The sequence below is a fragment of the Sciurus vulgaris genome (assembly GCF_902686455.1).
Source record: "Sciurus vulgaris genome assembly, chromosome: 14".
Lineage (NCBI taxonomy): Eukaryota > Metazoa > Chordata > Mammalia > Rodentia > Sciuridae > Sciurus > Sciurus vulgaris.
In genome coordinates this window covers 9,771,485-10,039,814 of record NC_136475.1, presented here as the reverse complement: position 1 = coordinate 10,039,814, position 268,330 = coordinate 9,771,485, and the positions used below count along the sequence as shown (strand labels likewise).

Below are 268,330 nucleotides of genomic sequence, written 5' to 3'. Positions count from 1 at the left end.
TTTCACCCCAATTAGAATGGCAATTATCAAGAATACAAGCAACAATAGGTGTTGAAGAGGATGTAGGGAAAAAGGTACACTCATACATTGCTGGTGGGGCTGCAAATTAGTGCAGCCACTCTGGAAAGCAGTGTGGAGATTCCTTAGAAAGCTTGGAATGGACCCACCATTTGACCCAGCTATCCCACTCCTCGGCCTATACCCAAAGGACTTAAAATCAGCATACTACAGAGATACAGCCACATCAATGTTCATAGCTGCTCAATTCACAATAGCCAGACCATGGAACCAACCTAGATGCCCTTCAATTGATGAATGGATAAAGAAACTGTGATATATATATATATATATATATATATATATATATATACATACAATGGAATATTACTCAGCCATAAAGAATGATAATATTATGGCATTTGCAGGCAAATGGATGAAATTGGAGAATATCATGCTAAGTGAGATAAGCCAATCTCAAAAAGCCAAAAGATGAATGATCTCATTGATAAGTGGATGATGACACATAATGGGGGTGGGTGGGAAAGGGACAAGAATGGAGGAAGGAGGGACTGTATAGAGGGAAAAGAGAGGTGGGAGGGGTGGGGGGGAAGGAAAAAATAACGGAATGAATCAAACATCATTACTGTATGTAAATGTATGAATATGCAAATGGTATGCTGTTACTCCACGTACAAACAGAAACAACATGTATCCCATTTGTTTAAAATAAAAGTAAATTTAAAAAATTAAATTAAATTAAAAAAAATAATAACACCCTTTGTTCCTCTCCTGTCTTCATCTCTCATCTGTGCAATCCACGCAGTGCCAGGCACTCAGGAGATGTTCAACTAGTGTGGAATGAATGAATAAGTGAATGAATGAACCTTCCAGAGTGACTCCAGTATCTTTGCAAAGACAGTTCTAATCATTGTCACTCATCTCAGGAACTTTTGGGGTCTGCTTATTGTCTCCATCACACAGCCCCCATTTCTTAGCTTGACCTCCAGTGCTTTTCCTAACCTCGATCATATCAGCTCAAGCTGATGCTCTAGCTAAACCGTCACTTGCCCTTTCCTTATGTGTCATGAATTTTCTTCTGTCATGTATGGGTGAAGACGGTGCTCATCAAAGCTCAACCTGTGCTTCCCGTATTTCCCAAACTGTGTTGCAGGGCAGGTGAGGGCTGAGGAACAGGCTCTGGCCAGTGGACTTCTCATGATGCAGGACCCCACAAACTCATAACCTTATGAGGGATGGGCTCAGTCACTGAGATGCTCCAGTCTATGTTAGCTTAGCAGGATCTATCCTCTCTGCCTAGATAGCTTTCCCTTTTCTTTGCACTTTGATTTCAAGTTTCAACTCCATGTGACTTCCCCTGGGACCCCCCCTTGGATCTCTCTTTACTCTCAGGGCTATTATCACCTCCACTTCAGTCCAGAGGATGGGCAAGCTCATGGGTGGTGTAAGGGTTTGTCTCCCATCCTACACCACAAGGTCTCAGAGGCAGGGACTGTGCCTGCTTAATTTATTTTGTTCTGTTCCTCCCACTGGACTCAGCTTTGTGCTTTGTACCCAGGAGTAGTCAGTATGAAACCAAAGTGAATTAAGTCATAGGGAAAATCATTTTCCCCCAGGTCCCAGTGTATGTAATGGTGGGAGGATGGAGAAAAAGTTTGATCCATCTCAACCTTGAGGCTGTGGGATATGGCTATGCAGGGCTTCAGGTGAGCAGGATGCGAGGGAGAGGAGGAGAAAGAGGGGGAGAGAAGGGAGACAGAGAAGGGCTCTGGAACTGGTCATTGCCCACCTTCCCCGACTCCTGCAAGAAACCAGCTGCCATTGAGCTATCCTCAACGACTAGAGAAGAGCCTGCAGCTTCCAACTGTTTACCTCTTGGGTACCATGGCGACTGCTGACTGGTCGCCATGGCAACCCCAGGCTTAGCCAGAAGCAGCAACCCCTGATAGATAGTGAATGAAGTTAGAAAAGACATAAAAACAGGCACATCAAAGACAAGGGCACGGGCAGCCCTGGCTGAAGTCCAAGGGAACGTGCTTGAGATCCCAAGCTGACTAGTGAGTCACCAGAGAGCTGCTCTTCACTAGCTCCTGAAAATTCTGCATGGTTGAGGACCCTCTCTGAGGCTGAGTAGAGGCCGAGGAGATAAACACGTGCCTGGGCATTTTGTACAAAGTTGAGCAGAGTGCAGTCCTCTCCCACGCCTCAGGAGCACTCATGGGCTCAGTGAAATCCCAGCTGAGTTCCCAGACCTGGCAGATCTTCTCCAAGTGGGGCTTTCGCTTAGAAGGCCGAGTTTGGTGACAATTCACCTCTGTTCTCCTGAGCCAGCTTTCTACCACCTCCTTGCCCACTAAGTTCTCACCTAGGGGCATGAGCACCAAAGTGCTGCAAGTGGTGACCCCTCACCCAAAGATACTAATGCTCATTTTTTAATGAATGAATGAATGAATGTGTGTGTGGGAGGGTGTGTTAGTCCATAGAGAACGTTAGGGGGAGATCTGGGCTGACCACATTGGGATGGAGTCTAAACCCAGGTGCCTGGCTCTTCCCCAAGGGTTCGAGGAACCAGGGACCCTGCCCTCTCATTTCAATGAGACTTGGTGGGGAGTGCCTGCCATCAGGCTGTCTGGATTCAGGGAAGAGACTGGCCTTGCAGAGTGGGGAGAGTCCTGAGCAAGCAGGTCAAAGTTGCCTGCAGGTTGAGATGCACCCGGTTCACAGCCCACCTCATCCCTCTGCTCTGGTCCCCTTTCTTTCAGGCCACACTGTGTTTAGCTCGAGACACCTGCCTTGGAGTGAGGAGTCATGAAGTCCCAACAGCAGCATAAAGTATGGAGATTGCAAGGGAGAAAAGTGCAACAGTCCTACCCAGACCTCCAGCCCCACTCTGGGGTGATCAGAGCACAGGGTCAGTGAGCCCAGCCACCTGGGAGTATCAGGGATGGGCCGAGGGCTGAGCTGTCCAGAAAAGATTGAAGACAGAGAGCCAAGAGCCTTTATCTGATTAGTGGATTGCAAAGGATCAGAGGGCCTGCTACTCTTCCCCGTGCCTTGGCACTAAGCCTGAGGCCCTTAGGGGCCAACACTGTTATGTTTTATCTTAAATAAATAAATAAAGTTCTCTCTCCTCAAACAAAATTTAATTCCTTGCCTCCTCCTCAGTCTGCCTGTCTCTTTGGCTCCCCAGCCTGAGTAGGGTCGAGAGGAAGCAGCCCCTCGGCTCCCCCGCTCTCTGCTTCACAGGAGTCCCCTCCAAATCGCTGACACAGCTGCCCCAGCACAGCAGGCTCAGGGACATTCCTCACAGGACACCCGCCTGGAGCAAGGGGACGCATGGGACCGCGGAGACCCTTCCTCACTAGCCGCGGTGGAGGCGCCCCTTCTGGGTGCAGTGTCGCGGGAGAAGGTGTCGCGGGGTGGGAGGACCCCTTCCCGACCCCAGGGAGCCAGACCTGCTCCTTCTGCCTCCTTCCCCGACGGCTCCGCGGGCTCGGTCCAGCGCGGCTGCCGCATGTGAGTAAACGGGGGTGCGATGGGCTTGGGGAGCACGGCTTCTTGCCCTTTGAACCGGTCTGGAGGGGCGTGGGGCGCGGAGCATGGGAGCAGAGGCAGGAGCGGTCCCTCGCTTCTGTCCGTTCCCCCTGGCCGATCTGCGGTCGGTTTCAGCACCGGGGGCGGTGGACAGCGACACCCGCCCTTGCACGCCCCCACCCCACTCCGCGCGCGCAGTTCTTTAATCCAGCTCCTGCCAGAGCCCGCGTTCCCAGCACTCCTCCCAGCGCCCCGACTACACCCAGATCAAGATCCCCCAATTCCTTACCCCGCCAAAATTTGAGCTTCTCTGCAGCGCTCCTGGGTCTGGCTCCCTCCTGACTCTGGCAGGAGCTCCGGCCTCTGTCCCTCCTCCACGCTCTGGTCCCAGGACCCTGCTCTGGGGACAGCGGAAGGAAGGAGCCTTTGCCTCCCCCTCTCTGGGAAAGTCAGGTGAGTCTCTGGAGCCTCAAAGGCGGTCTCCGGAGAAGCAGAGGCCACTCATTCATATCTCCATCCCCTCCAAGGGACAAGGGGGCGAGCCGGAAGCTAGAAAGCAGCAAAATCCGTCTGTCAACTTTGGAGTCTCTCCTGGCTGCGCACGGCCACCTTAGATTCCTTCCTCGGATTTTTACCAGTACCGTAATCCACACGGGATGAGGACACAGCAGACAGCCGAGAGTTTGAAGTTTAAAGGTGGAGATGTATATATATTCTTAAACTTGTTTGCAATTTTAGGGAGGATTGGAGAAACTTGTCTCTCTTTGGGATAAAGTGTATTTTCCTTACAGAGTTTTTATTTCCTTCTATCACATCAGACAACCTTAGACTCCCTGAACTAACCAATCCAGCAAATATTCATCTTCTTTTATGCAAGTCAAAGGAATTTGAGCTGTTTTTGGAGAAAATAACTTTATTCAACAAAGCCTCCACTTTTCCCCAAAATCACTTTCCTACAAAAGGGGTATGTCTAAGGACATAATTAAGAACGAAGACCTAATTCCCACTGCCCCCTCCCCCAAGCAGATTCCCTCAACAGTCACCACAACAGAACTTGCCCCAGGACCTGTAGCCTATGGCTTTTCCTAAAAACACCCATTAAATTGCTTATTCATGGAGCAGATTATCTTGAGAAGGCTTTAGTCTTCAAGTTCATGCAACACTTGAAGGAAAAGATGAAATACACAGTTTTCACTGGAGAAATAATTAGAATGACAGGTAAGAGTGTACACACACACACACACACACACACACACGCATACACACAGGTGGGAAGCAAAATCTAGAAAAAGTTTTCCCCGAAGAAATGGCAGGCTTGTTCAGATTCAGGGATTTCTGGTAGTGGGAGAACAAATAAATGAATCCATAAAACGAAGCTGACACCACAGAATTTGGAGCAGTGGTGGATTCTTGTTTTATCATTTGGGCTTCTGAAAATAACTTGAAATTACTTCAAGACAAGAAAGGATAATTTATGGGATGCTGCCTCACCAGGACCTTTGGTGTTCTTATGCCAAAGACTCTCCAGCATATCTTAGTTATTATGTGCAATTATTTACAGTCTTCATTGTCAGGAAATGCTTTATTTCCTCTAATCCCAGTAATTTATGCTACAAATTAAAGCTGTTTTCTGTTGGTTTGTCCTCAGGGAAGACTGGAAACAGATGGGTATCTTCTGTTGTCCAGAAACATTTCAGCGTTCCAAAAGAATCTTGCATCCTGATTTTGGAGAAAGTAGTAGCTAGGATGAGGTAATTTTAAGGTCTCATCCTGAACAGTGGAAAATCCCCTTGGACTTGGTTTCTGAAACACACACCATTTCTAACATTTGAGGAGAATAAGAATAAGAATAAGACCCTGCAGAATTAACCATGAAGCAGAGACGTGCACTGCGTCTGGTAAAGTGAGACAGAACATTTGGTGCAGGACTGGGTACGTAATTGGCCCTTAGGAGATGAGGTGTGTGGCAATAGTTATTATGAAGAACTCAGGTACCTGAAAGGTAGGAGCAGATGAACTGAGACTGGAAATGAGTCGGAAGACTCTATCTGTGCATTTCACTTCAAAAGAGATCCAGCAGCAAGATCCTAGGACACCAGGGTGGAAGGTCCAGATCTGGTCCACCATCCACTCAGAGGAATGGTCTAGTGTGGAAGGCACAGAAATCTTTTTTTTTTTTTTTTTTTTTTGTACCAGAAATGGCTCTCAGGGGCACTTTACCACTAAGCTACAACTCCATCTCTTTAATTTTTTTTTACATTTTTTGTGCATTATAATTATACGTAATAGATGGATTCATTATGCCACATTCGTACATGCAATAATTTGATCAACCTCATTCTCTAGCACTTTCCCTTTCCTTCTCCTCCTGTTCTTGCTACTCTACTGATCACCCTTCTATTATTCTTATTCTTTTAGTCAGTGAATTACAATATACACATGTAAGCAGGATTCATTACAGTGTATTTAACGAACACATGGATATAGCATGATTTGGGAGATTTTTCCCCCATACTTTCTCATGTCCTCCCTTCCTCCCTTCCTTCCTTCCTCTTCATTTCCTTCCTCTACTCTATTGGTCTCCTTTCATTTTCATGAGAGTCCCTTTATTTTATTCCTTTTTTCTCTGTCTCTCTGTCTTCCACATTTGAGAGAAGACATTCAACCCTTGACTTTCTAGGTCTGACTGATTTCGCTTAACATGATGTTCTCCAGTTCCATCCACGTATCAGCAAATGACATAATTTCATTTTTTTTTTTTTTTTTTAATGACTGAGTAAAGTTCTATTGTGTAGTGGGTGTGGTGGTGCATGCCTGTCATCCCACTGGCTCAGAAGGCTGAGGCAGGAGGATGGCAAGTTCAAGGCCAGCTTCAGCAACTTAGCAAGGCCTTAAGTTACTTAGTGAGACTCTGTCTCAAAATAAAAAACAAAAAGGGCTGGGGATGTGGATCAGTGGTTAAGCACCCCTGAGTTCAATTCCCAGTACCAAAACAAAACAAGACCAAAAACGCCCTCTCCCCCGCAAAAACACCCCACTCCATTATGCATATAAGCCATAGTTGCTTTTATCCATTCATCTGTTGACAGGCACCTAGGTTGGTTCCATCACTTGACTATTGTGAATTGTACTGCTGTAACTATTGGTATGTATACGTCACTATAGTATCTAGTCCTGTATTTCTATTTTGAGACAAGATCTCACTAAATTGCCAGGCTTCGAACTGGTGATCCCTCTGCCTCAGGCTCCTGAGTAGCTGGTGGCAGCAATCTTTTTGTTACGATGTAGGACACAATCAGTACCGGGCAATTCCAGATGTGTTAGTGAGATGTCCTAACAGACCCATGTCACCGAGAGACCAAGGACAATGATCCTCAGAGGCCCAAAGTCACGTGTTAGCTCAGACCACTTAGGAAGGGGCTGCGGTGAAGGTACGTGTCCTCTTTCTGGCAGGAGACAAGAGAGACCAGGTGAATCTGAAGCTGCTCCAGCCTGAGTCAGGATACACTAAGGAGATGGGGAAATTTCTGTGGGGAAAAGAGTGGTACCCAGCCATCGGAAGCTGAGGGAGGCTGGGGCCAGAGACCCTGGTGAGATGAGTTCTGCCCACCCCAGATCTAGGTGCGAGAGAAATGAAGGGATGGATGCTAACCATGCCCAGGGGGACTGACTGATCACGAGCATGCGTAGTGTGGCTTAGGGGACTCCCACTGATGTTCAGCTTGTGTTATGAAATTAGAATAAGTGTGATGCTCTGTATAGTCTCCTGAGATTTGCTCTTAGTAATCCACATTAGGTGAGTGACATTCACTGATGTTGCATGTAGCTATTTTTCATTCCCTTTCACTGTGGAAATAAATGATTCGTTATTTATTCTTTATGCATAGTCTATCTGTTGCTTCAAAAAATGGAGGAGGGGGATCTAATTTTTGAAATTCAGATTATGTAAAAATCTTCCAATTTTAGACTTACAGGAACCTGATATTTATACATTACGGTGCCCATCAGTGGGTAGCAGGACAGCGGTTTCTGCTGGGGGCCATATGGTACCCAGTGTGTTGAAGAACAGACAATCTGATAAGGAGATAAACCGGACTAACAGCTGATAAACAGAAATGCAACAGATAAGCCCAGTTATCAGGGAGGTGTGCTCTGGCAGATGGTCTAGGTCCTTGGCAAACCATAAGGCAACTTGTAGGAATGGTTTTTTGGGGGAAATAAAATGTTCACAATGAGGCAGTCGAAGTTCACATGAGAAGCAAGGAAGCATTGGCATCTGTAGGAATTCTCCCAGTCGGCGCACAGGGAGAAGGTCCAGGCTGGGCAGAAGCAGTGGCTTCCCATCCTGAAGGTCCACTTTGTCCGTTTCCTTCTCAGGCAGCAGCGATGGTGGCGTCTTCTCCCCACACTTACCCGGCAGGGGGAAAGTAGGAGGAAAACAAAATTAATGAATGAGATTTGAAGGGTTAAAAATTCCACCCAAATATCATTAAGAGCCTGCAGGGCCACGATGTCTAACCTACCCTGTCCCCTGGGGACCCTCCTCTCCACTTTCAAGTCATCCTTACCAGCAGTGACCGGGTAGAGGATGGCTGGAAGGCCCTAATGTCAGCCCTCCCACTGCATCCAAGTCTCCAGCGTCTGACCATCAATACCTGAAATCCCACCATCGGAACTTCATCTATTTTCCAAATTTGATCTCTTTTAAATTGAAAATAACTCTAGGAGATAGAATGTGGATAAAGTATCCAAAAGCCCTGTATAAAGAGAGTGACAAGGGCCTTTGATGATCCTGCAGACCAGCAAGGTAGGAAAGTATAGCGTCCATGGTAGGGAGTGGGTAGGATCAGGGGGACAAGACCCAAATGCAGTCACTGAACACTCAGGTAAGCTTGGCCCCCATCACAACCCAACCCAGGAAAATCTGAACTTTCCTCTAAGTCTAAAGCCTTTGTTTCCACCCACAGAAGGACCATCACCTTTGTTAACTGTTTAGCTGGCAGACATACAGTGCATGCAAGGCAGTCTGAGTGGTTGGCGGGTGAAATGTGGTTAGGAGTGCTCCTGAATAGGTGTGCCATGCTCTGAGGCTCAGGACTGCCCAGCCCAACACTGTCAGCACGTCCCTGGGTAAACACATGGTGCCTCCTGCATATTTTAATATGGATAGAATGGTTAGTGAAGGGCACGCAGGAAATATGGCGACCAAAGGCGGTAAATCAGGATCCAAAAAAATCTTAAGTGAATTTGATGATGGTCAAGCAAAGAAGTAACTGGGACAAAGGAAAGTTTCTATGCCAGTTTCCAAAACACATCAGCCCACAAGCAGAGGAAGAGGAGAAATGGCTTCTCAGACCTCACTCAGTGTGTGAAGTTGCAGGAAGACCCATCTCTCCAAGAACCAGCAAGAGCTAATGAGACTTAAGGCTGACTTAATAGAGGCATAGCTTGCAGAAAGGAGGTGAGCCTTGCTCAGCTATTCTTTTGTCAATATTACCTGGGTTGTTTTCGTTTCAGTTACTGCATTTCAAAAGACCTTGCATGAGCAACATTAAGTTAAAAATCAATCTAATAAATCGATTGTACATTAACAACTGTCACTGTCTAAATTTTCCTTCATGGATATGTGTCATCCTCTTTCTCAGTGATAATAACAGTGATGCAATTAAATTTGTTCCTCTGCTTTTAGTCAGTTCTCATATCTTGAGAGACAGCCTATCATGCTGCATGAATTTCCAATGATTTTTGATCATGACCAAATCCTTGATCACTGACTGTGATAATGGCCAAATGGATTACACACTTAACAGAAAGGTTTACGCAATGACTGCATTTTAAATGTACATTTCAATTATTTCTCATTTCACTCCTTTAATGATTACCATAGACACAAACATAGTATCTTCTACTTTGTGTGTGTGTGTAGAAATTTCCTTAGATTATAGTCTCAGAAACAGGATCATCCCAAGGATATGAACATCTGAATTCAAGAGAAGTTCTAGCAATTTCTATGAATAGCAATCATTTGCCAGTTCCACTATATTTATGTGTTTTATCAGCATCTATTTTATTTTTAAAATTTAATGCATAAACTGCACCCCATTACAATTTTAATTTGCATCTCAATAAGAGGTAGGAAAGTTGAACATTTTCTTATATTTATTCCTCACATTGCCTCTTTGTGAATCATCTGTTCATGTCCTTTGCCCACTTACATAAAGCTTCTGTTTCCTTTCAGTTTTCATGAACTTTTTGTGCAATACTGGCAGACACCTTTTTTTATGGTTTATTTTATTAAAATATTTCCCCTAGTCTTTTGGCCTTTTTGAGTCTTGAATACTTATTCTAGTGATTGCAAACATTTCCCTTTGAGATTCATTCAATTCACTGAAGGCCTTGTAACGCATAATTCCACTAAACATATGTCTACTCTTTTTTTGTGATGCTTTTATTCTGAATACAACTTAATATTCTTTAATACAATTGGGCTTATTTTGACATAAAGTCTAGACAATTTTACATGAAAGCTCTTTAATTTTGAGCAAAGTTAAATTTAATGTGAAATTTAGGTTCCTGGTCTATTAAAAAAAATGAATCTACTTCTCACTTTTATTCCAAAGTCTTATTATGGAATTATGGGCGAATCAAAAATTTAATCACTTAGGACTATTCCTCAATCATTCTGGGTCAGCTATCAATTCATTTTTTTCTTACTATTCAAATGCAGTGATGGACAGAATTTATTTATTTATTTTTATTTATTCTTTTTAGTTATCCCTGACAGCAGAATCCATTTTGATATAATCATACAACCATGGAATATATCTTATTCTAGTTAGAGTTCTGTTCTTGTGGATATACATGGTGGTAGGATTCACTGGGAAGTTTTCAGATATGTACATGGGAAAACTATGTCAGATTCATTCCACTGTCTTTCCTTTGCTTATCACCCCTCCCCTCCCTCATTCCCCGTTGTCTAATCTACGGAACTTCTATTCTTCCCCTCACTCCCTGCCCCCTTATTGTGGGTTAGCTTCCACATATCAGAGAAAACATTTGACCTTTGGTTTTTTTGGGACTGGCTTGCTTCACTTAGCATGATAGTCTCCAGATCCATTTATTTGCTGGCAAATGTCATTAAGTCATTCTTCTTTAGGGCTGAGAAATAGTCCATTGTGTCTATATACCACATTTTCTTTATCCATTCATCTGTTGAAGGGTACCTAGGTTGGTTCCATAGCTTAGCTATTGTGAATTGAGCTGCTATAAACATTGATGTGCCTGTCACTGAAGTATGCTGATTTTGTCCTTTGGGTATAAACTGAGGAGTGGGATAGCCGGGTCAAACAGTGGTTCCATTCCAAGTTTTTCTGAGGCATCTCCTCATGGTTTTCTAGAGTGTTCAGACCAATCTGCAGTCCCACCAGCACTGGATGAGCGTCAGAGTTTGAGTGTTTCTTGCCGAGGGTGCTGCAGTGGCATGGAGACAGGGGGCTCTCCTGCCGTTTAATTACCTTCGTAGCAGCCCCAGCTTGGTGTGGCCATCACCTTCCTGCAGCTCGTAGAACACAGCGCCCCTGCACGCTGTGGCCTCCTCCTGTTCCAGTGCTCCAACCCCTCTGCTCCATGTCCCCTCCCCTGGCTTTGTCTCCTGTGACCTCCTGGAGCCGTGACTCTCTCAAGGCAGACACCGCATCTCTAGGTCTGCTGTTCACACTGGGGCTTCCACTTCCGCACACAGTGCGGCCGGCCCTGGTCGGAGCCCGCTTGACTCTTCCTGGTCTCTGGGCGAGTTAATTCCTGCTGGCTCAGGGGCTGCAGGGCAGCTGTGGCCGGAGAAAACCAGAGCCCTCTGGCCATCCCCTGCGCTGCAGCGGTGCCTCCTCCAACAAGGCCCAGCGCTGGCCTCGGGCGGCCTCCGTCCAAGTCGAGTGTCCTTCCCTGGAGACGCTCCTTCACCCTGGGTGCCGTCAAGACTTCTCTTCTACCTCACAGTTACCCTTTCCAACCAGAGTTTAATCATCTTCAGAGAAGCCTTTTCACAGGACTCTAGATCACTGTGTAGTGTCTGTCTCTTGATTAGAGACACACACCGTGAACCACAGCATTCTTCATGTGGTTATCTAGGAAACAGGTCAGAGTCTTCTGTCCCCAGGGGCCACGTCGCAAGAAGTTCAGGGCTTCAGGCTGTGTGGTTTCTGCCACAAAGTTCCACATCCCCTCATGTTAGAAAGAAAGAAAGAAAGAAAGAAAGAAAGAAAGAGAAAAAGAAAGAAGGAAGGAAGGAAGGAAGGAAGGAAGGAAGGAAGGAAGGAGGGAGGGAAGGAGGGAAGGAGGGAAGGAAGGAAGGAAAGAAGGAAGAAAGGAAGGAAGGAGGGAATAAAATTGCAAATTAAAAACAGAAGAAAACTTCCTCAACCCAATAAAAGTCACTCTAGAAAAACTTGCTGTTGGCCTCTCACCCAGTTGAAGACGGAGATGAGGAAGAAGTCAAGAGTGTTCACTTTCCACACCTGTGTTCAACCTTGAACTGAAAGTCCTAGCAAGCACAACACTGAGGAAAAGGAAAGGAAGACCAGGCAGAAGGATGGCAAAACTATAACAACTGTCATTACCTGCAGGCAGCATGGCTGTGTATGTAGAAAGCCCCATGAAATCTGCAAAAATCAAGAACTTAATAACTGAACTAAACAAGATTTCAGTCAACAGAGAGAATTGAATTGTACTACATTCTAACAACAAACAATAGAAAATGAGATTTTAAAAATATCATTTACATAGCACCCAAAACATCAGTTTCTTAGGAACAAGACTAGAACCCTGTGTAAGACTTAAAAAATGTTGCTAAGAGAAAATGTACAAGATCTAAATAAATGTAAGATAGACCATGTTATGGTATAATGTTTATCTCAATAACTTAAAGATATTTTTCCCCAAATTGATCTGTTGGTTCCGCACCGGTTCAATTCAAATCTCAACAGCCTTTTTTTTTTTTTTTTGAAGAAATTGAATTCTAAAATTTTACAGAAATTCAAAGGAGCTAGATTAGACACAACAATCTTAAAAAGGAAAAAACACAGTTCTTTTCTGATCTCAAGATTTCTGAAGAAGCCACCATAATCAAAACCGTCTCGTTTTGTCATAAGGAACAGGTTAGAGGAACAAAATAGAAATTCTAGAAAAACAAGCCGTCTATGGTCGATTGACTTTTGGTAAAGCTGCCACAGTAATTCACTGGGGAAAGGGAAATCACCCTTAAGAAGGTGCTGGAACAACTGGTTTCTCAGACTTATTTCATTCCATGTAGGAAAATTAATTTGAGATGGATAAAAGATATCTAAACTTAAAGACTAGAACCTGACTGTTTCTAGGGAAAAAAAAAACTCAGTCTACTTCCATGAATTCAGGGCAGGTAAAATTTTCTTAGAACACAGTAATCATCAATCATTAAAAAACAAGAACTAAGTTCCAATAAACTGTACTTAATTAGGATTAAAGAGTTTCTCTTCATCAAACAATACCATGAAGAAAAGGAAAAGGAGGATCTACAAAATAAATACTATGTACATTTTGAAGTTTTGCCAACAAAAATAAATCACGGATGGACAGATAGACAGATTGAGGAACTGTTCCAGATTGGAGGACACTAAAGGGAAATGAAAACTAAATGCTCTGGGTCATCTTGGTGTGGGTCCTGGGACCTAGACAGGCTTTTCTTTTGCTACAAAGGGACTTCTGGGCGAATCAGTGAGTTTTGAACGTGGTCCGCAGGTCAGATAGTCGTATTGCATCAGCGTCAATCCTGGTTTTAATCATTGTGCTGTGGCCAAGCGTGGGAATTGGCAAGACCAGGGGCCCATTTTCAGAAGACAGTGTTCGGCCGTAAGCGTAAAGTCACTCGGGTGTAGGAAAGGCAGCTGGAGGGGACAGCAGCATGGGAAGGTAAAAGCAGGGAGCACCCAAATGGGACAGATCCACAGCCCCTTGACAGACAGTGGGGAGGAAGGGCCGGCCACCAACAGGGGTGGGCGGCAGGACGCACTCAACCCAGGAAGGCCATCCCGCCACAGGAGAAGAACGGGGGTGGGGACACCTAACGGTACATTCCTTTAGCCAACCCAACAGGAGACAGTAACGCCCAGCTCAGCAAGGCGTGCACCCCATGGAACTCAGTCAGTGACGGGCCGGGGAGGAACCGGCCCTGCAAGACTGTGAGTAAAAAGCCTCATTTTTGCTACACCTTGTGTCTCTTCGTCTATTCTTTGGGTTTGGGTTGGTGAGTTTGTTTCTCACACCAGGAGAATGTCCTAGTTTTTAGGATATACTCACTAAAATATTAGAGATAAAGGAATATCATCTCTGTCAGTCTCAAAACAGTTGGGGAAATCACACACACACACACACACACACACACACACACACACACACACACACCATGTGGATGTAGGTGTGCATGAGAGACAGAAATAGAATGAGAGACAGAAATAGAGAGGCTGATGAAGCCAACCTGGAAAATATTAGCATCTATGGCCTCGGAGTAAAGGGAATATAGAAATTCTTTGGACTGTTTTTGCAACCTTTCTGAAAGTCTTCAGCTGTTTCAAAGTCAATGTTGAAGAAGGACAGAATACAGATAGCTCCAGACAGACAAACCACTCTCCACACATGTGTCAGACAAAGGACTCATCCGCAAAGCATGTAAGAAATTTATATAAATCAATAATAACAAGACAACTCAATTAACAAATGGGAATAATATTTGAACAGACATTTCAACAAAGAAGACAAATGGATGGAAAATTTACACATGAAAAGAACTCGGTGCTGTTAGTAGTCGACATACTAATTAGAAATTTGAAATGCAAATGAAAAGTACAATGAGCTGCTCACACGCATCCATTAGCATGACTAATGTTAGAAAGACTGACAGCCCGAAGACCAGAGGTGACGTGGAACTATGCCCACACCAGCGGTAGAAATACAGAGTGCACAGAGGGTTTGGAACACTATGTGGCAATTTCTTATTGAGTTAAATGTATACTTACCTTGTGAACTAGCATTTCCCATCCCTGGAATTTTTCCCAAGAATAACTAAAACCTATGCCATCAAGATGGTACACAAATGTTCATAGGAGCTTTATTCTTAATTTTTTAGGTTTTTTTTTCAGGGGTGGTTACTGGGGATTGAATTCAGGGGCACTCAACTCCTGAGCCACATCCCCAGCCCTATTTTGTATTTTATTTAGAAACGGTCTCACTGGGTTGCTTAGTGCTTCACTTTTGCCGAGGCTGGCTTTGAACTTGCGATCCTCCTGCCTCAGCCTCCCGAGCTGCTGGAATTACAGGCGTGCACCACTGCGTCTGGCCATAGTAGCTTTATTTAGAATCACCCCAATGTCCATGAACAGATGGGTGGATAAGTAGATGCTGATGGATTCAAACATGGGATACTTCTCAGCAGGGAGAAGACAGATTCACAAACATGTTGAGGTCAACAAGCCAGGAACGGAAGTGTGCCTGATTCCTGCGTGCGGAGTCCCAGAAGAGGCGGACGTAATCTAGGCTGGGAAGAAGTCAGCAAGCTGGCTGCCTGGGGGTCTGGACGGGGGTTGGCTGTAGGCAGGAAGGAGCTTTCTGCTAGAGTGGTGGCGTCACAGCTGTCTGTGGCTGTCAGAGCTCCTTGAGCTGAGTACATAAGAGGTGTGTGGTTTATTGGGTGTTGATGCAACACTGCTTTGCAAAATTACATTAGATTTAAGTGACTGGGACTGGGAGTGGGAGTGGGGTGTCTTTGGTGCTGAGGGGGGTGACGGGAATTTGTCCCTAAATATTTCCCCTTCCATGACTCAATCCCAGGGAGAGTCATTATGTTACAAGAGTCCTGGCCACCTGCTCTAACTTACATCGCGTTATGAAAGACCTTGCTATGGCAATTGCTAACATTCAAGTGCTTAGATCTAAATTCTTAGAGCCCTCTTTGACTTTTTTTCTTTTTGTAACTCATATCTGCTCCAGTAGCCAAATTATCTACCTTTCAAACAAATCCCAATTCTACTCAGTTTTTGCCCCATCCATTGTGACCTGTTTTGTCCAAGTCATCCTCATGGCTGGACTGGATTATTGCAATTGTCCCCTAAATGGTCCCCCGCTTGCCCCTTGGCCCTTCACTAGCTTCCATATTAATCTTCAAACAGCCAGGCACATCTCTGCCCCAGGGCCTTTGCACCTGCTTTCCCTTCTGTCTGGCACAGCTCCCATGTGGCTCCCTCCCTCTTGTCCTTTGCATCTTTGCTCATGCATCGCTTTCTCAAGAAAGCATTTCCTAAATACCCTCTTCCACACCCACTCCCAGAATCTACAGCTCCCCATCTTGCTTTATCTTTGTCTACAGCACTGATTTCCAGTTGACTCTGCACATATTTTATTTCCTATCATTCCCACTAGGCTGTAAACAGCACAGGACAGATAACTTGCCTCTTTTAATCACGTTCATAATCCCAGTGCCTAAAGTCAAACATAATATGGAGCACCCCTGAAACCTGCCAAACCCCAGCTTTGCAGACTGAACTCCAGGAGGGCAGGAGGACGGAGGAGGAGTTTCGGTCACAAGGGTTGATCTAAGTCAAGAGGCCTGGAGGACCCCAGCCACTGTGGGCTTCAGCGAAGGCTGGTCTGCATGGAGACAGCCATTCCTCCCCCGCTCCGCCGCCCACGTGAGCTCTTCTCTTCCTTCTCGTCCTGCGGATATTCACTGTCCCGCCTCTTTCAATGCTGGACATTAAAATTCGCTGGGGAACAGGGACTGGGCCTAACTTCAGTTTGTCCTGGGGGTTTTGGAAGCCGGTGCTGAGGGGGATCCCTGCTGCCTTGAGGCGCCCAGCGATGGCACTAGAAGTCGCAGGCACCTGGGATTGCAAGCCCTCGGTTGGGGCCCGGCTGAGGAAGCGAAGGTTTCCAGGGAACATGGTCAAACCTTCTGGAATGGCTCATGGGTTTATTATTATTCACAAGATCTAGGTGACATTTAAATTATGCAAATGTGCCCTGCGGCTCTGAGAGTGGACACAGCACATGCATTTGCACCGTTCACACAGAACGGTGAATAATGTATTTTAGAGGAGGGGGGCATTTTGCATTTCCATTTCGCTCTTTGTGAAGTGTGGGTTTTGCATTTTTCTTCTCTATTTGAATTCTGATTTGTCACCAAGTGGATATACAAAGGAATTTATCTTGTTCTCTGTGGCTTCTCTCCCTCCCTCCCTTTCCATCCCTTCCATCTTTTCCTCTCTCTGCCTTTATCCTTCCTTCCTCCCTTCCTTCCTCCCTTCCTTCCTCCCTCTCCGTGCCCCTGGCCACCGTGGTTTCCTCTAACCCTAAGGGATGAGGGCATCTCCACTATTTTCTCCTGTCCCAAGTGAGCCTGATGCTGGACACTGGGATCTTTTGACCCAATGGCGATGGAAACTTGACTGTGCAGACAAGGCGCAGCTTTCTGGGGGCCTCCATTTAGAAAGGAAACCGCTCGGATCAGGAGACCCCAGGCCGGTTCCTTGAGTAAAAGAAGGAGCTGGCTTGACTGTTACCTGCAGGCGCATTAACTGGCTTCGGGGTTCGCCACTCCAGCTTTCGCGCTGTGCAACAGATAATGTACTGCAGCGATTCTGGAGGACAACACAAGCACCTTGGCCTCAACCCCGCGAAGCTGACTGTTGAGGTGGCACACACCAACAGTCAGACCACGAACCGACATTCAGAAGTGCCTTGCGACTCATCCCTCTGTTGGTCCCTGTTTCAGTTCCCACTGTGTGTTCACAGGACCATGATTACTATTAATGCTTATTTCCCTTCTCAAAGAAGAATGGGGAGAAGTTTCATGGGAGACAGATCTAGAAGGTTCTTTAGGGGCCTCTGGCTACTATAGGTCTCCTACAGTACATGCCACCCCATTCCTCAAATCTGCCCATTGGACAGATATGAAAACCAGGGCTCAGAGTGGGAACTGACCAGCTCAAGGTTAAATGGCAAGTTGGGTTTGTAGTCACAGGTGATTGCCTTTTGTCATCAAAAATTCATCATCTTTCTAGATCTCCTGAACTGCATGTCCCCTGAGTCTCCCGACATGGTAACTGGGGGGCTCAGACCCAGGAAACAAGGTTTGGGCTCGGCAGGTAGAAGAAGAAGCAAGATGCAGTTAGGACAGTAGACTTGTCTTATTCAGTGGTGGCTCCAGCCTCCAGCCTCCAGGATCCGCCAGGGAATCACTGGATTCTAACCCCGAGAAGAGGACCCGGGACTCGTCCACGGTCACATATGGGCACGTTAAAGTCTCAATCCTCCACTCTAGGGTGTCCCTCCGTCATGGGAGAAGAGGGGTCTCTGGAGGCAAGGGGGACTCTGACTCAGGACAACCAGGGTTCTTGGCATATGGGATGGAAAAGAATTTCAGCACGAGTCAGACAAAGGTGTAGACAGAGGTTTATTTAGGGAATAGATGAGCTTTCAAGGGGGAATGCAGGCCACCTTGAGAAGGGGACACCCCCCTAGGGCGTAGGGGTCTAAGCTTTGTAGAAGATGTTCCCAGGGCCAGACGGGAGGTGGAACCCGGGAGGAGCCATGCAGCTGGGGGCTCATTTTCTCTTGCTTGTGTTCCTCCCACATCTTACAAGGGTACAGGCCAAAGGCTTGTCACTCAAGATTTACAGCTGTGCTTTCTGCATCTCAATAGCTCGTGCCATTTAAGTCTCAGTACATCTCTCTCTTTATTCTAAGTGCCTAATGCACCTCTAACTGCATCCTCGCCAGGGAACTGGTTCCAGGACCCCTGTGGATATCCACCCATGTGGATGCTCAAACCCCTTACAGAACACCGTGTGGTATTTGCATGTAACCCGTGCACATCTTCAGTACGCGTTAAATCATTGCTAGATACACAATACCTGATGTGGTGTGCTATGTAAATAGTCATTCTACTGCATTCTTTCGGGAATAAAGACAAGAAAAAAAAAATGTCTGTACATGGTCAGTACAGATGCCACTTTTTTGTTTTTCCTGGGAAATTTTTTGGTTGGTTGCATGTACAGATGTGCAACCCGCAGACACCATGATTGCTGCCTAGAGCAATTCCTACTTAGTTCTGCAGGAAAGACTCACATGTAAGAATACCATCGTGGATTCCTGGTAGGAGGTGAATCACTTACATTCAAACACACCCTAGAAGCAGAGAGACCTGCACAGAGGCCTCTGATAATGTAGCTAGTTTGAACCTCCAAAAATTCCCAGAGGGAGAAGCCCCACAACACTTCCCAGCACACCACGCGTAAATGCACAGGATGGCAGAGTGACTTTTAAAATAGAAGTGAATTTGTACCACCATGTGAAGATACTTAACACTCTTGAACTCGACATTAAAAAAGCAATAAGATGATAAATTTTGGCTGGGCTCAGTGGCGCACTCCTATAATCCCAGCAGCTGGGGAGGCTGAGGCAGGAGGCTCGCAAGTTCAAAGCCAGCCTCGGCAAAAGTGAGGCACTAAGCAACTCAATGAGACCTTGTCTCTAAATAAAATACAAAATAGGGCTGGGGATGGGGCTCAGTGGTTGAGTGCCCCTGAATTCAATCCCTGGTACCCCCCCAAAAGATGGTAAATTTTATTATGTGTTTTCACCATAATTAAGGAAAAAAAAAAAAAAAAAAAAAAGCCACTTGGGCAGCACGAAGCATCCACCCCAGTCTTTTGCACCCGAGGGGAAGCCTTGCAGTGTCAACGTCTGGCCGGGTTCAGAGGCTCGCCTAACGCAAACCACTGATTCCACTCACCTTGCCTGCTCTTTTAAGCCCTGACAGGAGTGAGCACAAGCTTTAGAGGCCTTCCCAGAGGGGTTTGGCAAGATTCAGCATGCACACAGATAATTCACGTAGAAAGCAGACTGCAGGCAGATGACTGCCCCGGGACCAGAGAGACCCAGGCCCTGGGAATTGAGTGTCAGTGGAACATCGTGTGTTTTTTCTGAATCTCAGTTGCATAAAAATAGCAAATGAAGCATGTCTCTGATGGGCACAAGGTGTAGGAAAAATATATTAACACAGAGAGATGCAGAAAAGAAGGAGAAAGAGGGCTTTGGTCAGCTAGCCCCCCAGGACACTCCTGGCACTGAAAGTCTCCAGATCCATTTCCTCCAAACAAGTCCTAGTGCCTGGAAAAGCACAGGGAAGGGCCACTCAGTGAGGCGTGAGCCCTCGCCAGAGGCTGGGGCTGGAAGGGGATGCAAGCAGTCCCTGTACCTTGAGTGGCCCCCGGGAGCCCATCCTTGGAACCTGGTGAGCCTAATGTCCCAGAAACCGCTGTGAGAGCGACAGTCCCAGAATGTAGCAGGGCATGCTATGTCTGCCCTGGCTTACAGGTCTGGAGCTCACAGACGGCAACCTCAGACGCAGTGAGCTGTCTCCTCCAGGGTCTCCCGAAGGCTGCCAGGTCCTATGCTTCCTCCCTCACCTCCACGTTCTCCAGGTCAGTCAAACTGGAGCATGGAGGGCAGGCCAGGGACAGGGGCAAGAGCTGCTGTTCACAGGAAGAACTTCCTTCTCCTCAGGGAGATTCCGCTTGGCCCTTCAGCCCTTCCACTGATTGACCCAGGCCCACCTAGACCATCTAGGGACTCTCCTGTCCTTGTGCTGACTGATTATGCACTGTAATCACAACGCCTAGTCTAGTGTTTGAATAACTTGGCACTGTAGCATAGCCAAGTTGACACATAGTTGCTACCATGATTTCCCGGATGGCCAATGCCGTGGATCAGTTCTTCGTGGACTCATGGTGAATCATATATCTTCTTTTTAAATCTTGCTTATTAAAAACACTGGGTTGCTGGGGGTGGTGGCATACCTCTGTAATTCCAGCTACTTAGGAGGCTGAGGCAGGAGGATTGGCAAGTTCAAGGCCAGTCTCAGCAGCCTAGTGAGACCCTGTCTCAAAAAAAAGTTGGGGTTGTTTTATTACTGAGTTGCAAACGTTCTTTTGGTGTACCTTATACCAGTGCTTTATCAGATGTTTTTCAGATATTTTCTCCCAGTCATGCTTTGCTTATTCATTTGCTTGTTAGTATCCTTTGTTGAATGGACTTTTGATATTTTGATGAAGACAAAGTTATCAATTTCTTCATTTACATTTATTGATTTTTATAGCATGAAAAGAAACATTGGTTTACCCTGATGGTCCCAAAGATTTCATTCTGTATTCTAGATGTTTTGTAGTTTTAGGCCCATGATCCATTTCAACTTGGATTTTTTTTAATGGTGTGATTATTTATTATTAATGTGATTTTTCCAATTTGGATATCCAGTTTTCCCATTGCTACTTGTTGAAGACTTTCTTTTTCCTATCTAATTGCCTCGGCCCTTTGAAGATGAAGTGACCAGATTCGCGTGGGTCCCTTTCCACTCTGCCTTTCATTCACTGAATGAAGGCACGGGGTCCTTTCACCAGTACCGTGCTCTCGTCTACTTGAGATGGAGTAGATTAAATCTACCACCTGTGCTTTATTAAGACTATATTGGAAACTCTAGTTCCTATAAATTTGTATGCACAATACATGTATTAGAAGAGTATTATTAGTTTCTATCAAAAAGTATGAGAGAATTATGTGTGGGTATAACTGAACAACATTGACTCTACAGATGATTTGGGGGAGAATTGATATCTTAACAATATTGGTTTTTATTCTCCCAGTCTGTGACTGGGCATATTGACTTATTTTGGTCTTTAGTTTTCTGAAGGCTGTTATAGTTTTGCAATGTATTTTTGTTTTTGCTTTTCAATGTATTTATTTTGTTGATTTTGTTGCCTAAGATGGCCTCAAACTCTTGGAATCAACTGATTCTCTATTTCTACCGAGTACCTGGGACTACAGGTGCATGCCACTGAACCTGACTTGATTTTCTTTTTCAAATAATCAATTTTTAAATTTGTTATTTTACCTTGTGATTTCTTCTCTGTTCCATGGATTTTTTATAAGCATCACTTAATTTACAAATATTTAGAAATTTAATTTTTTAATTGTTTTATTGGTTTTTCAGTTAATTTCACTGTAGTACAATTACATACTTTTAAATTTACTGGAACTTGTTTTATGGCCAAATAAATGGCTTATCTGGTGAAAGAACCAAGCATACTTGAAAATAATTTGGGATGCAGGCCAAGGAGACCAAGAAAATATTTACTTAGTTTTTGTTTGGTTTTAGTCTACTCGTTTAATGATTTGTTGAGAAAAATAAGAGAAACTCTGCAACTGTGTAAAATGCAGAATCCTGTGTGTTGGTCAGTTTTCTGTCACTGTGACAAGATACTTGAGATATACAACTCATCAGGAGGAAAGGTTTACTTTTGCTCATGGTTTAAGAGGTTTCGGGCTCGGTTGTTACTTTGGGCCTGTGGCGCGGCAGCACATCACTGTGGGAGTTTGCAGTGTGTGAGAAACACAACGTCCCGTGGTCCATTTTCAGCATGCAGTATTTAGTCTTAAATGTAAAATGACTGAGGATGTGAAGAAAATCAAAGAGGAAACAGAAGAAATGGTTACCAGCAGTTAACACCCGAGCGTGACAGATTCACAGCCCCTTGACAAGCAGGAGGTGGCCTGAGCCACAAAGCTAAACTTACACAGGCCAAAGTGGGCCCAAGCCCAGAAGGCCCTTCCCGCCACAAGAGAAGAAAGGGAGGTGCGAACAACCAAAGGTGTATTTCTTAAACAGCCCAACGGGAGACACCCAGGGGAGGTTCTGGAGATCCTGCACCCAGTGGCACTCAGCCAGTGAGGCCTGGGGAGGGGGAGTGTGCTGATTCTAACAGCCAAGTTGGGGCGGGGCGGTGGCTGCTTCGGCCAGACACCTGATCCTGCAAGACCGTCATTAAAATAGAGCCTTGCTTTTTGCTATACCTGTTGGCTCTTAGTCCACTCTTTGGTTTTGGACAGGTGGACGTGTTTCTCACAAGTGGGGAAATTACTTACCTCGTAGCAGCTAAGAAGCAGAGAGGAAGGGGCCCGGGTTCCATGCTCCCCTTGGAAGGGCGCTTATCCAAATCACAGAACCTAGTGTCCTGTATGTCCATTTACCACCCACCAGCTGCCCTTTATGCTCAGGCAGTCCTTGAACTTGTGACCCTCCTGCCGGGGCCTCCCACATAGGAGGGGCAGCAGGACGACAGGAGTGCTTCTCCACTGCCGTTACCTTCTGCATCCCTCCACTTCAGCTGGTCATCCGTTCTCTTCTTGAACATCTTTCCTTTCCTCTGGAAAGCACCTCTCTCTTTTTCAAGGACTCACCTTGTGCCCATTCCAGACAGTTTTCACGTGGCTCTCAATCACTCTATCCCCACGCTTTTGCCCCTGGCTTGTGATTCACAGCAATTATGGAAGGAGACCATAAAATCGGAATGGATAGCTCTCATTATTGTTTTTTTGTTTTCAGATTGAATTTTTTTTTCTCCTTGTGTGTGCTAAAAGTGCAGGTTTATTGGTGAAAATCACACACAGATCCCCTGAGGAACACATCGAGGTGGGTGTTCAGGATTGATGGAGATGTCTTAATGCACCAGGATAGCCAGTCATCTTTAAAAGAGACGTCAGGAATGCCTTTTATAAATACCACCAATTACAATTTCTGGAACACTCCATCATCTGTGCCATTTCTGAGTTAATTCCAGCTGCGTTTCTCCTTGTTAGGGCTGTATTTCCTGCTTCTTCGCATGCCTGTCTTTAAGCCAGTCATTGATTGGATGCCAGACATTATGAATGCTACCCTGTTGGATGGTGGATATTTCCGTAGTCCTGTTAAGTATTTCTGAGCTTTTTTCAGGGACACAGTTAATTAGGAATGGTGATCCTTCCAGGTCTTTCTTTTCAACCTTCTTCAGGGGACCCAAGGAGCATCTTGTCTGAGGCCAGTTTTGCTCTGCTATGGAGGCAAATCCTTTCTGAGTCCTGTTCTTGGAAGGCCTGACTGAATAAGGTTTTCCACTCTGGATAGAGACAGGAAATATTCCCAGCCCTGCACGAGGTGCAGGGAGTATTCCTTTTAGTCGTTTGGAGGGGTCCTCCCTTCGGCCTGGAGCCACTGCCTGGCAGTCATGCTGATCAGTCCTGAGCTGGTGTCTGCAGCTCTGCAGCCTCCAGGGCTTTCCCTGGGGCTCTCTCTCCAGCCTCCACCCTGTGAACGCCAGCTGCCTTGGTCTCCTCAGAATCTTAGTTTCATTTCCTCAGCTCAGGAGGCCCCTGGGCCCTGCCTGGGCTCCCCTCCCCCTGCTGGACATGTCTCTCTAGGGAATAAGCTGGGCTGCTCAGACAGCCCACCTCCTTGGTCTCAAAGATAACTCCACCATTGCCTGACGGCCAAGGTTTTGGGTAAGCTCTTTGGTTCCATTTACTTTATGGGGCATTTGTTGCTTGGGGTAGCAGTGGACATCTAGTTTCTGTTTTTCCATATTGGCTGGAAGTGGAAGGACATGGTTGAAATGCCAAACTCCCCCACCTCTTTGAACTAGACCTCACTGAACACGTCGCCTGACGCCATTGAGCGTGCTATGCATTGTAATGTAACACGGACACACCAGGGCGATGTCCTTGATTCCTGCACACTGCCCCCACCTGACAACAGCCGTAAGAGAAAGAAGTGGTGGAGATGGAGGGAGAGAGATGGGATAGAGAAGGAGGGACGTCTTCCAGGTGTCTGGTGGCATCTCTGGAGCCCGCCCGTCCTCAGCGCTCCGTCGCTTGCTGGACAATGGAGTGAGAGACTGCGAGTGGATGGGGAGAGTCCTTCCTGCCCCTCTCCCAGTTCTCTCCTCTGTACAACCCCCTGTGTCCTCCATACCCTCCTCCCAGGACACAGCTCTCTCTAGCGGAGGATTGCTCTAGAACCTTCCTGCTAGACAGCAAGATCTGAGTTGGGGGCAGGCAGCCTGCCTTCCCATACACTGCCTCTGCCTTGTGTCCATCATTTCCTCCTGCTCAGTTCCTTCCATAATGCAGTCCTATTTTTACAGGGATGTTGAGCTGATGTCTCTTATTCCTTCATATTTTTGGAAGTGGATTCCTCCATTTTTTTTTTTTTTTTTTTTTTTTTTTTGCGGTGCTGGGGTTTGAATCCAGGGACTCTACCAACTGAGCTATATCCCCAGCCCTCTGTTAATTTTTTTAAATCATAGTAACCCTGGTGACCCTGAACTTTCAGGAATGTGAACACCGCTTTTAAAGAGGTTGTGAGTTTTCAGAGTATCAGAACTCTGCCCTCTCCTTTCTATTTGCAAAAAATCTCCCACAAAACCCTCCAATCTGATTCTTATTAACAATCCGTAATTATTTTTATCCAGCCCTATGGTTGTTACTAACTAGAAAAAAGGGAGTTGGGGAGAGGTAGCTCAGTTTTGAAGTTAGGAGAGAAGCCTGTACTTTTATATGGCATTGCTAAAATGTGTTCGAAGAGTATAGTCATAAATGAACAGCCCTTGAGAGTTTTCAAATGTCTCCAACGTAAGAGTTTTTATTCTCGTTCTGCGCTCAATTAGAGGTACCTACAACAGACTGCAGACAAAAATAATTAGGAAGGGCTCAATAAAAATGTTTGGAAAACAATAACATGGAGAATGGTCAGTCTTGCAGATCTCAGACAAGTTACCAGGTCTTAATTTCAGTCCTCAACATTGAGTGACAAAGTCCCTAATTCAGGTGAGATAATCACTTTAAAACAAGGCTGTGGGCTTGGATCATTAAGTACTCTGACTTCCAAAAAGTTTGAAAATCCTATGACAATAATCTGTCAGGTTAGAACTTCAGGGTGTGACAGCGTACCAGAAAATACAGAACAGTTCTGTGAAGATGGGGAAAAAATTAGTCTGGGCACTGGTCAGGAAGAGTGGCAACCAATACCTGCAAACAGGTAGGTAGGAGAGCCAGGCGGGGAGCTGGGCGGGCGCTAGGCCTCTGCGACCCACAGGGAGGCGCGGGTGGAAAGATGGCGGCCTTACCTCAGTGAGGGGCTGCTCCACAGTGTCCAGTGGCCGAGGCCTGGGCTGCCCTGAGGAATCCTGGCTCTCTGAAACCTAGTTGCCACTAGACTACTTTAAGGCTTCTCGCGATGGTCCTCAGCCCTTTGCTGCTGTGGCTACCTTGGAGAGGGCAGGGCGGGGCTGCTGGAGGTGGACATGTGGCCGCGATGGCGGGGTGAGTCCTAGGCCCCGGGCCGAGGGCCTTCTCTGGGGAAGTGGAGGTCAGTGTTACTTAAGGGGTTTAGTGTTTTTGCTGTGGTGGGACCTACTCTGGTCTGGAGTCTGGAAATGACCTCACAGGCACTATTCTTGAAAGAGATTTCAGAGTGTCACAGAGATGTATGGTGTCGGCCCCCCACCCCCACCTTGGGCTCAGGCTGTGTCTTGGGGTGGGATTCTTGGGACCTGGTGCCACGGGAAGAGTCATCCGAATCTGAGGACACCACCTCCTGCAGAGGCGGCCTCTTGGCAGGTTTCTTCTTCTTCCTTCTGGGGTTCTCCTGCTTTGGCTCTTTTAAACCCCCAAGGTCAGCCTCTTTCAGTGGGCAGAGTACGAAAGCTGAGTCCCTGACCTCCACGTCCTTCCTAGAGAGAAAGAGAGAGAGGTCCAGTCCAGCCCCACAGGGGTCTTCCTGACCTCCATGTCCTTCCGAGAGAGAGAGAGAGAGAGAGAGAGAGAGAGAGAGAGAGAGAGGGAGGTCCAGGCCAGCCCCACAGGGTCTCCCAGCTCTTTCGCCTTCTTCCCATGGAAAGGAGTCCTGGAGTCCTGGGCGCTGATATTAATGCCGCCTGGCTCACTTCTACAGGCCTCATGGAGCTCCCACACATGGGACGGAGTCCTGACCAGGTCAGGGAAGGAAGAGCCCCATTGCAGAAGCCCCTGGGCACGCCTCAGCACTGGCCTGTCCACTTGAGGGGACCAGCTAGGCCCCTTCACGGCCTGAGCTGGAGAATAGTGAGATGGCCTTCCACGGCCCCGGGTTTCTCTAACGTCTTGATTCAAGGTGAACATGTCCCAAATGTCAACGATGATCTGACTTGCAATTGCATTTAATTGAAAAAACGTAGGCACTACCGTGAAGTCATGGAGCTAGACATTATTTAGGAAATGCACCAGACAATGTCATTTGTCCAGAAGTGTTTGTCCTTCACTTGGGAAGACCATGGCCTGGTTCCAGCCATGACACTGTGGCTCCCTGTTTGGGGAGCTCAGCTTTTCAGGGTCTTCAGGGCAAGTTAAAGGTACCTGTTGCTTGGTTTTGAAACTTATTTTGCTCCCATGTCGGTGTCGACCACCTGGATCACCCTCCCTTCACTCTCTGTGATTTGTATTTTTTTTGTTTGTTTGTTTATTATGCTTTTACTCTGAATAACTTTGGACTATTGCTGCTTCCAGTCCTTCTGGAAAATGTCAGAAAACAGTATAAACTGGGAAAAGATTTTTAGTTCCTACCAAAGAGAAAATTCCACCACTCAAATCCCTCCCTTCAAGAGTCAGCACAGGTGATAATTTTCAAAGATTGGCTCAAAAGATGCGGGAAAGAATTCCCAAGGAAGAGTGACACACAGGCCTGAGCAGAGGCAGCAGAAGGCACTCTGGGAGGCCAGTGACAAACCATCCCTAAGTGTGGCGCCAGTGCGGATGGGGAGCTCTGTGATGCCAGGCTTGGTGATGTCTCAGAATCGCAGCACCCCCAGATCCTGCTCACCACCCTGCTCTGCGAGATCTGAGACCTACCTGACTCACCCCTGCACCCTCGGCTGCCCCTCCAGAGGGGATTCTTGACAGATCTGCCTTTGACAGCCTTTGTCACTTACCATGTGCTAGAATTGAGCCTCGTCCAGTCTATACCCATAATCCCTCAGAAAGAAGAGCAGCATGGGTGGCGCAGAGTGTTCTCGACATACTGAGAGCGCCCAGGGAGTAAGGTGGTAGCAGAAGCTACCTGCCTGCCAGAGGAACCGGGCAGGAGGCGGAGGGGGAGGAGGGCAAGGAGGAGGACAAGGAGGAGGAGGAGGAGGAGCCACCAAGAGGCCACGTGAGTACATAGCTTCAGTTGGGATTGGTCATATGGATAAGTTGTGGGCCACCTGAATAATGGAATTTTGGACAGGCAATCATGAAGCAAGAGGTGTATTTCAAAAAAGAAGCAAATAATGTATTTCAAAGTGGGAAAAACGTCACAAAATGGAACGCACACTCTATTTTCCTTTTGGTTATCAAGGCTGTGAATACACAAGGGTGACTGGAAACCTTCGAATCAAACTGACACTTTCTCCACCTTTAAAAGTTTTTTTGCAACAGGAAAATGACAACAACAACAACAACAACAACAAAGCTTTTTGTTTTGAGGAAGAATAAGAATCATCACAGCAGAGAAAACATGCTAGAGGGACATACACCGAAATATAAATGATGAATATTTTTGGAAATGTGGGACTCTAGATGGTTTTTGAGGTCTTTCCATTTGCCTTTAATTTATAAATTGTATTAACTGTGTGCTAGTTTTGGAATAAGAATAAAATAAGTTGGCACGATTAAACAAAGGGCAGGAAAGGGTTTGGATCAAGGAAGTCTTTATGTTAATCGGGCAGATATTGTTTGGGCACTGTGTTTCACTCTCCAGACTGACTGATGTTGGCCAAGTTCAAGACATCTTCTGAGAAGACGTCCCCTTCATGGGGTGCAGGTGGGGGTGGGGAGCAGGGAGGTGAATCTGATGTGAAAGCTCTTTTCTACCCTCCACCCCACGCACCCTGCTCCGATGCTCAACCCACACCCTCTGTGGAGAGGGGAAGGGCTGCCATAATCCCAACTTCCTGCCAGGGGACCTTCTCCATCAGCAGACCTGGAAAGGACCCACTGCTCAGTGGCTTTCTTTAGCTCAATCTCATATCAAAACAGCAGTAAATTAGGTGCCTACCACTTATTTTAGGCTATCGAGTTGGTTGGAGACAGGTTAAGTGTCCCTTATTGGAAATGCTTGGGACCAGAGTGTTTCAGATTTAGATTTTTTTTTTTTTTTTTTTAGTTTGGATTTTGGAAAATTTGTATACATAATGAAATACCTCAGGGATAGGATCTGAGTCTCAACACAAAATTCATTTGTGTTTCATACATACCTAACACAAGCCCGAGGTAATTTTATTCAATGTGAGAAATAGAGGCATTAGAAATGAGCCTGCACTTTGTGACCTCTCACATGAGGTTGGGTGTGGGATTTCCCACTCCTGGTGTCATTTCAGTGCTGAAAAAGTTCATATTTTGGAGCATGTCATATTTTGGATAAGGGATGCTTGGCCTGTAATAAGACAAATGGGCCAAACATGTGCGCATGCTCTGGTTGGGGAGGGGACGGTGTTTTCCTTGGCTCTGCAGCAGGGGCTGGTCTCACTTCTGGGAAAAAAGTACTGAGCACCCAGTCCATGCTCTCCGGGGGTGGAAACCTACCTCACTGGCTTGATGAAACACCACCAGCTTGCCAGTATTCTTGCTCGCTCCCTGAGGCCTCATTTCAACTCTGCCCTAAGTGTCTGTCAGCCAGGCTATCTCAGGACATAAGCAACAGGAAGACCTAGGAAGCAGACACCAAGCAGATGTCTGAGAAGGACCAGGAGGCCTCTGAGTTTCAACAGCTAAAGGGAAAGAAGAGGAAGAGACTGATACCATTGGCCCTGAGGGTCAGCAAATCTCTGTGATTCCTTATGTTCTCCTGTCTCAAGTGTCAGGACACCGTGGCACACTTTCTGAGAATAGCCAATGGTACCTGTAATGTACGATCCTTGCGGACAGGGTTTATTGCTGAACTGCTCATTTCTCAAGCCTGCTTCAGGATAGGAAATGGGGCTCCTAATCTGACCAGAAAGGAGAAAAGAAGCTAATGACATAAAGAGGCTTAATGATTATTATGGTTTAGATATGAGGTATCCCCAAAAGCTCATGGGTGAGACAATGCAAGAATGTTCAGAGGGGAAATGACTGGGTTAGAAGAGCTTTAACCCAATTGGTGCATGGGTTATGTAGGGATTAAGTAGGTAGGAACTGAGGGCAGGTAGGGTGTGACTGGAGGAGGTGGGTCTCTGGAGGCGTGCCTTTGGGGGTTTATATTCCTGATTGTCATGTCTTGAGCTGCAGTGCCCCCCATGTCCTTCCACCACAATATTCTGCCTCACCTCAGACACAGAACAATGGAGTTGAACATCTATGGACTGAGACCTCTGAAACTTTGAGCCCCAAATAAACAACTTCTCCAAAATTGTTCTTGTCAGGTCTTTTGGTCAGAGCAGTGAAAAAAACTCCCTAAAACAATAATTTCAAATGCACATGTCCCTCTAAGGAAAAACTTGTCGAAAATGACCAGGGGAGATGGAAGGAAGGGATTTGTCTCATGTGAAGTCAGAGGCGTTGCTGAACCTGGAGTTTCAACCAATGACTTAATTTCACTTCTGAAAGGAGGACATGGTGAGGTCACACCACATGGAGTAAAGGGGGAGGGGAACAACATGGGAATTATCACTTCTATTGTCACAGACTCCCAAGTCCAAATGGCTACATGGAAAATTACTAAACTGCCCGAGAGAGAGAGAGAGAGAGAGAGAGAGAGAGAGAGAGAGTAGGAATTGAGGTGTGGGAGGGTCTTTTCCTGCAGCCAAATTCACAACCAGGTTACCAAGACCACAATAAGACAGTCCGGCCGCAAGAGAAGAACGGTCCTCGGCATCAGGATCTCAGGACCCAACAACTTCCTTCAGGTTCCTGAGGGCTTTTCTGGAGCACCAAGGAAATGAGCAATCCTAGTTGATTTTCCTGAGATCACATTTGGAATGTTAATAGTTTTAAAAAGAGACCATACTCCTTCTAAAGAGAGTCTTCCTAAGGAGGAGTCTTGCTCAAGTCTTGCTCTGTCAAGAACGAAGGGAGGATGGATTCCAGCTCTGCTGGAGGAATTTCCGGCCAGATGAGGCATCAGGCGTGTGGATGCGGTTCAGGACTGCCAGATCCCCGGACCGGGGTTGCTTCACACCTGCAGAAGCAGCTCATTCCAATGGAAAAGACCAGAAGCCAGAGCATCACACTTATTTGGTGCCTTTCCCTGCTGCAGCCAGAGGCCACCATCCTCTTATGTGAACAGGACCCCAGGGAAGGCAGCCAAGGAAGGACATGATCTAAGAGTCCCCTGCTCTGTGAGGACAGGAGGAAGGGGGATGCAAATGGGGGGAATTTCCTCCTGTTCTACTTGAGAGCAACAGGAGAAATAGCATGGGCGTTCTCTAAATGAGAGAAGTTACGGATAGGTTAGAGAATATTTTCACTCAGAAAAGATGCCTGTGATGTCACAGCATGTAGAAGAAGGCTTAGGGACACTGTTGAGGGACAGGGGAAGGGAAGAGCCGTCACTTCCCTCCACTGGAGACCCCCTCTCAGTTGTGGTCATCAACAGAGAAGAAATGGGTGCCAACCTCACTCATTCCATGTTGCAGACACGGGTTTGTCAGTGGTCTCCCCTGGGAACTAGTCACTGGAATGTGGCAAGAGTATAGCACATTCTGCAAGCCAAACTTGTCAGAAGTCTTCAAGATTGTTTCGGTGTCAAATCTTGAATCAAGAATGACAATTTGTATCAGCTTCGGCCATATTTGATCAATTTTGAATCCTTCCCTCGCCAAATACTTTCATTCCTGTCTTTGACTGTACACCACCCGAGTCAGAAATCGGAAGAGGGACCTGCCGGGAATATGCTCAGAGTCACCTGCAACTGAAGGTCCCAAGGAGGAAGGAGAGGAGGGCATCAGGCATCCTGGTGTACCTCACTGTCTGGGGCCAGGTATCCCTTGTCTTACCAGCCCTAAGTGTATGGTTATAGTCAATTCGATATTTTAAAATTAAATTTAGTTAAATGATGTCTTGTTGGAGATGTAATCTATACTACATTTCTTTAATGGCCCATGAAAAAAGAAACAAGTTTTTTTTTTTTTTTTTAATGGTCTCATTTGGTACAAGGTCCTGAAGACTTACCAAACACCAGCCAAAGGGAGATGGTACATTTATAAAGTGAGAAAGAGCTTCCAGTGAAAGACCTATCAAAAGGAAATTCAGGGTAGACACAAATAAACCCTACATCTTTGTGTGTGTGTGTGTGTGTGTGCTCAGCTCTGCCAGTCCTGATTATGGGAATGGACAGATTAAGCTCTGAACTTAGCAGGTTGAATGTGACCTCTGCTTAGGAGCATTAAATTCATTCTCTTACACCCAGAAAGGCAGCTAGGGTGAAAAACAGTGCAAACCACAAGGGGCGAGGAGGGCGTCAGTGAGAGTTGAAAATTAGCAGCTAAGAGCTTTCAATGAAGCCTGGGAAGCCTGGGGAACAAAGGCTTTTCTCAGCAGAGAAAGAAATGAATTTTAAGGGAAAAATAGCAATTGACAATGTTGAGTTTAGTCACAACAGCCAGCACCTAGACATATCCATGCTTATGTCTTCATAATGTACTGTAATTTATATACCATGTTTTTTGAATGAAGTTTTGAGAGTAACATAAAATCTGCTATTGTTTTTAAAGGAAATATGGTGCTCATCTAGACAGAGAATGAAGGATCATAGCATATATCCTCAAGAGTCATGCTTAAGGAAACATTCTCCATGGAATTACATGGCTCTCCAGAACCACCTCTGGGCACGAACACTCACATCTGTTTGTTCTTCAGATACTCAGTGGGCATAGCCTGTGAGCCAGATCTGGAAACTGGGATTCAGAGGCAGATAGAATGTGGCCTCTGCTTCAAGGATCTCACACAGTCTACTGTGGTTTAGATGTGGTTTGCTTCCCAAAGGTTCACAAGTGTCCATATTGAGAGGTGATGGGAGCTGGTGGGAGGTGGTTAGAACATTGGAGGGTTGACCCTAAAAAGAGACTAATGCTGGTCTCATGGAGTGAGGTAGTTCTTGCGAGAGTGAGCAGTTATAACTAGCCCCTCCCTAGTCTCTGGTTTCCTGTTTCACCCTGTAATCTCTCTGTTATATGCACTCCCACTGGATGTCATCCACCATGTTGTGATACAACCTAGAGGGCCCTCACCAGAGACCAAATGGATGTGGCCACCTGGTCTTAGTCTTTCAGTCTTCAAAACTGGGAGCTAAATAAACCTCTTTTCTTTATGAATTACTTAGCCTTAGGCAGTTTGTGATAACAATAGAAAATGGACTAAGACATGGTTCAACACAAGAGAAATTTTCTTTTTCTTTTGTTACTGGGGATTGAACCCAGGGCCACTGAGCTATACCACCAGACCTTTATAAAATTTTTTAATTTTGAGGCGGGATCTCACTAAGTTACCCAGGCTAGTCTCAAACTTCAAGCTATTCTTCTGCCTTGGCCTCCTGAATAGCTGGGATTACTGATATGAGGCACCATGTCCAGCTGTGGAAATTTTCTTTAATGAAAACCCTCTACAGGATGCAGCAAGATCACCTTACTACATGGGAGGGCTGGTGGCCAGGACGTTGCCTACTAATGGGCAGGCTTGAGCTCCATCGTGGAATTCCCCAGGTGGCCAAGGGTGTGGGGCAGCATTCCAGGAGCAATATTTAGTTTACAAAGGCACAGAGACCTGAAAAGGAATGGTGTGTGTGTGTGGGGGGGGGGGGGGGCTACAAAAAGTTTAACGTGGTTAGTGTGTCATAGAGGAGGGTTGGCAGAGGGTTGGCTGAGGATGGCCGGGGACAAGCAAGGCTAGGAAGGCAGGCTGGGTCACAGCAATGAAAGGCTAAGATAGGATAAGAAGGGGCATAGGCAGCGGGGCGGGGGGGGGGGGGGAGTTCTGAAGGATTTTGAAGTCCCGAGGCTTAAAAGCAGATTTGCATGTGAGGAAGCTCTGGGGGAGAATGCCTGGGTTTGTGGCAGAACAAGTCTGGAGACGTGAGAGCTCCTGATCTAAAGCAGAGTCAAGAAATTTCTGCAACTTGAAATCACTCTAACTTGGAGACTGATGGTAGAGACTTGGGGGTGTGGTGGGTGAAGCAGCAGCAAAGATGACCAGCAGATTTCCTCCAGGACAACTCTGACTGGTAGGTGGGAAGGTGAACTGAGATGATGAAGGCCAAGATTTGTGGAGGACAGGTTTGTGGGGAACTCCGATTTTAGTGTAGATGGGCTCAATTTGGGATTCTGCATACTCAGGAAGAAATATCCATTGGGTGGATGGAAATAATGCTTTTCCTGCCGTGTGCTAGACACCTACTTTATGCCAGACCCAGCAAGGAACATTCCTAACTCACCTACCACCCCTAGTCTGACAGAAGTGGGACAAAGCTCAGAGGTGACAAGCAATCTTCCCAAGGGCGCAGAGCTAAATGGTGGTGGACGGGCTGTGGACCCAGTCTTGGTTTCCAAGGCTCTTTCCACTGTAGTCAGCCTATGACTGTGCATTACAACCCCGGGGGCACTCTCAAAGGGACCACTGCAGGTCCCCCCTCATGGTCTGCCATCCTGATTCAAGAGCCCCGGGGAACAATCTGGATGGGAGGAGCTATGGGGTCCTTAGTGTTAGCAGAGTCGCAGGAATCATGTGGGTGACTCTCAGGCAGGGAGGAACTCCGAGATCCATGGCAAAGACCAGGGGTTAGGGGAAGAGGGAGTGGCTGCTTGCCAACTATGATCCCAACAGCAGGCCCAGTCCAGCCGGGAAGAACTCACTGGCCTGGCTCCATGTAGCTGTGTGGGAGCTGTTTCTGCAGAGGGGTTGGGGTAAAGTAGATGCTCAAGGCTTAGGGGTGAACAGAAGGCAAGAGGCGGGACATCAAATCTGTTGGTCAGCACAGACAGCGGCAGAGAAGGGAAGGAGGCTGCTGGACCACAGCCATGGGCGGTTTCTGTGCTTAGGAGTGTGTGCATGTGTGCGTGTGTGTGCGCGCGCATGTGCATGCACACACATGTAAACGGTAGGGGGAAGCAAAGCTCCTTTTTGGTTTTTTTGGGTGAAGCCTTCAGTGGAGAGGAACTAAGGAAAGAGATCAAAGCATCCAGGGGTGATAACGTGAGGCAGTGGGATGGGCCACGGGAGCCTGGTAGCTCCACCTGCGCTGAGAGGAGGGGCAGGGATTCTTCTGCCTCCTGGGAAGAGGCAGGAATTCTCACAAAGGACGGGGATGAGAGGGGAGGGAGAGAATTTTTGAAGGTTTTTGTAAGACAGTCAAAGGTCAGGCCATCAAGACAATAAAGGTGGGGTCCCAAGGACAGCCCGTAAACTCTAAGTAAGATTGGAAAGTGTTGCCTGGGTCTCTTTCCACAACCCTTGCTCAGAATCTACTTTTATCTCTTTTCATGCACTTTTGACTCCAAGGTCATGGCTCCATGTCTTCAACCTTGACACCCTTGTTGGCCCCACAGATTTGAGTCTTCCCCCCCCCCCCCACTCTTTAGGCCTAAGTTTTCACCATTTGTGTTAATCTACCTCCACAGCTCTTAGAAATTCCACTGCCTCAGATGAAAAATTTGTTCAATCCCGGCAGTCTGGAAGGCTGAGGCAGGAGGATCGTAAGTTCAAAGCCAGCCTCTGCAATTTAGGAGGCACTAAGCAACTTAGCAAGACCCTGTCTCAAAAATAAATAAAAAATTTAAAAAATAAAAATCTGTTCACCCCAAATTTGCAGCCCCTTGGAAACCACCACCCACTCACCCACTCACCTGGGCACAGGTAAGCCAGGGCCAGCACCTCACTCCTACCTCCCCATGTGGGAGAGGCAGACAGGTGACTGCCGTCAATTGCATCCTATTAGGATGTAAAATGAATGCCCTTCAGAAGGGAGGTGAGATCACATTGAAGCTGAGATTACAACCAGATGGAGGGCTGAGTCACAGAGGGGTGTGATGTGTCACGGAACTATGTCTAAGTGGGAAGTCTTCTGCTTCTGCTTTTCTCCCTCAGTACAAGGAAGGCCCGGAGTCAATTCCGAAGCAGAGGACACAAGGCACGGACGTGAGTTCAGTCAAGGGGGGAAAGTTGGGCACACTTACCCTTTTGGGTTTTCCTGAAGCGGGGGTGACTTTATGTGAGAGCAGGAGAGAGCGTATTTATTCTGGCTGATCTTTATGAGTGCACTCCGCGGGCAGAATTCCTGCAATGACACCAAGCCCGCGTTCAGCTTAGCGTGGGAAGCCCACCATGCAGAAGTGGGTCTATTCTGCCCCATCCGTTAGGATGACTACCAGCCGTTATCCTATTCAGGGTGACACTGAAGAGGGCAGGTCAGATTCGAGACTCCCTTAGTAATTACTTGCTGAATTAGAGTCACTGTTGAATCTGCTCTGTCATCTCTCCACATTCTGGGTCCTTTGCCAAATGCACCCACTTAAGATGTGGCACACGCACGTGCGCCAACACACACACACACAAACACACACATATTCTTTGTATAACTATCTCCTTTTTCCCCCCCTTCTACCTTTTTTTCAGCACAGGCCATCTCTATGACAACTGCAGTCACCACCCCTTGGCTGAACATCCCACTTTCAGTGTTGTGGGGTCTCCAAGGATCGCTGTTAGTGCTGTCTCCAATGTCCTACCCCCTGAGCATGCTTCTCTGGACTTGAGGGACACCCTGCCTTGTGGTGGGTCAACCGCAAATTCCTTCCTGGCTCTGAAGCTCCACCTCAGGGATCCTGGGCTACCTGCCTCATCTCTCCCCACACTCTGGGGCGTGCCTGGGGACATCTCCTCCAATGTCCCTTGGTTTGCTATCCCCATGACAGTGCTGTATGCCAAGAATGCTAGAATCCTCTCCGTCTTGCCAGAATGCTCCACTTTCTCAACAAGGGCTTTGCATGGCTGGTGGGAAGACACCTTCTTCTCTTGTTAGTCGGACACAGTGCTCTGGTGTCCATGGGCTCTGACCATCTTCACCCCTTCCCTTAACCCTAAAACTGGTTAACCTCCCTTCATCCCCTGATGGAAATACCTCATGCTACCGTCAAGAAGTTACTTGACATTTTAATTCTGTAGACAGGGTAGTTGGGCGTGGTGGCATGGTGTGCAGCCATGGAGTCAGATGGTTGGGGTTCAGATACCGGCTCAATCATTTACCACGCAAGAGACTTAAATCTTTGACTCGGTTTCCTTATCTGAAAATGGGATGACAGCCCCTACCTCACAGTGTGCTGAGGACCTCGCCATTCATAACCTACAGAGCTCTTACATCACCTGAGTCACACAGCACAGGCTCCATAAGCTAGCCCCGCTCTTCGGCTTTCTCCTCACCAATCTCTTTCTCTTGCCAATCAATTTTTTAGGCTTGTTAAATGGTCCATCAAGGCAATGCCACGTTCCATTACGAATGTCATTCACTCAAGTACTTTTAAAACCACTGTGAGAACCTCCTTTTCATCAGGGGCTGCGTAAGGAGAAGGTATAAAGAGGAGTGAGCCGGGTTTGGAAGCTTGTGAGGAAGTCAGTGTGGGAGGAGGGGTCCAGTGGACTCCCAGTCAGGCGAGTCTTTAGGTTGACAGGCATTTCCTATGAGAAGAGACGGGAGGGCAGGCTCTGGAGAGAGAAAAGACGGCGGGGAGAAGGGCCTTGGAAGATCCCGCGCGCTCAGGAAGCAGCAAGCCTTCCTCTTGCCTGGAAGTCAAGTTCATGGGGCGAGCTGAGATGCTGGGACTGTGCTGGGGTTCTCCTCAAGGGTGACAACGGTGTGCGTATGTGTGTGTGTGTGTATGTGCATATGTGTGTATGTGTAAGAATGTTATGTATGTGTGGATGTGTATGTATGTATGTGTATGTGTGTATGTGCATGTGTGTATGTATGCGTATGTATGTATGGTGTATATGTATGTGCATATGTGTACATGTGTATGTGTGTATGTGCATATGTATGTATGTGTGTGTGTGTTGGTTGGGATATCAAGCAGGAAGATGACACAATCAGACATGCAAACTGATAAAGAACTTTCTAAAACAGAAAAAATACATAGAGAAATATATCATGAAGGAAGGATTTCTTAAAACATAGAGAAAGCAATTCATAAAGGGGAGGATGGACACCTTTGGTCATTAAAATTTAAAGAATCTCTATAAACAGAGATCCTAAAATTGGAAGACAAGCAACAGACTGGAAAAAGAATATTGGTAGTATACATTACGTCTGGAGAAAGAAACTCCATGGATCAGACAGGAAACACACTAAACTAAATCCATCCAGGGAGCAAATCAAACTAGAGAGGATGAAGCTGACCAGATTGCTCCCACTCCTTGACTGTGGGGCGTACAGACGGGAGAAGGTTCAGGTGATACTATACCTACAGCAGCGACATCGTCACTACAACGTGTGTCAGACAGGCAGGGCTTTGTATATGTTCTATTTAAGCCTCACAATCACCCTGCAGGATACACAGAGACAGAGAGATACACAGAGAAGAAGATGGAGACATGCAATGTGCCTATTTCTTATGTAAGAAACAGAGGCTCAGAAAGGTGGTAACCTGGGCTGAGGAGATAGCTCAGTCGGTAGAGTACTTGCCTTGAAGCATAAGGCCCTGGGTTCGATCCCCAGTACCCAAAAAAAAAAAAAAAAAAAAAAAAGATAGGTGGTAACCTGCCCAGGTCAGGTAACCAGTAAAGAGCACAGCAGTGGGTTCAGTGAATCCAAGGCTTTTAAACCATACAGCCTATGTTCTCTTCACGCTGTTCCACTTGACCCCATAGCCCTGCCGGTCCTGGGGCGGCGGGGGGGTGAGGTTCCTAGGCAGGGATAAGATGGGGAACCAGGTGGTGACACTCCATGATGAGAGAAGGCAGGAGGAGGAGGGCTTCTGTGGGCATCCTGCCTCTGACCCCTGGGCTTTGGGATGCCTGTGGTTCACCCGGAGGGAGCTGTCCAGGAGAACCCAGCAAGAAACGCAGGGGTGGAGCTCAGGGTGGGATTAGGGGCTGCCATGCCTGGCCCAGAGAAGGGGTCCAAAGATCAAGGCTTATCCCAAGAGACGGGCCATGAGGTGGCAGAAAGAGGACAGGGCTGGGAGAAGCTCGGGAGATGTCAATATCTGCAGGCCTGCAGAGGATCACAAGGCAGGAGGAGGAGGAGGATGGGAGAGGGGAGAGAATGACTTTGCGAGAACTCAGAGCAGGCCTGCCCAGCTGTCAGATGCAGAGCGGAGTCTGGCCAAAGAGTGAAAAGACTGTTCAGCACAGGAGCAAGGTGGTCATGATGACCCCAGTGTGAGCAGAGTCTATCTGGCAGAACCCAAACCCAGGAAGTGTCCAGGCAGGAGGGAAGGAGACTGGAAACATCTGGCTAACCAGGAAAGGGTGAGTGGACGCCCAGGGTAAGGCCACTTTCTGTCCAGCTGGAAAGTCCTTTTCTAGATCAAAGTTTACTTACTCTCCGGTTGTTACATTTCAAAACTGTGTAGAATTTTTCTGAGGCTGAATCTGGATTTGGAAGTGCTATAACAATGGCAGGGACATAGAAGTCAAATCCTTTGGGTATCACAATTTTGGCAAACACATAATCTCCAACCTGTAGAGAACAAACATCATCAAAACAAATATTGTTCATAGATTTCACTGACAATGCGGATAGAAAACTGTTTCAAAACACCCCAGGTGACTGGGAAGAACTGGTGCTAAAATTCAAATACCTACTCCCCCCGACCCCCATGAAGAATGCATTCCAGAATTATCTAGGTTCACTGTGTGGTGCACCTGGAATTTTACGATCAGTTTGGGGAAGCCCCATTTTGGTAGGACTCTGCTGACTGACAAAGGTCCAGGGGACAGCCAGGAGGATGGTGAGAGTTCTGGAAATCACATTGTGTAAGACTGGCTGAAGGAACCAGTTTGGGGTGCTTGACCTAAGAGATTCAAACAGTGTCTCCCCGCCTATTAAAAGGGCTGTCACTCAGAGCAAAGGAGCACATTTGGTTAATGCGGCTCCAAAGCGCACACCTGGAATGCGTGGATAAGAGTTCCATAGGTCACCTGCAACAGAAAGAGAACTTTGCAAAGGGGCATATAGACTGCTGAGTGCTGGCCAGTCATCAGGGGCAAAGTGCGCTGCGGTGCACCGTGGGTCTGATCAGGGAAGCAGGAACGGACACCCAAGGACAAATCCTCGGATTCCTCCTGGCTCACACAATGCGGGAAACTGCACTTTGCAAGGGCTTCCCTTACTCCCTGCCCAGGTACCAGGACACTGGCAGGAGGATGGGTCACAGTGTAGCCTTTATGAATTGACGAGCAGGTGATAGCACATTAGTCTGGTTCCTCTGAGGAATGCACACTTGGGGCAACTGTGCATCACGACATCACAGTCTGAGGGCAGCTGGTGACAGTGTTAAGCAAGCACTGTCTCCATCCTTGGTATTACATAGTATAGGAGGTCATCTTTGCAGAGTGTCAAGAGCACTAGCAGCCACAGCAACTCCCTCTCCCATCCATCTGCTGTCTTGTCAAGGGACCAGAGCCACAAGGTGCACTGTCAGTCTGCACATCCTGAGCTACCTAAGGAGGGGCTGGCAGATCAAGTCACTAGCATGGAAATTGCCAGGGATGGGCCCCAGAAACAGGCCGCTGCTCTTCCCACCCAAACATAAGCTCCCTGCAGGGGCCCGTAGGGGTTCAGCAAAGGGCCCAAGAGGGCCTTATATATATCCTCTGTTATCCTAACCCTAATCCTAAAAGGGGCAAGGAACAGAAGGGAGCAGGTACCTGCAGCAGCGGGCAGGGCATAGCGCCTCCCACCGGAGTGATGAAGGAGGTGGGGACGACCTTGGTGTCTCCATACTTGAAGCCCACGAGTGCATGGGTGGGGTTCAAACACTTCTTCACGACCCCTGGAAGGAATCAAAGGCGGCATGGATGCAAAGCCAGGAATGCCGTTCCCTTAGGCTCGTCCCCGCCTGGGGTCTGCACCCAGTCATGGCTTTGCTGGTTTAATCAGCGGACCCCTTTGGTTCCTCTAGAAAACCACGTGGATGTTTTCTACGCGGCTGAGATGCGCAAAGTGGCAAAGCGCATGCTCGGGTCTGGCGCTGCGAGACTGTAGGAGGCTGGTTCCCAGCACTGCCAGCTGGCATCCTGCGGGACTCTCTGCCCAGAAACCCTCCTCTCTCTGGGCACCCCCAAATGCCCCATTTCCTCATTTATTTATTTCAGCCCTATTTTCTTCTCCAAAGATGGAAAATAGGTGGCATTAAATTGTGAGAGTAAAAGGGAAATATGAACTCCATCCAAATCAGCTTCTCATCCCGTGTTAGAGATACAAGAAGGTAACAAGGTGGAGTGCCAGCTATGGTTTTGCTAAAATGTGTGACCGAAACGAAAAAAGAAAAAAGACTTTATCCAAGGTGAAATTTATCTTTCCATGAAAAGAAAGTCTACATTCTAATTCCAACTAAGGGGACATTTGGACACCAGGCACATGCCCTGTTGCTAACAGCTGCTCACAGTCTCTCATCAGAGACAAGCGGGTTCATGGGTTCCCAGCATGTGTGCCTGGCACCCCTGAGCCAGCTTGCACACTGACCTTTTTTTTTTTTTTTTTTTGGTACTGGGACTTGAACCCACGGATCTTAACCACTGAGCCACATCCCCAGCTCAGAGAATTTTTTTTTTTTCTTTTTTTGAGTTGTCTCCCTAAGTTGCTGAGGCTGACCTTGAACTTGCAATCCTCCTTCCTCAGCCTCCTGAATTGGTGGGTGTGGGCCACCATACCCAGCCAGCCCCATGTCCTTTTATGTGGTAAAGAAACAGCTCCTGATTTTCACATTGAAATTTTTTTTTCTTTTTGGTACTGGAGAGGGAACCCAGGGGCTCATGCATGCAGGCAAATGCTCTACCACTGAGCCACATCCCCAGCCCTTTTTATCTTGAGACAGGTTCTTGCTAAGTTGGTAAGGCTGTCCTTGAACTGAGGGGATCCTCCTGCCTCAGCCTCCCAAGTAGGGGGAATTACAGGCCTGCATCACCTGTTTTTTTTTTTTTTTTTGTTTTGTTTTAAACACACACACACTCACAAGCACAAGCCAGCTTTCTTTCTTTTTTGGGGGGCGGTGCTGGGGATTGAACCCAGGGCCTTGTGCTTGCAAGGCAAGCACTCTACCAACTGAGCTATATCCCCATCCCTCAAGCCAGCTTTCTATTGTAGGTTTTCTTACTAGACTGAAGTATTTAATTTAGATTTTGAAGTCTCTACACATGATTTACACATATTCTACCATAACTTTACTTTAGTTACCCTTGTACTATGAAAAATGTTGCTTTTGGTTTCTATTATGAAAACATTTAAGAACCACCCTTCACTGGGCATGAGAGGGTCCCTCCCACCCCACACTCTGGTGTGCTGCCCCTGCTTCCTTGGGCTCAGAGGCAAGGATCTGGGGTGCCAGATGCCCACAGAGGCTGGTGTGACCCTGCTGCAGTTCTTAGCCTTTGGGACTTGGCAGTCCGCCATGTTAGACCTTCTAGGACGCGTCCCAGTTATTTGCCTCAGTTGAGAAGCTGTGACGGGCTGTGTCCCACAAAGCTCAGACCACTTCCTTTGTCTACAGAAAAGTCTGCTTATCTTTGCTCCAGATCATTGCTCGCAGACTTTTTGTGTTCTCAAGACTTCTCGTTAGTTCTTTCAATTCCATCTTTTTCTTTGTACAATATCAGTACACGTGGGAGTAGTTTCTCACAATATATCATCAAAACAGCTCTCTGGGCTCCCCTGCTGGCTGTACCCTGGGGGATCTGGGGGCTTGGTGTCGGCCTTGGTCTCCATCTAATTAAGGAATTGCTACCATGTCTTATGTCCTGTTTCAAGTTCAGCTCCAAGTGTGGGCCTCCCTTGCCCTGAACTCCCTCTGTCCTCAATGCCAGAGAGATGAGATTGTGTCTCCTGGCTCTGAAATCCCTCTGGGAACTGATTGATGGAGCAAGCAGAAGAATCTCCAGGCTCTGGTCTCCCTCCTGGGGGAGGCTGGCCAGCCTAGGCACCTTCCTGAGAAGGAGTCGGCCCCTTAGCTCAGCCAGGAGCTGTCCCGTAGTCGGCTGGGGGAAAGGGAACACACACCCACTGAGATTCTCAGCAAACACGTTGCCCATGCCCAGTGGTCAGAGGATTGGTGAAGGAGTCTGGGCAGGCAGTGTGAGGTGGTTCCTGGGTGAAAGGTGCATGCGTAGTTCTCAATCTCTTCCAAACAGGAGTCTCAGGCTGGAGGCTGGATTTTTTTTTTTTTTTTTAATCCCTGTCTTTAAGAACCTTCCAATACCACTTGCCTGTTAGATTCCCAGATAGAGCATCCCTCCACTGCAAGCCGCCCCACACTCCGCTGTCATCACCTCTTCTTTCCTTAGTCTTGCAAGTCCCCTTTGCGTCTGGCTTCTGTTGAGCCCTGAATGTGAGAACAGCTCCCTGCGTCCCATAGGGCATGGCAATGGCTGGATCTCCTCAGAGGAGCACTCGGTGGACACTGGAAGACTTCCCACGTCATGGACAGGGCGCCATGCCCTGCCCCACTTAATCTGCGTGACAATATCATGAAGGCTTTGATAGAGGGAAACTGAGGCAGAGAGAAACGGAGGGACTCCAGTTACGAGGTGAGAAGAGGAAAGAAGCAGAATGGGGATGCACAGAAGCTCGGGAGCTTATGATGCCAAACATCACTCAGGAAGAGAAAGTGCTGGGTTTTCTTCCATCATAACTTATCCTGTGGCATCATATGAAAATCCCCGCTCTTTCCCAAGTAAGATGCTTCTTGTCGATGAACGATGAGATGGGCACCCCAGTCCCACAGGCCATGGTCAAATGGGGTGTTGAAAAGTCCCCTGCCTGTCAGCATCCAGACAAGCCACTGGTCACTTCCATTCTGCATGAGAGAGTCGTTTCCTCATCCTGACCCCTGAAACAGGACCCCTGGAGCATGGAACTCTGGTGGGAATCCCGGCCATGCTCTGGAGGGTGGCAGCAACAGCCAGCTGGGCCAGCTCTGTTCCGGTGTGACCCGGCCTCCGGCAATGGACACCCAGATCCAGCAAATGTGATGCCGCCTTCTGCGGAGGGGGCCTTTTCAAGCCAGCTGTCCGTCACTGAACATGTTTAGGGGGTTTTGAGTAACAGCTTCCAGGAAAGGGGTTCACTGATGAATGCCATGTTTGTGCCCTCCAGCACTCTACTGCCTTCTCCTTTGAAGGAGAGAAAACTAGCAACTCACAGTGATCAGGTGGACTAATGAGGGCAGGTGAACATCATGTACCCTTGGATGCAATGTCACCTAAATGACATTACTCAGGTAACTTTCTGACTGAGAATGAACACACTGAATCCAGTCTAGCCCAAATTGAGGAACATGTCACCAAATAATTGGCCTTACTCGTCAATAATGGGTCACAATCATCATGAGCGATAGAAAAAAAACTAAATAATGATTCTGGATTAAAGAGAACTAAAAAGTTGTGCTAACTAAATGCAATATGTAATTCTGGATTGGAACTTGCACTGAGGAAAAAATGATATAAAAGCAATTATGGGGACAGTTGCAAAGTCAAAATATATAGATTAAAGTACTATAATAATGTTAAATTTCCTGAGTCTTATAACTTTATTATAGTTATATTAAGTGACTATCCTTGTACTTGAGAAACACACACTGATGATCAAGGGCAAAGGGGCATGATAAAGGTTTCCTAATCTCTAACAGTTCAGAATAAATGATGTGAGGATATGTATGTGTAGAGGAGAAAGAGATGGAGACAGAGTCAGAATAAAATAAAAGTATGTGATTAATGTGATCAAATGTTTAAAAATGGCTAAATCTAGGTAAAGCGTACACAGGAGTTCTTTGTATTATTCTTGCAACTATTTTATAAGTTCAAAATTATTTTCTGTAAAAACTAACTTTATGAAGGTAAGGTTGAAATTTCCCACTAAAGATCACTTGACTTCGGAGAGGACACAAAACTAAGTCCACCCCAACTAACCCATGCGCTGGGTTAATTTGGCAGCGTCAATGTTTACTAACTAGTCACTGATCAAAATTACTAGTTATATGACTAAAATTCGAATATTTATTCCCTCCTACTCAACTTATTTGAATTTAGTCACAGCTGCAAATTTAAAACTCCCAATTAGCCAGATCCCATGCAGCTATTGAGAGCAAATGATCTCTAATTACACACTTTAAAAAATTGCCAATGCTCCAGGTGTGGTGGCTCGCGCCTGTCATCCCAGCCCTTTGGAGGCCGAGGCAGTAGGAGTGCAAGTTCAAGGCCAACCTGGGCAGCTTAGCAAAATCCTATCTCAAAATAAAAAGGACTGGGAATGTGGCTCAGTGGCAGAGCTGCTGGGTTCAATCTGCAGTACCGCCAAGAAATGAATAAATAAAATAAGATAAAATAAATTGCCAGTGTGACCTGGGGTTTTGCATATGACCGTGGTATTAGCTGGTCTCTCTGATCCCAGTAGTAGGTCATTCAGTTCATCCCTCCACCTCTGCTGAACTGCAGCCCCTAGGTTCTTTCAGGAATCACATTACCCAGGAAGGCTGGACAAACTCCTCAGGTGCAGCCACCAGCCGGTTAGCCCCTCCCCCAGTTAGCCCCTCCCCGACTAGCTCCTCCCCCAACTAGCCCCTCCCCCAACCCGCCCAGTGCTCTCCCCGCTGGGCCTTGGTGCTGCCCTTTCCTCCTCCTAGAACTCTCTTCCCCAGTGATTTCATGGCCTACCCTGCTCCTTAGCGTCCTTCCTTAGCCTGGGTCGCTTTCCCAAGGGCTCTTCAGTGGGCGGCTAAGCGCCACATTTAGAACCGCGACCTTCACCTTGCCTCTCTCAAGGCCCGGTGGCCTGATTTTTCTCTGTGGCATTGTATCTGGAGCAACCCGTTTTTATTTGTTTGGTTGCTGGTCTGTCTCCCTTGGTAAGGTGTAACTAACCTCCAGAAAGACAAGAATTGTCATGTGTTTGCTTACTGTATTAGGCCAGCACTTTCAGAATATTACACGACAGAACACAGTAGGTACATAATAAAAATATGTGTGCTAAGCAAATGAGAGCTAAAATAAACACACTTTTCTGGCTACCGCCCCCCCCCCCCCCCAATATAATGAGAAAATCCATCGCTGTTTCACTTAAGAATAATACTTTAGTCCAGTTCGGGAGATGTCAGTATTCTAGGGACATCACGGGTTACAAACTCTGGTCTCTAAGGCCAAATTAATTTAACAAAAGAGTCTCACAGAATTAATAATAATAATAACTATAATAATAGTAATAAGCTTACCTGGAAAATAAAAGCCATTTTCATCACATCTTGCAATAACCTTCTGGCCTTTCAGGGGATCTACTTTTTTTGGTTTGATTTTCTTTGTGGGATTTCCTTGGGGTTTCTGTTGCTGAAAAAGACAAACGGTAATCATTGGTGAGAAAAAAATCAACGCAGATAGTGAAAATAATGTTACCGGTTGCCTGGGATTCCTTCCTGAGCACTGCACTATTGGAGAATTATCAAACCTACATATGCTATATACTCAACTTTGGAATACCTTCTGTTCTATATTAATTAAAAATTACCCTCTTGGAAGGGCAAAATCTGTCTTCCCCAATTTGTATACTTAGCTTCAGGTGAAAGGAGAATTGAATAACCTGCTGAAGAAAAGGGAAATACAGAAAAGTCATATATTCAACTAGAATTCCTGATTATCTATGATAGTCTCAAAGTTGGGGACCAAAAACCACCTAGAAACAGGACTTGTACCATCACCTTCATAGAGTTGTGGGAGGCAAATGGGTCCTGCAACAGAAAAGTCAATCATCATGGAGAGGCAAGCATGAAGGCACAGTGATCTCACCCCACCTCTTCAGGACAAAGAAAAACTCTTATATGCATGGGCTGAGATTGGCTAATGAATAGATTGCCCTTGTCCTCATACCTCCTGGTTGGGGCAAGAGTGGATGCTGGAAGGAACAGGGTGTCCTTTCAATGTCCCGAGAGAAAGTAACTTCCAACCTAGTATTCTAAACCCCCCGTAAGCTGTCACTCAAATTAAATCACAAGGTAAAGCTATTGCTAGTCATACCCTTAAGCAGAAACTCCCTCCCATTCATCTTATGTCAGGAGGTTATTTGAAAGTGTCCTCCAGCAAAATGAAGGAGTGAAGAAAGAGAAACACATAAAATCCAGGAAGCAGTAGGATTCATCCCAAGAGAACCGGAAAGGGAAATCTCAGGATGATAGCTTTGTGCAGGTCATAGACAGCAGAAAGTCTCCTAGGAAAAAAGAGGATGTAGAAATCCTAGAAAAACATACATACATATATAAAAGCATGTCTGTCTGTCAATCTATCTAAAATATACAGAAGTAATGATTCAAACAAGCAAAATCATGGCATAATTTTAAATATGAAGGGAGAAAAGGTAAAGAAATTCCTTTTCTCGGTGCTATTAAGATTCTTTAATTGGCTGACATATCACATAGATCTTCAAGAGGGCCATGTACCACTAAACCCTGATTAGTCCCAGTATTGAACAACAGTGATGCAATCATAATAGTGCAAACGCTGTTTAATGGTTTTTAAAACAACCTTAAAATTTGCAGTGAATCTTTGGGAAAAGAACAATACTGACAGTACAGTGGCCTACACATAGCTCTAGGAGGGTGGAATTGAAAGAAGAAAGAGAAATCACTGGCACAGAGATCTCTACCATGTGGAGTCTGGAGTTGAAGATTATGAAACTTGATGGATCTAAAAAGATAGACTTGACTATATTAAATAAAACATTACCAATACAACTAACAGAACAAAAGATAACATACATATCCAATATTGGGAGAAGGGACTGGCAAGGTTAAATTACCACTTTTTAAACATGATAATGAAATAGAGGCATAATAAGAGTTTGAACAGAAGAACTAAAAGCAAATATGTCATAGAAGTTGCTCCTGGGGAGCAGGATTGAGATGGCAGGGAAGGGGAGGCTGCTATCATTAGCACAAGCTCTTCTCTGCATTTGAGCTTGTTACCATATGAAATAAGTACTAATGATAAAAATTAAAAATTGATCTGGAAGTCTCAGAGTGGAAATACCTGGAGAAGATGACACCTTTATTCTCTCTATGAATGTCTCAAATTCCAGGACTCACTCATGAAGTACACATGTGCAGGAAGGACTGAAAGCAACATGGCTCAGGCTTCAAGAATTGAACTAAAATTTGTAGCAGTGTCCAAGTGCCAGACTGCCAGAATGAACCCTGAATAAGACAAGCGTAGGCCAGACTCAAATAGTACCCAGCTTTTTAAAACCGAGCTGACATGGGACCCATTGCCATGGAACTCTACCGTTCTATTTTCTGCCTTCTGTTAATAAACAGAAAGGCTCAATTTCCACTAACATCCACCCCCCCCCCCCCAAATCCTACAAAGTCTTCATTTCATCATTCAGAATAGTAATTATTTCTAATTCCCAATCAATTTGAGGACCAATGTCCTTGTAAAATATACTAAAAATTAATTGCTAGAAAAATGAGGGGGCTGGGGAGATAGCTCAGTCGGTAGAGTGCTTACCTTGCAAGCACAAGGCCCTGGGTTCGATCCCCAGCACCGCCCCCCCCCCCCAAAAAAAAAGAAAAAAAAAAAAGAAAAAATGAGATTGTGTAAGCTTATGGAAAATTTGGGTTCTAGATAAAAAATCTATTCAAGAAATCTGAAAATCAAATAGTAATAAATGAGTTGGAAAAAAAGGAAGATTCAAAGCACTTCAAAACCAGGGCTGTGTTTATTCTATTTTCCCTCTAGTGGCCTCATCCCAAGGTAGCCAGAAGTGGGCACCAAGTGCAGACAGTTCTAGAAGTCCTCTAGTTTTGGTTTAAGGAATAGGAAAAAGAACTGCTAATACTAAGAGAAAATGAAGAAATTCCTTTCTCCTTTTAATCTATTTTCATACCCCAGTGCCCAAAAGCAATCCCGTGGAAATGTTGGCAACATGAGCCCAGAGGAGCAACTTTGAAGGAGGAAAATCTGGTTTGAATAGGGGTACTGAGGTCCAAAGAAAGTGGAATCAGTCCACAGATACAAGTTAAATAAGTAGAAGCATGAAATTATCTGGGTAAAACAAAACAAAACAAAATATATCCAGGTATTTTGGCTGGAGAACTGGAGAGGAGCCCTGGGAGCCAGAAAGACTGGGAAGATTACTTATATTAGAAAAGGGAAGACAAAGTATTATCCCAATAATAAAAGAGACAAAGATCTCATAAGATAAGAAAACTACAGGTCTATATATTTCATGAATCCACAAGATAATATTAGAAAATAAACCTAATAACATATAAGAATAATTATACACCTTGGCCAAGTAGGATTTATTCCAGGAATGCAAAGCTGGTTTAAAATCATGCTAATAGAATAAAGAATATCAACTAATGTAATGCACTATCATAATAGAGTAAGGTATAAAACCATATGATTTCAATGCATGAAGAAGGAAAATTTGCCCAAACCCAGCAGTTTTTATGACAAAAACTCCCAACAAGCCAAGAACAGAAGGGAAGGAAGCCTTTCAACTTGACAAAAAGGCATCTATGAAAAGCCTACAGCAAATATCATAATGGTGAGAGACTGAATGATTTCCCCTTAAGAGCAGAAAGATGGCAAAGGCACTTTTGCTATTGCTATTCAACATTGTACTTGAGGGTGTAACCAGTATTATTAGGCAAGAAAAAAAATCCAGATTGGAAAGGAACATGTAAAGCTAGATATATTTATTCATAAATTATATGATCTATATTTGGAAAAGTCTAGGTAATCCATCTCAAAATTACTTGAATTAATGACAAGTTCAGCAAGGTATCATGCTTACAAGATAAATAAAAAAATAGTTTTTCTGTGTACTAGAAGTGAATGATCCAAATATGAAACTAAGAAAAAATTCATTTATAATAGCATTAAAACAAATATATTTAGGAATTAATTTATAAAAATAAATGAAAGAGCTATACACTGAAAACTGCAAAACATCACTGTAAGTGGAGATATATACCACGTTCATGGATCAAAGATGTTATTAAAAGAGTCATTTTTTTCTCATTGACCCATAGGTTCAATATAATTCATGTCAAAATCCCAGCAATTTTTTTTGTTGTTTTTCAGAAGTTTGGAAGGTGACCGTAAAATTTACACTTAAGTGCAGAAGACCCAGACAAGCCAAAATAATTTTGAGAAAGACCAAATTTGGAGATCTTACACTTCTTGATTTCAAAACTTACAATAAAGCTATATGAAAGTGTGGTACTGATATAAGAATAGTCATGTGCCAAAAAGTAACAGTATTGAGAATTCAGTAATAAATTCTTATATTTATGATCAACTGATTTTTGACACTCTGGAAAAAGCTTGATACTTTCTTGAAAAAAATAAACTTACCACATAACCCATATATGCTACTATCAAGTATAAAGTCAAGAAAAATGAACACTTATAACCATACAAAGATTGATGTGCAATTCCCTATCAGCATTGTCTACAATAATAAAAAGATGGAAATAATTCAACTATCAATCAACAAGGGAATAGATGAATACAATGTGGTACACAATAGAATATTACGCAGCCATTTATATGTGAAATATGCAGAAAAGGCTGATTTATAGAGACGGAAATTGATTAGTAGTTACTGGACCTGTGGGTGGAACAGAGGTTTTTCCAGAAATGGGCATGAGGGATCTTTTGGGGATGAAGATGATGTTCTAAAACTGGATTTGTGGTGGTGGCTGGCAACTCTGACCATTTTATTAAAAACCATTGATTTGAAAGAGGTAAATTTGGGGGGGGGGTTATTTTTATTTATTTATTTTGGTAACCATGGATTGAATCCAAGGGTGCTTAACCACCAAGTCACATCCCTAGCCCATTTTTAACTTTGGTTTTGAGACAGGGCCTCACTAAGTTTCTGAGGTTGGCTTTGAACTTGCGATCCTCCTGCCTCAGTCTAAATCTGTTTTTATTTTTAAAGGAAAATATGAGTGGCTTCTTATTTCTGGTTGAACTATGCAACTGCTCATGGTATTTTGCATATAGTGGGCTGAATGAATGAGCACAGACATTTTTGAATCTGTACTGAGCCCCAGCCCCAGCCCCAGCCCTGAATATACTTTTAAATCAAAATTTAAACCAAATAGGTCTTTCCCTCCAATTGCCTTGTCATAGAAACAGGGTGTTTCCCATCCTAGATTTTTATCCATTTTTTTCTTTAATACTACCTTACTAGTTATTGAGTTTCTTAAAGAAATTAGTCCTCGATTAGAGTGCCCAGCAAGATCATTCTGCAGATTCTCCTCTTTGCAGACTATCAAATGCTCATTTTCTCCATGACACAAAGCCCAACATAAAGTATTTCCACAGGCATTTTGATGCCACTATTCGCAGTGCTATAGCTGTATAACTTCAGCTATGTATTTGCAGTGTTATAGTTATATCATAAATAAAGTACTCAATGCATACTTTATGAGTTCATCTGCAGGCCCCCACTTAAGGAAGTCTCTAATTTATGAGGCAATTGACTATAAAAATTTAAATAACTTCAGGCAGTCTCAAAACCGCTTGCTACTGGGTCATTATTCATGTTCAATACAATTTGGGTTCTGGTAATAAGCGGGCTCATTTCCATGGTGCCCTGATGTGACTGGGCTCTGTTGTGGCCATCCATCACTGGAATCTGTTTGGAGATGTTTTTCAGGTTCATTAAAGGAAGTGGGAGTATGGTTTATTTCCTCAGAGGTGAAAATTCACATCTGGGTTCTTAGAAGTGAAGAATTGGTGAGCTGAGGGGTGAAGATCTCTCCAAGGACTTGTGGAATATTATCCAGCTTTCAGACTTGCATCGTCACGGGCAAAAACATATGGAGAATGCTGCTTTTTGTTTATGATATTCCCAGCTAGCCAGATTTGGCTTGGGTCCCTCCTTTGCCTGGAATCTGTCCCTTTTCTGAGGCCATCAGTGTGTCAGCAGGGGTGGATGGGGGATGCTATCTGCTTATTTCTGGGCTTTCATCCAGAGGAAAAACCTGAGTCTCCCTCCCTGTTGAAGACTGAGAGTGACCCACTGCAGTCTGGAAAGGAGGAGGAGATACGGCACGCACTGTGCCCGGCTGGCTGTGTGAGTTTGGGCAGTGTCTTTTCAGACCTTTCCCTGGGTTTTCCCCCCACATATGCAAATGAGAGAACAAACTAAATGATCTCCAACAGCCTCTATTGCCATGTTCTGTCCAGGAGGCCCTGAATTTGCCGTCCTGAAGAAACCGTTAGGCCATGTGTCCAAAACGGACGAGAAGCAGGAACGCCTCCTTCGTTTCCAGTTTCCACAAAGTGTGGGAAAAGCACGGACCAGAACTCTGCACACGAGCAGCAGACTTCTCATCCTCCAAAGAGAGGCCCACACCAAAATTTCTTCCCATCAGCAGCTCAGTGAGAGAGTCCATGTGTTCCCATAATTGAGAGAGTTCAGAATCTAGAACATGCCAAGTCAAAACAGCTGTTGCTTAAAAACCTCGCTTTTACAGAAGTTTGACTTCCGAGGTCACTTTGCTTCCTGCCACCAGTGTTCCCATCAAAGACCAACTCACCAGAGAGGAGCCAGTCAGCCTCCCTGCCTCCAAAGAACAGCATATTATTTCAAAAGAATGTCCAGATTGATCCCAGAAAGGGCTCGTCCTCCCTCTTCAGAGTTCATCAATATGACAAGCTGCTCCTCAGAACCTATGCCTAAGATACAGCTAAGGCTCCTTCTTAAAATGCTGTCTGAGTATCGTCACATAATTTATTTAACTAGCCCTCTTTTATCTCTGGATTTCAAATATTGATTCTCTCAATGTCCTAGCCAGAAGCTAGCTGATGAGATTACTTTTCACATTTTCAGGATGTGTTAGAGGTACAAATCTGTGAAGTTAGTTGCCTGGAATAATAAGGGTTTTTTTTCCTTCTATTTACTCACTTTCCAATTCCTCCAACTATAGAGCCATTCCCTGCAGGCTCTGCCTCCGCACCAGAAGCAACACCGCAAATGCCTTTCTAAAGGGCTAAAAGTATCATTCCCCACGAACCATCCCATGCCTGTGAGTCTACCTGAAGGAGCCAGGATAGACAGTAAGGGCTTTGCACCAGTAAGTTACATTTACTGATTTTGTTTCCAATTGTTCTTACTGTTGGCAAAAATTCATTTCTGACCACCTTCATAGCATGCAGCTTTATGCAAAGAGCCAGTCACCCTAGCGGCCTTAATATGCACTTGTACCACAGAATGATCAATTCGGCGCCACCACCAACAAAGCCGAGCAACCCAGGCAAAACGAGCCCTACTGGGCCAGCTTTAATACAGTGATTCATCCCGCAGAAGCACAAGATGAACCTCCCAGGATGGTTGGACATCTTATTAGGGTGGCTAGGCATGCCCACCCTTCAGCCCAAATACTGACAGCTTTGTTCCTGAAAGATGACATTCAGCTGCTTTTAAGTCTTTCAAAAGACATTAGAGGGGCCATACAGCTCACGCCAAAGAACATTCCAGCCCCAGTCCTTTCCTGCCATAATTCACCCCCCACACACAACCATGAGGACCAGATAAGAGGGGGGTGGGCAGGCCTCCCTAAAATAAGCTGACATATCTCTAGGCTTAGGCACCTGCAAACCGGTTCTGTGGGGAAGTCACATGATGTCGAGATGCTGTCCTCTGGGTAATTTGATTTAGCCTCGTCTATAAAATTCAGAGAATCCAATTCACCTCTGCGCCAAATTCAATCGCCAGGTGATGTACGGTGGGGCTCCGCACAATGCTACCCTCTTTTCACCTCATTGCTTCATTTCAAGGTCACGCCCTTGGGTTTGCATTGGTGGAGATGGTGACGGTACTAAGTGTTTGATGCTTTAAAAATTCCCATTTGGTAAGCACTATGCTTCCACACCAGGTACAGAACACATTTTCTATGATTTAACTACAATGACATTCTGGCTCAAAAATCACATTAAGAAACTATGACTTTTCTCCTGCCCCAAATCATTGAGCTCCGTCACACACAATCTCCAAGCTGTGTTAAAGCAAAACCAGCTTCATATGCTTCTATGCCTCTGGTCAGTAAAGTTGATGACTGCTTTCGTTAAGGTGACGCGTGCAATGTCACCTGTGTTTTGATGCCTCTAGGATTCCCAGAGTGTGTCTGTGAATAATTCAGGTCTCTTTAAACCTTGGTGAGCAGGACAGGGTCAGCCTGGAGAGTCTCTCTCTCTCTTTCTCTCTCTCCATGAGGATTTCAAGGGGTTTACTCTACCCAGAGAATGTCCAGGGTCTTCATCTCTTTTAAAGATGGATTCAGGAAAGACAGTGATGATGGTCAGGAGCGACAAACTCCTGCCCAGCCTCTGGAGGCCCTGGAATACGTGACCCATGGTTGGGTGGCCTCCACGTGATCTCTTTCCTGGGTCGTGTGCATTATGACAGGAGGACAATTATTATGCCAAAGAAGTGAAGCTCTAAGTGGAATTGCCTGCCTCGGCCCTGGAGAGGAAAGGGCCTCCTGGAGCCTTTCCCACAAGCACAGCAGTCCAGGGCTGGGCCGCCAGGCAAGGCAGCCATACTGCTGTGAGTCCTAGGCTTAAGGGGGACTTTTATCTTCTCCCCTTTCGGCAGTGTTGGGTACTCAGCCTTGCTTTAAAAACCGAAGGGGAGTGCTTGGGTGGAACTGTTCTCTTCACACCTCCTCAGGGAGTTTAGAAAACAAGGTGTGAGACACACAACCCCCCCCCCCCCCCCCCACGTCCCTGCTGTCTCCACTTCCATCTCCAGGGGCTGTTTTCTGAGTGGACCACAGGCCCGGGCAGCTGCCTGGTCCTAAGCGCATCCCAGGAAGTGGCACTTCGTGTTGTGTGAATGGCTCCCTAACTGTGCCCGGGAGAGGAGGAGGAGGTGGAGGAAACGGCCCTCTCCCCTCCCCAACCCCAGGGCCGCTCAGGGTCTCTGAGGAGATGTCACCACCCTGGAAACAGAACAACCGAGCAGAAGTTAATGGCAACACGAGGACTTATATGAAAAGATGGAGTCTTTTTGATTGCTCTTCTAGGGAAAAATCAGAGAGAAAAATCTGAAAGGTTTTAAATATTTAATACTGAAAACGACTGAAGATTTGGGGATTTGTAACTGGGATGTTCCGGATACAGGCATCCATTTTCTGCTACTGCAGAGATGAACAAAAGCCACACGCTGGAGCCACTTTGGTGGACCACCTCCAGATGCTGGGGACCCTGAGGCGTGTGGAGACGCGTATTCACGCCTCACATAAGACTACAGCAGGTCTTTTAAGGAGACATTCCAAGACATCTACAGCTCTTGTCCTGCCTCCACCTACCTGCCCTGCTCTCTGTCCCCAAAGACTGGCCCCCAAGGACTGTGCCCCACTCTTTCCCTAGCCCGCTGGCTTCTGAAGGGGGACATCCATGCGAGGCACCAGCAGGCCAGGGTCCTGGTTTCCTGCTGCTCCCTGCTCTTAGTTCTCCAGCCTTTCTCCTGCCCGGAAGGTCATCATGGCTCTCTCTCAAGGCTCCAGTGACTAGTTCCTTCTACTCCTTCAACAACTTTCCGCTATTGCTAGTTTCCAGGTGCCTCAGCATCTGCTGCTGACGGCCTGGGACCTTCCTGCACCTGCCATTCGGCTGCAATCTCCAGCTGGGAGGGGCGCCATCAGCTGGAGAATGCCAAGGCACCTTGGGGATCCCCAGAGTTGACACCTACCTTCCCACTCCTGAACGGCCAGGTACTAGACAGAAGACTTTTTAGATAATGGAGTTTGTGGGAATTTCCCTTCCCTTCCTTCCCTTAATTCTCACGGTGACTGGTGCCCCTGAGCAGGACTGTCTCTCTAAATCTCCAGCTCACGGTGGCCCATTCATGAGGCCAGAGGCGTTTTCTCTTTGACATCCATTCTTTCTGGGATGGCAGCTCATCCACGCACAGCCAGACTTGTGAGCCCCCGGCCTCACCCCAGAGGTCTTACTCTGTCGGAGGACAGTTCACAGCCACTAGGGAGGTAGTCTTCCTACCAGACCTGGCTGTTAGCAGAGCAGACGGAAGTGCTCACTTAGGGAGTGAGAAAGGCTGCCTTGGAGGTCACGGGCGATGTCTCCCACACTGGTCCGATTGCTATTTTGGAGCAAAGATAACAATTGTAGATAGCCTGACTTCATTTAATATAGTGCAAAGAAATCGCCCTCTAAACCTCCCCAACTAACATTTTCCTGTATGCATAGTATCAAGGTCGCAGGCTAGTGTAAGGGTCTCAAGTCCAAAGGGCCTCTCTCTCCTCTTCTCTCTCCCAGACCCCACTCACCCCCTCCCCCACCGCCCTGTGCACTTCCCCAACACTCTCTTTATCCCCTGGACAGTTGTTCATGGGCAGAGTGCCCAACCCACATTCCTGAAAGTCCCGGACTCCAAACTCCTGGTGGGTCATGGCTTTGAGAAGCAAGCATGTGCAGCCAGCTGTGTGGTACCTTTCCAAGGCCTCCTTCAGGGTTGCCTGCAGCTGCTTTCAACTTTAAAAAGATTTTCTGCATCCTAAGTTTCCAAGGCAATCAGGGGCACGGGCGTGGAGAGGCCTCTGGATCTTTCTGGGTCTGGATTCTGTATGATTTGTTCTGGAGAACAGTCCATATTTACTGAGAAAACAACAGCGCTGCTGGCTGCCCTAGACCAGGCTCCCTGGGAGACCAGGGAAGGTCAAGGACAATTTACAGATGACCTTCGCTGCTCAGCTTTGAGGGCTCAGGCTTGGCCGGCGAGGGTGAAATCTGCAATCCTGGCAGCCAGAGGGGTGCTAGCGAGAGGAGTTTGCAAGGAGAATTTTAAAAATTCAGACTTAAGAGTTCTCCTTCTGTGACGTGGTCAGCGAGCCAAGCACCTGTCTTCAGGGATGCCCTAAAACCAGCCGACTATGGAATAGGGGATAGTCATTCCACAGCCAAGCATGGCATGTGCTCAGTGCAGGGTGCTTGGCAGAGCAGGTGAGAAGAAAGATTTTCACCTTAGGTCTCATCTGGGGCCAGCCGGTGCCCCTCGATGGAAACCTGAGGGTTAAAATCAAGCTAGGCTTGCTGCTCGGGGGCATCTACAGCCATGACTCCTTCCCACCCCTAGACTTCACCGATGGAAAAATCATGGTGCTGTCCCAAACTCAGAAGCCAAAGGGGCAGCTTTTTGGTGCCAACATCACTGCAGAGGAGGGTACCTAAATGCCTCAGATGTCCCAACTCCGTGGTGCATGCTGGGGTGGCTCAAAGGCAGTGACTGGGAGCCTTCTGGAGTTTCTGACTGGACCCCATTCCAAAGGAACTTGAATCATTTTTTTGCTGTACATCATAAACTCCAGGGAATCTCTGTGGCTAACAAAGTTTCTTCCTTTCAAACTTTTGATCATTGATCAAAATCTTTTGCCTTGGTGAAAATAATTTAAAATGAGACTATGTTAATATATGAATGAGTAAAAATGATTTGCATCTGTGAATTTTGCACCCCAGGATGTTAAAATGCCTTGCAGTCTTGAGCTCAGGTCCCACCAAAGCGTTTCATTCTGGAAGTTGACCTGTTCATGGGTCATGAAATTTCATCAGGGCGCATGACAAAAATGGCATTCAGAAATCTCAGAATGAATTGCACATGGTAAAAAGGAGGATTACTTCACTCTTAGCCTGTAGAAAAAAGCCAGTGGGAAGAACTCTGAAGATCAGCCAACAAAGACAACCTCTTTAATTACTTCCTGCGGACAACTGCCCTGGGCACATGGGATTTACCCTGAGCAGACGGAAGGGGCATTGGGTTCCCTATATGGGGATAAGCAGAGAAAGGAGAGCCTTAGTCTGACCAAGAAGCAGGACAGCAGAAGGCCCGGGGATGTCACTGCACAAACCAAATGCCTTCTCCCACAGTCACCCACCCCTCAAATTCCCACCGTCTCTTTCTCCTTGCCTAGTCCTCCACTTACTGCAAAAACTGGTTTCTGCTCTCACAATTCCACAGACGTTCTTCCACCTGATATCATTAGTGAGCTTCCTGTGGTCAAATTGAATGGCTTTCAGACACTGTCCTAGATGGCTTTTCACAAGTCCCTTATTATCAACTTTAATAATGGAAATGGTGATCATGGAGTGTGTGGTGAACGCCTTTCCTGTTGGCACTCAATGCTGCCCACTGTCCTAAGCTCAAGATGCTCTTTGTCTCACAACTGTCTTTTAGGTTGGTACTCTGCTTTTTCTATTTTAAATTTGAGGAAGCTATGAGGCTTACAGGGCTCAAGCAAAGTCACACGACTAGAAGGCGGCAGGTCTGAGATTTGCGTTGGGTCTGTCTGACCCCAGCACAGGCTCCCAGCCCCCTGTCCTTGGTGGGCTCACACGGCAGCTCTCTGCTCCCAGCCTCTCGCTCCTCTAACTTTTCTGTCTTGGTCCCTTCCATCTGCCTCCTCTTCCTTTCCTGCACAAATGATTCCAAACCTATCTGCAGCCCAGACCTCTCTTGCAAGCTCCCAGCGCTCTGCGATTGACTCTCCTCGCGGGGATGCCCTATTGACACCTGAGACTCGAGAAGATCATCACCTTTTCCTAATAACCTACTCTGCCTCTCCGTTTGTTCTTTCCATTATTTACTGAAATCCACATGAGTGCCTTAGCAGCACCTCCCACAATTTTAGGCTCCAGGAGAACCTGAACCCAAGGGCCCAAGCCTCACGCTTATCCTAGTGGAGAAGACCGACCACGAACAAATGTGTACCTGATGCCAGGTAGTGACATGTGCTGTACAGTCAACAAAAAGGAGGTTGGGCAACAGAATGACCAGGTGAGGGGACAGGCTGGCCAGGGAGCACCTGCCTTAGGGAGGGAGCAGTTAACAGAGACTCCGTCCCTCCAGTTGTCCAAGGCAGACATTTTCCTGGACATCTTCGGCTTTACCTCCTGCTCACCCAACACGTCCAACTTCCCAGCAATCTGTGATTCTTTTGCTGTTCCCTCCCCTGCTTTCCCTCGGCTCAAGGACCCAACACCTTCACTGGGAGTGTTGCACACAATTTTGGTCTTTCCTCCCTACACTGGGCCTTGACTCACTGACAAAATAACCTTCCTGAGACACAAATCTGTTGCAGTCTTTCACCTGCTGAGAACCCCTTCCTGAGTACCATTTCTCAGAGCATATGTCTCTGATCTTCGCAGAGAATTCCAAGCCCCCAGCGCCATCTTCCTTTTCTGTCTTCTTCCGGCCCACAGGTGAACATCCCATCTTCTCCTCTACCTCCCGGCTTTGCCCAGGCTGTTTCTTTCACTCTGAACATTTACCACACTCCAACCCCAAGTCTTCCATAGCTTTCCAGAACAAACTGGATAACCCTTCACCCTATGAAGCTTCCCTCAACTCCCCAGTCAGAATTGCTCACGTTCCCATCCTCCAGGTCCATGGGCATGCCTCTGCAGTTACGTTTATAGCACTCAAGGGCTTAGGTTTGCTCACTTCATACATGTTTGCTGAGTGCCCACTGGGCTCAGGATCTGCTCTTGTGCTGCAGGTATAGCTGCAAATTAGGCCAGACAAGGGCTCAGCCTCATGGCGGTCACGGTCTATTCTAATACCTCTCCTCCACTGGGCTGGGCCCAAATCTTCAGTGCATTTTGTATGCAACACACAGTATCACCAAGGAGACCCCAAGGAGAAGAGAATAAGACAGGCTACTCGTTGCCTGGGTTCACCTGGGCCAAGCAGGAAATCGTATACACTGACAAGGAATGAACTACTTTTTTGAATAAATATTTTTGAATGAAGGATGTATGGAAATTGCTTTTAGTCCCACTTTGTGGAAAGGGAATAAGGAAATAGAAAAACTAATTCAATTCATTCATATCCTGTAAACAGTAAGCTTTTGATTGCCAGAATTCCAAACAAATCCAATACAAGACACTTATCTTTGTTCTGACTCAGAGAAGGTTTCTTTTCACTCCATTTACAACACTTCCTATTTGAAAATCTAATATAAAGCAGAGATAAAAGAATAATGCCAGAAAGTTCTCTTGTTAGGCAGTGATGTCTCCACAGTTCAGCATGGAAGGTCTGTTGCTTGGGACCCGTAATGGTCTGTCTCCCACTGAAAGGGTGGGTTCCGTCTGTTGTGTTCTCCTGGTTCTGGGTACGTAGAATAGCACTTGGCACCTCGTAGGTACTCATTAATATTTTAGTGAGCAAATGAAAGGACAATCAGACCAAGAGAGACTTGAATGAGAGCATATTTTCAGGGAGAGGTGGGTGATTCCCTTTTGGTCCTCTGTCCCTGGGCCCCTGAGGTGAGCAAGGCCAATAGGGACAGAAATGTCGGGAGGCATCCAAGGCTGACTTTCAAGGAAACACTGAGTGATTCTTCGAGGTGGTCACTTTCTTGGAATAACATTAATGGACGTATGATGGTGTATGATAAAATTTTTGCAGTTTACACACAAAAGAGACAGCTTTTTACACTGGAGGGGAAGTTGTGATTTGCAGAGGAAAAAATAAAATGAAGGAAAAGAATCAACAAACAAAAGATTTAAGACAGCAAACACAGAAGTTAAATCCAGGCAAAACAGACATCACTTGGCCAAGACGGAAACTGAGAGGAAGAACCCCAAAGGTGATACTGCTGGGAATGATCTTTAGACTATTGTATGTGGAATAGTGAAAAATTATCTAGGATTCAGTAAGATGCTAGATGGATTTTTTTCCCATGTCCACATCCCCAAGCACAGTCAGAAAAGGGGGGTGTCACCTGGCAGTATGTGTTGTGAGCCCCAAAGTGCTCATGTCCTCAAGCCAGGAATCCTAACAAAATAATTCAACTGCACACACACAGGAGGCCTGAAAGATGAGTGCGAGAGAACACTGGAAAAAATCCCAACGTTCGGCATTCCGTGAAGAGTTAAGCACCTCAGGGTCAACATACCAGGAAACATGGCGCAACTCCAAACACCCCCGTCCGAAGATCCACCAAAAACACAAAGAAAGATGCTGAGATAATGCTTGAGTAAAAGCAGAATATAAAATAATTATAGACACCCAGGCAGCATCTACATAAAAACAAATTTTTGAGGAGATTAAAAAAAAAAAAACTAAAAGAAAATGCTCCAAAGTGGTACTATTATAGCAGTTTTTAGATTTACTCTGATATTAATAATACGAAGAATCGCTAACACTTATGTAGAGCTTTTGGCACTAAGTACTTAACATGCTCATTTTATCCTCATAACAACCCTATGTGGAAAATATTATTATTATTATTTTGGGGTACTGGGGATTGAACTCAGGGCCACTGGGCCTCTGAGCCACATCCCCAGCCCTATTTTGTATTTTATTTAGAGACAGGGTCTCACTGAGTTGCTTAGTGCCTCGCCATTGCTAAGGCTGGCTTTGAACTCGCCATCCTCCTGTCTTGGCCTCCCCAGCTGCTGGGATTACAGGAGAGTGCCACCATACCTGGTGGAAGGTATTATTAATATTCCCATTTTACAGAAAAGAAAACCAAAGTTTAAAGAGACATGATAACTATCCAAGAACACACAAAGATTAGGTGGTAAGTCTGAGGTTGGGCCTTGGTTGGTCTTCCCATCAAAGTTCAGGCTTCTCATTACTACCTTATACTTCCATTTCGTTTGGGTTTTCACATTAAAAGATGTGTGGCTTTAAAACATAAGACCCCCATTAAAGTCAAATGGCATTTCCTTTTTGATTCAAAAGTACTGAGATCTTAACTGGATTGGTCCAACTCTCTGAGAAGTTGGTGTGGAGGGTGGGAGAGGGGACCCACCACGGGAGGCCCCGCCATGGGTCGGGCAGGGAGGAGGAAACCCAAGGCTCGTGGTACCCACCTCAACCAGGGCCTTGCTCACACAGCTCTTCTTGGCAGCCTCCTGCAGTTCCATGGCCTGTTGGATGTACATCTTCCCAGCTAGGATTTCATTCTCCAGCATCGACAGCTCTTTCAATGAAATGGGCCAATTCAACCGTTCCAACGCCTTATTCAAAGCAGCCTTGTTTTCCAAGTATCGTATTGGTTTGTTTGCATCTAACCTAAAAAACAAAAAAGAAACAAAAGGAAAAGAGAATGACTATAAAAGAAAAAAAAATGGGGTAAGATGGTTTCTTCCGTAAACTCCTGAGAAGTACTTAGGTCTCAGATTTCAGATGACAGTCACGGCCGTGCCCCCTGGTAGGTTAGGACTTTGGTAGCTGGCATAGGTTAAAAATAACCACCTCTGTGACTCGTGGGAGGCACTTTTGCCCATTGACTTATTTGATGACCTGGTTTTAAAGAAGTTTGATAGGCGTGAAATTTTCACTAACATTTCCCAGTAGATTGGAGCCTATTCCTCTCTCCCTAGGCCTAATATTTGTTAGAATCAAATGTGAGCTTCAAGGATATTTCACACAACTAGGTGTAGCAGTGACTCTGGAAAACAAAACAAGGCAAAGTCAGACAAAACCCAAATATTTGCTCCAGTGCAGCAGTGCTAGCTCATTCTAGCTATTTTAATTTTTGTTACTCCATATAAGCTTAAATAGGCCTAACCTTTCTGGCCAGGTTGTTAGACAAAGAACAGAAGACTTTCTGACTAGGTTGTTTGATAGACAAAGAACAGAGACAAACTTTCTATGAGCTGATGAGTGAGCTGTGGATCTCCAGGGAAAGCCAGCATGGAGTGATGACCTAGCTTCTGGTATCTATTCCAGTCCCCGCAGCCTCTGAGTCAGACAGTCCTGGGGGAAGTAGGGGGTGGGGTGGTGGGGAGAAAGACATTTCATAATCCTCACTCTTTTCATGTATCCCTTCAGATGGCAGATACTGGCGGAGGGCAATCTAAACTCAGTGACAGGACTCAGTCTGCAAACTAAACTTCTCTCCAGGAGACAACACAAAATTCTAATTAAAACTCTAAATTAGAATGATATCAGTAAGATAGTTGAATAAGAAAGCCCAAGGCCCTTGTTCCCCCACAGAGACACTGACTTAACAATGTTCAGACCAAACTGACTTTCTGAGAATTTCAGAAACCGGTGATGAGGTTGTAGCACCTCAAACAAGTACAAAGCCAAGAGAAGCCTTATCTAAGGGGGAAAGAAGGTTCATTGAGTTTTCCCCAGAACAGCATAGTACAATTGGAAGAAGACTCCCAAATTCTGCCTTCTCCCTGGGAGGGGAGTGTGGAATGTGCATCCAAAGTTCTCATCTTCTGGTCTGCTGCCTAGAGAACTGGTTTCTGTCTTGTTTAACTTGTAGTGCTGAGGGTAACAGTGGCATATTTTGGATGCCAGGTTGGAATCTGCTGAGAACAAAAATGAGTGTCAAGATTCAGAAATACATCAGTACTCCTGACACACATCAGGGAAAGCAAGAGATCACAAATTACAACAAACTCTTGAAGAAGCAATGAGAGCAACTTATTTAATTGCGGAATTATACACACAAGACCAGAAAATAAAAATCTCCAGAAAGGGTTTGGGAGATTCACAGGATATTTAGCTGGGATGGTTGGTAAAGACCTTAATTGAAAGAGGTGTCTTTTAGTTTTTTTCCCCAAGTACTCTAATGTCAACTAAAGATCACAAGACATACAAATATACAGGGAAACATGGTCCAATCAAAAGAATAAAATAAATCTCCAGAAACTGAGCCCAAAGAAATGGAGAGAATGATATCTGAGCAACTAGAGAACAGAACATATAAAAAGGAGGTAAATAGAAATGCTCAAGCTAAAAAGTGTTAATAGTTTAAATGAAAAATTCATTCAATGGAAGATTTAAGCAGGCAAAAGAATCAGTGAACTTCCAGGTAGGTTAATTGTGATTAGCAAGTTTGAGAAACAGAAAGAATAAAGGAATGAAGAAATATGAGCAGAGTCTAAGGAAACTTGTTCCAGAAAGTGACAAGAGAGGAAGGGGTAAGACACTTGAAGAAATATTGGATGATAGCATCCCAAATTTGATGCAAGATATGAATTTACACATCCAAGAAGTTCAGTGAACTTTAAGGAGTATGGATATAGAGAGACAAGGACAAAGAAAATATTTTCTTTTCCTTTTTTTATCTTTCTTTCTTTTTTTTTTTTTTTTTTTTTTTTTGGTGCTAGGGCCAAGTACTATACCACTGAGCTATACCTCTAGTCCCCAAAAAGAGAATCCTGAAAGGAATAAGACAAAAGTGACTTATCATGAATAAGGAATCCTCAAGAAGATTAACATTTTATTTCTCATCACCAACTATAATGACTAGAAGGAAAGAGAATGATCTATTTAATGTACTGAGAGAAAAACCAGAAGTTATATATCTGACAACACCATCCTTCAAAAATGAAGATAGGTGCTCGCTTCGGCAGCACATATACTAAAATTGGAACGATACAGAGAAGATTAGCATGGCCCCTGCGCAAGGATGACACGCAAATTTGTGAAGCTTTCCATATTTTTACTTTCTTCTCAGCATCACATGGATCCTTCTCTAAAATAGACCATGTTTTATGCCACAAAGCTACTGTTAGCAAATACAAGAAGATAGAAATACTACCTTGTACTCTATCAGATCATAATGGATTGAAATTAGAAATAAATGACAGAATAAAAAACAGAAACTTCTCCAATACTTGGAGATTAAATAATACATTATTATATGATGAATGGATAACAGAAGACATCAGGAGGGAAATAAAAAAATTCTTAGAAGTAAACGAGAACAAAGATATATCATATCAAAATCTCTGGGACACTAAGAAAGCAGTACTTAGAGGAAGATTTATTTCATGGGGCGCATTCAACAAAAGGAGTAGAAATCAACAAATAAACGACCTAACTCTACAGCTCAAAGCCCTAGAAAAAGAAGAGCAGACCAACACCAAAAGTAGTAGAAGACAGGAAATAGTTAAAATCAGAGCCGAAATCAACGAAATTGAAACAAAAGAAACAATTGGAAAAATTAACAAAATAAATAGTTGGTTCTTTGAAAAAATAAACAAAATTGATAAACCCTTAGCCACACTAACAAAGAGAAAGAGGGAGAAAACTCAAATTACTAAAATTCGGAATGAACAAGGAAATATTACTACAGACACGAGTGAAATACAAAACATAATTAGAAACTATTTTGAAAATCTATACTCCAACAAAACAGAAAACCTCAAAGACATCAACAAGTTTCTAGAGACACATGAATTACCTAAACTGAACGAGGAGGACATACACAACTTAAATAAATCAATTTCAAGCAATGAAATAGAAGAGGTCATCAAAAGCCTACCAACAAAGAAAAGTCCAGGACCAGATGGGTTCTCAGCTGATACAAAACCTTTAAAGAAGAGCTCATTGCAATACTCCTCAAAGTATTCCATGAAATAGAAGAGGAGGGAACCCTCCCAAACTCATTCTATGAAGCCAATATCACCCTGATACCTAAACCAGACAGAGACACATCAAGGAAAGAAAATTTCAGACCAATATCCTTAATGAACATTGACGCAAAAATTCTCAACAAAATTTTAGCAAATCGCATACAAAAATATATTAAAAAGATAGTGCACCACGATCAAGTGGGTTTTATCCCAGGGATGCAAGGTTGGTTCAACATCTGGAAATCAATAAATGTCATTCATCATATCAATAGACTTAAAGTTAAGAATCACATGATTATTTCAATAGATGCAGAAAAAGCATTCGATAAAATACAGAATCCCTTCATGCTCAAAACACTAGAAAAAATTGGGATAGTGGGAACATTCCTTAACATTGTAAAGGCCATCTACGCTAAGCCCATGGCCAATATCATTCTAAATGGTGAAAAACTGAAAGCATTCCCCCTAAAAACCGGAACAAGGTAGAGATGCCCTCTTTCACCACTTCTATTCAACATCGTCCTTGAAACTCTAGCCAGAGCAATTAGACAGACCAAAGAAATTAAAGGGATATGAATTGGAAAAGAAGGACTCAAACTATCCCTGTTCGCTGATGACATGATTATATATTTAGAGGAACCTGGAAATTCCACCAGAAAACTTTTAGAACTCATAAGTGAATTTAGTAAAGTAGCAGGTTACAAGATCAATGCTCATAAATCCAATGCATTTTTATATATGTGATGAATCTTCAGAAAGAGAAATCAGGAAAACTACCCCATTCACAATAGCATCAAAAAAAATAAAATACTTGGGAATCAATCTCACAAAAGAGGTGAAAGACCTCTACAATGAGAACTACAGAACACTAAAGAAAGAAATTAAAGAAAACCTTAGAAGATGGAAAGATCTCCCATGTTCTTGGATAGGCAGAATTAATATTGTCAAAATGGCCATACTACCTAAAGTGCTATACAGATTCAATGCAATTCCAATTAAAATCCCAATGATGTACCTTACAGAAATAGAGCAAGCAATTATGAAATTCATCTGGAAGAATAAAAAACCCATAATAGCTAAAGCAATCCTCAGTAGAAAGAGTGAAGCAGCGGGTATCGCAATACCAGATCTTCAACTCTATTACAAAGCAATAGTAACAAAAATGGCATGGTATTGGTACCAAAATAGACAGGTAGATCAATGGTACAGAATAGAAGACATGGACACAAACCCAAATAAATACAATTTTCTCATACTAGACAAAGGTGCCAAAAATATGCAATGGAGAAAAGATAGCCTCTTCAACAAATGGTGCTGGGAAAACTGGAAAACCATATGCAACAGAATGAGACTAAACCCATATCTCTCACCCTGCACAAAACTCAACTCACAATGGATCAAGGACCTCAGAATCAGACCAGAGACCCTGCATCTTATAGAAGAAAAAGTAGGTCCAAATCTTCAACATGTCAGCTTAGGATCAGACTTCCTTAACAGGACTCCCATAGCACAAGAAAAAAAAGCAAGAATCAACAACTGGGATAGATTCAAACTACAAAGCTTTCTCTCAGCAAAGGAAACTATCAGCAATGGGAAGAGAGAGCCTACAGAGTGGGAGAATATCTTTGCCAATCATACTTCAGATAGAGCGCTAATTTCCAGAATATATAAAGAACTCAAGAAACTCTACACCAAGAATACAAATAATCCAATCAACAAATGGGCTAAGGATATGAACAGACACGTCACAGAACAAGATCTACAAGCAATCAACAAACATATGAAAAAATGTTCAACATCTCTAGTAATAAGAGAAATGCAAATCAAAACTACCCTAAGATTCCATCTCACCCCAATTAGAATGGCGATTATCAAGAACACAAGCAACAATAGGTGTTGGAGAGGATGTGGGAAAAAAGGTACACTCATACATTGCTGGTGGGGTTGCAAATTAATGCAGCCACTCTGGAAAGCAGTGTGGAGATTCCTCAGAAAACTTGGAATGGAACCACCATTTGACCCAGCTATCCCACTCCTTGGCCTATACCGAAAGGACTTAAAATCAGCATACTACAGAGATACAGCCACATCAATGTTCATTGCTGCTCAATTCACCATAGCCAGATTGTGGAACCAACGTAGATGTCCTTCAATTGATGAATGGATAAAAAAACTGTGGTATATATATATATACAATGGAATATTACTCTGCCATGAAGAATGATAAAATTATGGCATTTGCAGGCAAATGGATGAAATTGGAGAATCTCATGCTAAGTGAGAGAAGCCAATCTCAAAAAACTAAAGGACGAATGATCTCGCTGATAAGCGGATGAGGACATATAGTGGGGGGCGGGAGGGGTTAGCGTTAGGTTTAGGGTTAGGGTTAAGGAGGGTGTTAGAATGGAGGAAGGAAGGACTGTATAGAGGGAAAAGAGGGGTGGGAGGGTTGGGGGGGGAAGGGAAAAAATAGCAGAATGAATCAAACAACATTATCCTATGTAAATTTATGATTACACAAATGGTATTCCTTGACTCTATGTACAAAAAGAGAAACAACATGTATCCCATTTGTTTGCAATAAAAAAAAGGAAAAAAAAAATGAAGATAGAACTAAGACATTCCCAGATAAACAAAAGGTAGGGAAGTTTTCTGTTAATAGACTTTCTCTACAAGAATGCTAAAAAGAGTCTTTCAGGCTGAAATGAAAAGATACTAAGCCATATAAAGAAATATATGGGCCTGGTAAAGATAAAGACATATGTAAATATAAAAGCTAGTATTGTTGTATTTTGGTATACAATTCTTCTTGTTTTACATATTATTTAAAAGACAAATGCACACAGTAGCAATTATAACTCTGTTAATGAATACACGTATACAAGAGGCAATCTGTGGAAACAACTAGGTAGAGGGAGGATATGAAGTGACATAGGAAGAGAGTGAATGTCTGCTATTGAAACTAATTAGATATCAATTCACAGTAGAGTGTTATGAATGTTTTAATGTTAACTGTAATCCCCAGGGGAACCATTAAGAAAAAAAACTAAAACAAACACAGCAAAAGCAGAGATCAAAATAGTACACTAGAAAAAATATAAACCAAAGAAGGCAATGTTGGAGCACAATAAATGGTGCACACAAACACACACACAAATAGCACTGAAATCCTCCATTATCAGTAACTGCTTTAAATTAATGGGTTAAACTCACCAATTAAGAGACAAAGATTGACAGAATAAAAAAAAAAAAAAAATGACCCAGCTGAATGCTGACTAAAGGAAACTCCCCTCAGAATCAAAGACGCAAATAGGTTTGAAAGTGAAAGGATGGAAAAACACATTCTGTGAGAACAGTGATCAGAGAGAGCTGGCTCAACGATTGCCCAACAGCAGAAACATAAAGTTGCAAATTGTTACAAGAGGAAAAGGACAATGTTTGATATTGGTAAAAGTATTAAGTCAAGATCTAAAAATTATAAGCATATTACACAGCCATTAATAGAGCCCCCAAATAAGTAAAGCAAACTTGACAGAAATAAAAGGAAGAAATAGACAGTGTACAAAAATAGCTGGAGACTCTCCAGTAATGGATAGAACATCTAGACAGAAGATAAAAAAGAAAATTATGGACTAGAAAACACTATAAATCAGTTAAACAACAGACGTATACAGGATACATCAATCAATAACAGAATAATCATTCTTTTTTTTATTTTAAACTATATTTGCTTTTATTACCAAATGTAGGAGACACTGATTCTTTCATAATTCTGCAATACTGCTTCAGACTCACACAGTTTCAAAACACCCATTTAAAATAAATATGATTCTACTGTTGTTCATAATAGAATAAAATCTTTAGCTTTCATGGTTCATAGTGACTAAGAAATGTGTTAAGATTGGACATGATAAATTAGTGGTAAAAGGAGCACAGAACTCTTGATTCACTCAAATCATACTCCATTTGAAGAGTCTAAGGACTTCATCAGACAGATTCAAAAATAAGTAAACTTTCAATTTAAAAATACAAACATTTCAATGTGTTGACTGAATTTAAACATATAGAAAGTGTGCTGTCACCAAATGTGCATTTTTCAGGATTCATTCTGAAATTCAGGGTAACATATAATAATAATATTTCAGTTAAATTATGGCATTTGAGGAAAATTATACTTCTGGGCAAAGATCACATAGAACATGCTTTCTTGAGGAGGATGTGTTAGAAAAACTACAATAATTAGAATATACATTCTTATGTGCACATTTAACATTCTCCAGGACAGATCGCGTACTGGTCCATGACAATTCTCAGAATACTTTAAAAGATCAAAATCAGGCCAGGTGTGGTGGTGCATGCCTGTAATCCCAGCAATTTAGGAGGCTGAGGCAGAATTACAGGTTCAAGGCCAGCCTCAGCAATTTAGCAAGGTCCTAAGCAACTTATGAAGACCCTGTCTCAAAATAAAAATAAAATAAAAAGGGCTGGGGATGCATTTCCATGTTAAAGCACTTCTGGGTCTAGTCCCCAGTACCAAACAAACAAACAAACAAAAAAAAATTGAAATCATAAAAGTATGTTTTGTAACTGCAATAGAATAGAGCTAGAAATAATAACAAAGAGAAAGCTGAAAAATTGAAGAATACATAAAAATTAAATATCACAAAGAACCAACAGGTCAAAGAGGAAATCACTTGAAAAATTAGAAAATACTTTGAGATAAATGAAAATGAACACATGACATACCAAAACTTATGTGATGCAGTACTTGGAAGGAAATTTTGGGCTGAAAATACCTGCATTAAAAAGACAGATCTCAAATCAATAGCCTAATGTTGTACCTTAAGGACCTAGAAAAAAGGAAACTAAACCCAAAATCAGCAGATGAAAGAAATAGAAAGAGTACAACAGACACACACACACACACACACCACTATCAACAAAATGAAAAGTTGGTTATTTGAAAATATCCACATAATTGATAAATCTCTAGCTAGACTAAAAGGAGAGAGGACACAATTATTGATATCAGAAGTAAAAGTATGGACATGACTAGTAAACCTATAAATCAGACAATAGACAATAATTATAAAAATTAATAAAGGACTGTAGAGAATACTATGAACAGTTATACACCAAAAAATCAGATAATCTAGCTGAATGGACAAATAATATAGATATACAGATGACCAAAACTGACTCAAGAAGAAACAGATAATTTTAATAGCTTATAACAATGAAAACATTGAATAAAGAATCAACCTCCCCACTCCCCATCCTCAAGAAAGGGAAGTCCAGACCAGACGGCTTCATGGGAAAGTGCAATCAAACATATGAATAAAAATGAACCCCAACTCTGCTTAGACTTTTTAAAAGAGCAGAAAAGAGGGAACACGTGTCAGTAGAGTCACAGAATTACCCTGATAACAAAGCAAGGCAAAGATGCCAAAGACAACTACGGACCATTGTTCTTTATGAATATGGACACTAATATCCTTAGTAAAATACTAACCAATCAAATCCAGCAGAGCAGTAAAAGGAATACACACCAGGACCAAGTGGGATTTATTCCAGGAATGCAAGGATGGTTCAACCTAAGAAAACCAATTACTTTAATACATCCCATTATTAAACAAGGGGGAAAATACCTGATCCTCTTTGTAGATGCAGAAAAAGCACTGACAAAATTCAACACAAGATTCATGATAAAAACCATCAGTAAAGCAGAAATGGAAGGAAATTTCCTTAACATAATAATACACTACACTCACCAGGCATGATGGCACATGCCTGTAATCCCAGCCATTTGGGAGGCTGGGGCAGGGGGATTGCCAGCCTTGGCAACTTAGTGAAGCCCTAAGCAACTTAGTGAGATCATGTCTCCAAATAAAATATAAAAAGTGGGGTATGTGGCTCAGTGGTTAAGCACCCTGGGTTCAATCCCCAGTACCAAAAAAACAAAAATGAAAACAAACTAAAAAACAAAAACAACAACAACAAAAAATCTTTTACATTCAGTGATGAAGAAAGACTGAACATTTTCCTCCTATGTTCAAGAGCAATACAAGAATGTTCCCTTTCACCACAGCTACTTAATGCTGTACAGGATCCTAGCCAAATCAATTAGATAAGAGAAAGAGTCATCTGAATTGGAAAAGAAAAAGTAAAACTACCTCTATCTGTACATGGCACATTCCTATATACAGAGAATCCTATAGATTCCTATGCCTACAAAACGCCAGAACTAGTAAGTTCAGCAAAGTTGCAAGGTTAAAGATCAAAACACAAATATTTGTTGTGTTTCTATATACCAGCAATGAACAACTAAAAACTAAGAAAATAAGCCCATTTATAATGGAATCCAAAAGAATAAAATAACAAATGTGAAAGACCTGCACATTTGTGAAAACTACAAAACATTGCTGAGGGAAATAGAGACCTAACTAAATGGAAAGACATCCTGTAACCAGGGGCTGAAAGACCTAATAATACTGCTCAGAGCACAATAATTCCCAATACTCCCCAAGCAAATTGATTGCAGAGTCCAGTAATCCCTATCAAAATTCCAATGGCTTTATTTTTTTCAGAAAGGGAAAGTCCAATCATCAAATTCATAGGGAACTTTGAGGGACCCTGAATAGTCAAAACAACTTTAAAAGACAAAATAAAGTTGAAGGACTCATACTTCCCAATTTCAAAACTTGCTGCAAAGCTACGTAATCAAAACATGCCATACTGGTATAAAATTAGACATATAGACCAATAGGATGGAATAGAGAGCCCAGAAAGAAACTCAAATGTTTATGGATAATTTATTTTTTTGACAAGGTTGTCAAGACCATCCAGAGGAGTATCTTAAATGCTGGGAAAACTGGATAACCACAAGCAGGAGAATGAAGTTGGGACCCTACCTCACTCCATATATAAAACTGTACTTTTAAAAATGGATCAACATCCTAAGTGTAAGAGCTAAAACCATAAATAAGAAAACACAGTGGTAAATCTTCATGACCTCAGATCAGGCAGTGGATTCTTAGACACCAAAAGCATGAACAATAACAGAAGAAAAATCGATCAATTGGCTTTCAAATAATTAAGAGCTTTTGGACATCAAAACAAAAACAATCCACTGAATAGGAGAAAATACAGGAAAATCCTATGTATGATAAGTGGTTAACATCTAGAAGACTCACCACTCAACCACAAAAACACCACCCGGCTTAATGATGGACTTGTGTGGACATTTCCAAAGATACGCAGATGGACAAGAACATGAAAAGACGTTCATGATCATTGGTCCTTAGGAAACGTCCACTAGAACCACATGACTCACGCTTCGAACCCTCTAGGATGACTTTAATTTTTTTCTCTTTAGGAAATCAGTCAGTATTGGTGAGATATTCCTGTGTAACATGGAGCACCCCTGTGGGCAACAGCATTAATGCCCCTAAAACATTAAGCATAGAAGTACCATGTGAGAAGCAAATCTGCTCCTAGTCATGTAGTCGAATCCTCCAGAGAAATGAAACATGTTCAAACAAACTTCCACACAAGGATATTCACATTATTATTTATGACATTATTCATAATAGCCAAAAAGTGCTGACAACCCAAATACCCATTTATGGAAGAATGGATAGGCAAAGTGTGCTGTGTGCATGTGTGTGTGTGCGGGTACACACACTCAGGGTCCCTCGTAGATCAGCCCCTGATACATGCTACAACTTGGATGAACTTGAAAACATCACGTTTTCACATGAACTAAGTAAAGGAGTCAGACACCAGTCACCTGTTGTATGAGTCCTTTCTTGCCCTTCATCCAGAAGAGGCACATTCACAGAGACAGAGCAGACTCGTGGTCTAGGGGAAGGGGCTGGGGAAGAGGCGATGGGGAGTCACTGCTTCAGGGGTACAAAGTTTCACTTTCTGCAGTGACAAAGAAGTCCTGCACTTGAAGAGATGGTAGTTTGTACAACATTTTGAATTCTCCATCTATCACCAAACTATACACTTCAAAGATTTCGATGAATTTTTTTTAAAAAGTGAAGAGCGAACAGAATGACTTACTTTTCTTTTTCCTCTTGGGATAATGCTTGCCAAACGATTTTATTCAAACGCCTGTTTAACAAAAAAAAAAAAAAAAGCAACAACAATAATTTAGAAGCAATGTTTCATTTTGTTGCAAATGTCTGGCCCCAGGCTGGGAAGGGCACTGCATGGGGACCCCAGGCCCAGGACCATCACCCATGGACTGTGCCAACGTCATCTTAAAGCAATTGGGCGTGAGAGTCTCGCTCCCTCAGCATCGTACAGAAGCCTCCAGGCTCCCTGACGATGGTGCCAGGTAAGAGTGGCTTGGCTCAGCTCCATCAGAGTGAATGCAGTAAACAAAGCAGTCCTCATCACCTCTGCATTAAGGAGTTTCTAAGCAGCCTAAGGAAAACACTACTGTGCCCTTATCTTGCCTCTGTAGACTCTTCCCCTTAGACTCTCAGAGCAAGAGGGTCGTAAGTAACAGGATGGGGACACAGGTGAGCCTGACCACCTGCGCTCCGGCTGAGACCCCTGACAGTGGCCCACGGCACCTGGCTCATTCACCCCAGCTGGCTGGCCATGCTGAGACCAAAGCCCCTTACCAAGAGTCTTCAGAGACAAACTGTCAACCCAAGAGGGAAGGAGGAGGTTGGAGCCGGTGGTTCCTGACGTCTCCTTGTCACTAATCAGTGATGCTTCACTCAGAGGCTCTTGCCCGGCTCTGTGTCCTTATGTTGTTACCCCAAAGCAGACCTCGTGGGCTGCAGGGCACAGAACACTGGCCCCAGGGGGCGCGAGTCTGGATTCCATGAAAAAAAATTCTTCAGTATGACGAGGTCGGGGAAAGTCACTGGAAGGGTCACTCTTCTCGCCACCAGAGCCAGCGCCTACGGGACGGGGTTCTGAACGCACCCCAGGTGCTCACCCCCCCTGAGCCTGGGAGGACAAGGCGAGAGAGTCTGGCCCGGGGGAAGAGCCCAGGGCTCAGAGCTCACTTAGCATCAACTCTTCCTGGCCATGTGACTCTGGGCAGTGCCCACTTTTCTGTCAAATGGGGACAGCAATAGTTATCACTCCTGGCGTAGCTGCGGGGCCTCCAGGAGCTAGCCTGAGCACTGCACCCAGAATTCTGTCTGACACAGGTGGGTGCTCTAAGTGATAAGGGGGAGTCCAGAGGGGGAACTGCCAGCTCCGCTTCCAACCCCCCTGAGGTGTTTGGGTTTTGAGGGGATTGATTTGGAAATTGGGTTTCTTTAATCATGTGGTTCACATAACAATGATCAGGGCTCCTAAGACTTATGGAAAAGATTTGTGGTATGCATTTTTGTGCTCTTATTAAAAAAAAAAAAAATCCAAACCCCTCTTAGATCTCCACTTGAAAGGGGGGCCCCGTGTGGTGGGAGGTTGGGAGAGCGGAAAGGGCTTTTGAACTTCGCAGGTCTGGGTTTAGAGCAGGGTATCCATCACTGTGCTGCTGGCTGAGCCTGTTACAGAACTTTTTGAAAATGTTTTCATATCAATAAAACAAGGATACCACCACCTCTCCTTGGCACTGAGAGACCCAAGTGAGGGATACCTGTGAAGTGACCAGAAATGACTCAATGTCTGTTGTCCCCAGGTTCCAAAGAAGGGCCAAACTTGCAGAAACCCTTGGTGAATGTGGATCCAATTAGCTAGCATGTGTCTCGAGTTTTAATTCAATCCTTTCGAAGATGCTTTTCCAAGAGCATGTTTGTGACCTCTTTATTCTCCTTTTGTTCATCTCCACCGGAACATAACAGTGAGTGGGGTGGTGACCTTCAGAAATCCGCTAAGCTGAGTAATAAAGACGGTCCCTCTGGGATGCAGTGGGCACTAGCCTCTCTGACACCAGTCCAGCCCCTGGATTCAGGGATTTTCCTAAGAATACTTTCCCTCTTTGTTTGCTGTGGGGGAGTGAAATTAAGTTGAGGGGTTGCATTCACCAGCTCATTAAATTTCTCATTCTCAAATCTTCTTGCATGGAGAATTGACTCTTTGGCAAAGCGACTTTGTAAATAACGATGCTTCAGAAGTCTGGCCAGCAGCCAACTCAGTAAATAAAAACCCTAAGTAGAGGTTGCTATGCATGGTCGCAGAGCTAGGTTAGAACCCAGACTTCTGTGGATCCGAGAGTAGTGACCTTGACTTCAGACTTGTAATCAGAAAAATCACTTCTGAATTCAGATGGCTCTGTAAATATGCAAAGCTCATGCTCAGACACACAAAGCCCAAACTGCTGCCTCGGTTCTTGAAATACTGAAACAGAAGGACACCACACATGGGCACCACGTTCATGACCAGAATGGCTAGTTTATCTCATTGTTTTGGCCAAAGAATGAGCTTCCCATTTCCCTTGTGCTAACCCTGATCATAATGGATTCAAGGTTATATGAAGTTTATTCAAAGTTACATCTAGCTTACTTTTGATGGGAAACTTCTCAGAAATGTAATGTTGAAGACAGTGGGAGGGAACATTTCATCAATTACTTTTCCTGTTTTAAGTGTCTCCAGCGAGGTGGAGGAAGATATAAAAGAGAACTGAAACTTATGCCAACTGAAACAACTCTTAAACACTTCTGAATGCAAAAGATCAGAAATTTCTGTTCTATATAATATTAATTTTAATATTAAATTAATATTAAATGATTTAATATGCACATCATCTTCACAATACTGATGTTAATTAAATCAATACTAAATGTTATTAAATACCAGTTCTATTAACATTAATTTCATTAATATTAAAATTATTATTCTTACGAATAACAACACAACTTGAGTATCTCTTTTCTGAAATTCTTGGGACCAGAAGCACTTGGGATTTGGAATTTTTTTTTCAGACTTTGGAATATATTTGCATATTCATAATAAGTTGTCTTGGGGAGCACACTCAAGTCTGAGCATGAAATTCATTTATAGTTCATATACACCTTATACATACAACCTGAAAGTAACTTTATACAACGTCTTAGTGTTCCCGCATTTTGGCTGTGATCCTTCACGTGAGATCAGGGGTGAAATTTTCCATTTGTGGCATCATGTGGACACTTAAGACTTTTCAGATTTTGAAGCGTTCTGGATTTTGGATTTTCGGAGTAGGGATGCTCAACTCACAGTGATGGTATTTCTCTAGAGGGTACTGAAAGGCATTTCACTCAGAAGTAGGAACTGGGACACATCATTGCCACATCTGTATTTGGGTTTTGCTTTTAAGCACGAAGCACTTTTTTTGCCTGGGAATTGGAGGGGTGTGGTCCCTGTCCTTCCTGAAACCCTGGGGAAAAGGTGAGCCCAGCGGGAAGAGCTTCGTGCCTTGGGCACTGCATGATTCATGGTCACTTCGTGATCATCCAAGTCAAGGAAGGGAAAGGGGGAACAGTTCACATTAATTGCTCTTTAGATGTGATTTACATAAGCCTCATGAGAGCCCTGCGAGATAAGTCCTACTGTACATAAGAAATTTGAGGCTCCTGAATGTCACATACTGGCCCAGTGTGGGCAAGCTCTGACCTCTGTGCTCCAGCTGGTGACCCTGCACGGGCTTTCACAGACCCGCTAATCATAGAGCACAAGTATCTGAATCGCTCAAGAAAATTCTTTTAGAATTTGAATGGTGTTATTATATTGCATTTGGGATACCTGAATTTAAAAAAGTGTAATAACTAAACTGGGATCATATCAAATTTGGATTAAAATAGTCAAATATACAAACACCTGCAGGAAGGACTAGATGAAGGGGAAAGCAAGTTGGCCAGCCCCTGGCTCTGGGAGCAGGGGTGGTCAGCAAGCATCAGGACTGGGCAGGAGCAGAGTCCCCCGCAGGGCGGGCAGTGGAAAGGGCCTGTGGAACGGCCCCGCTGCGGAGGTGATTGGTGCGGAGGCCAGGAGGATGGGAGGCCCAGCTGGGGGACTGCAGCACGGCAGGAAGAGGAGCTGAGGGCCTGGGGGGTCTTCAGGAAATGTCCGCTGTGAAGATCAGACCCGTGGGGAAGGGTGAGCCTCGAAACAGCCCATCCTGCCTGGGAGAGAAAGGTGGAGGGCGGACCAAGACTCCCAGGAGAGCAGCATCTGCCTCCTTAATCCAAACACCCCACATCCAAAACGTTTCGAGCACCCCCACGTGACACCGCACGTGGAAGATGTCCACACCACAAAACTCTTTCATGCATGGAATAATTCAAACTAGCGCACAGGATTACCTCCAGGGCTGTGTGTACAAGGTGTTTCTAAAACCCAAGTGAAAGTTGTTTGCACGCGGGTCTTATCCCCAGGAGGACGCATTTTATGTATGGAAATATCCCAAAATCTGAAAAAAAAAAAAAAAATCCCAAGTCTGAAACACTCTTGGTCCTAAGCATCTTGGATCAGGTGCACTCAGCCTGAGCAGAGGAGCCCACACACAGTGGCCACGGTTCTTAAGGGAGGGCCATGGAAGAGGCTCCGGCTGAATGCGGCTGGGAGAGGCCCAGGGTGGACTTGGTAGGAGGAGGCCTTTCAGTGGGCTGGACTGGCACTCCCCGCGGGCAGCAGTAGGGACCTACACTGTTTTTTTTTTTTTTTTTTTTTTAAATAATTATGTGTATTATTTATATTTTCTATGAAGAGATACATACAATTTTATGTATTAATTTAGTGATATTTATTTTTTTATTTCTGACTTTTAAAAAATGTGTTCTTTTTAGGTACACATGACAGTAGAGGGTATTTTGACATGGTATACATACATGGAATATGACTTATTCTAATTAGGATCCCATTCTTGTGGTTGGACACGATGTGTAGTTACACTGGTCGTGTATTCATATACGAACAAGAAAGTGATGTCTGATTCATCCTACTGTCTTTCCTATTCCTATCTCTCTTCCCTTCCTTTTATCCCCCTTTATCTAATCCAATGAACTTCTATTCTTCCCTCCCGCTCCTTATTGTGTGTTAGCATCTGCAGCTCAGAGAGAACTTTTGGCTTTTGGGTTTTTGGGATTGGCTTATTTCACTTAGCATGATAGTCTCCAGTTCCATGCGTGTACGGCTTTATGACTGAGTAATATTCCCTTGTGTGCATATACCACATTTTCTTTATCCATTCATCTGTTGAAGGGCACTTAGGTTGGTTCCATTGCTTAACTATTGTGAATTCAGCTGCTATGAACCTGGATGTGGCTTTATCACTGTAATAAGCTGATTTTAAGTCCTTTGGGTATATGCCAAGGAGTGGGATAACCGGGTCAAATGGAGTTTCCGTCCAAGTTTTCTGAGGAATCTCCGTATTGATTTCCAGAGAGGCTGTACCAATTCGCAGTCCCACCAGCAATGTATGAGTGCCTATGCTTGTTTTGAACACACAGTAGGCCCATCACAAAATCACCACAGATTAATAAATACTGGTCTGGCCACATCATTAATTTTTGTGCATATTATTTCATTTTTCCTCTTATGTAGTGAAAAAAAAAATCAACCACACAGCTTCCAGAAAGAACAGACTTGCCTGAAGAACCTGGGCACGGTCTAAGTTTAAGAGCTGAGCAGCAAGGATCGATTCAATGCCAGGGGGTAGGAGGTGGAGCTGCTGAGGTCACAGGTGATGTGATGGCTGGGACATGGGCCCCTGGGAGGAAAGGCTTCTGTCTCAGCATGGACACAGCGACCTTTCTAGTCAACTTAATCATCTTGAACTTGATATAAAAAGTTATAAATAATCATCTATACTTAGAGAGCTGTCCCTCTGTATCCATGGGGATGAGTCCCAGGACCACCTGCCACCCCCAGACACCAAATCCAAGGATGCTCAAGCCCTTACATAAAAAGACACCTAGTATGTGCCTAGAACCTACTCACATTCTCCTGTGTACTTAAAGTCATCTCTAAATTACCTATAATGCCTAACACAGCATAAATGCTATGTCAATAGGTGTTCTGTTTGTGTCGCCTGAGGGGGATCCTGACAAGAAAAAAGTCTACTCCTGTTCAGTACAGACGCAACTTTTTTTTAAAAATATTTTCAACCTGTAGGTGGTTGGTTTTTAAATAGCTGCTTCAATTAAAAAAAAAAATCTAAGTGGAGAGAGTGAGAGGGAGAGAGAGGGAGAGGGAGAGGGAGGGGGAGAGGGAGAGGGAGGGGGAGGGATAGGAAGGGGGAGGGGGGGAGGGGAGAGGGAGAAGAAGCTGAGCCAAAGCCCACCTCCGTGGCCAAGTGGCCAGCGATACTCACTTTTCATAGGATCTAATGGCCTGTTCCACGTTCTGCTTGTAGACGCCGAGTCTGACTCCCTGGGGGTTGACCAGTGTCATCTTATTTGTGTCGTTGCACACATGTGCCAGAGGGAACACCTGCAGGTCGAGACAGAGGAAAGCCGTGTCACTGGACGGGCCAGGCGGGCCTGCAGGCACGAGTCTGCAGGGTGCGTGATGCTTTCCCAGCACAGAATCAGAGTACAAGCATGGAAAACCGGAACGGAGGAAGCATGAAACAGGATCCAGAGCTCATGGCTCACCTCTTCCTTCCAGGGCTTAAAACTATCTTTATATAGTTTTTTTTGGGGGGGGGGCGGATACTGGGGACTTAACTCAGGGGCCCTTGACCCCTGAGCCCCATCCCCAGCCCCATTTTGTATTTTATTTAGACAGGGTCTCCCTGTGTTGCTAAGGCTGGCTTTGAACTCGTGATCCTCCTGCCTCAGCCTCCCAGGCCACTGGGATTACAGACGTGTACCACAAAATGATATATTTTAAAACCATAAAAAAAAAAAAAAAAAAAAAAAAAAAAACCATCAACCCAAACAACCACCACCCCAAACCCAAAACTGCTTCAGGAAACCCTAGTTAGCATTGAGTATGATTTTCAAAAGCATATATCAAGTTGGTAAGAGATTGGACTCCTGAAATATATGTAATTATTATGTATTAATAAAAACTTTGAAAAAAGAAATACATCATTAAGCACCATGCCACCACACACACACCAAAAGGAAATAGGACCTCATTGTTGCTTCTTTGTAAATGACTTAGTTGGATTAAACATCTTTCCATATATTTATCTCGCATTTTTTTTTTCTTTTGAGAATATCTAATGTTGGTTCATCTCTCTTGGCCATTTTTCCTCATCAATGTGTGAGAGACTCTTAAACGTGGCAAACAAAGAAGGATTAGTCACTACAAAAATAGCAGAGTTCCAGCAAGAGTCTTCTTTCTGGGTTCTTCTGCCTGCACCTGGTGCCAGCTTCTGGCTTTGGGATGCTTCTGATTCCATGCCAGTCAATTCCAGGGAGAAAAGTGGCAACTTATTGCTGATTTGGTGGAACTTGAAATTCTCATCTTTCTCCCCAATTCTTCTGGGACCATTTCCATGTCAAAGTTTATTAAAGCTCACCTGTGTACTCTGTCCAATATTTACAGATGTATTTCAGGGGAGAAACAGAGTGAAGGATGCTCACCCCATCTTCTCTGGTACCAGAACCCTCTACCATTCTTTTCCCCCTCAAGTCATCTTTCATCTTAATGGTCCCATTTCTCCCACCTCTCCGTCGTTCAATGTGAGCAATGTGCGGGCCTCTGTTTCAGTCACCAATAAATTCCTACCACCTAGCACAGTACCTGGGACACTATATGCTCTCACCAAATATTTGTTGATAAAAAGATAGACATAGACTTATCAAAAGGTATATTTCAAATTGGGTGCAGCAGTGCATTCCTGGAGACCTAGCTACTTAGGAGGCTGAGGCGGGAGGATAACTTGAGCTCAGGAGTTCAAGACCAGCCTAAGCAACACATGAGATTCCCATCTTAATAATAATAATAATAATAATAATAATAATAATAGGAAGAAGAAGAAGGTGATATAGATATATTCTATTCTTTAACATTAAAACAAAAACAGGAAAAAACCTAATAGAAAATACTAAGCTATACTATAGTTGTTCCAAAACCGTGTATGATTCTGATCATGATGAACATGAAGACATTTTGGAAATGTGGGAAATTACTTTTAAGAAGTAAGTTTTTTTTCTTTTAATTAGAATGATAGAGTTCATGCTTTTCTGTCCCCCTGGCCACTAAAATCATCCCCCCAAAATGTGTTATTATTATTTAAGAAAGTAATGCATAGAAAGGAAGAGGCACGGTTGGTAAAAGATGGACGTAAAAAGATGGACGGAAATGTGAATGGATGAGCAGGGCCAAAGCCAGGGCTGCTGGTCTGGGGTCTGAAGATGGTGGTACAGAGGGAGGTAGGCTCCCGCAAGGCAAGTGGGGCCAAGCGCTCTGGAAAGAAGTCACCTCAGTGACGGATGTCAACTGGCACGAAGGTCTCAGCCCCCAAAGTAGGCCCCGCCTGGTGAAAGGACACCCGTGTGGCCATAGCCAAGCACCGAATCAGACCACCCTATCACCAAGGAACCACAACACCAGTGTCCGAGGTGCTGTCCGTGGTGTTGACGGGCACGAGGTCGGTTTAGGTGACTTCAAAACTGAAGGTCAAGGAAACAGAACACAAATGCTGGAATGATACTGGAGGAGATGAACCACCAGAACAGCAGAAAACAATCTTATGCGTCATCTAACCATGACTTTAGATTATGATTTAAAATTACATATGGTCAAGCTGTTCAAAGACAAAAAAGATAAAACCACAAAAACTTACTCAAGGGCCCCAAGAAGCAGTCAAAGGAAAATTAAAAAGTATTATTACCAATTCCATTCCAATAAATTTGGCAACTTAGATGAAAAATAACAAATATATTTTAACAACTACAAAAGAATTTTAAAAACCTATCTTTGAAAAAAGATAACGGAGGGGCTGGGGATATAGCTTAGTTGGTAAAAAAAAAAAGACATTGTAACTGAAATATAGACCTTAACAGAATAAACTCTAGACTAGACGAAACAGTCATTAAGAAAAGAACTGGGGCTGGACATGGTGGCACGCAACTGTAATCCCAGGGACTTGGGAGGCTGAGGCAGGAGGATCTTGAATTCAAAGCCTCAACGGCAATGAGGTGCTAAGCAACCAGAGACACTGTCACTAAATAAAATATAAAATAGGGCTGGGGATGTGGCTCTGTGGTCCAGTGCCCCTGAGTTCAATCCCTGGTCTGTCCCCCCTGCACCCCCCAAAAAAAGAAAAGACAAGAAGAACTGGTGAATGATAATACTGGATGACTTTCCCCAGAACACAGCACAGAGACCCCAAACCAAAAATTATGGATAAATAGATGATAGCTAGATATATATATATAAAGAGGTTGAGAATCTTTTATATTAATAGAAATTTCAGAAGAACAGATTCTCAGAGAAGCAACATTCAAGAAATGTCATCCAAGATTTTGCAAAATGGCAGCTGTTTCCAGCTGTGAACTGCTGAGGACCGGAGATCACCTCACTTGCTAGGATTAAGATTGGTGCCTGAGTTAAGCTGTCGGTGAGAAAGGAACTGGGTGTGGCCTCAGCCTCTGGAGTTTGGGGAGGAGGTCCATTATGCAGAAGGTCAGGGTCAACAGTGTCTTGCGGGTCGCTTGCATGGAGTCAGGGTCTGCTGCTGAGGTCAGAGCTTCAGCTGCTGGCCCGCCAGAGGTCTGATGAACCGTGGACTCCTGACTCCGTTTTCCGTGCCCGGAACAAATGCAACTCCATTTTGGTTTTATTTCCTGATGGTATGAAGTTTTAAACCCAGAGAACAATGTTTTAGTGCTCTTTGTAGAATGAGTTTTTAAAAACAAATGGAAATTCAGGCTGCTGTGTACCTCTGGGGGGCAGAATATTGGGATCAAAGAAGGTGAGACAGGGTCCTTAACTTAATTCTTAACACTTTATTTATTTTAAAGGGTATCCAAAACAGGAATAATAAGAAGTTTACAACTACCAACAGTGGTTACTTCTAAAAATCTGAGATTCAGGGCAAGTGAAGAGAGGCCAGTAGGACTTTCACTTATCATTTAGTTTTTTTTTTTTTTTTAATAAAAAAACTACATTTATCAACCTTATAATTAAACCATCAAGACCCAAACAAACCCATCAACAGGCAAAGATTTAGAATGAAAGACACATTTTCCTCCTCTTTAGAAGTCTATGAATAGCTCTCCTAGTTTGTCAACTAATGGCTCAGCTGCAAATCAGTAGCTATGTTGTAACACATCATAACATTTCACCACCATCTTGACTCTTAATGGACTGGAAAAAAAAAAAAAAAAACAAACCCATTCATGTTCTACTTCCCTCTTTTGTGGCTCTGGATCTCATGCCTTCCATGGCCATGGCTGACTTCAGTGTGGTCATTCAAACGGGCTTGTACGCACCCAGTCTCCCTCCTTTCTGCACGCAGAGTCGGGGAGAGACAAAGGCATACCCACACCTTCAGTCTGTGGTCTTAGTTTTACAGCATGGTGTCCGCAGAGCCGGTCAGATGAGACACCCTCTTTATGATGTCGAACTTGGTGTGAACGTGAGGTCATAAGGGGCGTTCTCAGGCCTGGGGGGACCCGAAGCAAGCAAGTGGGGCGGGAAGTGGGGCTCACGAGGAAGCCGAGGACCAGCACAATAAAGCCACCCGATCATGCCAACTTTGAACGGGGCTTGCTTATTCATGCAGTGAGGGGGCCTTGTGGACCGTAGTTGATGGCAAAAGGAAGCCTCAAGGTATGGCCACCCCCATGTTCCCAAGGCTGACCCTTACCAAACAACACCAATGGTCACACCATTCCTGACAACAGTTTGTGAGGGAGGGAGAGGAAGAGCTGGAGGTATGTGTGCAGAGAGAGATAGAGACGGGGACAGAATGAGGGTCGAGAGAAGGAGGAGAGACCCTGACCACAAAGGCAGAAGAAATCACTAGAATTCATGGTCAGGTCGATTTGTTGCTGATTAGGTTAGAAATTTTCTCACTGTTAGATGAAATACCCAAAGGCAACCACTGAACTCCAGCAATTTTATTTATTATTGTTTTTTAACATTCTCATGAAATCACCTTTTAAAAAGTTGTTCTAATTAGCTATATGATAGTAGAATGCATTTTGACATATCATACATACATGGAGTATAACTTCTCATTCTTCTGATTGTATATGATGTAGAGTTACATTGTAGTGTGATCATAAATGCCTATAAGATAGTAATGTCCTATTCATTCCGCCATCTTTCCTATTCCTGTTCGCCCCCCCCTTCCCTTCATTCCTCTTTGTCCAATTCAATGAACTTCTATTTTTTCCTAACATGCTCCCCGCCCCTTACTGTGAATTAGCATCCCCATATCAGAGAGCACATTCAGGCTTTGGTTTTCTGGAATTGGCTTATTACACTTAGCAGAATATTCTCCAGGTCCATCCATTTAACAGCAAATGCCATAATTTCATTCTTCTTTATGGCTCCATTGTGTATACATAACACATTTTCTTTATCCATTCATCTGTTGAAGGGCACTTCGGTTGGTTCCATAGCTTAGCTATTGTGAATGGAGCTGCTATAAACATCACTGTAGTGTGCTGATTTTAAGTCCTTTGAGTATAAACCGAGGAGTGGGATAACTGAGTCAAATGGTGGATCCATTCCAAGTTATCTGAGGAATCTCCACACTGCTTTCCAATTGCAGTCCCACCAGCAATGTGTGAGAGCACCTTTTCCCCCACATTGACTGGCACAGGGGCATGTCCAGAAGGTCACTCGTGAACCCATGAACACCTGTCACTGCAGGGTAGATAGTGTCTCAGTGTTTTAAATTCGGACTCGTAAAGAGCGGATGGGCGGTATGCTGGCAGCGAATGGTGTTCAGTAGCATGCTCAGCTTGACTTCACTGTGGGAAGAACAAAAGCAAAGAGCAAAGGACAAGGTCTGACCCGGCAAAGCACCCAGTAAGTCACCTCTGGTGGAATTCTAACCCGATTGCATTTCCTTTCTCTTACCTGTAGTTTCTGATCTTTCACACAATGAAAAACATTACACACACACACATACACAGCCCTTGTAATAACCATCATTTAAAATTCTATTTTAAAAAGATCTTCACTATGTAGCTTTATGTTCCATGCCACTGTAGTTGAAAGCAACAAAATGTCGTGACTTGGGAAGCACCCCGATCTCGTGCACCCCGACGTTCCTTGTCAGCTAGGTGCGGATGATCAGCCACAGCCCAGGATGCTCTGAGTTTCAGGTGAGATACTTCAATGGTACTAAATGCTTCCCTCGGAGCCCAGTGTGTGGTGAGGGTCCGTCCCATGATTGATCGGGGACCTTGTCATAGTCCTTCCGGAGTAAACGACAGCTGTGGTATAAATCCACACATCTGTGTGCACGATCCAGAGTAAACCCAAGCAGGAAGCTTTGATGGGATGTTGAGATACAAGCTGATGATGGTGAGTGATAACGCAGATTCTCCAAGAACACAGACGAACGTTGCCGGATTAATTAATCTTTCTTTTTTTCAAAGCCATTAGCAATGAAGAGCTCCGAATTCCAGCTTCGTCGGATGGTTGAAGCAGTTTTGCTCTGTATACAACACGATAATAACAACTCTTTTGGCAAGAGCTAGGGCAAAATTATCTGGCTCGTCTTGCATTTTGTGATGAAGAGTTGCCAGGGCAACGCCTCTGCTCACTACATCATTTCCAAGGTGACAGATTTGATGCTGGTCCAGGACGCTGGAAACCGATGTGGCACTTTGTTCCAGAAGAAGAAAGGGCCCCTACATAAGTCATGAATAAAACAAAGAGCGGGGGACAAAGCCAGATACCGCTTTACAGCTCAGCCAGATGGAGGTGGCCACGCACAGGAGCGAGGATGTGAATCAAAGTTCTCCACGAAGGCGGCCATGCTTCCTTTCAGCTCCAGGCTACTCTATCTTAAAATTTATGTTGGGTCCACATCTCAAAACCTTATATCTAATGCAGTGGGGGATAGTTCAGATTAGTATTGCTATTTTTTTTCTATTTATAGCTGAGAGTTTCTTCCAGTCAGAGAAAATATTAGGGAATAAAAGATACAAATGGCAGACACTTGAAATTCATGCTCTTGGTCATTTTGGAGTGCAATGCATGGATGCCACTATGGTTAGCCCGCCATGCAGCAGGTCTCAAACCTGTTCCTCCTGCCTACGGGCAGCCTTGTACCCTTACCAACACCCATCACCCTCCTCGCCAGCCCCTGGTGACCGTCGCTCTACTTTCTATGAGTTCATCTTTTTTTTTTTTTTTTTTTTTTTTGGTTCTACATATAAATGAAATCGAGCAGTGTCACTATAAAAAATAATAGACAAATGCAAAGTAAAACTACACTGAGATTCATCTCACTCCAGGCAGAATGGCCATCATCAAGAATACAAGCAACAATAAATACTGGTGAGGATGTAAGGGAAAGGCTCACTCATACATGGCTGGTGGGACTGCAAATGGGTGCTACCACTCTGGAAAGCAGTGTGGAGATTCCTCAGAGAACTTGGAATGGAACCACCATTTGACCCAGCTATCCCACTCTTCAGTTTATACCCAAAGGACTTAAAATCAGCATACTGCAGAGATACAGCCACATCAATGTTTACAGCAGCTCAACTCACAATAGCTAAGCTATGGAATCAACCTAGGTGCCCTTCAAAAATGAATGGATAAAGAAAATGTGGTACCTATATATAATGGAATACTACTCATCCTTAAAGAAGAATGAAATTATGGCATTAGCCAGTAAATGGATGGAACTGGAGGCTATCATGTTAAATGAAATAAGCCAATCCCCAAAAAACCAAAAACCAAATGTTCTCTGTGATGTGGATGCTAACACACAATGGGGGTGGGAGGGGAATAGAAGTTGAGTGGATTAGACACGGGGAATGAAGGGAAGGGAGGGGGCTGGGAACAGGAAAGACATTAGAATGAACCAGACAGAACTTTCCTATGTTCATATATGAACACATGACCACTCTATCTGCACATCACATACAGCCACAAGAATGAGAAGTTAGGGCTGGGGTTATGGCTTAGCATGTGTGAGGCACTGGGTTTGAGCCTCAGCACCACCTAAAATAAATAAATAAATATAAAATAAAGGTATTATGTCATCTGCAACTAAAATAAATTAAAAATTTTTTTAAATTAAAAAAAAAAAAGAATGGGAAGTCACACTCCATGTATGTATAATGTGTCAAAACACACTCAACTGCCTTGTAGACCTAAAAAGAACAAATAAGAAAAATTAATAGGCAAGCTCTGGTGCACACCCAGCGACTCGGGAGGCTGGAGGGTGGCAAGTCTGAGGTAAGCCCGGCAACTTAGTGAGACCCTTTCTCCAAATAAAAAGTAAAAAAGGAAAGGAGATGTAGCTCAGTGGGAAAGTACCCCGGGGTCAACACCCAAGACAGACAAAAAGCAAAGCAAAGCAATGGAGGTGAGGTATACGTTGATGAGCTTAATTGAATCACGATCATGCCACATTGTTCAGACATCAGAACATCCGGTTGCACCCCTTCAAGGTACACACACATGATCTGTCAATCAAACTCACTTAAATCTTGCAGGGGTGCGGTGGCTAGCCAAGGCCTGCCTGGGTGATTCGGCAAGACCCGTCTCAAAACAAATCAAAGCCAAGTGGTTGAGGAAAGGTCTGCATCGTGGCTCAGAAGCTGAACTCTCCTGGGTTCCATTCCCAGTGCCAATAAAATGAACCATACTTGAAAGCATTTCAAGAGATGGCGAGTGCTTTCGAGATGAAATTAGAATTTATTGCGGAACGCTTCTTTCACTATCGAGAGTTTTGCTCTTCCTCCTAAGAAGAGGGCGTGGGTTTGCTGGCAACGTGGCACCTGTCCCTTGAAAAACGGCCATCCCCTTCCTTTGGCTCTGCTTTCTGAGGCTTAGAACCACTCCTGACATTTTCCTCTCCCAGTCACACACTGCGCGGGCCCGTCCGCTTGGCTCCATCCCGGGGCGCCCGCCTGCATCTTCCCAGCCTCGCACCTCCCCCCCAGCCTCCTGGAAGCAGCCAGAGCCCCACATGAATTTCCTCTCTTCTCTGATGAAAATCCTTCATCCCTCTCAGGATGAAGTTCAAGACCCTTAACTCCACCAAGCGCATCCTTCATCAACCTTGAGGATTCCTGGAACAAACTGTCCTTCAGCTGCCCCGCAGCCCCCTGCCTGGGACCCTGCGCCCCCTCCGCCTGGTGACACTGCCACCTGCTAAGGCAAGCCTCGCCTGACTCAGGACGGAGCCCGGGCCTCCCCTGCAGTCGGCTCTCCTCTTTGGCATGCACTCCAGAGCCCAGCACAGGCATACAGAAGGCCTGCAATTAAATGCCTCGAGGTACTGCCTGCTGTATGCATTACTTCTTTTAATACTACAGTAATCTCAGAGTAGGTACTAGTAGTACTCCTGGGGCACACGTATGTAGTATGCATCCCAAAAAGCCGACTTCTGACTGTCAGGCGGAGTCGAGATGTTTGCTTCTTGGCCTGGAAGCCAGGGACGGGGGCAGTTGGAAGAATCATTTCACACCTGAACAGCACCTTCCGCCTCACCAAAGCATCTCCAGGCTCACAGAGCACAGATCAACACGCGTCAGGGAGCTCCTTTTAAGAAAAGGGCCTTATTACACACTGCCCGAGGGCTACAGGCGGTGGGAATGTAAAATGCCTTTAGAAAATGATGTGGACTTCCCATCAAAATGGGAACTGCACGGGTCCTCTGGGCCCAGCGTTCCCACTGGAGGGACTCTGTCCCAAAGGCAGTGCTATATGCATGCCAGCAAATCTATGCACTGACATTTCCCACAGGGAGCGGGTGGACATGACGTAAAGGTCCCTTAATAACAGGGGAGAGTTTCAAACTGAAGAGCATAAGACAGACCCATATCCACGGAGGGGAAAGGTCTCTAAGACACATTTTCAAAAGACAATTGTTTATGTTGATTAAAATTATTATGTGTGTATAAGTAGCATGTTATCTATATACACACCTTGATACATGTGTCGGTGTAGAAAAAAGATGGGGAGGAAATTCACCAAGCTACTCAGTGTTTTCTTCATGTCGGAGAAGCATCCAGAGCGTCCTCTGAAACCTCTATATGGTTTAAATTATTCATGCTGAAAATGTATTCATGTGTCACCCATCTGATAAAAAAGTAATTAAAAATCAAATTCCTTTTTTATTTTCCCCACCTTCTCATTTGCTTTCAGTTCTGCTTTTTCTTAACTTTTCCTCAGAGTTATCATTAATGTAGGTTCAGAGTTTAACTACAATAAAAACTTGCAAGCATATAAATGAAACAAAAAATTACCAACGACCACACCACCCGGCCAAACTATTAACATCTGACAAAGACAGAAGGGAGTGAGGAGGTGCTGTGTCCATCTGGGGCGAGCAGACCTGTCGCCCAGTGGCTAACACGACGTGGAGTTTTGAGGTCTGAACTTTCCACTCAGTATGATATGGAGAATTTCCCCCAGGTCATTACTTATCCTTCAGAAATGTGCTTAATGAATATACAACATCTGATTATAGGAATGTACCTCGTAGGTATTTAGGTTGATTTCAGGTTTCTCATTGTTAGATAGAAACCAACAATATTCACATATATTCGTCAATATCTCTAAGTATTTACTTACATAGATTCCTAGTAATATATGGATTTACGGGGGTAAATGTTTTAAGCCCTTAAGGCCTCTGAAGATATTGTACACAAGGTTGCACTAATTAAAACTCCTACTAGCAGGATGTAAAGTTTCTTATTTCATTCTAGCTTTGCTATTAGTGCTTCTTAATATTTTTTAACCTTACCACTTTGATAGGGGTGGAGGTGTCTAATTGATTTTCAATTTATGTTTTTTTCTAAGTCATAATATTTGGTTACCAGTGAAGGTCAGTATTTCTGTATGTAGTTTTGATTTTTTTCCCTAGATTTTCCACTGAGTATATGTGTTGCTTTCTTGTTCCTTTGTGATGTGGGTGTGTGTGCCTGTCTGTGTCTTTGCTGAGCGCTGATTTATACAGATACCCACATACACATATTTAAGATAATACTCTTTGTTCATTTCATATGTTACAGATTTCAGATTTTTTCTGAGTCCTTTCCTCATTTTATTTATAAGTTTCTATGCAAAAAACCCTTCTATCTATTCAGTCTATAAATCTTTCCTCTATGACTTCTTCCTTTGATTTTATGTTTACACTACCTGCCCTAATGGCCTACTGTATTTGGTTTTTGAGAAATTTACTTTTCAATGTGTCTCAAGTTCTTGGGAGGCTCAGAAAGAAGCATAAACCTAGGAAAATGCTATTTCCAGGAAGAGCTCACTAAATATATCTTGTTCTAAATAAAAACTCAAGGATATTAATATAAAAAATAGACAGAATGTGAAGAAACTGTCACCAAACTTCCTAGAAGAAATGAATCAATGTTCACCTTTCTGTTGCTTCTGGAATCTCGAGACAAAGTAGGTGGGAACCAGATGAAATGAAGCCATACTCAACCTCTTGTAGGAACAGTGACATCGGCAGGATGCATGTTGACCTCCATGGGAGATTTACATATCTTTTTCTTTTTTATAGGTCGGGTACCGGGGTTGGAACCCAGGGACACTTAACCACAAGCCGCATCCCCAGCCCTTTTTATTTTTTTATTTTGAGACCAGGTATGGCTTAGGTTGCTTAGGGCCTCTCTACATGGTTGAGGCTGGCTTTCAACTTGCAATCCTATCTCTGCCTTCTGCTTGTTTTGTTCTGACACAGCATCTTGCTGGGTTACCCAGTCTGGTCTTGAACTCCTGGGTTCAAGTGATCCTCGTGCCTCGGTCTCCTGAGTAGCTGAAACTATAGGCACATGCCACTGTACCCAACTAGTGGGTTATATTTTTAATATGTGACTAATGGGGGGAAATTCACAAGTTCATCCCCTTCTTCTAAATACATCAATTGCAAGACTAGTTAAGATAAGATCTTTCCTATTTAAAAAGTTTTTTTTTTGCTTTTGATTTTCTTCACTTTTTTCTTATGGAAAACTTCAAATATAACAAAAGTAGAAGGAAGAGTACATTCAGCCTCCTCCCCCTCAATACTCTTATTACTCAAATTTAACAATGATCAACTATAAACAATGTGTTTCACCCACTCCTCCTCCCCACATCCAGATTACGTGGAGGCACGTCCCAAACATTTTATCATTTCCTCTAAATATTTCAGTATGGGAAAGGCCTTTTAAGGACATTGTCTCCATTCAGCTACTGTTAAGCCTGATGCGCTGCTATTTAAAGCATTCGTTGCTGTCACCTTTGCCAGGTAGGAGTGGAGCCCCCTCTTCACATTTATATTCTTTTGTGTTCTGTGACCCACTGCCGTCTCACTGCTTCTGGAACTGGTCTTTGTTTTTTGGTAGCAGGGATTGAACCTAGGGGCCCTTACCCAGAGCCACATCCCCAGCCCTTTTTATTTTTGGAGACAGGGCCTCGCTAAGTTGCTCGAGCATCCCTCAGTATATGAACCCCTTTCCCACCAGCAGATACCAAATCTGCAGATGCTCGAGTGCCTTATATCAAATGGGCATGGTCTTTGCACACAGCTTATGCACATTTCCCCATGTACTTTAGATCATCTGTAGATGACTTATAATACTTCATACAATGTAAATGTTATGCAAATAGTTGCAGTAATGATCCCCCCCCCGCCCCTGATCCCGTTTGGTACTGGGGATGGAACCCCAGGCACTTAACGACTAAGCCACATTCCCCAGTCCTTTTTATATTTTTATTTAGAGACAGGGTCTCGCTAAGTTGCTTAGGGCCTCACTAAGTTGCTGAGGCTGGCTTTGGACACGCCATCCTCCTGCCTCAGCCTCCAGAGCTACTGGGGTTATAGGCATGGGCCACTGTGCTTGGCTGCAGGAATGAATTTTTAAAGAAACAACGATGAGGAAAAACCCTCTGCACACACCCAGTACAACACTCAGGTCTTTTCAACCTGAGGTCAGTGGAATCCGTATGTGCGGAACTGACAGATACGGAGGCCTGGGCCACTGCCTGGCCTTTCTGCTCCTGCTGTATCTCCTCTCAGCACATGGCTATCACTCTCTCATAGTTTTGTTCTCTCTCCCTCTCTCTGACTTTTTCCTGGGGAAGCCTTTAGGATGGAAAAGAAGTCACTCAATTAAGGAAGAAGGCAAGCAAGGAGGGCTCCCAAGTTCTTCCCCACTCTGATACTGAGGCTGAGCACACAGCTCAGGCCCCGAGAGCTTCTGAGCATCTCTGCAGCTCCGGACTTCCATGGGAGCCACGAGCCCTCAGCAGGGCAAGCAAAGAACTCTCCAGAGCCTCTCTCTTTCCCTCTTCCCAACTTACAGATCGTTTCTTCCATATACATATATATATGTGCTAAGTATATTTGTTACAATTACACAGGAAATTTTTATTTAATCAGAAAACTAGGCACATTCCAAACAGGGACATGGAGACAATCAGGTTACCTCGTCAAAGACCTTGGAGGTGACGTGCTTGTCCAGAATGGGCACGTAAGTGGGGCTGTGGGGCACGGCCGTCCCTGACAAGGCGTCCATGAGGGTGAGTTTCCTGGCCACCAGGCCGTGGATCTGAAGCCAGCTCACTGAGGACATCTCCGAAGCACTAAGAACAGAGGATTGCAGAGTTTAAAACTTCCGACATGATGGGTCACAAGCAAAAACATAATGGAATCAACCTCATAGAACGAAGGCTCTCACTTGTCATCGTAAATTGGGCTTCCTTCTCGAGTCCATCTTCCTGACGATCTGTCATCCGAACACTCGCTTGCCAGCAGGATGCTCATTTCTGGGGAAGAGGTAAGGGCGGATATGTGTTTTCCTCAAATATAGAATTTCTATCGAGATGCCCAAGGGTCATGCTAGTTCAGTGCGGTTGCGATGGAGGTCGCGTGGACCGTGTGTTGGAGGTCACATCCTGGTCTGTCAGGGGCTCTCAGGCAAGGTTCATTTGCAACCTGCACTAAGACCAAAGCAGGTGAACAGGGCACTGTCATTTGCTCACCTACCTCACCCCAGGGAAGGTCTCTGCCCCTGGACAAATCAGACACATTCATTCTCTGATTCTCCAGAAAACACACCATCTAAAGGTTCAAGGAGAACACCGTGAACCATGATTGACATCGTGAGACTCCCTCGCAATTACAGAAGAGAGCCCTGATTAAGATTCCAGGGTTCAAAGGGGTTTCTCGGCTCTCTGGGAAACCAAAGGCTTTGCTGAGTTCTGCAATCGATACCTGGAGTTTTAAGCGTAGATCCTTGTAGATACCTGGCTTTATGAATGGAAAGGGATGTCACCTCATTGAAGGGGGAGCCCCTGGAGGGAGCCGTTACGTGGGTCGGTTCGACGCCTCGGAAATCAAATCCTGAACTATGCATGTAGCAGAGACGCGACAGGCTACATGACGTTGAGGGGAAAACGTCACGCAGAGCACGTCACGCAGAGCAGGCCCTGAAGACAGGGTTTGATTCAGCTCTGAGGAGCGACGGCAGGTGGTGTCGGCCACGAGTCGGGAACCGTTCGCATGTGTGACTGGGACAGAGTGTCGAGGGGAAGAGACTATGGGGCTTCAGCTTCTAAAGATCCATCATTTTATCAATAGTGATGAATCCTGAGTGGAAAAGTCATGTTTTCCTCACATTTAGCCCCAAAAGGTTAACCATTTGGACCAGAGAGGGGGCTCATCAGATAGCCCCACCAGGGACTGAGGGGAAGAAAAAGACACCCCGGGAAGCGTAAGAGGTCCCGACGTGAGGCACAGAGTGGCCCCATGCTCTCCTGCGTCGGGCACCCAAGAGCCAGCGGCACAGTCCAGCCGCGAGGAAACCAGCGCACCAAGCTGGTGGAGCGGGCGGACAAGGGAGCCCTCCACATGGGGAGCAATCTGAGAACCTTCGAAATGGGATTCTCTCCCCAACGTACGCCTGCCCGGCTCGTTCAGGAATAGGCACAAGGGCCAAAGCCGGCTGGCTGCCCCTTCCCCCGACAGGGACCAGGCTGACCCTTCCCCCCCCCGCAGGGACCCTCGTGCACGTGCCTCTGTCGCTCAGAGAAAGGCTCCAGCTGCTGGATGTGGAGAGATCGTCCTTTCTTCCACTGCGAGGTGAGTTCTTGGGGATGGACATCTGGCTTCTGAGCAGGCTGGTCCTGGTTGACTCTGTTGGTGCCACAGGGAAGAGGGATTGAAGGAATGTGGGGTGGAAGGAGACGCTTGATGGGATGCAGCTATGTCCTAGATTCTTAAAAGAAGAAAGCAACCTTAGCGTCCCAAACTTCAGGGGGTGGCAGAGTCCCTTTGTCAGGACTCAAGCTGTGCTCTCTTGGAAAGAAACCCACTGCCCCGCCCACATCTGCATCGTGGGCAGAATGCAGTTCCTGTGGCTGCAGGACTGAGTCAGCAGCCTGTCTCCTGGTAAGCCACCTGCATGGCTGCCCACCACCTTCAAGCCAGCAACGGCGCGCTGAATTCCTATCGTGGAAAATCAAATCACCAGCTGGAGAAGGCTCCTGCCTTCCAAGGATTTCATGCGACCACACTGGGCCCCCTGGATACCTTGGCTTCCAGTCAACGTGACATAACCAGGAGAGCAAGGTTGCGTCGTGTTCAAAGGCTTCAGGGTGCAGGGCAGGACGTCTCTGGGGAGCCCTTTTAGAAATTCTGCCCACCACAGCTGCTGTTCAGGCTTCCACTTACGTTGTTCTCAACCCTTCCCCGGCCCCCTGACTGATCTAATGGTGACATGAGTCTGTGTGCTTTAAGATAATGAGTCTGTGACACGGTATCTTGGTTCCTTTTCAACCTTGATAACACACACTGCACTGGCTGAAAATGTGTTCTGTGTTCTTCACAAGCACCGAGGCTCTCTGTAAGCATTTGTGAAAGAAAGGCATCTATGTTTTCAGTAAAGGAGGGGACTTGCTCTCTCCAACAAGAAATCAGATCGTGGGAGTGAAGCTTAGCCAGAGATCTGCAAACTACTGCCAAGCTCTCCGCTGCACAGAACAGTAACACGGGGGTCTCCGTGCGTAGAGATGGGGCTGTGCCCTGTGGTGCTTGTTGTCTTTCTAGGCAACAAGAGGGTGGGACTGATCTCGCCGCCTCTGCAGCCAGAATGAATAAAGATGTGTTTTCTTGGGAGCAATGTCTGCCAGTAAAAGATCAATGACCCTCGCGGGGGAGCCGAGTTCCTGCTGCTGACCTCACTGGCAGGCCACCTGGTCCACGATCGCAAGGCAAACCCCACCAGATGCCTGGGTGTGGCAAAAAGAAAGGGAAGCACAGTTCTCAAAGTCCCCAAACAAAAAAGATGTGCTAGTGCCAAACCCTGAAAACACTGAATGAAACCGGATGCGTACAGCAGCGGATGCAAGCGTTACCTCCTCCGCAGGCTCCGTTGAGTCACTCCTTTTCCGCACTCTTCCGTTTTAAAAGTGGACATTAAATAAAAATCCAGTCCCTGGTTGCCTGCCCCATACCAAGGATCCCGGATAAAAGGGAGATGTTTAGAACAAGTGGCAAATAGCTGTAGCGAAACTCAGGTCTACTGGGTGAGGTGGGCACGACAGGTGCTGGGGATGCAGCACCAAGTGGCCTGGTATGGGAAGCTATTCGTCCCCAGGGCGTAAGACACGTCTCCCTTGTACAGGGAGCAAGTGGACAGGTTGCTCACAAGGGGCTGAGCTGCAGCACATGGCCCGTTCCAGGAAGCCTCCTGGTCTTTGTGAGGTCAAGGCCGGCGTCTCCTGCCTACGGACATGGGGACCCCCACGAGACAGCAGTGGGAAAAGGCTCCATAATCTTCCGCCTGGGAGACACTCACATTCTGGCCTGAGGAGACCTTGGCTGCCACCTTAGGCAGAAGCAGCAGGGACCACAAGGAGACACAGGGATGCCAGAAAAACAAAAAATAATAATGCCAGCAATATACCACGAGGGCTATAAAAATTAAATTGCCATGGCAACCACAGCCCACAGAAGCAGGCCAAGGCCTACATTGCTCAATGTAAACAGGGTGGCCACTTCCCCAAATAAAAGACCTACACGGGATCCAGAGCCCCCAACATAATACACAAAATGTTCAGGATACCACAATAAATCACTCATCCTATCAAGAACTAAGAATCAGACCTTGAATAAGAAAAAAACAACCATGATGCCAACAAGATGAGTTGCAAGTTAGAACCACCCAACGAGGATTTCAAAGAAGCTCCATCCAAATGCCTTCGTGATCAACCACTAACTCTCCCAAAGCCAAAGAGCAAGCAGAAAATGAAACCTCTCGTAAGAATGAGAAAGACAGAAAGAGAGAAGGTAGACGTGAGGCGTGAATGGCAGAAAGGAAAGAAGGGACATTAGTACAGATCTTGCAGCCGGTGAAAAGGCAACGAGGGAATACAATGAGCAGCTTTGCACTCACAAATCTAACAGAGTAGGAAAAAAAGGACCTATTCCCCCAAACCCACTAACTTCTAACCCTTAAACAAGATGAAAGAGATGATAATAATGTTAAAACCATCATGGAAATTGAATTCATAATGAAAAATGTTGTGAAAAAAATATCTCTAGGTCTAAATGGTTCCATGATGATTTTTAAAATTTGTTCTAATTAGTTAGACATGATGGTAGAATTTTGACACATCACACAAAAATGGAGTACAGCTTCTCATTCTTCTGGTTGTACATGATGTAGGATCACACTGGTCGTGGAATTACCAAACACTGAAAGAATTACATCAATTTTTTTCCAGGAATAGGAGGAATAACTTCCCAACTCATTTGATGAGGACTGTATTAGCTTGATACCAAAATTGGACAAAGAGAGTTTTAACAAAAACAAGAACTACAGACCAATAGCTCTCAGGAATTTTGATACAGAAATCCTCAAGAAAATGTTAGCTAACAGAACCGAGCCATGTAGTAAAAGAATGGCACACTGAGACCAAGCAGAAAATATTCAAGATATACAAGGCTGCCTCAACATTTGAAAATCAGCCGATGGAATCTGCCATTAGACAAAAGAAGAAAAGCCACATATCAATATAGAAAAATAAGTTTCCAGAATCCTGCATCCATTGCTGATAAAAACTTTCAGAAAACTAGGAATGTGAAGAACTTTCACAACTTGAAGAACATGTGCAACCACATATAGCTAAAATCATAACGGGAAAGGACTGAATTCCTTCCCCCTAAGATTGGATAAAAGGCAAGGATGACCATTCTTATCACCCTTGTTCAATATGGTACTGGAAGTTCTAGCTACCGCAGCAAGGCAATAAGAAGGAATAAAACCAGAAAGATTGGAAAGGAGAAGACAGAACTCTCCCCACTTGCAGATAATGTATTGTCTATAGAGAAAACAACAAGGAATCTGCCCAAAATAGATCTTCAAGAACTGTCGAGCTTAGCAAGCTTGTTATAGGATCCACAGAAAATTCAACTATTTTTTTTCGCAGGACCTACACGTTGAAAGTTACAAAATGCTACTGCAAGACATCAGAAATGATCTAGCTGAATGAAAAGACATACCATGTTCACGAGTTGGTGCAGTTGGCATTATAGATGAGTTCTCCCAATGGGATCTCTAGGTTTAACGCTACTCCACAAGACATCTAGGAAGATGTTTTTAAATAAACGTAGACAAACATGTTCTAAAATGTGCACATAAATATCAGGTCCTAGAATAGCTACGAAAATTTTCAAGAATCAAGTTGGAAGCATCACTGGACCTGATTTTAAAACTTACCATGTGAACACATGAATCAAGATGACGGGGTATTGTCAGAGAAAAAGACACTGAATCAACCAAACAGAATATAGAAAATGGAATTAATTTACACAAACATGCCCAGAGGCTTTTGACAAGTGTTCAGATGAATTCACTGAAATCCAGCCTTTCAGGAAATGCTTCTAGAACATTTTAGGCCAAAAATAAAGGGGGGGAGGGTGGAATTTTGACCTCAAGCTCAAATCTTTTCACAAAATTGAACTCAAATGAATGATGGACTTAAATGTAAACACTTCGAGGAAAAAAAAATTAGAAAAAATCTTCAAGAATTAACATTTGTTCTTAGATTTGACACTAAAAGTAGGATCCATGAAAGGAAAAGCTGATCGACTGGACTTATTGAAAGTTTTTGCCTGGCAGAAGACCTTCTTAAGAGGATGAAAAGACAAGCTACCGACTGTGAAAAATATATGCAAATGACATATCTGGTATCTAGACTCTGAGAAGAACTCTTACAGCCCAGCAGTAAAGACAGACCATTCATTTAGAAAACGGGCAGAACAGGCCCAGACACCTGACTAAAGATGATCTGTAGGTGGCATGAAGAGAAGCTCAGCATCACGGGCAATTAGGGCAAGGCAGCCACTGTCAGAAGGGCTAAAATAAAAAATAGTGCCGCCTCCTGCTGGTGAAGGTGTGGAATAACTGAACCATTCATGCCTCGTGTACAATGGCACAGCACTCTGGGAAACAGTTTGGCAATTTCCTTAACAATGAAACAGCCATTACTATGTGACCTGGCAGTTGAGCTCTTGGATATTTTATCCTAAATACAAAAACTTCCGTTAAATAAAACTTGAACGTGCATGTTCAGAAAGTGCTTTACTGTTAACAGCCAAAAGTTGAAAATGACTTGGATGTTTCTCAACAGATAAGTGGTTAAACCAACTGTGGTATATCCATTTCTCAGAATACTACTCAGCAATAAAAAAGAGTGAACCACTGACACAGGCAGAAACTTGGATGAGTTTTCAAGGAAGCACACCAAGAGACAAAAGCCAATCAGTCCCAAAAGGTGATACCATAATATTTTTCGAAGGCCAAAATTTTAGAAATAGAGACCTAATGGTTGCCAATAGTTATGAAAGGATATACAAGGAAGGTGATATGGTTATAAAAGGGCAATGGGGCAATAGGAAGGATTCCTGTGGGGTTGAAATTCTTCTTAAACACAGACGGTCTCTCTCTCTCTCTCTCTCTCACACACACACACACACACACACATACACACACACACACACACGACAAATAAATATAAGTGAAACTGGGACATTGATGTCAGGATCCTGGTTTTGAGACTGTATTATTATTTTGCAAAATAGAACCTTTGGGGGAAGTGGAGGTTTAGGGTATTGTGTAAATATACAGTTATCTTAATAAGAATTTTCATTGAAAAACCCCACAAGGGCTGAGGGTAGCTCACTGGAAGAGCACTTGCCTAGCATGCCGAAGACTTGGGTTCAATCACCAATACCACCAAAACAAACCAGAACAAATACCCTCAGGGTCAAGGTTTTAAAAGAGATTCTTGTGTGTTTGGTTCTAGCCTATCTTTTTGTATGGAACGGAAACCAGTAAAAAGAGTTGAGCTGGTATTTGCTGATACCTGCATGGAGGGTTTTCTTTTTTGGCACCTGCTGACTTGAAAGGTCCCATGGTACTTTCAACATATGTAGGGGTGAGATTTGTGTTGACTCAACATCAGATTGAGGTTTCGCACATGTTTCTGGGATCACAACCATAGAAGAGATTTCCTTTTGATGCCTGTTTCAATTTAGATAAAAACGTAGACAAAGAAAGAAAAAGGGGGAGGGGGGGAGAAAAGAAAATTTCCATCAAGAAGGGAGACATAGATCAATGCATTCATGTTGAACATTGCAAACTTAAAGAAAGGAGCCCTCCCTTATTTGGACTAATGTTAAGAATAGCCGCCTATCCCGTCCCCAGCAGATGAGTCCACCAGGGTCCAGTCCTTGAGTCAGATGGGAACAAGCGACTGCATCACAGGTCTGTTCCTCAGGGACAGGGGTGACCTTGTTGAAGTTGCTCAGTCTCCTTGAAGCTTCTTCCCTCTCCTCATCTATTCCTCAGGAAGTTCCACCTGTGCACCAACTATGTAGGGCTGACAGGGAGAGCCTGGTGTAAGCAAGTCTCGGAAACCCATTTCTTGAATCACAGAGTCCACAAGCGAGCTCTTACAAAAGCCAGGGCAGGGGAAACTCTCGCCTGGGACGTCCCCCGCTAGCGAGAGATGGCGACAATCCGTTCTGGGGAAGATCTGGAGCCAAGGGGATCCAGAAATGCTTCTGTCTCTGAAGCTCTGGACACAGCAGCTGCAGAGAGGCAAGTTTCCAGAATATTCTCCTGCCCTACCACTTTAAAGGGTGCTCCCCCTCCTTCGCCAGCCTGCCTCTCACCCCTGCAACCCACAGGGCACACCCCTAGCGGAGGGATCAAGCGCACATTGCTCGGGCATCCCGGTTGCCCTATGCGCAATCCGTTCTCAATAAAGGTTTGGAAAAGGACTGGGGGCTGGTACATATTTTCTTATGCTGGAAAAACTAGGAAAAGGTAGTTTGTGGTTAAGCTAAGTGGGAGAAACGACTTTTCCGAGTGTCGCTCAGTGAAAAGGAAGTTCGGCAGCGCGGTACCTGCAGGATGAAGGGCTGTGTGCGGTGCTTCCCTTCATGGGGGGTGCGGCTGTCCGCCATGTGCTGGGCACTCCGTCCCCTAACCCAGTACAGGGGAGGGAGCTCAGGCCCAGCAAGGGTACGTGATGCCCAAAGTCACCCACCACAGACCAGTGACATAGTAAAATGTTTCTGTGTCCACTCCAGAAACTGCTCCCTCCAGCCTTCGAAAATAAAAAGAAAATAAAATAGACAAAAAAGGAAATAAAAAGGACTTCACCCACTACTCAAACAGCAGACACAGCCAGCGGAACAAGTCAGACTCCAAGAAACTGGTCTCTTTGTCCTGCGATCTTAAATCTGATTGAACAAGGGTGAGAAGGGATTTAGAGCGCAGGCCTGAAAGTGCACAGGAGGCGAGCTGCTGTTAAGAGCGGTTCGTTTATTTGACTCGTAGTTTATTTGACCAAATTTGCTGAGTTTAGATGAATCCGTTTTTCCTAAATACTTAAACAATAATGCTGTAAGATCTCATTATATGACATACCTCTCTTTTTTTTCCTTCCCTGATAACGAAGTCTATGCTGTGGCCCCAGTTCATAATAATGCTCAATTTGCTAAGAGGAAGACAGTCAATTTGGATGAAAAAGAAATTGATTTGACTTTGTCTTTCAATTTCTTTCCATGTGGTTGTCTCTCTTAAACAAAAAGAGACCCTCCTGGCCGGGTAGGTGGAGACATCTGCTCACAGACCCTTGGATCGTCGTAGTGAGTGCTGACACATTTCCCGAGTGTTGGGACTCTTTTCGATTTGGGGTTTAACTATGAATTAGAAACGTATTCTAATATGGCCTGGAAGACAAGACCCTCCCACCAGAGCCCCCACGTCAAAGATGGGGGCTCTGAAGCCAGGCACAGGGGCCCACGCCTGTCATCCCAGCTGCTCTGGAGGCTGAGGCAGAAGGATCCCAAGTTCAAGGCCAGCCCAGCAATTCAGAGACCCTGTGTCAAAGTAAATAAATTAATTAAGTAATAGCAACGAGGAAAGGAGACCGGCCGTGATGGACAGGCGAGGAGACAAGGCAGCCCTGGCAGGGTGCCCCTGCGTGAAGTCCTGGCCGGGGCCTCCTGAGCGCCAAGTTAAATCTCCATTACACAGTACCTCTCTGTCCTGTCACCGCTGGGCTTGGGGGCCCTGTCTGCCGCCTGGTAGAGGATAAAAGTGGCCACCCTCAAGACAAATGATTGCTATTAATTTATTCTCTCTGCTCAGGGAAAAAAAAAAAAAAATCCTAACTAAACTATACCAAGTGATTCTTACACTAAAATAAATCTCCTGAGAGGGAAGTCGAGGAGAGCGAGCGGAGGGTCTGAGAGGACCCCGGGTGACGGGGTCAGCAGGCGGCGTGGCACACTCACTTGTTGTCTTCCTTCTCTCCGTTGTGCCACCAGTCCATGATCAGGGCCTTGGAATAAAGCTGCCGCACTTTCTCCAGGTCACTGTAGCCCTGCTCCATCTCCTGAACCAAAAGGGTCACATCTTCATTCTGCTGCAATGAGAAGCGAAGACGGGGTGAGGCTGTACCCAAGAGTCCCCGTGGCAAACGCCGCCAGCCGGAACCGCGGCCTGGGGTGAGAGGAGTCTAAGGAACTCCACGGGATCCTTTCTCATTCCGTTTCCAACCGACTCAGGGACAGATAATGCACATGTGATAAACCGACACACACGAAGTGCGCAGCGCGAACGGCGTCCACGTCCACACCCGTGAAATCGTCTTGTGGGCAAGGTGAGGAAGGCGACGCCCCCCCCCCCCCAAGTCCCTCCAACTCCGTTACGCACATGCCCCCTTCCTACGACCCCTCTCCCGATTCCCGAGGGGCTTCTCCTCCCGGCTCTGCTACGACCTGTCGGTCTCCACTTTCTGGCATGTCAGGTGAATGGAATCGCATGGCGGATGCTCTCCTTGCGCGGCTCCCTTCACGTGGCGGATCATCCTGCATTCCCCGCGCTGTCGCCGGGATCGAGAGCTGTGCGTTTTGTGGCCGAGGATGATTCCCGTGTGCTGAACATCAACATTTATTCATGCGCCGATCGACGGACAGCGAGCCACGTCCAGGCTGGGGCCGCTATGAGCAAAACCAGGAGTGCTGGTGGCAGGTCTGGGTCCGCCGCGGGCTCGCTTCTCACGGTGGCACCTGGGCGTGGACCCGCTGGCTCCCACACATGGCGACGTCAGCCTTCTGAGGAAGCTGCCCAGGGGTTCCACCAGGGCCGTGCCTGCCTGCGCTCCCGTCGGTAACGCGTGACAGCCCGGAGTCCTCCAGATCCGTGCAGACACGTGGAGTCGTCGGTCACTCACTTTAGCCATCCTGTGCACCCGTCCTGTGCCCTCGCTGATCCTCCTCAACGGAATGTGCACATGCATTTTGCATATTTTCTGATCGGATGTTTGACTTTTTTCCTGTTGAGTGTTGACAGCGCTTCATATTCTGTTATGTCATTTGCAGATACTTTGTCCAAGTCGGTAGCACCTCAGGGCACACAGTGATACAAAGAGCACACTCCCCTCTAGAAGGCGCTCTTCGAACACCCGTCTGCTAGCCGGGACTGGAGGATCCATCGGAGAAGAGGCTGTATTCACCTCCCCCCATGAGTCCTTGGGAAGGGTTGCTTTTTCACATGGTCTGAGAAGTCAGGAGACAACGACCCCCCCACCCCCCCTTTCAAAACTGTTGACGGTTTCTCACAAACATCGGTAGGTAGCAGAGGCTCACAAGCTGCATATGTGGACCCCAGGACCCTTGTTCATGAAGACCCCCGAAGTTTGACAAAATGTCAATGATTATTGAATTTGAGTGATGGTTTCCTTGGGATCCATGCACTTTCAGACATTCGTGTGTGTTTGAAACTTTCCATAATAAAAAGTTTAGAAGAAATCAAATTACATTAAGATTCCTGGGCCTCTATGCCCATAGCCTGATTTAGGGCTCCACAGTGGACCCTGGAGTTTGTGCCTCAGTTCAGGTGGTCCTTGGACGACCTTTTTTTTTTTTTTTTTTTTTTTTTGGTCCTGGGGATTGGACCCAGGGCAGTTTACCACTGATCTATACCCCCAGCCCTTTTTATTTTTTTATTTAATTTTGAGACAAGGTCTTACTAAGTTTCTCAGGGCCTAAAAGGCAGAGGCTGGCCTTGAACTTGTGATCCTCCTGCCTCAGCCTCCTAAGCCATTGGGATTACAGGTATGCACCACCATGCCTGGCCCTTGGACCACTTTTGAGAAATCCTGGTATACTTGTTAACCAGTTCATTTGTTTGACTTGGTTTTCTCTGAGGTTACTGTTTTCACTAAGGTACTGTCTCTGCGCCTCCACCTATACTGTTAAAATAAACGAACGCTCTTTGCTTAGACCATCAAGCTCTTACCTGAAGAGCCTCCTGAGAAATGGGGTCCTTGCAACCAAACTTATAAGAATGGAACTCTCCTCCTGTCAGAGCAGCAAGCTCCTGCAAAAACTCATTGGCAATCTCATCATTGTAATTGAAGGAGATGGTATAAATCGGAATTTTCTGGAAAACTTTGACTTGCTCTATCACCATTTCAGGTGGCTGAAATGAGAAGAAAGGAGACGGAAAAGAGAGAAAGAGAAAGAAAGACAAAGATGTGAAAACCCCTTAGCATTTGCCATAGAATGAGATATTCTGAAATAGCAATTCCTCATACAGTGATAAAGGGCACTTTTTAACATTTTTTTTTTTTTTTGTCCTGATCAGTTATGCGTGACAGTGGAATGCATTTTGACACATCATGTGTAAATGGAGTATGACTCCTCATTCTTCTGGTTGCACATGATGTAGAATCACACTGGTTGTGTAGTCACATATGCACATGGGGTAATAATGTCTGATTTATTCTCCTTTCCTCTTACACCTCTACCCCCTCCCCTCCCTTCCCACCTTCTACCTAATCCAAAGTACCTCTATTTTCCCCTAGCCCCCCCACATTGTGAATAAGCATCTGTATATCAGCAAGAACGTTCGGCCTTTGGTTTTATGGGATTGGCTTATTTTGCTTAGCATGATATTCTCCAGCTCCATCCATTTACCTGCAAATGCCATCATCCCCTTCTTCTCTAGGGCTGGGTAATATTCCACTGGGTACATTTACCACATTTTCTTTATCCATGCATCTGTTGAAGGGCATCTAGGTTGGTTCCATAGTTTGGATATTGTGAATGGAGCTATATAAACATTGATGTGCCTGTGTCACTGTAATATGCTGATTTTAAGTCCTTTAGGTATAAACTGAGGTCAAATGGTGGTTCCATTCCAAGTTTTCTGAGGACTCTCCACACTGCTTTCCATAATAATTGCTCCAATTTGCAGTCCCACCAGCACAGTATGAGTGTACTTTTTCCCCACATTCTTGCCAACATTTATTGTTCTTGTATTTTTTTTCTCTCGTTGCTTATATTCTTGATAATTGCCATTCTGACTAGAGTGAGATGAAATCTTAGTTTTAATTTGCATTTCTCTAATTGCTAGAGATGTTGAACATTTTTCATATGTTTGTTGATTGTGTTTCTTCTTCTGTGAAGTGTCTGTTAAGTTCCTTAGCCCATTTGTTGATTGGGTTATTTGTTTTTTTGGTGTTGAGTTTTTTGAGTTCTTTAAATATCCTGGAGATTAGTGCTCTGTCTGAGGTATATGTGGTAAAGATTTCCTCCCATTTTGTAGACTCTCTCTTCATGTTATTGATTGTTTCCTTTGCTGAGAAGATGTTTTTTAGTTTGAATCCATCCCACTTATTGATTCTTGATTTTACTTCTTTTGCTTTAGGAGTCTTTTAAAGGAAATCAGGTCCTAAACCAACATGGTGAAGATTTGGGTCTATTTTTTCTCTATTAGGTGCAGGGTCTCTGTTCTAGTGCCTAAGTCTTTGATTCACTTTGAATTTTGTACATGGTGAGAGACAGAGGTTTAATTTCATTTTGTTACATATGGATTTACAGTTTTCCCAGCACCATTGGTTGAAGAGGCTATCTTTCCTCCATTGTATGTTTTTGGCTCCTTTGTCTAGTATGAGATGACTGCATTTATGTTGGTTTGTCTCTGTGTCTTCTATTCTGTACCACTGGTCTATGTGTCTGTTTTGGTGCCAATACCATGCTGTTTTTGTTACTATTGCTCTGTAGTATAGTTTAAAGTCTGATATTGGGATGCCGCCTGCTTCACTTTTCTTGCTAAGGATTGCTTTGTCTATTCTGGGTCTCTTATTTTCCCAAATGAATTTTATGATTGCTTTTTCTACTTCTATGATGAATGCCATTGGAATTTTAATAGAAATTGCATTAAATCTGTATGACACCTTTGGTAGTATGGCCATTTCGACAATGTTAATTCTGCCTATCCAAGAGTATGGGAGATCTTTCCATCTTCTAAGGTCTTCAATTTCTTTCTTTAGTGTTCTGTAGTTTTCATTGCAGAGGGCTTTCACCTCTTCTGTTAACTTGATTCCTAAGTAGATTTTTTTTGAGGCTATTGTGAATGGGGTAGTTTTCCTAACTTGCAGTGGATTCATCACCGATATATCAGAATGCATTTGACTTATGGGTGTTGATTTTATACCCCGCTACTTTGGTGAATTCATTTCTCAGTTCCAGAAGTTATCTGGTGGAACTTTTTGGATCTTTTAAATACAGAATCATGTAAATGTGTCATTTCAATTCAATAAAGGGACACTGGCAGACAGCGAGAGCACAAAGACCGACCTTCCCAGGCCTCACACTTCAGTGGGAAGCAGCAGCAGGGAGCGAGCTTGTTTTTTAGGCGAGTCGCTCAACGTTAAGTGCTCCTAAGCTCAGAACTCAGGCCACTGAAGTGCCAGGCTGTGCCTTGAAGGACTGGGGTGAGAAGCCATGGGCAGAATATCCCGGCCACCAGGGTTCCCGAGAGGGTCCCTTGGATTTTCAGTGTGGCTTCTGTTCTGGTTTGGATGTGGGATGCTCCCCATAAGCTCATGGGTGAGGCAATGCAGGAAGGTTCAGAGGAGAAGTGACTGGGTTGAGAGATTCTTAACCCAGTCAGTGATTAATCCCCTGATGGGATTGACTGAGTGGTAGCTGAAGTGGTGGGTGTGGCTGGAGGAGGTGGGCACGGGGCGTGGTTTGGGTGTATATCTGTGTCTGGAGAATGGAGTCCCTCTCTGCTTCCTGATCACCATGTCAGCCACTTCCCTTTGCCACGCTCTCTTCCACGCTCTTGATGTTCTGCTCACCTCCAGCTGTGAGAAATGGAGCTGGCCTTCTATGGACTAAGACCACTGAAACCAGTCCCCACGTCTTATGGCGGCTACTGTCTGATCTCAGGAGAGGGTCCCCACCTCCCTGTGCCTGCTGCTGCTGCCCCAGGCTGGGCATTCCCAGCCCTGGCCAAGGTCCAGGCAGAAGGCTCTGGCAGAGCCGGCCTGTCTCTGGCACCACTGGGCATGCTTATAAGGCCTGGGGCGGGGAGGGGACAGTGTGGTCCTCTGCGAGTCGTCACTGAGAGAGGCCCACCCTCTTAGTATGGCACTCAGGAGCCTGCGCAGTCCCCCAACCCAGCCTCCCCACCTCAGCCTCGTCTCCGCCTGCCTCTCTTAACCACCCCCTCCTGGTTTCCACACCTGGGTCCCTCCGGCCGGTCACTACCATTGCTCTGCTCGGCTCAGAGCATGCCTTCCTCCCTTCCCAGACGCGGCTCCAGTGTTCTCTCCCCGTGGGACCTCCCTGGTCTCTCCGTCCCCTACAGCATTCATCCTTCTGTGCACCCAGGTGGACAGGCAGCCCGCTTCCCGGACCTGTCAGAGTTCCCGGCGTGTGGCCTCTGACCTTGGCACCCCACAGGGACACAAGAGAGACACAAGAATCTGCTTCTAAATGGAAAACTCAGGGAAGCTGATGGGAAAACTGGTCAAAATAAAACGTTTCTTTACATACCACCTCTCTGCCACACACCCACTGCCCAGGTGGGAAAGGTCATCTGCTTTAATCCCTGAACCGCCTGACACAGGACATTCCAGAACATTTGCCTAGCTGTCTGCCTATGTAAACATCTTAGGAGGAAGGAGACCAGCTGATGGTCATTCCCTCCAGTGCTGGCCTGGAAGTCCCTCTGTTTATTTAACAGCCGCAACACTGGGCTTTCACTGACAAAGCTCCAGAGAAGCTGAACGGGCTCCTCCAGGACTTTTCAAATATTTCCCAGTCAGGCTAAACAAAACAAAGAGCGTTTCACTGGAAAGGCACGCTTTTGTTTAAATGAGGACTATGCTAAAATTAGGGGCAAAGCCAAGGAGGTTGTGCAGCGACAGGTTTAGACTGAGTCTCAAGGGGCAGAAGACAAAAAACGGCTCTCCTGGCTCCTAGTTGTGAGGAAAGTGTAAACCAGCTTCAACCCCAGGCAGACGCCTCCCCTCCCGGGGCTGGTCTCCAGGACCCCGGTGTGTGTCACACAGTCCTCAGAGCGGAGGTGACAGCGGAATTCCCCGCTGGGTCTTCTCACCTCGGTTCGGGGTCCCTAAGCGGAGGGAGCCTCTCTTGACAACGTCTTCGTGGTGATTGGGAAGGTCCCCAAAACCCAGTCTCCGCATTCACTTTCAGAGTACCGGCCAGCCCCCGCTTAGGAGACACATACCTGATCAGGTCTCCCGTCGGTCAGGAGGTAGATCACTTGCGTCTCTTTATCAGCAAAAGCAATTTGCAGGGCACTGAGGGTGTTCGTGGAGCTTCCCACCTATGGGAAGAAGAGAGGTACCCAAAGGTCTCATAAGCGAGTAGTATTTATTTTCTGTTTCCAAAAATAATAATTGGCGGGGGGAGGCACACTCATACATCACTGGTGGAGTTGCAAATTAGTGCAGCCACTCTGGAAAGCAGTATGGAGAGTCCTCAGAAAACTTGGAATGGACCCACCATTTGACCCCAGTTATACCACTCCTGGGTTTATGCCCAAAGGACTTAAAATCAGCATACTACAGTGGCGCAGCCACATCAATGTTCATAGCAGCTCAATTCTCAATAGCTAGATAGTGGAACCGACCTAGATGCCCTTCAACTGACGAATGAATAAAGAAACTGTGGTATATATACACAATGGAATATTACTTGGCCATAAATAAGAATAAATTTATGGCATTTGCTGATAAATGGATGGAGCTGGAGAATATCACACTAAGTGAAATAAGCCAAGCCCAAAAAACCAAAGGCCAAATGTTTTCTCTGATAAGTGGCTGATGATACATAATGGGGGAGGGATGACAGAGGGGCAAGAGAAGAATGGAGGAACTTTGGATGGTGTAGAGGAAAATGGGGTAGGAGTGGTGAGGGAAGGAAAGATAGTGGACTGAGACAGACATTATTACCCTATGTACATGTATGATTACATGAATGGTGTGACTCTACATCATGTACACCCATAGAAATGAAAAGTAGTACCCCATTTGTGTACAATGAATCAAAGTGCAGTCTATAAAAATAAAAATTAAAAATAAAGTTATCTTGATTAAAAAAATAATAATAGGGGCGGGGATGGTAGTTCAGTGGCAGAGCACTTGCTTAGCACGTGAGGCACTGGGTTCAATCCTCAGTACCACATAAAAATAAACAAATAAAATAAAGGTATTGTGTCCATCTACAACTAAAAAAATTAATTACAATAATAACTTAAGTCCAATGATTTCAAGACACCAAATTCCTGGGTGTGTCATCAAAGTCTAGCAGCTAGGACTGTGGATTTCCTGCCTTGATGAAATCTTAATGCGATTTTATCTTTGGGTTTCTTTGTGGGACACTAACTCAGTTACATCTCATCCAGCTGTCAGAAGAGCTTAAACACACAGCCTGGAGGCACCCTGGTGGGGATTGTGTTTATTTCAAACCCAGATTTACTCATGATACCTGCATTTGGCAGACATAAGCATGGTGTCATTAGCAATCTAACTGTGAGCCCAGGGACATGTCAAACAGGTTCTAGAGACTACAGACCTTCACGTGCATATTAGGTCTTATACAAGCACATCATATTGAGCGAGGGACTAAATGCTCTGTTTTACATGTCATGGGAATAAACACACAAATACAGTTGGTACACTATCCGTGGATTCTATATGCATGGGAAATCTTTGGGGAAAACATTGCACCTGTACTGAACCAGATGTTTTTCTTTTCATTATTTCCTGAACAATATGGTTTAGCAACTATTTGCAAAGCATTTACATTATTGTAGTAGGTGTTATAAGTAATTGAAAGGTGATTTAAAGCACATGGGTGGATATGTGCATAAGCAAATACTATTGCATCTGCAGATTTGGGTATCCATGGGGGATTCTGGAGCCAATCTTCCCGGGCTATTGAGGGACAACTGTACCAGTTAACAGGGTCAATCAAGGGGAACAAGTTATGGCTTATTCTATCTCATACATAATATCAATCATAACACCATCCACAACTCTTTATATAAAAAAGGTAAAATTACGCACATTGTATATGTCAAGAGAGATGAATGACATTTCACTGATATGAAACAATTATAAATTAGAAGATCTTTTGACTGTTTAATCAATATAGAAAGAGATGGATTCTCAAATAAATTCAAATTCATCGGAATGCACTCTCCTTAATATGCAGAAATGATATTTACTAAGAGCCTATCAGTAAGATATATAGGACTTTGAGATTTCTGTTTCTATAAGCCTCTCCACTCATCTCAGGCCCAGAGAATCAGTTCAGCTTTAATTATAAACAAGAAAACCCACTGTGGTTGATCCAAGAAGAAAGGAATTTATGGAAAGGATATTGGACAGCTCACAGCATTACCAACCCAGCAGGAGAATGTGGTTTGAGGACCTTGCACTTTGACCAAGGCAGGGCCCCTCTGCAGCCCTGCTGCCAAGCGCCAGATGCTATAGCTTGCCTCACCAGCACTGGGAGTGTGGGAGGGAGCTGGCCCAACATCCTCCTGTCCCTGCCACCCAAGGACCCACTGTCACTGCTCAAGGCCCACTGGGACCTCTGGAGTCACAGACTTGCCACTCGGAGCCCATGAGGCGGCTCTGATGGGTGGTGTCTGGGTCATACAAAGCACACCCTGGCTGACGGGAGGCCAGGACCTTCAACTTCCATGAGGTGAACAGGCTCTGCCTCCCACACTGGGAGCCAGGATAGGAAGGGAGTGGACACTGATGGCCAAGCACGTATCCAAGCCTCTGCCCAAGATGTCCCCCAAGGCTCACCACCTGCCACAGACCCAGACGTGAATGGGGTGTTCTGTGCCCTGACCTATCCAGCTGTTGCCACAAGGGTCACCTTCATCTGATTTTACTCCCTTTCCTTTCGGGGGACATTTAGTAAGCACCGAAGTCCCACCTGCCAGGCATTTTCATAACTTACAAAATCAGACCAAACTTTGTGTCTCGAGGGGCGTTCACAGGGCAATGCAGGAGGCCTGGAAAACCACCAGCAAACACTGCTGAAGCTCTCCCAGCTCACGTCCAGCGCAGGATGTCTCCTGCTCTAGCTGAGTGGGTAGCTAAAGACGTCTCATGGTGGAGATGCAGGGAAGATGATTAAAAGATCAGCAGGCGAGGTAGAAAAGATGACGGGTGTTCCAGATGCCTGTTTTGCTCAGGATTTGGCAAGAGATTTTATTTGCAAAGCCCCTCTGATGAGAGGCCAGAACAGTGAGAGTGGTGGTGGCATTCATAAGACAACACCCGGGAGTACCCGCCAGGCGAGGGACTTGCTTTTCCTGCATCTTTATCCCCTGGTCATAACAAGACTCTGGCAGCAACATCTGGCCCTGCGCCCCTAAAAGTTCACCTGGAAACAACAGGCAGCCCAGGGAACCGCCTGCCACCCCTGCAGACGGCACCAAATGGGAACAGAGAGGGAGCCCAGCAGCACAGGATGGCTCAGAAAACTAAACTGGAATGAAACTCACAGGTACAAGCCAGAATGACATGCTAAATCTAAACAGTGAATGCCTGCTAAATGAGAAGGTTTAAGTGGGATTAGTCTCCTGACATAATTATCAAATTATCCAGGATACAATAAAAAAATCACTCATCACACCAAGAAGCAGAAATACTGCTTTTTTTTTTGTGGGGGGGGGGTGCTGGAGAATGAACCCAGGGCTTTGTGCTTACAAGGTGCACTCCACCGACTGAGCTATCTCCCCAGCTCCCAGAAATACTGCTTTTGAATGAGAAAAGCTACTATTGATGAGGCAGAAGAGCCTCAGAGATCTGTGGGACCATAAAGAAGCCACAATCTTTATAATGTGAGAGTGTCAAAAAAAGAGGAGAAAGAATGGAAATCTCGAAAAGCACTTAAGAAGTAACAGCTAAAAAAAAAAAAAAAAAAAAATCCCCAAATTTGGTGAAAGATACCAAAACTACAATTCAAGAAAATCCCAAAGAGGAAAAAAAAAAACAAAACCCAACAAAGAAATCCACACCAAGACACGTTGTATTTAAATTGCTGAAAACTAAAAAGAGAGAAAAATTCTAAAAGCAGCCAAAAGAAAATAACACTTGTAATATCTACAAAAGAATATCAGTTCAAAGGACAGTCACCCCTCATCTGAAACCTCTGAGACCAAAAAAAAGTGGCACAAATGAACTGCCAGAATCATAACATAGCAGGTGAAAATACTCTCCGGGATTGAAAACTATGAGACTCTATTTTTGGAAGACCTGTCCTTAAGGAATGGCTAATGAAAGCTCTGCAAATAGAAAGAAAATGTTTAAAGAAGAAAGATTAGACTTTCAGAAAAGAAAGAAGAACAATGGAATGGATAAATATAGAAGTAAACATAATAGACAATCCTTAACTTCATGAGTTTCTTAAATCATGTTTCATGGTTGGAGCAAAAGTTTAGCACCATCTTACACAGTATGTAATGTACATGGAGGAAAGGCTTCAATTACATTTTTTAAATAGTGAAAGTAAGGGACCTAAATGGAAGTAAGGTTTGTGCACATAAAGTAGTAAAATATCAAAATCAGGCTATGACAAACTACACAGAACGATCACTATACAGAAAATTCCTAAAAAACCATTAAGATGTAAAGCAATGTACTAAAAATAATATAAACATGTCAAAATGGAACACAAAAAATGGTCAAAGAACCCCTAGGAAGTCAAGTTAAAAAGACAGAAATAAGAAGCAGAGGAAAGACACACAAAATCATAACAAAATGGGAGACTTAAGCTTTAAATATCAACAATGACATGCAAGTGGTGTGAGTATACCAATTACATGACAGGCATGGAAGAGTGGACAAAAACATGATCCAACCATATGCTGTCTACAAGAAACTCACTTCAAGCAAAACAATACAGACAGGTTGAAAGCAAAAGGAAGGAAAAGATACATTGTGCAAAGATTATTTTTAAAAAGCAGGAGTAACTTAATAGTATCTTACTATCTTAATAGTATACAAAATAGACTTTGAAGCAAAGAAAATTATTAGAGACAAAAAAGGACATTGCATAAAGATAAAGGGCTCAATCCACCAAGAATCCTAAGTATTCATGCACCAAACATGAATATTTTGCTTCAAGATACATGAAGCAAAATCTGATGGAGATGAAAAGAAAAACAGATAAATCAACAATTATGTCTAGGTTCTTCAATATCCATGGTTGACAGAACAACTAAACACTTTGCAACAGAAGAACTAAACAACATGATTCACTAACCAGATCTAATTAACATTTACAGAACACTCCACCAAACACAGAACACACACTCTTTACATAAACAAACCTTGAGTCATGGAAGAACACTTGATTTCAAAAGAACTGAGGTCATACTGAGCGTGTCCTCGACCACCATGGAATTTAAACACAAATCAATGACAGAAAGGCAACATGAAAGTCTTCAAACACTTGGAAATAAAAGAACATGCTTTAAACAATTCATGGCTCAAGAAAAGATATCACAGATAAAATTAAGAGTTGAATGAAAATTAAGTAAAACATTTAAATTTATGGGATGCAGCTAACATAAAGCTGATGGGGAGGTTTGTGGCACTAAAAGCTTACTTTAGAAAAAAGGAACTATCTCAAAACAACAATCTGTGTTCCTCACTCAAGAACCCCCAGAAAGAGAAGTAAAATTAACACAAAGCAAGCAGGAGGAAGGAAAAACAGACAAACATACAAATCAATGAAAATCAATAAAACTGAAAAGGAAAAGAAGCAGACAAAAATTGCCAATATCACAGGTTAGCAAAGAAAATCATTGGAGATCCCACAAAGATGAGAGGAATGATAGGTAATATTATAAATAATTCCATGCCCTTAAAACCAACAACTTGAAACAAATGGATCACTTCCTTCTAGAAGCAAATGGCTGAAACTAACTCAAAGAGATTCAGATAATCTTGATAGTACTATATTTATTAAGGAAGTTGAATCCATAGTTTAAAACTTTCCAACAAAGGGAAATCAAGGCCCAGATGGTTTCATTGGTAAATTCTATCAAACAGTTAAGGAGCAAAAATATAATACCAATTCTATGGAATCTCTTTCAGAAGAAAGAGTGAACACTTCTCTACCCATATTACGAAGTCTATATTCTCTGAAGCCAAAACTAGACCATTATTTCTGAGAAAAAAAAATCTATAGACCAACATTCCTTCTGAACATAGAAAAATCCTCAACAAGATATTTTGAAAAATTTAATGCAGAATATATAAAATGTAGAAAACCTCATGAACAAGTGGAGATTATCCCAAGAATGTAAGACATTCAAAAACATTAAAAAAAATTTATCCCAAGAATGTAAGATATTCAAAACAAATAACCAATGTAATTCATCATATTTGTGAACTACATAGATCAGCTCAACAGACGTAGAAAATACATCTGACAAAATTTGGCATTCATTTATGGTAATAATTTTCAGCAAACCAAGAATAGAGGGGGACTTCATTAACCTGAAAAATGCATACTTTCACAAAAATCCCTTAAAAACAAAAAACCACGACCTACAACAAAAACCCCCATAGCTAGCAAAGTACTTAATGGTGAAAGATTGAAACCTTTCCCTATAAGATTAGGACATCCATTTTGATCACTCCTATTTAGTATAAAAGTCCTACCATTGCACTGATACAAGAAAAAGAGATAAAATCATTTCTATTCACAGATAATATCATTGAAAATCCTAAGTAATCTACAACAGATCTCCTAGAACAAGTGACTTTAGTAAAGCCAAAAGATCCAGTGTCAGCATACAAATATCATTGTAATAAACACAATTTAAAAATTAAAAGTACCATTTATGATAGTAACAAAAAGACATAAATAAATGGAGAAAGACAGACAGAGACAGGGTTAAGAAGTCAGTTCTCCTGAATCTGATCTATAGGCGTAATGCTATCCCAATCAACATCCTAGCACATTTGTTTTTTGTAGATTTTGACAATTGATTCCAAAATATAAGGCAGGTCAAAGGAACTAGAATAGCTAAAAACTTTTGGAAAGAAGAAAGCAGACTGATGACAGGTGATTTCAAGACTTAGTATAAAGTTATAGTAATAAGACAGTGTAATGTTGGCAAAAGAAGAGACACCTCATTCAATGAAACAGAAAAGACCACCAAGGTAGAGCTGTCCCTGGCATCCCTGAGGATCGGTCCATAGAAGTTACGAACAGGGCTGGGGATATAGCTCAGGTGGTAGAGTGCTTGCCTTGCAACCACAAGGCCCTGGGTTCAATCTCCAGTACCAAAAAAAAAAAAAAAAAAAAAAAAAGAAGTTACGAACAGGCAAGTAGGTCTATTACCAACTAACCCTGTGGCTCCAAATTGGAGTAGAGGTATCAGTATGAACGCATGGTGTATTTAATGTAAATACAGATAAACAAATACAGAAATCCAGATATTTGTGGATATAAATGTATATGTGCCCGATCTCTTTCCACTGGGAAAGTCTGAAAGCACAGAAACAATCCAGTAGCAATAAGCACACCAAGCACCATGATCTTGGTTTCTAAATACCATTTCTAATAAAGAAATGAGAATCCCTTGAGGAACTGGTAGATTTTAGGGTTAGGTCTGGGAAAATTTAAAATGATCATGAAACATATTCTGGTGTCAGAAAGTCAGAAAGTGCTAACATAAAAAAAGGGTGGGGGAAAGATTGATTCTTATTTGTTTATTTTGGGGACCAGGGATTGAACCCAGGGGCACTTACCACTGAGCCTATGTCTCCAGCCCTTTTTACTTTTATTTTAAGACAGGGGACAGGGTCTCACTGAATAGGTTAAGGACTAAGTTGCTGAGGCTGACCTCAACTCCCCATCCTCCTGCCGCAGCCTCAGGCACACAACACCACACCCGGCCTAGTGTTCATGTTTAAAGGACACAGGAGGCAGCCTGAAGGAATCCCCAATGGCCAAAGTGGAAATAATTTTAGTAACAAAATTTTTTTAAAAAGTGTTGGGTTATAACTCTATGAATAAAATAAAAATCCAGGAGTCCATAATAAAGTAAATATATGAATGAACCAATAAAAGGAGGAAAATGGAAACTCTGCTTTGTAGAAGATTCCAGAAAATAAATGTGAAAGGAAGGAAGGAAATAGAAAATCACCATTAGCTCAGTCACACTTGCTGTAGAGAAGACTCATCAATGAATGCAAAAATGAGCGGGCAAGGGCTGGGGCTGGGGCTCAGGGGCAGAGCCTTCACCTAGCACATGTGAGGTTCTGTGTTCGATTCCAGCACCGCATAAAATAAGTATTATGAAGGTATTGTGTCCATCCACAGCTAAAAATATTTTAAAATAAAAAATAAATCTGTGGGCAAAAGTTTAAGGAACAAAGGATATTTGCATAGCCTTGTACTATCTTCATTAGTTATAAAGGCGGGAAATATTAACTGTTCAGGGGAGAAACCTGGCTGATGCCACCTCCTTTAAATGATCGGTGTCAACATTACTGATAAGGCATTTCAAAATCACGTGTGCCTGGATACCATGCCGGGAAGAGCAGATGGCTTGGTGAGAATCTTCCTCGAAATCCATCACCCTCGTCGAGGAAGCAGACAAACCAAACTGAAGGGCATTCTGGACAACATCTGGTGAGAATTCTCCCAAAGTGTCTGCGACGGGCTGAGAGCTCTGGCTCCATGAGAATGTTCTAGGCCAGACTCTAAGGGAAATGACTAAACAGACGCCATTCTGCTCTGAGACTCCATGTTACCTACGTAGGAAATAAGCTTCTCCCATGGGAACACCCCGCCTCTGTGCCCATCATCAGTTACTTAGTGTGACATGTTTAACAATACAGAATGATAATTCCTACGCAAAGAAAAATGCTCTCCTTTGATCCCTATTGCTCCTAAACAATGTACCATGTGAACGGTGATTGTGTGGATGTTAGCAACCATTCTTTAGTTTGTACCTAGGTAAGGGTCATTTTGACCCACGTCTCCCTCTGTCGATGATCTCATGATGTCAGTTTGTAATTTTGAATCATAGCAACAGACACTTATGATTGATGGGATTTTTGGTATAAGAACCCCTGCAACCCTGTGGTCAGGGCTGTTCTCCCAATAGCCATTTTTTGGGGGCATTGTGTGAGACAGTCAGCCGGCCGGCTTAATAAAGATTCTCAAGTTTGGACTTCTCAGTGGTGACTGGTCTGTTCTTAAGTTGCGTCCCATAAAAGTGTCAAGATGGTGAAAGGGAAGGTAGAGACACTGTCACCAACTGGGGAAGACAGGGCACGTTGCCAGGGAACACAACGTGAGCTTCTGGAACAGGAGAGCAGAGGGAAGCTGAACGAAGCCTGCCTTTTCCTGCGTAGTAGTGATGTGACCTTCTCAGGTGTGATGAATAAACCAGGGCCAGGTCAGAGGTTGGAGGACGTTGGGCAAAAGGCACTTGGGAACTCTGTACTGTTTTTTATAACTTTTATAAAAATCATTTCAAATTTAAAACTTAAAACAACTTTTGTGCAGGATTTGGGCAGCAGAAATAGAATCAGATGGTCAGCGGAACAACTTCTCCTCTGAGTCCAGTCTCCTAAGTCCTTGGTTGATAAGCCCACAGCCGGGCATGTTGAAAAGATGGTGGGAAGCTGGGAGGAAAGGCAGATGGAGAAGCCCAGGACGGAGTCAAGGAGGCCGCCTGCTCTGCACTACCCCTCCCATTGCCTCTCGCCAGGCCTCACCCCTGCTTACCCAGCAGGCGCAGACCCAGCTTCCCCTCTGGGGCCTTGGGAATGGTTGTGTCCACTGCTCCACGAGACTAGCACAGAGTGGGCGCGGCCCACCATGAGTGGTGTCCGGGTTTGCAAATTGATTACGAGACAAACCAGCCAAAGAGTAAGAGGGGAATTTGGTCGTCCTCACTACTGTTGTTTTTATTCTTTTATGTTTATTGACAATAATTAAATATACTAATGGCATATGACATAATGCTTTGATATGTGTACGCATTGAGAGAGGATGAAGTCGAACTGGCCACTTGTGTGTGTGTGTGTTTTTTTTTAATGGTGAGAACACTTAAAGTCTATTCTCGGTTAACATCTATTCAGCAGTTTTCAAGAACATGTTATTAACTAACAGATAGTTACTATGCTGTGGAACAGATTCCTGGATTATTCCTCCTGTCTAACTGAAACTTCATGCCCTCTCACCAACCTTTTCCTCCTCCTTGTCCCCCATACCCAGCTCTACCTATAACCACATAACCACATTCTACCTACTGTGTCTGAGTTCAACTTTTTTCAGTGTCACCTACGAGGGAGAGACTGCAGTATGTGTTCCAGGGCTAGATCATTTCTCTTAACACAATGTTCACGTTGCATAATGTTGTTGCAAATAATATTTTTTAAGGCCATGTCATATTCCGTTATGTATATGTACCACATTTTCTTCTGCATTGGTCATCTCGAAAATTAATTTTGGACATTCAGTAAACAAGCAAGGAGCTGCAATGCAGATTTTTAAAGACAGCAGAACCATGTTTTACAATTAGAGTTATGGTTGTGGTCAAATGGCTAAGATCTAAGTAGATGGTTGATTGTATTCATTATTTACCCACTGAGATTATATACATAATATTTTGTTATCACAACCCTAAAAAATAATGGGCTCTAAGTGAATAAGACATTCCTATAGTTTGTAAAAGGAGAGAACTTGTGTCACAGTGGCTTCCTTGGTTCATTCTGGAAATTTAACAAGTAGGGCATGAGATATAGATTCTTTCCCAGGATAAGGCGACCAGTCAAGTAAAAATTTTACAGGTTCAGGAGACTGAGGTAAGCAGATTGCTAGTTCGAGGCCAGCCTCAGCAACTTAGCAAGTCCCTAAGCAATTTAGCGAGACCCCGTCTCAAAATAAAAAATAAAAAGGGCTAAGGATGTGGCTCAGTGGTTAAGAACCTCTGGGTTCAATCCCCCATAAGAAAGAACAATAGGAGGAGGAGGGAAGGGGGGAGGGAGGCGGGAGGGGGAAGAAGAGGGGACTAAGAATAAGAATTATTTCTATTTTGTGAATAAATTCAGTACATATTGAAAAATACTCAGACTTCTTCACCCAGATTTCATCTGTTACCTTAATGTCTCTAATCCAGGACTGAGCTGCTTTCAAATTATCTTCATTGATTTCAGCAAGTTTTTCCCGCCAAGCAACTGCCTGACCATCAAAAGTCACAAAATTGAATTTACTTTTGTATTTCAGCTGTTCCTGTAAGAGACAATTATTATTTAACCATTAAACCACTCAAACGTAAGAAAAGCTCAGTTCTCAGCCTGATCTATTTAATCATTAGAATATCTATTTTCAGTTCTAGAAGCTAAAAATCATGTCTGATAGAAAAAATCATTTCTAGTACAAAAGGCATTTAAATAAAATCTATACCTAGTTTGAATGCTAAGACTCTTCCAAATGTATATATGAAGATTTATTATAGATGTGATATATACATATACATACAATGTGGCATTAAATATTGACTTTAATCCTGATATTAATGGTATGCCAAATGTGCACGTTGAATATAATGCTATTAAAGAAGAGAAACCTGAAGGACTTCATCATTTTGATCACCATCTTTTGGGAAAAAACATTATTCACTTACAGATTCACTGACTTGCCTTCCATCTGTCCATCATTCTCCCATACAGGATTGTCAAATTAAAAACTGAATTCATATTTTTTTCTTGCTATTATTTCAGTAGCTAATACATCAGCACAACAGACCCCTGTAAGTACCATCCTAAACATTCAGAGAAGTGGAAATTGAAGTCAGGTCGGCACAGGCAGAGTAGGAACTGGGGGCTTCTATTCATTAGCCTGACACATCCTCCCATGCATCAATTCTGGGACACACTTGTTCATAATAAATGTTGGAAATTAAAATAAAAATGCCAAAATAATCAATATCTGGGAGACAATGGAACTTTCTAGAGCTTTTGGTGTATCACAGACTTCAGGATAGAGACAGCCTGAAGCAATGGACACAGGTCCTCCCTTCAGTAACCATGTGAGGCTGGAGGAGCTTACAAAGGGGAACTGATGGCTCTCTAACGGGCGAAGGGGAGTCTTTTCTGAACTGGCCTTCCCATGGGCTGCATGATTTCCCTGTCCTCTGCTGCTGCCACTCAGTGATGGTTGGTGCAGGTGCATTTGCAACATGCAGGCCCTGAACGCATGGACCTGACCACTCCACCTAACCTGTATAAGCCGAAGGATCTTGTTCTTCACCAAGTCCAGTTTGCTCTTCATGGAGTGAGACGTATCGATGAGGATGTAGATGCAATCCTCACGCACCTTCCCAAAGAGGATTTGGCTCCTGTCCTCCAGCCATTTAATCCTAGGCAGGAGAAGGTTCCAAAAAGAATGGTCAGACTTGCAGGCCACGAGATCGCCTTCCTTACCGCTGAACGGTGCAGCTCCTTGGCCAGCACTGTGGGACACGTTGCCTACACCCACTCTTCAGCCAGTGGATTACTCCCTTTGAAGTTTTTCTGTAGAAAATCCTACATGTGGGCTGGTTGCCTTTCCAACCCCCTCCACCAACCTCAGCAATCCAAGTAAAACAGAACTAAACATCAGTAATACAGAAAACTAAATCCAACATGGGAGCTAGAGCCAAGAGGAAATTACTTCTAGTCACTGATACGTGGGGACCCTCAACTATAAATTCAGACCATCTGTTCTTAAATTCTGCTATTTACTGTCAAGCTCGTAGAGTGGCATGTGCTCCAAAGGAGCTGATGGACAGTATCAGGCAGCTCAAGACCCTGTAACAACCAAGCCCCAGGTGGCTGCATGAGTGGGACTGCTCTGTGGCCCCTCATGGGATGTTACTGAAGTTCATGGCTGCCAGGGAAGCCTGGAGGGTAAAGCCCAGGGAAAGAGGGCAGGGAAAAGACATGAAACTGAGTACAGAGTCCAGCAAGACCTAGGCAACCCAAATGTGTAGGGCAAAATATTAAAGAGATAGTCACTGCACAGAGGGTTAGACAGAGGGAGAGTGTCGAGTTATGGGGAGAGACAGAGAGAAACGTGCTCCAGGGATCTGCAGAAAAGTGCCCTCCAGATTTTGGCTAAGTGCTGGGGAAGGGACTCTGGAAGCCAGGGAACAAATTGTCAGGAAGGAGTGAGTGGATGGACTCCTCAGAGCTCACACAGGTCAGGAAGAATTCAACCAGCAGAGAGGTCGTTTAAACCTCCTTGATATAGGGACAATCAAGTGGGGCCCTCAGAAGGACACTGGCTTGTCATAGGACCAAATGAGCCCTGCAATGAATGCCACCCTGGACCTACACTAAGACTTAGAAGCAAGACTCAGGGTCAGACTGGTTCCAAGTTACTGAACTGATGTGGAACAGACATAAAAAGAGAGTAGCCAAGCACTTGGCACTCACCTATGATCTCTGCAACTTGGGAGACAGAGGCCGGAGGATCACAAGTTCAAAACCAGCCTCAGCAAATTAGCAAGGCTCTAAGCAATTTAGGGAGACTGTCTCAAAATAAAAAATAAAAAGGGCTGGGTATGTGGCTCAGTGGTTAAGCATCTGTAGGTTCAATCCCTGGTACCAAAAACAAAACAAAACAATCAAACATCAACAACAAACTAGTGACATCCAGCACCCAACAATGTAAAACTCAAAATTTCTGGTATCCAATAAAAAATTAACAGGTGCACAAAGAAACAGGTGTATATGATCCATGATAGAAGAAAAAGGGATTACTAGAAACAGACCCTAAAACAACACACCCAATGGAATTGGCAGAAAAAAATGCTACACATCATTAGAGATGTAATTCATATGTTCAAGAAGGGGAAGTGTAAACAGAATAAGAAGAGAAATGGAAGACAAAGAAGACCCAAGTGGAACTTCCAGAGGGATACAACATCTGAAATGAAAAATAACAGCATAATATTAACAATGCACTGAACAACAGAAGAAGAAAAGATCAGGGAAACTTTTAAAAGAAACAGCAATGGGAATAATTTGAAATGCAACAGAGAAAAAAGATTTTTAAGCTTTCACAGAGAATAAGTGGCCCACGGAACAATATCAAGGAGTCTAAGATATGTGTAATTAGAGTCTATGAGGCTAAATACATCATTAGAGTCTATGACAGACAGGAAAAAGAGAAAGAAAAATATTTGAAGAAATATGGTCAAAATGTTCTGATTTTGATTGAAACAATATACATACAGATCCAAGAAGATCAAATAACCCAAAGAGAAGAACACAAAGAAAACCACAGCAGAGTATATCATAACAAAATTGATGAAATCCAGCGACGAAGAGAAAAATCTTATAAGCAACCAGGGACAGAAAAAACACACCTTACATGGAAAGGAACAGACCTAAGAATAGCAAGAGCCTTCTAATTGTAAATTATGCCAGCCAAGCCAGGAGACAAGAGAGGAAGATTTTTAAAGTGACAAAAGATAAAATTTTAAAGCTAAAATTCTATATTTAGCAAAAATATCTTTCAAGATATAAAGGTAAATGTGAGAGTCTTTCAGACTTAAACAGCTGAGACAACTCACCACTAATGGACAAATCATCACTCATGCTACAGGAAATGTGCTAACCTTCCTTCAGGAAGAAATAAAATGATGCTAAGCGGATTCTGGGTCCAAAAAAAGGAAAAAAGAGCAACAGAAATATCAAGTATGTGGACAAATGTAAAATATGTGTCTTCTGATGTTTACTCTAGTTAGAAGACAACAGGCCATTTGTAAAACACGTGTGGAAGTCAAGTCTAGAAGGGACTGGGGATGTAGCTCAGGGGTACAGTATTGCCTGGCAAGTGTGAAGCCCTGGGTTCTATCCCCAGCACTACCAAAAAAAAAAAAAAAAAAGAAAAGAAAAAGAAAAAGAAAGAAAGAAAGAAATTAAACAAGAGGGAAATGAAAGTTGTAAAGTTGTAAGAGTCTTACACACAAAGTGACATGATATTATTTGAGGTAGACATGATAAGTGAAGGATGCATACTGTAAATGCTAACTAGTTACACATGTAAAAATAAAGAGGTGGGGTTAATAAGAGTGGAGATAAAATGGAACCATAAAAAATAAACAAAAGAAAGGCAAAAAAAAAAAAAAAAGTAAAAAGAGAAAAAAGAAGAAAAGGGACAAATAGAAAACAAAGAGCAAGATGTCTGATTTAAATCCAAGCAAATCACTGATCACATTAAATGTAAATGCTCACAACACTCCAATTAAAAGGCAAAGATCACCAGACTTATTTAAAAACAATATTTGTATATATTCTGTTACAAGAAACCCAGGTTTCCTCAAGGTGATGGGCCCACTAACAAAGCTTCAGGACAGAAAAAAGTACTGACAAATGAAAGGAGTGGATGAATCCAAAACAAGAGTTGAAGACTTCACACTATCTTAGAAGAAAGTAGAAGAAGGAAAACTTCCTGACACGCCTTGACATCTGTGGGGAGCAGAGGAACAAAGGGACCCCGGGGATGCTGGGTGTTGTCCCTCCCAGATTCGCAGCCCAAGCTACTCTCCCCAGGGAGTCAGCTGCAGACACCTGGGCTGCTGGGTAGGAGTGACCCAGCCCTGCCTGGGATTTGAAAGGCCAGCCTGGCAAATGGGTGCCCGCGACCTGCAGCTGTCTGACAAAGTGCAGGAGGAGGAAAAAGTGCATGTTGCCGTGGCTGTTGCAGGCTGGCGCTGGCTGAAACTCATTAGGTTTAGTATCTCGACTCATCCATAGAACAATTTATAAATGGTGTCACTATCCCCACTTGATACCCAAAGACATTAACTAACTTCCCCAGGGTCACACAGCAAGTGGCAGAGCTGAGATGACAATCCAGCTCCATTGGACCTCAGACCCCATGCGTCTAAATGAATTTGGTCTTTGGGGTCTGACACTGGCCCCTGGCCCTGGGAGGTGAAGACATTCGGGCAGATCATCCTCACCAGGCCCTCCCTGAGGCTGCAGCAGGAGCACTGTCAGATTTTAAGAACCCGAGAGGGAAGACGGGAAGTTTCTATTAGTTGATTTTTATGTACACATTTCAGATGTTTTCTAAGATTGTCCAACATTGCAAGAGGCACAATGAAATGCTTTTGAAATGAAACATTCAAGGGTGGAAGGCAGGTGTACTGTTGTCTGCAGTGCACTGTGGCCCCCGCATCCAGGATGCAGCCTCCTGCAGCGAAGCCAAGTGTGATCAGTGTGATCCACACCTCTGCTGCTTTCAAGAACCTGCACTGGTACCAAGGCAGCGTGGAACCAGCATCCACCTATTCCCCCTCAATATCATCAAGGTCATTGTGAACCAGGGGACAGTCACCTTGACTTAACAGTGTGTTTATTGGCTACTTTGCTTTTTTTTTGGTACCAGGGATTGAACCCAGGGGCACTTAACAGCTGAGCCACATCCCCGGACCTTTTACACATTTTATTTAGAGACAGATCCTCACTAAGTTGTTGAAGCTGGCATTGAACTTGTGTTCCTCCTGCCTCAGCCTCCCAAGCCGCTGGGATTATAGGTGTGTGCCACTGGGCCCAACTAGGTCACTTCTCTTAGTTGAGCTTTTACCTAGAGATCAAGCAGATTTGCATTTTGAGAAAGATTAACCCGCTTGCACCCCCCTGGGAATACACCAACCTCCTCTGGATCCGGGCCAGCGCCGTGTGAACTCTCTCCCTGTACCACCTGAACTTCTCCTTGGTGATGTTGACGTGGACCAAGGTCCCATCCTTCCAGGCAGCATGGATAAACCTGTTGCAGTATTTTGCATGGACTATCTTCTTCTTGGTCTCCTAAGGAAGGGACAAGGACAGAAGCCACTCTGAAACCATTCAGAGAAGGAAGGTCTCCAGGATGGCACTTCTGCCTCTGCCTAATTGGTACAAACTTTAGTTCTCATCCCCGCCACAAAATCATTCAGTCACTAATTCAAACACCCACGTTCTGGTGCCTGCTCCACAGGATGCTAGGTGTCATGCACAATGGTCAGAAAGACATGCTGGTCCCATCTGCGCCCGGGAGGAGCCAATGATTCCAGCAGGAGGGAGACACGACACTACACACACACACGCACACAATTAGCAATGCAGAGTACTGGATAACCCAGTACCTGGTGCTGGGTCGAGACAGAGAGGACGGAGAAAATCTTGACAAAGAAGAAAGTTCACAGTGCACCAGAGGGTCAGGGAGACCACAGACCATGCTGAAGGAGGCGGGACTTGGGAGTCACCCAAACCTCTTTCCATGGCTGCTTCCAGCCACGAATAAAGCCAGGTAGCCACGAACCCCATCCCATGTCTAGAGCCTTCCACTGGGCCATACAGACCTGGCTCAAGGACAGAGGCTCCCACAAGGAATGCTGTCATCACTGCTCATGCCTGGCACCAGGGATACAGTCCACAACAGAGACCCCCAAACCTGCCGAAGGAGCTCATGCTAGCAGGGGAAGAGCCAGATCAGAAGCAAAGCAGAATACAGTAGGGCAGAGGCCACCAAGGGCTTGGGAGGAAGATAAGGCAGGGAAGGAGAATGGAGAGTGCCCGGGAGGAGGGCGGAAGGCAGGGACCTTAAAACCCAAGGGGAAAGCTTGGGAGAAGGGAAACCGGAGCTGAGACCTGAAGGAGCCAGGTGGCCAGGGCAGGCCTGGGGGAAGCTGGAGGGCCGGCAAGGCCACATCCCCAGCCAAGTTTGCCTGGGCGTTTGTGGAATCTGGGGAAGACCATAGCCAGAGGAGCGTGGCCAAGGGAAGGAGCCATTCCTGACTGGAAGGGGCCCGGGAGGGCATTGGCAAAGCCAAGCAGAGGAGGAAGGGCATGTCCACAAGTCACTGAGGAGCTGGATTCTAAAGGGAAGCAGAGGAAGGAAAGAGATGAAGCAGAAGCAGGCGTGGGCCAGATCTAAAACTCCACTCGCGGGGGTGGTTCCTGCGTGGAGAAATCATAACGGGGACTGGAGCCGTTTACCAAATGCAGATCTGCCGATGGAAAGGTGGACGCTACCAGGGAAGGAGTTCTGCCAGACCAATGCAATAAAGGGAGGGGGGCCTATGAGGATGCATGGGAGGGACGGACAGCTGGAGAGGACGGAGGAAATGACCCGTATGTCCCCACGGGGTTGAGGATTGAGCGCAATCAGAGAGGGGGACGTTTGGCACTGATGATGGGGCTGTGTTGATGCAGTTATTTGTGATGACAAGGTCAAGGGTACAGCTAGGCAGGGGTGGACCGGACGGAGTGGAGGGGCGGTCACTGGAGAAGTGGGCAGTCAAAGGAAAGGAAGGTCGGCGCAGTGGGAAGGCCGCCAAGGTGGGGTCGGAGTCACTAAGAAGAGCAGGGGTTGTTGCCCGACGGGGAAGTACAAGCCATCAGCTCCGAGGACCCGTGGGGTTAAGCTGGGCGCAGCAGATAACAGCCACGAGGAGGGGCAGGGAGTCCGAAGATGTGGCCGAGAGGAGCGAGGAGGCCACCACCACGTCCAGGCCCCCGGGGAATGGGAGGGACACAGCCTGCACACCAGAGGGACGGGAATGCTAGAGCCAGGCAGGGCGAGGGGCAGGGGGCCAGCAGCTGCTGGTGAGGGTGGGCTTGCGGGGCACCGGTGAGATCGGCCCTGTGCTGCCAAGGCGGGTAGGGAAGGGACCCAGGCCTGGATGCCAGCACAAAGGTGGGCGGGGAAACGTGCGTCGCCCTGCTTCTCCCTCTCTGCGGGGTCATCCCGCGCAAGGGCCTCTCGGTCCCCACGGGTCATTTCCCCCATGCCCTGTGGACAGCCATCTGGAAAACTCGAGACAGAAAGCTACCTGGAGGCAGGCCGCTGGGCGACGGCGTGCCCCAGGGGGGTGGCAGGTGGGAGCGGGGACCCCAGATGGAGCTGGCCACGGATGGACGACTTCCCGTTCTCATGTGCAAACGTGAGAACCCCAGTGTCCGCCTCGCACCTACAACACGGAGGCCGTCCACGGTGCTGATCCAGCACCCTCGACGTTAGCGTCTGCAACTGGGAAAGGGGCTCCCACGTGCACGTTCAAATGTGGACTTGACAGTGCCCGTTTTACAGACGGGGAGAAGGAGGCCCGCCTCCTCATCCATCTTGGAAGCGGTGCACAGTGAGGTCTCTTTACCCCTTTACTTCTCAATGTAAACGGGTTTCTTGGATCTGTACCTGTTTAAGCCGGTTTTTATAGTTTAATGCTTAGGGGTCTAGCCCGGTTGAAAACCTCCATAATCTACCTATTTCACAGCTGAAGCTTCTGTCTGCTTTATCCACATCCCAATTTTAGGGTTAAATTCAGTTTGGGACCCACAGTCTAAATACTAAAAGTAAAACTGTTCATTATAGGTGGATATTTTCAGTGTCAGTATCTGTGGAAAAGGGGAGCTGCACTTTGTCATTCTCAAACTTCGCTGCGTTATTATTCATTAGCACAAGGAATTTGAGGCCAAAGTCCCCTTTTATAAGCCAAATTCTTCAAGCTGACCCTCTAAAATGTCATTTAAAATCATCAAGAAAGAGTATGGAAGAAATTGGTACTGGAGCTAGCTCTGGGCCTGAGCGTATGTCACAGACTCAAGGTCGGCCGCATCCAAATCAACAGGATGAGTATTTTTAAATACCCAGGGTCTAATGTATTTCCACAATGGAAATTTAGTTATGTGTAACTTCCTGAACATTACTGACTGAATAACGTCTACGAAGCTGGAAAACGGGGCTGCGGGTGGGGGCGCAAATGAGATTTTCCCTGCCCTGCAGCAATTACTCTGCTTCCTAGGATACGCCAGAAAACAGGTCTCGCATCCTGCGTTTTTCTAATTTGGCTTTTATATTTTCCTCCTGCAGCTCCCGGTGAGCACCCGGCAGCAGGAGGGCAAAGAATCAACTCGGCGAGGCTGAAGCGGCTGGAGGGAAACAGCGCTTCCGGGGGCTCAGAGAGGTTGGAGTCTCCCGGCCCTGGATCTACGCTTGCCTCAGTGATGACCTTGACCTTGAAGCAGAGCCTCAACCCTGTTTGCAGAGGGCCTTGATCCCCACCCCACTCATCTCCGTGGGGCCAAGGGGCCAGCAGGCCTGCTCTGGTTTGCGTTTCTACCCTCACCTCTCAGCATGGGACATCATCACCTCCTAAAACGGTTTCCTCTGGTTTTAAACATCTGGAAGGCTCCTTGTATCCCGATTTTCTTTCATCTCAAGACACTTCTTGGTCTTTCCGTACTTCTAAACTTTGGATCCCAAGTCTTTTGGTTCCTGTTCTACATGTGGCTGTTTCTCCAAGTGCCGTCCTGGACTGGCAGCTTCAGGGACCCTGAAGGTTTGAGTACAGTTCATCCTCACCATGTTGAGACCTGGTCCCCACTGTGGCGGTGTTTGGAGGCAGCGGCCTCTAAGAGGCCATGAGGTTGTTAAGAGAGATTCGTGTTCTTCTTGTGGGATCGAGTTAAGTCTCTGAGCACTGGGTTGCTGACCCCTAGAGTGGTTTGTCATCCCCGTCTGTCTCTCACAAGGTGCTCTTCCACCTGTACCTGCTTTCCTCCCTCTCTTCTGCCATGACACAGTGAGGACCCCACCAGAAACCAAGCAGATACCAGCACCATGCTCTTTGACTTGCAGAACTATGAGCTAAATAAACCTCTTTTCTTTATAAATTTCCCAGCCTCAGATATTTGGTAACACAAAACCAATGAAGACATTATTGATGCAAATTCTTGGGCTACTGACTCACGTGCGTGACTCTAGAGGACAGAAACCACTGTGAATGAGATGATCCTTCCACCGGGAGCCGGAGTCAGGCTCTGTGAGAAGCTGTGTTCCCATGAGACCCCCTTGGCACAAGGGAACTACAGCTTCCAAAGTTCTCAATATACACTCATCTGGGGCTATCACCCTTTGGAGAAAGTGATTTGATATTTACTGGGAAACCATTCTGTGCTGGCTGGTAGTCACAAGAAGAATGCACCTTTGAGAGAGTGAGAAATCAAGAGGACCACAGAAACGCCTGCTTTTGGAGCATCCACCAGCAGTTGCTTCTTTCCATCCAGTGTGGAAGAAGGTCCTCTCTTTGGACAGAATGTTGAATAATTCAAACTTTAATGCCTGAATTTCTACAGTCCCAGCCAATGACTTATCCATAATTCACATGTATCTAGTGTTACGGTTTAGAAATGGTTTGAGTGTGTCCCCCCACAGGTCTGTATGCTGGAAGCTTGGTCCCTAGTGCATCAGCGTTGAGAGGTAGCGGAATCTTTAAGAGGGGGCCCTAGTGGAAGGTCATGGTGTCCCTGCCTCTGAAGGGGATGGATGCTGTCTTGCAGAGTGAGTGTTCTCATCAGAGCAGACTGTTATAAAGTGAACAACCTGTTCCCCTTCTACATGTGTCCATTTCCCTTTCCACTTCTCTGCCATATTGTAATGCAACCAGGGGACCCTCACCAGAAGCTAAGCAGCAGAGGTCGTCTGATATGGGGCTTGCAGCCTCCAAACTGTGAGCTAAATAAACCTCTTTTCTTTATAAAGTACCCGGCATCAGGTATTCTGTTATATCAACACTCACAAAAAAACCAGACAACTAGAAACCATTCCCAGACAGATCTCTGCTCTCACAGGTACCATTTAGAGAAGAATAAGGCAGGGAGTAGAAGGAACACCTTTCTTCATGGAAACATAAGCTGATTTCCCTCCTGGCTGCCTTCAGTGTGGTCCTGCCCTGGTTTTGAACCTGAGGGAGGCCTCACCCCCTAGGGCATTTATGGGAATTCCACAGCCCCTCCCAAAGTTCACTTCACCTACCGCACTGGTCTGCATGGACTCATTCTCAGGTTTGGCTTTTATATCAACGACTCCATCAGCATGGCGGAAAGAGCAGGCAGCAAGGACATCGTAAAATGACAGCTTCTGGGCCTTCAAGCCATGTTTCTGTAGCCACTTCTTAGAGTCCCAGGTGTCTTCTGGATTCGACTCATTCTCCACAAATGCTGCTCCTGACTCTGTTTTTGGAATACAGTTCATGAGCCATTCATTCTGCACAGACAACTCCTATTACACCCTCGGCTTCCTGTGCACCAGGCTGGGACATGCCTTTGTTAGCCACGCTGCATTTCAGGAAAGCAGCTTTCCAAAGCAGGGCTGGCAGAGAGTTAGTGCACAGGACTAGACACAGGAATCTAAGGGTTTTTTTTTTTGGTGGGGGGAGGGGATACAAGGGATTGAACTCAGGGGCCCTCAACCACTGAGCCACATCCTCATTTTGTATTTTATTTTGTATTTTATTTAGACATCCTTATTTTGTATTTTATTTAGAGACAGAGTCTCACTGAGTAGTTTAGTGCCTTGCTTTTGCTGAGGCTGGCTTTGAACTCGTGATCCTCCTGCCTCAGCCTCCCGAGCCACTGGGATTACAGGCATGCATCACTGTGCCTGACAGGAATCTAAGACTTTTCATCTCATTTCCTTCTCTACTTAAGATAACTGACCCAGTGCCCGAGTGCAGCTGCATGATAGACCAATGCTGTGTGTCAGAGGCTATGGGTTCAAGTCCTGCCTCTCTCGCTTGGGCTAGTTGCTCAAATTTGGGTGGGACACCCCACTTGACCTCTTGGGCTTAGGGAGATGTCTTTACCTGCAGATGGAAGTTAGTATCTGTTGGCCTTTCTAAGTATGTCACAGTAATTCAATAAGAAAAGTCACCTGATTTTTTTTTTTTTTTCTTTTAATGAGGTGGGAAGAGAAATAGGGATGTACAGCCTACAGCCTAGGGAGAGGTGAAGTCTATCAACACAACAGCTGTTAGGCTGCTTCTCTTGAAGTCCCTTGTTACCCTGGGGGGGAATTTGTCCCTATTAAGAACGTGGCCCTCAGCTCTGCTATCTCGGAAGCCTCCCAGGTCAGCCTGGAGCAATAGCTAGGACAACTTTCTTTAGGCTCGCAGATCACCAAATAACCCAGAACTTGTCAATGACCCAACTACTCCCAACTTCAGGCTCAGTCCCTTTGTTTTCCAGAAGTTGCCTGTACGGTAGTCCTTCAGCACCTGCAGGGGATTGGAACAAGGATACCACCGTATGCAGATGCTCACGTCTCTCCTACAAGACATAGAACCTAAGACATCCTCTGATGTACTTTAAGTTAACCCTAGCTGATTGACCATAACTCCTACAGCATCAATGCTGGGCGAATGGTTGGTAGGCTGTCAGGAAATAATGACAAGAAAGAAAGTCTCTACATGTTCAGTACAGACACAATCTTTTCTGAACATTTTTGAGCCATCGTTGGTTGAATTCTCAGACGAAGAACTTCAGGCTACAAAGCACTGACTGCAATTAAATAGTTGCTCTCACTATTAGGGGAACACAAGTACCCTTCGCTCTACGCAAGGGGCTACATCATCAGAAGAAGATTCAGGGAAAGAAAACACTTTGAAGCCAATTATCCCTCAGTAATTGGAGCTGCCCGTTCACACTTCACCTGAGCCAGGTCCCACGACTGAACAGGACACCTTTGACAGATCTCACTCTGAAGCCTGCAGGAGCCGGGACTTACCAAAGAAGCTTGTCTGGGCTTCTGAACTTTAAACCCAGCTGCCACCCAGAGCCCCTGGTGTCCTTCACACCTGGCGCCAGCTCACCCTTCCGCCCCAGGGAGCGCAGGCTGGGCTTCCCAGGTTCCCTCCAAGGCTCTCCTCAGCCCCAGGAAGCTGCCGAGAGCACGGAGCCTCCCATGGCTGTTTTCCCTCAGTGACTGCTGACTAATCACCGGCCTCCTGGCCTCCCGTCTGCTCTTGAGATGGGCAGATGGGGAGAGGGCCTCCCACCACCTGGCTGCTAGCCGCCTGCAAGGGGCCACATCTTCCAGCACAAGCACTCCCCCAGGAGTGCTTGTGCACAACCTTTGGGTCACCACATAGGCAGGGTCGGAGGGAGGGAGGGACAGGAGAAGAAAGGACACCTGAAATCTATAAAGGGGCAGGACACTGCCTCTCCCTCGGGCACCAGCTCTGGACCCCTCCTCTCCAGGGGAATCTCTCTCTCTCTCTCTCCCTCTCTCTCTCCTCACTCTCTCTCTCCTCACTCTCTCTCTCTCTCCTCTCTCTCTCTCTCCCCTCTCTCTCTCCCCCCCCTCTCCCCCTCTCCCTCTCTTCCCTCTCTCTCTCCTCTCCTCCCTCTCCTCTCTCTCTCTCTCTCTCTCTCTCTCTCCCCATTCTATCCTTTAAATAAGACATTTTGCTCTTGCCTCAGCATTTCTCGGGTACTCAGTCTTCAACACCAGGGGAACAAGGACCCGACTCTGATTTTCAAGGCGGGTGTCACTCTTTCTTCCTTCTTAGGGAGACAGATTCTTTTCCTCCTCCCCTTTTCTCCTGATTGACAGGTGTGGTAGGGAATAAAATTTTCATCCAGTTGTTTCCATAGCAACACACACCTGCTCCGTTTGGGGGTTGTCTTCTTTTTAAAAGAAAAGAGAGCTCTTCAAGTGTAAATTCAAGTTTACCATTAAAAGAACTTCCTAAAAACATTCAAACCAATCCTTGTAAGGGTTGTTAAAGAGCCAGAGACTCATTTTGAAGCTCTAGATTTCCTGGGGACAGGTGGTGCAGCCCCTTGGGGGCAGGATTCAGGCTTCCAATTAATCACCCCAAGAAAGGGTTCAGGTGAAGACCCCCAAAGAACGTGAATTTCATAAAGGAGAGAAGGGGCGGTTAATCAATCATAAACCGAGAGCCCAGGTGCTCCCAGGGAGGACAGCAGGAAAGGAGTACAATCTTTTCCTTTAGGGCTAATTATACCCATTAGCAGCTGAGCCTCACTTTTCCCAGGAGGGGCGGGGCGGGTGTCATTAGCATCACTTAGTAAGGGGGCCTTTCCATCCCCCCGTACCCAGCACCCACCGAGCCCTGGTTTATAGGGAGGTGGGAGCTGGCAGCCCGGCAATGGCGCTCTCCCCTCCCACTCTGACAGGTTGCTTGAGGTTTCCTTGCAGTGAGGGGCGAGGGAAGCAGATGGCAGAGCACAGCATTCACGGGTCCTCTCCTTCCTACTTGGAGTGGCCCTAGTGGCCAATGCTTTTGACACCAGCACTGTTATAGCCAGGCCACAAACAAAGGGGTCAGCTGGGCGTTGTTTATCCGCGCTCTCTCTGGCCGTCGTGCATTCACCTGCGCCAAGGCTGGCTCCCCAGGGCCCTGCAGGTACGGAGACTTAGGACCCCACAACTGCCCCCCCATCCTCCTCCCACGAGCGTTACTTGTCTGGCTCCTCATTCCTGCCACACTAGTCCTATGGCTTTCAAGGGGACTGTCACCAGGTGAGCAGACGAGAAACACCCTGATCCACCACACCGCTTCCAACACGGCCACTACTCAGAAAGAGGGTGCTACGTGGAAAGTTCGAGGAACTTGAAATTCACGTTGTAAGGGTTTCTTGATCACAGGGTCCTTCTCCCAAACCCCCACCTCCCCGGGAATGGCCAGGAGCTCACCCCAACAGGATCCCAAATGGGCTCGTATTTTATAGACCACATCAGGGCACATGTGTCAGACAACCCTAGGAATCACGGTGCCCTGGACACCGACCAACCCTTGGCCACCCCCACAGGAAGGCACATGAAAACGTATGCTGTCAAGAAAGCTGAGAATGCGGGTGGGAGGAGCAAAGGCGGGAGAGAAGCGGGAGACAAGAATGGAGGGCAGCTGGGGGCGGGTGAAGCCGCTCTCAGGTCCCACCTGCTGCGGGATGGGGAAGCCAACTGACAGCCGCAGGGGCCCAGGGGCCACGAAGGCGAGAGGAAGCCCAGCCTGGTCTGAGCCCAGGGGACAGGTGGTGACGGCACCGAGGCAGGGAGCCAGGCTTACTGCCTGATATTTCCTGTGACTCTGCACTTGCTAAAGACCATGTGCTGAGCGTGGGCACCTGGACTGCAGGAGTATCAGAAGAGGAGGAGGGAGGAGATGGAGGACGTACCTGTGCAAAATCAACCCACACCACTGTAACCAAAGTACCCGACAAGAACAACTTGGGAGCAAGGGTTATTTTTGGCTCATGGTTCAAAGGATTCAGTCCATGGCTGGCCAACACCATTGCTCTGGGGCCGAGGAGGCTGAACATCATGGCAGAAGGGCATGGTAGAGGAAAGCCACTCAGCTCATGGCCGCCGGGGAGGAGAGGGACGCAGAGAGAGATTCCAGGGACAAAACGTAGTCAGTCCTCACCCCTAGCTACCTACTTCCTCCAACTAGGTCTCTCCTGCCAGTAGTCCCTTCAACTATGGCTGGATTAATCCAGCAAAGAGATTAACCCACTGATGAGCTCAGAGTCCCAATCACTGCCTCAGAGTCCACTTCTGAACCTGACTATATGGGGCTCATGCTTCCAACGCACAAGCTTTAAGGACATTCCAGATCCAAACCCTAATAATGGTAACCCAGCAATAGTCTGCAAACCAATTACTTCACTGAGGAGCTTATGGTAAAATTTTTGGGGTGCCCCTGGGACTGTACACATGAGGGCCAAGGACAGACGGGAAGCAGCGATGGGCCTGACACCACAGGTCTGGCACATACTGCCTCCAGGTGGACAGTCCTCGAGTCTGCTGAGCAGACTGTCCTAGGACCTGGGAAGCCCGTTAGAATGCGTAGCAGTTAGGGTCATCAGAATGAGGGAGAACTGTGATACATTCTGGGCTCTCCCACCCCTGGAACACTGTAAAATGATTCGTCCTTCCTCCCTGGAAAATCTCTATTGTAGTGGGCTCCGCGGGTCACCCAATTTGTTCATAAACAAGTAGGAAAATAACTCCGACACTAAGTGTCCATAATTCCTGGAATCATAGGGGTGGGAGCAGGAGGAAAAGGAAATAAAAAACAATGAGGCAAAACAAGAAGCAAATGTAAAAATAAAGAACATAAAGTACCAGTAATGGAAAGAACCTGGGAGAGGAGCTAACGTCCGTCCAAAGTCTCAAAATCTACAGCCCCTGCAGGTGGCTACTGAGAGGAGGACAGCAATGGTCAGGGTGGCGTCAAGCCCACGTGAAGGCTGAGAAGAAGCCACTAACGGAGTGCAGAAGAATTTAAAAAGCCGCATTTTAATGTGTCCACCCCTAAATGGACATTCGAAATAAATGGAAAGTGTTTGTACCTTAAGCAACTGCTTCTTCCAAGATAGCCAGGACGGGGCAAGATAAACACAGACCGGTTCCAGATGGCTGGCACAATGTGGACATGCTGAGATTAAGAAGTGGGAAAAAGATGAATGGCATTTGGGAAATATAAACCGAGTGACCTGGAATTCACAGGGTCAGCAGTAAGGATCGGGTTGTTGGTCTTTTTATTGTTGAGCTGTAGGAGTTCTTGACATGTCTTGGATCTAGAGTCTTTATTATACCCACAATTTGCAAATATTTCCATTCTGAGGGCTGTCTTTTCTCTTTCTTGACGTGTCCACTGAAGTCTAAGACTTTGTAGATCCTGTCCACTTTGCCTATGTTTTCTCCGGTTGCCTGTGATTTAACTGTCATAACCAGGGACCACTGCCTAACCAAATGCCATGAACTGCATTACGTTTTCTTCTACAAGTTTTACAAGTTTTATACTGAGGTCTTTGATCTACCTTGAGTTAAATTTTTGTATATGATTTGAGGTAGGAGTTCAAGCACATTTTTTGGGGGGTGTGGATATCCAACTGTCCCAGCACCCTTCACTGACAGATTATTCTTTCCCCATTGAAACAGCTTGTCACCTTTGTCAAAAATCGATTGACAATAAATGTGTGAATTTACTTCTGTGACCTCAGTCTGATTTCATTACTCTACATCTCTACTTATGCATAATTCACCGTCTTCTTTATTATGTCTTTGTAGTGTATTTGGTATATCTTCCAAAATTTTTCCCCAAGATTATTTTTGACTATTCTGCGTCCTGTGCGTTTCAATATGAATTCAGGTGCAGCCTGTCCACGTCTGTGCCCGATCTTCTAGATTCCCAGGAATGTGTCAGGGCTCTTCAACTAGAACTCCGTGCCTTCAGTTCCTCATCCACAACCTCAGGCAGCCACAGTGAGTTACTGTTCATTGTTTTATGACAATTTCCTCCAGGCTTTTCACACTGGGTAAGCTCTGAGTCAGGTCTTGGGGACAATGAGCAAACCGGTCAAATAATGAGAATTCCTGGAGAATAAGGCATGGAAGGAATTCCAGCCCCAGGCTGCCTCCCTCTGCTGGCTGCTGGGTTGCTGATTTTCACTAGGATTGCAGGATATTTGCCTCCAAGTTTCGTGAAGTGCTAGAGAGGGGAATGTGAAAAGGGAAAGTTAACATGCCCTGAGCTTACTGTCGCCACTGAGATTCAGTCACTTTTCTTGGCTAAACACTCCCCAGCTTGCTGCATGCCTTTGGTTAATTTCCAGATCGATTTCCACATTGTTTTTATGGAGGAGAGGCTTCTCAGAGGTCTTTAACCTGCTGTTTTCACCTAGGCGGTTTCAGTCTTCTCATAGTTACAGGATTCAAAAATACTGAATATAACCACTTTATTGGATTTATTATCCTTTACCATAATCACTTTTTAGCACGATGTTAACTGCGGCATTACCTCATACCTTGCATGACATCCCAATATCTTTCCTAAATTAAATGCATCACAGCAATAAAATTCTAATTGGCCGGATCGCCTATGTTGGGGGGAAAAATGAGTCTTAATTCTGAGCTGGGGAAGCATCACGGGCGATTCGACTGCCGAAGTTGCTCTGGGTGTGTTTTCAGTCTAGAAAATACAGACCTCATTACCCTGGAGAAAGTGTCCGTCTGAGTAGACATCACCTCGATTCTCACTTACGGCTTGTTAATCAGCCTTGTCAATATTCACTGGACTATAAAGAGGGTTTCGAGGTGTAAAGGCGTATGGGAGAAAAAAACGTGAGTTCTGGGGAAAAGTATCGTTGAGTCCTTCGCCTTGCCTGAAGGGAGAGCACTAGGACCTGTGTGCAAGGAGTTTCTGGTCATGTAAGAAGCCAGCTGTGCCCGGGTCTCGTCCGCAGCCCTGTTTGAGCAAAGGGAGAAGACATTCCTGAGAAGGCAGCCATGTGCAAAGCGCTCTGTGAACCAGTTTGTTCTGCTCTCGAGTTGGACGTCACCACGTTGGTAGAAGCTTCACCTAACGACCTGATGGGGCATCTACCATGGATGTGGAATTGAAAACTCAGGATCCATGCATATCAGCATCCAAGACATCTTGGGGTCAAAGACCAGAAAATGAGATGATCGCCGGACGTGCCGGTGTTTCCCGCGGTAACAGGCAGTTCACTTTACCCCAGTGGTACGGCCTCGGCCATCTGAGCTTAAGGCCAGACTCCTGTATTTCTCTCCTGGGTCTCCCAAGGACGCCCCGTCTCAGAAGGTCCAAACTAACTTCGTCATCCTTCCCCGGGCCTGGCTCTCCTCCAGCACTTTCTCAGCTTGGTGGAGGAGCCACGTCCCTCCAGGAACTTGTTTTTGACACCTCCATCTCCTTCACGGGTCCTGCCGATTCAACAACCCTCCACTCCAGCCTGGGACGCCGTCGTCTCTCATCTAAATGACATCTTGACCTTCTTCCCCAACCGTATTTGCTTCCTTCTCTCCAGCTTGTCTTCCACCCAGGAACCAAAATGATTTTTTAAATATGCATCGGATCTTATCTCCCTGCTTAAAATCCTCTCGTGGCCGGCTGTGGGTATTCACTCGAGGGCGACATCTAGAACTTGGTGATCTGGCCCCTGCCTTCCTCCCCAGACTGGGCACAAGCTCTCAGCCACACCTATCTTCTCCAGTTCTCCTGCAGTGCCACGGGTCCTCCTGCCCCAGGGCCACTGCACATGCCATCCTTCTGCCAGGCATATGCTATCCCCCACACCCCCCTCATTTACTGACTGCCTGAACCCCCAGATTCCACCTCCAAAGCCCCTTCCCCATGGGGCTTTGCCTGGCCCTCGAGAACAGCTCAGGAGTCCCCACTTCTGCTCAGACAGAACTGGTGGTTTCGCTTTGCTGCTCGTGAACTTCCAGCCTTCCTAGCCGCCCCGTGAGCACCTGCTTCACAGCTGCTTTATTCCCCGTCATGTTGGTCATCAAGCGCAGAGCTACGTATGGGAAGCACCCAGGAAACGGAAAGTCACGCGGCTACACCTTCTCTTAAATCATCGTTGCGCTCCAACCCGCACCGGTTCATTTCGTGAGGGTTTTCACTACAGCCCATGGGGTAGACGTGAACGTTCACCCGCAGTTTGCAAGTGAGGAAACTGAGGCACGGTGCTAAGTGTCTTTCCCAGAGCCACACAGCAGGATGGAAAGTCGGGTTAATATCTTTCTAACTCTAAATCTGTGTACTTCACTACCGTCCAGAGCTACCAAAACAAAAAACAAAATAAATAAGAAAAAACTCAGTGGCTATTTTACTACAATGCCAGTGAAAAAGAGCTTCATCCTTTCTCCATCTGCGGAAAAGAAAAAAAAAAAAAAAAACATGTTCATAACTTGCGAGAAGCTACTGTTGGGGCTGCCCCCGAGCCGGAATAGGCCTCTAAGCACTTCCCGGTCTTTTTACATTAAATTTAATATTTTGATATGAAGCTTCTGGTCACATATACTACACCCCACGCCCTCTCATTTACTGACTATTCCGAGTTAGGGGTGGAAGTCTCTGGGACTGTCTCTAATCGTGATTCAAGCGTGACTATATGATTCAGCTAATGAGCTCTGGTGGGTCACAAAATGGCTGTGAAGGTCACTCCAAATGAGGAGCCCGTGAATGTCCCGTGCTGCAGCACCCGTGCAAGAAGCGTAAAGCTTCCCCGGCTGTGGACAGATGTTCCACGCGTCCAGACAAAGCCACCTTCCTGTTTGAGAATCGTGCCTGGGCCACACACGTGCAGAGACGCTCAGGCAAACCTACACCAACGTCTCTGAGCAGCTCAGCACCTCAGGAGGGACCGCGTCCGCCTCTGTCCCTTGACCAGTAGATGCGTTAAGGTAGCTTCAACATGAAATAACCCATACACATTAAAATGCACACGCTGACAGGGTTTGGTTTATGTTTATCATCTTGTTATCTGTTTTCTACTTGGCTCTATCTGTTCTTTCTTCTTTTTCTTTTTCTGACAGGTTTTGAATATCTTAAATTCCATTTTATCTCATTCATTGTGTTTCTTTGTGATCTTAATGATTGTTTCCATTAACAGGGCACATCTTCAGCTGGTAGCAGCGGTGCCCACCTGTAATCCCAGTGACTCTGGAGGCTGAAGCAGGAGGATTGAAAGTTGGAGGCCAGCCTCAGCAACTTAAGGAGACTCTTTTATATTTTGAGATATAAAAGGGCTGGGAGTGTGCCTCAATGGCAGCAGGCCCTGGGTTCAATCCCCAGTACCAAAACAAATAGTATACACTTTCAAATTATCCTGATCTAACATCAGGCAATTTGTCACTTCATGTATAATATATGCTAATGACAAATTCTTCCAGGTTTTGTATGTCTGAAAATGGTCTTTATTCTGCCTTTGTTTTTGAAAGATATTTTTTTTAGTGAATACAGAGTTCTGAGTGGAGGGTTGAAGGTCCTGAAGAGAAGGTGCTGGTCCCCTTGGTCCCTCTGTCTGAATGAGAAATCTGCTGTCACCCCCTCTTGTTCCTTTGTATATAATGTGCCCCCCCACCCTGCCTCTGGTCACCTTTAAGACTTTCTTTTAAGAAAATAAACCAATTTATTGTTGGTTTTAAGCAGATTAATTAAGCTGTCCCTTGGATGGCCCCCAGTTTTCTTGTGCTCTGCACACATGCAATTCCTTGGCTCTCTGGGTTGGTAGTTCCATCAGGTCTGGAAACTTTTCTGCTTTTCTGTTCCCGCTCTCTTCTGTCTCCTCTCCCCAGGAAGCCCCCTCCGTGTGGGGGGGGGGGCTCATGAGCTGTCCACAGCTTGCCAAGGCACTTTTATTTCTCTGTCCGTAGTTTTTCAATTTCTCTCTTCCCACGTGTGTGTCCTTTCTGATAGCTGCTGCCGCTCTTGTCTTCAGTTCACGAGCTTTCTCCTGCCATTGATCCGGTTCATGTAGTTTTTCATCCATTTCCTTCTTTCAAAATTTTCACCTCTAAAAGTTAATACGTATCACTTTATGTCTTCTTCGTTTCTTCTTAGCTTTTGGGACACGTAGTTCCATTGCCAGTAAATTCTCATGTGGGCGCCAGTTCCTGGGTTTTTGGATTTTTTTTTTTTTTTGGTGGGGGGATTTCTGAAGGTGGTCTCAGGGACACCCCAGTCCTATTTTGTATTTATTTAGAGACAGGGTCTCGCTGAGTTGCTTAGCACCTCGCCATTGGTGAGGCCAGCTTTCAACTTGAGATCCTCCTGCCTCAGCCTCCCGAGCTGCTGGGATTCCAGGCCTAATGTTTAGTAAGTTGATTTTTTAAACTGATACATGAAAGCACAGAAACTTGGGCTGGGATGTGGCTCAGTGGCAGAGCACTTGCCTTGCATTGTGCGAGGCACGGGTTCCATCCTTGGCACCCCATAAAAACAAATGAACAATATAAGGCACGCTATCTATCTACAACTAAAACGTCTTTAAAAAGCAAACCACAGAAAACCGCATGCATTAATGATGGCACCAAGCACGCCCGATCCCCGCATACACTGGCGACCTTGGAATCGAATCGTCACCACACTCCATAACCTCCCCCTGGTGAAAGCCCTCAAACGCCTTCCTTCCTGTAATACATCCTATGTCACCACCATCTCTGATCTGCTGCAGCAGCACAGCAGAAGTCCCACATCCGAACTAACCGTTAAGCAGTCCCACCCATGAGCCCTCCTCCCAGCTCTCCCTGGCCTCTGGCTCCGACGACCAACACGCATGAGCTCAGCTCTTTAGGTGGCCCATCAGGGAGAGCCAGTGGCCCTTCTCTTTCTCTGCCTGGCTTATTTCACTTACCAGGGTGGTCTCCAGTTCCACCCCTGTGGTCACGCGGACGGGAGATCCCATTCTTTTAAGGTCCAGTAGTCCTCCGCTGGGACTGTGGCCCACATTTTCCTATGCATTCGTCAGCTGGGTTGTTTTCATTGCTTGGCTCTTGCTCAGTAGGGCTTGCAATGATATGGAGGTGCAGACGTTGCCCTTGACAGGCCGATGTCACCTCTGGTGGCTCTCCACCGGTAGTGGGGTTGTCGGATCGTGTCCTCGCTCTATTTTTAATTTGGGGGGGAACCCACCACATCTTCCCCGTGATTGGACTTGAGGGTCTCCCTTGTCCGTGTGCTCACCAGCACTTTGTGTCTGTTTCCATTTCCACACTAACTGTCCTTACTAAGGTGAGACGATAGCTCATCATGGTTTTGATTGGCATTTCCCTGATGATTACTGATGTCGAGCATTTTTCCGTACATCTGTTTTCCATTTGCGTGTCTTTTTTTGAGAGAGATTGTTTAGATACATTGCCCATTTTTTTAAATTGGGGTGTTTTATTTTATTTCTGCTACTGAGATCTTAGAGTTTCTTGAATATTCTGACCATCAAGCCCCTGTTAGATGCACGGTTTTCAAACATTTTCTCCCATTCCGTAGGCTGTCTCTGTACTCTGTTGGTTGTTTCCTTTCCTGTGCAGAGACTTTTTAATTTGCTCTAATCTCATTTGTCTGTTTTTGCTTTCGTTTCCTATTCTTTTGGAAGGTTGTCCAATGATCGTTTGTCCATTCCAATGTCCTGAAGCATGTCCCTTCACATTAACGTGAGAGAGAGAGAGGGCTGGTTTCATTCCTCTGCAGTTGGATGTCCAATTTTCTAGGCACCATTTACATGAAAGATGTCCTTTCTCCATTGTGTGTTCTAAGCATCTTTGTGGAAAACCAATTGGTTGTTGATGGTTTTACTTTTGGGCTCTCTATTCTGTTCCATTCACCCTGGTGTCTATTTTATGCCAATGCCATGCTGTTCTGATTATGACAGCTTTGTAGCATGTTTTAAAGTCAGGTAGTGTAACGGCTCCAGCTTTGTTCATTTTGTTCAAGATGGTGATGGCTGTGGCTATTGCAGTTTTTTTTTTTTTTTTTTCCTGATTCCCTCTAAATTGTAGAATTGGGTTTTTTTTTTTTTTTTTCTTCCAATTCTGTGAAGAACGTCACTGATATATTAGAGGGATTGCATTAAATCTGTAAATCACTTTGGGTAGGATGGCTATTTTAACAATATTAATTTTTTCCAATCCATGAACATAAGCTATCTTTCCATTTTTTATATCTTCTTTGCATTCTTTCATCAATGTTTTATAACTTTCACTGTTGATATCTTTCACCTCTTTCCTTAAATTTATTCCCAGATTCTTAAAAACTATTATAAGTGGGATTGCCTTCTTGATTTCTATTTTAGATAGTATGCTTTTGGCATAGAGCAACACTACTGATTTTTGTATGTTGATTTTTGTATCCTGCAACTTTGCTGAATTCATTTCTTAGTTCTAATGTTATACTGGTTTTGGATTTTCTATATATATAAGATAATGTCACCTTCAAACAGTGACAATTTGACTTCTTTTCCAAATTGAATGTCCTTTCTTTCTTTCTTTCTCTTGCCTGATTGCTCTGGCTAGGACTTCGAGAAATATTTTGATTAAAAATAGTGAAAGTGGTCAACCTTGGCTTGTTACAGATCTTAAAGAGAAAGCTTTCAACTCTCCCCCACTCAGTATAATGTTGATTATTGGCTTATTATAAATGGCCTTTATATTTTTATTGTTTTTATTACGCTGGGGATGAACCCAGAGTCGTGCTCATGCTGAGCAAGCATTCTGCCCCAGTTCCTGTGAATGGCCTTTATTATGTTGAATTTATTCCTTCTATACCTAATATGCTCAGAGTTTTATCACAAAAGGATTCTGACTTTTATCAAATGCCTTTTCTGCATCTATTGAGATAACCCGACGGATATGTCCTTGATTCTGTTGATGTGGTATAACATGTTTATTGATTTGCTTATGTTGAAATATCCTTGCATTCCTGGGATGAATCTACTTGATCATGGTGAAGAATTTTTTTAATGTGCTGTTAGATTTGATTTTCTTGTACTTTGTTGAGAATTTTGCATCCATGTCCATCAAGAGCATTGACTGTAGTTTTTTGCTGTTGTTGTTATTGTTGTGTCTGTGTCTGGTTTGGGTATCAGAATAATGTTGGCCTCATAGAAGGTGTTTGGGAAATCTCCTTCCTCTTTTTTTTTTTTTTTTTTTTTTTTTCTGTAATAACTTAAGGAGAATTGGCGTTAGTCCTTTAAATGAGGGGTAGAATTCAACAGTGAAGCTGTCTGGTCCAGGGATTTTCTTTGATGGATTTTTTATTATGGATTCAATCTTGTTGCCTGCTATTGGTCTGTTCAGGTTTCTTCATGACTCGGTCTTGGTAAGGTTACATGTCTAGGAATTTGTCCATTTCTTCTAGGTTATCAAATTTCAACAAATTTGGCATATTCTTGTTCATAATAATCTCTAATGATCTTTTGTACTTGTGGTATTAGAATGTCTCCCTTTCACCTCTGATTTATTTGAGTCTTCTCTTCCCTTTTCTTCATTTGTAGATCTTGTCTATTTTGTTTATCTTTTGAAAGAACTGGCACCTTTTCGTTGTTTTTCTGTTTTTTTTTTTGTTGTTGTTGTTGTTTTTGTTTTTGTTTGGTATCCATTTCATTTATTTCTACTTTAATCTTTATAAGTTCTTTCCTTCCATTAATTTTGAGTTTGATTTGTTCTTGTTATTCTAGTTTCTTGAGATTCAAAATTAGGAGTTTATTTTAATCTCCTTTTTTCCATGTGGACATTGATTGCTATAAACTTCCCTCTTATTTTTGTTTTTGCTGTATGGCATAGGGTTGGGCATGTTATGTTGTGTTTCCTTTTGCATTGATTTCAAGAAATTTTTAAACATCCTTTTTTTTAAATTTCTTTTAGTTGTTGATGGACCTTTATTTTATCTATTTATTTATATGTGGTGCTGAGCATTGAATCCAATGCCTCACACATACGAGGCAAGCACAACTGAGCTCCTAAACCTTCTTTTAAATTTTTTTCCTTGATCCACCAATTTTTCAAAAATAAGTTGTTTAATTTCCATGGCCTTGTGTAGTTTTCAAAGTTTCTCTTGTTACTGATTTCTAGCTGTTATTGTCTTGTGTCTGAAAAGACACTTGATATGATTTCAACTTTTTGAAATGTATTGAGACTTGCTCTGCAGTCTCGAATATCCTGAAGAATATTCCGTGTGCTGATGAGAAAATGTGACTTTCACAGCTGTGGGACAGAATGTCGTGTAGACGTCAGTTCATTCTATTTGGTTTAGGGTTCAATTTAATAGTGCTGTAGCTTTGTTGACTATCGTTCAGATGATCTGCCCAGTGCTGAAAGTGGGGTGTTAAAGCCCTACATTGTCATTGTGCTGGAGTCCAGGTCTTTCTTTAGGTCTGATGATTTTTACCTTATGTATTGGGTGCATACATATGTCAAATTGCTGTTTCCTCTTATAAAATTGATCCTTTTAGCATTATATTAAATGACTATCTTTTTACTGCTTTCAATTTTATTTGATATGAGTCTGGCTACTCCTTCTTTCTTTTGGATTCCATTAGCATGGACTATTTAATTCCATCCCTTTGCTTTCAGTCTGTGTGTGTCCTTGGGAGCAAAGTGAGTTTCCTGTAAGCAACATACAGTTGGATCTTTCTTTATAATCACTTCAGAAACATTATATCTTTAAATTGGATAGTTCCATCCATTTACATTTAAGGTTATCGATAGGGAAAGTCTCACAGCCATTATTAACTTGTTTCTAGTTTTGTTGTAATTTCTTTCTTCCGCCCTCTCCTTTGTGGTTAAGTGATTTATTTCAGTAGTGTGCTTTGATTCCTTGCTTACTATTTCTGATTTTTATAGATTTTGGCTTTGTGGTTATCGTGAGGTGTGCAAAAAAAAATCTTTTGATTCTAACAATCTATTTCAAAATGATAGCAACTTAACATGATTGTAAAGATAGGAGTAGAAACAAACAAAAGAACAAGGGAAAATACATGGTATAGTGTGGATAAGCATCCCCAAGAGCCCATGTATTAAAGGCCTGCTTCCTAGTCTGTGGCACTATTAGGAAGTATGGAACCTTCAAAAGGTTGGGGCCTTCTTGGAAGTCTTCTGGTCGTGTGGGGTCGGGGCCTGTGAAGGGGAGACTGGGACCCTGGGCCCTGCTTTCTCTCTCCGTTTCACAGCTGCCATGAACACAGCAGCTTCCTCAGCCACACACTGCTGCCATGATGTACTTCTTCCCGATGGACCCAAAACCAGCAGGGCCAACCCCGTATGCTGATACCTCCAAAAGTTGGAGCCAAAATAAACTTCTCGCTCTTTTAAGTTGAGTACCTCAGGTACTTGTTACAGCAGTGGAAAGTTAACACACACAATGTTCAAGAAGACTCCTCACTGGCAACCACTGCTCCCCACATTCTGAGTTTTTGGTGATGCTCCATTTTACATCTTGAAGTGATGCTTGACCACTCACAGCAACAGGCCTGGGGCCCGGTGCTAGCTTGCATTCCTCTGCCCAGGGCTGGGGTCCTGCTCCCTTCTCTGCAGCCCAAGGTTGGAGAGGAGTAGGGGAAACAGGTAGCCCCCCTGGTGTTCTGAACGCCCTTCCTGTCTCAGCAGCCCAGTCCTCAGATGCTGGCTTGGGGGTTGGAGGCATAGAGTTCTACCCAGAACTGCGTTTTACATGGTGGGTCTGGTACTGGGTTTCTAGTCTCAAGCCTGACTTCCTACTCTTCCTCCCTCAAAGTGGAAGGCGTCTCTACGTGGCACTCTGGAGTTGGAGTGCGGGACAGAGCAACTCTTTCCTCCCTGCCTTCTTCAATACATCTTCTTGTTTTGCTGTACCAAATGCAGGCACTCTGGGCTTTTACCTGATTTCTTTCGTTCTTCTGTAGGTAGCCTGGTGCATAAATGTCTGCTCTGCTCGATGTGTCTGTCGGGAGCGGTCACTAGAGGATCTGATTCAGATGTCACCTGTTCCACCTCTCAGTTTGAATGGTTTGATTTTTCTCCGTATAAAGGCCACATTTTCCTGCTTCTTTGTATGCCTGGTTGCCTTGGTTTGAATCCCAACTATTGTGAACTTTGCCTTGTTGGGTCCTGGATGGTCCCCGTATCCCTATCCAATCTTCTTGAACTTTGTTGTAAGCAATTATGCACCTAGAAATACTTTCTTCTTTACATCTTGCTTTGGTGCTTTTCTTAGGAGTGCCCAGCATGCTACTCGGTGTTGAAGGCTAATCATTCCACATCACTGAGGCAAGACCCTCCAGAGTGGTCTACCCGGGCCCCTATAACTTACACTAAGAGTTCAGGTTGGCGAGAAGGAAGGCTGTTGATGAGTCTGTGTGAGTTCTAAGCCTTTCTCTTCTATTTCCTTTCCCGAATCACAGCAGGGTGTGGACCAATTGAGATTCTGCGTCCGTGACACCGAGCTGTGGGTGGGAACAGAAGCAGGCCAGACTCCCTATGGGCAGCCGTCAGGGCCAAAACGAGGTTACAAAAGCTTGAATGACTATCCCACAGAGGGACTGTCCTGATGAGATCTTCCTCTTAAAATTGAAACAGTATATTCAATGTAGTTCACCAAGATGTCTGCTTGGAGCTATTGTGGGTCTTGGTTTTGGGGGTGTGAATGTTTTAGATTGAAACCAAAGGACAATTCCAGGTCATTGTCCAATTCCAGAGGCCCCTGGCTCTTTTGTCTCCCTAAGAAATAACAACTAAACCCTTCAGACTGACTACACCACTGATAGACTCCCTCTATCAGTCTGCCTGGGCTTCCATAAATAAAGTACTGCAGGCTGAGGTGGCTTCAGCAACAGAAATCTATCTTCCCACAATTGGGGAGCTGATCCAAGATGCGAACTAGAGGGAGGCTGCGTTCCTTGTCGCTCCGTAACTTGGGTTTCAAGCAGAGGATATCTGTTTCTTGGTAAGGCAGTTTCTGCTCCTTATCAATCCCCTGCTGTTTACCCATTTGTCTGTTGTGATCACCTATAGTCTGCCAGCATACCAATGCCATTTTTGAGTGCAGATTGCTCACTATCAGGCACCTATCATCCGCCATTTGCCTGCCTCTTGCCTGTCCATCGCCTGCCTTACACCTATCCATCACCCACCGCACGAGGTTCACCTCCCAATTTTCCGACAGCAGTCAGCAAACTGACCACAGACCGCCAGTGGAGCGCCAGCTGCCCGCTGTTGCCTGGAAGTTCACTGTTACAGTACCTACAGGTTTGATTACACATGGCTGCCATTTTGGGGACAACAGCCAGGCCCTGTTGGACCCCTGGCCGGACTGACCTGAGCCCCGTCTCCATGGATCCCTCAGCCCGACCGATCCCTGCCTCTGGGGCCCTCATACCGACTGACTCCTCCCTGCCGCCAGGACCCCCAGACCAACTGACTGTGCCCTATCACCAGGACCCCCAGACCCACTGATTGCACCCCGCCTCCAGGATCCCGCAACCACACCAAACACACCGCATCTCCAGGACCCCTGCCTGAGCAACCGCACCCCGCCTCCAGGACCACCAGCTGACCATGACCACACTCTGAGCTGCAGCTCCCCATTTGCCAACACATTTGGAAGCCAGAGCGGCCCATCTTGGATAATCCTGGAAACCGTAGCTCCATCTTTAGGTGGGGCAAATCCCATTCCTGAGATTGCCTGCTGGAGACCTGAAGCTCATTGTCAGGTATCCTCATGCATCAGGCTACTGAAGACTAGGAGGTTTGAATGCTATATGACTGGTTATAGTGTAGATTTTCTTTTTCTCCTTATAGAACAATTTTAAGTTTTTATTTCTTTACTTTTCTGCTCTCTTTTCCTTTTGTTTACCTGTTCCCTCAGAGTCTCTTTCTCCCTTTTTGCATGCTAACAACCAATTTCTTTTGATTATACTCTCACCCTTTCTATTATTTAGAACTTCTGTATATTCTTTCTTATCCCATTAACAGCTATATCCTGTGTCCCTCTACATCCTCTTTGTCCTCCATTTGAAACTACAGACCTTATTGCAAATCTGTTTGTTATACTGAAGATAATAATTGAACTCATTCTGTTTATTATGACAATATTTTTAATGTCCTCATAGGAGCTATTCAGTCTAGGATGGCATACTGTCTGAATTGGGCACTGCTAATATTGATCTCCCCCTTAAAGAAAAGGTTTAGGAAACCTATAGGGCCACTATAAGCCTATAGGGGGGAATCTGCAATACCCCAGATCTGCACTGCGAGAGGGGAAGATACATGAACAACATGAAAATAACAAGGAAGAAAATGATCCAAACAAATCTAGGTTCTATATTAATACAATCCAATGACAGTATGTTAGAAGAAATGTCAGAAAAGGACTTCAGATTACACATGATTAAGATGATTCGTGAAGCAAAGGCTGAGATAGAGAGCAAATGCAGGCCATGAATGATAATACCAATAAGCAGTTGAAAACTGCAGGAAGCAAAAGATCATTTCAACAAAGAGATAGAGATTCTCAAAAAAAAAAAAAAATCAAATGGGATCCTTGAAATGAAGGAAACAATAAACCAAATAAAAACTCAATGGAAAGCATCACCAAAAGACTAGACCACTTGGAAGACAGAATCTCAGACAATGAAGACAAAATGTTTAATCTTGAAAATAAAGGTTGCCCAAACAGAGAAGATGGTAAGAAATCATGAACACAATGTCCAAGAACTATGGGACATCATGAAAAGACCAAATTGAAGAATTATCAGGATTGAGGAAGGCACAGAGATACAAACCAAAGGAATGAACAACCTATTCAATGAAATAATATCAGAAAATTTCCCAAACCTGAAGAATGAAATGGAAAGTCAATTATGAGAACACCAAATACACAAAATCACAACAGATCCACACCAAGGCGCATTATAATGAAAATGCCTAACATCCAAAACAAAGATAAGATTTAAAAGCCACGAGAGAAAAGCATCAGATTACATATAGGGGGAGACCAATAGAGATATCAGCAGACTTCTCAACCCAGACTCTAAAAGTTAGAAGGGCCTGGAACAACATATTTCAAGCTCTGAAAGAACATGGTTGCCAACCAAGGATCCTATACCTAGCAAAACTAACCTTCAGATTTGAAGATGAAATAAAATCCTTCCATGATAAACAAAAGTTAAAAGAATTTACAAATAGAAAGCCTGCACTACAGAATGTTCTCAACAAAATATTCCATGAGGAGGAAATGAAAAACAACAATGTAGGTCAGCAAAATATAGGGAGAAACTTCCTTAGAGAAAAATCACTGAAAGGAGAAACAGAGCCAAGTTAAAAACCAAAAATAAGCCCAAATGACTGGGAATACAAATCATATCTCAATAATAACCCTGAACATTAATGGCCTAAACTCATCAATCAAAAGACATAGACTGGCAGAATGGATTAAAAAGAAAGACCCAACAATATGCTGCCTGCAAGAGACTCATCTCATAGAAAAAGACATCCACAGACTAAAGGTGAAAGGATGGGAAAAACCTACCACACACATGGACTCAGTAAAAAAAAGCAGGGGTTTCCATCCTTATATCAGATAAAGTGGACTTCAAGCCAAAGTTAGTCAGAAGGGATAAAGAAGGACATTTCATACTGCTTAAGGGAACCATAAATCAGGAAGACATAACAATTGTAAATATTTATGCCCCAAACAATGGTGCATCCCTGTACATCAAACAAATCCTTCTCAATTCCAGGAATCAAATAAACCACAACACAATAATTCTGGGTGACTTTAACACACTGCTGTCACCACTGGATAGATCTTCCAAACAAAAACCAAACAAAGAAACCATAGAACTCAATAACACAATCAATAACCTAGACTTAATAGACATATATAGAATATTCCATCCATCAATGAGTAAATTCACTTTCTTCTCAGCAGCACATGGAATCTTCTTGAAAATAGATCATGTGTTATGCCACAAAGCAGTCTTTAGGAAATGCAAAAAAATAGAGATACTGCCTTGTGTTCTATCAGATCATAATGGAATGAGAGTAGAAATCAATGACAAAATAAAAAAAGGAAATTACTCCAACACTTGGATACTAAATAATATGCTATTGAATGAAACATGGATAACAGAAAACATCAGGGAGGAGATTAAAAAATTCTTAGAGGTCAATGAGAATGATGATACAACATATCAAAATCTCTGGGACACAATGAAAGCAGTACTAAGAGGAAAATTCATTGCATGGAGTGCATTCCAGAAAAGAATGAAAAGTCAACAACTAAATGACCTAACATTACAGCTCAAAGCCCTAGAAAGAGAAGAACAGAATAACAGCAAAAGTAGTAGAAGACAGGAAATAATTAAAATCAGAGCTGAAATCAATGAAATTGAAACAAAAGAAACAATTCAAAAAATTGACAAAACAAAAAGTTGGTTCTTTGAAAAAGTAAACAAAATAGACAGACCCTTAGCCACACTAACAAAGAGGAGGAGAGAGAAGACTCAAATTACTAAAATTCATGATGAAAAAGGAAATATCATGACAGACACCACTGAGATACATACGTAGTGAGAAACTACTTTGAAAATCTGTATTCCAACAAAATAGAAACACCGAAGACATTGACAAATGCTCCTCCCAAACTGAACCAGGAGGAAATATATAATTTAAACAGATCAATATCAAGCAATGAAACAGAAGAAGCCATTAAAAACCTACCATCCAAGAAAAGCCCAGGACCAGACGGATTCTCAGCCGAGTTCTACAAGACCTTCAAAGAAGAACTCACTCCAATACTTCTCAAAGTATTCCAGGAATAGAAAAGGAGGTACCCTACCAAACTCATTCTATTAAGCTAATATCACCCTCATACCCAAACCTGGCAAAGACACATCAAGGAAAGAAAATTTTAGACCAATATCCTTGATGAATATACATACAAAGATCATAAACAAAATACTGGCAAACCGTATCCAAAAACTTATTAATAAAATTGTGCACCATGATCAAGTGGGGTTCATCCCTGGAATGCGAGGATGGTTTAACATCCGTAAATCAATAAACAGAATCCATCATGTCAATAAACTTAAGGATAAGAATCATATGGTTATTTCAATTGATGCAGAAAAAGCATTCGACAAAATACAACACCCCTTTCATGCTCAAAACACTAGAACATTGTAAAGGCTATTTATGCTAAGTCCACGGCCAACATCATTCTTTTTTTTTTTTATTTTATTGTAAACAAATGGGATACATGTTGTTTCTCTGTTTGTACATGGCATAAAGGCATACCATTTGTGTAATCATAAATTTACATAGAGTAATGTTGTTTCATTCATTCTGTTATTTTTTCCCTTCCCTCCACCCCTCCCACCCCTCTTTTCCCTCTATACAGTGCTTCCTTCCTCCATACTTGCCCCCCTCCCTAACCCTAACTCGAACCCTAACACTAACCCTTCCCTCCCCCCATTTTGTGTCATCATCCACTTATTAGCGATATCATTTGTCCTTTGGCTTTTTTGAGATTGGCTTCTCTCACTTAGCATAATATTCTCCAATTTCATCCATTTGCCTGCAAATGACATGATTTTATCATTCTTTATGGCTGAGTAATATTCCATTGTATATATATACCACAGTTTCTTTATCCACTCATCAATTGAAGGGCATCTAGGTTGGTTCCACAGTCTGGCTATTGTGAATTGAGCAACTATGAACATTGATGTGGCTGTATCTCTGTAGTATGCTGATTTTAAGTCCTTTGGGTATAGGCCAAGGAGTGGGATAGCTGGGTCAAATGGAGGGTCCATTCCAAGTTTTCTAAGGAATCTCCACACTGCTTTCCAGAGTGGCTGCACTAATCTGCAGCCCCACCAGCAATGTATGAGTGTACCTTTTTCCCTACATCCTCTCCAACACCTGTTGTTGCTTGTATTCTTGATAATCGCCATTCTAATTGGGGTGAGATGGAATCTTAGGGTGGTTTTGATTTGCATTTCTCTTGTTACTAGAGATGTTGAACATTTTTCCATATGTTTGTTGATTGCTTGTAGATCTTCTTCTGTGAAGTGTCTATTCATTTCCTTGGCCCATTTGTCGACTGGATTATTTGAATTCTTGGAGTAGAGTTTTTTGAGTTCTTTATAGATTCTGGAGATTAGTGCTCTATCTGAAGTATGAGTGGCAAAGATATTCTCCCACTCTGTAGGCTCTTTCTTTGCATTGCTGATAGTTTCCTTTGCTGAGAGAAAGCTTTTTAGTTTGAATCTATCCCAGTGGTTGATTCTAGCTTTTATTTCTTGTGCTAAGGGAGTCCTGTTAAGGAAGTCTGATCCTAGACCAACAAGGTGAAGATTTGGACCTACTTTTTCTTCTATAATCTGCAGGGTCTCTGGTCTGATTCCGAGGTCCTTAATCCATTTTGAGTTTAGTTTTGTGCATGGTGAGAGATATGGTTTAGTTTCATTCTGTTGCATATGGATTTCCAATTCTCCCAGCACCATTTGTTGAAGAGGCTATCTTTTCTCCATTGCATATTTTTGGCCCCTTTGTCTAGTATGAGAAAATTGTATTTATTTGGGTTTGTGTCCGTGTCCTCTATTCTGTACCATTGATCTACTTTTCTATTTTGGTACCAATACCATGCCGTTTTTGTTACTATTGCTTTGTAGTAGAGTTGAAGACCTGGTATTGCAATACCCCTTGTTTCACTCTTCCTGCTAAGGATTGTTTTAGCTATTCTGGGTTTCTTATTCTTCCAGATGAATTTCGTAATTGCTTGCTCTATTTCTGTAAGGTACATCATTGGGATTTTAATTGGAATTGCATTGAATTTGTATAGCACTTTAGGTAGTATGGCCATTTTGACAATATTAATTCTTCCTATCCAAGAACATGGAAGATCTTTCCATCTTCTAAGGTATTCTTAATTTTCTTTCTTTAGTGTTGTATAGTTCTCATGTAGAGGTCTTTCACCTCTTTTGTGAGATGATTCCCAAGTATTTTATTTTTTTGAGGCTATTGTGAATGGGGTAGTTTTCCTAATTTCTCTTTCTGAAGGATTCATCACTTATGTATAAAAATGCATTGGATTTATGAGCATTGATCTTGTAACCTGCTACTTTACTAAATTCACTTATGAGTTCTAAGAGTTTTCTGTGGAATTTCCAGGTTCCTCTAAATATATAATCATGTCATCAGCGAACAGGGATAGTTTGAGTTCTTCTTTTCCAATTCGTATCCCTTTAATTTCTTTGGTTTGTCTAATTGCTCTGGCTAGAGTCTCAAGAATGATGTTAAATAGAAGTGGTGAAAGAGGGCATCCCTGCCTTGTTCCAGTTTTTAGGGGGAATGCTTTCAGTTTTTCACCATTTAGAATGATATTAGCCATGGGCTTAGCATAGATGGCCTTTACAATGTTAAGGAATGTTCCCACTATCCCTATTTTTTCTAGTGTTTTAAGCATGAAGGGGTGCTGTATTTTATCAAATGCTTTTTCTGCATCTATTGAAATAATCATGTGATTCTTGACTTTAAGTCTATTGATATGGTGAATTACATTTATTGATTTCCGGATGTTGAACCAACCTTGCATCCCTGGGATGAAACCCACTTGATCGTGGTGCACTATCTTTTTAATATGTTTTTGCATGCGATTTGCTAAAATTTTGTTGAGAATTTTTGTGTTGATCTTCATTAAGGATATTGGTCTGAAATTTTCTTTCCTTGATGAGTCTCTGTCTGGTTTAGGTATCAGTGTGATATTGGCTTCATAGAATGAGTTTGGGAGGGTTCCCTCCTCTTCTATTTTATGGAATACTTTGAGAAGTATTGGAATGAGCTCTTCTTTAAAGGTTTTGTAGAACTCGGCTGAGAACCCATCTGGTCCTGGACTTTTCTTTGTTGGTAGGCTTTTGATGACTTCTTCAATTTCAGTACTTGAAATTGGTCTATTTAAATTGTGTATGTCCTCCTCGTTCAGTTTAGGCAATTCATATGTCTCTAGAAACCTGTTGATGTCTTCGAAATTTTCTATTTTGTTGGAGTATAGATTTTCAAAATAGCTTCTAATTATGTTTTGTATTTCAATCCTGTCTGTTGTGATATTTCCTGTTCATTCCAAATTTTAGTGATTTGGGTTTTCTCTCGTCTTCTCTTTGTTAGTGTGGCTAAAGGTTTATCAATTTTGTTTATTTTTTTCGAAGAACCAACTATTTATTTTGTCAATTTTTTGTATTGTTTCTTTTGTTTCAATTTCATTGATTTCAGCTCTGAGTTTCCTGTATTTCCTGTCTTCTACTACTTTTGGTGCTGGTCTGTTCTTCTTTTTCTAGGGCTTTGAGCTGTAGTGTTAGGTTGTTTATTTGTTGAGTTTTACTTCTTTTATTAAATGCACTCCATGAAATAAATTTCCCTCTAAGTACTGCTTTCATAGTGTTCCAGAGATTTTGATATGATGTTTCTTTGTTCTCATTTACCTCTAAGAATTTTTTAATTTCCTTCCTAATATCTTTTGTTATCCATTCATCATATAATAGCATATTGTTTAATCTCCAGATGTTGGAATAGTTTTCTGTGTTTACTCTTTCATTTATTTCTAACTTCAATCCATTATGATCTGATAGAATACATGATAGTGTCTCTATCTTCTTGTATTTGCTAACATTAGCTTTATGGCATAATATATGGTCTATTTTAGAGAAGGATCTATGTGCTGCTGAGAAGAAAGTGTATTCGCTCTTGGTTGGATGGTATATTCCATAAATGTCCGTTAAGTCAAAATTATTGATTGTGTTATTGAGGTCTATGGTTTCTTTGTTCAATTTTTGTTTGGAAGATTTGTCCAGTGGTGAGAGAGGCGTGTTAAAATCACCTAGTATTATTGTGTTATGGTCTATTTGGTTTCTGAAATTGAGAAGGACTTGTTTGACATACATGGATGAGCCACTGTTTGGGGCATAGATGTTTATGATTGTTATATCTTGCTGATTTATGCTTCCCTTAAGCAGTATGAAATGCCCTTCTTTATCCCTTCTGACTAACTTTGGCTTGACGTCCACATTGTCTGAAGTGAGGATGGATACGCCAGGTTTTTGCTGAGTCCATGTGCATGGTATGTTTTTCCCCATCCTTTCACCTTTATTCTGTGGGTATCTTTTTCTATGAGGTGAGTCTCTTGTAGGCAACATATTGTTGGGTCTTTCTTTTTAATCCAATCTGCCAGTCTATGTCTTTTGATTGATGAATTCAGGCCATTAACGTTCAGGGTTATTATTGAGATATGATTGGTTTCCCAGTCATTTGGTTCATTTTTAAAATTTTATTTATTTATTTGTTTGACACAACTTGTTTCCTCCTTTATTTGACAATTCCTTTAGGATAATTCCTCCCTTTGCTTTTCTTTGATTTTCATCTCTTCCTCATGGAATATTTTGCTGAGAATGTTCTGTAATGCTGGCTTTCTTTTTGTAAATTCTTTTAGCTTTTGTTTATCATGGAAGGATTTTATTTCATCATCAAATTTGAAGGTAAGTTTTGCTGGGTATAAGATTCTTGGTTGGCATCCATTTTCTTTCAGGGCTTGAAAAAATGTTGTTCCAGGCCCTTCTAGCTTTGAGGGTCTGGATTGAAAAATCTGCTGATATGCGTATTGGTTTCCCCCTGAATGTAATTTGGTTCTTTTCTCTCACAGCCTTTAAAATTCTGTCTTTATTTTGTATGTTAGGTATTTTCATGATAATGTGCCTTGGTGTGGGTCTGTTGTAATTTTGTGTATTTGGAGTCCTATAAGCCTCATGAACTTGATTTTCCATTTCATTCTTCAGATTTGGGAAATTTTCTGATATTATTTCATTGAATAGATTGTTCATTCCTTTGGTTTGTTTCTCTAATTTAATTCTTAAATTTGGCCTTTTCATGATATCCCATAGTTCTTGTAGATTCAGTTCATGATTTCTTACCATCTTCTCTGTTTGTTCAACTTTGTTTTCAAGGTTAAATATTTTGTCTTCAATGTCTGAGGTTCTGTCTTCCAGGTGTTCTATCCTACTGGATATGCTTTCTATGGAGTTCTTAATTTGGTTTATTGTTTCCTTCATGTCAAGGATTTCTGTTTGTTTTTTTTTTTTCATTATCTCTAACTCTTTATTGAAATGATCTTTTGCTTCCTGTATTTGCTCTTCAAACTGTCGATTGGTGCAATCATTCAATGCTTGCATTTGCTCTTTCATCTCATCATTCAGTGCCTGCATTTGCTCTTTCATCTCATCATTCAGTGCCTGCATTTGCTCTTTCATCTCATCATTCAGTGCCTGCATTTGCTCTTTCATCTCATCATTCAGTGTGTACATTTGCTCTTTCATCTCATCGTTTGCTTCCCTGATCATTTTAATTATGTACATTCTGAACTCCTTTTCTGTCATTTCTTCTGCCATGCTGTCATTGGGTTTTATTGATGTAACATATAGATTTGTTTGCAGCATTTTCTTTCCTTGTTTTCTCATATTGTTCAGGTATCAGAGGACCGCTGAGATATTGCAGATTTCCTCTATTGACTTACAATGTCCCTGAAGATTTCTATATATATCCCCCCTTAGCCTTCAGCAGGCTGAAGTCTTGGAGGAAGTTGATAATGCGATGCTCGACAAGGAAGCTGCCTCTCTAGGAGTGGTGGCCTTCAGGTGGGGTATATTCCCTGCTAGTGGGCAGAGGTGCCTCCACTTGTTGACCAATGGTCATCCAAAGGGGAACTAGACTGCGGGCTGAGGCAAGGCCTGTTTGGGCCTGTGTCTCTGGTTTTACCGTCCTTGTGGGGAAACCTCACCCGGCAGGGAAGACTCACCCGGTGGGGAGGTCTCATTGGTCAGTTCCTTCCTAGAGGTTTCCCTCAATTTACAGCTACTGCCTGGGCTGGGCTGCCTTCCTCTGCAAAGTTCCCAGGTGCCCGGCCCTACCTCCTGGGCCTGGGAGCCTCACCCTTCACAGATGAATCTCCTTAGGCTGCCCCTCCTCAGAGAATCTGCCCGCAGTCCTGGAACCTTCGCTGCGCGCCTAAGTGTCTCTGTGGGGCTCTTCCACCAAGAAGCCTCCTAGATCCTGGGACCCTGCTGTGCACCTAATTGCCTGGCTATGCGGCCCCTCCTCTGAGCAGCCACCTGGGGCCCCGTACAATCGCTCTGAGTCCCAGAGACTCGGCACACGCCTCTTCCTCCAGACAGCCACCCAGTATTCCGGTGCCGTCACTAGGAGTCCAAGCAACTCATCTGCATGCCTCCTCCCACCAACCACCCGTAGCCCTTGGCAATCAACCACTCCGAGTCGAAATGACCCTCCCCGTTCCTCCTCCTCCTCCTGGTAACCCCCCGGGTGTTCAGGAGCAGTCGCTCTGAGTGGCTCTGAATCCATGTGACCTGCTGCACGCGTCCTCTGGGCAACCGCCCGGAGCTCTGGTGTGGCCACTCGAGACCAAGTGACCCACCGCACTTCCCCTCCAGGCAGCCCCCCTGTGTTCAGGAGCTGTCGCTTTAAGTCCAAACAACTCACCACTCGCCTTCTCCTCTGAGCAGCCACCTGGAGCTCTAATGCAGTCACTGCGAGTCCAAACGACCCGCCGCGCTCCTCCTCCTTCTCCTCCTCCTACTCCTCCGGGCAGGCCCCGGGGTTCAGAAGTGGTCTGAGTCCAAACAGCTCGCCACGGAGCTTCTCCTCTGGCAACCGCCTGTAGCTCTGGTGTAGCCACTCCGAATCCAAGCGGCCGCGCTCCTCCTCCTCCTCCTCAGGGCAGGCCCCGGTGTTCTGAGTCCACACAGCTCTCCTTGCCGCTCCTCCCCTGGGCAGCCACCAGAGCCCCAGTGGTTGCTCCAAGTCCCAGCGCTGTGCCCAGCGGCCTCCTCTGAGACGCTCCCAGTTGTCCGAGTTCACTGCTTCAGCAGGGGGAGGGGCGTCTCGCCAGCAGCTCCACTTCACAAAGTTCTCTGCGTTCCGGGACGTCTGCCCCATCCGGGACGCCTCCCCAACGGGAGAGACTCACCCGGCTGCTTTGAGTTGGTCCCAAGTCTCTAAATATCTCCTCTTTTGAATCCTGAGTCCTGAAGCAACATGAAATGCAGCCACCCTCTAGGCCGCCATCTTGAAACCATCCAACATCATTCTTAATGGAGAAAAACTAAAAGCATTCCCTCTAAAAATGGGAACAAGACAGGGATGTCCTCTTTCACTACTTCTATTCAACATTGTCCTTGAAATACTAGCCAGAGCAATTAGACAGACTAAAGAAATTAAAGGGATATGAATAGGGAAAGAGGAACTTAAGCTGTCACTATTTGCTGATGACATGATTCTATATTTAGAGGATCCAAAAAACTCCTCCATAAAACTTCTAGACTTCATCAATGAATTCAGCAAAATAGCAGGTTATAAGATCAACATGCATAAATCTAAAGCAAATTGCTTTTTATACACAAGCAATGAAACATCTGAAAGGGAAATGAGGAAAATAACTCCATTTGCCATAGCCTCAAAAATAAAATAAAATAAAATAAAATACTTGGGAATCAATCTAACCAAAGAGGTAAAAGGTCTCTACAATGAAAACTACAAAACATTGAAGAAAGAAATTGAGGAAGACCTTAGAAGATGGAAAGATCTCCCATGTTCTTGGATAGGCAGAATTAATATTGTCAAAATGGCTATACTTCCAAAGGTGCTATACAGATTTAACGCAATTCCAATTAAAATCCTTATGAGATTTCTCATGGAAACAGAAAAAGCAATCATGAAATTCATCTGGAAGAACGAAAGACCCAGAATAGCCAAAGCAATCCTGGGCAGGGAGAGTGATGCAGGAGGTATCACTATACCAGACCTTAAACTCTACTATAGAGCAATAGTAACAAAAAGAACATGGTATTTGGCACCAAAATAGACAGGTAGACCAATGTTACAGGATAGAAGACACAGAGACATACCCAAATAAGTACAATAACCTCATAGTAGACAAGGGTGCCAAAAACTTACAATGGAGAAAAGATAACCTCTTCAACAAATGGTGCTGGGAAAACTGGAAATCCATATGCAGTAAAATGAAACTAAACCCCTATCTCTCACCCTGCGCAAAACTCAACTCAAAATGGATCATGGATCTAGGAATTAGACCTGAGACCCTTCACCAAATAGAAGAAAAAATAGGCCCAAATCTCCATCATGTTGGCTTAGGACCAGACTTCCTTAACAAGACCCCCATAGAGCAAGAAATAAAAGCAAGAATCAATAAATGGGATAGATTCAAACTAACAAGTTTTTCTCAGCACAGGAAACAATCAACAATGTGAAAAGAGAGCCTGCAGAGTGGGAGAAAATCTTTTCCACATACACTTCAGACAGAGCACTCATCTCCAAAGTTTATAAAGAACTTAAAAAACTTTACACCCAAATTACAAGAACCCAATTAATAAAAGGGCTAAGGAAATGGGCAGACACTTCAGGAAGAAGATATACAGGTGATCAACAAATATATGAAAAAGTGCTCAGCATCCCTGGTAATTAGAGAAATACAAATTAAAATCACCCTAAGATTTCATCTCACTCCAATTAGAATGGCTGTTATCAAGAACACAAGCAATAAGTGTTGGCGTGGATGTGGGGAAAAGGCACCCTCATACATTGCTGGTGGAGTTGCAAATTGGTGCAGCCACTCTGGAAAGCAGCATGGAGATTCCTCAGAAAGCTTGAAATGGACCCACCATTTGACCCAGCTATCCCACTTCTTGGTTTATACCCAAAGGACTTAAAATCAGCATACTATAGAGATGCAACCAATTCATAGCAGCTCAATTCACAATCGCTAGATTGTGGAACCAACCTAGATGCCCTTCGATTGATGAATGGATAAAGAAACTTTGGTATATATACACAATGGAATATTACTCAGCCATAAAGAAGAATAAAATTATGGCATTTGCTGGTAAATGGATGAAGCTGGAAATTATCATGCTTAGTGAAATAAGCCAAGCCCAAAAAACCAAAGGTCGAATGTTTTCTCTGATAAGTGCATGACAATATATAACGATGCAGGGTAGCAGGGGGAAGAGAAGAATGAAGGAACTCTGGATGGTATAGAGGAAAAGGGGGTAGGAGAGGGTGGGGGACGGAAAGATAATAGAACAAAACAGTATTACCCTAAGTATATGTATGATTACATGAATGGTGTGAATCTACATTGTGTACAACCATAGAAATGAAGAGTTGTATCCTATTTGCATACAATGAATCAAAATGTGTCTGTAAAAATAAAAAAGATTAAAAAAAAAAAAACATTTGGGGAGCTGGGAGTCTCTGCCAAAGCCTTTCTTCCTGGCTGACTTTCCAGCCATGTCCCTGCATTCCCCTTAAGTGCTGTTCCTCTGGGGAGAGAGAGAGAGCTCTCTGGTGGCTGTCCCTCTTCTCAGGAAGATGCCAGTGCTCTCGGATTAGGGCCCCACCCCTGTGGGCACCCTAAACCTTCATGGCCCCCAAAGGCCCTATCTCCACAAGAGTCATGTGGGGCCTGGGGCGTCAGCATGAATGAGGGGCCACGATTCGGTTCTTAGAAGTCCCTCGGACAAGCACCTCAGCCGCAGAATTGTCACCCTCTTTGCCTGGCAGAGATGTTCACATTAGCCAACTTCATTTTCAGTATGTCCAAATGACAGGGGGCTGTCCGGGTCCTGGGGTGCAGTGTGGAGCAGCTTCCGCTCACAAGCCCGCCCAGGTCTCTCCTTTGGAATTCCCAAAGAGGTGGTCCTGGCAAAGCTACCGCGCCTCCTGGTGCCCCGAACCCCAATCATGACTCCCGTCATAGAAAAAAACCATCGTCACAGGAGTGTGGCAAGTCACACGGAGCAAGTCACCGAAGCCGAGGCCTCTGCCTCCCTCTGCCCACCTCCAGTTCCCATCTCCTCTTCAGCTGCACCTTTGTCCCCCATCAGCCTGGCTCCTTGCTCTTGGCCCCGTGTTTGCCTCTAACACAGGTCGTACCGGGGACAGTGCAGCCTGGTTGGTAGAGATTCCAAACACTGCTGCGCTCAGCTTCGCCTGGGGAGCTTCCGGAAGCCCCAGCCCTCACCCTCTGTCTGACGGTGGGAGACGTCAGTGTTTTTTGCAGGTGAGCAGGTTTCTCGTGTTGTGAGTGGTGAGGGCTTGGGCAAATGACAACCCAGAAGGGAGATGGAGTTGTAGCAGAGCCCGGCTTGTGAGATTGTGGTGAAGTGTGAGAGGAGTTAGCACCTGAGAAGAGCCTAGAACTCTGCCTGACATGGACAGCATGGGCTTCGGGTCGGCTATGATCACTACCAAGTGTGCTCTGCAGGAGACCAGCACCTTCCAGAAGAAAACCCTCCACTAACTGAGGGTTCGCCCAGGAGAGTCGGTGTACCGACTGAGCTGACGTTTGTCGAGTACCTGCTTGGTGCAAAACGGGCATTGGTTAACTTTGACAATAATCCCTCCACATTGATATTACTATAGTCATTTTGCAGAAGAACACACTAAGTCTGAAAGAGGTTCATTCAGGCTAATGATGGAGTTGGGATTTATAACCAGGTCAGGGCTGGGGATATAGCTCAGTTGGTAGAGGTCTTGCCTCGCAAGCACAAGGCCCTGGGTTCAATCCCCAGCACCAAAAAAAAAAAAAAAATTATAACCGGGTCATTCTCATTGCAAAACTCAGGCCCTTGGTTATGAAAAAAATGATTTTGGCCAAGTGCTGCTATAATCCCAGCAGCTCAAACCCTGTCTCTAAATAAAATATAAAAACGGGCTGGGGATGTGGCTGGGTGGTTAAGCTCCCTGGGTTCAATCCCTGGTACCAAAAAAGAAATAAAGATTTTGTTTCCAAAAAAAAAGCGCACGCAGCGCAGTTACTTCAATGCCATTCAGCACTAAAACTGCCCCGAGGATGCTTCCACCCTGCAGGCAGGCAGGAAAGGAGCTCATGAACATTAGGCCAGTGCTTTGCTTTTTTCTGGATAGAATAGTTGCTAACAGTATCTGAAAAAGTAGTTCCGAGATGGATGTAGCCTCACTAAAACTTCTCCTTTAGCGCAACTCAGCAGCAAAGCCTCTATTCTGCGCTGGGCATTCAGAACCAGACTCCGCGCTTGCGAGCCGTGTGAACACGCGCCAAAGCCGCAATTTCTCTGTGCCTTGGTTTCCTCGCCTGTCAAATGGGGATCGCGGTAGTAACTCTCTAGAGAGCTCACTTCAAGTCCAGCCCTGAGGGCAGAGCCTGACGTAATCGGTGTTCACTCAGTGACCATCCTCACTGCTGCTGTTGCCATTTAGAGAGCCGATCAGTCTTTGATCGCTAAAATCCCAGGCAGCCAATCTGAATTGTACAAAAAGCGCTCTAAAGACCAGCAGTAGATTTTCATCGTTTCTTTTTTAATATTAACAATTCAAACCTGCATCCACCCTCTCCCTTCCACATAAACACTCCATATTCCTTCCCCAGCCTGTGTCCCTTCCTGTAGGGTCCCAGGAGTGGTGGCCTTCAGCAAGAACTGGGACAGTGAATTTAGCCTCCCTTGTAGTTATGGAGGGTGGGTTAGAGGACTGCCTGGCACAGACCATTTGGGTGTGATTTAGGCTGCAGCCAGATGAGGCCATCATCCAGATCTCCTCCACCCTCGAGGTCCCTCCAAGAGCGCATGCCTCTTGGCAGAGTCTCCCTTTGACTGAGCTTGAGTCCTCTGCCTCCTTTTTTCAAGGAGGCCTCAACCTCTGGACTTCCAAGCTCATCTTTGCACAGCTGGATTATTTTTGGTGGTGGGGGGTACCAGGGTTGAACCCAGGGGTGCTTTACCACTGAGCCATACCCCCATTCTTTTTTATATTTTATTTAGAGACAGGGTCTCACTGAGTTGCTTAGGGTCTCACTAAGTTGCTAAGGCTGGCCTCTGATTTGGGTTCCTCCTGCCTCAGCCTCCCGAGTCAAGTGGCTAGGACTACAGGCGTGTGCCACTGCACCCAGGTTACACAGCTGGACTTTGATCAGAATGCCCCACCCTGGATCTCTCTCTCCTCCTCCTCCCCCGGGGGATGGCTGATCACCACGGCCTGCCTTCAGCAATAATCCCATAGCTCAGTTGAGCCAGAATCCTCCTTACCCCTGAGGTCTCCAGTTAGTGACTTTCCATCCAACGAACACCCCCACCCTGTTTTGTGGCTGAGAATCCCAACTCATCCATGCTGCATTTAAAATCCAGCCCAGTTCCATGCTGAGGTCTGGGACAGTACAAATCTGGCAAGAGTTCCTGGAACATTTGTTGTCCCAGCTTTAGCTACTGTCCAGCTCTGGCTCTTTTTTCACAACACACACACATGCGCACGCGCGCGCACTCACACAGACACACACACTGTAGCACATTCGTTGTCTCTCAGGCAGCTCCTCAAAGCTAAGCAAGAAACTCTCCTAGTTAGGGACATGGAAACAAGCTCAGCCCTGGTTGCCAACATATATACTAGTGACATAAATAGCACCCACCGCAGTCTGTCGGGGCCACGCTGGTCGTGCAAGGTTTGCCCACCAGCCTCTGGACCTGGGCCAGGGTGCTGAAGGCTTCCTCCATCTCCCTCCAAATGAGGAACACATCTTCTCTGACTCCAGCCCCTGGAAAGGGAAACAGCGTGAGCAGCCTCCTGGGACGGGCCTGGGAACACTTGTGGTCCTAGCATGCCTGGCACGGTCTAACTAAGTTTCTACAACATTCCTGAACATCCAGTTCCACTGATCTCTTCCTGAGAATCATAACTGAAATCCCAAGGAAATGCTGCCACCTCCAGAAGGCACAAATGCAGACTTTAGGACGTAATACATTCTTATAAGCTAAGTGTTTGTAGGAGTCAAATATTTCAAGATAAATTATGGAAAGAATAAAAACAGTCCACAACACCTCACAAGCCAGGTGTGGTGATGCCATAATATCATTCTTCTTTATGGCTGAGTAATATTCCATTGTGTATAGATACCACCTTTTCCTTATCCATTCATCTGTTGAAGAACATCTAGGTTGATTCCATAGCTCAGCTATTATGAATTGAGCTGCTATAAACATTGATGTGGTTATGTCACTGCAGTATGCTGATTTTAAGTCCTTTAGGTATATGACAAGAAGTAGTATAACTGGATTAGACGGTTGTTCCATTCCAAGTTTTCTGGGAGATCTTCGTACTGCTTTCTGGAGCGGCTGCACCAATCTGCAGTCCCACCAGCAATGTATGGGTGAACCTTTTTTCCCACATTCTTGCCAACACTTATTCTTGATCACTGCCATTCTGACAGAGTGAGATGGACTCTCAGGGTAGTTTTAATTTGCATTTTTTTAATTGCTGGAGCTGTTGAACAGTTTCCATATATTTGTTGACTGATCATATTTCTTCTGTTGAGAAGTGTCTGGTTAGTTCCTAATTTCTTTCAAGGAAGCCAAAAAGGAAGGACAATCTTGGGGGGGCTGACACATTGCTGCCCCCACCAAGCCAAGTTCCTGCCCTCTAGCCAGAGCCCGTGTGTGCGGGTGTCCCCGGGGGGCCCCCATTTCGGTGGCGTCCTGGGGCCCAGCCCCCAGCAGAGCACGACTTAAGGCATTGGGGGGTTAGGGGCCCTGCTCTGGGACTGGCTCTTGCAGATGAGAACTCAGCAAGCGTGCGCTCTGGTTTTAAACCCTCCGTTCCTGTGAAATGTTGATTAAGCACAAAGCCAGACCCTTCTATGCCACAGAATAAAGGCCGCTCAGCCCACCAGTGAGGTCACCGACCAAGCCCGCCACCGGGTGCAACTCGCCAAGGACCGACACTTCAGGGGCGGGTCCCCGCTGGGTGCCTGGGCTCGGGTCTTTCTAAACAGTTCCTCACCTCTCCTTCCACGGCTCTGTAGGCAAAGCCGGTCGCGCCCATTTTACAGCCAAGCAAAACTGAGGTGGAATAGGTAGTCCAAGGTCAAGCAAAAGCGAGAGCAGAACAGGGAGTCAACCGCGACATCGCCCACCTGGCTGCCCCATACGGTTGCCCCTGGAACCAGATGGATGTTGAGCAAGGGGCCCTGCAGCCCCCCACCAGCAGAGAGACCCCACCAGCCAAGCCTGACTCCATATTAGCTCACAGGTGTTGAAAAGGGAGCTAAACCTCGGCCATGACAGGCTGCATTTAGGGCATGAAAGATTTCAGGCCTAGAGAGCCGATTCCAGGAAGGCCACTAGATTAGGACTGGCCTTTGGCAAACAACCAATCGGGAGCTAACAAGCCAATGCCTAGCATTCCAAACCATAAGGTCAAAATGTCAAGACCCGGGTGCCCAAGCCAACGGAACATGCCAAACCACACATGTTGGAAGATCAGCCAATTGTGTCCTCTGCTTTGTTCAAATTTCCCGCTCTACTGTGCAGCTCATAAAAATCCCACTGAATGAGACTCGGACTCTCGGCCAGTACCTGCTTCGTCAGTGAACGCTGTGAGTCCGAGCTGAGCTTGCAATAAAGACCCTTTTGCTTTTGCATCAGGGACAGCTCCCTGGTGGTCTTTGGGGATTCGTGATCTGGGCACAACAGTGTCTGAGAACCTGGAAGCACAGAGAGCAAGACCACGGCTGGGTCTGGGCCACCCCAGGAGACTCGACCACCAGAGGCCAAGGGCTGACCCCAGGCCACCGGGACAGGACAGGCGGTGGCTCACGGGGGCGGGTGCTTCCGACTTGAAATAAGGCCAGTAAGGACAGGGCCAAGCAGAGGCGTGGGGCTCAGGCCCTCGGAAGTTGGCGAGGTCAATGAGAGGGGACGAGTCCTGACCCAGACGGCGGCCAGCCCAGCGCGCACACAGCCCGGCCAAGAAGCGAAAGGCAAGGCGGCGTGAGCTGGGCTCCGCGCTGGGGCTCCCCAACCTCCCGCAGCTGCCCGCGGGCACCGTCAAGCGGAGGGCGAAGACCTGCGGCCCAGCCGGTACCCAGCAGGATTCTCCCTTAAAGGTTTCGAAGGCGACAAGGCTGGCCTCTGGACTCATGGGCAACATCCTAAGAGCCAGCCCACCACAGCTCAGCGTCCAAGGAAAAAGCTCCGAGGAGAGGCCCTAGATTCCCCAGGAAAACGTGTCCCGGGCCAGGGGACCAGCTCCCCGCGCAGGCGGGAGCAGGACATCAGTCCGGCCACGTGAAAGCGGAGCAACCCGAAACCCTGCGTTGGACCCGCTCAGCTTTAAGGCGGGCCAAACAGAGCAGCTGCTGCAAACCCGCAGGGCCCGAAGGCAGAACGGGAAGCGGGGGTTTGATCGAGAGCGCCCCAGCGCAGAAAAGAGCTGGCATTTTCTCGGGGTCTTCTAAGAGGCCCCTCGGGGATCTGCAGCGCAGGGAGGAGAGGATGGGCGGCCCAGGAAATCTGCACCAGCGGGCTCTGTGAGCTTGGGGTTCTCCAGGCTGACCCAAGAGGACGAGGACTGACACGAAGCCCTGTGTGTCTGGACCAGAGAGGTGCCTCACTCGGCAGCAGGACACACAGCCCAGCAGAGACGTCCAAGAGCCCCCGCGGCCCCCGCTGAAGACTCAGGTCGAAATGCGGATGTCACAGGAAGCTGCTGCAGTGACCGACCCAGCTGGCTAGGGTGACAAGTGAAATGAGGCCCAGGACAGGTCGGTGTGGCTGTGGCACAGGGGACAGTTCAGTCCCCTGCTGCCAAACACCACCCCTCTGGGACATCCCCTACAGGGCGAAGCTCAGTCGTCACCGTCCACAGACGAACAGGCTCACTTAGCAAAGATGGGCTGAGCACCCCCTGCGTGCTGGGGGGCCTGGTGCTGCCGCAGGTGCCCAGGGACCGGGAGCTGCCCGCGGCGTCGCCTCCCAGCTGGGCCCGGGAGCCTGCTGGCAGCCCCTCCGCAGGCCCTCGGGCTCCTTCCGCCCCATCGGGGCCCCGCCTTCACGGACAGTCCTGGCCGCGCCACCGCGGGCTTTGCCGCGAAGCCCAGGACGCTGTGACCAGCCTCGCGCTCCGGGCACGCGCGGCGGGTCCCCAGCGTCTCCTTCCGCTGCAGCATGAGGCCTGGGGTGCTGTCTGCTCTCGGTCCTCCGGTTCCACCGCTTCAAGCGCAGGGACACCTTCACCTTTGCCTCCTGGCAGGACCCAGTGCTTAGGTCGGGGGTCCTCGTTTGTCCCGATGACGAGGAGACGGTCCTGGGCACCTACTTTCTCCTCCCGGCCACTCCTTTGCTCCGGGAATACGCCCCGGGTGCTGCAGACACTCAGGTGACGTTCCCTTGAGACCCATCCCACAGTAAGGCGAGACCAGGCTGAAGCTCCTGAAGCACTGGCAGTCCAAGGCCAGGAGGGAGAAAGCCATTAGAGGTGTCGTGGCCCTGGTCCAAGTGACAACACAGCCGTGGGACACGAAACCAATATGGGGAAAAGCACACTCATACATTGCTGCTGGGACTGCAGATTGGTGCAGCCACTCCAGAAAGCAGTGTGGAGAGTCCTCAGAAAATTTGGAATGGAACCACCATTAGACCCAGCTATCCCACTCCTCGGTTTATACCCAAAGGACTTAAAATCAGCACACTACAGAGATACAGCCACATCAATGTTCATAGCTGCTCAATTCACAATAGTCAAGCTATGGAACCAACCTAGGTGCCCTTCAACAGATGAATGGATAAAGAAAATGTGGTATCAATACACAATGGAATATTACTCAGCCATAAAGAAGAATGAAGTGATAGCATTTGCCAGTAAATGCATGGAACTGGAGACTATCATGCTAAGTGAAATAAGCCAATCCCAAAAAACCAAAGGCCAGATGTTCTCTGTGATCTGTGGATGCTGACACAGAATGGGTGGGGGAATGAAAGTTCATTGGATTAGACAAAGGGGAATGAGGGGAAGGGAGGGGGAATGCGAGCAGGAAAGACAGTAGAATGAACTGGACAGACCGTTCCTGGGTTCACATATGAACACACAACCAGGGAAACGCCACCTCATGTACAGGAATGGGCAATTGTGCTCCATGAGCGTATGATGTGGCAAAACACACCCCACCGTCATGTGTAGCTAGAAAGAACAAATTAAAAAAAGAGAAAGAAAAGATACCACCCCGGCAACTCTAGACCCCAGATCATCCCCGGTCCCACCGTGGGCTGGGTTTCGTGGGCCACCGATTGCCTGTGGCCCCACGTCCCTCCTCTAGCCCTCCCAGGCGAGGGCCCGCCCAGGGGCTGGAGAGCGCGCAGGCCGCCTGGAGCGGGGACTCCCGTACCGCCGGGAGGATCCGGAGGACTGAATGTAACCACGAGAAGACAGGATTTTTCCCAGGAAAAAAGTAGCACATAGTTCTATTTTCAGAAAGCCGTACAACATTTTTTTAAAAAAGGAACACATTGCAAGGTGTTAAAAATTCCCAGAGACCTAAAATGACGATGTAGATTTGACAGAAGGGGAATTGTATCTCCATAAACAGGGGAAGATGGTGGAATCGGTAGCTTTTGTTGGAATGGAAAAAAAAAAATCCCATTTCCTTGTGTTAGACTGTGTGTGAGATGTTGGCTGGGGAGAGGTCTCTGAGCACCTGCTGGCAAGATCCGCCCACGGCCCCAGCCACCGAGGAACCGCATGCAGGCCCACCTGTGAAAACGAACCACCGATTAATTCAAAGCAGACACAGAGTCGGGTCAGCATCTGGACAAGTGTCCTAATGTTTTCTTGGGCCGCTGACTATGTGTGTTTCACAAGGGCCCTTACGTTATCTTAGAAGTGATTTCAGATACAAAGGATGAGCCACTTGAGCTACGATCTAGTCGGCGAATGTGGTACTGTCACCTGGTCCTCTCTAAGTGGAACACTATAAAATGCAAAAGTAAGCCGGGTGTGGTGGCCTGTAACCCCAGCAGCTCTGGAGGCTGAGGCAGGAGGATTGCGAGTTCAAAGCCAACCTCAGCAAAAAGTGAGGCCCTAAGCAACTCAGTGAGACCCTGTCACTAAATAAACTACAAAACGGCTGGGGAGTGGCTCAGTGGCCGAGTGCCCCTGAGTTCAATCCTGGTACCCCCCCCACCAACCAAAAAAAAATTAGTGCAGTAGAAGCCACTTTGTAGACCTGAAGACAACTGTCGCTATTCCCAGAAAGCTTCCACTCAGTAAGAAGCCCAAGCCCGGGCGCTCAGGAGCTGCGGGGCAGGCAGCTGGTGAAGACCAGGCAAAGGAACAGAGAGTAAATGCAAGAAAAAAATGTCGGGGATGGAACGCAGTTGATCAAATCTCCTTAGAAGAGGTGACGTCATGTAAGACACCCGTGCGAGGGGCCGGTGACGCGGTGACGTCAAGGGAACTTCATGAGTTTCCTTTGGAGCAGATTCACAAAAATCGTTGTTTCCCTAGCTCTCCTGTCACCAAAAAGGCCTGAGCTTCTTTCAGGTCTAAGGGACCTCCAGTGGCCAGTGAGAACCAGACCGTCCCTCAGGTGTCCCTCAGATTCTCACCGACAGAATGGACAGAGGAAGGGGCCTGGGCTGTTGTCACGGGGCAGCCCAGCACTGGCCTCGGCTCAGCCTCGGTCCTTGCCACCGGTGTCCTGGTGACGCGGTCCTGGGCCAGGCTCAGAGGGCTGTTCCCCCTGAGCAAGCTCTGGTCATGCTCTTCACGCTGCAGGACACGGACTCGGAGAGCAGGAAGCCAGGCATTTTACAGAAGGGAAGGGGGCCCTTCTTGGAGGACCGGCCACTCGGAGGAGCCTCGTCCACTCACATGTCCTAACAGACTCCGCCACGCTTTCCGTATCCCAGCTCTGGAGACATGGCGTGTGCAGGAAACCGTCCCTGTTCTGGCACCTGTCACTCCAGGGGGTCTTCCCAGAGCGTGGTGCTGAGGTCTGACGGTGGGACCCCCAAGGTGCTTGTCCAGGCAGAGGCCTAGGCCCTGCCCCGGTGGGGATCCCGGAAACAGGACTACCAAAGCAGCCCAGTGACGTTGTGCCGCACGAGTTCACGAGCTTTAGTCTGATGGGTGGACAGGCCTGTAAACAAAGTATTCCTTGAGAAACAAAAACAAGGTGGGCGAGTTCCAGGAACGATATTCTCAAACACGGATGCCCCTGTTTCTACCCTGGAGGAACCGTTGCCAAAGAAGTCCGCTCTCTCGTTCCCTGCAGTGTTGGGGACGCCCTGACGTTACAGATTCTCAAGGGCCACCATCCATGCTTCCCAATGTTCTACTGTTTTTAAGTGTCAGCCAGGCACCGTGGTGCACATGCCTGTAATCCCAGTGGTTTGAGAGGCTGAGGCAGGAGGATCTCGAGTTGAAAGACAGCCTCAGCAAAAAGTGAGGCCCTAAGTAATTTAGTGAAACTCTGTCTCAAAATTTAAATATTTTTTAAAAGGGCTGGGGATGTGGCTCAGTGACTAAAGGCCCCTGGGTTTAATCCCTGGTACTACAATAAAGTGTCATTTTAGATGTGTTTCATAATGGTCGCATCCTGCTGGCATATGAAGAAGCGTTGGGCATTTTAGACATGTCACTTCATTTGCTCGTGACAAAGGTGTGAGTCATCCCCACTTCACAGATGAGCACACTGAGGTCAGAAAGATGAAGGCACTTGCCAAAGGTGGCGCATCCCTAAGGTCAGGATTTGCACTCAGGTCTGCCTGTCTCCAAAGCCCCCGCCTGCCTTTCACACTGGAGCACCGTCCTGTGTCTGTCCTGCGCCGTGATGCAAGGTCTGTGTCAGACACCTGTCCACTGTGTGCTGTCCTTGTAGGACATCTGCCTGCCAGGGTGGACCCTGAGAGCTCTCCACGGAGGGGCTCCTGCTGCCCACACCTTCATCTCCACCAAGGCTTGGATGCGGCTTGTCCCTGGGTTCCTGCGTTGGAAGCTCGGTCCTCAGTGTAGCTGTGGGAAAGATGCTGGGACCTTCAAGAGGAGGAGCCTGGCAGAGGCTGCTGAGCTGCGGCCTGGGAAGAGATTCAGATCGTCGTGGTTCCCCAGCTAGTGGCCCCCCTCCACCTCTCTGACCTCCTGTCTCTCCCTGTCATCTCTCCTCACATGCACACCTGCCATGACACCATCTGCCATGATGTGACAGTTAAGGGGCCCTCACCAGAGCCATAGCTATGCTATTTGGATTTTCAACCTCTATAACTGGGAGCGCAATAAACCTTTCTTCTTAATCAAGCACCCACCCTCTGATATTTCATTATAACAATGGAAAACGATGACATTCTCTTAGCAAACCATGGCTTTCTGGAGGACGGAACTGTTTATCCATTTTTGCGACCACTCTACCTGAGATATCCCTGACACCTGGTCAGTGCTTCCCAATAACTGTCCTGGCACGCAGGCGCCTGATGAGTCCTCCTTTATCATCGTGTCCCCAGAGTCCAGCAATGTCCTTGATCTTTACACTCATGTATTTATTTGTTTATTTATTCTGCCCTTGACTTTTGAATAACGAATGTGAATGGAATCTCTCACCCTGAAATCACAGCAAGTTTATTGAAACGTAATCAGAGCAGCCCGGACTGCAGCCAGGACCCGAGACATAAGCAAGGAATCAGGACGTGAGCCCAGGATGGGGCAGGAATATGGGGATCCTGCCCTTGGGCTCTTACTCTCTAGCCAGGAAACTGGCCTTCGCAGACAGCGGGTGTGAACTCAGGAAAGAGGAAGAGGAGAGGGAGGTCTAGGTGGGCCGTTCTCAGTTTGACGGGGACCTTGGCGTTTCAGGGGAAGGAGAAACTCTAATCACAAAGCAGAGGCAAAGGGGCACGAGGAGTCTCAGGTCCCTGGCCAGGAACTGGTCTTTAGTTCCTTTTGAATCTCCTCTTCCTCACTCCCAGTGGGAATCCCCAGCCCCCAGAAGGTGTTTAATGAGCACTTGTTAACTCACCAGCATTGATGGGGAATGCAAGTCCCCCGGGGTCAGAGGAGCAGGCGGCAGGTGACTTGAGTCTCCCACCTCCTCAGCTGCGAGGTGGCTGCACTTTTGGAAGCGCTGCCTCTCTGGCTCCATCCACCGAATAAACCAGGGGGAGGATGGAGTCTGAGAGAGCCTCCTGCCCTCAGCATAAACAGCCTCCCACAGGCCCCAGCCAGCGCTTCTAAATTAAACTGGAGATTGGAAATAAGGAGGCCGGGCGAGCCGAGCGCTGGCCACGGGCTCCAGACATCTAATTAAGGATCCTGCGAGTCTGCCAAGAACAGGGCTCGGTTACTTCCCTCCTTAAGCACAGCAGCCTGACATATGCCCCAGTAAATAAGATCTCCTTTAAAAACATCGAGTCTTAATTCATGCCTTTTTCTCCACCAACACCCAAAAGGGTGGTTTCCAAAGGCAGAACCAACCAGATTTCTATGTTTTATAGCTACAACATTTTTGGACTTCTTTTTTGCTGGGAGAGCTGAGCCACTTTCCTAATGTTATTTTGCCAAGAGTACTGGACACAAAAAATACACCCAGAAAGAAACATTGTGTGTTGCTGTTACCCAATACGCCTTTTTAAAAAAAAAACAGTGCAAAGTCTTTTTCCTTGTCCCATAAGCAAAATCCAGTGCTGAGCACAGAGAAGCCCATTTCCTGTGTTGGTTCTGATCGAAAGCAGGGCCTGGTAATTGAAGGTGCTCCGCGGAGGGGCTGAAGCCTGGGCCGGCTCAGGGGGCAGAGTGATGGTGGATCGATTAGCAATGCCTGCCCCGGGCAGGGGAGGCCAGAAGTGGAAGGCTGCGATGGTGCCCGCCTGGTCTACTGGAACCACCAGTGTTCTGAGCTGTGGTGGCAACTATGGAACCATGTGAACTGAAATTATGCCCCAACTGTTTGTCTCCCCCCCTACCATGGCAAGGGTAAGTTCTGATGCTCTGGCTTGAAGTGGGGGCCCTGAGCCACCTCCCCAGTCTTTTTTATTTTTTATTTAGAGACAGGGTCTCACTAAGTTGCTTAGGGCCTTGCTAAATTGCTAAGGCTGGCCTCCAACTTGTGATCCTCCTGCCTCAGCCTCCTGAGCAGCTGGGATGACAGGTGTTTGCCACCACTCGGCTCCTTAGATTTTCAAGGGCAAAGAGCCTGACATTGTGGACCAGCCCACACAAGCCCACCGTCAGTTCACACAAGTCTACTGTCAGCTTCGTTGATTCCTTAAGTCTGAGGAGCTATATGAATGCCAAAATCATTCACTTTTATTTCATGACAGACCCCAGTGAAAAATTTTAGTCTAATATACTTTTATAAATCTGTACTATTTCAGTTTAATTACATTTTTTTGAGGCTAAAACAGGAAGAGGGACCCAAAATAAAAGATGAAGCCTGCTCCAGAGTGGCACTTATCAGGAAGACAAGTAACAATATGGGAAAAGATTCACCCCTACACGGCTGGTGGGACTGCAGATTGGTGCAGCCACTCTGGAAAGCAGTGTGGAGATTCCTCAGAAAACTAGGAATAGAACCACCATTTGACCCAGCTATCCCACTCCTTGTCATATACCCAAAGGACTTAAAATTGGCATACTAGAGTGACGCAGTCACGTCAATGTTTATAACAGCTCAATTCACAATAGCGGAGCTATGGAACCAACCTAGGTGCCCTTCAATGGATGAATGGATAAGGAAAATGTGGTATCTATACACAATGGAATATTACTCAGTCATGAAGAAGAATGAAATTATGGCATTTGCCAGTAAATGGATGGATCTGGAGATTATCATGCTAAGTGAAATAAGCCAGTCCCCCAGAAAACAAAGGCTGAATGTTTTCTCTGATATGCGGATGCTGACACACAATACACTGGGAAGAGGGAAGAATAGAAGTTCATTGGATTAGAGAAAGGGTATGAAGGGAAGGTAGAAGGGATGGGATTAGGAAAGGCAGTAGAATGAACTGGACATCACTTTCCTAGTTCATTATGAATATATGACCAGTGAAACTCCACGGCATGTATGATATGTCAAAACATACTCTACTGTCATGTATAGCTAAAAAGAACAAATTTTGAAAAAAGATGAAGTCTTCTCCAAACCCAAGAGACCTGAAGCCTTTTTCCTTTCTGAGAAAGAGCACCCACACCACCAAACAGACCCTGCTCCGGGCTCACAAGCCTCCCTCCACCACCCCAGCAGCTGCCAGGCGGGGGGGATTCGGATTGCAGCCCGAGACAGTATAGCTGCCAAAGTTCCTTCCAAAGCAGCAGCAAGCCCAGACGCATCCAGAACAATCCATCCCTACAAGAATTTGAAAATTATCATGTTCAATTTATAAATATCCTTGTAGCAGTCGAGCCCCTTGCTGAGCTGAGTCTTACAAGAGAGAAGCAGTGGAAGCCATCGGGAAGGCCGCCCAGAGAACTCTATCATGTTAAGTAGGACAGGTGCTCCCCATTTCCTTCACGGCCCCAGCGGCTGACCCCAATTATCCACCTTGACCTGAATCCCACCAGGCCACAGTTTAGCCATCTCATATTCGCTTCCTGGTTCCAAATTCCCACTCCCATCCATCATTATATTTGCAGATAAACTGGTTAATGTCATGACCATGATCAAGGCAACCTTGTCCTTTAGGATTATTTCACTTTTGAGAACCAAGGTCTATGATCAAAAGCCTGTTTGGGTTTTCAGGGAGGAAAAAGGAAACCATATCCATCGAGTGCCCTCTGGGGGCTGAACCTCTCCACGGGCGTCATGAGCTCATTCTCCCAACAACCCTTGCGAGGGACCTTATTGGGATGGGATTCGAGGGATACAGAAAAAGGAAGATATACCGAGTCTCAAGAGAGATGCCCCATGAATGCAGGAAATGCATGAGCAAACCAGCCCATGTCCACACCCGCGTCCTGGCCCTGGCGCTGGCCCTAGTCCTTGGCCTTTGTCCTTGCCTTCAAAAGTGACATGGTGTGGGCGATGTGCAAGCACAGAAGAGCTGGCTCCTCCCTGGCTACTGTCCCTCCCTAAGTACTCATACCCCGACCAACGGGCTGCCCTCTCTCCTCTTCTCCTCCCTTCAACGTGTGTCTGCCACGTCCATGTGGCTGCGTCATGAACACCCAGGAGCCCACTTGTCCTGCGTCGAGGTCCTTTCCGAGAAGTCCTCCGGTGACATTATATCATCCCCACGTTTATAACACAAGGAAACATGGCTCAGAAAGGTGAGCTCACCTGCCTACGGTCGCACAATTGGAGAATGAAGAAACTAGGAGTTGAAGTCAGGTCTGATTCCAAAGTCGATTGACTTTCTAGCAAACACTGCCTTCCGGCCAAAACCAGGATCCCCCAGGCTCGACCCAGCGGGATAGTTTGTGGGGTCGTTGGCCCAGTATCCGCTCCCCGGCCATCTCAGTCTGAGTGGAGTGGACGGCCCGGCCCATCGGTGCTGAACGTGGGCACGAGATGTAGTGAGTGTCAGGCGCGGCTGCAGGGCTGGCCCCGCTCCGTGTGGACGCTACTCACCGCAGCAAGCACACGCCCAGGCAGCGGAGCTGCAGACCTGGCCGCCCTACATAATCAGGCCACGGCTGGCTGGCAGACCTGTGATCCACAAAACAACAAAAAGGGCTGGAATTTTTCTGAATTGTTGAAAACCAGTAGGTCCGAGAGCTCAAGGCACCCCGAACCCCAGACACGTGTTGTTAGGGATGGAGGGAGGCCTCCAGGCGCGTTTTGCTGCTGAGAAGAGGAGGTGGAGGCTTCAGAAAGAGCAGGCAGCAGTGGCCGGGCCGGGCCAGGACGTGGCCTGCCTCCAGTTGGCGGCAGCTGGTAAAGTCACACCTCCTGGAGAGCCAGAGGGGCGGCCGTGGGAGGGAGAGGGGAGCTGGGTTTCCTTCCAGACTGAGTGGGGGAACCAGTCACGCGGTGCAGGCAGAGCACCCCGGGGGCCAGGGCTCAGGTGTGCCTCCTCCCTCGGAAGTTCGCAGACAGCGGGGGACAGGGGCTTGGGACGGTGCGGGCTCCTTCCCAGCCTCCGCAGGGATCCCCATCTCCCAGGAGGTGATGCAGGAAAAGCTTAACATGTGACGCACCCTAAGCCAAAAACATGGCCTGTGTCAAACCACAGGACAAGGCTCCCCACCAGAAAAGTCCAGAAACTCAGACACACAGGAAAAAGTTAAATCTGGAGAGCAAGTCCTCTAAGGAATTCATGCATCTCTAGTCACCCAAAGCAAGCACAGGGTACGTGACGATTTTATACTGTAAGCCAGAGGACTCACTCTTTGTGAACTCATCTTTGCTATAGCATTCAATAAGATTTGGGTGTGGGGCTGGGGCGGTGGCTCCGTGGTAGATGCTCGCCCAGCCTGCGATCCTCAGCTCCACATAAACATAAAAAGTAAAGGTATCGGGTCCACCTACAACTAAGACAAAAATATTTTTTAAAAATGGGTATAGGTAAAAAATTCAAGAATAAATGCTTTTCTATGATATGTTTGCCTTTGCAATGAAGCAAGAAACAAGACACAACTGCTCTCAGCCTAAAACTACTTTTTGTTTTCTCAAGGGAAGAGGTTGATGTAAGGCATCACCCCCAAAATACAAGACCTAATATTTGGCAAAGATCCACAGGGCTGGGAATGCGGCTCAATGGTAAAGCACTTTCCTAGCATGCGTGAGGCCCTGGGTTCAAACCCCAGTACTGCAAAACAAAACAAAGATCTGTGCATTCTAAAAGTTGGTAAAAAGCCCATGTATGATTAATTTATTTGCAAACCTTATTTATCAAAACTGTTTTAAGAAATGCGGATTCATACACATATCTCCTAAGCTGTAATTGTTAAACATCAAAATTAAATGAAATAGAAATTTGTGGCAATGCATTTATCTAATTTAGCCACCCTCTATAAATTTAGCCTGGAGCAGTCCAAAGTCCTTCAGGAACTTCCGAGAATGGTTTTAGCCTCTGAAATCTCCAGTTGCAAGATCATTGTTCCAGTGTTTTCAAGGTTTTACTTTGCCAGCAACACTACAGAAAGCAATCCGCTGATAGAGCCCAGTCTTCTGTCTGCTCTTTAAATGGCACCACTGGAGCTGGCTGGTTGATACTGGAGGGAGGGAAAGAAAAACCAAAAGGCAGGAAAAACCCAAGAAGCTTACATGTCAGTGGATGGCAGGAGAAAAACAGCGTGTGTTGGATAAAACGGCACAAAACCCAAACACAGGTCTGCGCTCCTCCTGGAAAGTTCAGGCCAGCAACGTACACCATGAAGGGTTATTTGGATAATCTCAAAACAATTTTTCACATCTATACATGTACACAAATACACAAAGTCAATGGCAAGATACAGTAATGTCAAAGGTCACGATTAGCCCTGACTTAGAAAGGTAACCAAGTAGATGGCCCAGGATCGAGCCCATCACTAGCCACACACAACTGCCGGAAAAGGAAGGATGGAGGGCTGGCAGGAAGGCGGCCACCACATACTTAAGTTCAGATCCACCTCACGTCACATGGTCCTTCAGAATGACTCTAGATGGGGCCCGGAGATTTGTGCTTTAGTTTTTAAGTTCAGGCTACTAAGAGTCAAAAGGAGCCGGGTGCGTACCTGTAATCCCAGCGGCTTGGGAGGCCGAGGCAGGAGGATTGCAAGTTCCCCGCCAGCCTCAGCAACTCCGCAAGGCCCTGAGCAACTGAACGAGACCCTGTTTCAAAATCAAAAATAAAAATGGCTGGGGCTGGGGCTCAGTGGTGGAGCGCTTGCCTAACAAGTGGGTTCCATCCTCAGCACCACCAAAGATAAATAAATGAAATAAAGATATTGGGTCCATCTATGACTACAAAAAATATCTTTAAATAAATAATAAAATAAAAATGGCTGGGGATGTGGCTCAGTGTCCCTGGGACCAATCATTCCTGGTACCAAAAAAAAAAAAAAAAAAAAAGAAAAATCAAAAGAAGGAAAAAGAATCACAAGAAGCTATAGGACTTAGAGATTGGAGTTACTGTGCAAATTTTAAGGCAGCATATTAAAAATAGCTAAAATGAAAAGAAACATAACTAGTAAAAATTATCAATAAATATTACACCAAAGAGTTAAGGTCTTTAATATACAAAGTTCAGATGACATGATAATAAACACAAGTCCCCAGCAGATAAATGGGCAATAAACAAGCAGGTATTTTGTACAAAAGAAGTCAATAAATAAAAAAGCATCCATTACTACTCACTAACAACTGACACTAATTTCTTCATCAAAGAAAGATTGATGGAAACATGATACTAATTTAATGCTCAAATGGGTATTCTTTATATCCTGTTGGTGTGAATTATATAATCTTAACACATTTTTTGAAATTAAAATGAGCAATTACTGAATATTTTCACTACTAGAAATCTATTTTTGAAAAAAATACTAAAATATAGGAGAAAGTACATCATACAAAAGATAAATGTCACATTATTTATAACAAAATATTATTATTTGTAATAATAAGATATATCATTTATAATGATGAAAAAGTTCAATAGAAATAATGGACAAAATTATGACATAAAACTTTCATGAAGGATTAGGTATTTTAATGTTGACTACAGATGTTTTATAGTAAAATGGGAAGATACTTGCCAGAATATTAAGTAGGAAATGTAATGTTGAGGTTGTATCATACGATATTTGTGCTTTGATTATTTTTTAAGTATACAACAAGAAGACTGAGGAAAGACACCAAAACATCCAAAAGCAAAAATCCTTGGGTGGAGAGGACCTTTTTCTCTGTCTCCATACTTTCCAAATCATCTATACTAAGCCTGCAAAGTGTTCTAAAGTCCTGTGTTCAGACTTCCAACTCTGTCCCATATCAGCCCTGTAATCGCTGCAAATTAGTTCCAGGCCGTTTCCCTCCGAAAATAAAAACAAAAACAAAACAAGCGAACAAGCTTGAAGAACAGCCACCCCGCCACCACCCATGCTGTTGTGATTTTTTAAATGAGATAATGCATGCGATCCGACTAGCGACATTTACTCAGGCGCCCACTAAGTAGTAGCAATTATAATGGGGAAACACACACACACTCACACAAAGCTATAATTGTCTCGGGAGCAAAATGCTTTTGGATTGGTTTATTTCACTTAGCATGATATTCTCCAATTCCATCCATTTATCTGCAAATGTCATATTATTCTTCTTTATGGCTGAATAATATTCCATTGTGTGTATATACCACAGTTTCTTTATACTTTGGATTGTGCAGAAAGAAATGAGAGGGGCGGGGTTATGAAAGATGGTGGAATGAGACAGACATCATTGCCCTTATGTACATGCATGATTGCATGAATGGTATAAGTCTACATCGTGTACAACCATGGAGACGAAACGATGTACCCCATTTGTGTATAGTGAATCAAGGTACAGTCTGTAAAAAATTTAAAAACAAATAAATAATTTTAAAAAAAAGATATAGGAAGCCATGGTTTAACAGATACAGAACTCCAGTTTGGGAAGGTGGAAAGAGTTCTGGATTTAGGTGGTGGTGGATGGTTCCAGGGTGAATGTGCTTTAAGCTATTGAAAAGTATGCTCAGAAATAGTCACAGTGATAAATTTCATGTTACACAGATTTTAATACAATTTGAAGACTATTCTTATTTGGATTAGAGTGTTTTGCTTTTGTTGTTGTTGTTGTTGTTGTTGTTTTTACATTGGTGTAAAAAGCTCTGAAAATCAATGATTTGGAATCCCAAAAGTCAGTGATAGCAGGAGATTTCTCTGCCATTGCTGAATGGGCTCTCTAAGCAACGCTTCCCCAACCCCTCACTCGATCGTCTGTTTGTATACGATGGAGGTGAAATGATCTCCTAAGGAAGCCACCTCCCACCACCACCCTGCCAGAACTGGAGGGTGGCCTGGGAAATCCACAGCAATAAGTGCTTGTCAGAGCTGATGTGGCAACGGGGAGAGACAACGATCCGGAAAATTCTACAGAGCTGCTGGGGAGTGGGAAACCACACACTTTCCAGGCCTTCAGAGTCTGTCAAGTTTCCTGGGCAGTTTTTGAGTGGGAGAAGCAGGCTTTGAAATGTTGGCATTTCTGGGACATTGTGACGGATGGAGGAGACAAGAGCGCATATTGAGCATCTGACACTCTCCCGCCCCCAAACCCAGAACACGGGATCGCTGCACTGGATTTAGAGTGGCAAGCCATGACGAATACCTCATTCTGAGACAAGCGTCTTTTTCTGTGATTTAATGTGATGCTTCCCAGGCCTGGGAAGGTAATGGCCGTGGACAAGGTGACGCTGCAGGCTAGGCATGTTTCCATGGAGCTCAGAGGCCGAATCTAAGGTCTGAGTGTGTCCCCCAGAATCCATGTGTTGGAAACGTAACTCCAAGGCAACAGTGTTGGGAGGCGATTAGGTCCAAAGGATTCTGCCCTCACGAATGGATTAAGGTCTTTATCATGGGCATAGATCAGTTATTGAGAGAGAAGATTTGTTATAAAAGCAAGTTCAGGGGCTGGGGATATAGCTCAGTGGTAAAGCACTTGCTCAGCATGTCCGAGGCCCTGGGTTTGATCCCCAGCAATGCAAAAAAGGAAAACAGAAAAAATCAGGTCCAGCTCTCTCTTATTCTCTGGCTTCTGAATGCCTTTGCCAGATGCCTCCACCATGCCCTTGAACTTCCCAGTCTCCAGCACTGTGAGCCAGATAAATCTCTGCTCTTTAGGAATTACCCAACCTCAGGTATTCTGTGATAGCAACAGAAAACAGATGAAGACACCAAGGGATCTCCATGGAGCAAAATCAAAGCCCCTTCACCGTAACTGGCAAGGCGGGACTGCTGGTGGTCCATTCTCCCTGCACTGAGCCATCGCCCACTAAGGACTGGCCTTGCATTTGACTTTCAGTAGGTATCTGGTGTTAAGTTTTTCTCAGATTAGCGTTCATCTAACTTATGATTCAGCACTCTCCGGCATTCTCTGGAGACATCCCCTCCACAGGCAGAGCAGTTACCTCCAGGAGAGCTCCAGCAGCTCTGTGGAAGCCCCTGCTCTGCCCAGAGGGCACCAAGAAGGTGCTTCTGCACAGTTGTGTTTCAGACACAGGCTTCCGTCCTGATCCCCTGCTGTTAAGTGGCTGGTACTGCAACTAACTGCCCCCTCCTTACAGTCCCCGCACCCCCTCCCGAGAGCCTTTGCAACACCCTGAGGTCAACAGGAGTCTTTCAGGGAACTGTAGGCTGCAGGTTAGCCCCAAAGAGCGACCTGCCAGATAGCAAAGCTAGGAGTCTGAGGATGCACAGGACGGGGTGGGCTTTCCTAGGTTTCTAACTGGTCACGGGCCGCATCATCTAACGATCGGATGGGAGACTGCTTCCCTGCTTTTCTCAGCAGTATTTATTCGGTGTCTTGGGCACTCTGCAATTTCATCAGCCCGAAAGAGACTCCCATCTTTTGTCTTTCTGAGATCACAGTCCTATTTCTTGCTGATTTTGTGACCTCCTTCCTTGAGTGAAAAGGGAGGCTCATTCAGCCTCCATAAAGGCCCCTATGCAGCCTCCACCCTCACAAGAGGCAGGGCCATCCCACACTCTGGACCCACAAGCGCTGCACACCTCCTCAGAACTGTGGTTACTCTCATTTGCCTAGAACTACGCCATCACCACATGCCCAGGGCCGCCTCCAGAAGGTTCCTAGGTTAGTCAACACACATCACTTAGGTCATTTCCCCGGGCAACAGACGTGGGCCTGGTTGCCAGGCTGAGGAATCCGCCATTCACATCTGTCGACTCTGCTCCCGTGCCACATAGATATGCAGAAGATAAAGGGGTCCCTGCCTTGACCTTATTTCCCGATTATGAAGATCACCCGAGTTGGGAAGGATAACGACATGGCTCCCTTGGGGTTCCAGGTACCTGGAGGGAGTTTTCCTTTCAGTTTCCTTGAATCCCAGGTGATCACACTGTCACCAGCCTCTGTGGGGAAAGCTGGCCATTCCATACACCGTGTCCTCGCGGCAAACGCGTGGAATCTGAAACACAAGGGAGGTTCGACATGAAGCTGGGAGGCAGGTGTTTGCGCCTGTCTGTTCTTTCTCCCAGGACTGTGAGTTTGCTCTTCTTAGTGCTTGGTGTTGTGATCTAACCGTGTCCACCGCTTTCCTTGAGACCCTATCAATTTCCACAAGCAAAAAATAGGAAGGCAGAAGGGTACCTGAATTGGAAATGGTTTGGGAGGGGTTATTTTGTTTGTTTGTTTTTGGATTGGGTACAGGGGAGTTTAACCACTGAGCCACATCCCCAGCCCTTTTCATTTTTTTATTTTGAGAAAGGGTCTCACTAAGTTGCTTAGGGCCTTACTAAGTTGCTGAGGCTGGCCTCAAACTTGTGATCCTCCTGCTTCAGCCTCCCGAGTTGCTGGGATTACAGGCGTGCACCACTACACCTGGCCTAGAATGGTTTGGGATTTTAAGTGATGATGTGTCTTTTCATTAGAGGATAATTAGCTCAACCGATGTTATTTTTTGGAAATGGTAGTCTTTGGAAAATGATGCTCTGTTCTTCTATGTGTTCTGTGGTTCCTGGGGTTCCATGATGCCAGCAGTTTTGATGACCAGTGTTTTCATGAGGGGACCCTGTAGCAGTCATCAGCATGTGGCCTGGGTTGAAGGCTGGGGATACGGGCAGCACTGGCTAATTCTCCCATTGCTGACTGGCCTCAGTCAGCCTTAACTCAGCGAGCATAGACCTCCCCAGGACCCAGGGTAGATGCTAGTTAAAGGACTTCCTGTCTGGGCAGTTTCTAGGGCCTGTCCACCCTCGGTGTGGTCCGAGGAACAGCTGCTGGCATGGCCTGGGAGCCGGTTAGGGACCCGCGCCCCAGGCCGCACCTGGACCTGCTGAGTCAGAACGTGCCCTTGAACATCCCCAAGGGTGAGTGTGCATGGTAAGGCTTGTCACGTGCCACGCACCCAGGGTGACAGGCTGTCACTCTCTCAAACCCCCGAACCGGTTGAGAGCAGCAGGACATTCATTTTTGATTGGCAGAGGCAGTCTTGGGTAAGGCTAAGACTTCCGCCTCTGCCTGTCCCTGCTCATCCAACTCAGAGAATCCTGCAGCAGAGCTTGGGACAAATGAATGGCGGAGAGGTCCAGCGGCCTCCTGGGCCATGGCAAGCCTCAGCCCTGTCCCTACGGGGTTCTGGGGAGACCTGATGGCAGTGAACACGTCCATCTCATGGCAGGGCCCCCTCTAAAGCAGGGGCTTCATCCAGAGCAGGATGCCATGTCCTTCCTGCCGTGACCTCCTGGCAGAGCCCGCAGGGGAGGCAGGAGGTCCGTCCTGGCAGATCCCACGCCCTGAGTCTGGTGGGGCCTTTGGTGCCCAGGATTTTCCGCTCTGATCTGTTCTCCAGAATAGAAAAGAGAGCAGGGTGGACGTTCCCTCCGGCTGACACAACCTTGCCTGTGCAGAAGCTGACCTCTTACTAGTGATGTAGTGCAGCTGTCACCCAGCAGGGTGACACTGAGGCCGCACCTGTGGTCCCACCAGAACCCGACTCTGTGTCCAGAGCCAGAGTCCAGTTGAGGGGCTAATGGGCTGGGACCACCTCCTGCAAGCACCTGAGGACCTCCTGTTTCCAGCTGGATCTGAACGGTCCTCTCTCTGGCACCCAGCAGCGCACGGCGTGCCAGAACAAGCAGGAGTCTCGGGGCGGCTGGGCCGGAGTGGAACAGGCAGAAGCAGCACCGCGATGGGTAGGCTCGCCCTGAGGGCCGGGCGTGCACAGGAGGGCACTCGTGCATCTGGCCCTTATCTTAAACACAGCTCCACACAGCCAGGAGCTGAATCACAGCTTCTGGGGGTAGATTACTCCCTGGACTGAGCATGCCCAGAGGGAGTGCCCCCGGGGACCAGAGCGGAGGACAAGCGGGACACAGGCCCCTGCCAGTTGTCTTTTTCTCTCCCCCAGTGAAATGGGGAAGGGAGCCCTCTCTGTATCCGGGAAGCTCAGGATCCCAGGATGGAAGTCACGTTCCTGATGTGAAAAGATTTCAAAGTACCTCAAGAGTAGCCAGAGTATGGCCTCTGATCCCCAATTCCTAGCCTTCGTCAGACCCTGAAAATCAGAATCTCTGGGGCTGCTGCCATGGAATCTGCATTTCCTTCAAGCTCCTTTAATTGTTGTTATGCAAAGTGGTGGGCAAATTTGCGTATTCCCAGGCTCCTCTCTGTTATGTGGAATCAGCAAAGGCCTAGCCCCGGCCTCGGTCCCACCAACAGCTCCCCTGGCATTATGACGAGCACCTACGTTTAAGAACCAGGGCTGTGGGCAGAGATCGTACCCACTTCAGACAGGCCGACTTAGGGAAGACATGAGTTCTCCTTGCAGCCACAGAAGCAGCTGGTCTCTCTCCAAGAGCACGCACACACGCACACACACGCACACACGCACACACGCGCCCACCAAAGAAGGGGAGATAGGTTTAAGATGTGAGTTTTATTCTTATTATTCAGGTATGGTGAGGCCAATAGCTCAGGAGACCATCACTAGTGGGAAGAGAGTTGGTTACTCACAGTTCCTGGTACAGACTGAATTGGGTCTCGGCACCCTCCCCTCCAAATCTACATGCTGAAGCCCTAATTCCCAGTATGACTATATTTGGAAATAGTCTATAAGGAGGTAGTAAAGGTCAACCAAGAGCATCAGGGTGGGCCCTGACCTGATGGGATTAGTTACCCCATAGGAAGAAGAAGAGATAACCTGAGAGTTTACTCATCCTCTTTCCACCACCTGAGGATGAGGTGAGAAGTCAACTGTCTGAGGCCAGGGAGAAAACCCCACCAGAAACCAGGGGGCCTCCTAACCTCTTTCTGTGTTTCACCCAGCCAACCTCTGGTATTTTGTTATGGCAGCTTGCAACAGTCCAGATCCAGAGTGTCCTCCAAAAGCGCACGTGTTAAAGGCTGGATCCTCAGCGGGTGCTCACGGGAGATGGTGGAACCTTTAAGAGGCGGGCTCTAGTGGGAAGTCTTTAGATCCCTGGGGAGTGCCCTAGATGGGAACAGTGGAACCCCAGTCCCTTTCTCCTCCTGTCGTTGGCTCCCTGGCCATGAGGTGAGCCATGTGCTCCTGCCACAGGCCCAAAACAATGGAACCAATGAATCACATGGACTAACGCCTCCAAAACTGTGAAACGAAATAAACCTTCGCTCTTCATAAGTTGATTACCTCTGGCATTTGTTATAGGGATGGAAAGCTGGGCTAATACGCTGCCCAAGTGTCCCGAAAGAAGGGACACCATGCCCCACAGGGCCCCACAGGACTGGCCAGGAGACACAGGGTGAGGGAAAAGCTGGGTAAAGGCCTTTATCCGGGTTTCCACGGGAACGTGTAAGCAGGTCTAGGATGGGCTAATCTGAATCGTTTCAGTGAGCTGTGGGGTGGGGTCTGTCCTGAGCGGTCTGGTGCCTGACTAGGGTGGAGGGTAGTGGTCCTGCAAGCAAGAGAAGGACTGAGCCGGTGGGCTCCGGGTCAGCTGGCAGGTGCACCCCAGGCCCGGGCTGTGCTGTCTCTGGGAGCCGCCTAAGCCTGGGAGGGCCAACCAGGCCCCAAGAAGTCAAAGCGTCAGAATTACAGAAAACAAAACGGTATGAACAACACGGACACAGAAAAAAAGTGGGTACACCGGAACTAAAGCTGACTGGAAAGAGGGAGCATCCAGCCTCTGGCGGGGTAAGAAGACCACAAAGACGCTGTTAGTCCCACTGTTAGTCCTGCCCGAGCCAGCCACCGACGTGAGTCCCCGCGAGCTTCCTTCCACCTACCTGCCATGAGTCTTGGCACTCAGATCCTTCAGGAAAGCTACCATGCCTTCTCCTCTGGCGTTGAAGGACACCGTGTGGACGGGATGCCGGATGTCCAAAGCCCTCTGGAGGAGCAGCTCCTTGGACTCCTCTGGAACGTCCCCCACCACAAAGTAGTAAATGGCTTCCACCTGTAAAACAGCGGACCCTGTCATCGGTTTACGGCCCGCGCAGCCCTGGTTGACTGTGCGTTCCCTGGCAATGCTTTTCCTACAAAACTGCTTCTTAAAAAAAAATTAAAAATGGTAGAAAGAATAGCAACACTACTCTGTGTTTGTGGGGAGGCTGGGAGGTCAGGTCAGTGAGTGAGACCACCGAGGCCTGTCGCCAAGGGGGTCCTTGGGCTGTGGCCGTCTCCGGTGTTGCATGAGAACGTGTCGGTCATACACCGGGGAGGGCTTATATTCAAGTCAAGAAATGAAGGAGGCATTGGCCCAGCCGCTGTGGTAGGAAGCCCATCAGCCACTTCCCGAGGTGCTCCCAGAATTCCGCAGCACCAACACACCGGGTCCGCAGGCTGGGCACGCAGGGGAGGGAGGGCACGTCCCGGCTGGCTCCTCCCCTGGGCTCCTCTCACCGGGAGCCACAGGCCTGGGGAGGTGAGGCCGTCCTGTCTAGGCAGCGGCTCAGGAGCCAGGCCTGCCAGGCCCCATCCCACTCTGGCTCATCCCCAGAACTGGCTTCCAGGACATGGAGCTCCCCAGCTACTGATGCGTTCTGTGACTCAGGGAAGTGACGGCACTTCAGTGCCTGCATGTGTAAGCAGGGAGACAACTCATTCTTCTTCGCGCCGAGTGTTTAGAAGGTGACTCACGTGTACGATGTGTGCGTGCATTTGCACCCACCTCAGAAAGGGAAAGCCCACGGACAGCTGCGCGCCATCACCTCAACAGGTCCCAGCAGGTGCGCGGGGTCTGGGGGTCCACCACCCTCTCCCTGCACTTACCCCAAACCCTCGGGAGCTGCAAATTACTAACAAATGGCTTCCCCTTAACTCCAAACCCGGGACTTCAACACACCTGGCGGCGGGGTGGACTGCCCCCCAGTTGATCAGGAGGCTCTGGAGTTCCAAGGGGGCAGGCGGGAACAGGGTGGCCAGAGAGGGAGCCAAGACCAGCCTGGCCATAGCCCTCCTCCCTCCTGAGCCTGTCTCTTTGACTTTAAAGAGCACCCTGGGAGGTGGAGGTGAAGACTGAGCTAGCTTAAACCTCCCGTCAGCTGCCTGGGAGGCAGGGGGTCAAAAGGAAGAAACTCTGTTCTCTGATGACTTCCTAGGCCACACATTCCTCTCCCAGCAAACGCCTCCTGTCTTGTTATTACCTGGCGGAGGAGGCCCCAACGCGTCCCCACTTCACTGCATTGCTATTTACAAATTTTTCAGCTGGGTATGTGCCCAAGCTTAGCATCCTGGGGACAGGGCCATCCTGTCCTGAGCATCTAAAATGACACATGGCCCGAGACAGCGGACAGACACTGGGTACCTTCTGAGATTCACGTCTGATCTGTCTGCAGACCCACAGGGAGGTGAGGACGGAGGGGCTCGGTTCCCCCGCAGCTCCGGAATGCCCTGCCCTGCGTCTCCGCAGCAGCCAGCCCGCCTGTCTGGCAACAACCCAGAACCCGAACTCCCGGGGCAACAGAGGTTTGTCCCCAGCATGTGGCGGCCGCGGAGCCAGAACTTCCTTCCCTCGGCCAAGGCTATGGCACACTTCGCTGTTCATTAATCTGACGGAATTCGGCTTCCGCGTGGCACCTGGGTCAGTGTTCTGGGCTGCAGAGGCCCTGGGACATGCTTGGCTTGGGGTCCGCTGCTCCCACCCCCACTCCTGACACAGGCTCCTTTCTGCTCCCAGGACAATGACATCTAGAAAAACAGAGGGGAGGACAGACACGCCACCTATCCCTCTCTCTCCAAGCTAGCAAAAACGCTTCTTAACTCAAAATGGCTTCACAGTTACCTGCCATTTGGGATGACAGGTTACAATGAGGTTTTATTCACAACAGACCTTACTGGATTATTGTTAGCACACCCAGGTTACAGGTGAAGAAACGGAGGCTTAGGGTGGTGAATGGACTTGGCCTAGGAGCCGGCTGCCTGAGCCACCAGCTTCTGTCCTGCTTTTGGACCCCCACGCTGTGTGGGATCCTAGACAGGCTGTTCACCCATGAGAGAAGAATGTGAATTCCAGAACTATGAACTCAAGGTCGGGGCCTGGCAGGCACTGTGTTCACTCACTGGGCTGCCCCACTGTCCGCGGGTTCAGACTCCCGCCAACGTCGACACTGCTGCCTGTGGCTTAAGGGGGTTGTCCTTGTGGGAATCCTCACCCTCACTAGTGAACGCAGGCCCCTGGGGGCCAGGGCCAGCCCTGAAGCCCTGCAGCTGGAGCAGCTTCCGGCTGACCAGCGCTTCCCTGAGCACAGACATGCACCCAATCTGGTAAAGCAGTGCACAGGATCCATTCCGCCTCATGGAGTGAATCGAAAGTTCTCGCCACTTTTATTGATTACGTAAAACAAGGTGGCGTCTTGATGTTTTTGCTTGAAACGCCCTGTTCTGTCTGGGCCATTTGTTCTGCAGCTTCACCTAATCTGCCCTCTGGCCACCCACCAAGCCCTGGGCATCCTCCTGGCTGCAGCTCTGGGGTGGGGGCTGAGGAAGGAACAGGCAGGGAGTGGCCCCTTCTGCTCCCCGTGTCCTCTGCGAACCAGCCTGACCGCCAGCTGGCTCTCAAGGTCCCCACTCTCAAGGAGAAAAATAAAGTCAACCAGCAACTAGTGCAATGGTGAGAGGTCTAGCGAAACGCTCCCTTGATCCTGGATCCTGCACTGTTAGGGGGATGCGCCAGACATCAAGATCCAGCCCAGGTGGTCCCTGTGCCTGGGACAGCTGTCTTGCTTGGGCCCATTTTGATTTTCTGCTTCCTTCCATGGGTGACTGTCTGGTTTGCTCCTCAGATACCCACCTAAGCCCTTGGCCACCACCCACTGGCTAGCTCTCAGGTTTCAGGGTCCTTGTGCCTGCCCACCACCCCACCAGGGTCCTACAAGGACCAGCAAATTCACCACCCTGGTCCTGAGAAGACCACTTCCCTCCCTCCAAAATTCAAATCTGTGTCTTGGGGGCAGAATCTCTTGGTCCCACATCTAGCCCCAAACTCAAGCATATTGACATTATTCCCAATTCATCCATCAAGACTCAACATCATTTACAGAACCCTTAGTAAGCTTCGGGGACACACGAAGAAGAGATCTGATGCCTGTCCAAACTACCAGCAGGAAATAAATGAGGTGCTAGATTCAGGCACCCAGAGGGCCAGGCCTTCAGCTTACAGACCAGCAGCACAAGCTCCGTAGGGAACAACACAGGTCCATCTCCAACTCACCCACTTGGTCTCTCGGTGAATATGGTTTTTTAAAACCAAAACAAACAAACAAACAAAACCAGATTCATGCCTACCAGGCAGATGGGAGACAACAACAACAACAAAATGGAAAGACAGATGTCTTCTGGAGTCCAGCCTTCTCCTGAGGGCAGTTGGCCTTCTTGGGTGGCCCAAAGCCAGGGCTCTGGATCAACAGCCCTCTCTCCCAAGGACCTGGGAAAGGCGAGGCTGGGGCCTCCCAACAGACCACTCCTCCTCCGAAAGGCCAGGGAAGCTGCCAACTTCCAGAACACAGACTGCTGGAAGGCAGAAGCCCTGGGCTGGCCAGCACACCTGGACTCCAGGGACCAACCCCTCGCCTGCCACACATCTCCACAACAACAGCCAGGATGCCCTGCCTGGGCATCGTGCCCTTTTTCGCAGGGTTCAACAGTAATTCACCTGGCAGTCGTGATGATGGATGAGTTAAGGGCGCATGATTCAAAGGCCCCCGGACACTGCCTGAGCTCCCTACTGGGTCTTCAGCTGACCTGTGGTCACAAAGCCCGGTCCTGGAGGAGGCCGGTGGCCTCTGGACCTTCACCATAACCAAGTACATCATTCAGTCCTGCTCCTCATCCGGACTTGATACCAGCGCCAGACCTCTGTGTTGGTTTTTGAACACGAGATCATGCCCACTGGCTTGGTGCCCACTCACGGGGCCGATGCCAAGGCAGAGCAGGCCGTCATCAGGATGAGAGGTTCATGGCTACTGCTCCAAAAGTTTCTTAAGCCTCAAATCTTTTCTCTTCCTAGCAAACTGCAGCCGCATGCGGGAATGTGAAACTCCAGGGGTGGCCAGGCGGCTGGACAGAGGAGCAGGCCTCTGTGGGAACCTCACAGACCAGGCAACTCTTCTTTTCTACTCATAAAACCCAGCCGTGGCATGTTTGTATGTGAGACAGCTGCACTTACGAGTGTGGGACCACCCCAGACAGAGGCTGTGGGCAGAGGGACTTTCCCGGGTGCCACCACCTCCTCTCCAGAGCTCCCGGGCTGCCTTTGGTGAGCAGTGCCCGTGAGCTCCCTGCTGGGCTCTCCCTCTTAGAGGACTTCCCCGGAACTTGCCCAATCGCTCCTTGTTTTCTAGGCTCGGGATGCACCCCAGAGAAAAGAGGAGCCCCTCCAGAGAGAAGCAAAGCAAGGTCACAGGGGGCTGGTCGCTTTCAGAGGCAAAGAAGTAGCATGCCTCAGAGGACACACTCCCAGGAGACTGGGAAAGGTCCCCCTTCTGGAATGCTCCTTAAGGTGTCTGGACTCTTGGAATTCTTACAGATGGTGAAATAATCTGGAAGGACCAAAGAACACAGTGGCTTGTCTTTGGTTCTTCCTTAATGGGAAACATTTGTTGGTCTGGCTTTTTGAGGAAAAACAATGCGTTTCCAATTTCAAATCATCACCCTTGATATGGATGGACACAGGCCAGTGACCACTGGGGGCTGTCCCTTCATCGTGCTAGAACATGGCCTGTTGGCCCAAGAAAGGACTTCTGAATGCAGCTAGGTAATGCTGGAAACCTGAAGAGACGCCAGGCTTCCAGAGCCGAGGACGCAGGTACGGACGAGGCAAGCAGGCCAACGGGGATCTGGGGAGTTGAGGCAGGCCGAGGACCCCTCCTCTCCAGAAAGTTCCTTACCAGCTTGCTACTGCCCTCAGCAATCCTGTCAGTAACCCCTCACAGAAACACACACCCCGTGACTGAAAAAGACGTAAAATACAGCTACTGAATCGCTTCTTCCGGGTAAAGCTGTATTTCCAGAAGGTTCCTTTCAAAATGCATATGTCAGTACATTAGTGTTCAAAAATGGAGGCTCCTTGGCGTGGATACACGTCACCTTGGAAAGCACAAAATAGTTCCATCTGTGAAGAAGAGGAACTGGGAGGCCTCTGAACACGGATGCTGGGGACCCCCTGTCCTCGTCCTCCGAGGGACCAATGCTTGTCTCTCCCGGCACTCGCAGGTGAGGGTCTGCCCTGCAGCCCCAGCCGCCCCACAGAAGCAGCCCAGCCGGGCTCAGGGAACAGCGTTGGGAGCCTCTGGTTGGCCCAGTCCAGCTCTACTGTCACCAGAGCTGCTATCTGCATCCCTCTCTGGGGCCTGGAACCTATTCCTCAATTGGTTCCAAATTCAGAGTTCAATCAGATCAATACCCAAGGGCGCTTCAATGCCAATGACGAGGTCTCTGGGGAATGCTGTGGCGGTGGGGGGGGGGGGGGCAAGGTCAGCTGAAGGACAGTGTGAAGATACCGAGCATGCAGAGTTAAGCTCTAAGCCACCCTGGGACCGGGGCGGGCCATGGACACACACTCACAGTTTCGTCAGTGCCCGCGTCCAGCAGAGCATCCACGCGGCTGACGGCGCTCGCAGTGGTCAGCTCGAAACTCAGCTTCTCCACCCAGCTGATGGCGGCGGCTAAGGACTGTGGGGTCACAGGAGTAGTGCGTTCTTGCCACTTCACAGGCTCCTGAGTAACCCTGGAAGGAAGCACAGGGCGTGGTCACAGGGAAGCCATGAGCGCCACCACGGGAATCTCCAGCTTCAGTCCCCTATCCATGAACAGTGAGCCTCCTAATATAATAACATCAGCAGTGAGGAAGGACACAGCCCCCAGGCCTCTCAAAGTCACCAGCAAAACGTGAAAGCTGAAGAAGGTGGGTCTGTCTTCTTGAGGGAAATGTGCCTTCTGAATACACCCCTTATTTCAAGCAGGCATTATCTTCCATAAGCCATACTGACTAGAAAAACGATGTTTACTTGAGAACAAGAGATTTACACGTATTCACAGTATTACAATTTTGTATAAAATTTTATTTCTGTTCTTTTTTTTTTTTTTTTTGGACCAGGTTTTTAACCCAGAGGCACTTGACCACTGAGTCACATCCCCAGCACTTTTTATTTTATTATTTTGAGAGAGGATCTTGCTAAGTTGCTTAGGGCCTCACTAAGTTGCTGAGGCTGGCCTTGAACTTGTGGTCCTCCTGCCTCAGCCTCCCAAGCCGCTGAGATTATAGGCATGTGCCACCGCGCCCGACTCTAATTCTTTCTTGACATTGTTTTTCCTTGTCCTGAAAGATTCCCATCAGTCACCTTTTTCAGATCAAAACTTGAATTGTTTTGAGTTCAACAGAGCATTGCTTTTGAAATCCTGAGAAAATTTGGTTAAGCCATTTAGTTAGAGCTTGGAAACGGCTGGTGGAAAACTCCAACCTCAAAAAGAGGAGCCACTTGAATTTATGTGTGCTTATAACTACAAGTAAATTGGCCCAAAAGTCCCTCGTGGCCTGCCTCCAGAGGCAAGCTGGCTCACTAGTGTCCCTTCTGTGTGGCTTCTCCAGGTAGAAAAGAGAGCTGACTGAGTGGCATACACGCGTCAGTGAACATTCCAAGGGAGCAACACCTCTGAGACTTCAGCACCACTTCCTGTGACCCACCTGTGGCAGAAGCAGGAACCTGGGAGAGAACACCACCCGGCACATCCCCAAAGGTGCCCTCAAATTAGCCAAAAGCATTTTTATTTAAAAAAAAAAAGACAAACCCAATTAAGCAGACTCCCCTCCCCCTCCATATCCAGATGTTTCTTCTCGGGGAGGGGCAACCATTGCTCCAGATGGACAGTTAGCACGGAGGCCCGAGTCCTACCGAAACCAAGAATCCCTAGGAGATTGGTCATGAAGACTCTGAGATACGGGCAATTCCAAACAGCTAGCCAGTGGCTGCCTGGATGAAAGGACTGGTCAACTTGAGTTGGAAACTCGGTCTGGAAATCAAGTGAAGTTTGCGTGGCCTTCGAATCCATTATCGAAGCTCCAATCTAAACCGAGTGAACAGATTTATGGCCTTAAATGTAGGCTGGATCCAAGCACATAGTTCATAGTCTCATAATTTTGAACTTCCCTGAGTTGAAAAGTAGGTTTCTAAGTCTCTTACTTCAGCAGGATGGGGGCTGAACTCAGGGTCTGGCACAGGCTGGGCAAGTGCTCTGCCACTGAATTGCACCCCTGGTCCTGAATCTCTCTTTTTGAATATATTTTTAGCTGTAGATGGACACAATACCTTTATTTTATTTATTTATCTTTACGTGGAGCTGAGGATCGAATCCAGAGCCTCACACGTGCTAGGCAAGTGCTCTGCCACTGAGCCACGACCCCAGCCCCTAAATTGCTTTTAACCTGAACACCAAGATACTTTGTGCAAAGCAGATCAAAGTTTCCTAATACTTATCCATTGTGAGTTTTCTGCTGAAATCATATTCTAGGAATTTCCAAGGTACTTCCTCCCCCCTCGCCACTTAACTTTGCCGCTTAACTCCAAACATGTGCCAATCGCCATGACGTTGGCCGCAGTGCTGCTTCCTCCAGGACTCACCATATGACATTGAACTTGGCTACGTGAGCCACCTGCTCCTGGAGGACCATAGTCAGGGCGTCTCGGCACAGACGAAGCTCCCCCTCCAGAATGTCGCCGAAGTCCAGCACTAAGGTGACGCACCGTTCCAAGATGACACCGAAAATCTGCCGGCTTCCGCTGGTGAGCCAGTCCATCCGCCGCCTGCAGCTCTCCAGAGCTCGTGCTAAGGCCCCCGCAAACTGATGGATCAGCTCCGGCGTAGCTGTCAGCTTCATGGAAATGAAGATCGAAAGCAGAAATGAAAAGATGATGCCAAAACAAGTCACCTGAACCAGAACGACGCTATCAGGAGCTGAGCAGTTAAAAACAGCTTTGTAAAGGCCCCTCCAAATCCCCCAGGACCCGGGAGGAAAAGTCCCTGCCTCTCACCGGAAAACCTGGGAGGGTGCCCCACAGACAAGGAGATGACCGTGGGATCTACTCAAAACACAGGCTCTTAAAACAAAAAAACGGTGTTTCCAGGTCTGGTTTCAGCTGGCCTTTGTCAGTCCAGGGCTCTTTAAAGAAGTTAGAGGAAAAGAAAAACCAGCAAAGGCAGGTGGAAAAAAAATCAGTGTCACTGAAGAGCTTTCCCAAGGGTGACGGGTCAGGGTGCTCTGGAGCTCTCCAGCACATTCGTCCGCTTCCATTAGGGATGCCAGTCCAGCTACTGGGGCCCCTGTGTCCTCAGGCCATGCTCCCCTGAACCTGGGTCACCTGTCACTCATAGCTGCCACCAGCACCTCCAGAGGCTGCCCCCCAAAGGTGACAGAGACTTGTAGGCACAAATAAGCCATCCTTCACCTAGGTGAGGCCCAATCATGCAAGGCCTGTCAGGGTAAAGGGAGACAGAAGCAGAAGAGGAGTAAGAAAAAGTGTGCCCTGTTCTGTGACAAACCAGATTTTAAAAAGATCTGGTACTTTAAAAAATAAAAATTGCCAGGCAGGGTGGCTCATGCCGGTAATCCCAGCAGCTCAGGAGGCTGAGGCAAGAGAATCGAAAATTCGAGGCCAGCTTTGTCAGCAACTTAAGCAAGATCCTATCTCAAAATAAAAAATACAAAGGGCTGGGGATGTGGCTCAGTGGTAAAGCACCCCTGGTACAATTCCCAATACCAAAAAAGAAAAAAAGACATTAACAGCTCCCAGAATATACCCTTCCCTCTCCAGTACCTACATGCTTAAGGAAAATGTGCTTTCTAAATGCAAATCTTTCCAGCTTTGACCTCATCTCCTTAAAACGTCCTTCCTGGCCCCTCCTCATGTCTCTCTCAAGCTCATTTCCCAAAGTCCGGCGTGACTTCTCTGCTGCTTCTCCTGGTCCCTAAATCAGAATTAGGATTCCCTCACCCTCTTCCAAGGCCCGCCTATGACCCAGGATCCCCTTGAGACCAGACCACACAGGGTTTGGAGGTAGACTTACGTAGACACAGGGTCAAGTTTATTTTTTAAATGGTTCCATGGAGATGCTTGTCTAGGGCAAATTTCACAACTTTGAGAATTCAAGTTCGATTCCTACCTAGGGCCAGGCTTGGTTTAAATTTTTAAGATATAGTCAGCCCTCCACACCCACAAGTTCAGCATCCTCAGATTCAACCAACCTGGGATGGAAAATATTCAAAAACAAATTGCATTTGTAGTGAATATGCACAGACTTCCTTCCTTGTCATTAATCCCTAAGTAATATAGTGAAACAGCTACTGACGTGACATTTACACCCCATTAGGTATTATGTCTCTGGCCGAAAGGGCTTTGCACTAATCTCTTACTGGTTCAGTACTTCCTTCCACAGCTCCTTGGCTGTGACTTTCATCTCTAGCACTGGCCAAAGGAAAGTTTCCACCTGGACCTCCACCTCCTCCGTGATCTGAGGTGACCTCAGCATGTCACTGGATCCGCCCGCTAAGGGGCTCCGACTTACATTGTATACTCTGCCATCTTCTGCTCTGTAGAACTGTGGAAACAGACCATCGGCATACCGAGAAGCCACGAGTCTCCCCAGAGAAGTCACGTAATCTGCATTTTTATGAAGAAAGACAATCAAAATGGTGTGCTGGCCAAGAAATAAAATCAATAATGAATAAATGGGTGGTATCCAACTAAAAAGCGTCTTCACAACAAAGGAAACAATCAAGAACGTAAAGAGAGAGCCTACAGAATGGGAGAAAATCTTTCCTCTTGCATCTCAAGTGGAGCATTAATCTCCAGGATATACAAAGAACTCAAAAAACTTAACCAAAAAAAAAATCAATACATGGGCAAAAAAACTGAACAGGCACTTCACAGAAGAAGAAATATGGTCAACAGATATATGAAAAAATATCTGTAGCAATTAGAGAAATGCAAATTAAAACCACACTGAGATTCCATCTCATTCCAGTCAGAATGGCAATTATTAAGAAATACAAATAACAATAAGTGTTGATGAGGATGTGGGGGGAAAATTTCGCTCATACATTGCTGGTAGGACTGCAAATTGGTGCAACCACTCTGGAAAGCAGTGTGGAGGTTCCTCAGAAAACTTGGAATGGAACCACCATTTGATCCAGTTATCCCACCCCTCGGTTTATACCCACAGGACTTAAAATCAGCATACTACAGTGACGCCGTAACATCAATGTTTATAACAGCTCAATTCACAAGGTCTAAGATATGGAACCAAACTAGGTGCCCTTTGACAGATGAATGGATAAAGAAAAATGTGGTACATACACAGAATGGAATATGATGTCAGCCATAAAGAAGAATGAAATTATGGCATTCGGTAAATGGATGGAACTGGAGGCTATCATGCTAAGTGAAATAAGCCAGTCCCAAAATAACAAAGGCCAAATGTTCTCACCGGTATGTGGATGCTAACTCACAATAAAGGAGGATGGGGAGGAGAAGAATAGAAGCTCATTGGATTAGAGAAGGGGGAATAAAAGGGAGGCGGGATGGAAATAGGAAAGATGGTGGAATGAATGGGACAGAAGTTTCCTGTGCTCATGTATGAACACACGACCAGTGAAACTCCACCCCATGTGCAGCCACAAGAGTGGGATCCTAACTGGGATGGGTTGTACTCCATGTTTATATAAAATGTCAAAATAGACTCTACTGTTGGGAAAAATGGGGTGCTGTCCATGCCTCTTATTTATATTTCATATTAATTTTTCTCTGACACCATGTGAGTCGTATCCCAACGCCACCAACACTTTGTGATGTTTTGTATTCTCTTCTAAACGTGAGGTATCCCCAGGTGCTATGATAAATACAAGTTTAAGTGTGATCTTTTAGCGAATGAGTGACTGGGGAGGCCGAACAGCGCTTCCCCCCCCCCCCCCCCCGCCCCTCTGGTTCTTTTGTCCAGAATAATTAAGGACAGCAAGGTAATTGTGTTTAATTGCTGCAAAGTTTGATTCAAGACTTTGGAACTTTGAAAATTCCACTTCGATACTATCTACCTCCCCTTCTCTGTAGAGGAGGCTCAGGACTAGATGAATGGAAGGAAGGACATAAGCAGCAGGCGCCTGGGGCCTGGTCCTCCTGCCTCTGCCTTTCCAGGGAGGAGAGGGAATAGCTACTTAGGAAAGGTGGGAATGCCAAGGCTCAATTCCACAGCCTCCCTGGCCAGGCTTGTCCCAGATCACAAGGGGTGATGAAAGTCACCAGCCTTGAAGTCCAACTCTCATGGAAAAGAGAACGGGTACTTGAATTCCATCGGCTATGACCCACTCAGGAGGCCCCTCACACTCGGAAGTGTCTCCTTCCCAGCCCACGCTGACGGAGGGCCTTCCCATCACCGTGGCGTTCAGCTCTGTCTGTGACATTCACCTGGACTCAGGACAGGGGCTATGTCTGAGGCTTGAAGGAGGTGAGTCTCTGGAAGGCTCCATGAGCTGTCTCGCCAATTCAAACACTGGGTATTGCGGGTTCTGCCTCCAGGGGTGGTGGAGTAGCTCCTGTTAGCTAATTCCCACACAGTGTCACACTCTGGATGAAACATACAGGCAGCTGTTCGAAGGCCCTGGGGGGCAACCAAGAATGACAAAAACCAGAGTACCACTCGTTCTCAAAAGGAAGACACAATCCCAGTGAGGTGGTGCACACCTGGCATCCCAGCAATCCAGGAGGCTGAGGCAGGAGGATCCCAAGTTCAACGCCAGCCTCAGCAACTTAGTGAGGCCCTGAGCAACTCAGGAAGACCCTGTCTCAGAATTTTTAAAAAATAATAATAATTAATTAATGGGACTAGGGACATGGCTCAGCGGTTAGGCGACCCTGGATTCAATTCACTATTTACTTAGCAGGAGCGAGTGTGGACTTTGGGTTCAGCCAAGTTAACTGCCTGCTAGAAGAGAAATCAGCTCTCCGTCTACCAGCTGGTAAGTGGATAAACACTCTGTGGTATATCCATACCATGATAGGATAAGGCCATTAAAAAATAGCAAGCCAGTACATGTGACAATATAGAAGAACCTTCAAGAAGTGAAAGAAACCGTCACAAAAGACCACTTAATTGTAAATTCCATTTTATATGAAATGTCTGGAGCAAGAAAATCTATAACAAACAAAATTATATTGGGTGGGGCTCAGGGTGAGGGAGCAGAGAGCTGAGGGGCACAGGGTGGCTTCTTTTTGAGGACATGAAACTGCTCTAAAGTTGATTGTGGGATGGTTTAGGTATCTGTGAATACACTAAAAATCACTGACTCACACTTTAAACCGGTGATTGACATGGGAATTATATCTTAACAAAGCCATTACTTTAAAAAAAATCAATTTAAAAAGAACAATGAGGACAAAGATAATGCAACCCAAAGTCTCTACAATCATCCACGCTGCCCGGTTTAAAAAAAAAAAAAAATACCAGGTACAGACAGCGGGAAACCGCCACTAAACGTCAAGAGGAAAAAGCAGTCGTCAATAAAGCCTGGGCCGAGGTACAGCAGACGTCGGGACTCGCAGGAAAGGGCCTCAGCGCGGTGAGACTGAAATGTCTTTATTCGTAAATCCATGCAAACTGCAAATCTTTCTCTTGTAGACATTATAAGTGTGTTGGACAGAAAGAAAAATAAGGTCAAAATAAGTGAACAATTGAGGACCTCAGCAGAGATCTGAAAGCAGGAGCATGGCTCTGGTTTGGGCGCTGCGCAGTGTGCAGGGAGGCAGCGCGCTGAGGCCGTGGGATCTCCACCCGGCAGGGCCAGGAGGAGGGCCACCTGGTCCTCCCCGCTTCACCCTCCCTAATGGGTTACTGCTGTTTCGCAGGAGGCGGTCAGCTCGCACGGACCTTGAGAACCGGCAGGATGGGCCAACCCGGCATTTCCCCTGAAGGCCGATTCCCCATGTGCTACTGGCCACTGTGAAACCATCCGCCATGGGCCGCTCACCAGATCTAGGCTGAGGAGCTTGAGTTGTGATGAGACAGGGGCTGGGGATGTGGCTCAGGGGTAGAGCACTTGCCTAGCACGTGTAAGGCCCTGGGTTTGTTCCCCACAAGAAAAGAAAAGGGGAATTGTGACCAGATAAGTCTTTTTTTCTTTTACAGTATCCTGCCTCAGGTATTTTGTTATAACAATACAAAATGAACTGAGGCAAGTACAATATCTGTATGGGCTTAAAAGCAACTTGGAAGTGTTTAGAATAAAGTGTCCATTGCCTTAAAAGTCTGTGAGGAGGAATTCCCAACCTGAAGAGCAACAACAACAAAAGTTCGCATAAATGAACAAAGTGTCAGTGACCTGTGGGACAATCTCATGATGTTTACCATAACTATAATTGGAGTCTCAGAAGAAAAGGAGAGAACAAACAGAAGAAATAATAGCTGAGGATTTCTAAGATTTTATTAAAACAAACAAACAAATAAACTTGAAGAGTCAAGTTGTTCAACAAATCCCAGGCAAGATAAATACAAAGAAAATCAAACCAAGCATAATATTATATAAAGAATAGTACCATAATTTGAAAACAAGAATAAAGAGAAAAACCTTAAAAGCAGCCACAGGGGGAAAAAAAAAAGAAATGGTATGTGTCACATATAGAGAAAACACACTGCAAATATGAATGATTACTTAGATGAAACAGTGGATTTAGATATTTAAAGGTCAGAAAGACAGGCTAAGTGAAATAAACCAATCTCCCAAAAACCCAAAGGTTGAATATCTTCTCTGATATGTGGGTGCTAACCCAGAATAAGGAGGGAGAGAGGAAGAATGTAAGTGCAGTGGATTAGACAAAGGGGAATGAAGGGCAGGGAGGGAGGATGGGAGTAGGAAAGACAGTGGAATGAATCCGACATAACTTTCCCATGTACATATATGACCTACCACAGTGACTCTCACCATCGTGTACACCCACCAGGCTGGGATCCTAATTAGAATAAGATATATTCCATGCTTGTATAAACATATCAGATTAGAGTCTACTGTCATGTGTAACTAAAAACAGTCAATTTTTAAAGAGGTCAGAAGAAAGCAAATGTTAACTATATTCTATACCCAGCAAAAGTATCCTTCAAGAGTAAAGGTAAGGGCTTCAGTATGTGGGAAGACAGAGAAAATGCACTTTTCCCTATTCCTCCCTTAACTAAGTACAACCCCAAATTATGGACATTATATATAAAAACAGTACAGGAATACTCTAAAAGGTGCAAAGTTGGAAGTAAATGGACTAGGGAGCTTGGTACACAAAGAAAGGAACTCCACTCCAGCCAAGCACCACAGAGAAAAGATCCATCTCTACTAGCAAGTGCTGAGTGGAGAGCTTAGACTGCTAGCCCTGACCGGTTATAATAAAGTACACCAAAACCTTGCTATAGCAATATCAAAAAAGGCTGAGTAGACAGCCAGGACTTTCAGTCCTACCAGTCAGTAACAAGTTACCACAGCAGGATGTCAGTGGGGACCATGTAGGCAGCCTGGAGTTCCCATTGCCCCTGCCATTAATGAAGCATTCCTCCCTTTTTTCACTAAGGTGGTGTCAGAGCAGGCCCAGTGACAAGTCCAGACTTTTTCCACCACTCAAAAGTAACAAGGCCACTCATCCACAGTGTCCAGCAAGGCTACACAGAGAGCAATAAAAACGCACCCCTCCCATCCAGCCAGGATGATCACCAAAGGAGGCCTAGAAGGAAGCTTGAGCTACCACCACTGCTCCTTAACAAGGAGCCCCTCATCCTGTGGAGGTCGACAGAGGTCGAGGGGTAAACCTGGACTTCTATCTCCTTCTGGCAATAACAATTTGTACTTTTCTTCATCCACCAGAGCAGTATCAGAGAAGGTCTGCTAGAGCAGAGTTAAATAAGGTCCAGAGTCTAATTATAAAATACTGACATGTCTTAGTTCAATAAAAATAAATAAACAAATCACTCATCATCTCTAAAGTCAGGAAGAGCTCAAATTCAATGAAGAAAGAAAATGAATGATATCAAGATCAAGATGACGCAAACATTAGAATGGTCTGACAAAGATTTTAAAACAATCACCATAAAAACACTTTAACAAACAATTGTAAACATGCTTGAAATGAATAAAAACATAGTTAGGTCTCAGCAAGGAAATAGATGATACGTAGAAGAACCAAATGGAAATGTTAGAACAAAAACTTGAATAACCAAAATTAAAACCCAGTGAATGGACTCAAGAGTCAAATAGACAAAAAAGAAGAATGAGTAGACTTGAAGACAGAACAATGCAAATTATCCAATCTAGACCACGAAGATAAAATAGGCTGAAAAATATGGACAGCTCCTCACAGACATGTAAGATTAGGGAAAGAGAAATAGAGACAGAGAATATTCAGTTCACTGGAGTGTCAGAAGAAGAAAAGAGAGTCATACTGAAAAAAAGCATTTAAAGAAAGACGACTGAAAATCTCCAAATTTGGCAAAATAATAAGAAGATAGCAGATTCAAGAAGCTGAGTGAAATTTAATGAGAATAAACCTAAAGAAATCTACACCAAGCCCAAACCTCCAAAAACAGATGGCAGAGGAAAAACTTTTAACAGCAGCCAAAGACAAATGACATATTATCAATAATGAAAAATCAGTTCTAATGATAGCAATTTTCTCATCAGAAACCTTGGAGGTAAGAAGAAAGTGGAACAATATGTCTTAATATCACTAAAGGAAAAGACTTTTCAATCCCAAATCTAATACATGGTGAAAATATTCTTCAGGAATAACAGTAAAATAAAGACATTCTCAAACAAAGAAGCTAAAAGAATTTGTTTCTAGCAGAGTACTATTTAAAAAAAAAAAAAAAGAAGTTTTGTAAACAAAGAAAATGACAAAAGAAGACTTGGACCATCAGAAAGGAGGATGGTGAGAAAAACTATGAGTAAATAACCCCCCCTTGAGTTTTACAAACTGTGTTTGAAGTTTGAATCAAAAATTATGATACAATCTAATGTGAAGAGATAATAACGCATTTTCTTTCAAATGGGAGGGATAAAGGAAAAACCAGTTTTCTGTTTGTCACCCAAACTGGAAAAATGTTGTCATTAGTAGATTTTTGACAATTTATGTATCCATAATATAATAACTAGCACAACCGCTAAAAAGTCATATGAAAAGACACCCTAGAAAACACTATAAATAAGAACATAATTCTAAAAAACTGTTTAAGTAACAAAGGCTACAAAACAGGTAGTTTACAAAGGAAAACAAAAACAGACAAGTGAAAAAGAGAGGACAAAAATAGAAAGCAAAAAGTAAAATTGCCGAAAAGTCCAAACATATCAATAATTACACTAAACGTAAATGATCTAAATAGACCCATTAAAAGACAGATTGGTAACCAGGACTTTAAAAAAAGGCCTCAATAACATTGTCTCTACAAGAATCATCCTTCAAATAAAATTACATACAAAAGTTAAAATGAAAGGATAGGGAAAGATAGGCCATGCAAATGTCAATAAAAAGAAATTGGGATTGGCTCTCTCTGAAAAGCAAACTTCAGAGCAAAGAACATTCCTAGGAACAAAGAAGGATATTATATTATAACAAAAGTATCAATCCACCAAAAGACATAGCAACTGTAAATATGTGTGCACATAACAGCTACAAAATATGTGAAGCAAAAACCAATAGAATTGAAAGAAAAGCTGTAATCCCAGCAACTCCAGCAGCTGAGGCAGAAGGATCTCAAGTTCAAAGCCAGCCTCAGCAAAAGTGAGGCACTAAGCAACTCAGTTAGACCCTGTCTCTAAATAAAATACAAAATAGGGCTGGGAATGTGGCTCAGTGGTCGACTGTCCTTGAGTTCAATCCCCAGTACCTGCCTCCAAAAAAAAAAAAAAATGAATTGAAAGAAAAACAGACAAATTCACAATTATAATTAGAGACTTCAGCACTGCTCTCCCAATGATTGATAGAACAACGAGATATAAAATCAGCAAGGATACTCAACACCATCATCAATGAACAGAATCTAAGTTTCATCTATAGAAAACTGTATAGAACAGCAGCAAAATACATATTCTTTTCAAGTACCCATGGGACATATACCAAAACAAAGTACATCCTTGATTATAAAACAAACTTCAAAAAAATTAAAAGTCCTGAACTCAGAGTATGTCCTCTGTCCAAAATGGAAACAAACTGGAAGTCAATAATAAAAAGAAAACAGGAAAATATTCAAACACTTAGAAAATAGACAACATGATTTTTAAAAGTCCATGGGTAAAGAGGATGTCTCAGGAGAAATAAAAAAGACTTTAAAGTAAATGGGAATGATAATACAACACATAAAAATGTGTGGGATATGGCTAAAGCGGTGCCCAGAGGGAAATTCATAGCACTAAATGCTCATATTAGAAAAGATAAACTCTCAAATCAATAATTGGAGCTGTGCCTGAAGAATCTAGGAAAAAAAATAGCAAATAAACACAAAATAAGAGAAGAAGATAAAGAGTAATGATCAAAGCCAAAGAGAACAAAATTGAAAACAAAAGCAACAGAGAAAATCAAACAAAAAATTGCCATTTCAAAAAGATGAATAAAACAGACAAATCTCAAGACTGACAAAAAAAAAAAAAAGGAGAGATGGTATAAATGCTTAGATCAGAAATAAAGATGAGGATATCTCTAACAACCTCATAGACATAGGAAGAATAACAAGGGAACACTGCAAATGACTCTACCCACACAAATTGGATAACCTGGATAAAATGAATCAGATCCTCAAAAACACAAATTAGTGGTGCACGCCTGTAATCCCAGTGGCTCAGGAGGCTGAGGCAGGAGGATCACGAGTTCAAAGCCAGCCTCAACAATTTAGCAAGGGCCTAAGCAACTCAGCGAGATCCTGTCTCTATTTTTTTTTTTTTTTTTTTTTTTTTTTTTTGCAGGGATTGGACCCAGGGCCTTGTGCTTCCTACCTCTAAATAAAATATAAGAAAGGGCTGGGGATGTGACTCAGTGGTAAAGCACCTCTGGGTTCAATCTCTGATACTGAAAAAAAAAAAAAAAAAAAAACCACAAACTACCAGAGTTCACTCAATATAAAACAATTTGAATAATTCCATATCTATTAAGGAAATTAAATTTGTCATTTGAAACTTCTTTAAGAAGAAATCTTCAGACCTGGATGAATTCATTGGAGAATTTAACTAAACATCGAAAAAAAGAGTTAGTATTAATTCCACATAATATCTTCCAGAAAATAGAAGAGGAAGGAACACATCTCAACCTAGTTTGCAAAATCAATGTTACTTTGATGTCCAAACCAGCAAAGTCAGTATGAAAAAGGAGAAAACAATAGACTATTATTTCTCACAAACACAGATGCAAAAATCCTTCACATGATACTATCAAATAGTGTTCATTAACATATGATATATAGAGAATGACAGTAATCTACCCACATTCATGGGGAATATGTTTCAGGACCCCCAGCAGATGCCTGAAAGCACAGGAAATACTGAATCCAATTTATACTATTTTTTCTCCTTTATATACATACCTGTGATAAAGTTTAATTTAGAAATTAGGCACAGGAAGAGATTAACAACCACAGCTCATAATAAAATGGAACAATTACAACAATATTCTATCATAAAAGTTATATAAAACCTATGAATAGTTTCTTTCTGGAATTTTCCATCTGATATTTCTAACCTTGATTGACTATAGGTGACTAAAACTATAAAAAGCAAATCCATGGGTAAAGACAAACTACTGAATACGCCATGACCTACCTCATTTCAGGGACACAAGCTTCGTTCCACATTCAAAAATCAATTAGTATGATCTGTCAAATTGATGGGCTAACAGGAAAATTACAAGATCCTGTCGACTGATGCAGAAGAAAAATGACAAAAATTCAACACCCAAGAATGATTTAAAAACTCTAAGGTGGATGCGAATATAAGAGATCTTCCTCAACTTGGTTAAAAAAAAATCTACCAAAAAACTTCAGTTACACTCATACTTGTTGGTAAAAGACTGAAAACTTTCCCCTAAACACAAGGACATCCACTCTTACCATTGTTATTCAACATAGTGCCTGACATTCCAACCAGCACAAGGCAGGAAAAGAAATACAGGTGTATAGATCAGAAAAAAATAAAGCAAGCTGTGGATAATGTGGTGGTCTACCTAGAAATCCCTTGGAATTTATAAAACAAACAAACGAAAACTTTTAAAATTAACAGGTTCAGCAAGATCACAGCATGGAAGACCAACCTGCAGAAACCAATCACATTTCTCTAGACTAGCAATGACTATGGGGAAACCAAAACTCTAAAAATAGTGCCCTATGCAACTGCTCAAAATATGAAATGCTTAGGTATAAAGATGAAAATGTATGGAACCTGCGTACTAAGAATTATAAGACACTTGATAAAGGAAAGCAAAGAAGAGGTGAATAAATGGAAGATATTCCACATTCATGAGCTGGAAGAGTCAACACAGCAAAGGGGTGGATTCCCCTTTGATTGATAGACAGGTCCACTGCAATCCCTGTTGGAATCCCAGCAACATTTTTGTTGATGTCACACAGTTATTTAAAATTTTACTTGGATAGGTAAGACAATTTTGAAAAAGAATAAAGTATAAGGACTCAGTCTGCCCAAATTCAAGACATACAGCTATAGTAATCAAGACTGTCTATTGACAGAGAGACACAGGTGAATAGAACAGAATAGAGGATCCAGAAATGGCCCCACAGAAGCACAAACAAAGGAGCAAAAGCGATTTGAAGGAGGAAGGATTCGTTTTTAAATAAAAAGTGCTGGAGCAACTGGATCCCCATAGTCAAAAAATGAACCTTATACAGAATCTAACTCAAAACAGATCACAGGCTAACTATAAAGTTATAAACCTCCTGGCGGGGCGGGAAGCAGGAGAGGGTAGCAGGTGGGAGAGCACTGTGGTGATAAAGAGTTCAGTACCTGGACTTGGTGGTTACAGAACTCTACGTGGTGGTCAAATCACACAGACTTACGCATTGTGTAAGGGTCAAATTCCTGGGTTGGATGGTTTAAGTGTACAAGATACAACCACTGGGGAAACCCGGCAAAGGACACTAGGTCCACTCTATCCTATTTCAGCAACTGCCCAATGATCCCTAGTTATTTCAGAATTTAAAGAGAATATACATACGTATGAATGAGTGAATAAATAAATAAATACCAAGGTGAAATAAAGACAATTTCAGGTAAACAAAACCAGAACCTCTGTTGTCTACAGACCTGCACTATAAGAAACACTTAAAGGAAATACTTCAGGAGCGAACACCAGATGGAACCTCAAATCTAACAGGAAGAAAGAATTTTTTAAGTGGTAAATATGTGGATCTTCCAAGGTTAAAAAATTTTTCTTTTCAGTCTCCTTACAAAATAAATAACTTTGAAAGCAATTTGTGTGTGTGTGTGTGTGTGTGTGTGTGTGTGTGTACCAGGAATTGAACAGAGTGCTTAACTACTGAGCCACATCCCTAACCCTTTTCCCTATTTTATTTAAAGGCAAAGTCTCACCAAGTTGCTTAGGGCCTCATTAAATTACTGAGGCTGGCTTTGAACTTGTGATCCTCCTGTCTCAGCCTCCAGAGCTGCTGGCATTACAGGCATGCACCACCATGCTCAGCGAAAGCAAAACTTATTACATTGGGCTATGGGACATAGGAGGTATATAAAAATAGAATCTGTTAAAACAACACTGTCAAGGTCAGCAGTGAGGGGTAAAAGGAACGGTACTGTTGCAAGATTCTTAAATTTTACATGAAGTTGTACAAATTCACTTTCAGTAGTACGTTAAACTTAGAAAGTCAATTGAAATTTAAGTGGCAAACAAAAATTGAATTAAATAAAACACTCAAAATTTCAATTCAAAAATACAGCTGAATAGAAAAAGAGAATGATAGGAACTGGACAAACAAAACAAATAATAAAACAGAAGACCCGTGTGCTTAACAATAGCAATCATCTCATTCCCTGCAGAGGACCAAACACCACAATTAAAGCACAGAAATAATGACGCTGAGTTTAAAATGCAAAACCCAACTCTACATTGCCCATAAGAAGCACGCTTTCAACACAGACTACAGGTATTTGACAGAAAAAAAATGTAAACACACACACCACATAAAACTTAAGCATAAGAAAGTTGCTGTGGCGATATTAATATCAGACAAAGGGAACATCACCGTTACCTGAGGTAAATATGGATTTTTCAAAATTGTGAAAGTGTGTCATCAGAAAGACATAACAATCTCAAATGTGTATGCATTCAGAGCTTCAAAATACGTGAACGGAACTGACCAAACTAAGGGACAAACAACAGACAAAACAACTAGTGAACATTCAGTGTCTCTATAATACCATCACCTATCTTGACCTAATCAACATGCATAAATACTGCCTAACGAGTGTGTAATACACACTCTTTTCAATTGTTAAGATGCTTGCCAAGATAGATGTTGAGACATTAAAGCAAATCTCATTCAACATCCAAAGTCTAAAATTTTGCATGCTGTGTTATCTGACCTCAATAGAATTAAACTAGAAACTCAAGAAAAAACAAGATCTCTTTAAAAGTCCTAAAATATTGGGAAAGTAAACAACACAATTTTAAAAATGTATTAAAGAACAATATCCCATGAGCAGACACAATGGTGCATGTCTATAATTCCAGTTACTCAGGAGGCTGAGGCAGGAGGATCATAAGTTTGAGGCCAACCTGGGCAACTTAGTGAGACCTTGCCTCAAAAAAATTTTTTTTAAAGTATTGGGAATGTAGCTCAGTCCTAGAGCAACACTGGATTCAGTTCCTGATATCACCAAACACATACAAACACACACATACACATGTGAGAAAAAAGTATTTTTAACTCAATAATAGTTTTCAACACTTGTAACCAATTTTTATAGTATTCAGTTAAAGAAATGCTTAGAAGCATGTTTGCAATTTTAAATGATTATAGGAAAGGAGAAAGTTTTAAAAATCAATTATATGTTTGTACTTTAAAAACCTAGAAAGAAGAACACACATCCAAAGCAGGTAGAAGGAAATAAATAATAAAGATAAGGTAGATATTAATGAAATAGAAAAAAATTAACTCAAAATTGGCTTCTTTGAGAAGTTAAGATAACTTGCTAATAAGACTTTAAGGGGAAAAAATGAGAGAGCACACATTTTCAATATCAGGATCAAAGAGGTGGCAACACACTACCGGTCCTACAGGCGTTGGGACGCTATTCAGGGACCATTATAAACAATGTTTCCTTGGGCTGGGGATGTAGCTCAGTTGGTAGAATGCTTGCCTCGCAAGCACAAGACCCTGGGTTTGATCCCCAGCACTGAAAAACAAACAAACAAAAAAAAAAAAAACAATGTTTTCTCAATAGAAATGAACAAAGTTCACGAAAAACATGACTTTCCAAAATTGGCATGGTAAAACAGAAAGCTCAAACAGCCCCTTGATGATTTTTTTTAAATCAAACTCTACCCACAAATAAAACTCTAGGCCCAGATATGTTTCCATTTGTGAGTTCTATCTCACTTTTAAAGAAAAAAATAATATCAATCATGTTCCAACACCCACAGAACAGAGAGGAGAAGGCAATACTTCCAAATCATTTCCCGAGGCATAATCCTGATGCCAAAACCCGATGAGGATGTCATAAGCAACACAAAGCAATCCATCCCTCACGAACTTAGATGAAAAATCCTTAATACAATATAAGGGATTGCCTTTTCACAAATATTGATGACTAAATTATAATTATAAATCATAATTATGTGAAACATGAGATGAGCCCTTCTGTTTGTGTCCTTACATGGGAAACCCAGAAGCCCTGAATTTGGCATACTGCCACTCAAAAGACATTTAACGGCACAGGGCTACATTAACCCGTGGGGAAGGGTCATCAAGAAAGCTGAGCTTGAGCCCCAAAGAGCCAGGCCTTGCCATTCAGACGGGCCTCCAGATCACTCTGTAACAACCCATGCCTAGATCTTCCTTAGTACCCGTGTGGAAAAGGTTCCAAGGGAAGTGGTGACAAATTTGGTTAAAAAAAAAAAAAAAAAAGAAAAAGAAATGGTATTAATGGCGGCTCAATAAATATATGTTTGCTTGATTGATGAATTGACTAATTCAGAACTGCTGAGTAAAATCCTAGTGAGGAAGCTGCTCTGGATCAAGGAGATGCTCATCAGGTAGGTGTGCTGGATGGGGCAGTTCCTGCACGGTTGCTGCCTCACCCGTGGTGAGACTCTCGGTGACCCCAGGTCCTCGGCCCTATATTTCTGACGGACCAATTCAGTGTATCATCCAAAAAAAAAAAAAAGTCACCCTTATACATGTTCGTGCTCCCTATGGAGAAAAGTAGCCCTGGGAGTTGAGAACCAACATGCTTGCCAATGCACTAAGAAACACATGGATCATGAGTCCCTGACAGAAAAAAAGTACATGCTCCCTAAAATCACACCCAGCTATTGTCTTCATAAATGAGGGGATTGTTTCAATCAATCCAAATGGGGGTCACAGCCCAAGGGATATGTAAGACATCTGCTGAGGTATGGATAAATACAAATTACTTCTGTTTAGTTTTCATTTCATCTATAAAAAGGAAAGAATGAAATTTAGCAGTACTCATTGAGAATGCGGATTGACAGCTCGACTTCTATATAATACACATTAAGGTTGCACAAACAAGGAAGAGATGTGAGATCAAAGCAAGTTCAGAGACCTGAGGGCTCTCAGGAGCCTTCGGGACCACCCCCCGCCTCCTGGAAGGCTCATCACAGCATGCTGACCCTGTGTGAGCACTATACCTTCACAGTGTGGGAATCCAATCTGCGACAGAATCTGGTTCAAGGTCAATTTGTTGCTCTTAAGTCCATGCAGCTGAAGCCATTTCTCAGAAGAAATGAGACTCTGCTCAACCAAATCTGTCTTGGTGTTGCTCAGTCCCTCCTGCCTCTGCAGCTGCTGTTCAGACGTGGTAGAAGATGAACCTGATTCCTCCATCTCTGATTCAAGACGTAAGTCACAGGGACCTTTTGAGTCACACTCAGGCTTCCTGAAAACTTGAAAATAACCTCACATCAACAGAGGACTGGTTTAATAAAATTATAGTATACTCATGAAGTGGAATTCTATTTACCAATTAAAATTACAACATAGGTGCATATTTATTGGCAAAGAAGATATCCACCTATATTGCTGAGAGGTACCCATAAAAATTCAATATACATCCACACACACACAAACAGAAAAAATTTAGAAGGATGTATGCCAATAAGTTTACAATAGTCATCTCTATGTAGCAGAAGTATGGGTGGGTTTTGCCATTTTATATTGTTTAAATTTTTCTTTTTGCCTTTGCAGAAATGCATATTGTTTAATTTTTATTTTTATTTATTTATTTATTTATTTTGGGTTACCAGGGATTAAACTCAGGGGCTCTCAAACACTGTGCCACATCCCCAGCCCTATTTTGTATTTTATTTAGAGACAGGGTCTCACTGAGTTGCTTAGCACCTTGCTATTGCTGAGACTGGCTTTGAACTCATGATCCTCCTGCCTCAGCCTCCTGAGCTTCTGGGATGACAGGTGTGCACCACCTCACCCAGCACATATTGTTTTAACTTGAACATTTCTACAATAGGAACTGCTTTTATCATTAGAAAATCTCTCCCCAGCACCTGCATGACACATCTGTATGCCAATTATAACCACAGCTGACACTTCGCACCCACAAGGATACAGAAGATAAACTCCGAGAGGAAGTGTGCGTGATCTGCAGACTGGGAACTAGTGGCAGGCAGGAGCCCGACCACAGCTCAGCCCCGCTGGAATACAGACACACACCTTCTCAGAGTTTTATTTCCTGGGATTTCATTTTAAAATTGAACTGAAACATTCTGGCTCATAGAACCAGCTGTTCTGGGATCAACAGGACACAAAGCAATATGCAACCTATTAAACAGATCTCAACCTGCCTAAATAAAGTCGTGTTCGCAAGGGGAAGGGAGCGTCACGCTGTAATACAATCTGGTTTTTTTTTTTTTTTTTTTTTTTTTTGGACCAGGGAATAAACTCAGGGTTGCTTAACCACTGAGCCACATCCCCAGCCCTTTTTATGTTTTATTTAGAGACAGGGTCTCCCTAAGTTGCTTAGTGCCTCTCTAAATCACTGAGGCTGGCTTGAACTTGTGGTCCTCCTGCCTCAGCCTCCCAAGCCACTGGGATTACAGGAGAGGAAGGCATGCAGAGCTGGTACCCAGGGGAGTGAAGGAGCCCTGCCCCTTTATAGATTTCAAATTTCCTTTCTTCTCAGGTCTACCTGACCAAAAGGCAGGAAGAGAGCCGCCCAGGGGGTGACGCTTATGTTGGGAAGTGCGATCCTTCCATCCTTCCGGGCGGGCGAGGCTGTTAGCAACCAGGCAATGGGAAGTGCTATCTATCCACTTCCTTTCCCTTGTTAATCAGCTCCCTGTTCTTTGCTCCGGTCTCATTGACATGGAAATTCAGTCAAACACCAAAATCAGTGGGACCCAAGCCAGGGAGGTTTCTGTGAAAAGAACTAGTCATGTTCCGATTAGCCGACACTTATTTAACCTCCAGAGGCAGGCACTCCTCTTAGTCCCTTTTTGCAAATGAGGAATCCAAGACAGCAACTCTCACAGCTGGTCCAGGTGCAGCTCGGATTCTAACCCAGGCCATCCAGCCCCAGCGCCTGTGTCCTGTGGCTCTCATTGTAATGGAAACACTGGCAGCAGCTTCCACACTGGCCAGGCTCTGGGCTGAGTCCGTCACGGGCACTGGCTCACAGATGGCTCATACCCACGCTGTCGGCCGCGCCCTCACACCTGAGGAACTGGCTGCTATGAGGATCACCAGAACTTGATTGCAAGTTCTGCCACGGCCAGTAAGAGGCAGAAGCAGGCGTCAAGCCGTTGCTTGAGCACTGTTATCTTTAGAGCCAACCTCCTCCAGCCGGTTCTATGGGACAAGCCTACAACTGTGTTCCAGTGGGAACACGTTCTCTTGGAGTTCCTGGTCCTCGTCCAAGGCAGACAGCATTAACCTTTGTCCTCAGAGCGCAGGTTGGACGCACCTCCTGGCTTATCACCCTTGAACTTTCAAGTTTTCCAAGTCGAGACATATATGACTTTGTACTGTTCATGTCTGATGACGTCTAAAGGTACACGCATTTGTGCTGTTGAAGAACTCACTTTCTTTCTACAAGGTTCAATTTGATTAGTTTGTTACAAGATTACTTAGAGAGGGCATCATGGAAGAGTGGAAAAGTTTAGAATTCAAACTCAGTGTGAGCCGGTTAGGCCACTTTAGGAAATGATTTCACCTCTTCACCATAGCAACACACCGGCATGCCCTAACCCCAGGCTACTAGAAGGATCCAATGTGATGGTGTAGGACTTATGCATGAATAAGCCCTGACTGTATGGAAAGGGCTCTGTGTAAAGAAGCCATCTCAAAGCGATTTGCATTTAGTACATCCACTTTTTTTGGGGGGGGCGGTACAGGGGACTGAACTCAGGGGGACTGAAACACTGAGCCACATCCTCAGCCCTATTTTGTATTTTATTTAGAGACAGGGTATCATTGAGTTGATTAAGGCCTTGCTAAGTTACTGAGACTGGCTTTAGACTCACAATCCTCCTGCCTCAGCCTCCGGAGCTGCTGGGATACCAGGCACATGCCACCAAGCCTGGCTCATGACATCCACTTTTTATTTCAAGCATTATTTAATCCAAAATTCTCAGTTGTATTGAACTATGAAGTTCAGAATAAATCACAGATCATGAGAACAAGGACAGATCAATATGCTTCAACTTTCTTTGAGAGAGTGTGTCCACAAAGGCTACAGCTGAAGTTCTTTTAAACTGGGTCAATTGTTCCTATAGAAACAAGAAAGGGAAGCTCGGAAGATTTTTTTTTTTTTTTTTTTTTTTTTTTTTTACTATTTCATCATTTCCAGTTAATCTTCCTCTTCCCTGAAACACACCCACCTCCTACATTCTTGCCAGAGGGAGCTACCCCATCTTGGGTTTAAAAGGGAAGAGGTTTCATTTATTTATTTCTGCTTTCAAATTTTAATTAAATTTAAAAGGACACAGTCTTGATTCCAAACCAAAGGTAGCTGAATTCCCCAGCTTAGCTCAGGTATATGTTCCCAGTTCCTCTTGGGATCATCTGACTTTTTAGTTTAATTTTTTTTTCAAGATGGGATTGGCTCGATGGCATCTGAGAACCCGTGTGATTCATTCTGACTCAGACCTTAGCTCTAGGGTTTTATGGCCAGACAATACCTGTACTGTCAGAAATGAAAGGAACTGGACAGCTGAACGCAGCCAGAGAAAACAAGGAAGGAAAGAGAAAGGGCATCTCCCAGCAGGAGGGACCTTTACTCAAATGGGATAAAGGACTATTCTAGGAGCAAGGAAGCCTGCCTGGAGCCAGGACTTAGCCCACCCCCCTCCAACACACAGCCCCCCACCCACGACTTCCCACCTCCAGGCTGATCTCTGGCATTCTAGGGAGTCTCAGCCTGCAGGTCCTCCTGACCACACCTCTCCAGGTCCCCTTCTGCAGCCTCTCCCTGGGAAACCTCTCACCTTTGCTTTGATACTTCATCTCTATGGCCCTGGACACTTCCAGTGGGTCCTCTCCAGACTAAAAGAAGTTTCCATGGCTGCGGTGGCAAACCCTATGAAGTCTCTCAGCACAGGGCCTCACATACAGGCCCTGTGAGTGTTAAGATGAAGTCAATGAATCACTCAGAATAACTGACAGAATCCTGATTTTTTTTTTTTCAAACAAGGTAAAGACTCACAGTTCTAAGGAGGCTAAGAACAGGAAACAGCTATCTTTCGAACCATAGACATTATATTCTGCACATAACTGCACTATTTATTTACTACTATATTTAGGTTTTATCATCTGAGGTTGTTACAAATTGGGGGAACCCAAGAACCCAGAAGTCAGAACAACAACACATCCCTGTTGAACATCGTCCAAAGTTTTAAAAGTTATCCAAGAATCATAGAATCTGAAGAAAGAGGAAGGGGTTTCCTGAGTAAGAGGAGGAAGTGAAAAAGGAAATGATGGACGCAAAAGTCTGAGCTGAAGCCAGGGAAGGCAAAGCTTTGGGAAAAATAGAAAGTTTATGCTGGCAGAAATCTAAGGGCCCCAGACAAAGGAAGTAGACCCCATGCATAACAGTGTCCACTTCATGCTGTGACGTAGCCCTGGTGCTCAGCCACTGTGACTTATTTTTACAATGGACATGTTTCTTTCTCCTCCTCTCTGCCTGCTCCTCCCAAGTCTCTCCCCTTCCCTAAGCTCAAGGGAAACGGGATCACCTTTCTTCCCCATCCTAGACGGAGTTAATCTGTCCCTGGGCACACACCCACCACAGGAACCAAGTCACCCAGACTTGGGGGATGGCACCAGAAGCTCTCAGAAACGACTCTACCAAATTAACAAGCGAATTACAACTCCAACAAAGCAGGTGTCATGTAGCCTTTGAGTCACCTCTTTAAAAGCCCCCTCTTCCTGCAGATGGCCAGAATCACAACCTCTGGGACAGGAGTCCCCTGTGTTTTTCCTTTGCAGCTAGCAAAGCAATAAACTGTCTTTTTCCTTTTTCTCAAAACCATGTCCTCATTATTGGATTAGCATAGGGGACAAGGACCGAGTCCTGCCAGCCCTGCTGGACATCCCCCTGTACTGGGCACCCAACTGATGGCTTTTGGGTGGGGTGGGAGTCCCATGCCCTAATAGGTCATGTCCTATGTGCTCAGAGGTTGAGAGAGTGCAAGACTTAAGAGTTCATGAATTCGGCTGAAGCATCTGGGAAGCTTTATGATCAACATCCCAAACTTCCTATCCTGGGTAATTTCTAAAAAAGAGGTCTAGGCCAGGTGGACAGATCTTGGGATTTATGTGAATGCCGAATCATCATACTCCCAGAAGAAAAGACAGAGTCGATGCTCCCTGATGTACTTTGCTGCAATTCTTTACAGTCCCCATTTTTTAGTCCTTAAAAGACAAGGCCAGGCTGTGATCATGGGATCCAATAATGTTGGCAGCGGTGAGGAGACTCAAGTGGACTGTCCCACAATTGAGAAAATAGAGGCAAGAAAAGAAAATCTGAGAATAACTGGAGAACTTTAGGGGGTAGGTAATTGCTGAGAAGAAAGAAACGGCCAGCTCCTGAGGGGATGAAACTAAATGGAAACTCAAACTATTAAGTTTTATGCCCATATAAAAAGAGTCAGAGAAAGTGGCGTGATTGTAGACACCACAGTGCAATGGGAGGCAGCCTGAGGCCTTTCCAGAAGTCTGTGGAAAGCTTTCCTGCAAGCAGATCACTTTGAGGTCTTGACTATTTATATGTATCATTATTTATTAGAAATGTTTCTCCTGGTTCTCATGTTACCTCCAAAGCCCAAGTGGACTTCGTCATCCTACGTTGGACTGTGGCATAGACAGAAACCAGGGGAGCTGGATCTCCGCCTGAGTGGCTGAGCTCCTGCTGGGAGCAAGGTACCGGGGAAGACACACTAGGGCAGGACGGGCGGGTGCCAGGCGCTGGACTTGACCCTACAGCCATACAGTTAAGAGAGCATGGGAGGTCGCTGAGCATGTGGAGGACTGAGTTCAGCTAGGACACCATCCTTCCAAGTTTCCCCCCACGCAACCCGATGGAAAGCTTAGGCCTCGCAGGTCTGGCGTGGCAGGGATGGTGTCCCGCACTTACTGGGCAGAGTCAGGTGGAAGGCCAGCGGCTCCGGTTCAGCAGCCCCCCACCCACCCTCCAGGGCCCATCTGACCCGAAAGGGCGGGCGAGGCGAGCATCTTGCTCATGGACCCAGGAGAGGTCCCCGCCGGCGGCGCCAGGGTTCAGCAGGTCGAGGTCTCTGTTGTCCACGGCGTCGCCACGGTTGCTCGGACACAGCCAATCACGGCGCGGCTCGCGACCCGGCCCCGCCCACGCGGCGCGCCCCAGCCGAGGAATGGGCGAGTCGCGGGACCCGTTCCGGGAAAGGTGGGAGAGTGGACCTCGGGGACCTTGGAGGAGCCATTCGCACGCAGGGGCCGCGCCGAGGGGACAGAGCGGATGGCATTGTCCCCTGTGCCTACCATCACCGGAAAAATTAGCAGTGGCGAATATTAATGAATGAAGTTAGCAAACCAATGTGCAGAGGCCCGGGGAAGAAGCCAGGCTGCGAGCAGACCGTGACGCTTACAGCTTGAGGAGCACTCGCGCCTGCGTCGTTTCCTTGGAGTCTCACCCCAACACTGAAGAGTGTCCTCTTCATAGCACAGCTGGGGGAAGAACTTAAAATAGGGTCAGTTAGTTACAGATGTTCAGCCACGAGACATGGGTGGAGCTGAGACAGGAGGAACAAGGAGCTGCCACTTTGCAAATTTGCACCGTTAAAATAGCAATCTTACGATGTTGCAATGTCACTTCGGGTTGCAGTTACAAAACAAAGATTCTTATCTATTAGTTATTAATATTTCCGTAGGCAGCCGGGCGCGGCGGCACACGCCTGTAATCCCAGCAGCTCGGGAGGCTGAGGCAGGAGGATGGCGAGTCCAAAGCAGCCTTGCAACTTAGCGAGACCCTGTCTCTAAATAAAAAATAAAACAGGGCAGGGGATGTGGCTCAGTAGGTAAGCGCACTTACTGGACAAAGTCAGGTGAAAGACCTGCGTTCAATCCTTGGTACCAAAAACTAAAGTAAAATGAAATAAATAAATTCCTCTATGCATTAGTTCCTCCCTTCAGCTTTATTTTAACCCTTTTAGTTTTGCCTTATCAAGTGCTCAAAATATATGTCTGTGATTTTTCAGGAATGAGTACAAAATAATGCGCTTATGAAAATCACCTTTAAATCCTTAATGAAAGATTCCACAGGCAAGTACTGCTTTTGGTATGGGGTCTATTGAGTTGTGTTTTAGATTTTCAAACGGAAGAAGTGACACAATCATTTGTAGATTTATGAGTCAATGATCTAATAACTGATATTAGAACTGAGTAATTCTGTCCCCAACAGAAGAGTCTACTTCATCCACAGGGATTTATTTTCCTTTCATTCTTTTAATGCTTTTCTAAAGAGTACTGAAAAGCTTGATTTCAGATCACAAATCATTCTGAAAGGGGTTGTAGCTCAGTGGTAGAGTGCTATTTTTTAAAAAAAAGTTATAAGATTGTACACCTTTGGCCCTGCAAATGACATCTGTTGTTCATACCACCAAAAAATAAAGATAATTTAAAAAAAAACGTTGCTAGTCTGTTCAGCCAATACTAATCCCCCAAGAGAGACTAACTGGCCCTGCTTCTGAGCTTTTCCCAGGCCACCCCCTTGATATGGACTGCCACAGCCCGGGAAACAGCTCCTCAGGTCCTTCAAGGAGGACTTCCCAGGGATGCTCCAACCCCAGTAATGGCACTCGGCCTGTCCAGCCTCCGAGTACCACCTGTCAGTACCACGCTCTCAGCAATCATGCACCCTGCTTGTGACAGCCCTTCCCTTGTCCTTTGACCTTTGTGCTGTTTACTTTTCAGGTCAGGTGGGTTTTCTTTTTCTTTATACAAATCTATCCTTGACACTCATTGGACACCTGCCCATCATTAGGATCTTTGGTAGGGGAGGGAGAGTGAAATGAGGAAAAGCAATTTTCCTAACCCCCCTACAAACACTGGAACTAAAGGAAAGGGAGGTGTGCATTCAAGGGGACTGCACAGCTCTCTGAGGAAGAGCCTGAGATGGAATTGACAGGGAGGCCCCCTCTCTGAAGAGGAGGGGGAAATGGGGTACGCAGAGCAACTGTATCAGGCAATAGTCTCTAGGCACTTTTGGGGAAGGGGGTTTTGGTCATCATGGGCAGCCTTGGGAGAGGTGTGGGACTGGGAGAAGGCAGAGTCCCAACAGACATCTATCTGTACAGAGGTTTCTCAACTCACAATGGAGTCACAGTCACGATAAAGTCATTATCATAAGTCAAAAATATTGTAAGTCAGAAATGCAGTAAGCTGGGTGGAGTGGCGCACGCTGTGATCCCAGCAACCCAGGAGGCTAAGGCACGAGGATCACAAGTTCAAAGCCAGCCTCAGCAATTTAGCAAGGTCCTAAGAGACTTAGAGAGACCCTGTCTTAAATTAAACATAGAAAGGGGGCTGGGGATGTGGCTCAGTGGTTAAGAACCGGGTTCAGCACCCGGTGCCAAAAAATTAATCTCTCCAACTTACCAAACACCATGGTTGAGCAACACAGCACACCATGGAGTGTGGCTGATCCCCCTGGTGTAGGCAGGGCTCCCTCCTATCACAGCATCTCAGACTCTATAGCACTAGCCCAGAAAAAGACCCAAATTCAAAACTCAAGGTGTTCTTTCTACTAAATGCCTATCACTTTTGCACCTCCCTCAAGTTGAAAATTCACAAATCGGACACCCTGAGTCAGAGCCCACCTGAACTTGATGTTCCTTATTTGGGGAGAGAATGCAGGATCTGGCTGTCACTCTAGCCATTTCCACGAGGAACAGAGCTTTTAGGCCTCAGTGTCCTTGAGGATCACAGTGTTCACGGCTACCCGATGGAATCAATGCTTATAGACAATAGCCAGAGCTGACCTGGTGGCACAGCCTGTAACCGCAGCAACTCGGGAGGCCTAGGTAGGAGGATCATGAGTTTGAGGTCAGCCTCAGCAACTTAGAAAGACCCTCTCTCAAAATAAAAAATAAAAAGGGCTGGGGTGTAGCTCAGTGGTAGAGCAGCTGAGTTGATCCCCAGAACTGGGGACTGGGGGACCTAGAATTTACTGAATGTCAAGTAATATTCTAAGCACTGTAAACATATCACCCTATTTAATACTTAGAAAAGCCCCACAAGGAGCTACCATAATATCCCCATTTTATAGATAATTAAACTGAGACATAAGATAAGTGGCTTCTCCAGGGCCACTTCACTAATAGCTCCAGAATTTGAATCCTGACCCCTGACTCAACACTCTCTCCTCTTAATCATATGCCGTGTTGATCTGTTGCTGGTCTTCATTGTCTCCAAAAGGAATTTGTGTCATCTCAGTTGGAAGTGTTTGTTTAGAGCTGGATATTAAAGCCCCAGCAAAATGGGTTCACAACAGGACGTATTTTCATTTCAAATGCATAAAGCGGTCTATTTCCTAATTCCCCTTCCCTCCCACAGGGCTTGTTAACAACTCCCAGTCCCCGTGACATTGCTCTTGAAGAAAACGAATACCTTGTAGGCCATCAACCGCATCCCAATAATAAATTAAGAAGAAGAGAACAGCTGGGCACAGTGGCCCACACCTGTAATCCCAGCAGCTTGGGAGGCTGAGGCAGGAGGATCTGGAGTTCAAAGCCAGCCTCAGCAAAAGTCAGGTACTAAGCAACTCAGTGAGGCCCTGTCTCTAAATAAAATACAAAATAGGGCTGGGGACATGGCTCAGTGGTTAAGTGCCCCTGGGTTCAATCCCTGCAATCTCCACACTCCCCAAAAAATAGTGAACAACATTTTATATAAACACCAAAAGTTCCAAATGTGTGAAAATTTTAAATCACTCTTCAAAACAGACATCAATACTAAAACCTGGCAAAGACCATACTTTTGGTATGGGCTTTTGGACATATGGAAATGGCGTTCAGGAATGGGCTGAATCTCGCCTGGCCCGGGTCGCCCTCTTCCTGTGGTTCCTGGGAGCAGTGAACATGCTGTGGACAAAGGCCTGGGCCTGAGGGTCCTCCTTACCCCAGGCGGCTCCCGCACTAGTGCAAAGTGACCAGCGCCCTGCTTGGGCACGAGAATGGGCACAGGCCAGACCCTCTCTCCTTCTGGGCTCGGATCTTTGCTCCAGTTTCTTCCGGAGCCTGGAGGGGAAATCCAGCTGCCACTGCTTGTGTGAGAGCAGGAGGGAGAGGAGGGTCTGCGGAGGAAGGGCAGATTCCCGGAGCGAGGACCACTCCAGGGCCCAGAACGCATGCGCTTGGCACCACCCGCGTCCTGGAATCGGATCCACTTACATCAGGATCCCCCATCCTTGAAGACTCAGGAAAAGTGAAGAAAGAGAGCAAAAGAACATTAGAAGACAGAACACTCCAGTGGATGAATCGCAACATAAAATTCCTAGGTAAAAGGCCAGCAGATTGAATTCAATAGAATATTTTTTAAACAAAAATTGCTTTTATTTTTCCAAACCAGGGATTGAACCCAGGGTCACTTAACAACTGAGCCCACATCCCCAGTCCTTTTTTTTTTTGAGACAGGATCTCAATAAGTTGCTTAGGACCTCACTAACTTGCTGAGTCTGGCTTTGAACTTGCAATCCTCCTTCCTCAGCCTCCTGAGGCCACTGGGATTACAGGTGTGGCCACTGCCTGGCTAAATAATTGCTTTTTTCTGGTAGGGGAGGCAGGGACTAGGGATTAAACCCAGTGATGCTTAACCACTGAGCCACATCCCCAGCCTTTTTTTGTATTTTATTGAGAGACAGGGTCTCACTGAGTTACTTAGGGCCTCACTAAATTACTGAGTCTTACTTTAAACTTGAGATTCTCCTACTGCTGCTGGGATTACAGGTGTATGCCCTGCCTGCTAAACAATTGCTTTTTAAAATGTAAAAATGCATACCTTTCTGCCAAGCAATTCCACTTCTAGGTATCTACGGAACAGAAAGAGGTCTTCTTTGGGGGTTTTTTTTGGAGGGGGCGTTGAGGAGGGGACTATTTTTTATTTTGTTTTGTGTTGCTTTGTGTTCTTATTTTGCAGCACTGGAGATTGAACCCAGGGCCTCAGCAGGGCAAGTGCCCTACCATTGAACCACACTCTCAGTTCTTTTCTGAAGATTTCTTGAGATTAGTAAAGATTCCCAACATGGCCAAGGCCTCCATGGGGCAAGGCGGGACCCCTTGGCCCTCACCCACCCAGGACTCTGCATAGCAGAAAGCCCTTGTCCACACCTCGTCACTGAAGTTGTCAGAAACTGGCGTCCCCACTCCAAGCCCCGAGCCCAGACATATTGCTCAGCTTCACACATGACCTTCCACCAACCAATGCATGAACCAGGTTCTTGAATCGTTGATACATGATGGAAAGAAGAAATTGTTTATTTTTAACTATCATAAAAGTTTAAACAAAGTTCCCAGGAAGTCATTATTGAAACAACATTTGTCTCTTGAAGTCCTCCTTCTCGAAAAGGGTAGTTGTACAAGATGGCCTACGGAGTAGTTTCTCCCCTCTCTTCATGCCGGTTGGCATGCCAAGCTCCAGGCCTGCTGCCTTGCGAGCCTTCGCTTTTCTGGAAAGAACAGACAAGGAGTGAATTATGAATACTGTGAAGAAGAAATGACATAGGGCCGTACTGTGAAGAATAAATCCATGCAAAAAGTGAAGCCAAAAAGAAAAAGCAACTGTGATTCCATCGACTGAAGTGAGTCTGTTCGTTAGCTGTATGAAATCGGGTGCCTGGTACATGGGGCATGATGTGGATTGGATGTTTATATGTCCCCCAAATTCATATGTTGAAACCTAATTCCCAATGTCACAGAATTTGAAGGTGGGGGCCTTTGCAGGTAGCTAGGTCATGAGGGTAGAGTCCTCGTGATGAGATTAGTGTTCATGCAAAGAGAGACCAAAGAGCTAAATCTCTGTGTCCGCAGTGTGGGGACACAAGAAGCTGGTCTTCTGTAACCCAGAAGAAGGCCCTCACAAGAACCTAATCACACCAGCACTCTGAGCTCAGACTTCCAGCCTCCAGCACTGTGCAAAATAGATTTCTGTTGCTTATAAGTCACCCAACCTGTATATCAGCCTGAACAAAGTCCGGACATGCCATTCTTTATTCCCTCACCATACACAAGGGAATCTTAGTCACAGCACAATTGTAGTAACGTGGTCCTTCTTTTAACTAGAACTTAATAATTGGAGGCTTATAAACCAAACATTGTAAATCTGACAAATATGAAATACTGGGTTTTGAGCTGTCCTGTGACAGAGGCAATGCCTCTCCTGGGAACTTTTGATGTGAAGGTGCCGTTAAAGATTGTTCAGTTGCTATGGTGATGCTCTATTCAAAAGGAGGTTCTTTGCCAGCTACGGGGCTATCAGTTTTTGATCTTGAGTTTCAGACACCAGTTGCCTGGGGATAGAAAATTATGGATGTAAACTGATAATCATAATTGGGCTGCTCATATTTATGACCTTGGTTCTACTTGTTTTGAAGAAACTTTCTCACAATCACCTTTTTGATGCTAAAACTCACATAATAAACATGCTGAGCTGGTTCTGGGTCATTATCTCCCTACCAGAGTTAGTGATCCACGCAGCCCCAGCTTTTTCTCTATTTATGTGTCTGTTTGTCTTTTCTTCATCTCCTCATTGCTCCTTGTCAGGTACCTGAATTATTGGTCACACAGGTTGCAGCAATGAAATAATTCCTGTCATACATCACCTAACCAAAATACAGTCAGAATGTGGAAGGGCTGAGAACCAGAGACGCGGGGCCCAAACTCTGGAACTAAGCCCTAGCTGTGCACCTGGGTCAAGCTCATTACACTCCTGATCCCTTGTGGGTTCTCGTTTGTCAGGGATCGTGTGGTGTTGAAAGGTTCAAATGTGAAAATTGACCAAACCTCCATTCTCAATGACCCCATATAGCTGAGCTTGAATCAGTGAGCAGGGCTTAGATAAATGCTGAGGCAAAAACCCTCATTCTGGACCCAGGACTGTGGGGGCAAGAGCAGACCATGCACCTGCAGGTTGGGAGAGCCAGAAGACTGGGAGGTGTTGGCCCAGAAACACAGCTCAGGATGGCACCGGGAGGGGCAGGGAGGGAGGGCTGCAGAGAGATGGTGCAGAGGTGCGGGGACAGGGCATGATCGGCCTGAGCTTTCCTAGGTGCCTGTCTCGCTGGCCAGACAGACACAGGACAGAGATAGAGAGGGAAGAGCCTGGATTTGGGCCAAGGGTGGAGGGCAGACAACCGAGGATGATGCCACCGTCGGTCCTGCAGCACAGAAGACCCACAGGTGGGAACAAGATGCCAAGCAAGCCACTGTGCTGGCCCTGCCCTGAGCAGCCCCAGCCAGCAGCTCCGACTCCTGCCACCACTGGACATCTTTGTGCCACCTCCTCCACGTGCAGGTTTGGATTTTAAGGAGGAAGTGAGCAGCAGGGCCGCCAGGCGTGGGCGTGAGGCCAGTGAAGACATCCTCTCCCGGTCCAGCCCCGGCTGGAGTGGACTTACGCTGGGTCCTGGAGCAGAACTTGGCATGAGTGCGTCTCTAGGACGCCTCGTGTCTTCTGACCTGCCCTCTTGGGCAGCTGGGCATCAACTTGCCCCTCACCACCTTCTCACTGAGCCCTTTCTTGACGGGACCCTGGAGATGACAGACGGCTCCCTGCCCCAGCTCCCTGTCCACCTTCCCTGCTGAGCCCTCTGCTTAGCACACTTCTCTGGCTGTCTCCTACCGCATTAGCCATTCTGCTCTCGGCTCTCTCTCCCCTCTTTGTCGACTTTGTTCGCTGCATATTCGCAGGACCTGGAACAGGGCAGCCAGCCCTGTGCGTGTTTGTGAAAAAGATGTAAGAAGCCTAAATCCAGTTGCTGTCTTTGTAAGGAGGTTTCAGCAGGTGGCCACCTCATCAGACCAACTGGTCTTGTGGATATGCTTGTAGCAGACTCACACGGAAAGACTGGTCTTCCTCTCAAAGAGTAGAAACAGAGTGGGCAGCCATGGGGCTGCCCAGGAAGCTTTAGATCTGGGACAATGATGCTGACCAGTGTAGCAAGCAAACCCAGACTCCAGACTGCCTCAAACACATGCAAGTTGGTATCTTCTTCAGATAAAGTCCAAAAAGTGATATTCCTCCAAGCAGTGATCTGAGGACCCAGGCTTCTTAATGTCTTCTGGCTCCGCCATCTTGATCAATGACTGTGAAGGTGTTTGTCTCCACCAATCCAGGAGAAGGGAAAGAGAGCTTGAGAGTCTCGGGGGGGGGGGGGGGGGGGGGGTTTTATGGGCCAGGCCTAGAAGAGACATGTGTCCCTTTTGCTTAAGCTCCATTGGCCAGGATGGAGTTCCATGGCCATGCTAATGGCCAGGCCATCTGAGATATGAGGTCTAGTTGAGTGTTTAGGAAAGAGAAAGAAAGGTGTGGACAGTCTGCCAGCCTCTGCCACACAAGCTCCAAACTGGCTTCCCTCAGTGTCCTCACAGGGTTACCAGCACCCCAGAGTGACCAGAGTACAGTCAGCTCCCAGGACAGGCAAGTCAGTGATATGTGGGTCCTGTTCCAGCCAAATGGGTTATATATTTACATATCAGATATGTTCATTTTCAAATCCATTGAAACTGTTTAGGTTCTGGTTATGTGATTTAATAAAACTAGTGAAAAATAAGTATCAAAAGCGAAAAAATTATGTCTATGAAACTCAGGATGAATGCTTGGGAAATACCATACCACTGTCTTAGTTCATGTTCTCTTACTCTAACAGAATACCTGAGACTGGGGAATTTATAAAGAAAGGAGGTTTATGTGGCTCATAGCTCTGGGGACAGGAAGATCAGGTCACCACATCTGGCCAGGGCCCCATACTATGTCATATCATGGCACAGGGCTTCACACGGTAGCACCATGTGTGAGAGAAGCCAGCAGAAGCTGGAAAAGGCTAGATCACTTTATAACAACCTACCGTAGTGGTAACTAATCCAGTCTCATGACAGAAGTGTATTAATCCACTCACGGGGGCTCCACCTCTGTGACCCGAATACCTCCTACTAGGCAAAGCCTCCTACTAAGCCATACTTCCCAACACTGCCACCATAGGACCAAGCCTCAGCATGAGTTTTGGTGGGACAAATGTTATTCAAACCATGACAGTCACAAAAATAGCTGCTATTGCTTTAGGAGTAGGGAGACCCCTACTAAACGTCTGGGGCAGGAAATGAGGAGTCATGTAAATCTAGAAGTGTTCAGATCTCAAACGATTGTGTAGGTATCTTTAAGCTCTATTCCACTTTATGGAGAAGTGGACGTGGAAATCTTTGTTGTCTAGGTGTAATTTTTTGAAAGAAAGAGAAGAAACTCTGACCCGTGAACAATTTTTTCAAAGAAAAAATCCTTGACCCTGAGAAAAGTTTAGGAAAGAGGAAATGACATTCATTCAGACATAAAATTGAACACATGTAAAAGATTTTATTAAATGCATCAGATGAAAGAATTGGACAAATGTCATAACCCTTCAAAGAAAAAACTCAAAAAAGAACAAATGTATAAGGAGTCATGTTGAATTGAAAGTACGAATGAACCCAGACCGGCTTTTCTCCTGGGGAGAGGAAAGTCTGTCTCCAGCTGACAGGATAGTTTGCATGCCTATCAGTTACATGCAAAGTTTAGATTTTTAAAATAACTCCAACAGAATCAACCTGATAAGGCAGAGGGTGCCCCATTAATAATGCACCAGTTTCCACTGAAGCACGATTTTTTTTTTCTGCAACCTAACATCAAAACACTGAAGAATGAATACATTCATATGAGCCAGATTAGAGGAAATGAGCAAGATCTACATGTCGTTTTTCTGGTAATGGGTCCAACGTTTTTGGTTAAACTGTTAACAATTATACCCCAGTTTATCAATCTTTCACAGGTCTTCTTTCACTGGGAAAAAGGAGTAAAGAAAAGGATTGATGCTTCCTAGTTTGAAAAACAAGACAAGAATTGATTCTCCTTTCCAACTGCAGGAACTGGAAAATGAGCATCAAACATGGACTCACTGGGAAATCCTAGGCAAAGCAAACCAGGCCTTCTCTGTACTACTTTTTTGCAATTTCTTGTGAATCCAGAATTATTTAAAGAAAAGGTTTAAAAAGCAAAAATAAATAAATAAAAGCCAGCAGGCCAGGTACATGGGGCATGCCTCTCATCTCAGCTACGTGGGAGGCTGAGGCAGGAGGATCCCAGGTTTGAGGCCCACCTTGGCAACTTAACAAGACCTTGTCTCAAATAAAATGTAAGAGGACTGAGACGTAACTCAGTGGTATAGCACTTGCCTGATATGGGCAAGGCCCTGGGTTCAATCCCCAATACCAGAAGGAAGGGAGGGCGGGCGCGGGAAGAAAAGAACGTTAGACACCACCCAAGGACGCCACTTCTCCTTCAGTAGCACAAGGGAAGCTTGTCTCTTTGGGACAAGGAGCAAGAGATCAAATAGACCATCTGCATATTCAAGACTAGGATTAGCAGCTTTTATAGGAAACAGCATTTTAAGTTACAAAAACCAAAATAGCCTCAGCGGGTGGGGGTGTGGAGAACCTGAAACCTGGTACAAGTCCCATCTTAGTAGATGGAACTCATTGCTTTTCAATAGGTTTTAGTTTTCAATTTTAGGTCTTCTACTGTCCGAGGCCAGAAAAGAATCGTAGCAATAGCTCAATGTCAATGCCAATTTTCTCGGTTTTGATAGTGCCCTACAGTTGTATAAAGGTGTTACCCTTGGAAGCTAAGGGGGAAGTGTGGGGAACTTCCTGAGAATCTACAATTATTTACAAATAAAAGTTTAAAAAAAAGAGTGGCACATGTTTCAAGGCTTATACAATTGACTTCATGACCTTTTGCTGACTGTATCTTATTCCTATAGGCAGAATTATAAGTTTTCTAGGGTCTTGGGCCATTGTGAATTCAGATGCATTGTGAAGAAAACAGTCACTTGAAAGGTATAAAAGTGTCGGAAAGGCAAACTCAAGAAGATCTTCCTTCTGCAGATAACAGTCAAAACTCTAGTTTCCGGTGGAGAAATGACCTGAGGTTGTCCTCTTTGTAAATTGCTCAAAGATTCGCCGGAGACTCCTTTCCACGTGCACAGGTCTAAACCCAGCCTGGGCCTGATGGTGCACGTCTCCCTCAAAAGGAACAAAGGCATGGATGCCCTAGTGTCACTTACGTCAACTGGGCACACTCTGTCCCTTGTCCCTCTGGATCACTCCATAGCCATGCCTCAGGCTATGTCAGCAGCACTATCCCCAGAGATTCCTTCTTGACTTGAAATGTCAAACTGCAGCTGAGTCACAAACTGGAATATCCATTAAAAAAATATACTGTATCTTTTCTCCTTCTGACTTGTCTGTTCTTTTCCCTGGAAGCATTTTTCTTTGTTCCTATTTAAAGATTCACAGTTAGAAATGGAGAGAGATTTCCTTGCAGACTGAAAAAGCTACAAAGTCTCAACTGCTTCATTTAGAACAATAATAAACAAGAACACTATTGTCTAGCAACAATCGTCTTTAGTTTTTATTGCTAGGAGATGGATCCTCTGCATGTTAGCAGGTACTCCACAGCTGGGCTACCCACCCCAGACCCCATATGGTCATCTTTTAGACATTCCCAGTGTTGGAGACTGACCCCAGGGCCTCATGCATGCTAAACAAGCCTTCAACATCATCTTTTAAAACACACTTATTCTAAGAGGCAGGAATTGTTTGAGAAAATAGTTTTTAATAATGTGTGAAATGGTTTTGGATGTGCAGAAAGCACATCTGGTGTGTTTCAGGTGGTGTGGGTGCCCTATAGCTTCCTAGGGTGCAAAATGTCCTCTTTTGTCCCAATTCAATGGGAATCATAAAGGGGTGTGCTTACTGAGAACAGATGCCCTTATTTTTATGGGGGGATTGAACTCGGGGCACCTGACACACTGAGCCACATCCTCAGCCTTATTTTGTATTTCATTGTAGACACAGGGTCTCACTGAGCTGCTTAGCACCTGGCTTTTGCTGAGGCTGGCTTTGAACTCTCAATCCTCCTGCCTCAGCCCCACCACCATCCGTGTGTCACCACATCTGGCCAGATGCCCTTCTTCTGACTTTGTTTTTGTAGTTAAGAACCCAAGTGTCAATTCTTTCTGTAAAGCAGAATGAAAAGACCCCTGGTCCACCCTCAACAGGATCTGCGGCTCTAATTGAAAGAACACTCCTCACGTCTTCCAGAAAGCAACTTCTATCAGAACTCAATTGCATTTTTATTACAGATATGTCCTTGTAATAGTTAAGTTCATCTAGCTAGGTACAGTGCTCTGGGGACATACAAATCAAGACAAGGGCCACCTTCTCCCTAGGAAAATTTTCACCTAAATTATAAAGCCCTCCCTAACAAGGCTAAATGTAAATCAAATGAAGGATTAATGGCACAAAATTTTAACTAACATGCACTTCAAATGAGAGACCTTGGTTAGTAAATAATGTTACATACAAAAAAGCCATTGAAAAATGATGTCTAGCCAGGTGTGGTGGCACATGCCTGTATTCCCAGCGGCTCAGGAGGCTGAGCAGAGAAGTTCTGGGTTCAAGCCAGCCTCAGCAACTTAGCAAGGCCCTAAGCACTTAGTGAGAACCCTGTCTCAAATAAAAAATAAAAAGGGCTGGGGTTGTGGCTCAGGGGTAAAGTGTCCCTGAGTTCAAGCCCCAGTACCAAAAAAAAAAAAAAAAAAAAAAAAAAAAGAAAGAAAGAAAGAAAAGAAAACCTAGAAGACACAGTTAATGACTTAGAAAGGTGATTTCCAGCTCACTGTAGGAAGTGAAAGACAAAATAAGACCCCAAGGAAATATACTATACATGTCATGTAAAACATTAGAAGGATGTACAAATAATCACACAAGTCACTACAGTTATGTCCAAACGCAGCATAATGAACAATTCTCTTTTTCTTACTTATCCTTGTGTATTTTCTAGGTTTTCTGTAATAATACGTATATTTGTAATTTGAAAAACTGAAAACCATTTTCCCCTGAAGTAAAAGAAAATGTACTCTTAGGTGTTAGCTAACACTAAAAAAAAAAAAAAAAAAAAAAAAAAAAAAATTGACAATTGACGCTAATCCGTTGTTTTCTTGAAGAACATATATGTGATTACTTGACTTTGCATAAGCTATTTCTGGAAGGAGACTGGAGAGACTGCAGAATTGATGGCTTCCAGGGAAAGAAAATAATGTTTAGGGACATAGAAGATTTTTCACTAGACATTATTTTATGTCTTCTGAATTAATTTAATTGAAACTGGAAATTAAAATTTTTTTCTCGGTATTCACTGCAAGTTCTCCTTATCAACCTCAGTCCAGTCCCTTGCCCTGGGGTTGCTGGCAAGCCTCCCTCTGGTGCCTGGACCTCAACCAGCATGTCCCCCCTGAGGAGCACAAAGAGGACATCACAGTCCCACATCGGAGGACCAAGTCTGCTCCTGCTGGAACATGAGTGCTGAGGGTGGAGGAGTGAATCTAAAGTGGCCCAGGGGCTCTCCCTGACAAAGCAACCGGCTGTCATTCAGTCCTGCTCACACTACAAGTGACCTGCTTGCCAGCGCCCTGTGTTGCAGAGAAGCGTCAGGGAAGGAAAGACATTGATTTCATGGACCCTTGGCTTCCCTAGCCAGGAAGCTTCTTCTCCCACTCCCACTCTTGGGCTCTGCGGGCTACTGGGCTCCCAGACCCTGGGCCCCACTTGGGCAGTAAGTAGTACCTGCTTTGCATGTTCTCTATGTAGTCAAGTGCGGGTTTGTGTCTCCAGCTAGACTCTCAGCCCTCCTGAAGGAAGCGGGTGAACTTCACTGGGCCCACTGCTGAGCTCAACCCAAAACAGACGCTCATGATTGCCTATTCTGACTAGTAATCCTGATAACAGAAACGTATCAGGATAACATACCCCTCTACAGGGACCTTTACTCCCTCTGCCTCTAGTTCCCCTCCCCGATGCTCCAGCTGGAGCATCATTCATGCTCATTCATCCAGGCCCAGTACTGAGGTCACTTACTTGAAAAAGCTTCCCCTAGTCTCCAGAGCCCTGCATCTCCATTGCCATGTCTTCACATCAAACCCGTGCTGTGGCCCTCTACCCAGCTCCCCTCTGAGTGTTCAGTACTTGGCTATGTCTAATCATTAAGGAAAAAAAGACTAACCTGCTTTCAGTGCATCCAAGAGTAACCAGTAACGATGTTTCTTCAAAATGGGCTCCCAAATCCCTTCAGTTTATCTTGGATGTCCATTAAATGCCACAAAGAAATGTGTACTTGTGCATTTTCATTTCCATTATTGATCTTCTTTAAAAGTCCTTAATTATATGGCTGGCGGTTTGTGAATACCGAAGGATGCCCTGGTAACCAATGGGCTTTTGCTAACCACGTCCCCAGGGGGGTTTCTTGCAAATGGATGTCAGAAATCAAACACCACAAAGCTTTAGAAAAGAACCAGGAGAACACCACGCACATCGGCCTGCCGGATCCAGCCGAGAAGGGCCCGCGGCTGTCAAGGCGACCTCCCTGAGCAAAGCTCCTCAGCCACCCGAGAGACCCAGGGTAGGAAATGGAGCCCGGCCGTCCCTGCGGTAGAGGAGAAGTTGACAGAATCAAGCCCTGGGCGCAGCTGCATGGCCCGGGAAGTTCAGCTCGGATGGTGCTGGGCTTGGTGGCCTTTCTGTGTTCAATTTACCAATTCCTTTTGGTTTTAAAGTAGTACTTCACTACCTTTATGTTGGTGTGCATTTAAGAAATTAAATGCTTATTATCCTTATTATTTAAGTATGATAAAATTGTGCAAGGGAGGAGTGGCCATCTTCCCCTTTAAGAGAATCTACCTAGTCCTCCAGATGAGAGGCATGTGCAGTCTGTCTTTGAACTCATCTGCTGTTCGACCCAAGGCATTAAAAGCCCGTGGCTCTGTGGTTTGCTTGCTCCTGTTCAACATGTTTAGCAGATGTCGGTCGGAAGTGCGATGACAGCTAGGGCTGCGTTACTCTTGTCCTTGTCCTGCATTTGGACCCAACTGCGACTTCTGTGCTGGGGTTTTCAAAGACCCTGAGTCATGGTTTGGATGTGGTTGGAGTGTGTCCTCCATGGGTCCCTGTGTTGGAAGCTTGGTCCCCAGTGTGATGAGGTTGAGAGGCGGCATGGAACCGTCAAGAGGTGGCGCCTGGCAGGAGGACTCTGAGTCATCAGAGGAGCTGCCCTAGGAAGGGATTAGCGTAGCTCTTGTGGGTCCCTTCAGTTCTCAGGGCACTTATAAATGAGTGAGCTGGCCCCTGTCCTCAGCAGCTTCCTGTCTCCTATAAATGAGTGAGCCGGGCCCCTGTCCTCAGTGGCTTTCTGTCTCCTCCCACTGAGATGCCATCCATCATGAGACAAGCTGATCTCAGCACCACACACTCGGACCTGCAGCACTGTGAACTAAATAAATAAAAAGCACCTAGCCTTGGATATTTTGTTGTAATAACAGAAAACAGACTGATACAACCTACCTTCAATGTCATATCCTGCCTCCTCAAAAGGATCTCAGAGTCACATTATTCTTTGTATTTCTTGAATTGATTAAGAAAGACTTAACTGATGTTTTGGTCTTTAGTGATAATTACTTCAATAAACAATCTCTGGTAGGTAGCCCACCAACAGGTGAACATATCAAGCAGATTTGCCCACTCAACCCCTGCTCTTACACATGCATTATCTCACCAAGATCCTCAAGACATCTGCCAGCTGCTACCAGCCAATATATGTCACCAAGGCTGGAGGACCCAAAAGACAAAATCAAAGAAACGTCAAAATGATGATTCAGTGAAGGAGGAGGGATATCCTAAGGAATTCCAAAACAAGACATGTTAGCGACCTGCTTCTGTTCTTTTAATAAATTAATTAAATTCTCATCATAATAGCCAGAAATGTTCTTGATTTGGATAAGAATCTGATGAATTTGCTCATGTGTGGCAGTTCAGAGCATGTCTTCTTAGATCCCGCATTGAGCAAAGCAGATGTGGTCAAAAGGGAATTCTTTTGCACCTATCAATTTGGGGCTCCTTATTAAACTGATCGGTATCATTCCTGACAATATTTTTATCACCATAACATTGGTATGGATTACGTGCCCTGTGCTCTCTACTCTGGTCAGAATAGAAAGGAAATAACTCTTTATGCTTTTTCTCAGGATAAGGAGTTTATGGTTTACATCTCCTCAATCTCAACTCCAGTACCACTGGAGGTGATTCAAGAGAAGGGGGATCAAAAAGAATGTCGTTTCGTGGACCACGCTCCTTTGCGCTCATATCTGATGTCTTAGAGAAGAGCGAACTCCGAACATCTCCCCAGGCCAGTGATCTGCCCTGGGCTCTGTATTTGGGTCTGCCCTCCAAAACAGCTGTGATAGTCAAGAAAGCTTCAACTGCCATAATTTAAGCAAAGTACTGAAAATTAAAGTTATTCCAAAACCGTTTATGCTCATCATGGTTGTGTGAAAATGTGCTAAAATTAGATTCACAGAATGAGGAAAAATCCTCAGATTCAATTTCTACTTCAGGGTAATGTGGATTATTATGCAGGAACATACCAACACCCACATGGTGTGACAAAATGGGAGGTATGTTGCTATAGACCAAAGAACAATGGCTGTATCAAGGGAAAACAGCTGCGAGGGTATTTGTATTGTGTACTGAACTAGCCACTGTTTTCACAGAACATCATTTTTGCTTGAAAGACAACTGATGTCGAATTTGAGAAAGACTTCAAGTCGCTGTTATAAACATGTTGAAACAGCAAAGGAAATCATGCTTCCAAAAGCAAATGAAGTTACAATGATAAAGGCTCGAAGTAGAGAATATTAATAAAGAGATAGGAATTAAAAAAAATAACCAAAAGGAAATTCTGGAGTTAGAAATTACAATAACCTAAATGAAAATTCACTGGGAGGCTAAATACTAGATTTATACTGGTAGAAGAAGAATCAGCAAAACTAAAGGTAGAGAGTGCTAGGGTTTGGATGTTGAATATTCTCTGAAGAATCATGTATTCAAGGCCTAGTCCGCAGAGTGGTGGTGGACCTGGTGGGAGATCTTTAGGTCACTGGGGTGTGCCCTGGAAGAGGACTGTGAAACTCTCATCTCTCTCTTTCTCTCTATTCCCTAGTTTGGGACCATTTGTTCCTAAATGCACTCTCACCATGAGGTGTTGTCCTCATCAGAGGCCAAACCAATGGGACTACCCAATCTTGGATGTTGAACTTCCAAAACTGTAAGTTGTGAATCTCCAAAACTGTGAACTAAAACTTTTCTCTTTATAAAGTTACTTGCCTCAGGTATTTGTTAGAGTCATCAAAACGGACTATTTCAGATTGCTAGAGATTATAAAATGTGAAGTACAAGGAGAGAAAAGGAGGGAAAAATGAACAGAACTTTAGGTAAATGTTGGACAACATTAAGCACACCAAAATATCCATGCTTGGAGTATCAGATTGGAAGAGAAAATAGCAAAGAAAGTCTGAAAAACTAATTGCTGGGGGCTGGGGTCATGGCTCAGTGTAGAGCTACCGACTCACACTTGCGGGGCACTGGTTTTGACCCTCAGCACCACATAAAAAATAATAAATAAGGTATTGTGTCCATCTACAACTAAAAAAAAAAAAATTTTTTTTTAAATTGCTGAAACGTCCCCAAATGGGTTTACAAACAAAAATTTAGTCTACAATCTAATTGCAAGAATGATAAACTACAAGAAGGATTACACCGACACAAATAAAATTTGCACCCAGACAGATTACAGTAAGAATGCTGAAAGTCAAAGTCAAAAAGAAAAATTTGAAGGCACAAAGAAAAAAAATGACTTATCATATATGAAAGATCTGCAAAAAAATTAACAGCTGACTTTTTAATAGAAAGACTGGAAGCCAGAGGTATATATTTGAAGTGCTAAAGGAAAAGAATGATCAGTCAAGATGCTTCTATACAACAAAATATCATTCAGAAACTCAGGTGAAGCAAAGACATTTCCAGATAAATAGGACAGATGCAATGAGATAAAGAAAGGGAGAAATCCTGGCTATCCGTTCCACCTTAAAGAAATTGGAAAGCAAGTTCTTTAGCTGAATACAAATGAACTCAGATGGAAAGTAAAAAACACATAAGATGCAAAACAATGAGCTTCTACAGAGACAATTGTGTGTCTTTAAACATAATAAAATGCATGAAAGTGCAGTATAAACTAATAACTGAAAGAAATTTGGGGAATCCATACTACCTTGGAAATTTAAAAAGAAGAAATCATAAAAATGAGAACATCATACAGCAATCCTGACAGGATGCAGGGGCGCAGGGCCTGGGCGGGGGGCATTTTTAATTGCTCTAAACATCTACATGAAACAAAAAGCAACATCTCAAATCAATAACCTAACTTCTCATGTTAAGACACCGCGGAAAAGAAGAACAAACTAGACACCAGAGCAAACGGGAGGAAGGAAATAGAAGCCAATAGGACAGACATCAGTGACGCGGATGATAGAAACATTGAGAAAAACAGTGAAACCAGAAGTTAGTTCTTTCAAGCAATCAACAAAATTGATGAACCTTTTATTAGCTAGGTTCACCAAAGGAAAAAAGACTGAAATCAGAAATGAAGAAGCAGAGACATTGTTAGCAACTTCACAGAAGTAAAAAGCATCATAAGGAAGTACTAGGAAGAACTGCAGGCTAACCGGGAGCTGACTTGGGAGGAATGGAATAATGGCCAGAAGCACACCAACCGCTGGGACTAGTGCAGAACGAAACAGAAGGTTTCAAGGAGATGAAACAAATAATCAAAACCTAGCAACCCAAAACAGAACGAAAGCCCCAGCCAGGCCCCGATTGTTTCAATGGTGAATCCTAACGAACTTTCAAGAACACACACCAATTTTTCATAAATTCTTCCAAAACACTGATGAGGAGGGAACACTTCCCAACTCATCCTATGAGACCAGTAGGACCCTGACCTTTAAATCAGACAAACACATCGCAGGAAGATAAAATTACAGACCAATGGCTCTTATGAATACAGACACAAAACTCTTTTTTTAATAATTTTTTTTTTTTTTTAGTTGTCGAAGGATCTTTATTTTATTTATTTATTTATATGGGGAGCTGAGGATGGAACTCAGTACCTCACACTTGCCAGGCAAGCGCTCCATCACTGAGCCACAACCCAGCCCCCAGACACAAAACTAACACAATACTGAGCCCAGCAATGTATCAAGAGCATCACACACCACAGTCACGTGGGTTTACTCTGGGGATGCAATATTGGCTTAATTAATGACATCTATCTGATTAGTGGACACTTTCAACAAGTTTTTTCTTTAACTGGAAACTTGATTTTGGGAACAGAACTAGATATCTTGTTTTTCTGTGAGACCAAAGGAGCAGCAGAATTTTCCTCCTTTTGGAATCAGGAAGGAGGTTGAAGGTTATTTTTCTGATATGAAGATTAGATTACATGAGTATAAATCTCGTGGGTCAATATTTGACTTTGCATTTAGTCCGGAGAAACTATTTATCGAAAGATGGGGTGGCTTTCAGGAATGTAGTGTATTTAAGGGCTTCATTTGTGAATCTATTGGGAGCACAGCAGATTTCAGGACTCATCTCCAGGAAAGAGCAAAAGGCTACTCTCTCCGTGGTAGAAGATGATCTAGAACATACAGCGATTTGGAGCCAATCACAGGGAACAGGGACTTAAACGGAGGGGCATGGTGTGGACACAGTGGCCAGACAGCCCAACTGGTCAGTTGTCCTTGCCCTAACTGATTCCTGATCCTTCACCACCCATTCCTTGAGAGTCCAAATCCTGGAGGTAAGATATTCAGAACCCCAGATGCCTCTGCTTGCTGGCTCAGAGTCTTTTTCTAGAATGGGTGTGTGAATTGGTACCCTAATATATGGCGACATGTCTTTGTCTCCTTGAGTAAACAAGTAAAGAAGTATTAATCAAGTGAGTCCTAACTTGGGTGAAGTTCTGCCACTCCTGGTAGTAAATGGAAGCCAGCACCCCCGCTGAGTACACTCGGCTTGTGTCTCAGCATAAAAAACAGCCCTTCCTGGGGGATGGGGGGCTTCATCGGGAAAGCAGGCAGAGTGGACAAGGAACCAGCATAGATTTGCTGGTGAGTTCTGTCCCCAACCTGCCTTCTCCAAACATGTTTGGGGCCCCGGGGAAAAGGGGACAAGGAGTGAAGATGTAAAGAGACAATTTCGCTTGGACCATTTGTGAGGCAGGGGCAGCTTCAGCCAAGCAGAACCGAGGAGGGAGAGGCGCCTGCCACCGGCTGAGCCAAGCCAACCTCTAGGCCGCACGAGCGTACAGCTATTCTGGGTAGCCGTAGGCTTTGCCAGTTGGATGTGGGCGGGAACTATTATTTCCTTCCCCGCAACCCCACGACCAGATGGTAGGCAGCCATTAATGTTCCTCTCAGACCAGGTTCTGCCTGGTGTACAAGCAACAAGCCTCCAAAAGTCACATAACCAGTTTTGTGACCTCAGTTGGGGTTTCTACCCTCTTTCCCTTGATCAGCCCTGAGACACACTGGATTCCCTTCCCAGGGCGCTGCAGTGACACAGTACTGCAATGTGTGTGTGTGTGCGCGTGCGTGTTTGTGTATTTGTCACCTACACCTCAGATAGGGCATAATTTCCAGGATATACAAAGAACTAAAAAAAAAAAAAAAAAAAAAAAAAAGTCAGTAAGTGGACAAAGACACTTCTCAAAAGAAGAAATATGAATAGTCAACAAACATGAAAAATGTTCAACATCTCTAACAATTAGAGAAATGCATTAAAACTACACTGAGATTCCATCTCGCTCCAGTCAGGATGGCAATTATTAAGAATACAAGAAACAATAAATGTTGGCGTGGATGTGGAGAAAAAGGTTCACTCATACATTGCAGGTGGGACTGCAAATTGGTGCAACCACTCTGGAAAGCAGTATGGAAATTCCTCAAAATTCTAGGAATGGAACCATCATTTGACCCAGTTATCCCCCTCCTCAGCATATATCCAAAGGACTTAAAGTCAGCAGAGTATAGTCACACAACTACATCAATGTTTAGATCAGCACAATTCACAATAGCCAAGCTGTGGAACCAACCTAGATGTCCATCAACAGATGAATGGATAAAGCAAACATAGTATATATACACAATGGAATATTACTCAGCTATGAAAAGGAATGACTTTGTGACATTTGCCAGAAAATGGAAGGATGTGCAGACTGTCATGCTAAGTGAAATAAGCCAATCCCAAAAAACCAAAGGCTGAATGTTTTTTTGCTGATATGTGGAAGTTATACCACAATAAAGGGAGGGGAGGGGAAGAAGAGAAGTTCAGTAGATTAGACAAAGGGGAATGAAAGGAAGGGAGGGAGGATAGGAACAGGAAGGACAGTGGAATGAACCTAACGTAATTTTCCTGTGACATATGAAAACACCTAAGTGAATCCCACCACAATGCCCACAAGAATGTGGTCCTAATTAGTATAAGATATATTCCATGCATGTAGAATTTTATCAAAATGGATTCTACTGTCATGTATAACTAAGAAGAACCAATGAAACAAAAAAGAAACCTACTTCCCAAAAAGGCCACGTTCACAGGTGGCAGGGGTTAGGACCTCAGTGTCTTTTTGGATGATAGAACTCAACCCACAGCACACACCTTGCCAGAAAGGGTCACTCAGAAGCCACCTGGCAGCTCCCCAAGCCAGGACCCGGTTTTTGTTAAGTCAGATGACAGAGTCCTCTGTCAAGGGAAGAAAGCGGACCCGAGGTCTTAGTGGAACTAGCAAGTGATGTGCGAGAGAGTCTTCTGACTCTAAAGGAGCAGAGCTCACAACTTGAGTATCTCTAAGGATAGACGCTCTCATTAAAAAATGACAAATAACTTCTAATGTCCTTTATGATAATTAACTCTCTAGGGTAGTGTTTCTTAAAACGCTTTGGCTTTGGCTGTCTAGGGCCCCTCCACAGGAAAAAAACTTTAAAATGAATAAAATGGTGCCGGGAGATAGCTCAGTTGGTAGAGCGCTTGCCTCGCAAGCACAAGCCCTGGGTTCAATCCCCAGCACTGCAAAAAAATTAAATAAATAAATAATAAAATGAGAAGGTTATGGGGGCACACACCTGGAATACCAGTGGCTCAGGAGGCTGCAGCAGGAGGATCGAGAGTTCAAAGCCAGCCTCAGCAACTTCATGAGACCCTGTATCAAAATTAAAAATTAGAAGGACTGGGCTATAGCTTGGTGAAAATTTCCCCTGGGTTCAGTCCCAGTACCCACCCCCCAACGCACACCAAATTAACAAAATGAAAGGGATAGGATTGCAAAGGAAGCTAATTATATTGAAATACAATTCTCATACCAGGTGCCAGGACTCACACCTGTAATTCCAGTGGCTTGGGAGGCTGAGGCTGGAGGCTCACAAGTTCAAAGCCAGCCTCAGCAACTTAGCAAGGCCCTAAGCAATTTACTGAGGCCTTTAGCAATTCAGTGAGACCCTGTCTCTAAATAAAATATAAAAAAGGGTTGGGGATGTGGCTCAGTGGTAAAGCATCCCTGGGTTCAATCCCCAGTACCAAAATAATTTTTTTTTTTTTAAAGAAGAAAGTAAAGGAAAAAAGAATAAAAAGAATGTATTCTTAACTAGGAATCTTCAAAAAGTGACTAGTGGCCCCTAGGGAGGAAAAATTTCATTCCATGACACTGTCTACACTGCATGATCTGAAAGTCACGCAGACTCTTTATGCCACTCCCTCCCTTCACAACAGATTTCAGGGAGCCCAAGGCCTCAGAGATCACAGAGGAGGCTGCAGGTGCACGGGTCTGGCTAATGGGGAAGGAGTGGGGTCTCGGAGAAGCAGCCACCTGGTTAGCAGGATGCAGGGTAGGAATGGGCCTGGTGAATGGAGACAGGAGGTCAGACCAGTGGACAGAGCCAGGACAGAGGAAATCAAACTGCACAACAGCACAACCCCATTCGGCAAGTGAGTCCATGTGCTCCTGAGCACTCAGAAGGTATCCCCGGGCACCCCAGCAGCCACTCTGGGACACCCCTGCACTATTTGGTGCATGGTTGGGACCAGTAAAACTTAGGTCACATTAGAATGCTTCAGATGAGTTCCATCTGGAAGCAGTGCAAGTTCTGGGCTTGAAATCAATGGTCACAACGCTGCTGTCCCTTCACCATTGGCTAAAGGTTTGAAGACCTGAAGACAAATGTTAGAATTTATCCACCAGCCTTCGGTGAGGATGCCTCAGAAAAGTGGCTCTTTTTTTTTTTTTTTTTTTTAAAGCAAAATCAGAGAGCCATTACGTGGCCCATTTTCTAACCCGTGCAACCGGTGGTGTGTGTCCGTTTAGAAATGTTAAGAATAGCCCTTGGGGACAGCTGTGGCCGTCGCCGGCACAAGCTTGCATGTGTCGGAGGCGGAGTTTGCAGTGACCTTGGCCTTGGTAGGGTGCTGGGGTGGAGCGGTGACTCTTGTTCAATCTCCTCTCTAAACTTCTCGCTTTTCAACTTGTATTCCACAAGTCAGAGGCCTGCGAATGGAAAAGCACAGGTCTGGGTCAGACAGGACGCTGCATTCCCAGCCCCCCGCGGCGGCTGAGTGGCCCACCTTCCTGGATCGCTGTTCTCAACAGCCGTGCCTTGGACAGGGGCCTGGGCTGGGCACAGGCGACTTGATGCCTGTCACGGCCCTGCTGTGGATTAGTTGTCTGACCTTGGAAAAGTCCTTTAATCTCTTGGGGTTTCAGTTTCCTCTCTACTAAGTCTCTGAAGAACTTGCCAGTTTAAAAATTATTCTGTGACTGCACAAGGCTTAAAGAACAAGTTTTCTTGTGGCCCTCCAGGATTGATTTTGATAATTCTAGTCAAAATGTCACTCACACAGGTAATCCTACCACTAGATGTTCCCTTATACAAATCATGTTAGACTTCTGAAACAAGTAAAACAAGGACAATAAAATGGGATTCACAGATACTATTCAATTTTAATTCTTCTTGTTCATTAATAAATTATATTATTGATTCAATGCGATGGATTATACCAATTTGTTGATCCTAAATTGCTGCTCACCCTGGAATAAAGCTTTACAGAAGCCGGGCGCAGTGGCCCATGCCTGTCATCCCAGCAGCTTGGGAGGCTGAGACAGGAGGATCACAAGTTCAAAGCCAGCCTCAGCAAGAGAGGCGCCAAGCAACTCAGTGAGACCCTTGTCTCTAAATAAAATATTTTTAAAAGAGCTGGAGATGTGGCTCAGTGGTTAAGCACCCCTGGGTTCAATCCTACTACGGAAAAAAAAAAAAAAAAAACTTCAGAAAACTGCCTCCACCGAGAGCGCCCTGCAGTGACTCAGCACTCCCGTCATTTTCTCCCATTGAGCTGCTGTAACATTCCCTTCAAGTCATGGCACCCTTCCACCTTTACTTTGTGACAGTGTTCTTCCATTTGATGTTGCTCCTTTTTCCTGAGCCTGCAGTGATTAAAGTCAAGTCACCGAACAATGTGCTCGATGGTCATATCCATATTGGGGTCATCCAAAGGATCCCCAAAACATGTTCACATTAATACTTCGGTTAGGTTATCATTGAAATAAAAGACAAGAATTTTAAACGTCTCATAAAGTCAGTTCCCTGGGGATGCATGGCCAGATCTCTCCCAGTGAGACACAGGAAGGTGAACCTGGCACAGAAACTGGTCAGATGTCAATGGCACAGATGCAATCACAGCACAGATGTCAATCACAGCACAGGAAGTCCTCGCCAGGTCTCCCGGGAGCTCAGCAGGGTATAGTGGATCCAGGTGAAGCTGGAGGGCGAGGTGAAGTTTGGCCCCCTTGAGGGATCTTTAAAGTTATGAATACAATTCCATGACATTTATAAGTTTTTCAAATTATCTTTTTCATAATAGTAAGTTGTGGTAGTTTGTGCTTTTGAGGAATAGGTCCATTTCATCTAAGTTTAGAATTAATTGGAATACAGTTGTTTCAATATGTGCAAGATACCTGTAGTGATACACTCTGCATCATTTCTCATATTGGTGGTTTTGACAGAGCTTTGTAAGTGTTATTGATCTTTGCAAAGAACCAGCTTTGTTTTGTTGATCTGTTTTCAATTTTACTGATTTCTGCTGGATCTATTTTATTTCCCTCCTCCTAGTTGCTTAAGCTTTATTTTGCTTTTCTTTTTCTAGATGCTAAGACGGGTGTCTAGGTTATTGATTTGAAACATTTTGTCTTTTCTAACATTTTAATTCAATGCTATGAATTTCCCCCTCGGTGCTGCTTTATCCGTATCCCACACAATTTTGCCTTGTATTTCATTTTTTTTTACTATTTCATCATTTCCAGTTAATCTTCCTCTTCCCTGAAACACACCCACCTCCTACATTCTTGCCAGAGGGAGCTACCCCATCTTGGGTTTAAAAGGGAAGAGGTTTCATTTATTTATTTCTGCTTTCAAATTTTAATTAAATTTAAAAGGACACAGTCTTGATTCCAAACCAAAGGTAGCTGAATTCCCCAGCTTAGCTCAGGTATATGTTCCCAGTTCCTCTTGGGATCATCTGACTTTTTAGTTTAATTTTTTTTTCAAGATGGGATTGGCTCGATGGCATCTGAGAACCCGTGTGATTCATTCTGACTCAGACCTTAGCTCTAGGGTTTTATGGCCAGACAATACCTGTACTGTCAGAAATGAAAGGAACTGGACAGCTGAACGCAGCCAGAGAAAACAAGGAAGGAAAGAGAAAGGGCATCTCCCAGCAGGAGGGACCTTTACTCAAATGGGATAAAGGACTATTCTAGGAGCAAGGAAGCCTGCCTGGAGCCAGGACTTAGCCCACCCCCCTCCAACACACAGCCCCCCACCCACGACTTCCCACCTCCAGGCTGATCTCTGGCATTCTAGGGAGTCTCAGCCTGCAGGTCCTCCTGACCACACCTCTCCAGGTCCCCTTCTGCAGCCTCTCCCTGGGAAACCTCTCACCTTTGCTTTGATACTTCATCTCTATGGCCCTGGACACTTCCAGTGGGTCCTCTCCAGACTAAAAGAAGTTTCCATGGCTGCGGTGGCAAACCCTATGAAGTCTCTCAGCACAGGGCCTCACATACAGGCCCTGTGAGTGTTAAGATGAAGTCAATGAATCACTCAGAATAACTGACAGAATCCTGATTTTTTTTTTTCAAACAAGGTAAAGACTCACAGTTCTAAGGAGGCTAAGAACAGGAAACAGCTATCTTTCGAACCATAGACATTATATTCTGCACATAACTGCACTATTTATTTACTACTATATTTAGGTTTTATCATCTGAGGTTGTTACAAATTGGGGGAACCCAAGAACCCAGAAGTCAGAACAACAACACATCCCTGTTGAACATCGTCCAAAGTTTTAAAAGTTATCCAAGAATCATAGAATCTGAAGAAAGAGGAAGGGGTTTCCTGAGTAAGAGGAGGAAGTGAAAAAGGAAATGATGGACGCAAAAGTCTGAGCTGAAGCCAGGGAAGGCCAAAGCTTTGGGAAAAATAGAAAGTTTATGCTGGCAGAAATCTAAGGGCCCCAGACAAAGGAAGTAGACCCCATGCATAACAGTGTCCACTTCATGCTGTGACGTAGCCCTGGTGCTCAGCCACTGTGACTTATTTTTTACAATGGACATGTTTCTTTCTCCTCCTCTCTGCCCTGCTCCTCCCAAGTCTCTTCCCCTTCCCTAAGCTCAAGGGAAACGGGATCACCTTTCTTCCCCATCCTAGACGGAGTTAATCTGTCCCTGGGCACACACCCACCACAGGAACCAAGTCACCCAGACTTGGGGGATGGCACAAGAAGCTCTCAGAAACGACTCTACCAAATTAACAAAGCGAATTACAACTCCAACAAAGCAGGTGTCATGTAGCCTTTGAGTCACCTCTTTTAAAGCCCCCTCTTCCTGCAGATGGCCAGAATCACAACCTCTGGGACAGGAGTCCCCTGTGTTTTTCCTTTGCAGCTAGCAAAGCAATAAACTGTCTTTTTCCTTTTTCTCAAACCATGTCCTCATTATTGGATTAGCATAGGGGACAAGGACCGAGTCCTGCCAGCCCTGCTGGACATCCCCCCTGTACTGGGCACCCAACTGATGGCTTTTGGGTGGGGTGGGAGTCCCATGCCCTAATAGGTCATGTCCTATGTGCTCAGAGGTTGAGAGAGTGCAAGACTTAAGAGTTCATGAATTCGGCTGAAGCATCTGGGAAGCTTTATGATCAACATCCCAAACTTCCTATCCTGGGTAATTTCTAAAAAAGAGGTCTAGGGCCAGGTGGACAGATCTTGGGATTATGTGAATGCCGAATCATCATACTCCCAGAAGAAAAGACAGAGTCGATGCTCCCTGATGTACTTTGCTGCACTTCTTTACAGTCCCCATTTTTTAGTCCTTTAAAGACAAGGCCAGGCTGTGATCATGGGATCCAATAATGTTGGCCAGCGGTGAGGAGACTCAAGTGGACTGTCCCAACCAATTGATGAAAATAGAGGCAAGAAAAGAAAATCTGAGAATAACTGGAGAACTTTAGGGGGTAGGTAATTGCTGAGAAGAAAGAAACGGCCAGCTCTGAGGGGATGAAACTAAATGGAAACTCAAAACTATTAAGTTTTTATGCCCATATAAAAAGAGTCAGAGAAAGTGGCGTGATTGTAGACACCACAGTGCAAGGGAGGCAGCATGAGGCCTTTCCAGAAGTCTGTGGAAAGCTTTCTGCAAGCAGATCAACTTTTGAGGTCTGACTATTTATATGATCATTATTTATAGAAATGTTTCTCCTGGTTCTCATGTTACCTCCAAAGCCCAAGTGGACTCGTCATCCTACGTTGGACTGTTGGCATAGACAGAAACCAGGGGAGCTGGATCTCCGCCTGAGTGGCTGAGCTCCTGCTGGGAGCAAGCGGTACCGGGGAAGACACACAGGGCAAGGCGGGCTGCGGGTGCCAGGCGCGGACTTGACCCTACAGCCATACAGTTAAGAGAGCATGGGAGGTCGCTGAGCATGTGGAGGACTGAGTTCAGCTAGGAACACCATCCTTTCCAAGTTTCCCCCCACGCCAACCGATGGAAAGCTTAGGCCTCGCGGTCTGGCGTGGCAGGGCTGGTGTCCCGCACTACTGGGCAGAGTCAGGTGGAAGGCCAGCTGGCTCCGGTTCAGGCAGCCCCCCACCCACCCTCCAGGGGCCATCTGAACCCGAAAGGGCGGGCGAGGCGAGCATCTTGCCTCATGGACCCAGGAGAGGTCCCGCCGGCGGCGCCAGGGTTCAGCAGGTCGAGGTCTCTGTTGTCCACGGCGTCGCCACGGTGCTCGGACACAGCCAATCACGGCGCGGCTCGCGACCCGCCCCGCCCCACGCGGCGCGCCCCAGCCGAGGAATGGCGAGTCGCGGGACCGTTCCGGGAAAGGTGGGGAGAGTGGACCTCGGGGACCTTGGAGGAGCCATTCGCACGCAGGGGCCGCGCCGAGGGGACAGAGCGGATGGCATTGTCCCCTGTGCCTACCATCACCGGAAAAATTAGCAGTGGCGAATATTAATGAATGAAGTTAGCAAACCAATGTGCAGAGGCCGGGAAGAAGCCAGGCTGCGAGCAGACCGTGACGCTTACAGCTTGAGGAGCACTCGCGCCTGCGTCGTTTCCCTTGGAGTCTCACCCCCAACACTGAAGAGTGTCCTCTTCATAGCACAGCTGGGGGAAGAACTTAAATAGGGTCAGTTAGTTACAGATGTTCAGCCACGAAGACATGGGTGGAGCTGAGACAGGAGGAACAAGGAGCTGCCACTTTGCAAATTTGCACCGTTAAAATAGCAATCTTACGATGTTGCAATGTCACTTCGGGTTGCAGTTACAAAACAAATATTCTTATCTATTAGTTATTAATATTTCCGTAGGCAGCCGGGCGCGGCGGCACACGCCTGTAATCCCAGCAGCTCGGGAGGCTGAGGCAGGAGGATGGCGAAGTCCAAAGCAGCCTTTGCAACTTAGCGAGACCCTGTCTCTAAATAAAAAATAAAACAGGGCAGGGGATGTGGCTCAGTAGGTAAGCGCACTTACTGGACAAAGTCAGGTGAAAGACCTGCGTTCAATCCTTGGTACCAAAAACTAAAGTAAAATGAAATAAATAAATTCCTCTATGCATTAGTTCCTCCCTTCAGCTTTATTTTAACCCTTTTAGTTTTGCCTTATCAAGTGCTCAAAATATATGTCTGTGATTTTTCAGGAATGAGTACAAAATAATGCGCTTATGAAAATCACCTTTAAATCCTTAATGAAAGATTCCACAGGCAAGTACTGCTTTTGGTATGGGGTCTATTGAGTTGTGTTTTAGATTTTCAAACGGAAGAAGTGACACAATCATTTGTAGATTTATGAGTCAATGATCTAATAACTGATATAGACTGAGTAATTCTGTCCCCAACAGAAGAGTCTACTTCATCCACAGGGATTTATTTTCCTTTCATTCTTTTAATGCTTTTCTAAAGAGTACTGAAAAGCTTGATTTCAGATCACAAATCATTCTGAAAGGGGTTGTAGCTCAGTGGTAGAGTGCTATTTTTTAAAAAAAAGTTATAAGATTGTACACCTTTGGCCCTGCAAATGACATCTGTTGTTCATACCACCAAAAAATAAAGATAATTTAAAAAAAAACGTTGCTAGTCTGTTCAGCCAATACTAATCCCCCAAGAGAGACTAACTGGCCCTGCTTCTGAGCTTTTCCCAGGCCACCCCCTTGATATGGACTGCCACAGCCCGGGAAACAGCTCCTAGGTCCTTCAAGGAGGACTTCCCAGGGATGCCTCCAACCCCAGTAATGGCACTCGGCCTGTCCAGCCTCCGAGTACCACCTGTCAGTACCACGCTCTCAGCAATCATGCACCCTGCTTGTGACAGCCCTTCCCTTGTCCTTTGACCTTTGTGCTGTTTACTTTTCAGGTCAGGTGGGTTTTCTTTTTCTTTATACAAATCTATCCTTGACACTCATTGGACACCTGCCCATCATCTTAGGATCTTTGGTAGGGGAGGGAGAGTGAAATGAGGAAAAGCAATTTTCCTAACCCCCCCTACAAACACTGGAACTAAAGGAAAGGGAGGTGTGCATTCAAGGGGACTGCACAGCTCTCTGAGGAAGAGCCTGAGATGAATTGACAGGGAGGCCCCCTCTCTGAAGAGGAGGGGGAAATGGGGTACGCAGAGCAACTGTATCAGGCAATAGTCTCTAGGCACTTTTGGGGAAGGGGGTTTTGGTCATATGGGCAGCCTTGGGAGAGGTGTGGGCCTGGGAGAGGCAGAGTCCCAACAGACATCTATCTGTACAGAGGTTTCTCAACTCACAATGGAGTCACAGTCACGATAAAGTCATTATCATAAGTCAAAAATATTGTAAGTCAGAAATGCAGTAAGCTGGGTGGAGTGGCGCACGCTGTGATCCCAGCAACCCAGGAGGCTAAGGCACGAGGATCACAAGTTCAAAGCCAGCCTCAGCAATTTAGCAAGGTCCTAAGAGACTTAGAGAGACCCTGTCTTAAATTAAAATAGAACGGGGGCTGGGGATGTGGCTAGTGGTTAAGAACCGGGTTCAGCACCCGGTGCCAAAAATTAATCTCTCCAACTTACCAAACACCATGGTTGAGCAACACAGCACACCATGGAGTGTGGCTGATCCCCCTGGTGTAGGCAGGGCTCCCCTCCTATCACAGCATCTCAGACCTCTATAGCACTAGCCCAGAAAAAGACCCAAATTCAAACTCAAGGTGTTCTTTCTACTAAATGCCTATCACTTTGCACCTCCCTCAAGTTGAAAATTCACAAATCGGACACCCTGAGTCAGAGCCCACCTGAAACTTGATGTTCCTTATTTGGGGAGAGAATGCAGGATCTGGCTGTCACTCTAGCATTTCCACGAGGAACAGAGCTTTTAGGCCTCAGTGTCCTTGAGGATCACAGTGTTCACGGCTACCCGATGGAATCAATGCTTATAGACAATAGCCAGAGCTGACCTGGTGGCACAGCCTGTAACCGCAGCAACTCGGGAGGCCTAGGTAGGAGGATCATGAGTTTGAGGTCAGCCTCAGCAACTTAGAAAGACCCTCTCTCAAATAAAAATAAAAAGGGCTGGGGTGTAGCTCAGTGGTAGAGCAGCTGAGTTGATCCCCAGAACTGGGGACTGGGGGACCTAGAATTTACTGAATGTCAAGTAATATTCTAAGCACTGTAAACATATCACCCTATTTAATACTTAGAAAAGCCCCACAAGGAGCTACCATAATATCCCATTTTATAGATAATTAAACTGAGACATAAGATAAGTGGCTTCTCCAGGGCCACTTCACTAATAGCTCCAGAATTTGAATCCTGACCCCTGACTCAACACTCTCTCCTCTTAATCATATGCCGTGTTGATCTGTTGCTGGTCTTCATTGTCTCCAAAAGGAATTTGTGTCATCTCAGTTGGAAGTGTTTGTTTAGAGCTGGATATTAAAGCCCCAGCAAAATGGGTTCACAACAGGACGTATTTTCATTTCAAATGCATAAAGCGGTCTATTTCCTAATTCCCCTTCCCTCCCACAGGGCTTGTTAACAACTCCCAGTCCCCGTGACATTGCTCTTGAAGAAAACGAATACCTTGTAGGCCATCAACCGCATCCCAATAATAAATTAAGAAGAAGAGAACAGCTGGGCACAGTGGCCCACACCTGTAATCCCAGCAGCTTGGGAGGCTGAGGCAGGAGGATCTGGAGTTCAAAGCCAGCCTCAGCAAAAGTCAGGTACTAAGCAACTCAGTGAGGCCCTGTCTCTAAATAAAATACAAAATAGGGCTGGGGACATGGCTCAGTGGTTAAGTGCCCCTGGGTTCAATCCCTGCAATCTCCACACTCCCCAAAAAATAGTGAACAACATTTTATATAAACACCAAAAGTTCCAAATGTGTGAAAATTTTAAATCACTCTTCAAAACAGACATCAATACTAAAACCTGGCAAAGACCATACTTTTGGTATGGGCTTTTGGACATATGGAAATGGCGTTCAGGAATGGGCTGAATCTCGCCTGGCCCGGGTCGCCCTCTTCCTGTGGTTCCTGGGAGCAGTGAACATGCTGTGGACAAAGGCCTGGGCCTGAGGGTCCTCCTTACCCCAGGCGGCTCCCGCACTAGTGCAAAGTGACCAGCGCCCTGCTTGGGCACGAGAATGGGCACAGGCCAGACCCTCTCTCCTTCTGGGCTCGGATCTTTGCTCCAGTTTCTTCCGGAGCCTGGAGGGGAAATCCAGCTGCCACTGCTTGTGTGAGAGCAGGAGGGAGAGGAGGGTCTGCGGAGGAAGGGCAGATTCCCGGAGCGAGGACCACTCCAGGGCCCAGAACGCATGCGCTTGGCACCACCCGCGTCCTGGAATCGGATCCACTTACATCAGGATCCCCCATCCTTGAAGACTCAGGAAAAGTGAAGAAAGAGAGCAAAAGAACATTAGAAGACAGAACACTCCAGTGGATGAATCGCAACATAAAATTCCTAGGTAAAAGGCCAGCAGATTGAATTCAATAGAATATTTTTTAAACAAAAATTGCTTTTATTTTTCCAAACCAGGGATTGAACCCAGGGTCACTTAACAACTGAGCCCACATCCCCAGTCCTTTTTTTTTTTTGAGACAGGATCTCAATAAGTTGCTTAGGACCTCACTAACTTGCTGAGTCTGGCTTTGAACTTGCAATCCTCCTTCCTCAGCCTCCTGAGCCACTGGGATTACAGGTGTGGCCACTGCCTGGCTAAATAATTGCTTTTTTCTGGTAGGGGAGGCAGGGACTAGGGATTAAACCCAGTGATGCTTAACCACTGAGCCACATCCCCAGCCTTTTTTTGTATTTTATTGAGAGACAGGGTCTCACTGAGTTACTTAGGGCCTCACTAAATTACTGAGTCTTACTTTAAACTTGAGATTCTCCTACTGCTGCTGGGATTACAGGTGTATGCCCTGCCTGCTAAACAATTGCTTTTTAAAATGTAAAAATGCATACCTTTCTGCCAAGCAATTCCACTTCTAGGTATCTACGGAACAGAAAGAGGTCTTCTTTGGGGGTTTTTTTTGGAGGGGGCGTTGAGGAGGGGACTATTTTTTATTTTGTTTTGTGTTGCTTTGTGTTCTTATTTTGCAGCACTGGAGATTGAACCCAGGGCCTCAGCAGGGCAAGTGCCCTACCATTGAACCACACTCTCAGTTCTTTTCTGAAGATTTCTTGAGATTAGTAAAGATTCCCAACATGGCCAAGGCCTCCATGGGGCAAGGCGGGACCCCTTGGCCCTCACCCACCCAGGACTCTGCATAGCAGAAAGCCCTTGTCCACACCTCGTCACTGAAGTTGTCAGAAACTGGCGTCCCCACTCCAAGCCCCGAGCCCAGACATATTGCTCAGCTTCACACATGACCTTCCACCAACCAATGCATGAACCAGGTTCTTGAATCGTTGATACATGATGGAAAGAAGAAATTGTTTATTTTTAACTATCATAAAAGTTTAAACAAAGTTCCCAGGAAGTCATTATTGAAACAACATTTGTCTCTTGAAGTCCTCCTTCTCGAAAGGGTAGTTGTACAAGATGGCCTACGGAGTAGTTTCTCCCCTCTCTTCATGCCGGTTGGCATGCCAAGCTCCAGGCCTGCTGCCTTGCGAGCCTTCGCTTTTCTGGAAAGAACAGACAAGGAGTGAATTATGAATACTGTGAAGAAGAAATGACATAGGGCCGTACTGTGAAGAATAAATCCATGCAAAAAGTGAAGCCAAAAAGAAAAAGCAACTGTGATTCCATCGACTGAAGTGAGTCTGTTCGTTAGCTGTATGAAATCGGGTGCCTGGTACATGGGGCATGATGTGGATTGGATGTTTATATGTCCCCCAAATTCATATGTTGAAACCTAATTCCCAATGTCACAGAATTTGAAGGTGGGGGCCTTTGCAGGTAGCTAGGTCATGAGGGTAGAGTCCTCGTGATGAGATTAGTGTTCATGCAAAGAGAGACCAAAGAGCTAAATCTCTGTGTCCGCAGTGTGGGGACACAAGAAGCTGGTCTTCTGTAACCCAGAAGAAGGCCCTCACAAGAACCTAATCACACCAGCACTCTGAGCTCAGACTTCCAGCCTCCAGCACTGTGCAAAATAGATTTCTGTTGCTTATAAGTCACCCAACCTGTATATCAGCCTGAACAAAGTCCGGACATGCCATTCTTTATTCCCTCACCATACACAAGGGAATCTTAGTCACAGCACAATTGTAGTAACGTGGTCCTTCTTTTAACTAGAACTTAATAATTGGAGGCTTATAAACCAAACATTGTAAATCTGACAAATATGAAATACTGGGTTTTGAGCTGTCCTGTGACAGAGGCAATGCCTCTCCTGGGAACTTTTGATGTGAAGGTGCCGTTAAAGATTGTTCAGTTGCTATGGTGATGCTCTATTCAAAAGGAGGTTCTTTGCCAGCTACGGGGCTATCAGTTTTTGATCTTGAGTTTCAGACACCAGTTGCCTGGGGATAGAAAATTATGGATGTAAACTGATAATCATAATTGGGCTGCTCATATTTATGACCTTGGTTCTACTTGTTTTGAAGAAACTTTCTCACAATCACCTTTTTGATGCTAAAACTCACATAATAAACATGCTGAGCTGGTTCTGGGTCATTATCTCCCTACCAGAGTTAGTGATCCACGCAGCCCCAGCTTTTTCTCTATTTATGTGTCTGTTTGTCTTTTCTTCATCTCCTCATTGCTCCTTGTCAGGTACCTGAATTATTGGTCACACAGGTTGCAGCAATGAAATAATTCCTGTCATACATCACCTAACCAAAATACAGTCAGAATGTGGAAGGGCTGAGAACCAGAGACGCGGGGCCCAAACTCTGGAACTAAGCCCTAGCTGTGCACCTGGGTCAAGCTCATTACACTCCTGATCCCTTGTGGGTTCTCGTTTGTCAGGGATCGTGTGGTGTTGAAAGGTTCAAATGTGAAAATTGACCAAACCTCCATTCTCAATGACCCCATATAGCTGAGCTTGAATCAGTGAGCAGGGCTTAGATAAATGCTGAGGCAAAAACCCTCATTCTGGACCCAGGACTGTGGGGGCAAGAGCAGACCATGCACCTGCAGGTTGGGAGAGCCAGAAGACTGGGAGGTGTTGGCCCAGAAACACAGCTCAGGATGGCACCGGGAGGGGCAGGGAGGGAGGGCTGCAGAGAGATGGTGCAGAGGTGCGGGGACAGGGCATGATCGGCCTGAGCTTTCCTAGGTGCCTGTCTCGCTGGCCAGACAGACACAGGACAGAGATAGAGAGGGAAGAGCCTGGATTTGGGCCAAGGGTGGAGGGCAGACAACCGAGGATGATGCCACCGTCGGTCCTGCAGCACAGAAGACCCACAGGTGGGAACAAGATGCCAAGCAAGCCACTGTGCTGGCCCTGCCCTGAGCAGCCCCAGCCAGCAGCTCCGACTCCTGCCACCACTGGACATCTTTGTGCCACCTCCTCCACGTGCAGGTTTGGATTTTAAGGAGGAAGTGAGCAGCAGGGCCGCCAGGCGTGGGCGTGAGGCCAGTGAAGACATCCTCTCCCGGTCCAGCCCCGGCTGGAGTGGACTTACGCTGGGTCCTGGGAGCAGAACTTGGCATGAGTGCGTCTCTAGGACGCCTCGTGTCTTCTGACCTGCCCTCTTGGGCAGCTGGGCATCAACTTGCCCCTCACCACCTTCTCACTGAGCCCTTTCTTGACGGGACCCTGGAGATGACAGACGGCTCCCTGCCCCAGCTCCCTGTCCACCTTCCCTGCTGAGCCCTCTGCTTAGCACACTTCTCTGGCTGTCTCCTACCGCATTAGCCATTCTGCTCTCGGCTCTCTCTCCCCTCTTTGTCGACTTTGTTCGCTGCATATTCGCAGGACCTGGAACAGGGCAGCCAGCCCTGTGCGTGTTTGTGAAAAAGATGTAAGAAGCCTAAATCCAGTTGCTGTCTTTGTAAGGAGGTTTCAGCAGGTGGCCACCTCATCAGACCAACTGGTCTTGTGGATATGCTTGTAGCAGACTCACACGGAAAGACTGGTCTTCCTCTCAAAGAGTAGAAACAGAGTGGGCAGCCATGGGGCTGCCCAGGAAGCTTTAGATCTGGGACAATGATGCTGACCAGTGTAGCAAGCAAACCCAGACTCCAGACTGCCTCAAACACATGCAAGTTGGTATCTTCTTCAGATAAAGTCCAAAAAGTGATATTCCTCCAAGCAGTGATCTGAGGACCCAGGCTTCTTAATGTCTTCTGGCTCCGCCATCTTGATCAATGACTGTGAAGGTGTTTGTCTCCACCAATCCAGGAGAAGGGAAAGAGAGCTTGAGAGTCTCGGGGGGGGGGGGGGGGGGGGGGGGTTTATGGGCCAGGCCTAGAAGAGACATGTGTCCCTTTTGCTTAAGCTCCATTGGCCAGGATGGAGTTCCATGGCCATGCTAATGGCCAGGCCATCTGAGATATGAGGTCTAGTTGAGTGTTTAGGAAAGAGAAAGAAAGGTGTGGACAGTCTGCCAGCCTCTGCCACACAAGCTCCAAACTGGCTTCCCTCAGTGTCCTCACAGGGTTACCAGCACCCCAGAGTGACCAGAGTACAGTCAGCTCCCAGGACAGGCAAGTCAGTGATATGTGGGTCCTGTTCCAGCCAAATGGGTTATATATTTACATATCAGATATGTTCATTTTCAAATCCATTGAAACTGTTTAGGTTCTGGTTATGTGATTTAATAAAACTAGTGAAAAATAAGTATCAAAAGCGAAAAAATTATGTCTATGAAACTCAGGATGAATGCTTGGGAAATACCATACCACTGTCTTAGTTCATGTTCTCTTACTCTAACAGAATACCTGAGACTGGGGAATTTATAAAGAAAGGAGGTTTATGTGGCTCATAGCTCTGGGGACAGGAAGATCAGGTCACCACATCTGGCCAGGGCCCCATACTATGTCATATCATGGCACAGGGCTTCACACGGTAGCACCATGTGTGAGAGAAGCCAGCAGAAGCTGGAAAAGGCTAGATCACTTTATAACAACCTACCGTAGTGGTAACTAATCCAGTCTCATGACAGAAGTGTATTAATCCACTCACGGGGGCTCCACCTCTGTGACCCGAATACCTCCTACTAGGCAAAGCCTCCTACTAAGCCATACTTCCCAACACTGCCACCATAGGACCAAGCCTCAGCATGAGTTTTGGTGGGACAAATGTTATTCAAACCATGACAGTCACAAAATAGCTGCTATTGCTTTAGGAGTAGGGAGACCCTACTAAACGTCTGGGGCAGGAAATGAGGAGTCATGTAAATCTAGAAGTGTTCAGATCTCAAACGATTGTGTAGGTATCTTTAAGCTCTATTTCCACTTTATGGAGAGTGGACGTGGAAATCTTTGTTGTCTAGGTGTAATTTTTTGAAAGAAAGAGAAGAAACTCTGACCCGTGAACAATTTTTCAAAGAAAAAATCCTTGACCCTGAGAAAAGTTTAGGAAAGAGGAAAATGACATTCATTCAGACATAAAATTGAACACATGTAAAAGATTTTATTAAATGCATCAGATGAAAGAATTGGACAAATGTCATAACCCTTCAAAGAAAAAACTCAAAAAAGAACAAATGTATAAGGAGTCATGTTGAATTGAAAGTACGAATGAACCCAGACCGGCTTTTCTCCTGGGGAGAGGAAAGTCTGTCTCCAGCTGACAGGATAGTTTGCATGCCTATCAGTTACATGCAAAGTTTAGATTTTTAAAATAACTCCAACAGAATCAACCTGATAAGGCAGAGGGTGCCCCATTAATAATGCACCAGTTTCCACTGAAGCACGATTTTTTTTCTGCAACCTAACATCAAAACACTGAAGAATGAATACATTCATATGAGCCAGATTAGAGGAAATGAGCAAGATCTACATGTCGTTTTCTGGTAATGGGTCCAACGTTTTTGGTTAACTGTTTAACAATTATACCCCAGTTATCAATCTTTCACAGGTCTTCTTTCACTGGGAAAAAGGAGTAAAGAAAAGGATTGATGCTTCCTAGTTTGAAAAACAAGACAAGAATTGATTCTCCTTTCCAACTGCAGGAAACTGGAAAATGAGCATCAAACATGGACTCACTGGGAAATCCTAGGCAAAGCAAACCCAGGCCTTCTCTGTACTACTTTTTGCAATTTCTTGTGAATCCAGAATTATTTAAAGAAAAGGTTTAAAAAGCAAAAATAAATAAATAAAAGCCAGCAAGCCAGGTACATGGGGCATGCCTCTCATCTCAGCTACGTGGGAGGCTGAGGCAGGAGGATCCCAGGTTTGAGGCCCACCTTGGCAACTTAACAAGACCTTGTCTCAAAATAAAATGTAAGAGGACTGGAGACGTAACTCAGTGGTATAGCACTTGCCTGATATGGGCAAGGCCCTGGGTTCAATCCCCAATACCAGAAGGAAGGGAGGGCGGGCGGGAAGAAAAGAACGTTAGACACCACCAAGGACGCCACTTCTCCTTCAGTAGCACAAGGGAAGCTTGTCTCTTTGGGACAAGGAGCAAGAGATCAAATAGACCATCTGCATATTCAAGACTAGGATTAGCAGCTTTTATAGGAAACAGCATTTTAAGTTACAAAACCAAAATAGCCTCAGCGGGTGGGGTGTGGAGAACCTGAACCTGGTACAAGTCCCATCTTAGTAGATGGAACTCATTGCTTTTCATAGGTTTTAGTTTTCAATTTTTAGGTCTTCTACTGTCCGAGGCCAGAAAAGAATCGTAGCAATAGCTCAATGTCAATGCCAATTTTCTGGTTTTGATAGTGCCCTACAGTTGTATAAGGTGTTACCCTTGGAAGCTAAGGGGAAAGTGTGGGGAACTTCCTGAGAATCTACAATTATTTACAAATAAAAGTTTAAAAAAAAAGAGTGGCACATGTTTCAAGGCTTATACAATTGACTTCATGACCTTTTGCTGACTGTATCTTATTCCTATAGGCAGAATTATAAGTTTTCTAGGGTCTTGGGCCCATTGTGAATTCAGATGCATTGTGAAGAAAACAGTCACTTGAAAGGTATAAAAGTGTCGGAAAGGCAAACTCAAGAAAGATCTTCCTTCTGCAGATAACAGTCAAAACTCTAGTTTCCGGTGGAGAAATGACCTGAGGTTGTCCTCTTTGTAAATGTGCTCAAAGATTCGCCGGAGACTCCTTTCCACGTGCACAGGTCTAAACCCAGCCTGGGCCTGATGGTGCACGTCTCCCTCAAAAGGAACAAAGGCATGGATGCCCTAGTGTCACTACGTCAACTGGGCACACTCTGTCCCTTGTCCCTCTGGATCACTCCATAGCCATGCTCAGGCTATGTCAGCAGCACTATCCCCAGAGATTCTTCTTGACTTGAAATGTCAAACTGCAGCTGAGTCACAAACTGGAATATCCATTAAAAAAATATACTGTATCTTTTCTCCTTCTGACTTGTCTGTTCTTTTCCCTGGAAGCATTTTTCTTTGTTCCTATTTTAAAGATTCACAGTTAGAAATGGAGAGAGATTTCCTTGCAGACTGAAAAAGCTACAAAGTCTCAACTGCTTCATTTAGAACAATAATAAACAAGAACACTATTGTCTAGCAACAATCGTCTTTAGTTTTTATTGCTAGGAGATGGATCCTCTGCATGTTAGGCAGGTACTCCACAGCTGGGCTACCCACCCCAGACCCATATGGTCATCTTTTAGACATTCCCAGTGTTGGAGACTGACCCCAGGGCCTCATGCATGCTAAACAAGCCTTCAAACATCATCTTTTAAAACACACTTATTCTAAGAGGCAGGGAATTGTTTGAGAAAATAGTTTTTAATAATGTGTGAAATGGTTTTGGATGTGCAGAAAGCACATCTGGTGTGTTTCAGGTGGTGTGGGTGCCCTATAGCTTCCTAGGGTGCAAAATGTCCTCTTTTGTCCCAATTCAATGGGAATCATAAAGGGTGTGCTTACTGAGAACAGATGCCCTTATTTTTATGGGGGGATTGAACTCGGGGCACCTGACCACTGAGCCACATCCTCAGCCTTATTTTGTATTTCATTGTAGACACAGGGTCTCACTGAGCTGCTTAGCACCTGGCTTTTGCTGAGGCTGGCTTTGAACTCTCAATCCTCCTGCCTCAGCCCCACCACCATCCGTGTGTCACCACATCTGGCCAGATGCCCTTCTTCTGACTTTGTTTTTGTAGTTAAGAACCCAAGTGTCAATTCTTTCTGTAAAGCAGAATGAAAAGACCCCTGGTCCACCCTCAACAGGATCTGCGGCTCTAATTGAAAGAACACTCTCCCGTCTTCCAGAAAGCAACTTCTATCAGGAACTCAATTTGCATTTTTATTACAGATATGTCCTTGTAATAGTTAAGTTCATCTAGCTAGGTACAGTGCTCTGGGGACATACAAAATCAAGACAAGGGCCACCTTCTCCCTAGGAAAATTTTCACCTAAATTATAAAGCCCTCCCTAAACAAAGGCTAAATGTAAATCAAATGAAGGTATATAATGGCACAAAATTTTAACTAACATGCACTTCAAATGAGAGACCTTGGTTAAGTAAATAATGTTACATACAAAAAAGCCATTGAAAAATGATGTCTAGCCAGGTGTGGTGGCACATGCCTGTATTCCCAGCGGCTCAGGAGGCTGAGGCAGGAGAAGTTCTGGTTCAAAGCCAGCCTCAGCAACTTAGCAAGGCCCTAAGCAACTTAGTGAGACCCTGTCTCAAAATAAAAAATAAAAAGGGCTGGGGTTGTGGCTCAGGGGTAAAGTGTCCCTGAGTTCAAGCCCCAGTACCAAAAAAAAAAAAAAAAAAAAAAAAAAAAAAGAAAGAAAGAAAAGAAAAGAAAACCCTAGAAGACACAGTTAATGACTTAGAAAGGTTGATTTCCAGCTCACTGTAGGAAGTGAAAGACAAAATAAGACCCCAAGGAAATATACTATACATGTCATGTAAAAACATTAGAAGGATGTACAAATAATCACAAGTCACTACAGGTTATGTCCAAACGCAGCATAATGAACAATTCTCTTTTTCTTACTTATCCTTTGTGTATTTTCTAGGTTTTCTGTAATAAATACGTATATTTTGTAATTTGAAAAACTGAAAACCATTTTCCCCTGAAGTAAAAGAAAATGTACTCTTAGTGTTAGCTAAACACTAAAAAAAAAAAAAAAAAAAAAAAAAAAAAAATTGACAATTGACGCTAATCCGTTGTTTTCTTGAAGAACATATATGTGATTACTTGACTTTGCATAAGCTATTTCTGGAAGGAGACTGGAGAGACTGCAGAATTGATGGCTTCCAGGGAAAGAAAATAAATGTTTAGGGACATAGAAGATTTTTCACTAGACATTATTTTATGTCTTCTGAATTAATTTAATTGAAACTTGGAAATTAAATTTTTTCTCGGTATTCACTGCAAGTTCTCCTTATCAACCTCAGTCCAGTCCTTGCCCTGGGGTTGCTGGCAAGCCTCCCTCTGGTGCCTGGGACCTCAACCAGCATGTCCCCCCTGAGGAGCACAAAGAGGACATCACAGTCCCACATCGGAGGACCAAGTCTGCTCCTGCTGGAACATGAGTGCTGAGGGTGGAGGAGTGAATCTAAAGTGGCCCAGGGGCTCCTCCTGACAAAGCAACCGGCTGTCATTCAGTCCTGCTCACACTACAAGTGACCTGCTTGCCAGCGCCCTGGTGTGCAGAGAAGCGTCAGGGAAGGAAAGACATTGATTTCATGGACCCTTGGCTTCCCTAGCCAGGAAGCTTCTTCTCCCACTCCACTCTTGGGCTCTGCGGGCTACTGGGCTCCCAGACCCTGGGCCCCACTTGGGCAGTAAGTAGTACCTGCTTTGCATGTTCTCTATGTAGTCAAGTGCGGGTTTGTGTCTCCAGCTAGACTCTCAGCCTCCTGAAGGAAGCGGGTGAACTTCACTGGGCCCACTGCTGAGCTCAACCCAAAACAGACGCTCATGATTGCCTATCTGACTAGTAATCCTGATAACAGAAACGTTATCAGGATAACATACCCCTCTACAGGGACTTTACTCCCTCTGCCTCTAGTTCCCCTCCCCGATGCTCCAGCTGGAGCATCATTCATGCTCATTCATCCAGGCCCAGTACTGAGGTCACTTACTTGAAAAGCTTCCCCTAGTCTCCAGAGCCCTGCATCTCCATTGCCATGTCTTCACATCAAACCCGTTGCTGTGGCCCTCTACCCAGCTCCCCTCTGAGTGTTCAGTACTTGGCTATGTCTAATCATTAAGGAAAAAAAGACTAACCTGCTTTCAGTGCATCCAAGAGTAACCAGTAACGATGTTTCTCAAAATGGGCTCCCAAATCCCTTCAGTTTATCTTTGGATGTCCATTAATGCACAAAGAAAATGTGTGACTTGTGCATTTTCATTTCCATTATTGATCTTCTTTAAAAGTCCTTAATTATATGGCTGGTCGGTTTGTGAATACCTGAAGGATGCCCTGGTAACCAATGGGCTTTTGCTAACCACGTCCCCAGGGGGTTTCTTGCAAATGGATGTCAGAAATCAAACACCACAAAGCTTTAGAAAAGAACCAGGAGAACACCACGCACATCGGCCTGCCGGATCCAGCCGAGGAAGGGCCCCGCGGCTGTCAAGGCGACCTCCCTGAGCAAAGCTCCTCAGCCACCCGAGAGACCCAGGGTAGGAAATGGAGCCCGGCCGTCCCTGCGGTAGAGGAGAAGTTGACAGATCAAGCCCTGGGCGCAGCTGCATGGCCCGGGAAGTTCAGCTCGGATGGTGCTGGGCTTGGTGGCCTTTCTGTGTTCAATTTACCAATTCCTTTTGGTTTTAAAGTAGTACTTCACTACCTTTATGTTGGTGTGCATTTAAGAAATTAAATGCTTATTATTATCCTTATTATTTAAGTATGATAAAATTGTGCAAGGGAGGAGTGGCCATCTTCCCCTTTAAGAGAATCTACCTAGTCCTCCAGATGAGAGGCATGTGCAGTCTGTCTTTGAACTCATCTGCTGTTCGACCCAAGGCATTAAAAGCCCGTGGCTCTGTGGTTTGCTTGCTCCTGTTCAACATGTTTAGCAGATGTCGGTCGGAAGTGCGATGACAGCTAGGGCTGCGTTACTCTTGTCCTTGTCCTGCATTTGGACCCAACTGCGACTTCTGTGCTGGGGTTTTCAAAGACCCTGAGTCATGGTTTGGATGTGGTTGGAGTGTGTCCTCCATGGGTCCCTGTGTTGGAAGCTTGGTCCCCAGTGTGATGAGGTTGAGAGGCGGCATGGAACCGTCAAGAGGTGGCGCCTGGCAGGAGGACTCTGAGTCATCAGAGGAGCTGCCCTAGGAAGGGATTAGCGTAGCTCTTGTGGGTCCCTTCAGTTCTCAGGGCACTTATAAATGAGTGAGCTGGCCCCTGTCCTCAGCAGCTTCCTGTCTCCTATAAATGAGTGAGCCGGGCCCCTGTCCTCAGTGGCTTTCTGTCTCCTCCCACTGAGATGCCATCCATCATGAGACAAGCTGATCTCAGCACCACACACTCGGACCTGCAGCACTGTGAACTAAATAAATAAATAAAGCACCTAGCCTTGGATATTTTGTTGTAATAACAGAAAACAGACTGATACAACCTACCTTCAATGTCATATCCTGCCTCCTCAAAAGGATCTCAGAGTCACATTATTCTTTGTATTTCTTGAATTGATTAAGAAAGACTTAACTGATGTTTTGGTCTTTAGTGATAATTACTTCAATAAACAATCTCTGGTAGGTAGCCCACCAACAGGTGAACATATCAAGCAGATTTGCCCACTCAACCCCTGCTCTTACACATGCATTATCTCACCAAGATCCTCAAGACATCTGCCAGCTGCTACCAGCCAATATATGTCACCAAGGCTGGAGGACCCAAAAGACAAAATCAAAGAAACGTCAAAATGATGATTCAGTGAAGGAGGAGGGATATCCTAAGGAATTCCAAAACAAGACATGTTAGCGACCTGCTTCTGTTCTTTTAATAAATTAATTAAATTTCTCATCATAATAGCCAGAAATGTTCTTGATTTGGATAAGAATCTGATGAATTTGCTCATGTGTGGCAGTTCAGAGCATGTCTTCTTAGATCCCGCATTGAGCAAAGCAGATGTGGTCAAAAGGGAATTCTTTTGCACCTATCAATTTGGGGCTCCTTATTAAACTGATCGGTATCATTCCTGACAATATTTTTATCACCATAACATTGGTATGGATTACGTGCCCTGTGCTCTCTACTCTGGTCAGAATAGAAAGGAAATAACTCTTTATGCTTTTTCTCAGGATAAGGAGTTTATGGTTTACATCTCCTCAATCTCAACTCCAGTACCACTGGAGGTGATTCAAGAGAAGGGGGATCAAAAAGAATGTCGTTTCGTGGACCACGCTCCTTTGCGCTCATATCTGATGTCTTAGAGAAGAGCGAACTCCGAACATCTCCCCAGGCCAGTGATCTGCCCTGGTGCTCTGTATTTGGGTCTTGCCCTCCAAAACAGCTGTGATAGTCAAGAAAGCTTCAACTGCCATAATTTAAGCAAAGTACTGAAAATTAAAGTTATTCCAAAACCGTTTATGCTCATCATGGTTGTGTGAAAATGTGCTAAAATTAGATTCACAGAATGAGGAAAAATCCTCAGATTCAATTTCTACTTCAGGGTAATGTGGATTATTATGCAGGAACATACCAACACCCACATGGTGTGACAAAATGGGAGGTATGTTGCTATAGACCAAAGAACAATGGCTGTATCAAGGGAAAACAGCTGCGAGGGTATTTGTATTGTGTACTGAACTAGCCACTGTTTTCACAGAACATCATTTTTGCTTGAAAGAACAACTGATGTCGAATTTGAGAAAGACTTCAAGTCGCTGTTATAAACATGTTGAAACAGCAAAAGGAAATCATGCTTCCAAAAGCAAATGAAGTTACAATGATAAAGGCTCGAAGTAGAGAATATTAATAAAGAGATAGGAATTAAAAAAAATAACCAAAAGGAAATTCTGGAGTTAGAAATTACAATAACCTAAATGAAAATTCACTGGGAGGCTAAATACTAGATTTATACTGGTAGAAGAAAGAATCAGCAAAACTAAAGGTAGAGAGTGCTAGGGTTTGGATGTTGAATATTCTCTGAAGAATCATGTATTCAAGGCCTAGTCCGCAGAGTGGTGGTGGACCTGGTGGGAGATCTTTAGGTCACTGGGGTGTGCCCTGGAAGAGGACTGTGAAACTCTCATCTCTCTCTTTCTCTCTATTCCCTAGTTTGGGACCATTTGTTCCTAAATGCACTCTCACCATGAGGTGTTGTCCTCATCAGAGGCCAAACCAATGGGACTACCCAATCTTGGATGTTGAACTTCCAAAACTGTAAGTTGTGAATCTCCAAAACTGTGAACTAAAACTTTTCTCTTTATAAAGTTACTTGCCTCAGGTATTTTGTTAGAGTCATCAAAACGGACTATTTCAGATTGCTAGAGATTATAAAATGTGAAGTACAAGGAGAGAAAAGGAGGGAAAAAAATGAACAGAACTTTAGGTAAATGTTGGACAACATTAAGCACACCAAAATATCCATGCTTGGAGTATCAGATTGGAAGAGAAAATAGCAAAGAAAGTCTGAAAAACTAATTGCTGGGGGCTGGGGTCATGGCTCAGTGTAGAGCTACCGACTCACACTTGCGGGGCACTGGTTTTGACCCTCAGCACCACATAAAAAATAAATAAATAAAATAAAGGTATTGTGTCCATCTACAACTAAAAAAAAAAAAAAATTTTTTTTTAAATTGCTGAAAACGTCCCCAAATGGGTTTACAAACAAAAATTTAGTCTACAATCTAATTGCAAGAATGATAAACTACAAGAAGGATTACACCGACACAAATAAAATTTGCACCCAGACAGATTACAGTAAGAATGCTGAAAGTCAAAGTCAAAAAGAAAAATTTGAAGGCACAAAGAAAAAAAATGACTTATCATATATGAAAGATCTGCAAAAAAAATTAACAGCTGACTTTTTAATAGAAAGACTGGAAGCCAGAGGTATATATTTGAAGTGCTAAAGGAAAAGAATGATCAGTCAAGATGCTTCTATACAACAAAATATCATTCAGAAACTCAGGTGAAGCAAAGACATTTCCAGATAAATAGGACAGATGCAATGAGATAAAGAAAGGGAGAAATCCTGGCTATCCGTTCCACCTTAAAGAAATTGGAAAGCAAGTTCTTTAGCTGAATACAAATGAACTCAGATGGAAAGTAAAAAACACATAAGATGCAAAACAATGAGCTTCTACAGAGACAATTGTGTGTCTTTAAAACATAATAAAATGCATGAAAGTGCAGTATAAACTAATAACTGAAAGAAATTTGGGGAATCCATACTACCTTGGAAATTTAAAAAGAAGAAATCATAAAAATGAGAACATCATACAGCAATCCTGACAGGATGCAGGGGCGCAGGGCCTGGGCGGGGGGCATTTTTAATTGCTCTAAACATCTACATGAAACAAAAAGCAACATCTCAAATCAATAACCTAACTTCTCATGTTAAGACACCGCGGAAAAGAAGAACAAACTAGACACCAGAGCAAACGGGAGGAAGGAAATAGAAGCCAATAGGACAGACATCAGTGACGCGGATGATAGAAACATTGAGAAAAACAGTGAAACCAGAAGTTAGTTCTTTCAAGCAATCAACAAAATTGATGAACCTTTTATTAGCTAGGTTCACCAAAGGAAAAAAGACTGAAATCAGAAATGAGAAGCAGAGACATTGTTAGCAACTTCACAGAAGTAAAAAGCATCATAAGGAAGTACTAGGAAGAACTGCAGGCTAACCGGGAGCTGACTTGGGAGGAATGGAATAATGGCCAGAAGCACACCAACCGCTGGGACTAGTGCAGAACGAAACAGAAGGTTTCAAGGAGATGAAACAAATAATCAAAACCTAGCAACCCAAAACAGAACGAAAGCCCCAGCCAGGCCCCGATTGTTTCAATGGTGAATCCTAACGAACTTTCAAGAACACACACCAATTTTTCATAAATTCTTCCAAAACACTGATGAGGAGGGAACACTTCCCAACTCATCCTATGAGACCAGTAGGACCCTGACCTTTAAATCAGACAAACACATCGCAGGAAGATAAAATTACAGACCAATGGCTCTTATGAATACAGACACAAAACTCTTTTTTTTAATAATTTTTTTTTTTTTTTAGTTGTCGAAGGATCTTTATTTTATTTATTTATTTATATGGGGAGCTGAGGATGGAACTCAGTACCTCACACTTGCCAGGCAAGCGCTCCATCACTGAGCCACAACCCAGCCCCCAGACACAAAACTAACACAATACTGAGCCCAGCAATGTATCAAGAGCATCACACACCACAGTCACGTGGGTTTACTCTGGGGATGCAATATTGGCTTAATTAATGACATCTATCTGATTAGTGGACACTTTCAACAAGTTTTTTCTTTAACTGGAAACTTGATTTTGGGAACAGAACTAGATATCTTGTTTTTCTGTGAGACCAAAGGAGCAGCAGAATTTTCCTCCTTTTGGAATCAGGAAGGAGGTTGAAGGTTATTTTTCTGATATGAAGATTAGATTACATGAGTATAAATCTCGTGGGTCAATATTTGACTTTGCATTTAGTCCGGAGAAACTATTTATCGAAAGATGGGGTGGCTTTCAGGAATGTAGTGTATTTAAGGGCTTCATTTGTGAATCTATTGGGAGCACAGCAGATTTCAGGACTCATCTCCAGGAAAGAGCAAAAGGCTACTCTCTCCGTGGTAGAAGATGATCTAGAACATACAGCGATTTGGAGCCAATCACAGGGAACAGGGACTTAAACGGAGGGGCATGGTGTGGACACAGTGGCCAGACAGCCCAACTGGTCAGTTGTCCTTGCCCTAACTGATTCCTGATCCTTCACCACCCATTCCTTGAGAGTCCAAATCCTGGAGGTAAGATATTCAGAACCCCAGATGCCTCTGCTTGCTGGCTCAGAGTCTTTTTCTAGAATGGGTGTGTGAATTGGTACCCTAATATATGGCGACATGTCTTTGTCTCCTTGAGTAAACAAGTAAAGAAGTATTAATCAAGTGAGTCCTAACTTGGGTGAAGTTCTGCCACTCCTGGTGAGTAAATGGAAGCCAGCACCCCCGCTGAGTACACTCGGCTTGTGTCTCAGCATAAAAAACAGCCCTTCCTGGGGGATGGGGGGCTTCATCGGGAAAGCAGGCAGAGTGGACAAGGAACCAGCATAGATTTGCTGGTGAGTTCTGTCCCCAACCTGCCTTCTCCAAACATGTTTGGGGCCCCGGGGAAAAGGGGACAAGGAGTGAAGATGTAAAGAGACAATTTCGCTTGGACCATTTGTGAGGCAGGGGCAGCTTCAGCCAAGCAGAACCGAGGAGGGAGAGGCGCCTGCCACCGGCTGAGCCAAGCCAACCTCTAGGCCGCACGAGCGTACAGCTATTCTGGGTAGCCGTAGGCTTTGCCAGTTGGATGTGGGCGGGAACTATATATTTCCTTCCCCGCAACCCCACGACCAGATGGTAGGCAGCCATTAATGTTCCTCTCAGACCAGGTTCTGCCTGGTGTACAAGCAACAAGCCTCCAAAAGTCACATAACCAGTTTTGTGACCTCAGTTGGGGTTTCTACCCTCTTTCCCTTTATCAGCCCTGAGACACACTGGATTCCCTTCCCAGGGCTGCAGTGACACAGTACTGCAATGTGTGTGTGTGTGCGCGTGCGTGTTTGTGTATTTGTCACCTACACCTCAGATAGGGCATAATTTCCAGGATATACAAAGAACTAAAAAAAAAAAAAAAAAAAAAAAAAAAGTCAGTAAGTGGACAAAGACACTTCTCAAAAGAAGAAATATGAATAGTCAACAAACATGAAAAATGTTCAACATCTCTAACAATTAGAGAAATGCATTAAAACTACACTGAGATTCCATCTCGCTCCAGTCAGGATGGCAATTATTAAGAATACAAGAAACAATAAATGTTGGCGTGGATGTGGAGAAAAAGGTTCACTCATACATTGCAGGTGGGACTGCAAATTGGTGCAACCACTCTGGAAAGCAGTATGGAAATTCCTCAAAATTCTAGGAATGGAACCATCATTTGACCCAGTTATCCCCCTCCTCAGCATATATCCAAAGGACTTAAAGTCAGCAGAGTATAGTCACACAACTACATCAATGTTTAGATCAGCACAATTCACAATAGCCAAGCTGTGGAACCAACCTAGATGTCCATCAACAGATGAATGGATAAAGCAAACATAGTATATATACACAATGGAATATTACTCAGCTATGAAAAGGAATGACTTTGTGACATTTGCCAGAAAATGGAAGGATGTGCAGACTGTCATGCTAAGTGAAATAAGCCAATCCCAAAAAACCAAAGGCTGAATGTTTTTTTGCTGATATGTGGAAGTTATACCACAATAAAGGGAGGGGAGGGGAAGAAGAGAAGTTCAGTAGATTAGACAAAGGGGAATGAAAGGAAGGGAGGGAGGATAGGAACAGGAAGGACAGTGGAATGAACCTAACGTAATTTTCCTGTGACATATGAAAACACCTAAGTGAATCCCACCACAATGCCCACAAGAATGTGGTCCTAATTAGTATAAGATATATTCCATGCATGTAGAATTTTATCAAAATGGATTCTACTGTCATGTATAACTAAGAAGAACCAATGAAACAAAAAAGAAACCTACTTCCCAAAAAGGCCACGTTCACAGGTGGCAGGGGTTAGGACCTCAGTGTCTTTTTGGATGATAGAACTCAACCCACAGCACACACCTTGCCAGAAAGGGTCACTCAGAAGCCACCTGGCAGCTCCCCAAGCCAGGACCCGGTTTTTGTTAAGTCAGATGACAGAGTCCTCTGTCAAGGGAAGAAAGCGGACCCGAGGTCTTAGTGGAACTAGCAAGTGATGTGCGAGAGAGTCTTCTGACTCTAAAGGAGCAGAGCTCACAACTTGAGTATCTCTAAGGATAGACGCTCTCATTAAAAAATGACAAATAACTTCTAATGTCCTTTATGATAATTAACTCTCTAGGGTAGTGTTTCTTAAAACGCTTTGGCTTTGGCTGTCTAGGGCCCCTCCACAGGAAAAAAACTGCTTTAAAATGAATAAAATGGTGCCGGGAGATAGCTCAGTTGGTAGAGCGCTTGCCTCGCAAGCACAAGCCCTGGGTTCAATCCCCAGCACTGCAAAAAAATTAAATAAATAAATAATAAAATGAGAAGGTTATGGGGGCACACACCTGGAATACCAGTGGCTCAGGAGGCTGCAGCAGGAGGATCGAGAGTTCAAAGCCAGCCTCAGCAACTTCATGAGACCCTGTATCAAAATTAAAAATTAGAAGGACTGGGCTATAGCTTGGTGAAAATTTCCCCTGGGTTCAGTCCCAGTACCCACCCCCCAACGCACACCAAATTAACAAAATGAAAGGGATAGGATTGCAAAGGAAGCTAATTATATTGAAATACAATTCTCATACCAGGTGCCAGGACTCACACCTGTAATTCCAGTGGCTTGGGAGGCTGAGGCTGGAGGCTCACAAGTTCAAAGCCAGCCTCAGCAACTTAGCAAGGCCCTAAGCAATTTACTGAGGCCTTTAGCAATTCAGTGAGACCCTGTCTCTAAATAAAATATAAAAAAGGGTTGGGGATGTGGCTCAGTGGTAAAGCATCCCTGGGTTCAATCCCCAGTACCAAAATAATTTTTTTTTTTTTTAAAGAAGAAAGTAAAGGAAAAAAGAATAAAAAGAATGTATTCTTAACTAGGAATCTTCAAAAAGTGACTAGTGGCCCCTAGGGAGGAAAAATTTCATTCCATGACACTGTCTACACTGCATGATCTGAAAGTCACGCAGACTCTTTATGCCACTCCCTCCCTTCACAACAGATTTCAGGGAGCCCAAGGCCTCAGAGATCACAGAGGAGGCTGCAGGTGCACGGGTCTGGCTAATGGGGAAGGAGTGGGGTCTCGGAGAAGCAGCCACCTGGTTAGCAGGATGCAGGGTAGGAATGGGCCTGGTGAATGGAGACAGGAGGTCAGACCAGTGGACAGAGCCAGGACAGAGGAAATCAAACTGCACAACAGCACAACCCCATTCGGCAAGTGAGTCCATGTGCTCCTGAGCACTCAGAAGGTATCCCCGGGCACCCCAGCAGCCACTCTGGGACACCCCTGCACTATTTGGTGCATGGTTGGGACCAGTAAAACTTAGGTCACATTAGAATGCTTCAGATGAGTTCCATCTGGAAGCAGTGCAAGTTCTGGGCTTGAAATCAATGGTCACAACGCTGCTGTCCCTTCACCATTGGCTAAAGGTTTGAAGACCTGAAGACAAATGTTAGAATTTATCCACCAGCCTTCGGTGAGGATGCCTCAGAAAAGTGGCTCTTTTTTTTTTTTTTTTTTTTTAAAGCAAAATCAGAGAGCCATTACGTGGCCCATTTTCTAACACGTGCAACCGGTGGTGTGTGTCCGTTTAGAAATGTTAAGAATAGCCCTTGGGGACAGCTGTGGCCGTCGCCGGCACAAGCTTGCATGTGTCGGAGGCGGAGTTTGCAGTGACCTTGGCCTTGGTAGGGTGCTGGGGTGGAGCGGTGACTCTTGTTCAATCTCCTCTCTAAACTTCTCGCTTTTCAACTTGTATTCCACAAGTCAGAGGCCTGCGAATGGAAAAGCACAGGTCTGGGTCAGACAGGACGCTGCATTCCCAGCCCCCCGCCGGCTGAGTGGCCCACCTTCCTGGATCGCTGTTCTCAACAGCCGTGCCTTGGACAGGGGCCTGGGCTGGGCACAGGCGACTTGATGCCTGTCACGGCCCTGCTGTGGATTAGTTGTCTGACCTTGGAAAAGTCCTTTAATCTCTTGGGGTTTCAGTTTCCTCTCTACTAAGTCTCTGAAGAACTTGCCAGTTTAAAAATTATTCTGTGACTGCACAAGGCTTAAAGAACAAGTTTTCTTGTGGCCCTCCAGGATTGATTTTGATAATTCTAGTCAAAATGTCACTCACACAGGTAATCCTACCACTAGATGTTCCCTTATACAAATCATGTTAGACTTCTGAAACAAGTAAAACAAGGACAATAAAATGGGATTCACAGATACTATTCAATTTTAATTCTTCTTGTTCATTAATAAATTATATTATTGATTCAATGCGATGGATTATACCAATTTGTTGATCCTAAATTGCTGCTCACCCTGGAATAAAGCTTTACAGAAGCCGGGCGCAGTGGCCCATGCCTGTCATCCCAGCAGCTTGGGAGGCTGAGACAGGAGGATCACA

The 268,330-nt window shown here is 45.2% G+C and overlaps 1 protein-coding gene across 1 annotated transcript; it reads right to left on the bottom strand.

Moving 5' to 3' along the window:
- Positions 1-25,067: 25,067 nt before the first annotated feature.
- VWA3B (von Willebrand factor A domain containing 3B) lies at positions 25,068-215,975 on the bottom strand. The gene is given in 29 exon segments (XM_079109530.1): positions 25,068-25,824; positions 25,886-25,921; positions 25,925-26,177; positions 35,604-35,704; positions 38,963-39,100; positions 40,291-40,415; positions 45,843-45,954; positions 61,474-61,675; positions 73,051-73,101; positions 79,247-79,365; positions 92,460-92,616; positions 92,712-92,799; positions 94,049-94,168; positions 99,403-99,560; positions 101,846-101,973; positions 103,854-104,036; positions 108,102-108,200; positions 119,036-119,167; positions 120,158-120,296; positions 124,586-124,740; positions 129,728-129,924; positions 163,521-163,646; positions 181,832-181,947; positions 185,745-185,914; positions 191,521-191,683; positions 193,575-193,825; positions 195,517-195,611; positions 209,856-210,110; positions 215,813-215,975. Coding segments are annotated over 28 exon segments (3,978 nt in total). The 5' UTR covers positions 210,052-210,110; positions 215,813-215,975; the 3' UTR covers positions 25,068-25,656.
- Positions 215,976-268,330: the final 52,355 nt, after the last annotated feature.